This window comes from Chiloscyllium plagiosum, unplaced genomic scaffold (assembly GCF_037043375.1).
Source record: "Chiloscyllium plagiosum isolate Xiang-an unplaced genomic scaffold, Cpla_swu_hap1 HiC_scaffold_22, whole genome shotgun sequence".
Classification (NCBI taxonomy): Eukaryota; Metazoa; Chordata; class Chondrichthyes; order Orectolobiformes; family Hemiscylliidae; genus Chiloscyllium; species Chiloscyllium plagiosum.
The window spans coordinates 66,573,884-66,819,443 of NW_028270160.1; the positions used below are offsets into that span (position 1 = coordinate 66,573,884).

Consider the following 245,560-nt stretch of genomic DNA (forward strand, 5'->3'; position numbering starts at 1 on the left):
GAAACCTAAACACTTGAGTTGAAAGCAGGCCATACCATCAGTGCTTCATCCAGAGGCTCACTGATGATGTTAACTAGTATGATGATGAAACATTTGAAAATGAACCTTCCAGCTCAGCAAACAAATCTATGTCCAGTTAACTCTCTTTCTCTCTCTACAGATGCTACCAGATTTGCTGAGTTTCTCTACCATTCTACATATTTGTTTCAGATTTCCAACATCTGCAGAAATTTGCTTTTATTTGTCCTGTTCAATCTCTTCCTTTTTGCATTCTTAAAAAAAACCTTTCCAGCCTGTCTTTTTGGGTATTGCAATTAAGTTTCCATATTATCTTTTGCCTTTCTTAATCATTTCCTTGATCTACCTTTTGCTAGGCTCTGAATGTCTCCCAATCCCAGTTGTAACACTTTTTTCCTGACATCCTTATAAGCCACTTCCTCTGATCAAATGCAACATTTAGTTTCTTTCATTAGCCACAATTGTTTCATATTTCCCTTTGTTGGTACCTTAGAGTAATGTATATTAGTTATAGACTGTGTACTATTTTTTTTTAAAATACTACCTACCAAATCTTTTAGCACATTTTCACAAATCATCCTAGCCAACCTGACCCCTATTTTTCCCTTTGTTCAAATTTCAAGTTTCGAAATGGACTATATCACGTTCAAACATAACATGAAATTCTATCACATTATGGTCACTATTTCACCAGGCTCTTTATTGCAAGATTTCTCATCACTGAACACTAAATCCAAAATAGCCCAATCCGTCACTGGTTCCTGAATATACCGCTCCAGAAACTCATCTGGTGAACAGTACATTCTGGTCTCCTCTACACCCCTCAGTAGATAAGTAAATCTGCCTCCTCCAGTGATCCCCAGCATTACAGATACCAAGCTTCAGCCAATTCGATCCACTCCATGTATCCTGACAACATTCTGGTAATAGTAAAGACTTGACCTCCAGAACTTGTTGCTCCCCTAGTTAAGCTGTTCCAGTACAGTTCCAACACTGACATCTATGCAACCATGTGGAAAATTGCCCAAGTTATGTCCTGTACATGAAAAGCAGGACAATTTCAACCTCATCAGTCTACTCTCAATCATCAGTAAAGTATCATCCACAGTGCTATCAAACAGCACCTGTTCAGCAATACACTGCTCAGTGATGCCCAGTTTGGGTTCTAACAGAGCCGCTCAGCTCCTGATCTCATTACAGCCTTGGTTCAAACATGGACAAAAGAGCAGAATTCCAGAGGGAAGGAGAGTGCTGCTAGACATCAAGGCTGAGTGTGGCATCAAGGAGTACGGCTCCTCTGATACTGAAGCAGTCTGTGTAAGATGCAAATAGATCTGGACAATGTCCAGGTCTAGGCTGAAAAATAACAATTAACAGTCACACCACACAATGCCAGGTATTGACCATCACCAATAAAAAATAGCCCAAATGTTATGAAGTGCCAATTGATCATAATCTTCAAAAAAAGAGAATGTAGTTATCATTCTTCGATAAGAAAGTTAAAAATCAGACAACACCAGGTTAAAGTCCAACAGGTTTAATTGGAAGCACACCAGCTTTCGGAGTGACGCTCCTTCATCAGGTGATTGTGGAGGGCTCGATCGTAACACAGAATTTACGATCGAGCCCTCCACAATCACCTGATGAAGGAGTGTCGCTCCGAAAGCTAGTGTGCTTCCAATTAAACCTGTTGGACTATAACCTGGTGTTGTCTGATTCTTAGCTTTGTACACCCCAGTCCAACGCCGGCATCTCCGAATCATTATTTAAGAAAGGATGTTCTGGCACTAGAAGGGGTGCAAAAGAGGTTCACCAGGTTGATTCTGGAATTGAGGGGGTTGGCTTACGAGGAGAGACTGAGTAGACTGGGATTAAATACATTGGAATTTAGAAGATCGAGAGGGGATCTTATAGAAACATACAAAATTATGAAGGGAATAGATAGGATAGAAACATAGAGGGTGGTTCCACTGGTGGGTGAAACTAGGACAAGAGAGCACAGCCTCAAAATTAGGGGGAGCAGAGGGACCTTCTTCACCCAGAGGGTTGTGAATCTGTGGAATTCCTTCCCCAGTGAATTAGCTGAGACTTCCATAATGAATGTTTTTAAAGCTAAGACAGATAATTTTTGATTAATAAAGGAATGAAGGATTATGGTGAGAGGGTGGGTAAGTGGAACAGAGGTCATGAAAATATCAGCCATGATCTTATTGAATGTAGAATGGGCTCAAATGGCCAGCTGGCCTAAATCAGCTCCTGGTTCTAATGTTTTTATGTTCTTATGATATTACTATCACTGAATGCCCTACTATTAACATTCTGGGGGTTATCAGAAACTGAACTGGATTAGCCACATAAACACAGTGCCTGCAAGATCAGAGGTCAACAGTGGCACACAACAATCTCCAGGAATGGTGATGGTGGTGTCTGTGTGCTGAGAATCAATGTCTTGTTCCAATTGAACAGAAACTGAACTGGACCAGCCATATAGACACTGGGCCTATGAGGATTCTATGGCAAGTAATTCATTTTCTGACTCCTCAAAGGTTGTCCACGATCTACAAGGCACAAGTGAGGCGTGTGATGGCACTTGCCTGGATGAGTGCAGCTCCAACAACATTCAGGAGGCACCTTCTAATACAAGCAGCTGAAAATGTGTTGCTGGAAAAGCGCAGGTCAGGCAGCATCCAGGGAACAGGAGAATCGGGCTTATGCCCGAAACGTCGATTCTCCTGTTCCCTGGATGCTGCCTGACCTGCTGCGCTTTTCCAGCAACACATTTTCAGCTCTGATCTCCAGCATCTGCAGACCTCACTTTCTCCTTCTAATACAAGCACCCCACCTGAAATGGCATCACATCCACCAGCTTAAAACATTCACTCCAGCAGCACATAGCATCTACAAGATGCAGTGCAACAACTCATCCAAACTGCTTGGACAGCATCTTTCGAACCCGCAACATAGAAGGACAAAGGCAGCAGATGCATGGGAAGAAACACAAGTCCCATTCAAGCATCACACCATCCTGACCTGGAATTTTATTGCCTTTCCTTTATTGTCATCGGGTCAAATCCTGAAACTCTCATCCAAACCCTGAAATCCAGTTATTGAATTGAGCCAAACAGCAAGAACAATGGAAGGGAAAAGGAAGGAGAGGGGCAAAAGACACACTACCCAGTACGAGGACCCTATTAAAGCTGTTCCTTCATTAATATAGAACGTAGGATAGTAAAACACAGTGCAAGCCCTTCAGCCCTTGATGTTGTGGCGACCTTTTATCCTACTCTAAAGTCACATTAACTTACGTATCCTGCATTGTACTATTTTCTATTTGCCTATCCAAGAGTTGCTAAAAATGTTCTTAATGTATCTGACTCTGCTACCACCACTAGCAGTGCATTCCACACACCCATCACTCTGTGTAAAGAACGTACCTCTGACATCTCCCCTAAACCTTCCTCCAATCACTTTAAAATTATGACCCCTCATGATAGCCATTTCCATCCGGGGAAAAATGTCTCTGGCTATCCACTCTGTCTATGCCTCTCATCATCTTGTACACCTCTACCAAGTCACCTCTCATCCTTCTTCTCTCCAATGAGGAAAGCCCTAGCTCCCTCAACCTTACTTCATAACACTTTCCCTCCAGTCCAGGCAACATCCTGGTAAATCTCCTCTGCACTTTCTCTAAAGCTTCCACATCTTTCCTATAATGAGATGACCAGAACTGAACACAGTATTCCAAGTGTGGTCTAACCAGGGCTCTATAACAGCTGCAGAATAACCTCGCAGCTCTGAAACTCAATACCCCTGCTAATGAAAGCCAACAACCATATACCTACTTAACAATTCTATCAACTTGGGTGGCAATTTTGAGGGAACTACGGACATGGACCCCAAGATCCCTCTGTTTCTTCACAGTCCCAAGCATCCTGCCTTTAACACTGTAATCTGCATTCAAATTTGACCTCCAAAATGAATCACTTCACACTTTTCTAGGTTGAACTCCATCTGCCATTTATTGGCCCAGTTCTGCAACCTGTCAATGTCCTGTTGCAACCTACAACAGCCTTCCACACTATCCACCACTCTACTAACCTTCATGTCATTGGTAAACTTACTAACCACCCTTCCACTTCCTCATCCAAGGAGGAAGTGATAAAAATCACAAAGAACAGAGGTCCCAAAACAGATCCCTGTGGAACACCACTAGTCACCAAGCTCCAGGCGGAATACTTTCCACTTACTACCACCCTCTGTCTTCTATGGTCCAGCCAATTCTGTATCCTGACAGGCAAATTTTGCTGTATCCCATGCCTCCTTACTTTCTGAAGGAGCTATCATGAGGAACCTTGTCAAGTGCCTTCCTAAAATCCATATACACATCCACAGCTCTACCTTCATAAAATATTTTGTCACATCCTCAAAGAATTCAATAAGGCCTGTGAGGCATGGTGTTCCTCTCACAAGGCCATGCTGACTATCGCAAATCAAACAATGCTTTTCCAGATAATCATAAATCCTGTCTCTCAGAATTCTCTCCAATAATTTGGCCACCACAGATGTAAGACAGGCTGGTCTGTAAGTCTCAGGGTTATCCCTATTCTCTTTCTTGAACAAGTGAATAAAGTTTGCCACTCTCCAGTGGACAGTGAGGCTGCAAAGATCATCGCCAAAGTCACAGCAATCTCTTCCCTTGCTTCCCGGAGTAACCTTGTGGGCCAGGGGATAACCTGGCCCTTATGACCAAAACGTCAACTCTCCTGCTCCTCGGGTGCTGCTTGTGTTTAATTCAATGCTATCTACTAAGAGATCAAGATAGAAACTGCTGCCAGGCCAAGCAGACAGCAGCTTCTAAATACAATTCCTCACCTGTACTGAGACCAATGAATGTGGTGAAAATAGGCCCAGTATCCTTATTTTTTCAAAATTTTCAGCACATCCTCCTGTTCAAGCATATCAGCCAGTTTTGATCAACTCATTGATTGTAAACACTGCTCTTACCATTCTGTAGTAATTGCATGCGAACAACAGCAGGACAGGAAGGAGAGGTTTTAATCAGGAGAAAGCCTGGATGACCATCTGAACTCCAGTCTGGAACTGTCCGTTGGTTTTCTCCTTCATTGACAATTCCCAATCCTCACTACGCACTCCGCCTCCACCAAACTCCTGGAGCTAGAAGCAGCTGATGAGTCACTCAGCCATTGTGATGTGATAATTGCAGTCATATTTGATGTGCTCGATTCACTGTGTTCCACAGCTCAGAATTGGGCTTCATTACTAAAATCCCCTCCACAGAATAACACAGAGACTGACTGTGGGACGGACATGCATTTACAGTCCGTGTATCTCATCATCTTTACACTGGTGCACTTTCTCCCTCTCCCCTGACAGAGATAGTTGTATTGGTTCAGGTGTCCTCGTTCTCCCCGAGGAGGAGACTTTTCAGCACTGGCTAGCTGTTTGACGAGGCACAAGAAAACTTGAATAAGAACGTTTCACATTCCCTCTTTCTACCTTGGGCCACAGAGGTGATCTATAGCACAATTCTCAGTTGGGTAATACCCATCCTTTAGCCCTGGATGCACAAACTACATGGAACATCTTGGCCTATTTTCACCACATTCATTGGTCTCAGTACAGGTCAGGAATTGACAAGCTGCTGTCTGTTTGGCCTGGCAGCAGTTTCTGTCTTGATCTCTTAGTAGATAGCATTGAATTAAACACAAGCAGCACCCGAGGAGCAGGAGAGTCGACGTTTTGGTCATAAGCCCTTCATCAGGAATGTGATGGAGGAAGGAGGCTGAGAGATAAATATGAGGGTAGGGTTGGGGCTGGGATCAAGGCAGGTTGGACACTTTTGTAGTGCAGCCAGCTCACAGTCTGTTCTTCCAATTGTCCATGATTCCACATTCTCTGACCTAATTTGTTAATGTACTACAGAACACTCAGAAACTGCAGACAATTACATCTGCTGAATTTTCATTATCCACTCACTCAGCTTGAATGCTGACCTGTGCTACAGAGGGATGCCAACAGTGTGGGTTCAATTCCTGCATCAGTTGAAGTTACTATGAAGGACTTGCCCTCCCAACCTCTCCCATCACCTGATCCTCAGGTTAACCCAGCACAAATCAACTCTCTCTATAATGAGAGAGTAACCCTATGGTCTAGTAAGACTGTGGTGTCTTTACTCTCACAGTTACCTCCTCAAAATGAGATTAGCAAGGATTTCACTTTTGAAATTGGTGTTAATTATTTCATACTTTGGGTTGCTAGTCCAGCACCATGCATCCCCAGGTTGATGTGACGAAGATAGACAAGCTAGCAAAAGTACAACAAAATACACCTTAATAATGAACAGGTGCCTGATGAGATTAAACAGGAGTTTGTGTGGTAGAAACTGATGTCCCAGGAGAATTGATGGGCCTATATACATTGAAATTTAGAATAATGAGAGGCAACTTATTTAAATATACAAGACTATTTTAAGACTTGACAGTGTAGGTACCAAGAGGTTGTGTTCCCTTGTGAGAGAATCTTATGCCAGAAAACATATTCTCAGAATATTGGGCTGCCCAGTTGGAATAGCGGTGAGGAGAAATTTGTTCTCTCAAAAGGCAATGAATCTGTGCATTTGGTTTAAAAGCACAGAGGGCTTTAGCAGTTGGCTCATGTGCCACTCTGCAATTTCACACACAGTGATCGACCGTGCTGACCCAGAACACAGCATTGAGCTCTAGGAGGTTTGCACCAGGAGAGAAAAAAATGGGACGTTAGTTATTAGTATATTCAAGGCCAAGAAAGACATCTTTTTGACCAGTAAGAAAATCAAAGGTTATGGGGAAAAGGCAGGAAGGTAGAGTTCGGTATTATTGTCACACCCACCATGATTTGGCAGAGCAGACCCAGTGGACTGAATAGCCTACCCTTGCTTCTATATCCTACGATCATCTACTGCACGTGTTCCAATCAAACAAGTGATGGTTTTATTCTCTGGTTTATTTCTTAGACCAACTTGCCCGATTTAAATTTAAACAAAGCTTGGCAGTTAACCAAACCCTTTGAAGATTTGTAAGAAGTGGAACACATTCATGAATTGACTTTTGAATGTGATACTTTTGATCAAGCAACAGCAATTTGGTGAAGGAAATGCAGTGGATGTTGTCTATGTGGATATAAACATATTTTATAAAGTAGCACATCAAAATCTGGTTAATAAATTTGAAGCTTACGAGATGGGAGGGTCAACTTGGATTAAAAAAATTGGCATAAGGACAAAACAAAACTGATTGATTGTAAATAGTTGCTTTTGAGACTGGAGGATGATGGACAGTGTATGTCCCAAGAGTCACTGTCACTTTTGTTACATAATGTATATGGGAATACAGAGTAAAATTTCAAAATTTGCCAAGTATGACATTAACAAGACATAGGCCAGTGGCCAGAACTGGAAGAGTGCTGATAGCAGAGATAGTTGTGGCAATATAGAAGCTAATGTTGAATGGGATTGACAAGATCATGGAAGCATTTGATTATTAATTTTAATGCATATAATCTGATGTTTCTGGACCAGGAGCCAGTGTAAGGCAATTAGCTTGAGATTGATTGGGGAATCTGAATTAGAGAGAGCTAATTTGGCAATAAAGTTTTGGATGTGCTCCCAGAAGGCTAGTCAGGATAGTTAATTAATTAACACCCTGGTATGGTGGCTGTGGTTAGCACTGCTGCCTCACAGCATCAGGGTCCCAAATTCGATTCCAGCCTCAGGCAACAGTCTGTGTGGAGTTTGCACATTACTACAAACAGCTGTTAGTGTTATTTCCCTCTATTATTTTAAAACCTTACCTACAACAGATATTAAATGAACTGGCCTCTATTTATTAGGATTGATTCTGTACCCACTTCTGAAGGTGTCAACTTACTGCTCTCCAATTGTTTGATATTTATTGAGGGAAACTTGAAACATTATGGTAAGATGCCCTGCTATGTCCATGCCCACTTCCTTTAGTAGTTAGAAGCTGTCAATTTATCCACTCCAAGTGTAGCTAGACTTTCTAGGGCACCCTGCCTTTCAAAATAACTGCACCATCTCCACTTCTAATATTTTGCCATGCTCCTTTTCGTTAGTAAATACTGATACAAAGAACTTACTCATTATTCCAGACTTCCCCTGAGTCTCTTAGCACACGTCACCTTAACTTCCCTAATAGGTTCCACTCCATCTCAATGGCCACTATAAATCATGCCAATGTTTGAGTTCTCTTTTACATCTGAAAATGTGTTGCTGGAAATGCGCAGCAGGTCAGGCAGCATCCAAGGAACAGGAGAATCGATGTTTCGGGCATAAGCCCTTCTTCAGGAATTCCTGAAGAAGGGCTTATGCCCGAAATGTTGATTCTCCTGTTCCTTGGATGCTGCCTGACCTGCTGTGCTTTTCCAGCAACACATTTTCAGCTCTGATCTCCAGCATCTGCAGTCCTCACTTTCTCCTTCTCTGTTACATCAACTGCTTTTCTATTCTCATATATTGTCAGTCTGATTTTCCTCTTCACTTCCCTTCTCAATTTATCATATTTGATCTGCATCCCAATTGAAAATTACACCTGACCTCTATCAGATGTCCTCTTTTTGTTTCATCATATTCAAAGTCTCCTCTTGTCATCCAAAGAGCTGACTTTGGTTCCCCAGTCTGGTCTTATTTAAATGTACCCAGCCCATACTCAAAACATTATCTTCTTAAAGATTGTCCAATATTCTTAGTTTTTCCCACAAACCTGTTTTACTCTGACTTGGTCTCCTGCCATCTCCTCAAAATTAGTGTCTTCCAGTTTAGAAAGTTTGATTTAGATTGCCCCTTGCTCTCTTCTGTTGTGAATCAAATCTTATCATGTGATCACTATTCCCATCTGTTCCCCACAGGTACTTGGTCCAGTTAATTTCCCAACACTACATCCTCCTTTCTAGCTGGACTTTGAACAAACTGATTTTAAAAAAGCATAACAGCAAGTCTGAAAGGAAAGACAGACAGGGCCAGGTACATGATAGGACTGATGAGCAGGTGTGTTTATTTCAATGCAAGGAATATTATGGGTAAGGCAGATGGGCTTAATGCTGGAATCAGTACATGGGACTATGATGTTGTGGCCATTACAACGACCTAGTTGGCAACGGAGCAGGACTGGCTGCTCAACATTCCAGGGTTTAGACGTTTTAGATGAGATAGAGAAGGAGGTAAAAGAAATGGAGGAGTTACTGATCAGAGAGAATGTCACAACTATAGTCAGAGAGGACATGCTGCAGGTTTCATCCACTGAGGCAATATGGGAGGAGTTCAAAAATTAGAGATGCAAACACTCTAATGGGATTATATGATCGGCCCCTCAGCAGAGACAGGGACATTGAAGAACAGGCATGTAGGCACATTATGGAAAGATACAATAAAAATCAAAGTTGCTACACTCAACGTCCCCAATGTGGACTGGAACTTCTTTACAGCAAGAGGCTTAGACAAGACAATTTGTTAGGCACATCCAAGAGAATTTCTTGAAACAGTATTTGGATACGTCAACTAGAGGACAGGTAACTGACTTGACAGTGGGATAGCATTTTGTGATGCACAGTGATTGTTGTTTTAAAATGGCTATGAATAAAGATAAATCTGGTCCTTGTGGGAAAGTACAAAATTGGGGCAGGACAAATTACAACTGTATTAGGAAGGAGCTAGGGAGAGTTAATTGGGATCAACTGTTATCAGGCAAATCTACATTTGACATGTGGTCATTGTTTAAAGGTCTATTGATGAGAGTTCAGGATGAGAGTCCAGTAAAAAGAAAGGACAAGGGTGGTAAGGTAAGGGACCCTTAGATGATGAGGGAGGTTGTGAACTTAATAAAAACAAAAATATAAGGAAGCATATGGAATGTTTGGGAAGCTAAAATTTGACAGGGCCTGAGGAATACAAAGAAAACAGGGAAGAAGGCATACATTGGGTTTAAGCGAATCTACAGATGACTATAAAAAGTGTCAGAACCCATTTAAGAGGGAAATCAGAACAGCAAAAACAGGGTATGAGATTCTGGATGTAGGTTTGCTTGCTGAGCTGGAAGGTTCATTTTCAGATGTTTCATCATCATCATCATAGTGGGCGGCACGGTGGCACAGTGGTTAGCACTGCTGCCTCACAGCGCCAGAGACCCGGGTTCAATTCCCGCCTCAGGCGACTGACTGTGTGGAGTTTGCACGTTCTCCCCGTGTCTGCGTGGGTTTCCTCCGGGTGCTCTGGTTTCCTCCCACAGTCCAAAGATGTGCAGGGTCAGGTGAATTGGCCATACTAAATTGCCCGTAGTGTTAGGTAAGGGGTAAATGTAGGGGTATGGGTGGGTTTCGCTTCGGCGGGTCGGAGTGGACTTGTTGGGCCGAAGGGCCTGTTTCCACACTGTAATCTAATCTAATCTAATCTAATCATACTAGGTAACATTTTCAGCACGCCCATTGATGGTGGTGTAGCCTGCTTTTTATTTATATGTTTGGGTTTCCTTGGGTTGGTGATGTCAACAAATCTTCTCAAAACTCGCTAAGGTATGAGATAGATCTGGTAGATAAAGTTAAAGATAATCTCAAGAGATTCAGTAGCTATATTAGGAGTAAAAAGGTGGCCAGGGAGAGAATAGGTCCCTTAAAGATCAGCATGGTCATCTACTTGTGGAGCCACAGGAGATGGTGAAGATTTTCAATGAGTATTTTTCCTCAATGTTTAGTGAGGAGAGAATCAATGATACTAAAGAAATAAGGGATGTTTTGGACCGCAAACATATCACTAGAGAGGAGGTGTTTGCAGCCTCAAAGCGCATTAAAGGTGGATAAGTGCCCTGGGCTTGATCAAGTCCATTCTCGGACATTGGGAGGCCAGAGAAGAAATTGTAGAGTCCTCTGCAGAGTTTTGCTTCAGCTTTAGCCGCTGGTGAAGTTCCAGAAAACTGGAGGGTGGCTAATATTGTTCCATCCTTTAAGAAAGGTAGCAAAGACTAGCCAGGGAACTACAGGCCAGCGAGCCTGACATCAGCGGTAGGCAAGTTATTGGAAAGGATACTGAGGGACAAGATGAACTAACATTTGGAAAGTCAAATGCTGATTAGGGATAGTCAGAATGGATTTGTGTGCAGGAAATCATGTCTGACAAACCTTTTAGAGTTTTTGAAGAGGTAACCAAAAGGATAGATGAGGGCAGGGAAGTGGATGTTGTTTATATGGACGTCAGTAAGGGCTTTGACAAGGTCCCACATGGCAGACGATTCATGAAGATAAGATCGCATGGGATCCAGGAAGAGCTAGCTAATTGGATTCAAAATTGGCTCAATGGTAGGAAGCAAAGGGTGAAGTTGGAAGGTTGTTTCTCAGACTGTAGTGTGCCACAGGGGTCGGTGCTGGGACCTTTGTTATTTCCATAAATGATCTGGATGTGAATGTACTAGGCATGATTAAGTAAGTTTGAGGATGATACAGAATTAGGAGATATCGTTGATAGTGAGGAAAGTTATCCAGGTGCTTTGGTTTTCTCCCACGATCCATGGTGAATTGGCAATGCTAAATTGCCCAGAGTGTTCAGGGATGCGTAGGTTAGATGCATTAGTCTGGGAAAATGTAGAACAAAGTAGGGGGATGGGTCTGGGTAGGTTATTCTTCAGAGGGTCGGTGTGAACTTGCTGAACCAAATGGTCTCATTCCACATTATCGGGATTCTACGAAGACAATGAAACTAAGTGTACAATATACCTGAAGAACTGGATTGACTAGGAAGTGCAAAAAATAGAGTATGCAAAAGCAAAAAGGTGGTACTTAGCCTGAAGGACTGAAAACAACAATATAAAGAAAGACAGAAAGAAAGAAAGATGTTTAACAATAAACTGATGAAATAAGATCCAAGGAGCATATTGAAGAAATCAAAAATCTGAAACAGAATGTTGACATGAATTAATTTGTACCAAAGATACTAGAATGAGGTAACAGCAGAAAGAAATGAGATTACAATCTGGAAAAGTAGTTGGAAAAAATGAAATATTTGCAGATAATTAAAAATATGGGAACAAACTTTATAATGCTTAAGGACTGCAATGATATTTATTGAACCACTTTGCATTCTTACCACCGTTCGAACATCCATTTTTGTGTTGGCAGCAAACTTAGATACATTATGCACAATTCCCTCAATAACCCCAACAAGCACATCCATTATTTCGATGGTCACCTCCTTTAATACCCAAGGATGTGAATTATCAGGCTCCTGGAATATCAGCTTTCAATCCTATTAATTTCTCCGCAATTCTTTCTTTTAGAGCTAATTTCAACTTCTTCTTGCTAACAGACCTTGGCTTCCCTAGCATTTCTGAAAACATACTTGTGACTTCTTCTATGAAGGCAGAGCTAAAATACTTCTTTAATTGCTCTATCCTTTCCTTGTTTTTCACTATCCATTCCTCTCTTTAGAGCATAAGGACCTTTATTTATCTACACTCATCCTTTTATATTAAATAACCTTTACAATCAACTTTTATGTTCCTCATCAGTTCACTCTCACTACTTTTCCCCCCTCATGCTCCAATTCTAGACTCCTCCCAATCCTCAGGTTCACTGTTTCTTAATATGAACTTTGGCACAAGCCCAATGAAGTGGCTGACAATCCCAAAATTGGAGAAGTGCAAGCAACAGGTCTCACCTGCTTATCCATGATCCCAAAATGTGTTCCTGCTTTTAGACTTTAATTAGTTTCTTGAACTCAGAAGAACAGATTGGCAGCAGAGGCTGTCCAGCCCTTTCAGCCCACTGTGCCATTCAATGGGATCATTACTAATCTACTTCAACACTATTTTCCTGCACCCTACTGATAGCCCTTTAAGTTTTTAATATGGAGAAATCTGTGAATTTCTGTCTTGAACATGTTCAATAGCTGAGCTTCCACAGACCTCTAGGGTAGAGGATTTCGAAGATTCACCACCATCTGCTCCCTCTCGACTTTTTTTTTTGTTAAAATGCATTTCCTCATTCATCATACAAAATTCTCTCATTCACCAAATGCCCAAAGTTTGCGTATTCCCCACGACCCTCACTGATGCCCCTCTTTTCTGCTGCCAAGGCCTTAAGCTTTGGAATGCTATCCCCAAAACTCTCCCCTCTCTTTTAAATCTTCCATCCTTAATTGAAGGCATTATGCAAATATTAGGTGCTCTTAACACACATGGGTTGATAGGATCTGTGATACCTGCATGAACTGAGAGTTACAGTATCGGTTCTGACACCATGATCCAACAATCAAGATTACAGGGAGGCACCGGAATGGAAAATCTTTACTTTGATTTCTGTGCAGCTGGCAGTCAAAGACATCAAGCAAACTGGGAAAACCAGGTTTTTTGCACATAGTCCAATCACTTCTTTATTGTTTAAACTGGAGAGAACATTTTCAGAGTAGAATAAATATACTGAAGCTATTTCTTTTTCTTCCTCAATCCTCTGGATGTGGATTTACTTGGCTCTTGGGTCGTGGCATTTCTGGAGGTTTGGAGACCATGGCTGGCTGCCCACTCCTCCTGAAGCTGCTGCAATAATTCAGCTGTCAGATGTCCTTGCTGAACCAGCTTGGCACTCAAAGAGTCACCAGGCATTTCCGCTTTATAAACCTCTCCTCTGTAGCCTAAAATCTTGGACCCTCGTATCCGTCTAGATCCAATGTAAACCTGATCCTTGGAATTCATGTTCTCCACGTTTGTCCTCTCATTAATCCATATTCCTCCATAAACAGAAGCATCTTCGGCGCCTGCAGCAGTTGTTGTGGAGATGGAATCCGAAGCACGGATCAGACGAGTGATATTCTTCACCCCAATCTGTATGATGCTGTCCAGCTCGATCTGGATCTCTCGCACAAGGTTCACATCTGGGAACATGTCCATGAACCGGTAACTAAGACAGATGAAAAGGAACAGAGGTTAGTACCAGCTTGAGATCAGGAAGGAAAATAATTAAAGTTGAGAGAGGGGAATGGTTTGGCATAAGGGTCATCAAATAAATCACCAGACTGACGAGAAGAACCAAAAAGGAAACATCACACAAGGCTGGGAACGCACTTTAGACTGCCAAACAGTCAAGGGAAGTGGAAGGGCAAACCTAGAAGCAAATGTCTGAAATGCTACATTATTAACTTGGATAGCATTAGTGTGAATGGTTTTGGGGCAGGGGTCGGGGGGGGGGGGGGGGGGGAATCTGAATTCTTCATTCAAGAGAACACATTTTAGCCAATCCATAATGCCCTCAACAAAGGACGTGGATTTAGTTTTACAGAAACTGAGCAGCAGGGAAAAGGGTATCAATTTGGGGAGCGCTTTTCTAGAACTTATCATAATTTAGTTGGACTTAAAGCATAGTTATAGAAAAAGATAAACATAAACTGGAAAAAACAATTCTCAACTCAAAAAAACTAATTTTCTTCAACTGTGATGTGATTTAGCTGTCAACTAGAAATAGCTCCTTGTAAGTTTATCATCAATGCCAGGTCAGTGGGAGGTATTCAAGGAAGAGATAGGGAGGATTCACATAAGAACTAAGAGCAAGAGCTGATAATTAAGATCCTTGAGCTTGCTTTGCCATTCCATATAACCATGGCTGATACTATTTTTACCATAATTCAATTTTTTGCCTGCTCTTCATAACCCTTCAGCCTATTGCTGACTAAAAATCTATCCCCTTGAATTTACTCTACATCTTGGCATCCAGCACTCTGCAATAGTGAATTCCACAGATTTATGACCGTTTGACAGAAGTCATGTCTGCACATCCCTGTATTAAATTTGTTATCCCTTATCCTAAAATCATGACCCAGATTGCCCCACAAGGCAACATCCTCATGGTGTGGCCTTAATATTCACCTACAGTAAAAGAGATCAACAAACTAGCATCTGCTAGTCAAGGAGTTCAAAGGAGAGGTTTAAAAAAAAAGGAAAGCTTATAGCAGAAAACAAAGGTAATGAAAAACATAAATCAAGGAAAACCTGAAGGTTTTAAAAAATGTAACTACATAAACAGCAAGAGGTTAACAGTCAGGCCAGTTAGAATAAACCACAGAGATGGAAGACATTAAAATGACTCTTCACAAATATTTGGTTCTCAGAACAGTGATTCAGTATAGATGGTGTGAAGTATTAGATTAAATAAAATGAGAGGAAGTATTAAGGAGTTAAATGACTTTATGAAAGATGTAAATCTTCATTTAGTAAGGCATGGGTTAATCAAAAACACAGCAGAGATTTAAGACATATATTTGACTAACTTCATAAGGTTTTGCTTAGAAGAGGTAATAATGGAGGTCATGTCTGCACTCAGCCGAGACACGCAAGCAAAGCATAAAAATCTGTGAGCAATGATTTGACAAGACAGCAAGCCCAAAATCATCACCAACATAAGGCAATCTGTTGGAGCTCGTTTACACTCACGGGTACCATAATTCAGAAGGGACCTGTTCTTTGCAAACAACAGTAAAATGCTGAAGCCTTACCCAAGAGTTTGGGTTGTCTATAATTCCCTGTTGCTTTCCCCACAGCAAAGCTTCAGCTCCAGCTGACTTGCCAAACAAACAACTTGCTTTTTCCTGTAGTATAAGCTATTGTGATGGTTTGAAATTTGGCACCTTAGTTTGGATGAATGCAAGCTGAAAAGCTCTGTCAATGAGTCACTTTCAGCAACGTTTAACTTTTATACTACCAAGTGAAATATTTTTGATACTTTAAACTACAAGATCAGGGACCAAGAGCTGGGAAGTGGGATTAGGCTGGGCAGAATAGGTAAACATGTGTAAATCCTGTCTTAAACTGCTATAATTCATATATTTCAACCTGAACCAGGAATCAGAGCCAATCCAAGACAAGGAACAGAAAGAGACCAGAACCAATCAAGATACCGTTCAAAACATCTCAGCTTTGGATGAATAGCTATCAAATGGATTTGCTAGACAAAATGAGCTTTATCAAATATCAGAGTTGAAAGACATTCCCAAACAATGGATCCAGGCTCCTTAACTTACCTTAACCATAAGTACAGATCCAATACGTCATGCACAGCCTCCAAGTGTACAAGGTCTTTGATATTTTTCGGTGGCACTAATGGCCAGTTAATGTGTCGACATAACCACTCGAACGTCAGTGGCTCATTCCTGCTGAACTGTCTGGCAAACTAAAAAATGCAAACAGACTCAAAGTTAAGAAAAAAGGAAAATTAGACTGCAAATGTCAAATCAACAGATCAATGATGTAATGTGCTATTCACAATACTGAATGTTGTGGATATCACAATAGTGAATACACAATGCTGAATGTTGTGGATATCACAATAGTGAATACACAATGCTGAATGTTGTGGATATCACAATAGTGAATACACAATGCTGAATGTTGTGGATATCACAATAGTGAATACACAATGCTGAATGTTGTGGATATCACAATAGTGAATACACAATGCTGAATGTTGTGGATATCACAATAGTGAATACACAATGCTGAATAGCCAGGAATCCTGACTGTCAGGGATCACAAACTATTTTGGGAGACCATAGTAAAATCCAAAATTTTTAAAAGATTTATTTTGATCGAAATAGCTGTTTTCCTTCTAATGGTTTCATTGTACGAGCTTATCTAGTAGAGCTACGACTCATTAACCACACCTTCCAGAGTATGTATTAATGCAACTGACAATTTTCTCTGTTGTTCACATATGCTTTCTCATATGGACCCGTGGCAGAGTAGCTTAAAGCTGATTTGCGATAACCAAGTGTGGTTTGTAATTTATCTTTGGAGGTTTCCAGTTTCCTTCCTGGTACCAATATTATAATTTAACTATTTCCTGTTCTGATGATTTCACTTCATCACCAGATTTTGTGATTATCCTCAGTTTCTAACGGCACAGGGAAAATCATCCCTCTCCTAGAGATCATTTCTTAGAATGTAACCAGGAGCTACATCCTCTTCTTTTGCAGTTTTAACATTTCTCCTTTGCCTCTTCTCAGACTTGACCCCACCTATTGCTGACCCCTGAATGGAAAACACACTATAATTACAGTGAAGGATTTGGCAGTGATGTGTGGCATTGAGGTAGATATCAGCGATGATCTAATTAAATCACAGAGCAGGTTCATACATACACATCAAGAGTAGGAGACCATTCAGCTCCTTGAGCCTACTCCGCTATTCAATAAGATTACGACTGATCTATTTGTCTTGAATTCCACATTTGCACTCCCTTTTTTTCAAACTGAACAGTCTACTTCTATTGTTATGTTCTACTCATCTCCAACTCAATTATCTCCTTCAGATTAAACCATTTAACTTTTAACCTTCCATGAAGTGCAATTCTTCCAAGACATATTGATTGCTCCCAAACCCCAGAGGCTCAAATAAAATCTGTACAAGAAAAGCTCATGGTTGATAATTACATTTTTGCATTGATTTGATCATTCCAGACAAAGTAAATGCATTTTAGTGCATTCTCCCACGCACCCAAATTTTAAACAGACTCTACCTCCTCAGTATTTCTGAAATCAACAACAGTAGTGAACTCCTGTTCCAGCTCACTGTTGAGTTTCAGTATGTTAACTGTGTGAACCCTCTGAACTCAGTCCTCTAATCAAGTTGGCTTGAAACCTAATCTTGGCAGCACATAATCACAATTTCCTGATTTATATTCCTTCCCTTTGTATTTGAGTTGTTGTGTCCCGAATCAGAATATTTTAAACCACATCTCAGTTTCCATCTGGGATCTTCCATTAAAATGGATGAAATAAGTGTTAATTCTGGTACTGCAGGAGCTTTAAAAAGGACAAGAATTTTTCTATTGATGGTGAGTGCTCAGAACAAAAGCTCATCCGGAACCCCATGTGCGAAATACTTGAAAGTTCTGAGCAGAAAATGCTAGATGGTCTTGCAGAATCAAAACTGTTCCACACTCAACTTGTAAACTGGATTTCAAATCATCCATAAGAATGGCCTTTCTTGTTGTGTTGATTTGTAAGGGCTTTATAAGGGATTTATAAAAATAAAATGTAGGATTACTTATGTGTAACTTTAAGGGAAGCTACTGTTATAAGTTTATGATTTGGAGATGCCGGTGTTGGACTGGGGTGTACAAAGTTAAAAATCACAACACCAGGTTATAGTTCAACAGGTTTAATTGGAAGCTAGTGTGCTTCCAATTAAACCTGTTGGACTAAAACCTGGTGTTGTGTGATTTTTAACGTTTAAGTTTATGTCTCTTAGAGGTGGGAGGCAAGGCTAAACAAGAAAATGAAGAACTCTGCTGCACAGCAAGTGAGATCTGTCAATGAAGTAACTGGCTTACTGGGTTTTGTAACTGCTTGATGGGAATGGGATTCAAGTCCCAGTAGTTCAAATGAGAGAGATCAAATGCTCTGTCACTAGGGCAGGGTATCAAGACTGAACCGGGAAAGAGGGAGAAAAGTTTTCTTTTCCCATTTTCAATCTGTGTCAATGAAAGCAGCAGTTGAATAGCTGCATAAGAGGGATGGATTTTGAAAATATTCAAGAGTGAGGTCACAGAAAATGTTTATTAACTGGCCACCACCTGGCCTGCCACGATCAATGATCTGTGCACATCAGGTTCCTCTGCTGCTGCACCCCCTTTAGAATTGCACCCCTATTTTGTATTGTCTTTCAATGTTCTTCCAACAAAAATGCATCACTTCTCCACATTCAGCAGTAGTTGCCCCTCATTTATCGATGTCATTTTGAAGTTCCACAGTATTCTCTTCACAATTTACAACTCTAAGTTTAGTGTATTCTGCAAATGGAAACTGTCCTTGGCACACCAAAGTCCAGAGCATTAATACACGAGGATATTACATTATACATTAATTTGGCCTTTCACCACAAAATTCTCTCAATAGTTATTCTAAAGGGAACTTCCTTATGTAACATATGTTGGGTCCCTTATGAACTGAATTTTCCCAGTATTCACCGTGTACTAGTAGGTTGCATTTAATAGGTATTACAGCAGTAATTAACTCTCCAAAATTTTAGTGCATGAAAACAATGGGTAGACTTAGGAAAAACAGACAGGTCATGTCGTCCAAAACCAGCATCTACAATTCATCTGGTAGCAAACACACTTATTTGTCTTCTTTCTAAGGTCATTTTCAAAAAGAATAGTAAACTAACCCTCAGATGAAGGCATGAAATGGGGTGATAATAGTTGTCCCACTGTGCCATTGGCCAAAAAAAAAAACTGTCACTACAAACAGAGAGCACATGAGAGAGCGTGGGAGAAGTACTCAGGATAGGAATTGCCATGGGAAGCCCACAGATAACTAGGCCAGTTCTACACTGGAATAACTACACAGAAGCCGCAATAGGTAAGGAACCAGATACCACGCTGGAGTGGTACCATGCTAAGACTAAGTCAAATCCATGCAGGAATCAAGAATAGAGCAGACTGACTGCAGAGTGCAGTTTTCCCAGACAGCAGTCTTCACCAGGCAGATAGAAGGTAGATCAGAAGGAAAGGGGATAGGGAGTCTTCCTCCTATCACTGGTACTTCCTATCCTCTGGTATCACTGAATTATTTCTAAACGTCACAGTAGTATATTTTCTTTCTCTAACTAATGGTATCATATTTAAACTACTTCTGAAACTCAAAAGCTATCATTTAATTGCAATTAATAGTTGACTGCTTAACTATGATCACGAACCCTGAAAACACAGTTTATTAAAGCCAATAGACTGACTACTGCTTGTCTGGACAACTGCCAACATTTTGTGTGGTGTAAGAACAGTATTGCCACACGATTAATGTAGAGGCTTTATTTCAGGGAATTGTTCTTCCAGAAAAATATAGCTCACTCTCACTTGTCATTCAGAAGGTCGAGAGCTCAAAATCTGCAGCAGAGGCCGCAAACATGCTGCACTGTTAGAGGTGTTGTCTTTTGATGCCAAGTTTAACTGAGGTTTAGTCTGTTTTCTCTTAAGAATGCAAATAAGATCCTATTGTCCTGATCAAATAGCAGAGAAATATTTTCTGGTATCTAGCCAATCCTTACACCTCAAATCATTAAATTTTGGGCAGCACGGTGGCCCAGTGGTTAGCACTGCTGCCTCACAGCGCCAGAGACCCAGGTTCAATTCCTGCCTCAGGCGACTGACTGTGTGGAGTTTGCACGTTCTCCCCGTGTCTGCGTGGGTTTCCTCTGGGTGCTCCGGTTTCCTCCCACAGTCCAAACATGTGCAGGTTAGGTGAATTGGCCATGTTAAATTGCTCGTAATGTTAGGTGAAGGGGTAAATGTAGGGGAATGGGTCTGGATGGGTTGCTCTTCGGAGGGTCGGTGTGGACTTGTTGGGCCGAAGGGCCTGTTTCCACACTGTAAGTAGTCTAATCTAATCTAATCGTCACATTGCTGTTGATTAAAGACTGCTGCGTGCACACTGCATCTGCCACATTACATCATCATCTACACTTGCAATACATACTCCACTGGAGTATCTTGAAGTCAGAAAACGTGTTAAGTAAATCCACATTCTTTGTATCATAATGTAATGGTTAATGTATGAAGAAGGAAGAAGAAACAATCTCATTGGTATATGACTGACAGATGAGTAAAATACCTTTAAAAAGGAGGTGCAGACAAAGGGATGCTTCCTGTTTATTGGTGCAGTGCAGAAAACATATCGTACACGGAGATTCAATGGGATATGCTGAATCATATCAGCCAGGAACTTGAAATCATCAATATTGCACACGAAGTATAGTCCATCGACTTGCGAGAGGCTCACAAATATGTCCTGTGTTCAGAGGAAAGGCAAGAAAAAGTAAAGGAACATTGGTTTAGCTTTAAATTTGTAGAGAAGTGATCAGTCAATAAAGGTGTTTCACAAAGAAAGGATTCATTTGAAAACACTACTTTTCAGAGTGCTGCTTCTTTATCAGGTGCTAGTGAGACAGGAAGACCTTAGACAGAATTTAAGGAAAAGATCAAAAGGCCATTCAACTCTTGTGAGTGAATCGAACACACCTAAGATGGCTCTTCAATTTTTAAATTAGTTAGAAAGGAGGTGCAGGTTTTGATTGATTTAATATGCCAATCTCAGAATTTCTTTCAAGTCATTGCCCCAAGATAAAGTATTGATAACATCATAAGTTATCACAAGACAGTGACTTGAAAAAAATTCCAGGATTTGCAGTTTAAATCAATCGAAACCTGCACCTCCATTCTAACTGATTAAAGATTTAAGAGCTGTCTTAGGTGTGTTCAAAATGTTCACGAGTTGTATGACCTTTTGATCTTTTCCTTATAAATTTTGCATCTAAGGTCTTCCTCCCTCTCTAGCACCTAATGAAGGTGCAATGCTCAAAAACTAGTGCTTTCAAATAAACTTGTTGGACTACAACCTGGTATTGTGTGACTTTTGACCTTGCTCAACCCAGTCCAACATTGGCATCTCCACATCTTCACAAAGAAATTTCACAGTAAGCAGTAACTCTGAGCAAAACACTTACGATCAGATTTGACAGGGTGGCATCTGGCAACTGGTAGGCAAACATCTCGATCTGGTCTGCTGTGGGGTGCAATCCTGCTGCCTTAAAAAAGTTCAAAGTGGATAATAAATAAATACGTTTTAGAAGTTGAAACATCTTCCACCTTCCAAAGACAGGTGTTATTGAATGATCTTATAATGCTAGTCAGCGGGAAGCTATCAGAAGGCAGAGCAGAGTATAAAACTACTGGAACTTGGGGCACCGTAGCTGCAAAAAAAACTGGACTGATGTCACAGGGAGGCTGTGACCTGATTGGCTGGTAGGAAATCTGTACTAAATTTGAAAAAGAACCCAGCAAAGTATCAATAAATTTAATTAAATCATTTAAAAAAATATATAATAAAGTAATTAACTAAGTAGAAATGATTGGACAGTGATGCGTTCTAGCTGTATGATGTGGGAGCTGGCTGATCCCATTGTGAACTGCAGTGACCACATCTGCAGCAAGTGTTGGTTGATCAAGGAACTTCGGCTCAGAGTTGATGAGCTGGAATCTGAGCTTCAAACACTATGGAATATCTGGGAGAGAGAGAAGTACCTGGACACGGTTTCAGGAAGCAGTCACAGCTGGTAGATTAAGTACTTAAAATTAGTTCAGTGGCCATGCCCAGCAAGATGTGACAGAGGAGCCTCAGCTCTCTGAGTGGACAAGGAACAGGGCTTCAGGGAGGATGAGCCAACTGAAAACTGAACCATGGTACAGGAGGCCATTCAAGAGGGGAAGCAAAAAGGTAGTTGTCGGGGGCTCTATAATTAGGGGAATGGTTACGTCCATGCCACCCACCAACCCACCCTCTACATCTGGCACCTACCCTTGCTGCCACATGAGGCCTAAACTGCTGTGCTTTTCCACCACCACTAATCCAGAATCTGGTTTCCAGCATCTGCAGTCATTGTTTTTACCGCCACATGAGGTGAAAACCTGCACCCACACCTCCCCCCCCCTCAGCTCCATCCAAGGTCCCAAAGGATCTTTCCATATTTGGCAAAGATTTTTCTGCACATCCACCTTCCTCAATTACTATGTCCGTTGTTCTCGATGTTGGCTCCTCTACATCAGGGAGATAGGCTCCCAACTCGCGGAGCATTTCAGGGGACATCTCTGGGACACACACACCAAACAATCCAATTGCCCTGTGGCCGACCACTTCAAATTCCCCTCCCACTCCCCGCAAGACATGCATGTTCGGGGCCTCCTCCACTGCCAAATCAATGCCTTGCCTTCTGCCACAGGACCCTTTAACCACATGGTTACAATATCGATTTCACGAGTTTTCAAATCTCCCCTCCCCCCACCTCATCTCAGATCCAACCCTCCAACTCTGCACCGCTCTCTTGACCTATGCATTTACCTTCCCACCTGCCCACTCCACTCTGCCCACTGACCAATAACAATTACCCCCAACTGAATCCACCTACTGCCTTCCCAGCTACCTTGCCCCCAGCACCACCCCACTATTTATCTCTCAGCTCCCTTGCCCCTCCACATTCCTGATGAAGGGTTTATACCCAAAACATCGACCCTCTTGCTCCTCAAATGCTACCTGACCTGCTGTGCTTTTCCAGCACATATTTTGACGTCAAAATTCTCTTGCCATTTTGAGTACCCCAGTTTAGAAGAATTATTTCACTGCCTTTGCTTTAAGCTCAAATAATTTATTACTTAATAATCTGTCCAACAGTATAGCTGTTGCTAGGAAGCCTATAAACCACTTCCATCAGTATCTCTGATTCGTGATCTTCACCTTGACTCATACAAATTCTCGCTCATGACCTCCGTCCTCACTAATGCCTTTAACCCATCCATTTTTTTAACGCAGCATCCCCTCTTTGCCAATCTGTCCCAGATTCTTATATATATATATATATATATATATAGAGCGCACTCTAGAATATTTTATTTTCTTAACCTTCGCCATGTTGTAACCAAGTCGCTGTATTACAATTAAATACAAACTACTTTTCTGTATTTGGGATACTAGCTCATCTATATCATTGTGGATACTTTGAACACTCAAATAAAGTGCTCTGAATTTCATTATTTACAACAATCATTGAGCTTTATAAAAAAAAAATTAATTTAGGTATTGTGGGCTTCACTGGCTGGGCCATTATTTATTGCCCATCCTTAGTTGCAGAATATATGGTACTGAGGAGCTGCTTCCTTGAATTGTTGCAGTCTATTGTTGCAAGTAAACCAGTAATACCATTAGGGAGGAAACTCCAAGATACTGATTAAAAAACAGTCAACATATTTCCAAGTCAAGATAGTGAGTTGCTTGAAGAGGAACCATAGTGGTGTTTCCATGTTTCTGCTGCCCTTGTCTACTGTGGGGAGTATTCCATTATACCCTTGACTTGTACCTTGTGTACACACTTTTGGGAGTCAATGAAGTGAGTTACTCACTACGTATTCCTAACCTTTGCCTTGCTGTTGTAAGCCACTGTACTTATATGACCAGTCCATAGCAAATTCTTGTCTATATTAACCCACAAGATGGTGATGATGGGGAGCCTTACCTTTTTTCTTCAGTATGCTCACCTCAATGGGTTCGACGGTCCTGCTCAGGATTTCTTGCAGCACAGGAAGGTCATCCCGATTCATTGTAGTAACTTCCCCTTCTTTAAAGGCGGAGCTGAATCTGCCAGCTCTGCCAGCAATCTGTAGGGCCTGTGACGTAGTTATCCGGTCCATTTCTTTCTCTCCTTTTTCATTGATACTTGGTTTCACAAGAGAATTGAAAATTATGCGTTTTATGCTCCTGAACAAAACAGAGAAAAATTGTTCTTGCAGATTATTAGATGATAGAACTGGGCTTCAATTAGTTTGTTCCACATTGTCCTGTGATCCATACAGGGAGGTAATCTCACAGTATCAAGCACCCTCTTGTAGAGATAGCAATGAATATAACTAAATGGATAAAGTCCCTGGCCCTTATTGCCAATGTCTCTCAGTCTACAGAGACTCACTCATAATGAATGGTGTGCTGGATGGACTTTGATTCTCTGAAGGCGAGGAAGCAACAACCAAGGCACATAATCTCAGCACAATTCGTTCAGCAAAGAAGTGAAAACAGCAACAAGGTGAATGGTTTACTCACAGATTTAAACCCATTCCAATGGCATCAGTCGCAACAAGGATCTTACAGGGATCGTCAGGGTCATTGAATTTTTTTGCTTGAGCCAACTTTGTTCCTAAGATCAAGAATACAGACACTGTCAGTAAACTGAACCAGACCACTGAGGACTAAATGTCACAACACAAGCACCAGTTGCAGCAGCTGACGATGCATGCTGTGCATCATAGAACAGTACAGCACAGTAAAGGCCCTTCAGCCCTTGACGTTGTGCCGGCCTTTCATTCTACTCTAAGATCAAACTAACCTACATACCTACATTGTACAAACTTCCATGTGCCTATCCAAGAGTCGCTTAAATGTCCCTAATGTATCTGACTCTGGTATCACTGCTGGCAGTGCATTCCACGCACCCACCACTCTCTGGGTAAAGAACCTACCTCTGACATCTCCCCTAAACCTTCCTCCAATCACCTTAAACTTATGCCCCATTTCCGCCACGGGGAAGAAGTCTCTGGCTATCCACTCTATGTTTCTCAATATCTTGTACAGTAAAAAGGATTATTACTTTAACAGTAAAAGGTTGCAGCGTGCTGTTATGCAGAGGGACCTGGGTGTCCTTGTGCAAAAATCACAGTGGGTTGGTCTGCAAGTACAACAATTAGGAAGGCAAGTGGAATTTTATCCTTCATTGCTAAAGGAATTGAGTTTAAAAGCAGGGAGGTTATGTTGCAGCTGTACAGGCTGCTGGTGAAGCCACACCTGGAGTACTGCGTGCAGTTTTGGTCTCCTTACTTCAGAAAGGATGTACTGGCACTAGAAGAAAGTGCAGAGGAGGATCACTAGCTAGATTCCAGAGTTGAGGGGATTGGCTTATGAGGAGAGACTGAGTAGACTGGGATTATATTCATTGGAATTTAGAAGAATGGGAGGGGGGTGTACCTTATAGAAATATATACAATTATGAACGGAACAGTTAAGATCGACGTAGAGAGGATGTTTCCACCCTGGTAGGTGAAACTAGGATAAGAGGTCATAGCCTCAAAATTAGGGGGAGCAGATTTTGGACGGAATTGAGAAAGAACTTCTTTATCTAGAGGGCTGTAAATCTATGGAATTCCCTGCCCAATGAAGTAGTTGACGCTACTTCAGTGAACGTTGTTAAAACAAAGGTAGATTTTTTTTTAAACAATAAAGGAATTAAGGGATACAGTGAGAGGGTGGGTAAGTGGAGCCGAGTCTGCGAAAAGATCAACCATGATCTTATCGAATGGCAGAGCAGGCTCGAAGGTCTACTCCTGCTCCTAGTCCCTATGCTCTAAGTAGAATGAGAGACTCTTGTATCATTCTATTCAACAGTGATTTCTATTTGGCAATTGCCAAACATGTGAGGGAAAACTGTGGCCCTGATATGTGGGTCTCATTCTGAGTCAGGGTGCTACACTGTTAAGACGCTGGCTTTTCACAAACCAGTTAGGATTATGGGTGGAAAGAGGGGTTTGACAACAACGCAACCAAAATCAAACAGTATGCAAAGGCTGGGTAATAAGTAGAAACAAACAGTATGCAAAGCTGAGGTCTCAACAGTCTGATTATGCATTCCACACAGACTTGCTTTCTCTCAGTGACCAGTACTTGCAGACTGAAATTTGCTGATTCTTTCCAACCTAGAATCAAGAATCAGAGATCGAACAGAACAATAACAGCAGGACAAAGAAGCAACCTTACAATTTGCCCACATTGACAATCTCTCATCATGATGAGGAGATAGAACTGTCACTCTCATCAATATTAAAATTCTCTTGTGCAGAATATATTGTACTTGACAATACTGAATTGCTGCAGAGAGACATGTTGCCAAACCATTTTGTTTTACACTCATTAGGATAAAACACAAGGATGCCAAATTTCGAACCGTCATGACCAATTATATAACAAACAGTTGCTGATTGGTTGGCAAGTTGACTCTGATTAGCCACTAACAATGTTAACAGCTACGCAAAGAACCGATTTAAGATAATCAGCCAAGGTCAGAACACGGTTCTTCAACACTTTATAGAAGTGATCGTTATCCTCACACACACGTCTGCAAACAGAAAGGAATAAGTTTAGTCTTGTGCCTTTATTCAGTTAGCCAAGATTTGAGAACCTTTAGTTTCCTAGTGGTTTTTCCATGGACATCTGCATATCAAATGGGCAGATAGAAGCAATGGTTCTTACAAGATTTTCTCCTCCTTGCAATCATCTCTCTTATTGATATACATCATTTCTAAATTTTCATAACAAACAGACTCAGAAACTAGGAACAAGAGTAGGCTATTCAGCCTTTCAAGCTTGCTCCTCCATTCAGTATGATCATGACTGATCCTCTACCTCAATGCCACAGTCCTGCTTTCTCCTTATGCCTTTAAGGTCTGAAATTTTACCTATCTCTTTCTTAAATATATTCAATGACTTGGCCTCCAAGGCCTTCTGTGATAGAGAATTCCATTACATTAAGTGTAAAAATCTTTCGTCATCTCAATCCTAAATGTGAGGTCATGTCCCCGATTCCAGGCTCCACAATATGAGAAAACAATTCTCCCCTGTGGAACCCTGTTAGAATTTTACTCCACTTCAATCAGATCCCCTCTCATTCTTCTAAACTCTGGTAAATACAGGCCCAATTGAACCATTTTCTCCTCATACAACAGTCCCACTATCCCCAGTATCAGCTAAGTGAATCTCTACTACACTCCCTCTATGGCAAGTATATACTTTCTTAAAGGTCTCACCAAGGTCCTGTCTAACTACAGTAGACATTCATACTTTGGAACTCAAATCCAGTGACAGCTAATATTCCATTTGCCCTCCTAATTGTTTACAACATCTGCTTGTCTACTTTCATTGGCTAATGTAAGGGACAGCCAGGTCCAATAGAGAGGAACCTCTATTATCCAAATACCAATTAACTGAAAATCGGATTACATCAAAGATGTGTTTCCAACAGTCATCGTGTCTTTTGTTTACAGTGATTAAACAGGCACCTCCCGCACTCTCTCTCCACACACACTTTCCCTGGAGTTCTTTCTTAAAGACCCCTTCCCCAAATAATCTCTCCAACATTGTCCTGTACAGAGCAAAGGTGGAACCTGTCAAAAAGTTGCAGTAAAATGTGTGTGGGGCTGTGGCTGCGTGTGGGTGTGCTGTTTGGAGACTTACCCCACAAAGGCAGCAGCAGCAGTCTTGTTGTTGATGTCCAGTCCGGCTGCCCCGGAGAGGGGGCGAGAGTGGATGAGTTTGGGGGGCGGTGTCAGACTGGGTTGGGTGCGGGAGGGTTGCACGGGGGCAGCAGGCGGTGTTGGGTGGGGCCTCGCATGCTGTCTTGCTGCCTTACCTCCTGAACGGAGGGCAGACTTTAAAAATTCAGAGCTCTAGAGGAAAGGCATTTAATCGATTAACCAAATAATCGATTATCTGAATGAAATACTGCCCGCCCATAGTGTTCGAATAATCGAGGTTCCACTGTTTTGCCATTTAAAATAATAATCTTTCTGGTTTCATAGCAAAGTGCATAACTTCACATTTATCCATGTTATACTGCATCTGCCATGTGTTTATCCATTCACTCAACTGGTCTAGATCTCCATGAAGCCTTACTGCATCATCCTCACAACTCTGGCCAGTTTGATGTTGTCAACAGACTTGAAAATGTTGCATTTGGTTCCCTCATCCAGATCATTAAAATCTATTGTGAATAGCCAAGGTCCAATCACTAATACTTGAGGTACCCCGCCAGTCATTGCCTGCAACTCTGGAAAACAACTCATCTATTCCTACAAAAACAGAAATGGCCGGAGAAAAAAATTCAGCCAATCTGGCAGCAGCTGTGGAGAGAAAGCACAGCTACCAGCTAATATTTCTAGCCCACTGTCAGTTCTGAACAACGTTTATTAGATTAGATTAGATTACTTAGTGTGGAAACAGGCCCTTCGGCCCAACAAGTCCACACCGCCCCGCCGAAGCGCAACCCACCCATACCCCTACATTTACCCTTTACGTAACACTACGGGCAATTTAGCATGGCCAATTCACTTGACCTGCACATCTTTGGACTGTGGGAGGAAACCGGACCACCCGGAGGAAACCCACGCAGACACGGGGAGAACGTGCAAACTCCGCACAGTCAGTTGCCTGAGGCGGGAATTGAACCAGAGTCTCTGGCGCTGAGAGGCAGCAGTGCTAACCACTGTGCTGCTGTGGGCGGCACGGTGGCACAGTGGACTTGAAACATAAAAACTCTGCTTTCTCTGTTTTTGTTTCAGATTTTCAGCATCCATAATATTTTATTTACTATTTATTTTGATTCTGCTATCTGTTAACTAACTCTTGATCCATGCCAATATATATCCTCCCATCCTATTTGCTGTAATTTTCTGTTCTCAGTCCAATAAATGACTAGTGACACTCAGATAGATGCTTGGAAAAGAAACTAAATGCAAGTACAAAGAACATTCCAAGTAAAGAGTGCTGCATGCTCTCACACAGTCACCAACTCCTCCCTCATTCCCAATCTCTTCCCTCCGGTCACATCGGAAAGTTTCCCATTTTAATGTTCCAATCCCAGATAATCCTCACATGCCTCCTCCATCCTCAAAATCCAAAAATGACCCTCTCAGCATTACTGAGCCACTAAACCGTGATCCTCTCTCATTAGCAATACTATTTGCCTCCTACCTACCTGCTACCTTGAACTTTGTTTCCTACCATGTTCCTGTGGATTTTCGACTTTAAAGAAAATAATAAGAATATTATTACACAGTTAAATAAACATAAACATTATCAAGGCCAATGTTTTACTTTATCAATGAAAACATGATGCAAGATGAAACTGAGAACACAAGCAATTCTCCCAGAACTGCATATGATAAAGAATCTATTTGAGTTCGTGGTGGTAAATCAGCATTCCTGAAAAAAACTGTAATTATGTCGAATAAAACTGTATTGTGAGTCTTCATCAGTATTATGGGGATTACTTTACAACTTTGTTGTAAGAGTCTTTTTAATATATTTCTATGTTACATTTCACTTACACTACCTAACCCACTTGATTGGGCAGTTCCTAGGAGCAGGTTGATTCCACCTCTCAGTTCCATTTCCTTAACTGCACTAGGGCCAGACATCTACATGCATCACATGAGCCTCATTCCATCTCTCACCTAAATTTACAATGCTCTCAACTTATTTTTAAAAACCTATCATATTTGTATACATTCTTTTGCACAAGAAGAAACATTGTCTTTGTATCTCTTGTGTCAAATACTTTCTTAACTTAAGAACTCTAGTAGGTCTCCCTCAATCATTTTTTACTCTCATCTCGCACAGACTAAGGGATGAGGGAATCAATCTCAATGTCAATACATATACCTAAGCATTACTGGCATCAGCTTTGCAGATCTTCCTTGTGCCTTCTTCAGGAACTCATTTTCTTTTGAATAATAGTGACCAAAACTGTAAGCATTATTTCAAGTGCGGTCGAACTAATGTTCAATACATGTTTCATGCTTTGTTTTTTAATTCTATCTCTCTAGGAGTAAATCCTAATTTTTGGTTTAGTTGTACCAGAGGTTAGCAAGGCCATAAAACAGAAATCAACATTTGTACTCAGGAGATCCTTTTCTTCCTCTGCCGGATCTGAGAGTTTTACCTTCCAAGTAATAAATGACCACCGTGTTCTCCCGACCAAAACATTCACATTATAAAGGTCACTACTTTCACTTCATTCACTACTTCTGTGCCCATTCTGAATTTATTAATTTCCTCCTGGACCAAACGTAACAAATTAATACACAATGAATGGTAAAACCTTGAGAAACACAGGATCAGTAGGAATTCGGTTTGCATGTCCACCAGTCCTGTGGTATTAGGACACCTGTTAAGGCGGCAAATGGTATACTTGCCTTGATCAGGCAAGGCATAGATTTTAAGAGCAGGGAAGTTACGCTGGAACTGCATAAACATTGGTTAGACTACAGCTAGTGTGTAGTTCTGGAATCCACATTAAAGGAAAGATGAGACTGTACTGGAGAGGGTACAGAGGAGATTTATCAGGATTGTTGCCTGTAGTCTTAGCTACAAAGAGAGACTGGACAGACTTGGGCAGTTTTCTTTAGTGGATAGGAGCTTGAGAGGGGACATGATTGAGATGTATAAAATAATGGTTAAACAGGAAAAAAAGAACTTCTCCCCTTGATGGAGGGGGGCATAGCTTTAAAGAAAGAGGCAAGAGGTTGAGAGGTGGTGTGAAGGAACAACTTTTTCCATCTAGAGGATTGTGGGAATCTGGAACTCACTGCCTTTAAGGGTATTAGAGACAGAAACCTTCATAACATTTGAGTAATATTTAGATGTGCAATCTAGATGCCAAGGCATACAAGAAAATGGGATTAGAATAGTTAGGCGATTGGTTTCAATCAGCATGGACACAATTGGCCAAAGGGTCTTTTTCCATTCTGTACATTCCCATGACTTTTGATAACATTTATTTTATTGTGGCAGTTTGCTGCACTGAATTCAATGCAGTATTTCCTACTTTCAAAATTGCAGTCTTGACAGATGTTATAAATCCAAGTTATTCTAAGGAGGAAATGGAGACCATCACATATTCAGGCAGATGACAAATGGGTAAAAGGTGATCAAGTTGTATGACTGGTAAGTTATAGAAAGGAGGTGTTGCAGGTAGCACATGAATTACTAGTAGGTGGTCATCTAAGAGTAAGGAAAACTCAAGCCAAAGTACAAAAACATTTTTATTGTCCTGGACTGCATTAGGATGCAATTGAATTTTGCCAGACATGTCATAAATATCAGGTAATTGGAAAACCTCAGACAGTGATAAAACCAGCACACTTAGTACCCATTCCTGCATTTTGGGAACCTCACACAAGAGTCATATTTGATTGCATAGGATCCCTCTCAAAAATAAAATGTGGGAATCAGTATTTAATAACCATAATGGATGTGTTTACTAGATTTCCAGAGACCATTCCATTACACAGTATCATGACTAAAAGGATTGTAGAAGAGTTACTCAATTTCTTTTACTAGATACGGACTACCTCAGGAGTACAATTGGACCAAAGGTCAAATTTTACAATCAAAATTATTCAAGGGAGTTATGGATAGCTTAGAAAATAAACAATTCAAATTCACTGGGCCGGAAGCATTAAACAGTGACACCAAACTTTGAAGACCACGTCGAGGGCTTATAGTCAACACTATCCAGATGATTGGGAGAAAGGAATTGCATTTGTATTTTTTTGCAGTTAGGGATGCACCTGATGAGTCAACTAAATTCAGTCCATTTAAATTAGTTTTTGAGCATGAGATGAGAGTATTATTGAGATTAATTAAGAAGAAATTGGTGATTCAGAGTTATAGAGCACACATTTGACTGTACGTCAAATTTTAGGGAACAATTAAGTGGAAAGTTTAAGTAGAGAGGGTGAGTTGGTTAGACAGCATTTAAAAGTAGCACAGCATATGATGAAATAGGAAGCAGATAAGAAAGCAAAAATTTGCAATTTTGCTAGTGGTGATAGCGTTAGTGTTATTACCAGTGGTAAGTGAACCTTAGAAGGCAAGATTTCGGGGGCCTTATCAAATCAAAAGGAAATTGAATGAGTTGAACAACTTGATAAGAACACCAGATAAAATTAAATCTCAGTGTGTCATGTGAATATGCTGAAAAGATATTTTGATAGGGAAGGAAAGCAAAAGGGGAATATGTTACTGGTTACAACAGTGAAGAACCGAGTTCAGATGATTCTAAATTGGACATTCCTCAATGTAAATTGGACAATGAGAAAGTTCTCAAAAATTGGGATAAATTATTGAGTTACCTTCCAGAGGAAAACTAAAATGATCTGGAAGAGTTACTACAATTAAATGGTGAATAAGCTGGGAAGTACTAATCTGACTATGCATAATGTAGATATAAGAAATGCTGTTCCAATTAAGCAACATCCTTAGCGACGTAATCGTCTAACATTGGAAAGGTTCTAAAAGAGATTGAACGTATGCTCAAAGAAAATATAATCAAAGCGAGTTGCAGTGAATGGACCTCACCCATAGTAATGGTGCCAAAATCAAATTGTACCCAATAATTGTGTGTATTATCACGAGGAGAAAGTGAGGACTGCAGATGCTGGAGATCAGAGCTGAAAAATGTGTTGCTGGAAAAGCGCAGCATCCAAGGAGCAGGAGAATCGACGTTTCGGGCATAAGCCCTTCTTCAGAAATGAGGAGGGTGTGCCAAGCAGGCTAAGCTAAAAGGTAGGGAGGAGGGACTTGAGGGAGGGGCATGGGAATGCAATAGGTGGAAGGAGTTCATCCACTTTACTAACACCTTCCACCCCGACCTCAAATTTACCTGACCCGTCTCAGACTCCTCCCTTCCCTTCCTAGACCTCTCCATTTCTATCTCGGATGACCGACTCAACATGGACGTTTACTATAAGTTGACTGACTCCCACAGCTACCTAGATTACACCACCTCCCACCCTGCCCTCTGTAAAAACGCCATCCCATATTCCCAATTTCTTCACCTCCGCCGCATCTGCTCCCAGGAGGACCAATTCCAATACCGAACAACCCAAATGGCCTCCTTTTTCAAAGACCGCAATTTCCCCTCAGATGTGGTTGACGATGCTCTCCACCGCATCTCCTCCACTTCCTGCTCCTCCACCCTTGAATCCCACCCCTCCAATCGCCACCAGGACAGAACCCCACTGGTCCTCACCTACCACCCCACCAACCTCCAGATACATTTCCGCCACCTCCAAACAGACTCCACCACCAGGGATATATTTCCCTCCCCTCCCCTATCAGCGTTCCGCAAAGACCACTCCCTCCACGACTCCCTCGTCAGGTCCACACCCCCAACCAACCCAACCTCCACTCCCGGCACCTTCCCCTGCAACCGCAAGAAATGCAAAACTTGCGCCTACACCTCCCCCCCTTACTTCCCTCCAAGGCCCCAAGAGATCCTTCCATATCCATCACAAATTCACTTGCACCTCCACTCACATCATTTACTGCATCCGCTGCACCCGATGTGTCCTCCTATACATTGGAGAGACAGGCCGCCTACTTGCGGAACGTTTCAGAGAACACCTCTGGGACACCCACACAAACCAATCCAACCACCCCGTGGCTGAACACTTCAACTCCCCCTCCGCCAAGGACATACAGGTCCTTGGCCTCCTCCATCGTCAGACCATGGCAACACGACACCTGGAGGAAAAGCGCCTCATCTTCCGCCTAGGAACCCTCCAATCACAAGGGATGAATGCATTCTCATTTCCCCTCCCCCATCTTATCTCAGTCCCAACCCTCGGACTCAGCACCGCCTTCTTGACCTGCAATCTTCTTCCTGACCTCTCCGCCCCCACCCCCTCTCCGGCCTATCACCCTCACCTTAACCTCCTTCCACCTATCGCATTCCCAACGCCCCTCCCCCAAGTCCCTCCTCCCTACCTTTTATCTTAGCCTGCTTGGCACACCCTCCTCATTCCTGAAGAAAGGCTTATGCTCCTTTGATGCTGCCTGACCAGCTACACTTTTCCAGCAACACATTTTTCAGCTCTGTATTATCACGAAGTCAATGCAGTTACAAAATCTTATTGACATTCTATCCCATATTTGGAAGACTGCATTGAGAAGATGAGAAAAACAACTTATATTTCAAAGTTGGACTTGCTCATGCCGAATGGACTGCACAGTTTTAAAGTCATGCTATTTGATATGAAACATGTGCCAGCCACGTATAAACACTAATCAATAAAGTCATTTCAGGACAACCCAATTGTGGTGTATATAGACAATCTGTTGATTTTTAGTCACACATGGAAGGAATATATGTAGCATCTATCAGAATTGGTCAATCAACTTCAGGATGCGGGCTTGGTGATAAACCGAGCAAAGCGTGCGCTCGCAAAAGCCCAAGTCACGTTCCTGGGCCATGTCACTGAACATGGAGAAATGGTGCCAGTTGCTAAGTAACAGTGACTGTTATTTAGTATTCAAACACACAAGATATTAATACTTGGTAACATTACAAAAAGTTGAAAAGTTATTTACCAGGTGGAAGACTGCCATAAATCACTGCACATTCCAGTCCGCGAGTCTCAATTTGACGACTCAGTGAGTAGATGTCACTTTTACTGAAGCATACAATACAATCACCAGGGCGCAAGTTATCCAGTGACTCCAGTGCAGTATTCAGAACAGCCATGGGGGTTAGTCGCTCATAACTGACAACCTATTCAACAGAAAGCAGTTAGTTAGCTAGGAAAATTCTGTCTTTTGGAGAAACACTGCATAAGCAAAAGGTGCAGATAATAGCAAAATATAAACCAACAACCCCACCACCCCCACACCCATTTCACAACAGGAAAAGTGTACTCTGAGCAAAACTACTACAGTAAATGTTATATAGATGAGGGAATTACCCTAAGGTGTGGAAATAGGTCATTAGGTCCAACAAATCCATACTGACCTTCAAAATGCATCTCACCCAGACCAATTCCCCTACCCTATTACTCTATATTTCTCCAGACTAATGCATTTCGCCTCCACATCCCTGAACACTATTGGCAATGTAGCATTGTCAATTCATCTAATCTGCACAGCTTTAGACTGTAGGAAACCCATGCAGACACATGGAGAATGTGCAAATTTCACACAGATAGTCGCCTGAGGCTGGAATTGAACCCAGGTCCCTGGCGCTGTGAGGCAGCAGTGCTAACCACTAAGCCACCATATCGCCCATGTCATGTATCCTACTATGTACTATGCTGGTATGAATTTACAATACATTGCAGGAATAAAATGTTTTCAGTGAATAATCATAGACTCAACACACACTTTTCAGTTTGGTTATGGGATCAGTTTAAAAACATATAGAACATTGCAGAGCACTTCCCAAAGGCCAGACTGCAACAGTAGAGTGGGGTTGATACTGTGAAGCAATTTGAACACAGAAGACATTACAGCACCTTTTCACCTTTATGATCTGAATAGAACTGTTGCTGCAGAGCAGTCCGGTGATTCTGATCAAAAATGCTACCTCGCCCTGGACGGTGTTAAAATACTCAAATGTTGTAAATGTGTTAAGAGGAAATTATTCAGACTGCTGACTTGCATCCTATAGACAGTGGCTTTGCAGTGACAGGAGGTGGCTTACTTGCAAAAGAATTCTTAACAGCTGACCAATTCAATATAATATTTGTACCAGATGTATCAATTCAGTTTCTGGTCAATGGTAACCGTCAAAATGTTGATATTGGTGTGATTCAGTGATGGTCGTGCCTGTGAATGTCAAGGAATGAGGGCTAGATTCCCTCTTGTTGAAGATGGTCATTGCTTGGCACTTCTGTGGCATTAAATATGTTTTGCCACTTGTTAACACAAATCTTGATGTTACCAGTCATGCAAGCAAGCATAGACTGCTTCAAGATGTGCCAAATAGAGTTGAACTGTAAGCTATCAGCAAGTATCTCAACCTGACAATGACTGAAAGTCATTAACAAAGGAACTGAAGATGGTTGATCTCGGACACTATCCTGAAGAACCTCTTTGCTGATGTCTTTGTCACAGAGCTTATTAGCCTCAAACAACCATAACCATCTTTCTTTGTACTGGTGAAGAGCTGTCCCCCGATTTCCAAGGACTTCAATTTCCTTGAGCAGCTTGAATCAGTACCAGTCAAAAGTTATTTTGATGTCAAGGTCATTACTTTCTCCTCATATCTAGAGGCCAGTCCTTTGCTCATATAGGCTGTAGTAAAGTCTGGAGGTAAATAGCCCTGCCAGAAACTAAATCAAGCATCAGTGACCAGGTTACCACTAAGTACTACTTGACAACACTGTCAATGACATCTTTTATCATGATGCCAACGACTGAGTGTAATCAAGAATTGGTCAGGTTTTATTTATCGTCTTTTTTGTGTACAGGACATAACCTGTACAATTTTCCACATTGTCAGGTAGATACTGATGTCGTATTTGTCCTCGAACAGCTGTCTAAAGGCATGGCATGTTTAGCAGCACAAATCTTCAGTACTATTACTGTAATATTGTCAAGAGCCAGGGACTTTACAGTATCCATTCAGACATTTCTTTACATTGTGGTTCAGGAAAGATTTACAAGGATATTGCCAGGGTTGAAGGATTTGAACTATACAGACAGACTGAATAGGCTGGGCTGTTTTCCCAGAAGGCTGAGGGGTGACCTTATAGAGGCTTATAAAATCATGAGGGGCATGCATAGACAAGGTCTTTTCCCTGGTTTGGGGGAGTCCAGAACTAGAGGGCATAGGTTTAGGGTAAGAGGGGAAAGATTTAAAAGGGACACAAGGGCCAATGTTTTTATGCAGAGGGTGGTACATGTATCAGATGAGCTGCCAGAGGAAGTGGTGGAGGCTGGTACAATTACAACATTTAAACAGCCATCTGGATGGGTATATGAATAGGAAGGGTTTAGAGGGATATGGACAGAGTGCTGGCAAATGGGATGAGATTAATTTTGGGTATCTGATTGGCATGGACAAGTCGGACAAAAGGGTCTGTTTCCATGTTGTACATCTCTATGACTCTATGTGGAGTACTGACTGAATTAACTGAAGATAGGCATCTGTGATGCTGGGGACCTAACAAGGAAATGAGATTGGTTATTTACCAAGTATTACTGACTGAAGATGGCTCCAAATACTTCACAACCTTTATCTTTTGCACTAATGTTTTCCATAATTGGGAATGGGAATATTTGTGAAGCCAATTCTTGCACTGAATTGTTTAATTGTCCAGCACCATTTACGACTGGATGTGGCAGAGCTGCAGTTAGATTTTACCTGTTGGAAATGGCAATGGTTAGCTATCTAGCAGATGCTGCTTTTGCTATTTGACATTAAAGTAGACCTGTGTTATATCTTCATCGGGCTGATATCTGTTTTATGTATTCTGGTGCTGGTCCAAGCACATCCTCTTCATTGAACAAGTTGCTATCAGTATCTATGCTTGGAAGTAGTGCTACATATTTAACAATGATTCAGTATTCAGTTTTAATGCTTTCAACATCTAGACTGCCTGATGTTTTAAAGCCAAACCATATTTCTCCCTACGGCCTTTGCCCCAGAGATAGGACACACACCTCAACCTCTTCTCCGGTGTCAAACATCAACTCCATCACCAAGTTAATAGCTGCAGCTTCACCACAGATATGGATTTCTTCTGCACAAAGTCCTGCAGTGAAAGCAAGGTACATTGAAATAATGCACAAAACATTCTTTAGAGAAGGTACAGTATAGAGTTAAATACACAGTTAATTGCCCCTATTACTGTCCCCTTCAGCAGGCTGATCGATACAGATAAAAGCTCCCTCTAAATAGTTCGCATCAAACAGAGTCAGCCCCTACAGTATGGTTCAGATGCAGAGTAAAACTCCGTCTGTACAGTCTCTGCGTCTAGGATTCAGATCATTAGACTGTGTCTACTGATACCTCATGAATGAATCACACCAATATGAAAAGTGGTGGTCATAAAAGTGGCACAATTACTAAAGCGAGGAAGTGAGGTCAGATGCTTGGACATTACCTGTGTCTCTGGATTAATAGTCTATTGCTAATATCACTAGGCCACTGTTTCCCCTTGAGGGAGTTGGAAAGCAATAGTTATCCCACCTCCCATTACCCTTCCCCAATTGCCATCCTAGGAATTACGACTATGTAGTCCAGTCATAGAGGAAATGTCCAACAGAAAATTCAATTTCCTCCAATTCCTTTAATAGGGATTCCACAAGGTCTGACACATATCTCCTAACTGCACTGGCATAACAAACGTATGGCCAGCAGAAAATACTTGCCCTGGTTTCAAACAGCAGAATCCAATCCAATCCATTACACAGAGTTCAGGCTGAAGTTATTTGATAGGCTTCTGTAATAAATCCAGATGAAGTGTAACCTGAATTATGAACAGATACTCTTACCTAATAGTGCCCTAGTCCAGGCCCAGCCTCTGGAAGGATCTTTGATCATCTGGATTTCATCAATTACAGCAATTTCATCTGCAAAATATTGAGCACAACATGAATTCCCACCCACTCCTATTGTCCATTCTGCATGAATCGGTGACTAACAGCTCCCACCCCAACAAGAATGTCAGATTTAGGAGACAGAATAGGCTATTAGGCCTGCTCCACCATTCATCAAGAGCAAGGCTGATCTGGCCATGGTCTCATCTCAGTGTACCCCATAACCTTTAACTGTCTTATTTATCAAAACTCTAACTCAGCCTTGAATAGAGTTAATGACCCAACCTTCAGGTTCCTGGGGAAGAGAATTCTAAAAATGTCTGCATTCCTACAATGGGAAGGGAGGGGCGAGGCTGCCACCATAAGTTGAAAAATAAGATCTGAAGAGGAGATAGACAGTCTGCAAAAGGACGTGGACAGATTAAGAGAGTGGGCAAAGAATTAGGAAATGGAATAAAATGAGGGTAACCTTATCAATTTTGGTTGGAAGAACAGAAAATTTAAGAACATTCTATTTAAATAAAGAGAGAATACAGGATTCAACGGTAAAGTGGGATTTAGGAATTCATGAATCACAATATTGTCATGCAAATACGGCTAGTGATTATGAAAGCAAATGGAATGGTCATTTATTCCAAGGGGAATGAATATCAAAGCAGATAACTTTTACCACAGCTGTACAAAGCAATGGACAAACTGGAATGATTTTGGTCTCCTTATTTGAAAAAAAAACATAACTGCTTTAGAAGCAGTTCAGAGAAATTCTATGCGACTTATTCCTTGGATCGACAAGTGTAGCACTGGAAAAACACAGGTCAGACAGCATCCAAGGAGCAAGAGAATCAACCTTTGGGCATAAGCCCTTCATCTCCTCATTCCTTGGATGTAAGGTTAACCTATGAAGTTTGAACAGGTTAGGTCTATACGAATTAGAGTTTAGAGAAATAGGAGTTGATTTTATTGAAAAATATCAAAGCTCGAGGGAACTGAATGAGAATGCTTCCTCCAGTGGGGGAGACTAGAACTAGGAGATATAGTTTAAAAACAAGGTTTTCCTTTTTTTCAAGACAGTGATCAGAGAATTATTTTCTTCACAGAGTTGTCAATGTGCAGGTTTTCTTTCCTACAGAAGGAAGTGGAGGTTGGGTACTTATTCAAGATTGAGTTAGATACATTTTTGTTAGACGAGTTGAAGGATTAATGGGATGCAGACAGGAAAATGGAGCTAAGACCACAAACAGATCAGCCAAGATCTTCTTGAATGATGGAGCAGGCTTGAAAGGCCAAACAGTCCATTCCATCTCCTACGTCTTAAATTTCTACATAAAAAAAGTGTTACAGAAACCCAGCACGTCTGGTAGCATTTGTAATGAGTACAAGATACAGAGCTTTGTTTTAAGTTCGAGCAGAAGAGGTATATTGAACTTGAAACTTTAACTTTTTCTCTCACCAGTTTCTCCAGCACCGCTTTTATTTCCGATCTCCAGCATTTGCAGTAGTTTGCTTTTATCCTACGTCCAAACTATTCTTTCTCATTGCCTCATTCTCTTACCAGAAAAAGCTGACTATGAGACTCATGGAATACTCCAGAATCAAGTGGATCATCTAGTCTAATCCCACCCATGCTCTCACTTGCCATCTAACTTTTCAAAAGAGTCATTTTTTACATGAAGAGTTAATTTTATTTCTCTCTCACTGGATGATGCCAAAGCAGCTGAGTATTTCCAGCACTTTTTGCTTTTATTTCAGATTTCCAGTATTAGCAGTATTTTGTCTTTACTTCATTACTGAAGAATTATTATGTTGAAGCAGACAAACAAATACTCTCAGATATCATATCTGTTCAGGCCCTCTTTATCCAGTTCTAAAACAGATTTTCTGGTTACGATCACATTGGTATTAGCACAATCTTGTTGTGTGCAAAGAGGCTGCTGCACAAAATTTCAAAAGTGCTTCATTGGCTATAAGAAGATTTGGAACATTAATGTTACAAAAGACATTATACAAATGCAAATAATAGAGAGAGCAGGAAGAGGTGTGCACATACATGGTGTAGTTACACTGCACATTTCAATTGTACAAGCAACATGAGCTGATTGCCTCCCATCTGGATCCACAAAACTTCGCTCTTCCCCAGTCACCAAATCACATGGCACGCCCTACAAATAACCAAAGCAAAATAATCAAATATCTTGTAAAGTTATGCTGCATATCTAAAAACTGGGCCCTCTACTCTTCCATAATCAGAATCATAAAATCCCCACAGTGTGGAAGCAGGTCATTTGGCTAATTAAGTCCACACTAGAGCATCCTACCCAGCCCCACCCTACTATCCTAACCCTGTAAACCTGCATTTCCCATGACTAATCCACCTAGCCTATATATCCCTGGACACTGTCAGCAATTTAGCATGGCCAATCCACTAACCTGCACATCTTTGGACTTCGGCACATCCCTGACGATATCCAGTATACTGAACTGGCATACACAAAAAGGGCAAAGTTTTCAAGACTATATTGGAACTTGACCTACTCATTTTCAAACATCTCATTTCTTCAGTCTTTGCCACTTTTCGATTCTCTGCCTAAAACTGTAAAGAAAATGTCTTGTACTTTGAAGACTGTACAACATCCAAATGGTCACTGATAACTGGTTATGTGACAGTGAGAGGGATAGGCTGGTCCATTACCAAGATTTCACAACTGAGCTCGATGCTGACCTCAAGCAATGCCCACAACAAGGATGCACAGCAGGAATATAAGCTGCTCACTTCCTGAGTAAAGGACACGGTGGACTGTGAACTACCAGATGTTGTGGTAGTTCAACACCAGCTACCTCAGCAAACAGCATCAGATCATCTACGTGGTCAATCTCATATGGGATTATGTTCATTCATTCTAACAGATACTGGAAATTCTAGTTTTAGAAAAAAAAAGGAAAATGTAACCATTTTAGACGACTCCTGCAAGTGCTCTCCTCCATATACTGAATAATAACTCCTTACAGATTATTGAGGCACTGGATCAGGTGGACTTAAATCACTTAAACAAGACAGTGGGCACAGAGTTAGAGAAAGCACTCAGAAAATACACCAGCCTTGAACAAGGTTACGAATGAAGAACGTCCAAATAAACATCAGGGAAACAAGAGCAGAGGAAGCTGATCAGCATGCAGTCTCCATTTTAAATTCAGAGTTATATTTGTATGCAATACTTTTATATGGTTTATGGTTAAATAGTAAAATTTCACCTAACTTGGGAAGCCAGAAGTGCTGGGTGGATGATCCATCCTGGCATTTTCTGAAGTTTCCCAGCATCACAGATGTCAATCTTCAGCTAATTTGATTCAATCCATGTGGTAGCAAGAAAGAGCTGACAGCACAGATTTTTCCTGGGGCCGTGACAATATTCAAGCAACTATATGGAGGTCTGTGCTCTACAACTGGCCACAACCCTACCCAAACTGTGCTTGTACAGTTACAACACGGCACCTAACAATAATGTGGAAGATTGCCCAGATATGTTCTGTGCACAAAAAGCAGAACAAATCCAACTTGACCAATTAGCACCCCAGTTTTCTCTCACATGAGGTGACACTGACAGTTCTACTAAGTGTCATCTGTACAGGAGAACAGAAGGGACAAGTATGATTGCCCTTAACCTCAAGACAACTTATGACAGACTGTGGCATCAACGAGCCCTAGTAATGGGTCAAGGGAAATTGGGGAAATCTTACTAGTTGGAGCTGCTTAACCACGCATCTGCTCAGAAGGTCAGTGTACGCCAATCAGCTTGTTGCTACATCAGCCGCTGTGCACAGACCTTGGAGCAGATAAAGTAATTACAGCAAAAGTACGTCATCCCTGGCACAAAGGAAGGTGGTTGTGGCTATGAGTGGTCAATCATCTCACCTCTAGGAAATTACGTCGAATGGCATTATAATCACTGAATCCCCTGTTATCTTGAAAGCGAACTACAGCAACCGTACAAATACAGTGGCAACAAGAGCAGGCCAGAAAGTTTGGAATTCTGTGGTGAGTAACTCACCTCCTGACTCCTCAAAGCCTTCTTAACTGAAATTTGAAGGTACCTACATTGACTATAGAATGTTTAATAGATTCTCAATCCAATCAATTTAGAATCATAGAATCTTAGCTGTACAGCAAACAGTTTCAATGTAGAATTCTTCAAACATACTGACAGCATCATTGCTCTTTTGATAGATCTCATGTGCAAGCAGTTTCAAAGGACCACAATAGACTCCAGACTTGGCTGCCAAGAAGCTTTGAATGGCATGATGTGTTTTTCCGCTGTTCGTTGGCCCAGCATGAAAGATGATCTTTCTCTGAATTGCTCTAGCCTCAGGGTACCTTGGAGTAAATATACTTGAGTATTAGTAACATTGAGATGAGAGATGTGCATATTTCCCACGACCAAGAATCAGAGTACCATTCAACAAAATACCAACAAGCACACATTGAAACCTTATCACTACAAACATGTCACAATAAATAAGTGCTAGTTATCGCAAGCAATAGATATTAATAAATATCATTATCACAGTTATCATTGTGGTAAAATAATTTCACTGCATGAGTAATCCAGAGGCCCACTGGCTAATGCTTGAGGGACAAGGGTTCAAATCTCACCAAAGCAGCTGGCAGAATTTCAATACAAATCAATAAAAGCTGAAAGCTAATTTCAGTCATGGTGACGATGAAACTATCATGAAACCATGATTGCTGTAAAACCTATCTGATCCACTGATAACTTTTAGGGAATGAAATCTGCCTTCCTTATCCGGTCTGGCCTACATATAGTATCAGACCCACAGCAATGTGGTTGGCTCTTAACAGACCTCTGAAATGACCTTGCAAGTCACTCACTTAGGTATGATCAAAAATGCTGACCTTGCCAGTGATGCCAATATCCCATGAAAGAATAAAGACGTTTTTAAAAAAAGTCAACATTCTAAATACAACACCCCATAACATTCTTTAAAAAAATGTTAATTTGTTCTATCTGTTCCAACACTGACAATATTTTAAAAGTTCCAGGATCTGGATCAGCATCTTCACTAAAAGGTAAATAGCACCTCCCTTGGCCAACTCTACTTGTACCAGGAGAAAGTGAGGACTGCAGATGCTGGATATCAGAGTCACAAAGTGTGGTGCTGGAAAAGCACATCCTGTCAGGCAGCATCCAAGGAACAGGAGAATCAACGTTTTGAGCATAAGCTCATGTTCCTGATGAAGAGCTTATCTCGAAATGTCAACTGTGCTTTTCCAGCATCACACTTTGTGACTCTACTTGTGGACCAGGCCTCATTGAAATCCATCCCAGATATATTGCTTAGAGACAGAAACAGGAACAAAAACCACTTACTCTCATGGGCAGAGCTAACCGGAGAAATCCAGTCAGTCACCAAGTTTCACTGACCTTCCCCAATTCTGAATTCATGGATAAAAACAAAATAATGAAAATACTGGAAATCTGAAATAAATGTAGAAACTCTGCTGGTCTAGCTGCTTTTGTGGACACAAACATTTAACATTGAGTTTGGTGTAACTTTTCTTCAGAGCATTGAGTCATAGAGATGTACAGCATGGAAACAGACCCTTTGGTCCAACTCGTCCATGCCGACCAGATATCCAAACCCAATCTAGTCCCACCTGCCTGCACGTGGTCCGTATCCCTCCAAACCCTTCCTAGTCATATACCCATCTAGATGCCTTTTAAATGTTGCAATTGTACTAGCCTCCACCACTTCCTCTGGCAGCTTATGCCATATATGTACCATCCACTGCATAAAACAATTGCCCCTTAGGTCTCTATTATATCTTTCCCCTCTCACCCCAAACCTCTGTCATCTAGTTCTGAACTCCCCCACCCCAGGGAAAAGATTGTCTATTTATCCTATCCATGCCCCTTATGATCTTTATAAACCTCTATAAAGACATTCCTCAGTCTCTGATGCTACAGGGAAAACAGCCCCAGCCTATTCAACCTCTCTCTATAGCTCAAATCCTCCAATCCTGCCAACATCCTTGTAAATCTTTTCTGAACCCTTTCAAGCTTCACAACATTCTTCCAACAGGAAGGAGATTAGAACTGCGCACAATATTCCAAAACTGGCCTAACCCAGGTCATGTACAGCCGTAATATGATCTCCCAACTCCTACACTCAAATGTTCTGTCTAATAAAGGAAAGCATACCAAATGCCTTCTTCACTATCCTGTCTATTGCAACTCCACTTTCAAGGAACTATGGACCTGCATTCCAAGGTCTCTCTGTTCAGCAACACTGCCTAGGAGCTTATCATTAAGTGCATCAGTCCTGCTAAGATTCAACTTCTTTCTCTCCACATATGCTGCCAGATCTGCTGAATTTTGCCAGTCTTCCCTACTTGTTGCTAAATCCATGAAGTCAGTTAACAGCATAAAGAAATTGAACATAAAAAATTATATTTAGACACATTCGGGCATCAGGCACAAATTGTTCCTCCATATTGAGCTGGATCAGGTTACCAGGGGTGGTGGTGGTTTTGCCAGGACAGCGTATAGCTGGTGTGACTTTCATTCTGAACAAAACTATCAGCATTATAGGAAGCCATTCAGCCCAAGTTCATATCAGCTTCAGGTGTACGGTAGGTGTCCAGTCAGTCACATACTTCCCTCATTTCTGCTGGCCTGGAAAATCAATTTTCCTGAAGCTTCCACCAATTTCCTTTTGAAATGAATTTACAATTCAGTCATCCTGGCTATTACTGCCGAAAGTTACAGTTTTTGAATTCTTTCACGGGATGTGACTGGCACTAGGAAGGAAGTAATTGTCTAATTGCCCTTTGGAGTCAATGAGGTTATGACATACTTCCTTCCCTAAAGGAAGGAAGGACGTTTGATGACAATTGATGAGTTTCACAGTCACCATTACTGAGTTTGGCTTTTATTCTTTCAAAAGCTGCTAAAATATCATGGTCCCTGTAGATTACTTGCCGAGAGTGTAGTTCTGTAAAAACACAGCAGGTCACGCAGCATCCGAGGAGCAGAAGAGTCGATGTTTCGGGCAAAAGCCCTTCATCAGGAACATTCGGACTTTTGCCCGAAATATCGATTCTCCTGCTCCTCGGATGCTGCCTGACTTGCTGCGCTTTTCCAGCGCCACACTCTTGACTCTAATCTCCTTTGCAGTCCTCACTTTCATCCCTGTGGATTACTTGTCTCATGGTGCTAACTCTACATGACCTGAACTCTAACCACACCATTGTCTTCCTGTTGAACTGAGTTGGTTGATCTCATTGAGCCAGCATTGAGTTATTGTGGTTGGCTCTGGCAATTAAATCCTTCAAAAACACAATCTCCAGAAAATTCTGTTTGGGAGCAGGGCTTGAAAAGAAAAGCATGATGCCAGAGTTGAGAGATCAGAAATTGAATAATATTCTCTTTGATAGGTCTCTGTGACAGATGGCCTCTTTGTTACAATGCATGGTATCTTTAATACTGTGCATCTTATAACCAATATTCTTTCGGTGCAATTACGTTGCATATTTGTGGTACAAAACTGCTTGCTATACATTCTCACACATGGTAGGGAACTCTATTGTTGTTGACCTTACTGATTGAAAGCGTAAACTCTAACAACCATGTTAAACAAGGTTATGTGGAAGGAAATTATTGAAAAAATGATAAGGATTGAATTTGAGTGGATAATCTTACCAATTAGCCGGTAACCTCAGATCACTGATTTTGCGCAGATCCTCCATACAATCCAACATTGGGAACACTTGTTTGGCATGTCTCAGGAAATAAGGAAAGAGATCATCAACATGACCTGTGAACAACATTGCACCAACTTAAGACACATTTCTGGAAAAGAAACATCACTTTTCCTCAAATGAGGTTAAACAGCAGGACATGAAGCCTGTCCCAGATATTTAAACTTTCACTACAGAAGAAACATTTTGTTCTATTTTAAAATATCAATGTTGTGCTGCTGGGTTCCAATCCCAGGTTATCCACTCCACCAACGTGTCTGCACTTGTTGCTGTGGTGGGAGTGAGCTGTGTATTATAGCCAGTATACAGGCCTCGAGTTCAATTCGCACTTCCAAAGGAAAGTTGGGGATGGATGGATGGAGGAAAGGAGTCATGGCGACAACAATAGCACCGGTTTGGGGTGAAAGGGAGCAAATTGCGCTGGAAATTCTTGACTGGATACATCTGTTCAGAGAAACAGAGTTAAGGTTTCAAGTTGAATATGACTCCTCCTCAAAGCCATACGTGAGTCAAGTTCAACTCATTGCCCATGGAGAGAGAAAGACTGGGATGTTGCCAGATCTACTAAGTCTTTCCAGCATTCTTTTACTTCCAAATTTCCAGAGTCCACAGTATTTAGTAGTGTTTAACTGAGTAAACATAATACCAGTTGGAGCCATAGAAACACAGCACGAAAAAAAGACCCTTCAATCCAACTGCCCCTCAGGTCTTTTTAAATCGCTCTCTCCTACTTTAAAAATATGCTCCTTGTCTCGAAATTCCCCACCCTAAGGAAAATACACCTGTCATTCAGTTTATCTACTCAAGGCCCTACTTTTAATTGTACAAATCCTATTCTTATCTGTTTGACCAAAATGTAATACCTCACAGTCATCCAGATTAAACTCCATCTGCCACTCTTCAGCCCATTGAACCAACTGATCAAGATCTCTTCATACCTTTTGATAATCTTCTTTACTATCCACGAAACCACCAATTATGGTGTCATCCGCAAACTTACTAACCACGTCATCCATATTCTCACCTAAATCATCATATAAAATGACAGACAAAAGTGAATCCAGCACTGATCCCTGTGGAACACTGCTAGTCACAGGCCTTCAGTCCAAAAAACAACTCTCCACAATCACTCTGTCTGCTGCGGTTAAGCCAATTTTGTATCCCATTGGCAAGCTCACACTGAATTCCATATGGTCTAACTTTACTAATTAGTTTACCAAGTGGAACTTTGTCAAAAGGTGTTACTAAAGTCCAAATAAACAATGTCTACTGCTCTGCCCTCAATCTTCTTGGTTATTTCATCAAAAAACTCAATCAAGTCTGAGAGAGGGAATTTCTCTCACACAAAATCATGCTGACTCTCCCTAATCATTCCTTGTCTCTCCAAATGCATATAAACACTATTTTTCAGTGTCACCTCCAACAACTTAGCCACCACTGAAGTCAGGTTGACTGGTCTATAGTTCCTAGGCTTCTCCTTACATCCCTTCTTAAACAAAAACACAACATTAGCCAATTTCCAGTCATACGGCACTTCACCCATGGTTTAGATTATGCATATATTTTTGCAAGGGGCCCCACAATTTCTTCCCCAACCTCCCACAATATCCTGGGATACATTGGATCAGATTCCGGAGATTTGTCCACCGTTATATTTTCCAAGTCCACCTCCAGCACTTCCTCTTCTGTAATGCAAACTGTTTTTAAAATATCAATATTTATTTTCCTGGGTTCTTGAGCCTCCATTTCTTTCTCCACAGTAAAAACTGAAAATATTCATTTAATATTTTCCCATCTCCCGAGGTTCAACACAAAGACAAGCTCTTTGATCTTTAAGGGGCCCTACTCTCTCTCTACTTGTTCTCTTGCTCTTAATATGCTTGTAGAATCTCTTTGGATTATGGTCTTCTTTGCCAAGGCTATCACGTATCTTCTCTTTACCTTCCTGATCTCCCTATTAAGAATGCTCCTACAGTCTTTGTACTGTTCAAGGCATTCATTTGAGTCCAGTTGTCAAAATCTCTTTTCACTCTTGACTAGAACCTCAATAGCTTTACTCTTTCATTGCTCTCTAAGTCTACGAGCCTTACCTCTCTCTCTAATTGGAACATGACTCTGAACTCTTGTTATCATACTTTTGAAAGCCTCAAACTTTCCCTTTACCAATCAATCAATTTTTGAAAATTCTGGTCTCAAAATTTGCCTTACTCCAATTAAAAACATTAAATTTTGTGGAATGCTTAAGTGTTCTATATCTATTTTAAAACAAATAGAATTATGATCACAAGACCCAAAGTGTTCCCCTACTATCACTTGCCCTGTATTATTACCAATGAGGTTAAGTTTTGCTCCTTCTCTGGTAGGGACATTTTCATATTGACGACGAAAATTTTATTGAACATATTTACAAATTCTCCACTATCCAAAACTTTAAACACATCCCAGTCAGAGTTTGGGAAATTAAAATCACAATCTTATGATTACAATCTTATTATTCTACACATATCTGAGATATCTCTACATATTTATTCTTAAATTTCTGACTATTGAAGGGTCAATCCAATAGTCAGGGTACAATTGAAGGGTACAATCCAATCAAGTCGATCGTTCCCATATATTTTCATTGGACCATTTTTCGAAAGTATCTTCTCTAGTTACAGCAGTAACGTTTTCCTTAATCAAAAACGCCACTTCCCCTCCTCTTTTGCCTCTATTTCTACCCTTCTATCCTTGCATTGCAACAAAAACTTCCAGCTCGGCGAACAGAACCACAATAGCATTGTAACATAATCCACATGGATTCAGAATTGGTTTGACAACAGCAGGAGAGGGTAGTAGTGGAAAAATGTTTTCAGGCTGGAGATCCATGACTAGTGGTGTTCCATAGGAATCCACAATGGGATCTCAGCTGTTTGTGGTATATGTAAATGACTTGGATTAAAATGGAGATGGGTGAGTTAGCAAGTTGCAGACAAAACAAAAATTGGAGGAGTGGTGGAAAGTGTAGAAGATCATCAAAAGGATACAGTGGGATATAAAGTAGTTGTATATATCAGCAGAGAAATAGCAGATGGAGTTTAACCTGGGCAAGTGTGAGGTGCTCACTTTGGGAGATTGCTTGTTAAGGAAAAGCATACAGTTAATGGCAGAACTCTGAACAGCAATGATGCATAGAAGGATCTTGGGTTCAAGTCCACCACTCCCTGAAAGTGGCCACACTTAGGATGGTAAAGAAGGCATATGGTACGCTTGCCTTTATTGGATGGGGAATTGAGTACAGTCAGAATGTAACGGAGCAGATTTATGTGACTTTAGTTAGGCCTCACCTCGGGTATTATGTCCAATTCTGGTCGCTGTATTAGATGAAAGGATGTGGAAGATTTGGAGAGGATGCAGAAGAGGTATACCACAATGCTGCCTGGATTAGAGGATATGAGCTACGAGGAGAGACTAGAAAAACTCAGGTTGTTTTCTCTTGAGCGACAGAGGCTGAGGGGAGACTTGATAGAAGTTTGTAAATTATGAATGGATAGATTGGGTTCATGGTCAAAATCTTGGTAGGAGTCTGGAACACACTGCCATGGGTGGTTGTGGAGGCTGATATGATAAGGGCATTCAAGGGACTTTTAGATAAGCACATGAATACGCAAGGAATGGAGGAAGTGGACCAAGGGCAGGCACAAAATCATGGGCTGTACAATTCAATGTTATAACGACTGTATACAGTCACTTCTTTCAGTACCACGTGTACTATCACTTGTTCTGGGGCAATGAAACTTATCCATGTAGTGTATCGAGAACAGGGTTAGTACAGTTCTTACCTGCACCACAGCAGATATCATTCAGGATGATGTGTAAATCCACATTCAGAGATTCAGCTTCCATCACATACTTTCGAAAACTAATGAAAGCCTGGTGGAAAAGCCGAGCTGTGCAGAATACAAATGTTTAGAGAAAAATTGAGAAAAATCTGCGTTCAATAGAAAAGACTAATGATGTGAGAGTTTCCTTCTCCAACACACTCATTCCCATCTCCTCAGCTGTAGTTACACTGTTTCCAGATTTCAGCCTCACTATCCTGCACAGGCAGACCTACATATCTGTCAAGAAATGCACAGCAGGTCAGGCAGCATCTGAGGAGCAGGAAAATCCATATTTCCGGCAGGAGCCCTTCATAAGGAATGAAGCTGGATGCATCAGGGGTGGAGAGATAAATGGGAGGGAGTGAGGCTGGGGATAAGGTAGCTAAGAGTGCAACAGGTGGATGGAGGAAGGGGTAAAGGTGATAGGTCAGAGAGCAGGGTGGAGGGATAGGTGGAAAGGAAGATTGACAGATGGGACAGGTCATGAGGATGGTACTGAGCTGGCAGGTTGGGACTGGGGTAAGGTGGTGGGGGGGGGAGAATGAGGAAACTGGTGAAGTCCACATTAATGCCCTGGGGTTGAAGGGATATGGTATACTTGCCTTTATTTGTTGGGGACTTGAGTACAGAGTCAGTCATGAAGACATTTATTTTCTTACTCCCTCACACCACAATAAATTACTCTAAATAGAAAACAGAGCTAGAAGTTCACCATTTGCGATTAGGACAATGGATCTTCTGTGAGCAGACCATAATCCTATCAGCCCACAGAGGTGATAGACAGAAACACAGAATGGACCTTTTCAACACGAACATAGTGAAAACGAACAGCAGACACAGAGAATAGACTACGGACACAATGACAACTGACCAGCACCTTGTGAGCACAGACTGAAGCAACTGACCAGCACACCTGACCAGTTCCCCGTGAACACAGATACAGAAATAATTGACCACATGTTTGAGTCTGAACGATGCAGTTACTGTCAGAAAGGGTCCACACAGATTTTACTTACCATCAAGGCCACTCTCACTGCCCAGTCTCTGCATCTCCTTCCGTTTGTAGAATTTATTCAACACTTTGAGTGCCTCACCTACCAAAAATACAAATCAAATGCTGACAAACAAGGAACAAATCTGTGCTTTATTCCAGAACTTTTTCTGTTCCTCTGCCATCCCAAACACCTTGTACTGCCTACCCTCCACAGACCTCTTGCCCCCCCACCTCCTCTCCTGCGCCCTTCTCCCTTGCACACCCCCGTCCCTTGCTCCCTCTCCACCTCCTTTGTTTCCTTCACCTCACACCTCCCTCGCCACCTTCTCCCCAGCAGTTGACTGCCCTCCTCAAGCAGGAGACTCAGAACTGCAGCAGCAGTTGCCTTTTGTCTCAGAAAAATTCAACGGGCTCTCTCTGAGTGGTCGTGATAAAGCCAGGGGAGGGACCATGGTGTCCAGCAGTCATTGAAGCACCAGCTGGTTTGAGACCAGCACTCAGGCCCTGTAAGACAACATTTGGAGGAATTCTGTCCAGTGTCTTAAGCGAGTGGTCATCTTGGTTTCCACGTTTTGCCAATTCGCTGGCCAGGATTTCTCAGCAAGGCAAAGATAGACTCCCAGGCACAGGTGGTACTCCATGTGATGCACTGGAGCTCATCCTGCAGGGTTCTGGCACTGACTGACCAGAAATCCCCAACATTTACCCCAGTTGATCCTTGCAGGAATCGCTGCGGAGTAGACCTCCTGGGAACTCCTTCCTATCGGAGAGATGTTGTGATACTTGAAAGGGTTTAGAAAAGATATACAAGGATGTTGTCAGGGTTGGAGGATTTCAGCTATAGGAAGAGGTTGAACAGGCTGGGGCTGTTTTCCCTGGAGCGTCAGAGGCTGAGGGGTAACCTTCTAGAGGTTTACAAAATTATGAGGGTCATGGATAGGGTAAATAGACAAAGTATTTTCCCTGGGGTCGAGGAGTCCAGAACTAGAGGGCATAGGTTTAGGGTGAGAGGGGAAAGATATAAAAGAGACCTAAGGGGCAACTTTTTCACACAGGTACAGAATGGTACAGGTACAGAATGAGCTGCCAAAGGAAGTGGTGGAGGCTGGTACAATTGCAACATTTAAGAGGCATTTGGATGGGTATATGAATAGGAAGAGTTGGGAGGGATATGGGCCGGGTGCTGGCAGGTGGGACTAGATTGGGTTGGGATATCTGGTCTGTTTCTATGCTGTACATCTCTATGACTCAAAGCATTCTCTGCAAGTCATCTGGGTCCACGAACATGAGGAGCATGCACGTATGCGGACAGGACCACCTCCAATCCCTGTCCATGCAGTGCCAAACCTGACAGTTGCTTCCACACAGAGGACCAGACAAGGGGCAACCTTCACACACTCCTCTCCCAAAGGACAGGGACCTGCTAACATTCACTAGGTGCTCTGTGATGACGTATGGAATTTAGACCCAGGCAAAGTGCATCCCAAACCCAAAAGCTCTCAGAATGCCGAGCTGTGAACCACGCTATCAATTGCCTTCGGCTGACTGAGGGAGAGAAAGGCCCCCCCATGGGCCAGCCGTTTCAGTCTTGGAACAGGGGCTCCCTGCTATGAATGTGCCGGCCCGGGACGGTGTAGGACTGGCCTGGGCGGACCGTGTGGTCCGGTATTGAACAGAGAGGAGTCCAAAGTGCTCTGTCCAAGACTTTGCAGTCCGTGCTGAGGAGGGACACCGGATTCCCATTCTTTAACTAAGGCGGGGGGCATCGAGTCTTTCAGTGTCCTCCAGACTCGCCCGCAACAGTTCCCGCCCCACAGCTCCCTCAGCCCCGCTCTCACTCTTGTCCAGTTCCCGCCCCACAGCTCCCTCAGCCCCGCTCTCACTCTTGTCCAGTTCCCGGCTCAGTTCAGCTCCGACGTTCCCCTCGGGCCCCGGGCTCACTCTGGGCGATAGCGGCACAAACAGGGAGGTGTCAGGACTTTTCGAGCCGCTCCCGCGGACCACGCGACGACCGGCAGCTCGGAGCGGGCCTGGGAGCAGGCCCAGGAGCCTGAAACTGCGGTTCAGCCACATGGGGAACGGGCCGGAGCAAGGAGCCAGATCGGCTCCGAGAAACCAGGCACTGCGCGGGCAGCTAGATCTTGCAGGACCCCAAGACCTAGGGTCACCATGGAGACAGCCAGACCCTTCAAATAATCAAAATAAATACATCAAACCCTCAAAGCAAACCCTAATAAATACAAACATCCTGAATATAGCTCCATAAATGGACAAACAATTTCCAGAAATAAACTCCAATAAACAAGCAGCCCCCAAAATAAATAAGGTAACATCCCAAAAACAAAACCCTAAGTAAAACCCCAACAAATAGACAAACCACCTGTCAGAGAAATCTCACTACAGAAACTACCCCACCACACAAAATAAACCCCAATAAATACATGCAACCAAAACCCCAATAAGTAGACAGGGTCGATAGTAGGCTATTCAGTACAATCAGGACTGATCAAACACTTCAATGACCTTTATCCACCTGACCCCATAGTATCATTGCCAATTAGTAGATTTCTGATGGTTAGTCTGACTATCAATCTCTCCTTTGAACATGATCAAAAGAAGCTTCTACCGCAGAGAGCTAAAAGTTCACCAACCTCTGTGTAAAATAACTGCACCTCAAGTCAGTTCTAATTGACATCTCTTTATTTTTAAATGGGGCCCCCAGAGGTAACATCTTATTAACCCTGTCAATCCGTTAATATTTGCCCGATGTCTCTTCATAGGAAGTTCCACCATTTCAGAAACAAGGAGAAAGTGAGTACAGCAGATTGGAGTCAAGAATGTGGTGCTGGAAAGGCACAGGTCAGGCAGCATCCGAGGAACAGGGAGGAAAAAAAAAAAAATCGACATTTCAGGCAAAAGCCCTTCATCAGGAACTCTGATGAAGGGCTTTTGCCCAAACTGTTGATTTTCTTGCTACTTGGATGCTGCCTGACCTGCTGTGCTTTTCCAGCACCGCACACTTGATTCATTTCAGAAACAAGACCAAAGTGAGGACTGCAGATGCTAGAGATCAGAGTCAAGATTAGAGTGGTGCTGAAAAAGCACAGCAGGTCAGGCAGCATCCAAGGAGCAGGAAAATCATTGTTTCGGGCAGGAGCCCTTCAGCAGGAATGAGGCTGGGAGCCTCTGGGGTGAAGAGATAAATGGGAGGGTGTGGGGCTGGGGAGAAGGTAGCTAAGAGTGCAGTAGGTGGATAGAGGTGGGGATGAAGGTGATAGGTTGGAGAGGAGGGTGAAGCGGATAGGTGGGAAGGAAGATTGGCAGGTAGGACAGGTCATGAGGTTGGAACTGGGATAAGTGGGGGGAAATGAGGAAACTGGTGAAGTCCACATTGATGCCCTGGGGTTGAAGCGTTCCAAGGCGGAAGATGATGCCTTCTTTCTCCAGGCGTTGGGCGGTGAGGGAGTGGCAGTGGAGAAGGCTCAGGACCTGCATGTCCTCGGCAGAATAGGAGGGGGAGCTGAAATGTTCAGTCATCGAGTGGTGGGCTTGATTGGTGCGGGTGTCCCTGACATGTTCCCTAAAGCACTCTGCGAGAAGGCGTCCAGTCTCCCCACTGTAAAGGAGACCGCATCGGGAGCAACAAATACAATAAATGACATTTGCAGGTGAAACTTTGATGGATGTGCAAGGCTCCTTTGGAGCCTTGGATGAAGGTGAGGGTGGGGGGGGGGGGTGTGGACGCAGGTTTTGCAATTCCTGCGATGGCAGGGGAAGGTGCCAGGAGGGGAGGATGGGTTGTTGGGGGGCGTGGACCTAACCAGGTAGTCATGGAGGAAATGGTCTTTGCAGAAAGCAGATTGGGGTGGGGAGGGAAATATATCCCTGGTGGTGAGGTCTGTTTGTAGGTGGCAGAAATGTCAGCGGATGGTGCGATTTATTTGGAGGTTGGTGGGGTAGAAGGTGAAGACCAGGGATTTCTGTCCTTGTTGAGGTTGGAGGGGTGGGGTTTGATGTCCGTGGTGCAGGACGTGGATGAGATGCATTGGAGGGCATCTTCAACCATGTGAGGGGGGAAATTAAGTCTTTAAAGAATGAGGCCATGTGGTGTGTTCTGTGGTGGAACTGGTCCTCCTGGGAGCAGATACGGCAGAGGTATAGGAATTGGGAATACGGGATAGCGATTTTGCAGGAGGTAGGGTGGGTTTGTAAAAAAATGTCAGTGTTGAGTCGGACATCATTGATGGAGGTGGAGTGGTCCAGGAAGGTGAGGGAGGTATCAGAGTTGGTCCAGGTGAATTTAAGGTCAGGATGGAGTGTTGGTGAAGCTGATGAACTGCTCAACCTCCTCGCGGGAGCATAAGGTGGCACTGATGCAGTCATAAATGTAGCGGAGGAAGAGGTGGGGACTGGTGCCAGTGTAACTACAGAAGATGGACTGTTCTACATAGCCAACAAAGAGACAGGCATAGCTGGGGCTTATAGCTATCCCCTTCATCTGGAGGAAATGGGAAGATTCAAAGGAGAAATTGTTAAGGGTGAGGAGAAACAAGCCTGGGGAACCTTTGCTGTACTCCCTCTAAAATAGCAATAATACCCTTCTTGAGTTAAGGAGATCAAAACTATAAACAATACTCCAGGTATGGTCTAACCAAGTTCCTATATAATTACTCCTGTGGCTCAAATGCTCTAGCAATGAAGGGAGACGAACTATTAGGAGACCAATTCCATTGGTCTCCTAATAGTTCGTAGCACTGCGTATTAGCCTACAATGACTTGTCTGAGCTGAAAATGTGTTGCTAGAAAAGCGCAGCAGGTCAGGTAGCATCCAAGGAACAGGAGAATAGACATTTCAGGCATAAGCCCTTCTTCAGGAATGAGGAAAGTGTGTCCAGCAGGCTAAGATAAAAGGTAGGGAGGAGGGACTTGGGGGAGGGGTGTTGGAAATGCGATAGGTGGAAGGAGGTCAAGGTGAGGGAGATAGGCCAGAGTGGGGTGGGGGTGGAGAGGTCAGGAAGAAGATTGTAGGTTAGGAAGGCGGTGCTGAGTTCGAGGGATTTGACTGAGACAAGGTTGGGGGGGGGGGAGGGGGGGGGGGGGGGGGAGGGGAAATGAGGAAACTGGAGAAATCGGGTGCAGCGGATGCAATAAATGGTGTGTGGAGGTGCAGGTGAATATCCGCCACAAATTCACCTGCAGCTCCACACACATCATTTATTGCATCCGCTGCACCCGATGTGTCCTCCTCTATATTGGGGAGACAGGCCGCCTACTTGCGGAACGTTTCAGAGAACACCTCTAGGACACCCGCACCAACCAACCCAACCACCCCGTGGCTCAACACTTCAACTCCCCCTCCCACACCACCAAGGACATGCAGGTCCTTGGACTCCTCCATCGTCAGACCATAGCAACACGATGGTTGGAGGAAGAGCGCCTCATCTTCCGCCTAGGAACCCTCCAACCACAAGGGATGAACTCAGATTTCTCCAGTTTCCTCATTTCCCCTCCCCCCACCTTGTCTCAGTCAAATCCCTCGAACTCAGCACCGCCTTCCTAACCTGCAATCTTCTTCCTGACCTCTCCGTCCCCACCCCACTCTGGCCTATCACCCTCACCTTGACCTCCTTCCACCTATCGCATTTCCAACACCCCTCCCCCAAGTCCCTCCTCCCTACCTTTTATCTTAGCCTGCTGGACACACTTTCCTCATTCCTGAAGGGCTTATGTCCGAAACGTCCTGCTCCTTGGATGCTGCCTGACCTGCTGCGCTTTTCCAGCAACACATTTTCAGCTCTGATCTCCAGCATCTGCAGTCCTCACTTTCTCCTACAATGACTTGTCTACAAGGATACTTGGGTCCCTTTGTACATTGGAAAATGTTAATGTCTTACCACTTAAAATACTTTGCATATCTGTTTCTCTTACCAAGAGTGGATAACCTGACATTTTTCTGTATTATATTTTATCTTCCTTGCTCTTGCCCATTAATTAAGCCTGTCCGAATCCTCCTGAATCAACTTTACATCTTTCTCACAACACGCTCCCACTTAGTCTTACACTATTTACAAATTTGGAACTATCACCTTTGGTCCCTACCTCCAAATGATTAAAATCATAAAAGCTAAATATTGCAAGTGCTGCAAACTAAAATCAAAACAAATGCTGGAGAAATTCAGTAGGTCTGGCAGTATGTATGGAGAAACAGAGTTAATTTTTAAGTTTGAATATGACTTCTTTCAAAGTGAAAGTAACTAGAAAATCGTGATTTTTTTTTGTGTTTTTGACAGAGGGGCAGGAGGAGCAAGTGGAACAGATTGAGGATGCCCAGAGTGAAAAAAAGGGACTGACAAATGGTGGTACAGAAGAGATATGGATATAAATGAATGTGTGGAAATCACAAGATCATAGAATCCATACCACAGAAGTGCTTCACAGGAGGCTCCCAAGCACTGAGGATGTCACCTAGACAGGGGACGAAACGTTTGCAACAAAAACTTCCAGCTCGGCGAACAGAACCACAGCAACAGCAGAATCCATACAGTGTCGAAACAGGCCATTTGGCCCAACAAGTCCACATCGACCCTTCAAAAGAGTAAATCACCAAACCCATTCCCCTACCCTATTATTTGACAATTACGTCTGATGAATGCACCTAATCTCCCCACATCCTTGAACACTATGAGCAATTTAGCACAGTCAATTCACCTAACCTGGAGAAAGTGAGGACTGCAGATGCAGGTCAGGCAGCATCTGACTCTCCAATTCATGTAACCTGCACATCTTTGGACTGTGGGAGGAAACCCACGCAGACGGGGGAGAATGTGCGAATTCCACACAGGCAGTCACCAAAGGCTGAAATCAAACTGGCACTGAGGCAGCAGTGCTAACCACTGAGCCACCATGCCACCCATTAGTCCATTCTGCTGAGAATAGAGTCAAAAAGACAACAGGGCAGGAGTTATGTATTAACAACAGAGGACAGAGATCATACTCTAAAGTTGGGAACTCAATATTGAGTTTTAGAGCCTGCAAAGTGCTCAACCAGAAAGAAAGGTATTGTTCCTCCAGCTTGCACTGAGCTTCTTTACTTCACTGCATCTGATGAAGGACAGAAATGTAACATGGGAGGAAGTTGGAAGATTAGGTCATTCTGGATATAAGTTCATTCACTGGGCTGGAAGGTTCATTATCAGACGTTTCATCACCATACTAGGTCACATCATCAGTGAGCCTTTGGTGAAGTGTTGATGTTATGTCCCGCTTTCTATTTTTGTATTTAGGTTTCTTTGGGTTGGTAATGTCATTTCCTGTTTTTTCTCAAAAAGTGTCCCCACTATCACTAGTATCCTTAACATACAGATGAGGAAGGACTTCACATTGACTGGGATAACACATCCATCCTAGGACATGCCAAACAGAGACAAGCACAAGAATTCCTAGAAGCATGGCATTCCAACTGGAACACTCAACAAACACATCAACTTGGATGCCAACTATCACCTTCTGAGAAAAAGAACAGGAAATGACATCAACTCTAGGAAACCTAAACACAAATAGAAAGTGGGATATGAGTGCTCATCGGAGGTTCACTGATGACATTACGATGATGTAACGTCTAAAAATGAACCTTCCAGCTCAGCAAGCAAACTTACTTCCAGAATCTCAACCCGAGCTACAAATCTTCTCAACACTTCATTCATAAGAATGACCTAATGAGTTGAGTTACAGTGGTCAACTAATCTGCATTAGTTTCACCAATGTAAAGGAGACTGTGTTATGAGCAGTGAATACAATAGACTAAGTTAAAATCACACAACACCAGGTTATAGTCCAACAGGTTTAATTGGAAGCACACTAGCTTTCGGAGCGACGCTCCTTCATCAGGTGATTGTGGAGGGCTCGATCGTAACAATTTATAGCAAAACTTTGCAGTGCGATGTAACTGAAATTATACATTGAAGAATTGATTGTCTGTTAAGCCTTTCATCTGTTAGAATACAGTGATAGTTTCACTTCTTTCATGTGTAAAAGAAGTGAAACTATCACTGTATTCTAACAGATAAAAGGCTTAACAATCAATTTTTCAATATATAATTTCAGTTACATCACACTGCAAATTTTTGCTATAAACTCTGTTACGATCGAGCCCTCTACAATCACCTGATGAAGGAGCGTCGCTCCGAAAGCTAGTGTGCTTCCAATTAAATCTGTTGGACTATAACCTGGTGTTGTGTGATTTTTAACTTTGTACACCCCAGTCCAACACCGGCATCTCCAAATCATGACTACAATAGACTAGATTGAAATAATTACAAGTAAATACTGCTTTACCTGGAGGGTATGCTTGGACCTTGGGCGGCAAGGTGGTGAAAGGGTAAGTTGTAAGCCTTCAGTGATTGCAAGGCAAAGTGCCATGAAGGAATGAAAATGTGTTGCTGGAAAAGCGCAGGTCAGGCAGCATTCAGGGAACAGGAGAATCGACGTTTCGGGCATAAGCCCTTCTTCAGGAAGACAGGCTTATACCCGAAACGTCGATTCTCCTGTTCCCTGGATGCTGCCTGACCTGCTGCGCTTTTCCAGCAACACATTTTCAGCTCTGATCTCCAGCATCTGCAGACCTCACTTTCTCCTGCCATGAAGGAATGAGGAATGATGGAGTGGCCCACTGTACCACAGAGAGAACAGTGTCTGTGAAATGCTGCTGGTAGGAGGGAGGGGAAAATGTGCTTGGTGGTGGCATCCTGTGGGACCTAGTGGAAATGGTGAAGGATGATGCTTTGAATGCAGACTAGAGGAATGGAAAGATAGGACAAAGGGAACTTCATTGTTATTCTGGGAGGAAGGGTAAAGTGACAAGGGCAGAACTGCAGGAGATGGGTAGGACACAACTGAACTTCGTTGCCACAATGGGAGAGTCCTCAGTTGAAGAGGCACTCTGGTGGAAGCATCATCAGAACAAATGTGATGTAGATGGAAAAACTGGGAGAATGGAATGGAATGTTTCCAGGAAACAGGGGAGAGGTGGTGTCATCAGTTAGCAGTGAGTGTCAGGAGATTGTAATGGATATTGATAGATCCCCAGAAATGGAAACAGAAGTTAAAAGGGAGAGAAGAGTCATAGATGGACCAAGTGAAAGTGAGAGGATGGAAATTGCAAACCAGAAGCAGCACCAAAGATGATATTGTTACGTTAAGATGGTGTAGTGGAGTTCTAAGGAGGACTGGAACAACGTATGTTCCACATATACCACACAAAGAAGAGATAAGCATAGCTAGAGCCCACGTGCATATAACTGGCTACACCATTTATCTAGAGAAAGTGAGATGAATTAAAGGGGAAGTTCAAAGTGATGATGTACTCAGCAGGTAAAGGAGGATGATGGTGGATGGGTGCTGAACAGGCCTATTTTCAAGGAAGAGGTGGAGAGCTATCAACTATCAGGATGGGAGAATTGATGGATTGAGAGCCTGTATATCCACAGTAAAGAGGCAGCTACAAAAATGAAATGGGCAATTTTGCAACTGATGTAAGGCATCAGATTAAATCACAAATGTTATGGGAAAGATTGAGCAAGTTGGACATTTGGAGGGGAGGGGAAATGCAATTAAGATAGGAAGAAATAAGTTCAATGGGGCAAGAACAAGCTGTAACAGTGGGTCTGCCAGAGCAGTCCTATTTGTGGATTTTGGGAAAGAGGTAGAAGCAGGCCATGTAGGGTTAGGGTGGGACACTGGGGAGGGGAGATCGCCACATGAGAGGTGGTCAGTGACAGTCCTGGCTGATGTTCAGTGGTGATCATGATCCAGGGAGAGAGAGAAAATGAAGTGTCTGAGAGTTGGCACTCAGCCTCTGCCACATAGAGGTAAGCATACCAAACAACAACAGTACCATCCTTCTGAATATGTTTGATAAAGTTAGGGTTTGAACTGAGGGAGTAGAATGCACCAAATGAGAGAAAAAGCTTAGAGTGAGGGAAGGAAGTGGAGAAATAAAGGCAGCTGATGTCTCATTTGCAGTTGTTGATGAAGAGATCAAGTGGAAGTAATGGCCAGATGCAGGGGTCCAGTTGGAGTGGGGAGTATTGGAGACAGATGAAACAATCTGTTTTGTCGAGAATGGATTCCTGTCCAAGGAATTGGGCATAAAGACTAAGGTGACAAATGAAGAGTTCAATGTTAGGTTGTGCCTGAAATGTATTGAAATGGGGTCCTAAAGGGATAAAACAAAGTCCTTTGCTGATTGTTCAGCATTGAAAGAAGGTCAGAGGGTATACAGTGAATGCAAGGCAAGGGATATGATTTGAAGAAGGAATAGAGTTGGAGGGAAGGGGAGGGGAGGAAGAATCCAAAAAAGGTATCAATACCTTGTAATTTACTGTGAACAGCTGGGGTCCCAAGTACTGAAACTGTGGTATTCCACTCATCACACCCTGCCAATACAAAAATAACGCATTTATTTCTACTATATCTGCCTGTTAGCCTGGTTAGCTTTAATTTTGCTAACCAACTTCATTAAAAGCCTACTGAAAATCCAAGTATATTATGCTCAGAGCCTCTTCAGTTTAATAATTCCATTAATATCATAAAAACTCCAAGCTTTCCAAACACCATCAAACGCACATCATTCAAAACCTTTAGCAGCTCCACAATACCCAAAGATCCCTTCTCTCCCAAACTGCCAGCCCACCCCCAAAAATCAGAAACAAAAAAATCCTCATAACTTCCAAAGTCCAAGCCCAGAAAAAACTCCAAGCCCCTCCTCACCTCCAAAATGCCCAAGACCCCCAAGTCCCAAATTCCCTCATTCAAAACTCCCACAACCCTGAGCCCCAGGTTTTCCCATAAAATTTCAAACATCTAAACCCCTCCCAAAAAAATGTACAAGAAATCACAAAAAGCAGCAAAATGTTCAAACCCCCAAAACAGCAAAAAGCACAAACCTTCAAAACCTCAACTCCCAAAATAGAAAGAGAATCCAGTTCTCACACTCCAAAAAGAAATCCAAAACCAAGAAAATCCAGATCAAATTTCCCTCACTTCCAAGAACCACAACTTACCACTCCTGCCTCTCTTGTTAGGATCACAGAAGTTCATACGTCAGGAAATGTTTCTGTGAATTCAGGAAGCATATAATGGGAAAGTGCATCCTTTCTGGTAATTGTTTTTCCAATCAGGTTTGAATTTCCTCTTCCAATTTCTTTCTTCACAAGGTGTTCCTTACAATTGACAATGGACCCGGGCACCAGCCCAATCCCACAGGCAGTAGATTTGTTTTCCCTTATTTCAAAAGTACTTGCAATTTTGGAACCAGTATCCCCCCACAAGCAACCTCCTTCTTATTTAACATAGATTACAAATCAACATTTTATATAATATCCACTAGCTGAGGGAGAGCCAAGAATTCAGGCAAGGATCCCCAAGATTATCCTAAGATTAAACCATCTCCAGCTTCAACAGTTACTGTTGGTCATTGAAGTATTCTGGATCTGTGGCAGATTTGTTGAATAAGGTGTCATTCTAACAATTCACAATGTTGGTCAATTTGTTTGAATTGAGGAGAAAAATCAGACAAGACTCCTGTTACAGATCTGTTGTCTAGTGACCCCTGCTGGAAATTACACAAATATTGGGAAAAGATTCATCAGCCCTGCCTTCCAGAACTAAATATCCTGTTATAAGTAATCATCTGGTCTGACAGATTGTGCATTTATACTGCATGTTGTGCCAGTACTACCAGTCACTGGGTTCACTGTAGACAGATGTAATAGGTTTGAATTCAAGTGTAATAGGATACACTGGCAAAGACTTTATTGAATATACAGAGGTACATTTCAAAGATGGTATAATACATCTGAAATAACAGTACTTAAAATATTGCCATTTATTTTTCATATCAGACACAGACATGCAGGAAAATATTTGGCATTAACTGGCTTTAAACTGTTCTCAGGCACTTTACAGGAATATGTTGGGAGACAGGACACTCTACTCCTACATTGTGCGGGTACAGTCAGTAATTGCATTTCCACATGGATCAGAATACAGGCCCCAGAACAATGCCTACTCCTCAGTAAATGAGCTGGAAGTCCCCAGCATGTTTGAGTGTGTTGGGGAAAGGGATGCAGGGTGATAAAGACTAGGCTCTGGACACAGTTGAACCCACCCTGCTGTCTTCAATGCAGAGAGAGAGAGAGAGAGAGAGAGAGAGAGAGTTTATAGAACTTGTGTTGCTACTTGGAGCACTGCTAGGAGTTGGAACGTGCCATGTATTTATACAAAGCAACAACAAAAAATATACAAGGCTATCACCAAATTTCAAATCTGTAACCAGCCGGAAATATACAAATAATAAACATACACTCCTGACATCCCTTCTCATCAACAAGCATTAACCTGTATGCTTTAAATGGAGGAAGTGGAATCTATTCTGAACCGATTAAGCATCTGTACAACAAATGCAATTCCCAGGCTTAAATAAATCCACTTCCACACACAAGTACATACAGAACCAACAAACCAACATCTTGCTCAGTGTAGATTTTTAGTGCACAAATTTGAACAAAAATTGCAAAATGTGCAGTATAAAAAGCTAGCTTTAGAGTTCCAGTGTTTAAGAAACCGTTAGTGATCTGCAGAAAGTTTAATATCACAAAGAAATCATGGGATTGTACACAGTGACAATGTCTGTGGCAACTCTGAAAGGGACCATCACCCCGCTTACTCTTTCCCTTATATTTCAGGCTGCTGAGCGGAGGCCTGTGGCTCAGGTGATTCCAAACGTTGATGGAAATTAGTCCGTTTTCTCAACTTCTCAGGAGCTTTCCTCCACAGTACAATCTCCTGTTAAGGAATGAGAACAAGGCAATTGAATGGGCTCAATCCTGTATTTTCACTGCTTACTTTTTTCTTTGATTATAACTAGCTGGTAGCATGCACAGTCATCTGTCCATTCAACCATCCACTCAGCATAAACCCAGACAGAGAGACAGACTAATCACAGATAGTTCTACAATCTTGTGCCAATATTCATATCTCAACATCACAAAATCTGGTCTTTATCACCATGTGTTGTTTAGTTGGAATTTCCTGTGCACAAGTTGACTGCCATGTTTTCTTTATTACAGCAGTAACTATTCTTTTAAAGTATTTGATTCTATACAAAGTACTTAAACATTCCAAGGTTGGAAAAGGCACAATAAAAGCGTAAGAAGAAACTGATAGGACCTCAAATTTCAGAGAATGTGATTTTGAAAACTGAACGTGCAATGGCCTTGGAGGATATTCACATAACAAACTGAACAAGTTCATAGGTTCTGGTGATATCGGAATATCTTGTAGGAGGCAGAGGGGAAAAAATGGCTCCAAACATTTGGAAATTCAGTGGAAAGCTAAAATCTAAGGATTGGACATGGAAAGTAGAACTCTCCTTGATAGGTTAGTTACTTTTGACTGTTGCTGAAATGGATAGAAAACTGGTTGGTAGAGAGGAAACAAGAAGAGTAGGAATAAACAGGTATTTTCCAAATAGCAGGCAGTGATGAGTCAGATACCACAGGGGATCACTGCTAAAACTCAAGCTAATCACAATTTATAATAATAAGGATTTAGAAAGGAAACTAAATGTAATATCTCAATGTTTCCAGAAAGCACAAAGGGTGGGAGGGTGAACTATGTGAAGGATACAGAGGTGCTTCAGTGTAATTTGGACAAATTGAGTGAGTGGACAAATGCAAGATAGATGAAGTAGATCGAGCAATACAAGGCAGCAACAGATTGTAATAAGAGCTGCCTGTCTTTGTACACCAGTCACTGAAAGCAAGCATGCAGGTACAAAAGGCAAATGGTCTGTGTTAACCTTCATAGCAACTGGATTTGAATACAGCAGCAAGGATAGATTTGCTGCAATTATACAGGGCCTTGGTGCGACCACACCTGGAATATTGTGTACAGTTTTGAACTTCTTATCTGAGGAAGGAATCACTTGCTGTAGATGGGGTGCTGCAAAAGCTGACCAGATCAATTCCTGGAATGGCAGAACTGACATAAAAGGAGAGGTTGTTAGGATTATATTCACTGAAGTTCAGATGAGTGAGTGAGAATCTCAGAAACCTATAACATTCTAACAGAACTAAACATGATAAATGCAAGAAGGATGTTCCTGATGACAGGGGAGTCCAGAACCAGAGGTCCCAGTCTAAGGATACAAGGTAAACCATTTTGGGCTGAGATGAGAACTTTCTTCACCTGGAGAATGGTTAGCCTGTGGAAGTAACTACTACAAAAAGCAGATGAAGCCAAAATATTGTATGACTTCAGGGAGGAGTTGGATATGGCACTAGAGCTAAAGTGATCAAATATGGGAGAAAAGCAGGAACAGACTATTGAGTTGGATGATCAGCTATGACCATAATGAATGGCGGAGCAGGCTCGAATGGCTAAGTGGCCTAACCTTGCTCCTATTTTCTATGTAAGAACTGCTGGAGTTTTGATCCAAGAGGAACACTTGGTGAAACAGGCTATTAAGATCAGCCAGCACAAATATTTACTAAACACGTATCTTGGCTATCCTCAGAATTCTCTGGGGAGATGCGGTTTCAAAAAGCACTTCAAGTACAAGAGATACATCATGAAGATAACAACCGTGGCCACAGTATGCACTGAAAAAAAACACCGCAGCAATTAAACAAGGGTGTCACAGCATCAACCCTCAAACCAACTAAATGGATGAGGAAATACCTTCATTTCCAAGCTACTCATCATCTCAACTTGGAATTATATCAGTGTCTAAAACCTGGATACACATAATTAATGATTGACCCCAATTTATATATAAAGGCTGAGTCTCTCAGTGCATTACTCAAATAGGGGGGCTGATCGATTTACATACCTGCTGCTTAAAATACCGTCTATCTTCTTCATCGACTAGAACGAGATTTAAAAAGTAGCGCACAGAAAATTTCTTGTTGACATCCCTCATTGTTGGGGTCAGATCATAGCCTGCCAGGAAGAGCCTGATCGGAATAGATTCACCTTAAACACAAACAAAGAGTTTGAATGCATGAGCTGACTTTACACAGCACTGCTGATAACTTTTCTACCACTCCCAAAGATACTGCTGCTTTGAGAAATATTCTGCAGAAAACAGTCACACTACTTTCTCAAAACTAGGGACTGTGATCAGCAGACATATGCTGCTCCACAGGTAATCCCAATGACCAAACGATATTATTAATCACTCCAGAGCTAAGAAACTTCAGCAAGGTGTTGATCTGGTTTTAACCTAAAATTGAGCCCACTTTCTGAACAGAGCACTGGAGAGTTCAGCAAAGTTTATGTGGAATTGAAGCTTCTTAACTTGTTCCATCCCACATTATATATTGACTAGGTATGAATCACTAGGTAATCTTGGACCCTTCATCAATTCTATCTGACCCAAGTAGTTCATACTTTCAATATGCAGCACTGTTTCTTTTGTGCAGGAGTCAGCCCAGCACACGAGGTAAACAAATACTTGGAAAACTCAAGACTGTGATAGCATATAGCTCCCCTTTTATTCAGCCTTCCCCCATTTTACCTCCACAAAACCTATTACGTTACTAAAAGTTCCCAGCTCTGATGAAAGACCTTGGAACTGAAACATGGAATCTGCTTTACTCACCGATGCAGCTCGACTTAATGAGTGTTTCCAGAATTTCTTTGCAGAAACATCTGGTTAGTGTACACTCACCCCATTATGGAGGTCAGGTTAGTGGATTTGGAGTGGCTGAGTCCTCCTCCAATGGGGAAATACATCTGCCACTTTGCAATAGTTAGAAACACTGTGATCAATACATTCCAATACATCCCCAATGTTCTCTGCCACCAACACAGCCTGGGTCTGAATTCAGTACATTTTCTGAAATGTAGTTTGAAATATAAATGACATTTTCCATAAAGATTTTATTCTCCACTCTATTTATTTCACCAATGCAATAATCAGATATTTGCAATTTAGCTTCACGAGATCTAAGCAGTACAGAAGAGGCGTTCTTGTGGCATAATCCCTAGACCATTCATTTCTGTTCTGGGCAACAGGTTCAAATCCCGCCTGGTAGATGGTGGAATTTGAATTCACTAAATGTATGGAATTAAGATTCGAATGAAGACCATGAAACCACTGCCAACTGTCTCACCTGGTCTGGCCTACATATTACTGTGGGTCTGGAGTTAAATGGTTAACTCTTAAAAACCCTCTGAAATGGCCTCACAAGCCAGTCAGTATCAACTGCCACAAAGTCACAACAAGGAAATATAAACAGACCGACCTTTGGTATTTACCTAGACACTGGAAACGACAATAGCAAAACCTCTGCAAAATCCTCCTGAGTAACATTTGGGGGCAAGTGCCAAAATTGGAAGAGCTGTGTGTCGTGGTGTATCCAGGAAGGATTCTTGACTCAATATGTAGATAGACTGAATAGAGGAGAGGCCATATTGGATTTGGTGCTTGGCAACAAACCAGGTCAGGTGTCAGCTCTCTTGGTGGGACAGCATTTCAGTGACAGTGACCCCAACTCCCTGACCATTAACTATAGTCTTGGAGGGGTAGCAGACAGTATGGAAAAGTACTTAATTAAAGGAGGGGGGAATTACAATGCTATTAGGCAAGAACTGTGGAGCATAAATTGGGAACAGATATTCTCAGGGAAATACATAGCAGATATGTGGAAGTTGTTTAGTGAGCAATTGTGAGTGCATGATAGGTTTGTCACACTGAGGCAAGGAAGGGATTGCAGGCTGAAGGAACATTGGATGATAAGAAATGTGAAACATCTAGTCAAGAGGAAAAAGAAGCTTACTCAAGGTTGAGGTAGCAAGGATCAACCTTAGCCCTCCACTCCCTCTGCTCCAACCCCAACCTCACCATCAAACCGGCAGACAAGGGAGGCGCGGTGGTAGTTTGGCGCACCGATCTTTATATTGCTGAAGCTAAACGCCAGCTCGCGGACACCTCCTCCTACTGCCCTCTTGACCATGACCCCACCTCCCACCACCAAACCAGCATCTCCCAGACCATCCGTAACCTCATCACCTCAGGGGATCTCCCATCCACCGCCTCCAATCTCAGTCCCACAACCCCGCACTGCCCGTTTCTACCTCCTGCCCAAAATCCACAAACCTGACTGACCCGGCCGACCCATCGTCTCAGCCTGCTCCTGCCCCACTGAACTCACCTCTGCATACCTCGACACGGTCCTGTCCCCCTTAGTTCAAGAACTCCCCACGTACGTTCGGGACACCACCCACACCCTCCATCTCCTCCATGATTTGCGCTTCCCTGGCCCCCAACGCCTTATCTTCACCATGGACATCCAGTCCCTATACACCTCCATCCCCCATCACGAAGGCCTCAAAGCCCTCCGCTTCTTCCTTTCCCGCCGAACCATCCAGTACCCTTCCACTGACACCCTCCTTCGACTGACTGGACTGGTCCTCACTCTGAACAACTTCTCTTTCCAATCCTCCCACTTCCTCCAGACCAAAGGGGTAGCCATGGGCACCCGCATGGGCCCCAGCTATGTCTGCCTCTTTGTTGGATATGTGGAACAAATCTTCGCAGCTACACTGGCACCACCCCCCACCTTTTCCTCCGCTACATCGATGACTGTATCGGCGCTACCGCGTGCTCCCACGAGGAGGTTGAACAGTTCATCCACTTTACTAACACCTTCCACCCCGACCTCAAAATTTACCTGGACCATCTCAGACTCTTCCCTCCCCTTCCTAGACCTCTCCATTTCTTTCTCGGATGACCGACTCAACATGGACGTTTACTATAAACCGACTGACTCCCACAGCTACCTAGATTACACCTCCTCCCACCGTGCCCCCTGTAAAAACGCCATCCCATATTCCCAATTCCTTCGCCGCATCCGCTCCCAGGAGGACCAATTCCAATACCGAACAACCCACATGGCCGCCTTCTTCAAAGACCGCAATTTCCCCTCAGACGTGGTTGACGATGCTCTCCACCGCATCTCCTCCACTTCCCGCTCATCCGTCCTTGAACCCCGCCCCTCCAATCGCCACCAGGACAGAACCCCACTGGTGCTCACCTTCCACCCCACCAACCTCCAGATACATCGTATCATACGTCATCATTTTCGCCACCTCCAAACAGACTCCACCACTAAGGATATATTTCCCTCCCCAGCCCTATCAGTGTTCCGGAAAGACCACTCCCTCCGTGACTCCCTCGTTAGATCCACACCCCCCACCAACCCAACATCCACTCCCGGCACCTTCCCCTGCAACCGCAAGAAATGCAAAACTTGCGCCCACACCTCCCCCCTCACTTCCCTCCAAGGCGCCAAGGAATCCTTCCATATCCATCAGAAATTCACCTGCACCTCCACACACACCATTTACTACATCCACTGCACCCGATGTGGCCTCCTATACATTGGGGAGAGAGAGGCTGCCTACCTGCAGAACGTTTCAGAGAACACCTCTGGGACACCTGGACCAACCAACCCAACCGCCTCGTGGCTGAACACTTCAACTCCCCCTCTGCCAAGGACATGCAGGTCCTTGGCCTCCTCCATTGTCAGACCATGGCAACACGACACCCGGAGGAAGACCGCCTCATTTTCCGCCTAGGAACCCTCCAACCACAAGGGAAGAATGCAGATTTCTCCAGCTTTCTCATTTCCCCTCCCCCCACCTTATCTCAGTCCCAACCCTCAGACTCAGCACCGCCTTCTTGACCTGCAATCTTCTTCCCGACCTCTCCGCCCCCCACCCCCTCTCCGGCCTATCACCCTCACCTTAACCTCCTTCCACCTATCGCATTCCCAACGCCCCTCCCCCAAGTCCCTCCTCCCTACCTTTTATCTTAGCCTGCTTGGCACACCCTCCTCATTCCTGAAGAAGGGCTTATGCCCGAAATGTCGATTTCCTGCTCCTTTGCTGCCTGACCTGCAGCGCTTTTCCAGCAACACATTTTTCAGTTCTGATCTCCAGCATCTGCAGTCCTCACTTTCTCGTAGCAAGGATCAGCCAGGGGTCTAAAGGGTTACAAGTTAGCCATGAAGAATGGACTTAGGAGAGGTAGGAGGGGGGCATGAAAAAGCCTTGGCAGGTAGGATTAAGGAAAACTTCAAGGCATTCTACACTTACATGAGGAACATGATGAAGGCCAGATTGAGGGTAGGGCAGATCAAGGATAGTGGGATCAGGGATAATCAGAGAAACTTGTGCCTGGAGTTGGAGGAGATAGGCAAGGTCCTTAATGAATACGTTGCTTCAGTATTCACTAGTGAGAGGGACCTTGTCGTTTGTGAGGGCAGTGTAAAACAGAATGAAACCAAAAGAGAAAATGTTGGAAGATCTCAGCAGCTCTGGCAGCATTTGTAAGGAGAGAAAAGAGCTGCTGTTGAGTCTAACCGACCCTTTGGCCAGCATCCGCAGCAATGTGCTTTTATCCTGTGTAAAACAGACCAGGGCGCGGAGGAGGGCGCTTTGAAAAATAAGATAGACAAGTCCCCTGGGCCAGACAGGATACACCCAAAGTTAGTACAGGAAGTGAGGGAAGAGATTGCTGAGTCTTTGGTGATGATCTTTGCATTTCTACCAGATAATTGGAGGTGGCAAATGTTATTCTCTCATTCAAGAAAGGGAATTACAGACCAGTCAGTCTTATGGTGGTGGTGGGAAAATTATTGGAGAGGATTCTGAGAGACAGGATAGCCAGCATGGCTTTGAGTGGGGCTGGAGTGGAGAGCAGGTCATGCCTCGCAAGCCTTACTGAATTCTTTGAGAATGTGACAAAACACATTGAAGAAGGTAGAGCAGTGAATGTGGTATATATGGATTTTAGCAAGGCATTTGATAAGGTGCCCTATGGTAGGCTCACTCAGGATGTAAGGAGGCATGAGATACAGATAAACCTGTCTGTCTGGATACATAATTGGCTAGCCCATAGACGACAGAGGGTGGTCATAGATGGAAAGCATTCAGCCTGGAGCTCTGTAACCAGTGATGTTCTGCAGGTCCTGGGACCTCTGCTTTTTGTGATTTTTATAATTGACTTGGATGAGGAAGTGGAAGAGTAGATTAGTAAGTTTGGCAATGAACGTTAGTGGATAGTGTGGAGGGCTGTTGAAGGTTGCAACGGGACATTGACAGGATGCAAAGCTGAGCTGAGAAATGGCAGTTTGAATTCAACCTGGAAAGGTATAAAGTGATTCAGAGGACAGTCATTTCATCTCCAGGACATCACTGCAGGAGTTCCTCAGTCTCAGACACGACTAATCTCAGCTGCTTCAATGAACTTCCCTCTGCCAAAAAGTCAGAAGTGAATATGTTTGCCAACAATTGCTCAGCATGATTCAGGACCCCTTGGATACTGAAACATTTGAGAACATGTTCAAATGCAACAAGACCTGGACAGTATCCAGATTCATTCCTGAAGAAGGGCTTATACCCAAAACGTCGATTCTCCTGCTCCTTTGATGCTGCCTGACCTGCTGCGCTTTTCCAGCAGTATCCAGGCTTGGGCTGAAGTGACAATTCACATCTCTCAAATGCTAGGCAAAGACCACCTCTGTTAAGAGATGATATAACCATCACCCCTTAACATTCAATGGTGTTATCATTAACACTTGCTTCACTATTAACATCCTGGGGAGTTATCATTGACCAGAAAGTCAACCAGACTCACCATATAATTGCCATGGCTACAAAAACACGTCAGAGGTTAGGAATACTGCAGCAAATAACTCATTTCCTAATTCTTCAAAGTCTGTCCACTATCTAAAAGGCACAAGGTATGATGGAGTAATTCCCACTTGCCTAGATGGCTGCAGCTCCAACAACACAAGATGTTTGACAACATTCAGGACAAAGCAGCCCACATGACTGGCACCATATCCACAAACATCCACTCTCTCCACAACACTATGCTTAGTAGCAGCAGTATGTACTATCTACAAGATGAACTGCAAAAATTTACCAAAGATTCTGAGACAGCACTTTCAAAGCCCATGACCACTTCCATCTAAGAGGCAAGAGCAGCAGATACTTGGAAACACCACCTGCAGGTTCTCCTCCAAGCCACTCACCAGTCTAATTTGGGAATATATTGGGTTCCTTCACTATCACTGGAATTCCCTCCAGAATTGTGGGTCTACCTACAGCACATGACTGCAGTCAAGATGACAGCTCATCACCATCTTCTCATGCCAACTAGGGACAGGTAACAAATGCTGGCTCAGTTAGCAAAACCCACATTTCACAAGTGAATAAAAACAGCAATAATCTGAAGGATTCTATGTTGAAGTTCTCAAATGTATCAGTCATTCACCTCAAAGATTCAACAGAAGCATTGAAAGCTTGTTCTTCCTTCACTGCTGTACAGTGGATGGACTCTGCTGTGGTTGACAGACTAGTAGCAAGAGTTAGCTCTCAGGACCCGTATACTTGAGCTGAACAGTCACTTCAGCCAACATCCTCACCCCATTAGGTCATGCTAACTACACCTTCATCAGTGACAGGCACATAGCCACCAATGCTTCATCATGCTGGTGCACAATTAAAAATAGTCTGTCCGGAGACAAAGCTCTGTGAGATTCCATAGTTCAATGTCACAATCACATTGTATCTCAACGAACCAAAAGACATAGCTCAAACTGAGAAGTAGCAAGCAGTGACCAAGAATTCCAAACCAAAGAAATCAATATCCTCTTCACATGTCAACATTGACCAGACTAAAGTCTGTGCTCTTCAGTACTCTTACATTATTTATTGGTAAATCATTAAAAGTAACCAAATGGCTTGTGAAACTAGTTAAAATATGTGGAACAACTAGCTGCAAGAGAAATATCCTGGAGACAGGGCAAGAAGGGGAATAAAATAAATGTCTGAAAGACAAGTTTAATATGTATACTTTATTTTGTGCAGAAATGAGCTCCCTTCCTCAACCACTTCCTAATGAGCCTGCTCCAATTTCTCAGAAGCTGACCAACCTTGTTTTAGTCCAACAAAGGGTGTTTAGGTTTCAGTGGAGATAGTTATAATGGAGCTAGACACCTCACCTTTAACAGGAGCTCCATCCATTATTTCATACTTTGCAATAGTTTCCGTCTCTGTGGTTGTGCTGGGCCCTAGTCAAAAAAGAAGCAACACTCATCAGACAGCAGAGTATCCTGGTGCCAGACAACAGTGCACATTGAATCCAACAGAAGGTTCACATTGTTCTCCTTACCAATACCGGTGATCTCTTTTTTGATCAGCTGAAGTTCCATATGTTGGATTTTGATTCTCACCAATAGGAAATAGATCTTACCAACAATCACATCCTTCAAGTGATATCTATTAACAAAGCAAAATCAAACCTGGTATTATGATCCCAGATGATGACAATTCTGAACAAGTCAAATTCCAGAGACATGGCTTGGTAGACCATAAGTTTTATACTTGTGATTTGGGTATCGTAGTGGTCAGTCACTGAACATATTCAAAATAGGCTGGGATATACATTTAAAGAAGATAAGCTTTTGCACAAAAGGTTGATAAAGAAAATCAAATACATTTCATAGCCAGACGGCATGAAGAATAATCCCAAAGAAAATGTATATGCTTTATATTTTCACAGAAATTATTTTAAAAATGGACAATGTTGATGGATACAACATGGTCGAGGCTAAGTAAATGATCATACTTCTAGAAGCTTCTGAGTGCATTGGATAGATATTGTCCAAAACTGACACAAGGGGGCTGGTAACAAGCAGTCGGCCTCCACCCAGCTCTGGATAATTGAAAATAGCATGAGTCATTTGAAAAGTAAATGCAATCCAAAAGCAGGGTTTGGTGTACTTCAGTAAAGGCCAGAGGTAAAAAGGACGAGGAGCTAATCAAGCAATGCCTCACTGTCTCAGAACTGGAGGGGGGTTCCAAATCCCCATTCAGCAGTCCCTCCAAGCTACACACACAGTGGCTCCAAGGATCCATGCATATGACTGATGTGCCAACATCATTCACAGAATTGACTTCTTTTTCCAGAAGTCGATGCCACAAGTGAACCTTTGAGGTCTGCGGAAGTTTTTATATTAGATTCCCTACAGTATAAAAACAGGTCCTTTGGCCCAACAAGTCCGCACTGACCCTCCAAAGAGTAACTATTCCAGATCCATTCCCCTACCCTACATTTACAAACACATTAACAAACAGATAGATTTCGACCCCATTTACCAACCTGTCAGAAACAGAACAAGAAGTGATATCACCCACCACAACACCCCAAGACACAAATAGTAGGCAGGACAGTACACCAGCGCTTCACTGGAAGTTCACATGGTGATGAAACGTCCGAGAACAAACCACCACCTCAACGAACAGATAACCTAACCTACAACCCAAAATTAAAGTGTTCTCCAAAATCCCAAAAAATACGTGTGGTCTCACCAAGGCCCTCTAGAGCTAAATCTCCCCACTATCTATATAATAGGATACAAGCAAAATCCTTCGAATGCTGGAAATCTGAAATAAAAAAATGTGTTGGAGAAACTCACAGGTCAGGCACCACCTGTGGAGACAGAAACAGATGTAATGTTTCAAATCTGGTACGAAAAGTCAGATTAGACTAAAAATGTTAACTCAATTTCCCTCTCTCCAGATGCTGCCATATCTGTTGAATCCCTTCAGCACTTTTTAAAAATCCAAATCCTGGGGGGTACCACTAACCAGAAACTGAACTGGACTGGCCAGAAAAATCGTGAGTAAAGAGCAGGTCACCTTGTCTCCCCAAACCCTGTCCACCAACTACAAGGCACAAATCAAGAACATGATAAAACACTCCCCAGTTCATAGCAGTTCAAATAACACAAGAGGCTTGACACTATTCAGGACAAAACAGCCGAACTGAATGGCACCCCAAACTCAACCTTCAACGCTCACTCCCTTCACCAACTGTGGCAGCGGTGTGTACAATCTACAAGATGTACTTCAGTAACTTACCAAGGTTTCTTCCAAACCCCATGAGCTTTTCCCCTAAATGGCTGAGAGCAGTAGATCCATCAAAACACACCACCCAGCAGTTCCTCTCACAATCATTCCACCACCTGATTTGGGCAGACTTGCACTTGTACTTTCACAACTACTGGGTATTCCATATTAGTTTATCAGCTAATGAGGTACTGTTGAGAATGTAGAGAAGAAAACAATTTGCACACATCAAGCTTCACAAACATATTAACCAGATAATCTGTTTTTGTAATGTTGATCTGTGGGTTAAATATTGGCCAGTACCCTGCATTTCTTTGAAGTAGTGCTAAGGGATCTTTTGTGCCCACTAGACAGGGCCTTGGTTTGAGAGTTCAATAAAAAAAAGTGGCACTTTCAACAGTGCTAAGTACTGCAGAGGAGTTTCGACCAACATTTATCTCCCCAGATGGTGTACATTTTTGGGATCCTTGTGCAAGGGAAGATATACTGACATGGGAGGCTGACCAGGGAAGGTTCACCAGCTTGAAACGGTGGGGGTGGGGAGGAGAGGAGAGGTGTTGGAGGGACTTTCTTATCAAGAAAGGCTGAATTGGTTGGGCTAGTACTCACTCAAGTTTAGAAGAATGAGGGATGATTTTATTGAAACGTACAAATTTTTTTAATGGGCTTTCATGTTGTTTCCCCATTGTAGGGCATTGTAAGACTACTGGGCATAATCTCAGAATAAAGGGTCAGCCATTTAAGACAGTTGAGTTGAAATTTCTTCTCTCAAGAGGGTAGTGAATTTATGGAATTCTTTAACGGAGGGGGTTGTCAAAGCTCAAACGTTGAGATAGACAGATCTTTAGTCATTAAGGATATAGAAGATTGTCAGTAAAGGCAAGAAAGCGGAGTTGAGGATTATCAGGTCAGTTACAATCGCATTGAATGACAGAGCAGACTCAATAGGTCAAATGGACTACTTCTACATCTTATAGTCCTGGAGTGGGACCTGAAACTATAACTTTGCGACTCAGAGGCATGACTGAATGGCTGATACACCTAACAATGTAAGTGAGAACCAAGATTCAAATCTAAAGCATTATCTCCAAACACTGTGACTCACTTTGATTTGTTATATTCAAACTCTATGTGTAAGCAGTCTTCAATGCCCACTTCCATTTTGATGGAGTTGTTGACATCTGGATATGTGGCGAGCTGGTGCACAATCAGATCATATTCCTTTACCAAGTCACTTAAGCTTCGCACTATTGTTACTCTCAGAAAATATCTGGAGGGAAAGGAAAGCAGTAAATGAGATCACTGGCTTACAAGTAGAATCTCAGAAATAATCTCAAAATAAAGCTGAAAGCCCATAACAATTAGGATGCTACTTTCCTGACACCATATCGACAATGGGCTATAAATAAAGAAGAAAAAAAAAGCAGCGACAATTTACTCCTGGCTGGAAATCCCGCGTAGCAGTTTAAACTTAAAGCCTTTGCAATCCATTGATGAGTTTTTAAAAATGTTTCTGCAATAAAGATAAGCAATCCACCTGTGGTTGAGGTCAGTTTCACATGTCAGACCAGCTTTTCGCAGAGAATAAAGAAAGGAAGGAACATGCGTGATCAGAGATATTCACCACGACATCAGGAGAACTCCCTAGCTCTTAGAGTGTTATGGGGCCTTCTACCATCTGAGGGAGCAGGTTAAAGTTTACTCCAAACAAGCAACATTTCCAATAATGTGGCACTCCTTCAGTACAGTGAAGTGTTAAACCTATAAACTTCTGCCTCCGGTCTGAGTGCTACTCCCAGAGTTCCAGCTAAGGGAGTACATAATGAAGATGCCCTTCATTGTCTTGGAGATACTATCTTGAAATTCCTGCCTAATTGCATTTTGAGAGCACCATTACCAAAACAATCCAGGTGAAGCCTTACCAATATCTCTGGGTAATAAAGGCTGAATTGGAAGATCAGTCTCACCAGCATCATAAGAAATTAAACAAGGGCAGTTTGAACAGATGAATGGGGAAGGAGTATTGATTGACACGTGGAGATGTCTCCATGATAACAATGATATCACACTACTGGAGGAGGAACAGGACTGGCAACTCAATATTCTGGGGCACAGAATCTTCAGGCAAGATGGGTGGGCGGGAAAGCTTTGCCACAAAAGAGGAAGGGGTGTTGCAATATTGATCAAGGAGTCAATTACCACAGTAAGGAGGGATAATATTGCTAATCAGTGATAGTACCACAGCTACAGAAAGGGAGATCGTCGAGGAGGGTTTGTCCACAGAGTCAGTGTGGGTGTAAGTCAGCAACAGAAAAGGAAAAGTCACTTTAATGGGAAGATTTTTTTTAACAAAAAATACAGGCCCCAAAGTAGCAACAGAGACAGAGGAGCAGATTGAGAGGCAGATTTTGGAAATGTGTAGAAGTAACAGGGTTGTCATCATGGGTGACCTTAACTTCCCAAATATAAATTGGAACCTACTTAGTTCAAATAGTTTGGATGGAGCAGTTTTTTGTCAAATGTGTTCAGGAAGGGTTCCTGAAGCAATATGTAAATAGACTGAACAGTGGGAGGCCATTTTTGTTTTGGTGCTCGACAACGAATCATGTCAGGTATCCGATCTCTCAGCAGAAAGCATTGCAGTGATAGTGATCACAACTCCATAACCTTTATATACTCATGGATAAGGATAGGAGCAGATGGTAGGAGAAAGCATTTAATTGGGAGAGGGGGGAATTAGGCAGGAACTGGGGCACCTAGATTGGTAACAGATGTTCTCAGGAAAATGCACAACAGAAATGTGGAGGTTGTTTAGGAAGCACCTGCTGGCAGTGAGACAAACCTGTCCAGCACCGAGACAAGGAAGGGATGGTAGGTTGAAAGAACCTTGGGTGACAAGACATATGGAACATCTAGTCAAGAGAAAGAAGGATGCTTATTTAAGGTTGAGGAGGCAAGGATCAGACAAGGCTTTAGAGGGTTACAAGGTAGCCAGGAAGGAACTGAAGAATGGACTTAGAAGAGCTAGAAGAGGGCATGAAAAATCTTTAGTGAGTAGGATTAAGGAAAACCCCAAGGCATTCTACATTTACGTGAGGAACAGGGGGATGGCTAGAGTGAGGGTAGGTCTAATCAGGGATAGTGGAACTTGCGCCTGGAGTCAAAAGAAGGGGAGGTCCTTAACATGTACTTTGCTTCAATATTCACTACTGAGGGGGACCTTGATGTTTCCGAGGACAGCATGAATGACTGATATGCTAGATAAGGTTGATATTAGGAAGGAGGATGTGCTGGAAATTTTGAAAAACATAAGGATTGATAAGTCCTCTGGGCCAGACAGGATATACCCTCGGTTTCTACAGGAAGCGAGGGAAGAGATTGCTGCACCTTTGGCAATGACCTTTGCGCCCTCACTGTCCAGTGGAGTAGTACCAAATGATTGGAGGGTGGCAAATGTTATTCCCTTGATCAAGAAAGGGAATAGAGATAATCCTGGGAATTAGAGACCATTCAGTCTTACGTCTGTGATGTGAAAAATATTGGAGAGGAATCTGAGAGACAGGATTTATGATTACTTGGAAAACCATAGTTTGATCTGAGATCGTCAACATGCCTTTTAGAGCTAGGTCAGACAGATTCCTGATGAAGGGCTTATGACTGAAACATCAATTCTCCTGTTCCTCAGATGCGGCTTATCCCTCTGTTTTTCCAGCAACACACACTATTCTGATCTGCAGTCCTCACTTTCTCCCATGAATTTGAAGGGGGCAGAATTCTTTGAGAATGTGACAAAATACATTGATGAACGTAGACCAGTGGATGTGGCATACGTGGATTTTAACAAGGCTTTTGATAAGGTTTCCCATGGTAGGCACATTCAGAAAGGAAAGGGGCATAGTTTACAAGCAAATCTGTGTCTGGATACAGAATTGGTTGGCCCATGGATGACAGAGGGTGGCGGTTGATGGAAAGCATTCAGCGTGGAGCCTGCTGAGCAGTGGTGTTTTGCAGGGATCTGTTCGGAGACGTCTACTCTGTGATTTGATGAGGAGGTGGAAGTGTGGGTTAGTAAGTTTGCCAATGACATGAAGATTGGTAGACTTATGGATAGCATGGAGGGCTGTCGCAAGTTGAAACAAGACGTTGATAGGATGCAGAACTGGGCTGAGATGTGGCAGATGGTGTTCAACCTGGAAAAGTGTGAAGTGATTCGCTTTGGAAGGTTGAATTTGACTGTTAGATTCTTGGCGGTGTGGAGGAACAGAGGCATCTTGGGGACCATCTCCATAGATCCCTCAAAGTTGCCACCCAAGTTGACAGGGTTGTTAAGAAGGCATTTGGTGCGCTGATTTTCATTAGCAGGGGGATTGAGTTTAAGAACTGCGAGGTTATGCTGCAGCTCCATAGAGTCCCAGTTAGACCACACTTTGTTCAGTTCTGGTTGCCTCATTATAGGAAAGATGTCGTAGCTTTAAAAGATGGTGCACAGGAGATTTACCAGGATGCTGCCTAGACTGGAGGGCATGTCTTATGAAGAAAGGTTGAGGGAGCTAGGGCTTTACTCATTGGAGTGAAGGATGACGACAGGCGTCTTGACAGAGGTGCACAAGATGTTGAGGGGCAGTGGATAGATACAGTGGATAGCCAGAGAAATGTTTATAATGAGGGGGCATAATTTTAAGGTAATCGGAGGAAAGTTTAGGGGAGATGTCAGAGGTAGGTTCTTTATTCAGAGTGGTGGGTGGGTGGAAGCACTGCCAGCATTGATAGTCGAGTCAGATACAGTAAGTACATTTAAGTGACTCTTGAATAGGCAGCAGACAAGGATTTGGAACACTTTAGATTTCAAAGAATTACAAAGGAATTGATTAAAAGGGAGAAAATAGAGTATGACAAAGTTTGCTAGGAACATACAAACTGACTGTAAAAGTTCTACAGATGTGAGGAGAAGAAGAAAAATATTAGTTAAGACAAATTAGATTTTTTTGATTAGATTAGATTCCCTACAGTATGGAAACAGGCCCTTCGGCCCATCAAGTCCACACCAACCATCCAAAGAACCCACCCTGACCCATTCCCCTACCCTATATTTACCCATTATGAATGCACCTAACACTATGGGCAATTTTGCCTGGTCAATTCACCTGACCTGCACATCTTTGGATTATGGGAGGAAACCAAAGCATCCAGAGGACACCCATGCAGACACAGGGAGAATGTGCAAACTCTGGGATGTAGACTGTCTCCACACAGACAGTCATCTGAGGCAGGAATCGAACCAGGGTCCCTGGCGCTGAGAGGCAGCAATTGTAACCACTGAGCCACCATGCCACACAAATATCAGAAACAAATAATTCAGAACAAAAATGGCAGAACAATTAAAAACGTATTTGATTCTGTCTTCACAAAGAAGGACACAAATGTCCCAAAAATGTTGAGAAACACAAGGTCTGGCAAGAGGAGGGTTAAACTAAAAGAAATCAGTACAAATAGGAGGGCAGATAATCTACATCCCAGAGTACTTAAGAAGTGGCCCTAGAGTAGTGGATACATTAGTGATCATCTTTCAAGATTCTTTAGCCTCAAACAGTTCCTATGGATTGGAGTATAGCTAATGTAACCCCACTATTTAAAGAAAAGGATAGAACGAGAAACAGGAAATTATAGATCGGTTACATTTTCCCCCAATGTCAGGCAAGACTCCATTATATTAAAAAAAGTTAACAGCAGAATACTTGGAAAGCAGTGACAGGATTAGTCAGAGTCAGCATAGATTTATGAAAGGAAATGCTTGACAAATCTACTGGAATTTTGAAATAATATAACTAGCAGATTTAATAAGGGAAAACCTGTGGAAGTGGTTTACTCGGACTTTCTGAAGGCTTTCGATAAGGTTCCACATAAGGGAGTAGCATGTAGCCTGGGGTAGTATATTAACATGGACTTACGACTGGCTGGCAAACAAGAAACCTTTTTCCAAGAGGAAGAATATGACCAGTGGTGTACTGCAGGGTTCACTGCTTGGACCCCAGCTATTCATAATGTATATGTTAATAATTTTGTTGATGGAATCAGGTGAAATATCTCCAAGTTTGCAGATGACACAAGCTGGATGGGAGGGTGAGCTGAAATGAAGATGCAGAGATGCTTCCGTATAATTCGGGCAAGCTGACTGAGTGGACCAATGCATGGTAAATGAAGTATTATGTAAAATTATCCACTTCGGTCATAAACAGAAAAACAGGTTACTGAATAGTGATAGATAAATGAAGGGTAGCAGATCTGGATGTCCTTGTACAGCAGAAAGACAATGCGGGTGAAGGAGGAAACGCATCACAGGAACATGCCTTCCTGCCAACCAAGCCTGCGCCGACACAATTGCCCTTCCATACCAAAACTGTCTTCACTTACAGGATCTGTATCCCTCTATTCCCTTCCTATTCACGTAGTTGTCCAGGTGCTTTCTGAATGCTGCTATTGTATCTGCTTCTACCAACTTCTCTGGCAGTGTGTTCCAGGCACATCCATCCCTTGTGTGAAAAACCTGCCTTGCACAACTCTTTCAAAATTCATCCACCATACCTTGAACTGGTGTCCCTTAGTAATTGACCCCTCCATCCTGGGGAAAACGCCTCATACTTTCCATTCTATCCATGATATTCACAATCTTATAGACTTCTATCTTCTGTCCCCTCAACCTCCTGAATTCCAGTGAAAACAAACCCAGTCTATCCAACCTTTCTCCATTGCTAAAATCTCCCGTATCAGGCAACATCTGGTAAACTGTTTCTATACCCTCACCAAAGCATTCACATTCTTCTGTTAGAGTGGTGATCAGAACTGGATGCAATAGTCCAAGTGTGGCCTAACTAGAAAGTACTATGAAGCTGCAGCATAACTTGCCTATCTTTATAGTCAATGCCCCTTCCAAAGAAGGCAAGCATGCCACAGGCTTTTCTTCCCACTACCTTATTTACCTGCACTGCCATCTTCAGTGATTTGTGGATCTGCACACCCAGATCACTGCGCATATCAATATCCCTAAAGGTTCCACCATCCACTTTAACTTCCACCTTCCAAAATGCATCACTTTTTTATTTTAAGAATTCCTGCAGTCCAGAAGCAGGCCTTTCAGCCCATTGAGACCAAACTGACCCTCTGACAAGCATCCCACCTAGACCCATTCCCTCAAACCTATTCCTATAATCCTGTATTTCCCATGGCTAATCTACCTACCCTGCACATCATGAAGCAATTTAGCATTGCCAATCCACCTAACCTGCATATTTTTGAATGAGAGGAAACCAGAGCACCCGGAGGATACTTAGGCAGTTACAGGGAGAATGAGCAAACTCCACACACAGTTACCCAAGGGTAAAATCAAACCTGGGTCCCTGGCGCTGTGAGGCAGCAGTGCCACTGAACAACTGTGGCATTTTTCTGACCATGCCTCCAACTGATCTCTATCCTGTTCTATCCTCTGACAATCTATTCACAACTCCACCAATCTTTGTCTTGATTGCAAACTTACTAATTGGATCAGCTACACTTTCTTCCAAATCATTAATGTACACCACGAACAGCAGAGGCCCCTGTGGAACACCACTAGTCACAACCCTTCATTCAAAAAGCATCCTTCCACCACTACCCTCTGCCTCCTATGACTAAGCCAGTTTGTATCCATCTTGCCAGTTCACCCCTGCTACCATGTAACTTCACCTTTTGTACCAGTCTGCCAAGAGGAACCTTGTCAAAGGCTTTAGTGAAGTCCATGTAGATAACCTCAACCACTTTTCCCTCAATCACCACCTCAAAAAAAAAACTCAGTCAAGTTAATAAGGCACATCGTCCTCTGCACTAAACCATGCTCTCTATCACTACTAAGTTCATTTGCATCTAAATACATATAGATCTTGTCTCATAGCGAGAGGATTGGATGTCTTGCTGCAATTCTAAAAGGCCTTGGTGAGACCACAGCTGGAATATGTACACATTTTTGGTCTCCTTATTTGAGGAAGAGATGTTCTAGCTATGGAGTGAATGCAACATAGGTTTACCAGACTGATTTCTGGGATGGCAGCACTGACAAATGGAGAAACTAGACCTGTTAGGACTATATTGACTGGAGTTTAGAAGAATGAGGGAGATTCTCAGAAATCTTTAAAATTTATAACAGACTAGACTAGTTAAATGTAGAAAGCATGTTCCTGATGACGCAGCATCGAGAACCTGGGTTACAATCTAAGGAGACAGGGTAGGCCATTTAGGACTGAGATGAAAAGTTTCTTTTCCCAGAATGTAGAATTCACTGCCATATGAAACAGTGAGGCCAAAACAAAGAGGGGTTAGATATGGTTCTTATGGATAAAGGAACCAAAGCATAAAAGGAGAAATCTGGAACAGGATACAGACTTGGATGACCAGCCATGATCATTTCCCCAGGTGCTTGCAGTAGGTACAGTGAGTGGCTTTGGATGATTTTTTTTGTAGAATCTCTCTCTCTCTCTCTCTCTAAGCCGTTCCACTACCTGGGAGCCAAGGAATTGGATATAGCACTTCAGGCGATGGAAATCAAAGAATATGCGTCGGTGGGGGTGGCGGTGGTTGAAGCAGGAACAGTTTACGGATTTGGATGATCTGCAGAACAGACTCAAAAGGGTCAGATAGCCTACTACTCCTGTTTTTATTTTTCATGAATGAGTAGGGCTGATAATTTAAATTGCTTTTATTTCAATCCAAGAGTCTGACGAGTAAGGCAGATGAATTGGGAACATAGCACTGGGATATTACAGCTGTTACAGAGATGTGACTCAGGGATGGACAGGACTGGCAGCCAAATATTTAGGGTATGAATGCTGTAGGAACGACAGAAAGAAGGGCAAGAGAGGAGGGGTAATGAGGCATTTGATTAAGGATAACATTACTGCTGCACTGAGGAAGGATGTTCTTAGGAGTATGTCCAGTGAACTTATTTGGGTGGAACTGAGAAATAAGAAGGGGATGATCACCTTGTTGGGACTGCACTTTAGACCTGCCCAAGTGATCGGTAGGAAATTGAGAAGCAAAGACTGGGACTGCCATAGTGTTAAAGGCTTAGATGGTGAGGAATTTAAGTGTAAAGGGATGACTGGAAGGTGGGAAGCCTTCAAAAATGAGAGTCCAGAAACAAAAAATACAGCAGTATTCTAGGGATGTACAATACACTCCCAAACAGTGAGTAAGAGACAGAAAGACATATGTAGGCAAACCTCAGAAGCATAAAAATAATAGCATAATAGTACATGGGCGACAGGATGGCTCAGTGGTTAGCACCGCTGCCTCACAGCACCAGGGTCCCAGGTTCAATTCCAGCCTCAGGCGACTGTCTGTGTGGAGTCTGCACATGCTCCCAGTGTCTGCATGGATTGCCTCCAGGTGCTCTGGTTCCCTCCCATTGTCCAAAGATGTGCAGGGCAGGTGAACTGGCCATGCTAAATTGCCCATGGTGTTAGCTGCATTAGTCAGAGGGAAATGGGTCTGGGTGGGTTGCTCTTCGGAGACTTGGTGTGGACTTGGTGGGCTGAAGGGCCTGTTTCCACACTCTAGGGAATCTAATCTGGTAAATAATATGGTATATCAATTTGTCTAATATTGACTGGGATTTTTTTTTTTTAGATTACATTACAGCGTGGAAACAGGCCCTTTGGCCCAACAAGTCCACACCGACCCGCCGAAGCGCAACCCACCCATACCCCTACATTTACCCCTTACCTAACACTACGGGCAATTTAACATGGCCAATTCACCTGACCTGCACATCTTTGGACTGTGGGAGGAAACCGGAGCACCCGGAGGAAACCCACGCAGACACGGGGAGAACGTGCAAACTCCACACAGTCAGTCGCCTGAGGCGGGAATTGAACCCGGGTCTCAGGCGCTGTGAGGCAGCAGTGCTAACCACTGTGCCACCGTGCCGCCCACTAAGTGTAAAGTGTAAAAGTCTTAGAGGGGCAAAATGTGCCCAGGACAGTCTTTAAGCCAGCACATAAAAATCCTACAAACATACTATATCCTAATATATAGATAAAACATCCGTATTCACTGTAGAGAAGGCTGGTGTGCATATAAAAAAAGTCAGGGAAGGTGTTGTGATATACTTGAACAAATCAGCATTGAGAATGCAAAGGCTTAATAATTTTACTAGACCCTAAAGTGGTGCTGGACCTAATTTTAGGGAAGAAAGCTAGGCAAGTGTTAGATGCAGTGGAGGAGCACTTTGATGCTAGTATTTAATATTCAGTAGAATTTGAGGTAATTATGGATAAAAACAGAACAGCATAGGAATGGGCCACAATGAATAAACAAAGATTGAAGTGAAATAAATGTTCTGAAGTGCGGTAAGAGTGAGTGCATCTCAGTGTGGTAAGAGTGAGTACACGCATATGTCCATAGTTTTGTAGGGGTGGGGCTGGGTTTTAATACAAGACAGGTTCTGCTCAAACTGAACTGGAACTAACTATTGCAGAAAGATCTATAGAGTAATGGGAGTTATTCAAAAAAGAAAGAAAAGTGTGCAGGGACAACACTTTCCCATAAAAGTGAAAACTAAGACCAACAAGTCCAGAGAACCTTGGATGTCAAGGTTTGTTAAGGATTGGACAATGGAAAAAAAAAAGGAAGCTTATGATGGATACCAAAGGCTGAAAACAGCACATGCCCGAGAGTAGTAAAGGATGGATAAGGCCAGCTTTTAAAAAAAAACTTGGTGAATGAAGAGGAGGCATGAAAAATTACTTGCATGTAACATTAAAAAAACACACTTCTGGATTTTCTTTGAAGTATATTCGGGATGAGAGAATAACCAGGGAAAGAATACAAGGTAAAAACAATGACTGCAGATGCTGGAAACCAGATTCTGGATCAATGGTGCTGGAAGAGCACAGCAGTTCAGGCAGCATCGAGGAGCTTCAGCAAAATCGACGTTTCGGGCAAAAGCCCTTCATCAGGAATAAAGGCAGAGAGCCTGAAGCGTGGAGAGATAAGCTAGGGGAGGGTGGGGGTGGGGAGAGAGTAGCATAGAATACAATGGGTGAGTGGGGGAGGAAATAGGTCAGGGAGGAGAGGGTGGAGTGGATAGGTGGAAAAGGAGCTAGGCAGGTCGGACAAGTCCGGACAAGTCAAGGGGACTGGAAGTTTGAAACTAGGATGAGGTGGGGGAAGGGGAAATGAGGAAGCTGTTGAGGTCCACATTGATGCCCTGGGGTTGAAGTGTTCCGAGGCGGAAGATGAGGCGTTCTTCCTCCAGGCGTCTGGTGGTGAGGGAGCGGCGGTGAAGGAGACCCAGGACCTCCATGTCCTCGGCAGAGTGGGAGGGGGAGTTGAAATGTTGGGCCACAGGGCGGTATGGTTGATTGGTACGGGTGTCTCGGAGATGTTCTGTAAAGCGCTCTGCTAGGAGGCGCCCAGTCTCCCCAATGTAGAGGAGACCGCATCGGGAGCAACGGATACAATAAATGATATTAGTGGATGTGCAGGTAAAATTTTGATGGATATGGAAGGCTCCTTTAGGGCCTTGGATGGAGGTGAGGGAGGAGGTGTGGGCACAGGTTTTACAGTTCCTGCGGTGGCAGGGGAAAGTGCCAGGATGTGAGGGTGGGTCGTAGGGGGGCGTGGACCTGACCAGGTAGTCATGGAGGGAACGGTCTTTGCGGAAGGCGGAAAGGGGTGGGGAGGGAAATATATCCCTGGTGGTGGGGTCTTTTTGGAGGTGGCGGAAATGTCGGCGGATGATTTGGTTTATGCGGAGGTTTGTGGGGTGGAAGGTGAGCACCAGGGGCGTTCTGTCCTTGTTACGGTTGGAAGGGTGGGGTCGGAGGGCGGAGGTGCGGGATGTGGACGAGATGCGTTGGAGGGCACCTTTAACCACGTGGGAAGGGAAATTGCGGTCTCTAAAGAAGGAGGAGGCCATCTGGTGTGTTCTGTGGTGGAACTGGTCCTCCTGGGAGCAGATACGGCGGAGGCGGAGGAATTGGGAATACGGGATGGCATTTTTGCAAGAGGTACGGCGGATGCGGGAAAGAGTACAGCTTATCAGGAACCAAGGCAGCAACCTGTGTGTGCATCCAGAATACATAATAAATCCCTAGGCCCTGATGAGACCTATCCCAGGCTGCTGTGGAAGGCTGGCGGGGGGGGGGGGGGGGGAAGAGAAGAGAGAGAGAAGAGATTGCAGGGGCTCTAACATTAGTTTTCAAATTCTGGGCACAGGAGAGGTGCCAGAGGACTGAAGAGTTCCATGGTACCATTATTAAGAACCTGTTAGAAATGAATCATGAAACCTCAGGCCAATGAATCTAACATCAGAGGTAGGGAAATTATTAGAAAAATATCTGAGGGACAAAATTAAACTCCATTTGGAGAAACAAGGCTTAATCTGGGACAGTCAGCGTGACTTTGGAAGGGATGAGATAGTGTTGAATAAATTTGATAGGTGACTGAACTATGTAGATGAGGATAGTGCAGTTGGTATAGTCTACATGCAGCCAGTAACAAGGTTTTTAATAACGTTTTACATGGCAGCTCATAGCCTATGGGATTGAGGACAATTGACAAAATGGACCCAAAACTTGCTTAGCAGCAGGAAGCAGAGTGTGAAAGTCAAAAGGCAGTTCTTAAGAAAGGTCACTGGATACAAAATGTTAACTCTGCTTTCTCTCCACAGATGCTGCCAAATAGAGTCTTAACAGTTAGAGTCATACAACATGGAAACTTGCCAACCAGGTTTCCCAAACTGAACTAGTTCCATTTGCCTCCAAATCTTTCCAATTGATGTGCCTTCCAAATGTATTTTAAGTGTTGTAATCGTTCTCACCTCTAACTTTTTCTGGCAATTTGTTGCATACACGCACCAACCTCTGCACTGAAATATTGTCCTTCAGGTCTCAAATCTTTCCCCTCTTAACTAAACCTATGCCCTCTAGTTTTGGACTCCTCTACCCTGGGGAAAATACCTTGGCTATTCACCTTATCTATGCCTCTCATGATTATGTGACCTATGTTCCAGGGTTAAAAAAAGTCCCAGCCATTATAACTCAACTCTCCAGTCTCTGTAGCACTCTTAAATCGTTTATGCACCCTTTCCAGTTCAATAACATCCTTCATATAGCAGGATAATCAGAACTGGATACAGTACTCCAAATACAGCCTTACCAGCTGTAACATGAAGTCCTAACTCCTGTACTCAATGCTCTAACCAATGAAGGCAAGCGAGCCAAACACCTTCTGCACCACCCTGTCTACCAGTGATGCCACTTTCAAGGAACTATGTACCACGACGCCTAAGTCTCTCTGTTCGACAACACTTACCAGGTCTCTATTAGCTGTGTAGGCCCTGCCCTGGTTTGTCTTACCAAAAAGACAACACCTCATATTAATCTAAATTAAACTCTCTCTCTGCCACTCCTTGGCCCAGTGGCCCAGCTGATCAAGATCCCATCGTACTCTTCAATTACCTTCTCTGGATCTCATGTGATTTAACTTTACTAACCAATTACTCTGTGGAACCTTGTTGAAGGGCTTGCTAAAGTCCACGTAGACATCTGCTCTGCTTTCATTTATCATCTTGGTGATGTCATCATAAATAAAATCAAGCTAGTGAGACATAATCACCCACGCACAAAGCCATGCTGACTATCCTATATAAGTCCTTGCCTTTCCAAATGCATGTAAATCCTGTCTCTCAGAATCATCTCAAACAAATAGCCACCCACTGATGTCAGACTCATCGGTCTATAGTTCCCTGGATTTTGTTGTGGTTCTGTTCACGTATGCGAATTGTTAGCAGACAACAACTCACCAGAACGAAGGACCCGATACCCAACATGAGCAAAACGAATGTAGTGTACAAAATACCTTGCAAGGACTGCACAAAACACTATATAGGACAAACAGGAAGACAGCTAACAATCCGCATACATGAACATCAACTAGCCACGAAACGACACGACCAGCTATCCTGAGTACCCACACACGCAGACAACAAGCAACATGAATTCAACTGGGACAACACTACCATTATAGGGCAAGCCAGACAGAGAACAGCCAGGGAATTCCTAGAGGCATGGCATTCATCCACAAACTCCATCAACAAACACATCGACCTGGACCCAATATACCAACCACTACAGCGGACAGCTGAAACTGACAACCGGAAGCGGCAGGGACAGACCACTATAAACACCGGAGGAAACATCAAAGAAGCGCTTCGCAGGAGGCTCCCAAGCACTGATGATGTCGCCTAGCCAGGGGATGAAACGTTTGCAACAAAAACTTGCAGCTCGGTGAACAGAACCACAACAACGAGCACCCGAGCTACAAATCTTCGCACAAACTTTGAACACTCCCTGGATTTTCCTTGAAGCGTTTATTCAACAATGACATGAGCCACCCTCCAGTCTTTGGGCACCTAACCTGTGGCTGTCAATGATATAAATATCTCTGCGAGGGGGCCAAAAGTTTCTCCCCTAGCTTCCTAGAGTGTTCTGGGATACACTTGAACAGGTTCCAAGGACTTTCTATGGTTATGTACTTTAAGACCTCCAGTACCTCCTCTTCTGTAATGTACACTCTTTTCAAGACTTCGCTATTTATTTCTCAAAGTTGTGGCTGTAGGTTTGCTCACTGAGCTGGAAGGTTAGTTTATAGACGTTTCATCACCATGCTAGTTAACATCTTCAGTGAACCTCTGAATGAAGCACTGGTGGTGTAGCCAACTTTCTATTTATATGTTTGAGTTTCCTAAGGTTGGTGATGTAATTTCATGTTCTTTTTCTCAGGGGGTGGTAAATGGGATCGAAGTCAATGTGTTTGTTGATAGAGTTCTGGTTGGAATGCCATGCTTCTAGGAATTCTCGTGTCTCTCTGTTTGGCTTGTCCTAGGTTGGATGGGTTGTCCCAGTTGAAGTAGTGTCCTTCCTCATCTGTATGTAAGGATACCAGAGAGAGTGTATCATGTCAGTTTGTGACTAGTTGGTGTTCATGTATCATAGAACATAGAACAGTACAGCACAGAACAGGACCTTCAGCCCACGATGTTGTGCCGACCATTGATCCTCATGTGAGGTAAACCTAATGTACGAACTCTCAAATTTCTGTGACCATATGCATGTCCAGCGGTCTCTTAAATATCCCCAATGACCTCGCTTCCAACAACTGCTGCTGGCAACGCATTCCATGCTCTCACAACTCTGCGTAAAAGAACCCGCCTCTGACATCCTCTCTATACTTTCCGCCAAACAGCTTAAAACTATGACCCCTCGTGTTAACAATTTCTGCCCTGGGAAAAAGTTTCTGGCTATCAACTCTATCTATACCTCACATTATCTTGTACACCTCAATTTGGTCCCCTCTCTTCCTCCTTTTTCCCCAATGAAAAATGTCTGAGCTTAGTCAACCTCTCTTCGTAAGATAAGCCCTCCATTCCAGGCAGCATCCTAGTAAATCTCCTCTGAACCCTCTCCAAAGCATCCACATCTTTCCTATAATAGGGCGACCAGAACATAGAAAAATACAGCGCAGTACAGGCCCTTTGGCCCACGATGTTGCACCGATCCAAGCCCACTATCCTCCATATGCCTATCCAATGCCCGCTTAAATGCCCATAAAAAGGGAGAGTCCACCACTGCTACTGGCAGGGCATTCCATGAACTCACGACTCGCTGAGTAAAGAATCTACCCCTAACATCTGTCCTATACCTACCACCCCTTAATTTAAAGCTATGCCCCCTCGTAATAGCTGACTCCATATGTGGAAAAAGATTCTCAGGGTCAACCCTATCTAAACCCCTAATCATCTTGTACACCTCTATCAATTCACCCCTAAACCTTCTTTTCTCCAATGAAAACAGCCCAAAGTGCCTCAGCCTTTCCTCATACAATCTTCCTACCATACCAGGCAACATCCTGGTAAACCTCCTCTGCACCCGTTCCAGTGCCTCCACATCCTTCCTATAGTATGGTGACCAAAACTGCACACAATACACCAGATGCGGACGCACCAGAGTCTTATACAACTGCAACATGACCCCAGGACTCCAGAACTCAATTCCTCTACCAATAAAAGCCAGTACGCCATATGCCTTCTTCACAGCACTATTTACCTGGGTGGCAACTTTCAGAGATCTGTGTACATGGACACCAAGATCCCTCTGCTCATCCACACTACCAAGTATCCGACCATTAGCCCAGTACCCCATCTTCTTGTTACTCTTACCAAAGTGAATCACCTCACACTTAGCTACATTGAACTCCATTTGCCACCTTTCTGCCCAGCTCTGCAGCTTATCTATATCCCACTGTAACCTGACACATCCTTCCTCACTGTCAACAACTCCACCGACTTTCGTATCATCCGCAAACTTGCTCACCCAACCTTCTAGCCCCTCCTCCAGGTCATTTATAAAAATGACAAATAGCAATGGTCCCAAAACAGATCCTTGCGGAACACCGCTAGTAACTGCACTCCAAGATGAACCTTTACCATCAACTACTACCTTCTTCCAGCCAGCCAATTCCTAATCCAAACCTCCAACTCACTCAATGCCATACCTCCGTATTTTTTGCAGTAGCCTACCATGGGGAACCTTATCAAATGCCTTACTAAAATCCATATACACCACATCTACCTCTTTCCCCTCGTCCACCTCCTTACTTACCTTCTCAAAGAACTCAATAAGGTTTGTGAGGCACGACCTGCCCTTCACAAAACCACGCTGACTATCCTTGATCACATTATTCCTATCCAGATGTTCTAAATCCTATCCCTTACAAAGACTCTCTAAGACTTTGCCCACAACAGAAGTGAGACTCACCAGCTGATAGTTACTAGGGTTATCCCTACTCCCCTTCTTGAACAAGGGAACCACATTTGCTATCCTCCAGTCTTCTGGCACTATTCCTGTAGACAACGAGGACATAAAAATCAAGGCCAATGGCTCTGCAATCTCCTCCCTTGCTTCCCAGAGAATCCTAGGATAAATGCCATCAGGCCCAGGGGACTTATCTATTTTCACCCTTTCCAGAATTTCCAACACCTCTTCCCTACATACCTCAAAGCCGTCCATTCTAATTAATTGAGACTCAGTATTCACATCGGCAACAATGTCCTGTTCCTGAGTGAATACTGACAAAAAGTATTCATTCAGTGTTTCCCCAATCTCTTCAGCCTCCACACGCAACTTCCCACTACTATCCTTGACTGGACCTATTCCTACCCTAGTCATTCTTTTATTCCTGACATACCTATAGAAAGCCTTTGGGTTTTCCCTAATCCTACCAACTAAGGACTTTTCATGTCCCCTCCTTGCTGCTCTTAGCTCTCTTCAGATCCTTCCTGGCTACCTTATAACTCTCAATCGCCCCAATTGAACCTTCGCACCTCATCTTTACATAGGCCATCCTCTTCCCTTTAACAAGGGATTCCAATTACTTATTAAACCACGGCTCTCTCCCTCCCTGCCTGACAGGTACATACTTATCAAGGACACTCAATAGTTGCTCCTTGAACAAGCTCCACATATCAATTGCGCCCTTCCCTTGAAGCCTACTTTTCCAAGCCACGCATCCTAAGTCGTGCCTCACCACATCATAATTTCCCTGCCCCCAGCTATAACTCTTGCCCTGCAGTGCACACTTATCCCTCTCCATCAGTAGAGTAAAAGTCACCGAATTGTGGTCACTGTCCCCAAAGTGCTCACCTACCTCCAATTCTAACACCTGGCCTGGTTCGTTACCCAGAACCAAATACAGTATGGCCTCACCTCTTGTTGGGCTGTCTACATATTGTGTCAGGAAACCCTCCTGCACACATTGGACAAACACCGACCCATCTAACGAACTCGAGCTATAGCTTTCCCAGTCAATATATGGAAAGTTAAAGTCCCCCATAACAACCACCCTATTACTTTCACTTCTCCTGAATCATCCTCGCAATCCTTTCTTCTACGTCTCTAGGACTAATAGGAGGCCTGTAGAAAACTCCTCACAGGGTGACCTACCTTTCCTATTCCTAACCTAAGCCCAAACTACCTCAGATGGCGAGTCTTCATCTATCGTCCTTTCCACTATCTTTGACAAGCAATGCCACACCTCCCCCTCTTTTACCCCCACCTCGGACCCTACTAAAACATTTAAACCCTGGAACCTGCAACAGCCAATCCTGTCCCTGTTCTACCCATGTCTCCGTAATAGCCACAACATCGAAATCCCAGGTACCAACCCACGTTGCAAGTGCACCTACCTTATTTCGTATACTTTTTAAGATTACATTACACAACAGTATGGAAACAGGCCCTTCGGCCCAACAAGTCCACACCGACCCGCCGAATCGCAACCCATCCATACCCCTACATTTACCCCTTACCTAACACTACGGACAATTTAGCATGGCCAATTCACCTGGCCTACACATCTTTGGACTGTGGGAGGAAACTGGAGCACCTGGAGGAAACCCATGCAGACACGGGGAGAATGTGCAAACTCCACACAGTGAGTCGACCGAGGTGGGAATTGAACCCAGGTCTCTGGCGCTGTGAGACAGCAGTGCTAACCACTGTGCCACCGTGCCGTTCACTACTTCTTGGATTGAAGTATACACACTTCAAGCCACTTTCCTGTTTACAGGCACCCTCCTTTGAGATTGATGCCATGTTCCTAACCTCCCTACACTCCAGGTCCTGCACTCTAAAACTACAGTCTAGGTTCCCATGCCCCTGCAGAGTTAGTTTTAAACCCCCCCCCCAAGAGCACTAGCAAACCTCCCCCCAAGGATACTGGTGCCTCTCAGGTTCAGGTGTAGACCATCCTGTTTATAGAGGTCCCACCTTCCCCAGAAAGAACCCCAGTTATCCAGATACCGGAATCCCTCCCTCCTGCACCATCCCTTAGCCACGCATTTAACTGTTCTCTCTCCCTATTCCAAGTGCAGTCTAACCAAAGTTTTATAGAGCTCTTAAACTCAATCCTCCTGTTAATAAAAGCCAAAACACCATATGCTTTCTTAACAACTCTGTCCACCTGGGTGACAATTTTAAGGGATCTATGTACCTGCACACCAAGATCCCGCTGTTCCTCCACACTGCTGGCTAGTTTTCTGCCTGTTTGTCCAATGTAGTGTTTGTTACAGTTCTTGCAAGATATTTTGTAAATGACATTACTGGTTGCTTGTTGTCTGTATAGGGTCTTTCAAGTTCATTAGCTGCTATTTTTGTGTTGATGGGTTTATGGGCTACCATGATGCCAAGGGGTCCAAGTAGTCTGGCAGTCATTTCTGAGATGTCTTTCATGTAGGTGAGTGTAGCTAGGGTTTCTGGGCGTTTGTTTGGGATTGTTGCTGAGAAATCACTGTGTACCCGTTCTTTTTGAATGCACTGTATAGGTAATTTTCCTCTGCTGTGTCGTTCCTCTGCTGCAGTGTGTGTGGTGGCTTGTTGAAATAATGTTCTAATGCAACTTTGTTTATGGATGTCGAGATGATTGCTGCTGTAGTTCAGTATTTGGTCCATATCTTTTGTTTTCCTGTTGATGCTGATTTGAAGCATTGGTTGTTCGCTCTACTGCAACATCTAGGATTGGCAGTTTGTTGTTGTTCTCCTCTTTAGTGAATTTTACGCCAGTTAAGGGTATTATTAATGGTCTTGAAGGTTTCCTCTAATTTGTTTTGTTTAGTGATGACAAAGGTGTCATCCACGTGGCAGTTTGGGTTGGATGGTCAGTAGAGCTGTTTGTTCGAGTCTCGGCATTACTGCCTCTGCCAAGAACCCTGATATTGGAGATCCCATATGTGTTATCCGTTGATTTGTCTGTAGATTTTGTTGTTGAAGGTGAAGTGGGTGGTAAAGCACAAGTCCACTAGCTTGACGATACTGTCCTTGTTGATGAAGCTGGTGGCGTTTGGTGTATGTGTTCTGGTTCTTCTGGTAATGTAGTCAGTGTTTCCTTGGTCAGGTTGATGTTGATGGATGTGAACAGTACTGTTATATCAAAGGAGACCATTATTTCATCCTCTTCTATCTTGGTGTCTTTGATGGTCTTCAGGAATTCTTGGGTGGCGTGGATGGAGTGGCTGAGTCTTCTACTAAGTGTTTTAATCTTTGGTGTAGTTCCTTGGCCAGTCTGTAAGTTGGTGTCCCAGGTAGCGAGGCTATGGGTCTGAGGGGGCCTTCTGGTTTGTGAATTTTGGATAATCGGCAGAAGCTTGGTGGGTTGGATCCGTCTGGTTTCATATTTTGGAAAATCGGTCTTATTTATTTCTCCAGATTTCTGAAATTGTTTTGAGTAGGGTTGTGATTCGGTTCTCTAGTTGTGGGGTCGGGTCTATCGTCACTTGGTAAGTATTGGCATCTGCAAGTAGTCACTTTGATTTAAGATAACTGTCAAGCGTCCTTTGTCTGCAGGTAGGATAACAATGTTTTTATCTTTTATTCATCTTTTTAGTGCTTTTCTTCTTTCTGTATTGAGTCTGTTTCCTTTTTCCTGCTCAATATTGGTGCAACTGCTTGTCTGACTGCCTGGACAAACAGACAGAAAACTAGCCACCAGGATACATGAACATCAACTAGCCACAAAATGACATGACCCACTCTCACTAGTATCCTTACATACAGATGAGGAAGGACACCACTTTGGGACAACACATCCATCCTAAGACAAGACAAGCCAAACAGAGACATGCACAAGAATTCCTAGAAGCATAGCATTCCAACCAGAACTCTATCAACAAACACATTGACTTGGATCCCATTTACCACCCCCTGAGAAAAAGAATGGAAGTGAGTTCACCACAGGAAATGACATCATCAACACTATGGAACTCACTGAAGCGGTTACCTGGTATGGTGACAAAACATCTGAAAACAAACCTTCCAGCTCAGTGAGTAAATCTACATCCAAAACCTCAACCAGAGCTACAAATCTTCTCAAATTTCTCCAAGTTCCCTAGCCTCCATGTATTTCTCCACAGTAAATACTGACAAGAAATACTAATTTAGGATGACACCCATTTCTTGTGTTGCACACATAGTCGGCTTCATTGATCTATTCTGTCCCTAATTACACTTTTGCCTGTTATATACTGATAGGATAAAGGAAAATCCAAAAAGATTCCCTCTCCTTTTTTATTCTCCTGGTTTTCCTCTTAAGTGTACTCCTATACCTCAAGGGGTATAGGATTCCAGCTGTCGATATCTGACACAGGCTTCTTTTTCTTGACCAGAACCTCAATGTCTCTAGCCATCCTGTGTTCCTTAATCCTACCAGCCATGCCCTTCACACTAACAGGCACATACTGTCTCCAAACTCCCGTTATCTCAGTTTAGAAAGCCTCCCACTTGCCAATTATTCCATTATCTGCAAACAGCCTCCCTCAATCAATTTTTGAAAGTTCCTATCCAATACTGCCAAAATTGGCCTTGCTCCAATTTAGAACTTTTAACTTGAGACAAGGCCTATCCTTATCTGTAACTATTTTATAATAACAGAATTATATGAATTGGTCCCAAAGTACTCCCCCACTAACACCTCAGTCACTTGCCCTGCCTTATTTCCCAAGAAAAGATCAAGTTTTGCTTTTTCTCTATATCTACATATTGAAAAAGAAAGTTTTCTTGACCACACTTAAATTTCTCCCCATCCAAACCCTTAACACAATGGCAATCCTATTCTATATTTAGAAAGTTAAGATTCCCTACCATTGCAAACAGATATCAGAGATCTCCCTACATATTTGCTCCTCAATTTCCTGCTATGGGGGGGGGTTCTACAATACAATCTCAAGGTGATCATTCACTTATTTCTCAGTTCCACTCATTTACTGGACAATCCCCCAGAAATATCCTTTAAAGTACAGCTGTGATGCTTTCCCTAATCAAAAATGCTACTTCCTTTCCTCTTCTCCCTTTCTGTCCAACCTATAGCAGTCATATCCTGAAACATTGTGCTGCCGGTCCCTCCATCAGCTGTTTCTGGAATAGCTAATGATGTCCCTGTCCCAAAATTGAGTTTCTCCAGCGATGTGTTTTTGAGACAGTCAAAAACTCTTTTTGTGATTGGAAATCCAGCCAACTACAGATGCTGGATCCCTTGCTGTTTATTGTGTATGTTAATAATCTAGATTTATATGTAAGCAGTATGATCAGTAAACTCACATGTAAATTGATGGCATGACAAATAGCGAGGTGGATAGCCTTAGGCTACAAGATGATATGGTCAGATAGGTTGAACAGTGGCAGATGGAATTTAATACATTTTGAATAGCATTTTGATTACACATTGAATAGCAGGACCCTACAAGTACATAGGAGCAGAGAGATCTTGGTGTGCATGTCTATAGATCGTTGAAGATAGTGGAAGATATTTGACTTAATTAGTCAAGGCATTGAATACAAAAGCATGGAGTTTTAAATTAAGATTTTAACACATTGGTTAAACCACAGCTGGAGTATTGCGTACAGTTCTGGTCACCACACTGTGGGAGGGATGTCTTTGCAATAGAAAGGATGTAGAAGCGATTCACCAGGATGTTGCCTGGGCTGCTGAGTTTTAGTTATGAAAGGAGATTGCATAAACTGGGGTTGTTTTCCTTGGAGGAGGAAAGACTGAGAAAAGACCTGATTGAGGTGTATAGAGATCCAAGGGTCGACTGGGAGAAATGTTTACCCTTAGTACAGGTGTCAATAACCGGGGGCACAATCTTCCAAAAGTAAAGAGCCATTTGGCCCATTCGTGCTAGGCTCACCCAGAAGATTAAGATTCATGGGATCCACGGTGACTTGGCCACATGGATTCAGAATTGGAGTAATGGTGGAGGTCCATGACTACCGAGACCTCTGCTGTTTATGATATAATGACTTGGATAAAAATGCAGATGGGTGAGTTAGTAAGCTGGCAGACAACACAAAGGTTGGTGGGAGTTATGGATAATATAGAAGGTTGTCAAAGGATACAGCGGGATACAGACCAATTGTGATATAGGCAGAGAAATAGTAGATGGAGTTTAACATGGGTGAGTGAGGTACTGCAATTTGGGAGATTAAATGTTAAGTATACAGTTAATGGCAGGATCCTGAATAGCACTGACGTATACAGGGATCTTGGGGTTCAAGTCTACAAAATTATGAGACGCATAGATGGTGTTGACAGTCAGAATCCTTTTCTCAGATTTGAATTGTCTACTAGGGGTGCATACATTTAAGGTTCGGGGGGACGGTGGAGTGGGGTGGAAGACGAGTGCAAAGGAGCTGAGAGGGGCTAGTTTTTTTTTTAATGAACAGAGTGGTATGAGTCTGGAACACGCTGCCAGAGGTGGAGGAGGAGGCAAATACGATATGGACATTTTACATAAGTGCATGAATATGTGAGCAATGAAGGTTATGTGAATCAAGGGATGAGTATAATTTGGCATCATGTTCAACGCAACATTGTGGCCTGAAGGGCCCAATTGTGGTATGCTGTTCTATGTTCTAAGTAGGCACTGACCTTGCAAAGAATGTCCCAGCCAGACCTAGTTCCTATCTTACTCTTATAATTTCATATTTTCCCATGGCAAACTCACCTAGCTTGCACATCCTTAGACACCATGGACAATTTTGCACGGCCATCCACCTAACCTGCACATTCTCGGGCGCTGGAAGGAAAAACAGTGGAAACACATACAGACACAGGGAGAATGTACTAACTCCACACAGACAGTCACCCAAGGCTGGGTCCCTGGAATTGTGAGGCAGCAGTGCTAACCACTGAAACACCATGGCTCACCGAGTTACTCTGGCTCTCAGTTAGCCAACATAGAATGGTTACAGCACAGGAGGGTTAAGTCATGGCAGGAGAGCTCAAAGCAGTGGACTGCTTTTCCTGCTCCATATGGGAAGCTGCACATATTTCCAGTCCCCAGATGAGCATATGTGCCAGAAATTGCTCCAGATGCAGTTCTGGGAAACCCAGGTTTCCAAAAAACAAATAGGAACAGAAGTAGGCAGTCTGGCCCATTGAGCCAGCCATTCAATAGGATCATGGTTGATCTGACATTCCTCACATCCACTTTCCTGCATGATCCTTACAATCCTTGATTTCGTTACAGATTAAGAATTTCACTCAGCCTTTAATATAACAAGGACTCTGCCCTCACCAGCTGAGGCAGCGTGTTCCAAAGAGTCTTAACTCTCTAAGAAAAAATATCTCCATCTTAAGTGGGCAGCACAGTCTCCTCATCTCAGTGGGACAATGGTTAGCACTGCTGCCTCTCAGTGCCAGAGACCAGGGTTCAATTCCCGCCTTGGGCAACTGTGTGTGGAGTTTTCATTTTCTCCCAGTGTCTGTGTGGGTTTCCTCCAGGTGATTAGATTAGATTAGATTACTTACAGTGTGGAAACAGGCCCTTCGGCCCAACAAGTCCACACCGACCCGCCGAAGCGTAACCCACCCATACCCCTACATTTACCCCTTTACCTAACACTACGGGCAATTTAGCATGGCCAATTCACCTGACTTGCACATCTTTGGACTGTGGGAGGAAACCGGAGCCCCCGGAGGAAACCCACGCAGACACGGGGAGAACGTGCAAACTCCACACAGTCAGTCGCCTGAGTCGGGAATTGAACCCGGGTCTCTGGCGCTGCGAGGCAGCAGTGCTAACCACTGTGCCACCGTACCGTGGGAGGTGCTCCGGTTTCCTCCCACAGTCCAAAAATGTGCAGGTTAGGTGAATTGGCGATGCTAAATTGACCATAGGGTTAGGTGAAGGAGTAAATATAGGGGAATGGGTCTGGGTGGGTTGCTCTTCGGAGGGTCGGTGTAGACTTGTTGGGCCGAAGGGCCTGTTTCCACACTACGTAATCTAATCTAATCTTAAATTGGCACATCTCCATTCGGAGACTGGGCAATGATTCTCCCATGTGGGGAAACATTCTCTCAGCATTTATCCTGTCAAGCCCCTTAAGAATCCTATATCTTCCAATGAGATCACCTCTCATTCTTCTAAACTTCAGAGTCCTAATCTGTTTAACCTTGGCTCTTAAGACAATTCTATCATACAGGGGATCATCCAAGTGAAACATCTCTGAACTGCCAAAGTTATATCTTCCCTTAAATAAAGGGAATCTAAACTGTTCACAGTATTCCAGATCTGTCTCACCAGCACCTTGTACAGATGGAGTAAGACTTCCCTACCTACTCATACTCCAACCTCTTGAAACATTTCACTAACCTTCTTGATTAACTGCTGCACCTGTGTGCTAGCATTGTGTTTCATGCATAAGTAGTCGAAAAGTATGGTGCTGGAAAAGCACAGCAGGTCAGGCAACATTCGGGAGCAGGAGAATCGATGCTTCAAGCATAACCCCTTCATCAGGAATGATGCACAAATACACCCACATCCCTTTGTGTTGCAGCATTCCCTATTTAAACAATACCGTTATTTTGATGTCTTCTCCAAAATAGAACCACAGAAAATGATACAGCACAGAAGGGGGCCATTCAGTCCATCTCATCCATGTGCTTATCCAAGGATTGTTTACATCTCCCTAATGTGGCTGAGTTAACTACATTGGCAGGTAGGGCATTCCACGCCCTTACCACTCTCTGCGTAAAGAACCTGCCTCTGACATTTGTCTTAAATCTATCACCCCTCAATTTGTAGTTATGCCCCCTCGTATAAGCTGACATCATCATCCTAGGAAAAAGACTTTCACTGTCTACCCTATCTAATCCTCTGATCATCTTGTATGTCTCTATCAAATCCCCTCTTAGCCTTCTTTCCAATGAGAACAGACCCAAGACTCTCAGCCTTTCCTCATAAGACCTTTCCTCTAGACCAGGCAACATCCTGGTAAGTCTCCTCTGCACCTTTTCCAATGCTTCCACATCCTTCCCGAAAAATGGCGGCCAGAACTGTACACAATATTCCAAGAGTGGCCGCACCAGCGTTTTGTACAGTTGCAGCATGATATTGCGGCTCTGGAACTCAATCCCTCTACGAATGAAACCTAACACGCCGTATGCCATAACAGCACTATCCACCTGGGTGGCAACTTTCAGGGACCTAGGTACATGGGCTCCAAGATCCCTTTGCACATCCACACTACCAACAATCTTTCCATTGACCCAGTACTCTGCCTTCCTGTTATTCTTCCCAAAGTGCATCACCTCACATTTAGCTGCATTGAACTCCATTTGCCACCTTTCAGCCCAAATCTGCAGTTTATCCAAGTCCCCTTGCAACCTGTAACATTCTTCCACACTGTCCATTACTCCACCGACTTTAGTGTCATCTGCAAATTTACTAATCTATCCACCTAGCCGGCGTCTAAGTCATTTATAGAAGTGACAAACAGCAGTGGTCCCAAAACAGATCCTTGAGGCACACCAGACTCCAGGCTGAATATTTTCATTCAACCACCACTCGCTGCTTCCTTTCAGAAAACCAGTTTCTAATCCAAACTGCTAAATCACCCTCAATTCCATGCCTCTGCATTTCCTCCAGCAACCTACCATGTGGAACCTTATCAAAGGCTTTACTGAAGTCCATGTACACAATGTCAACTGCCCTATTCTTATCTGCATGCTTGGTCACCTTCTCAAAAAACTGAGGTTTGTGAGACACGACCTGCCATTGACGAAACCATGTTGACTATCTGAAATCAAATTGTTGCTTGCTAGATGATTATAAATCCTCTCTTATAATCCTTTCCTACAACAGAAGTAAAGGTCACTGGTCTATAATTACCTAGGTCGTCGCTACTGCCCTTCTTAAACAAAGGCACAACATTTGCAATCCTCCAGTCCTCTGGTACTAAACTCAAATATCAAAGCCGAAGGCTCTGCTATCTCCTCCCTAGCTTCCAGAGAATCCTCAGATAAATCCCATCTGGCCCAGGGGACTTGTCTACTTTCACTCCTCCTAGAATTGATAACACCTCTTCGTAACTAACCTCGATCCTTTGTAGTCTAATATCTCGTATCTCATTCTTCTCCTCTACAATATTCTCCTTTTCCTGAGTGAAAACCGATGAGAAATGTTTGTTTAGCACCTCTCCGCTCTCCACAGGGTCCACATTCAACTTCCCACATCTGTCTTTTACTGGGTCTATTCCTACCAGAGTCATCCTTTTATTCTTCGCCTATAAAAAGCTTTAGGGTTCTCCTTTATTCTATCTGCTAAAGGCTCCTCACGTCCTCTCTTTGCTCTTCTTAACTCTCTTTAAATCCTTCCTAGCTGATCTGTAACTCTCCATCGCCTCATCTGAACCATCTTGTCTCATCAACACATAAGCCTCCTTCTTCCGCTTAACAAGAGATGCAATTTCTGCAATAAAACACTGTTCCCTTATTTTATCGCTTCCTCACAAGGACACGCAATATCTGTTCCTTAAACCAGCTTCACATTTCCATTGTCTGTATCCCCTGCATTTTGCTATCCCATTCTATGCATCCTAATTCTTGCCTAATTGCATTATAATTGCCCTTGCCCCATTGATAACTCTTGACTTGCGGCATGTACCTATCCCTTTCCATCGCTAAACTAAACGTCACTGAATTATGGTCACACTCTCCAAAGTGCTCACTACAACTAAATCAAACACCTGGCCTGGTTCATTACCAAGCACCAGATCCATTGGGGCTTCCCCTCTTGTTGATCCTTCGACATACTGTGTCAGGAAACCCTCCTGTACACATTGGACAAAAACTGATCCACCCGACGTACTAGAGTTATAGCATTTCCCGTCAATGTTGGGGAAATTAAAGTTAATGACCACCCTGTTCCTTTCACTCCTGTCCAGAATCATTTTGCCAATCCTCTCCTCCACGTCCCTGGAACTCTGCAAGGCCTGCAGTGTGACCTCTCGTCACCTGTTTCTAACCTCAGCCAATGAGCCCTGGTCAAACGTTCTCTCAGCCACCGTTATACTATCCTTGACTAACACGGCCACATCTCCCCCTCTTTTACTGCCTTGCCCATTCTTAATGGAAGATCTAATCCCTGGAACCTGCAACATCCATTCCTCACCCTGCTCGATCCAGGTCTCCGAAATGACCACAATATCGAGGTCCCAGAAACTTATCCATGCTGCAAGCTCACCTACCTTATTTTGGATACATCTGCCGTTGAAGTAGACACACTACAAACCACCTTGCTGTCTGCCAGCAATTTCCTGTGACCGTAAGATACTACAAGCATCTCATTAACACACAAAATTACAGGGAAGGAATTCAGTACAGTCGTCATCACTAGAGTAGTGATATTAGATAAACTAATGGGACTAAAGGCAGATAAGTCCCCTCGCCCTGGTGCCTTGTATCCCAGGATCCTAAAAGAAGTAGCTACATAGATAGTGGATGCATTGGTTGCAATTTTCCAAAAAGTCTTGGAGTCTGGAAAAGTACCAGAGCCAATGTGACACCCTTGTTTGAAAATGGGTGGAGACAGAAAGCAGATAGTTATAGGCTGATTATTCTAAAATCTACTGGAATCAAATTAAGGAATAATAGAACATTTAGAAAATCATAATCTAATCAAGCAGAGTCAGTATGTCTTTGCAAGAAGAAAATTGTGTCCAACTAATTTATTTTTCCAAGGATGTCTCACAGAGTGGATGGAGGAGAACCAGAAGATGTATTTGAACTTCTTGAAGATATCCAACAAAATACCTCACAAAAGATTAATCCATAAGATAATAGTCTATGGCATTGCAGGTAGTATACTGGCATGAATAGAGATTTGACTAATGGACAGGAAACAGCAAGTGGGGATGTGGGGTTCTTTTTCATGTTGGTAACCTGCTTACTTTCAATCTCTCATACAACATCTCAGTCTTCATCTCTGATTTGGTTCTTTTTTGTAAAGGGACCAAGGAATATGGGAGGAGAGTGTGATTAGGGAATTGAGCATGATGATTAGGCTTGGTCATATTGAATGGTGGAGCAGGTAAGTTGCAAGAGGAATACAAACAGTTTAGAGAGATATTGATGGGTTAAGTAGGCAAAATGTTGACAAATGGAGTACAATTTGGGAATATGTAATGTTGTTTATTTTGGTTTGGAGAACAAAAGAACAATAATTATTTAAGTGAATAAAAACTGCAGAAAGTTGAAACACAGAATCACATGGGGATACTTGTACACAAAACGCAAAGCTAACACACAGGTAAAGCAGGTAATCAGAGGGACGAATGGAATGTCGACCCTTATTTCGAGGGTGTTGTATTTTAAGATCAACTATATAAGGTGCTGGTGAGACCATATCTGGAGTACAGCAAGCAGTTTTAGTTGCCTTAAGGGAAAGATATCTTTTCATGGGTTGCAGTTCAGAGAGGGTTCACTAGTTGAACCCGAGTAAGCAAAGGTTAAACAGATTTGGACTCTGATTGGAATTTAGAAGGAGGAGAGGTGATCACATTAAAACATATAGGATTCTTAATGGGGTTGACAGGATAAATGGAGAGAGGATGTTTCATCTTGAGAGACTAGAGGACTAGACAGCATAGTCTCAGGATAAAGACTGAGATGAGAAAGAAAATTCTTCTCAGAGTTCAAAGGTTTTTTGAACTCTTTGTCACAGAGTTATGGTTTTTGTGTAAAGTTAAGGCTGAGACACATAGATTCTTGATCAAGTATGGGCATCATGAGTCATAGGGAAAACTTATGAAAGTGGATGTGAGGAATGTCAGATCAGCCATGATTGTATTGAATGGCACAGCAGGCTCAAGTGGCAGAAAGGCAGCTTCCTGTTTCTACTTCTCACCCATTTTTTCAAATCTTTCAATGGCCTCACCCCGCCTCTCTCTTTAATCTTCACTAGCCCCACAACAGCCTAAAATTGCCAACTGTTCTTGGCCATCCTGATTTTAAACGGTCCACCACCGATAGTCGAACCCTATGTTTAGAGACGCAGGCTGTAGTCTCTTCCTAAACCTCTAAGAGGATGTGAACAAACATCAAAACTTGTTTGATGAAGCGTCTGCAAGGTGCCTTGGGATATGATGTGCAGCATGGTGGCTCAGTAACTACAGCACCAGGGACCCAGGTTTGATTCAACCCTTGGGTAACCATGGGGAGTGTGCACATTCTTCCTGTCTCTGCATGGGTTTCCTCCCACAGTCCAGAGATGTGCAGTTCAGGTGGATTGGCAAAGCTAAACTGCCCATAGAATCCAGGTATGTGCAGGCTGAGTGGATTAGCCATGGGAAATGCAGACCTATCAATGGTATGTGGGTCTGGGTTGGAGGGTTGGCCAACTCAGGCAGAATGGTCTGCTTCCATGCTGTAGGGATTCTATGAAAATGGATTAAAGGCAATGTATGAATACAATTTGTTGTAATTACAAGTGAAAGGAGCATAGTTATTGCCAAAGAGCATTCCTTATGATATGATTTATAAAAATAGGACATTAAAGAAAGATGGGTGATATGCTCCAAAAGCTAGTATCCCTATGAGAAAAGTATTTATTCACACAGCTACTGAACAGCCAATTGCACATTATAATTCACCAAGCATGAATGCCAAGCAACTTTTCAATATCCCTGAAGTCACCATTACTGCCTTAAAAGGGTTTAAATAAATGGATCCACTAGTCCAACTCCATCCAGTCAACAGTGTAACCCATCCCAACCACATCATTAATGAAGCCCAAAGAAATGTCACCCTTCGGCAGATGGAAACCAAACTGCTCTCATAATGCGTCTCACTGGCTCTATGCTTGGTCTATAATGTTAGCTGCTCTCAACCCTGACCCTACAAAGTGGAACCAATGAGTTAAGGAAGTTACAGGAAACAAGTTGGGTGGAGCAAGACAGGCAAGACAGGAAGAAATTAGAAAAACATTTATCAATTCCTAATGATCATCATCCAGTCTTACTGGCTGGAACCAGCAGGGAGAGGTTAGGACTCAGCTCCGATTCCTCCTTAACAAATCATCTTGTTGATCTTAATGCAGATTGTTCCTCACGAAATAGTCGACAGAATGCCAGGGAATTCAGTTTGTCTTTTTTTTGGAGGGAGGGCACCTGTGGGAGGTAGTGAGAGAAACTTCAAACGACTTGAATCTCAAACTGTTTAGCTCTATTGGAAACAGTTACCTCAGTCTGACATTTGCTCCAATATATGACTCATATGGCTTTTCCACCTGCATGAATTCAAACTCATAGGTTCTGCTCTGTGTCAGTTCTCCGGGCAAGGCCAGCTCCTTCACCAGGTTCACAAACTCATGTGTGTTGCTCTTATCACTGAACAGCTCTGGAACATAGAAGGGATAAAGCCAAATGAGACTTATTTAGAAAATAAATGAACTCGACCCAAAAACAGAATGGAGAGGGCGAAATAGAACAGTGTACAGTTTAAAAATGAAGATGACAACAAAGTCATCAATGGTTTAGGTATCATATCAATACAGTTCTTGGCCCTGTCGCTGATAAAACGCACATAAGTCACATTTTAAAAGTCAATGACACCTGAGAATTCATTACTACCATTTTCTATCACATGACTGCCGGATGACTCTCCATTGCCCATTGTGCCCTTCCCATCTGCAATGACCACCCACTATGCTCCTGTACATTCCACTGCCCCTCCCATTCGTGAAGCCCACCCACTTTGCACCTGCCATGCCCTCCCATAATGCCCACCCACCCCTAACTAAAACCAAGGGTCTAGTGGGAAGTGAAGAATCAAATAAAATCAGTATTAGTAAAACAAAATTTACTTGAAAAATTAATGGAACTGAAGACTAACAAATCTGCAGGGCTTGGTGACATGCATCCCAAAGTATTAAAGGAAGTAGCCCTGGAAATTTTCCAAAATTCTATAGATTCCGGAGCAGTTTCTACAGATTGGAAGTTGGCAAATATAACTAGAATTTTTTTAAAAAGGGATGGGTGGGGGGTTAAAAAAAAAAAAACAGAATTACACACCATTTAGCCTAATATTAGTAGTGGGGAAAATGCTAGAGTCTATTAGAAAAGACACGAGAATACAACATCTGGAAAGCATCAACAAGGATTAAACAAAGTCAGTGTAGGTTTATGAAAATGAAATTACGCTCAACTAATCACTGGAGCGTTTTGAGTCTGTAACTAGTAGAATAGACAAGAAAGAACCAGTGTCACGGGATTCTGATGGGAGGGGGGCGCGCAATATATTGGAATGAATCAAGAACTGCTTGACTGTCAGGAAACAGAGTGGGGGTGGCAGGCAATGCCTAGTTGTGTATGGTGCTTGGACCCCAGTTATTCATAACACATGAATGACTGTGTTGGATGAAAAAAATCAAATGTAATATGTTCAGCTTTGCTGATGGCAGAAAACTAAGTGGGATTGAGAGCTACACGAAGGATCCAAGGAGACTTCAGATTGATCTATGCAAGTTGAGTGTATGGGCAAACACTTGGCAGATGCAATTTAACTTGAATAAATGTGAAGCTATACATTGAAAATCAGAGTATCATTTACATTAGATTAGATTCCCTACAGGGTGGAAAGCGACCCTTCAGCTCAACATTACACACCGACCCTCCGAAGAGTAACCCACCCAGACCCATTTCCCTCCGACTAATGCACCTAACACTGTGGGCAATTCCCCATACCTGCTCATCTTTGGAATATGGGAGGAAACCAGAGGAAACCCTCGCAGACACGGAGAGAATGTGCTAACTCCATATAGACAGTCGCTCAAGACTGGAATTGAACCTGGGTCCCAGGCACTGAGAGGCAGTAGTGCTAATCACTGACCCACCGTGCCAACCCCACCCCCACCCCCCATATGCCAAATGGTCTCCTTTTGTGCTATGATCATTCTATGAACCAGTCACCAATAAGTGGGAATTCAACCATCACTTCTTGATATTCAATGGCACTGCTATTATTGAATCTCCTTTATCAATATCCTGGTGGTTACCATTGATCAGAAACTGGACCAGCCATATAAGTAGAGGATATAAGAGTAGGTTAGAAATTAGGAATTCTGAAGCAAGTAACTCACCATCTAATTCCTCAAAGTCTGTCCACTTTCTATAAGGGACAATTCAAGATTGTAATAAAATACTCCCTACTTGCCTGGATGAATTCAACTCCAACAACACTCGAAGTTTAACAGCATCCAGGATAAATCAGTTCACTTGACTGGCATCCCATCAACCACCTTCAACATTCATTCCCTCCGAAGCACAATGGTAACAGTGTGTACCATTTACAAAATGTACTGAAGCAACTCACCAAGGTTCCTTCAGCACCACCTTCCAAACCTAACAACCCACCTAGAAGCACAAGATTCATGGAAACACCACCACCTGCAAGTCTCTCTAAGTCACATAGTATCCCAACTTAGAATTATATATCACCATTCCCTCATTGTCTCTGGGCCAACATAGAAAAGAGGAGTAGGTCATTCAGCCTGCTTCACCATTCGGTGGAATTACGGCTGATCATCCAACTCAATACCGACTTTCTCCCTGTACCTTCTGATTTTTTTAGTCTCAAAAACTATCTTTCAGCCTCAACAGCTTTGTGTGATAGAATTCTACAGGCTCACCATTCTCTGCGTGAGGACATTTCTCCACATATCAGTCCTAAATGGCTTCCCCATATTCGTAAATGGTGACCCCGGTTCTAGATCCTTGGTCATCAGCAACATCCTCCTGTATTTATCCTATCTAGCCCTGTTAGAGTTAATAGGTCAAAGCACCGATACCTACAGTACCCAGCTAATCACTGTTCTGCCAGTCATTCAGAAAAGAACTGTTCATTCCTTGTCTTTGTTGTCTGTCTGCCTCTATCCATGTCAGTACATTACCCTATTTCCCGTGCACTTTAATTTTACAGGCTGGAAAATCCTAGAATACTCTCCCTAAAGGCACTGTGGGTGGCCCTACATCACACTGGTTGCAACAAATCGAGGTGTTCATCACCAACTTCTCTAGGACAATTATTCAGCTAATGTAATGTCCTAGTCTGAGGCCTGTTGTAGTTCAACAGAAGCAATGACATTGGATCTGCGGTCACATAATGAAGTTACTGGAACAAGATTCAGCTTTACCTGGATTGAAGAAAGAGGAACAATCTGGCAATGCGGTGCTAAAGGAATGAGGCCCTGGGCACACCTACATATTCAGATCACAGCACACCGCTATCACCATTCTCAAGTGAAACCAAACAGCAGAGAGTACAAGTTGTGGGGCTTTTGTGGGGTAGTGGTACGAGGCCTGCGTTCAAGTCTTGCCTGCTCCGGAGGTATGTAATAGTATTTCAGCAAGGTAGAAATACAAGATATCTACAGAAAATATCTATATGAGATGAATGGAGACATATCACCAACTCACCAATCTGCCCAACAAACTCAATTCGAATTCCTTTGTGCTCCAAACGCTTGCCTGGCTGTTTAAAGGTCAGGTTTACCTGGCAGAAAATGTCAAAAAATATTTGATAAATCTTCCATCTAAATTCATAGTCTCTAAATTCACTTTGCTTTACTCTCCTCTGCCCTCCTACTCCATTATTTCACCTATGGCTGCAGAGCATGCTTAGTGGGGAGGGTAAACAGTCACAGGTCAATAGAAAAAAGGTGGAGTTTCTACAGGCAGATTCCAGAAAAGTTAGGAATGAGCCAGACAAGCAGGACCTTTAAAAAAGGTAGAAATGTTCAGAAATACTCCTAATGGGAGGCACTCTTAAGCAAAAACAGGAGGAGTGAGCAGACAATTGGATGGCTGGATAGTTGCTGAAGGTAAGCACATTTGCAATCCCACGGCTTTGAAACCAGTTCTAGGATGTTGAGACCTATACAAGCCAGAAGGGCTGCACTCAATAGTGCCATGACCAGTATCCTGGAAAGGTGATTTGCTCGTGTCATTGAAGTCGGTTTAAACCAGCTTGGCAGGAGGGATAGAAACCAGTTAGTGATTCCAAGAGGAGAAGCAAAGCTGAAAATAACAAAACAAAAAAGGTAGAAAAATAATAAGTAAATACCTAAAGTAGAGAAAACAATAGCTGGAAAATAATCATAGTTGTTCAGTAATGGATGCCATTTATTTCAACACTAGGAAATTAGCAAATAAAAGTGAGCTGAAAACATAGATGGGAAATTGGAAGTTATAATATCATAGCTAATTCCAAAATATGGTTTAGAAGGCAGAATTGGCCATTATTATCTACTCTCTTGATTGCAGTATTTTGAGATGCTGGGGATGTATCATAGACTTGAAACAGTCAGAAGATGACGGGACAAACATGCAGACAACAGGTCTGGATAGTGGAGATTTCAACTACTCCAATATTAAAGGGAGTAAAATGGAAGTTATAGAGGACATAGAATTCTTAAAATACATTCAGGAGGTCTTTATCAATGCCTATTATGTAACAAACCAAACAAAAACACAGCAGTTCTGGACTTTGTCTTAAGAAATCAAAACTGGGCAGGTTCATTAGTTCATTAAATAGGCCATTCAGCCCATAGGATCTGCTCCGCCATTCGATCATGGCTGATATACTCCTCACCCCCATTTTCCTGCCTTCTCCCTATAACCCTTCAACCCATTATCAATTAAAAATCTAACTCCTCCTTAAATTTACTCACTGTCCCATCACCCAATGCAATTTGGGGTAGCAAATTCCACAGATTCACAACTCTATGGGAGTCGTAGTTTCTCCTCAACAGTTTTAAATTTGTTTTCCCTTATCGTAAGACTATGACCTCTCATCCTAGAATGCCCCACAAGAGGAAGCATCCACTCCTTGGCTATTTTGAATATATCAATTTGATCTCCCCTCGTTCTAAATTCCAGAGAGTATAGGCCTAAACTGTTCAATCTCTCTTCATACAACCAACCCCTCATCGCTGGGATCAATCTAGTGAATCTTCTCTGAACCACTTCCAATGCTACTACATCTTTCCTCAAATAAGGGAACCAAAACGGTGCACAATACTCCAGGTACGGTCTCACCAATACCTTGTAAAGTTGCAACAATACTTCCTTGCCTTTACATTCTATTTCTTTAGCTATAAACGCCAACATTCCATTTGCTTTCTTTCTTATCTGTGCCTGCATGCTAGTTTTCTGTGACTCATTAACAAAGATACCCAGATCCCTTTGCATAGGAACACCCCGAAGTCTCTCCATATTTAGATAATAGGTCACCTTCCCATTTTTTCAGCCAAAATGCATAAACTATTAAATCAGCGACCCAGATAATTTTGCATTGTTAGAAGGGGGAGGGGGAGACTGGGTTGGAACCAATCCAAGGCTCCTATAAGATGTAATCAGGTGATGAGTTGCTTGACTACTTCCATTTCCGAGTGTAAGTCAGATACATGTTAAATATAAACAGGACAAACAACCACACAAGACAATCCCAAGGTTAAAGGAGGGAGGGATTGGACTGCAGTGGGATGGAATCATAGAAGCAGAGTAGAAGCAGGCCATTTGGCCCATCAAGTTTGCAATGTCCCTCCGAAGGGTTTCCCATCCAGATCCACTGCCCTACCCTATCCCTATAACCTTGCATTTCCCATGGATAACCCACCTAGCCTACATATCTCGAAACACTATGGGCAATTTATCATGGCCAATTCACCTAACTTGCACATCTTTGGACTGTGGGAGGAAACCAGAGCACTCAGTGGAAATCCACATTGACACGGGCAGAACGTGCAAACTCCACATAGATAGTCACCAAAGGCTGGAATCGTATCCGGTTCCCTGACGCTGTGAGGCAGCAGTGTTAAATACCAAGCTATCGCGCAACCACTGGAGCAGAGAGAAGGGAGAGATGGAGGGAGGAGCACGAGTGTGGCCGGGAATGAGGGAGGGAAAAAGGTCAGTCATTGCAGGTTGAAGAGGTGGTTTGGACAGCCTTGGAAAATGCTGCCTTTCTAATGAGTTATTAAGATGAAGCAGTCTATCTATTCGGGTGGTTGTTGAAAGGCTACAGTGATATTTTGAGGAAGAATGGTGAGCAAACCCTTACATCTTAGCTTTTTTAATAAAATTTATCCCTCAAAAAAGATCATATTGCGGACTCCTATCTTATAATATAGTATGTATATAGTAATACAGGAGGCGTAGACCAATTGGCCCATTGACTGAACACCAAATCTGATGACCATTGTGACAACAACTTCACTGACTATAAAATGTTTGGGGTGTGCTGAGGTTGTAGGTATGATAGGAATACAAGCTCTTCCTTTTAGAATTAGAGAAACAACTCCACGAGAGGTGGTTACAGATGAAAACCAAAAGCTCTGATAATGCATTATATTTTACACCGCATTGGTTATTTTATTAAGGTAAAGGTTCAAATCATTGTATTTTATAGCATTATGTTGGCATTATAACCAAATCTAATTCACAAAGTAACAAATGAAAAACAAGACAGTTTTGATTGGTTCCCTGAATCAGGGCAACACTAAGATGACCATATACATGGTTTACTTTATAAATCCTAGAAGGCACACCCAAGCGGTGCCTGCTTAAACCACATGGTAGCGCTTGCAGTGAAGACACTTCCATTGCTGTTAAACAGGGATCCCCAGCATTCTCACCTGGTACTGAGGAAATGATAAATTGCTGGTCTGGTTCCTGGGTGCAAGTAAATAAATTCAGGTGACTCCACTGTGGTTTCCCTCTAGCAGTACCCTACATATGCAGTGAAAATTTGGAGCTAGAACACCATTGCCGAAGAATTTAACTGGAAAATATATGAAACTCACAGTTTAAGACACCACAGCCATTTATGGAGACCTGGATGCAAAGCAGCAAACAGCAGTGGTTAAGGTATCTGGCAGTATAGTAGGTTCAGGCTAACAATCTCAGACATTTTGCAATGCAGGAGGCCATTTAGCCCACATTGTCTATGCCAGCTCTTCAAATGACTAACTCCCTCGGTGCTGTTCTCCTGCCTTCTTCACATAAGCCTGTACATTCTTGATTCTTCAGACAACAGTCTAATTCTTATTAGAAAGCCTTGAATAAACATGTCTCCATCTCATTCGCAAATAGTGCTTTCCACGTCCGATCCACTCAGTGAAAAAGTTTTTTTTCATGTTGCTTTTGATTCCCTTAACTAGTATTTAAATACATGTCCTCCAAGTGGGAACAAATTCTCCATATTTACTCTATCTAAACCTCACATGATTTTGAATACTTCCATCAGCTATCCATCACCCTTTCCTTCCCAAAGGAAAACAGTATCAACACCTTCAACCTATCTTCATAACTCCAGCGTGAAGAATCATCTTATTATGTTGCTTTCTTACTCTTTAATTCCATGAACTCTAATGTTGCCATGCAACTGCATATCTAACGCCTCACCAGTTACTTTATTTCTCCCATGTAGTACAATTCAATCAACTGATAGAATTTAACATCAACAAGCTCAGAAATAACAAATGTATCTCCATTTCCTCACCTCTTTCTTTTAGATAGAAACCACTTTAAGACATATCTATTGTGTCACCTGGAAAGTGACCCTTCTTTCTAAAAGTTAAAATCGACTTCAATTTCTTGAAGGGAAACAATGGCTAGGCTGATTTACTGTCTGGATCAGAGTACTGGCCAGTATAATAGCAGTGAGACCATACGAAACAGGAACAGGAGTAGGCCATTTGGCCCCTCAATCTTCTGCACCATTCAATAGGAGCATGGCTGATCCAACATTCCTCTCGTCCACTTTCCTGCCATTTTCCCACAACCCTTTTGACCAAGAATCCATTTCACTCGACAAGGTCTCTACCTCCACAGCTTTCTCTGGCAAGGATTTTTCATTCCTCTTGCAACTTGCCCTTCCATCTAATGTGCCATATGCAATTTTGGCAAAAGTACATTCGCTCCTGCCCCCAAGTCATTAACATATATTGTTAACAGTTGCTGTCCCAGCATTGATCCTTATGGAATCCCACTGGTTACTGCATGAGAATGGACAAGTTTACCTGTCTACTTCCATAAACAATCGTAAATACTTTCTGGCTTTCAAGGTACTGCCAACATCTATAAAAGGACAAAAAACAATATAGCCCATCAGCCCTCCAAGGTCTGTGCCGACAGGGTGCCCTTCCATATAAAAACTGTCTTCACTTAAAGGATCTGTATCCCTCTATTCATTCCCTATTCATGTTTTCACCCAGTTGCTTCTTGAATGCTGCTATTGTGTCTGCTTTCACCAGCTCCCAGGCACTCACCATCCCTTGTGTGAAAAATATGCCTTGTACCTCGCAAATTTCCTCCTCTTACCTTGAACCTGTGTTCCCTAGTAATTCACCCCTCAACCCTGGGAAAAAAAAAGTCTCATACTTTCCACTCTATACACTTCTAATAGGTCACCCCTCAATCTCCTGCTTTCCAGTGAAAACAAACCCAATCTATCCAACCTTTCTCTACAGTTTAAAAAACCCCATAACAACATCCTAGTAACCTTTTTTATACTGCTCCTAAACTGCTCCCTTAGAGTGAGTGAGTGGACATCATTGTTCTTCAGACTAAGTTTGGGAAAAGACCCACCTACAGCAACTCAGTTTACCTAGGGATGGGTACAGATTACAGCATCACACATATCCAGGAACAAACTTCAACAATGAGCAAAACATAGTTACTGTATTCCAAAGACAAGATTGTGCTTTCAGTTACTTCTCACCAGCTAATCACCAAGTTAAAAGAAAAATTCACACATCAAATACTGTGGGTCTGGAAGGCACTGCCTCGAAGTATGGAGGAGGACGGTTCATTTAAGATGTTCAAAAGGGCATTAGATAGTTATTTAAACAGAAACAATTTGCAAGATTACAAAAAGGCAGGAAATTGACACCAGGTTAGAATGCTCAGCTTAGAATATGTCAACATGGTGGGGTAAATGGCTTCTTTCTGACAATTCTGTGATTTTGGTCTTAGTGTTGGAGTCACATGAATCTTGTAACTTGAAAACAGTTTTAGTGGAGAAATTACCAGAATATATGCATTAATTAGCAAATCCTTACCTTTCCAGTTACTGATTCACCATCATAAAACAGATAATGTTTCTCTATTTTACCATCTTCACTTTTAATTTCTGCAGTCTTCCTTGTGTCAGCATCATTGAGAACAATATTGATGTCGCATACCGGAGTAAACAAACCACCTAGGAAACTCTAGAGAAAATGAGAAACTGTAACCACACTTGCAAATCAATAGTAAATTGTTGCACAAAGAATCCTGCTACATTTCACACCATAGCATACACAGACTTTTGTTTCTATTTTCAGGATGTCTCTCACTGGCAATTCCAGTGTTTAGTGCGCACCCAAAAAAGGTAATAGTGAGCTGTCTTCCTGAACCACTACAATCCACGTGAGTTAGGTTTTTGCAGTGATTTGATACGCCCACACTTTAGACCATTTTAGAAGGCAGTTACAAGTCAACGACTCTGGATCTGGAGTGACATGTAAACCAGGGGGGGGGGGAAGGACTGAACATTTCCTCTCATGAAGAACACCAGTGAACAAACTACATTTTTCAGACAAGGTCACGAATTCTCCTGCTAAGCTGCATGGCTATTTAGAAAATCAGAAATGTCTCTGGCCTCAAAAACATCAAAAGGGACTGTGGAAAACTATTTCAAAAATTGACTCAATACTGAAACTAGACATGTATTGAACTGAACTGAATACCATAAGCACCAAACTGTGATTTGAACTAAAGTTTCCCTATTAGTTTGTGATCTACCAGTTGATTAATAACCTCAGGCTGAGGAACTGATGAGTGTGGATAAAAGATAACGAACTTCTTGTCCCACTACATTATGTTCCACCTGCCAAGAACTAATGTGGGAAATGAGGTTACACACCTTGGCAGGAAGAATGGAGGAACTAATTATTATTCGAACAGAGAAAGACTGCAAAAAGCTACAGCACAAAAGAATTTGGGAGTCCTCATGCATAAGTCACGAAAAGCAACATTGAAGTGGGTAATAGAGAAAATAAATGGGACATTGACCTTTATTTGTCTTAGTGAATGGAGTATACAAAGCAAGAGGTTTTAAACGATAACCAAAGTTAAATCACAGCTGGAATTCTGTGAAGTTCTGGCCTTTTACCCAAGGAAAGATATATTGGCATTGAGGCAGTCCAGAAAAGGTTCACTTGATTGATCCAGAGTATGAAGGGACTGCTTTATGAGGAGAGTTATCGAGTCATACAGGCATACAGCATGGAAACAGGCCTTTGGCTCAACTCATCCTTGCTGACCAGGTTTCCTAAAACTATCCCATTTGCCTGTGTTTAGCACATATCCCTCCCACCTTCTCCCACTTCCTCTGGCAGCTTGTTCCATATACACAAAGTGCAAATACGTTGCCTCTCAGGACCACTTAAATTTTTCCCCTCTCACAAACTGAAGGTGCTGAATTTTGGACTCCCCTACCCACAGCTATTCACTTTATCTAATCCCCTCATGATTTTAAGCCTCTATAAAAAGTCATCCTCAGCCTCCTATACTCCAGGGAAAAGGGAAAAAGTCCCAACCTATCCAAACTTGCCTTATAACTCATACCCTCCAGTCTTGGCAACATCCTTCTAAATTTTTTCTGAACCCTTTCCAGTTTAATAACATCATTACTATAGCAGAGCAACCAGAGTTGTATGCGGTACTCCAAATGCGGCCTTACCAGTGGCTTATACAACTGTAATATGATGCGTCAACTCCTGTACTCAATGCTCTGACCAATAAGGGCAAACATGCCAAACATCATCACTATCCTGTCTACCTGTGACGCCACTTTCAAGACTACTTGCACCTCTAGGTCTCTTTGTTTGGCAACATTTCCCAGGACCTGTACACATTGGAGTTAAAAACAAGAGATGATCTTACTGAAATGTGCAAAATTCTTAGGGGATTTGGCAAAGCTGATGTGGAGAAGGAGTTGCTTCTTGTGGTAGAGTCCACGACCAGAGGATATAATTTCAGAACAAGAGGTTTGCTCGTTTAAAATGAATGAAGAGGAATTTCTTGAGGGTAGTGAATGTGTGAATTTTTTTTTAAACCAGAGGACTGTTGAGTCTGGTTTTTCGGCATATTCAGGGTTGAGATAGACATATTTTTAATCAGTAGGGGAATCTTGGGTTTATGAGAAAGGGCAGGAAAGTGGAATTGAGTATGATCAGATCAGCCAGAGTCTCATTGAATGATGGAGCAAATTTGATTGGCTGCTCCTGCGTTTTACAGTCTTATCTAACAAACTCAGGAATACTTTGGTGCACCTCATCACTCAGAATGTGAACCTGTTCCATTTGTCCAGTGATGCTGTAGGATAGAAGGTGCAATGCAAACAGAAGTTTGACAGTATGAAACACCAGGATTTAACTCAGGATTCACAGTGTATCACTATACAAGAAATTGCAGCCATCTCTTTTGCAAGTCAATCCAATACTAAAGTCCAAGGTGGTCATCTTTCAAGTTAATTTTGATAGTGCTCTAATCTAGCAATATCTCACAAACGTTATCCCTGAAGAAAGAAATTTCCCTCAGAGTTCACTCTCCAAGACCTAATTTCTAACTTGTGTTCCTTTCATTATGTTCAATGTAATTGTGTTGACAATGAACATGTTCGGTTTCTCAAATGTCGATGACAATTGACAACAAACTCCACCTAAAATTAAAAGAATGAACTTGTTTATATGGCAATTCAGGTCAGCTAGAGAATATTCTTCAGTTTAGGTCAATTGTAGGACAAGGGAATCACTGCCCGGCCACAATTTATTACAGAGTTCACTGATTTCCCTTCGAAAGGTGATGGTGAGCTACTTCCTTGAACTACTGCAATCCATGTGCTGTAGGTATACCAACAAGGGAGGGAATTCCAGGATTTTGACTCTAACAATAAAGGAACAGTGACATATTTCCAAGTCAGAATGAGAGTTGTTTGGAGGGCAACTCACAGGTGGTGGTGTTCCCATGTATCTGCTGTCCTTGGCCTTCGAGATGAAAGTGTTTGTGGTTTTGGAAAGTGCTGTCCAAGGATCTTTAGTGAATTTCTGCAATGTATCTTGTAGATAGTACAGATTGCTGCTATCAGTGATGAAGGGAATGATACCTGTTGATATGGTGTCAATTAAGCAGGCTGCTTTGTCGTGGATGGTGTCAAGCTTTTTGAGTGTTATTTGAGCTGTACCTATCCAGGCAAGTGAGGAGTATTCCAACACATGCCTGACTTATGCCTTGTAGATTGTCAGGCTTCTGGTCAGCAGCGAGTTACTCATTGCACTATTCCCAGCTTCTGACCTGCTCTTGTAGCCACGTTGTTTATGTGCCAAGTCCAGTTGAGTTTCTAGTCAATGGCAACCCCAAGGATGTTGATAGTGGGCAATTGTCTGGCAGTTGTGTGATTTGAAATCTTAATTGTGACTTGTCAGCCCAAGCTTGGATACTGGCCAGACGTTGAACACAGACTGCGTCAAGTATTTGAGGAGTTGCAAATGTGCTGAATACTGGGCAATCATTGGTGAACATCCCCACTCCTGACCTTATGATAAAGAAAAAGTCTTGATGAAGCAGCTGAAGATGGTTGGGCTCAGGACTCTACCCTGACGAACTCCTGCGAGATATCCAGCAGCGGAGATGTTTACTTGGACTTTAATAAAGCCTTTGACAAGGTTCCATATGGTAGACTAGTAAAGTTAGATTACATGGGATTCAGGGGAGCTTGTCAATTGGATACAGAATTGGCTTAATGGTAGGAGATAGCATGGTGATGGAGGATTGCTTTTCGGACTGGAGACCTATCACCAATGGTGTGCCACATGGGTCAGTTTGAAGTCCTCTTTTGATTATCATTTATATAAATGATTTGGATGAGAAAATGCGAAAGCATGGTTAGTAGGTTTGCAGGTGACACTAATATTGGTGGCATAGTAGACAGTGAAGAAGCTGAAAACGTATTGCTGGAAAAGCACAGGTCAGGCAGCATCCAAGGAGGAGAATCAACATTTCGGGCATGAGCCCTTCTTCCTGAAATGTCGATTCTCCTGCTCCTTGGATGCTGCCTGACCTGCTGTGCTTTTCCAGCAATACATTTTCAGCTCTGATCTCCAGCATCTGCAGTCCTCACTTTCTCCTAGACAGTGAAGGTGGTTTTCTAAGATTACAAAGGAATCTTGATCAAATGGGTCATTGGGCTGAAAAATGGCAGATGGAGTTCAATCTGGATAAATGCAAGGTATTGAATTTTAGTACAACAAACAAGGATAGGGCCTATACAATTGATGGTAGGGCCATGGGTGGTGTTGTAGAATAGAGGAACCTGAGGTACAGATATATAATTCTGTGAAGTTTGCACCACATATTTGTAGGGTGGCTAAAAAGGCATTTGACGTGCTTGCCTTCATTGCTCAATCCTTTGAGTATAGGAGTTGGGAAGTCATGTTGAGATTGTTCACGTCATTGGTGAAGCCTCTTCTGGAATACTGTGTCCAGTTTTAGGAAGGATATTAACAAGCTGGAGAAGGTTCAGAAGAGATTTACCAGAATGCTGCTAGGTATAGAAGGCTTAAGTTACAAAGAAAGGCTGGGATTTTTTTCACTAGGGTGTAGGAGGTTGAAAGACAATCTTAGAAAGGTTTATAAAATAATCAGGGTATAAATAAAGTTAATAGTGCTTGTCTTTTCTATAGGATGTGGGATTTCAAGGCTAGGGAGCAGATTTTTAAGGCGAGAGGTGAAAGATTTAATAAAGACATAAGGGGCAATTTCTTTTACGCAGATTTGTGGAATTAACTTCCTGAGGAAGTGATGGACGTGAATATAATTACAATGTTTAAAAGACATTTGGCTAAGTACATGAATAGGAAAGGTTTGGAGGGATAAGGGCCAACAGCAGGCAGGTGGGACTAGTTTAGTTTGGGATTATGTTCAGCATAGACTGGCTGGACCAAATGGTCGGTTTCCATGCTGCATACAATGACTTCCAAGAACCATTACCATTTTCCCATGTGCCAGGTATGACCCCAAAAGCAGCAGAGAGTTTGTCCCCGATTCCCACGGATTGCAGTTTTGCTGGGCTCCTTGATGCCACACACTTTCCAATGCAGCATGGATGCCAGGGGCTGTCACACTCATTTCACATCTGGAATTCAGCTCTTTTGTTCATGTTTGAACAAAGCCTATATATAATGAGCTCGGGTGTTGAAAGGCCATGGCAAATCTCAAATTAGGCAACTGTTACTCCAAAATCACTCTTTTTCTGCAATCGAGAGCATCTATTTGACAGAACCCAGGCGTGGAATCTGCTCATCTTGCATTCTGATCGAAACATTTACATGACTCCATTCAGCTCTTCGATATTTTTTTCAAGATTTACCGATTATGGAGCTGCATGATCTATTGCAAGAAACACACACAGCAATAGTTTTGACTGAATCAAATCTAATCAATCAGTATAACCAAGTTTTATAGTACAACAAAATTAATGAACACACATCTCCCTGCTCCAGTCTTATACAAACCATCTCTCAACTCTGCTGGATTGGTCTCAAGGCTGGCTGAACTTGATTGAACTTGCCACCCTAGCTGGGTTCCAGATTGCTCATCTCTTTTTAAAGGAGTGATAGTGCATTCGTATTTCAAGAAAATGGGTCTTTGTCACTAAACCCTTGTGATATTTTGATTAATCAGTGCAACAGGTTCACTGCTGGCAGTTTAACAAATGGATTCACAATCCTTGTGTGAACAACTTCAAAGACTAACTTGTTAGCACTTCAAACACCAAGTTCAGATTTTACCGAGACACTTACCAAGAGGAATTATAATCAGATATATAGCAAGCAAACTGGCCATTCGGCCTAATTAATCCACACTCATGCTTCCTCCTATTTTTATGCATTTGAATCTGCAACTTTAACGAGCTATTCATTTCTCTCCCATATCCTTAGACATGATCCTCCAATAGCTAAATTACTTGGAGGACAGGGATTTAGGGTGTAGGTTTGATATCCAGACGTTTCATTACCTGGCTAGGTAACATCATCAGTGGCGACCTCCAAGTGAAGCGAAGCTGTTGTCTCCTGCTTTCTATTTATGTTTGTCCTGGATGGGGTTCCTGGGGTTTGTGGTGATGTCATTTCCTGTTCATTTTCTGAGAGGTTGATAGATGGTATCTAGATCTATGTGTTTGTTTATGGCGTTGTGGTTGGAGTGCCAGGCCTCTAGGAATTCTCTGGCATGTCCCAGGATAGATGTGTTGTCCCAGTCGAAATGGTGGGTTTTTTTTTTGAAGGACAGACATTCTCATATTTAACCAAAATACAAAGAATTGTAAACTAGATGGACATCAAAGTAAGTTTTTTAATTATCACAGTAAGTATTCCACTAGAATGGGATGAACATTGTCTAGGAAATTAGAACTGCCTACTTTTCAAATACCATTTTGCAATCTTTCATATTCAGAAAGTTGGTTAATAATTCACCCATTAGATAGTAACCAACAATGCAGCATTCCATCAGTTCTATATTAACAGATCAGTCTAGAATTTTAATTCATGCACTCAGGTACAGCAATGAGAAGTGATCTTGAAACCAACTGATTCAGTTTGGTTCCTGTCAGCAATCAAGTGTTTGTCTTAAAATCTTGCATCTTAGTTAGCTGTAAACACCTAAGTAATTGTTAGTCTAAGAAACCTGGCATCTTCTGTGAATTAAATGGAGCAAAAGTTCAAATCAGGTTTCTTGTTGAACATAACGCACAAACTAGCGATCAACAATATAAAGCACTTAACGGATAAACATTCCAAGGCATTTCATAGGAGCCAAATCTAACAATACCACAAGCTTGGTATTCAGCTGTCAAGCACTCTGCTCCTTGGATGGCTGAAGGCTGCATTGGCACATTGGAGGTAATGTTGAATTTCACTGTTGCCCTCACTGGAAGGAGGCACCCAAGTTAAGTTCCACATTGTCCTGGGGCTCATGGCAACAGCAGTGCATGTCAGGAGTAGATTGGTACAGAACCTTCATCTTCTGGATGTACAGCTTAAGGACCTTTCTCTCATATGCTATGTGAATCTCAAACTGATGGTTTGCAGGGCAATATGATCTGCCCTTCTGTACACATTGAACTTATGGATAATATACAGTAGACACCTCAAATCTCTACAAAAAAAAACACTAGTGGTGCCTCTGCAAAACCCCATAAATCTACTGGCAGTTTAGGCACTGCAATATCCTCTTCCAGGCCTACACTGGACAGGTCATCAATTTCTGACACAGTATTTCAAAAACAACCTCACTTGTCTAATCTTTATCAGGAAATATGGTTACCAGTGGTCAAAGAAAAGCTTGAAGGATGGCAGAGAAAAGCTTTAAATTCAAAGCCTCCCTGAAATATGTAATATCTCCACCATGGAAATTTCTTGCCCAAGATCACCAAAACTGGAATAGCAGCAATCAAGGTACGAACCATCTTGAGTATCTCGGACATCGGGATGAGCTAGGTTCAAACAGTAGAAAGTAGGAGAACAGCATCTTTAAATACCACCTGCCCAACCCGTGGCAGAGTGGACTGTTTTGTCATCCCAGGATCCACAACTCTGACGTGAAAGAAAGTCATCCTTGGTCCCAAGGGACTGCTCAAGAAGGTGAATTCAATAAAACACAACATTGCACCAAAGGTTGAGATTTGGACAGTTGGCCATTTAGTCCAGTAGTGTGGAGTACTCTCCACTTGGCTGGATGACTGCAGTTCCAACAACACTCAAGGTGGTTAACACTGTACAGGGCAAAGCATTTTGCCATTGGTCAAAATTCTGGATCTCCCTCCCACCCAACCAGCATTGTGGATGTTCCTACACTACACAGACTGGATCAGCTCAAGAAGGCAACTAAGCAACATCTCCTACAGATCAATTAGAGTTGAACAGTAACTGCTGGTTAGCCAGCAGAGGCCAAATCCTGTAGAAAGAATAAATTTATTTTAGAAATCACACTTCATAAAAGTACAATAAAATAAACTATTTGGTCACTGAGGTGGGGAGCAAAGGATAAAAGTGAAGGAGTAACCTTTGGAGCTTTTGCCTCAGCAATGGCTTAGCAACTTAAATCAGAAAGACGAGGCCAGAAATAAGCTGTGCACAAATATCGTGGGAGGGTTGCAGTATGAGTGATAGAGAAGGTTGCCAGGGCTGGAGGAGGTTACACTCTTAGGGAGTATTGTACGGATGGAGGATATTACAGAGATGGGGAATGTTGAGGCCAAGGATGGATTTAAACACAACATTAGAATTTTAAGACCAAGGCATTGTTTTATTTGAAGTCCATATATGAACAGTTCGCCCAAAACCTACATTCAAAAATTCTGATGCTCATGATCATTTGTGCTTAGAGCAGTTTAAAAGTACTAATTTATTCGCAGGTTTTCCTGTTCTATTATCATCACAGGTGATGATAAAGGCAAAATCTCCATCAAATAACCCCACTTTGGACCAGCAATCCCTCAATTTAATGGCTATGTTTATTGATGATCACGTCAGGCTTACGTAGCACTAATGTCTTCAGTCTCTTGTTTAAAAGATGTGAAGCTAGTACTTAACAAACACACTCTTTAGATTCAACCATCTAGATCCAGTGGAAGAATGGTTAAAAATCCAATAACATGACATGTTCGTAGTTTCAATTATTTGTTACTTTTCTCTTAGCACAGCATTCCTGCAATGGCTGTACCTCAACCACTTTGACAAAGGCCATACTACACTGAAACCATGTGAGGAAACATTTTGAAACTTCACTTCAGGTACTCAAAGAAAATCTATCCCTATTCATTCAGGATGACCCAACCATCCTGGACTTTATAGGTCCATTCTGTATTTGAGATGGTCATGCAGTGTATGGAGTGATTTGCTACCAGGATACTTTGCCTTCTCTCCTCTTCCCATCAGCCTGGACCACAACCCCTCTTCCTACTTATATTGACCATGTCCTTTTTTCTCCCCCCTAGACAGCCAGTTATGCTCAATATCACAGTTATGCTCAATTTTAAAAACCTCAATCCCCTATTGGCCTTAATCGGTTCAGTGGAAATAGTTCCAGTATTTCAAATCTCCTCCATGTAACTGTAGTGGCCTAATGCTATCATCCTAGTCCTCCAAGGCGTTAAATTGTCCATTCTATCTTTAGCTGTTAAAATTGCTTACAGAACATGACATTTTGGTTGACATGGATCAGTTTGGGCCAAAGGGCCTGACTTCATGCCCTATGATTCTATACTTGTGGCTGAATCTTAAGTATAGTTTTATCCTCGTACTTAATTTGTTTGTGAAATGCCAACTACTGATTGCCTTTGTCATGACCTGGGGAAGTGGAGGTGGTGCAAGGCCAACACATGCACAGAGTTAGAGAGTGGATTCTGGATAATCGAAGATGGAGGATGGGAAAAATTTCTGGCTGTAATAGCTGCTCCTTTTCTGAGGTATTGGAGATGATTTCCTCGAATTCCAGGAGCAGCAATTGCTGTTTTATATGCTGTTGCATTGTTTTGGACGTTTAGGGGAAAAAAAGGTCAAAACAACAGCACTTGTAAAAGGGAGCACATGGTGGTCAGTGTGAGAGAGAGCGAGAGTGAAAAAATCATTGCTAACTGACAGAGATAGCAGTTACTGCTTGGACATCAGAGTGCATCTGGGAAAATTAAAAAAGTGAAATTCACAACTAATCTTGGAGGAACCTGAGAGGGGTCACAGCACAGAAGCAGATAAGTGGATTTTAAGCATGGCCTTAAAATAAGTCTGCAGTGTTGAGTAGAGTGTGTTCTTTCTTGATTATATGTTTTATTGAGCTATGTCTCTTGATTAAACTTAAAATATAAGCCATAAGTATTCATTTAACTTAGAGCAATATTTTGTAGAGGAATAAGACAGTGCTATTTTCTGGGTCTGTAGATTGAAAGCAGCAAAAATGGCCCTTAGGAGAGTGATATGCTCTTCTTGCAGATGTGGGAGTTTAGGGAAAGTTTATGGGTTACTGAGGATTATACCTTCAATAAATGCTGTTGGTTGCGAATCCTATCAGATCAAATGGATCGGTTGGAGAGGCAGTTAGAAGCAATGAGGAATTTACAAGAGCAAGGGGATGTGATGGATGGTGATTATAGGAAGGGGGAAAAAGTATCAGATACAGTCACATAGATGGGTTAACTCCAGGAAAGGTAAGAGGTATGCAGGTAGTGCAGGAGTCTTCTGTGGCTATCTCCATTTCAAACAAGTATGCTGTTTTGGAAAATCTAAGGGAGGATAGATTCTCAGGGGAACGTAGCACGAACAGTTACTGGTATTGAGACTGGCTCTAATGTAATGAGAGGTACTTCGGGTTCCAAACGATCAATTATGTTAGGGGACTCTATAGTCAGAGGTACAGTCAGCCGTTTCCGTGGCCAGCAGCGAAAAATCAGAATGGTGTGTTGCTTCCCTGGTGCCAGGATCAAGGATGTCTCAGAGGATGCAGAATGTTCTTAAGGGGGAAAGAGGGTCCAGCAGGATATCATTGTACACATTGGAGCCAATGACATTGGAAGGAAAGAGATTGAGATTCTGAAGGGAGATTACAGAGAGTTAGGCAGGAATTTAAAAAGGAGATCCTCGAGAGTAGTAATATCTGGATTAGTCCCAGTGCTATGAGTTAGTGAGGGCAGGAATAGGAAGATAGAGCAGATGAATGCATAGCTGAGGTGGTGTTGTACGGCAGAAGGATTCACATTTTTGGAAGCTGTTTTGGGGTAGAAGTGACCTGTACAAGGAGGACGGATTGCACCTAAATTGGAAGGGGACTAATATACTGGCAGGGGGATTTGGTGGAGCTGCTCGGGAGGAATTAAACTAATAAGATGGCGGGATGGGACCCAGAGAGATAGTAAGGAAAGATTTCAATCTGAGACTTCTACAGTTGAGAACAAAAGCGAGTCAAACAGTCAGGGCAGGCAGGGACAAAGCAGAGAACAAGGTAGAACTGATAAATTAAACTGCATTTATTTCAATGCAAAAGGCCCAACAGGGAAGGCAGATGAACTCCGAGCATGGTTAGGAACATGGCTCAGGGACGGACAGGACTGGCAGCTTAATATTCCAGGATACAAATACTACAAGGAGGACAGAAAGGGAGGCAAGAGAGGAGGGGAAGTGATGTTTTTGATAAGGGATAGTATTACAGCTGTACTGAGAGAGGATATTTCTGGAAATACATCCAGGGAAGTTATTTGGGTGGAACTGAGAAATAACAAAGAGATGATCACCTTCTTGGGATTGTATTATAGACCCCCTGATAGTCAGAGGGAAATTGAGAAACAAATTTGTAAGGAGATCTCAGTTATCTTTAAGAATAATAGGGTGGTTCTGGTAGGGGATTTTAACTTTCCAAACATAGACTGGGACTACCATAGTTTTAAGGGTTCAGATGGAGAGGAATTTGTTAAGTAAGTACAAGAAAATTTTCTGATTCACTATGTGGATGTACCTATTAGAGTAGGTCAAATTTTGCACCTTCTCTTGGGAAATAAGGCAGGGCAGGTGACTGAGGTATCAGTGAGGAAGCACTTTGGGACCAGCGACCAATAATTCTATTAGTTATAAAATACTGATGGAAAAGGATAGACCAGATTTAAAAGTTGAAGTTCTAAATTGGAGGAAGGCCAAATTTGACGGTATCAGGCAAGAACTTTTAAAAACTGATTGGGGACAGATGTTTGCAGGTAAAGGGATGACTCGAAAATGGGAAGCCTTCAGAACTGAGATAATGAGAGTCCAGAGAAAGTATATTCCTGTCAGGGTGAAGGGAAAGGCTGATAGGCATAGAGAATGCTGAAGAAGGGCTAATGCCCGAAACGTCGATTCTCCTGTTCCCTAGATGCTGCCTGACTTGCTGCGCTTTTCCAGCAACACATTTCCATCATAGAGAATGCTGGATGACTAAAGAAATTGAGAGCTTGGTTAAGAAAAAGAAGAAAGCAGGATAGATCAAGTGAATCCTCAGAAGGACTATACTTGATAAAGAAATCAGGAGGGCAAAAACGGGACATGAGATAGCTTTGGCAAATAGAGTTGAGAATCCAAAGGGTTTTTACAAATACATCAAGGACAAAAGGGTAATGAGGACGAGAATAGGGCCCCTCAAAGATAAGCAAGGCAGCCTTTGTGTGGAGGTGCAGGAGATGGGGGAGATACTAAATTTTACATCAGTGTTTACTGTGGAAAAGGACATGGAAGATATAGAATGTTGGGAAAACGTCCATAATACAGGGGAGGAAGTGCTGGATGTCTTGAAACGCATCAAAGTGGATAAATCCCCAGGACCTGATCAGGCGTACCCTAGAACTCTGTGGGAAGCTAGGGAACTGATTGCTGGACCTCTTACTGAGATATTTGTATCATCGATAGTCACAGGTGAGGTGCCAGAAGACTGTAGGTTGGCTAACGTGGTGCCACTGTTTAAGAAAGGTGGTAAGCCAGGAAATTATAGACCAGTGAGCCTGATGTCGTTGGTGGGCAAGTTGTTGGAAAGAATCCTGAGGGACAGGATGTACATGTGTTTGGAAAGGAAAGGACTGATTAGGGATAGTCAACATGGCTTTATGCGTGGCAAACCATGTCTCACAAACTTGCTTGAGTTTTTTGAAGAAGTAACAAAGAGGATTGATGAAGGCAGAGCAGTAGATGTGATCTATATGGACTGCAGTAAGGCGTTCAACAAGGCTTCCCATGGGAGACTGGTTAGCAAGGTTAGATCGCATGGAATACAGGGAGAACTCGCTGTTTGGATACAGTACTCGCTCAAAGGTAGAAAGACAGAGGGTGGGTGGTGGAGGGTTGTTTTTCAGACTGGAGGCCCATGACCAGTGGAGTGCCACAGGGATTGGTGCTGGGTCCACTACTTTTCATCATTTATATAAATGATTTGGATGTGAGCACAAGAGGTATAGTTAGTAAATTTGCAGATGACACCAAAATTGGAGCTATAGTGGACAGCAAAGGAGGTTACCTCAGATTACACCTGGATCTTGATCAGATGGGCCAATGGGCTGAGAAGTGGCAGATGGAGTTTAATTTAGATAAATGCGAGGTGCTGCACTTTGGGAAAGCAAATCTTAGCAGGACTTATACACTTAATGGTAAGGTCTCCAGGAGATTTGCTGAACAAAAAGATCTTGGAGTGCAGGTTCATAGCTCCTTGAAAGTGGAGTCGCAGGTAGATAGGATAGTGAAGGCGGCATTTGGTATGCTTTCCTTTATTGGTCAGAGTATTGAGTACAGGAGTTGGGATGTCATATTGCTGCTGTACAGAACATTGGTTAGGCCACTGTTGGAATATTGCGTGCAATTCTGGTCTCCTTCCTATCAGAAGCATGTTGTGAAATTTGAAAGGGTTCAGAAAAGATTTACAAGGATGTTGCCAGGGTTGGAGGATTTGAGCTATAGGGAGAGGTTGAATAGGCTAGAGCTGTTTTCTCTGGAACGTCGGAGGCTGAGGGGTGACTTATAGAGGTTTATAAAATCATGAGGGGCATGGATAGGATAAATAGACAAAGTATTTTCCCTGGGGTGGGGGAGTGCAGAACTAGATGGCAGAGGTTGAGGATGAGAGGGGAAAGATAAAAAAAAGAGACCTAAGGGGCAGCTTTTTCATGCAAAGGGTGGTGCGTATATGGAATGAGCTGCCAGAGGAAGTAGTGGATGCTAATACAATCACAACATTTAAAAGGCATCTGGATGGGTATATGAATAGGAAGGGTTTGGAGGGATATGGGCCAGATGCTGGCAAGCAGGACAAGATTGAGTTGGGATATCTGGTTGGCATAGACGAGTTGGACCGAAGGGTCTGTTTCCATGCTGTACATCTCTATGACTCTAAATGCTGATATGCCACCACCATGGAACATAGCAATCCATGTTGTGAAGGTGCTCCAGGACGAGGGCAGGGGGGGGGTTGTCATTAGACTCAGTAACTGAGGCCTGGAGTTCCAGAGAGTTCACTGGGCTTGGGTCAGAGGAATTTGGGTGAGAGGCAATACTGTTAGGTAAAATACTCCTGATTATTGACCCCAGCAGCTATAGTAGAATAGCAAATAAAGTCCCAGCTTTCTGTAGCATAAATGTTATAACCTCCATATCCTACTTGGCGATGGAGCTGACAAGTGTTGCTGCCATCTTTCCGGGTGATTGTACATATAACGTTAGTGGGTATCTATTGCATTTCAAAAAACAGGAGCACTAATCAAGCATGCTTAATCATCGTTATTCAGCTTTTACATCAGATACAGGGTACAACCTGACTGTGCTGGTGTTAACGTTCCAATAAAGCCTCCTCTCACCCGTTATCATCTAACTTTGCCATAATACTCTTTTCACTTTGCACTCACGTTTGTCCTGCATCCTCTTAAATAAGCAGCATATAAAAATATATAAGTGCTATTCATTTCAACTACCCCTTATGGAATTATTAAATTCACTATCAGATATATGACACTGACTGCCTCCAGTCATACTGTCACAGAGTCTCAGAATTGTTAAAGTGCAGATGGAGACTATTCAACTTATCGTGCCCACACCAGCTCTCCAATCGAGCAATTCATTTAGCATCACTTCCCTGCCTTCTCCCAGTAAAATAAACTTCCTTTTCTAATTATTAGCCGAATTTCCTTTTGAAAACATTTCTCAGACATTGCATTCTAGTTGTTAAATGACTCACTGGAAGAAATAGTTTTTTTTCTCATCACTTTAGCTTCTTTTTTTAAATCAATTACTTTATACCTGCACCCACTCTTTTTCAATCCCTTCACAAGTGTGAATACTGTCACCCATTCTGACCCAGCACCTCAGGATTTTGAACACCTCAATCAAATTTTCTCAGCCTTCTCTTCACCACGGATACCAGTCTAACTTCTCCAATCTATCTTAACTGAAGTGCCTCATCCCCAAATCATTATTTGGAATCTTTTCTGCCATCTCTCAAATGAATTCAATGCCGTTCTAAAGCATCCAGAACAGGACACAATTCTCCAACTCAGTCGAACTAGTGTCTTAAACAAAATTCAACAGAATCTCCTTGTTCCTGTGATCAGTAATTTCTAGGACTTTTAAAAAATATTAACAGCTCTTTTTACCTATCCTGCCACCTTTAGTGACTTATGACGTATTAACACAGTCATCTCTGCTCATGTAATTCCTTCACTTTATGTTCGAAAAGTGTGGCACTAGAAAAGCACAGCAGGTCAGGCAGCATCCAAAGAGCAAGAGAGTTGACGTTTCAGGCATAAGCCCTTCATCAGGAATGTGACACATTCCTGATGCAGGGCTTATGCTCAAAACGTTGACTCTCCTGCATCTTGAATGACTAAACTTTTCAACTTTGACTCTCCAGCATCTGCAGTCCTCTTTTCTCCTTCATTTTATATTGTCTATTTATGTTCTTCCTATCCAAATGAATTAGATTACTTACTTAGTGTGGAAACAGGCCCAACAAGTCCACACCGACCCTCCGAAGAGTAACCCACCCAGACCCATTCCCCTACATTTACCCCTTCACCAAACACTATGGGCAATTTAGCATGGCCAATTCACCTAGCGTGTAAATCTTTGTGACTGTGGGAGGAAACCGGAGCACCCAGAGGTAACCCACGCAGACACGGGGAGAATGTGCAAACTCCACACAGACAGTTGCCCAAGCTGGGAATTGAACACGGGTCTCTAGCGCTGTGAGGCAGCAGTGCTAACCACTGTGCCACCGTGCCACCCCTGTATTTCTCCACATTGAACTTCATCCACTCATTCCACAAACTTTCTGAAATTCCAGAAAGTTCACAATGCGATATTATCATCTGCAAACTTTGAAAATAACCCGTGTATCAAGGTTTAGATCATTAATATATATCAGGAAAAGTAATGGTCCAACACTAACTTCTGGGAAACTCCACTGCAAACCTTCCCCTACCCAAAAGACACCCAATTAAACATTAAACTTTCCTGTCAGCAAACATATTTCATATCTATGTCACTTCTGCCCCTTTTGTTCTGTGCTATGTTGCCCTGTTGCACAACACTGTATTCTTTTAGAAGTTTCCCACAAGAATAAACATTATATATCCGATCAATCGGAACCTTCCATAAATTTCAAGGTCTCTCAGATTTCTGGCACCATCCTTATAAATCTTCTCTGCACATTGTTCTCTACAGCCTTTGCTAAAAGCATAATATTCAGAACTGCATACAGTAGCCTCAGCGCAGTCTAACCAAGGTTCAGTACAGATTTAGCATCACTTCCTTACTTTTCAATTATACCCCTCTATAAAGAATTCACAGTGCTTTATCGGTTATATTTAAATAGCCTTGCTAACCTTTGGTGAAACATTTAGGGATTTAAGAAAGGCTACAAGGAAAAGCCTGATGCCAGTGGTGGGCAATTTGTTGGAGGAGAGACTGAGAAACTACTTGCAATTGAAAGGTCAAGGATTGATTTGGGATAGTCAGCATGGCTCTGTGCATAGGAAATCATGTCTCACTAACTTGATTATGAGTAAAGTGAGCTAGTAAAGTTAGATCATATGGGAACTAGGGAGAGCTAGCCAATGGGATACAAATTGGCTTGTTGGTAGAAAACAGAAGGTGATGGTAAGGGTTGTTTTTGAAACTGAAGGCTTGTGACTAGCAATGTGCCACAAGGATCAGCACTGGGTCCACTGTTATTCACCACTAATATAAACAATTTGGACGAGAATATAAGAGGCATGGTTAGTAAGTTTGCAGTGACAGTAAAATTGGTGGTATAGTTGTCTACAAAGATTATCTAAGATTACAATGGGATCTTCTTCAACTGGGTTAATGGGCAGATGGAGATTAATTTAGATAAATGCAAGTGTCGCATTTTAGTAAGACAAACCAAGGCAGGACTTACACAGTTAATTGTAGGGTCCTGGGGAGTGCAGGTACATAGTTCCTTGAAAGTGGCATCTCAGGTAGACAGGGTGGTGAAGGCTGCGTTTGGTACTCAATGTGCCTTCAGTGCATTGAGTACAGGAGTTGGGACGTCATGTTACGGCTGTAAAAGACATTAGTAAGGCCACATTTGGAGTACTGCATACAATTCTGGTCACCCTGTTACAGGAAGGATCTTATTAAGCTGGAAAGGATGCAAAAAAGATTTACAAGGATGTTACCAAGACAGAGGATTTGAGTATAAACAGTGGACAGATAGGCTGAAGGACTTTTATCCTGGAGTGCAGCAGGCTGAGGCGGGTAACCTTATGGAGGTTTATAAATTCATGAGGGACATAAGGTGAATAGCCGAGGCCTATTCCTCAGGGTAGGAGTGTCTAAATTAGACGGCATAGGTTTAAGGTGTGAGGGAAAAGATTTAAAAGGAATCCGAGAGGCAACTATTTCATGCGTATGTGGAATGAGCTGCCAGAGGATGTGGTAGAGGCAAATATAATTACAACATGTAAAAGACATTTGGACAGATACACAGATTGGAAAGGTTAGAGGGGATATGGGCCAAACACAGGAAAACAGGACCAGTTCAGTTCAGGAAATCTGGTCGGCATGTATGACTTTATGACTGGAGTATTTTAACCTTTTGTTCCTCTTCCCAACCTTGGCTAGTACATTTTAAGTAATCTGGGTTGAGTGTGGGGTGCTGGAAAAGCACAACAGGTCAAGCAGCATCCAAGGTGCAGGAGAATCGACGTTTCGGGCAAATGCCCTTCAACAGCAGCTTTTGCCCGAAACATCGATTTTCCTGCTCCTCGGATACTGCCTGACCTGCTGTGCTTTTCCAGCATCACACTCTCAATTCTAACCTCCAGCATTTGCAGTCCTCACTTTCACCTACATTTCACCTACTTCATGCTTAACCAGTGTTAAACTTGATTTTGTCAAGTATTTACCTATTCTAAACGTTTACTAATGTCCTCCTGCAATTTGTTGCAATTATCCTCAGTACTAATTGAGAAATTAGTGTTTTTGACTTCAAATCTAAACAGTTGATGTAAATAATGAACAGCAAGGTCATTGTACTAGTGCTAGTGGAACACTCCTTCCCACCTTCTGTACTGCAGTCAGCGAGCCAACGGTTCTTCCACTTGCCCTGGACTCCACATCCTCTAGGTTTATTCTTTAGAGTATTATGGTAACCCTATCAAAGTGCTTTTGAGAGCAAATAAACAACATTGATGGCATCACAATCATCTAGGTTTGTAATCAATATGTCTATTTATGAAGCCCAATATCTTGTAGGCTTTGCATACTGCTCTCTCAATATGGCCTGCTATCTTCAAGAATCTAGGCACATGCAGACCCAGGTAACCTATCTACCCATATATAACTAGCCTTTCCAGTACCCCTTAATTTTCTCTCACACTGTTGCTTCCACAATCACTACTTAGAGTCAGACATGTACAGCATGGAAACAGACCCTTTGGTCCAAGTGTCCATGTCGACCTGATATCCTAACCTAATCTAGTCCCAATTGCCAGCACTTGGCCCATATCCCACCAAACTCTTCCTATTCATATTCCATCCAGATGCCTTTTAAATGCTGCAATTGTATCTGCCTCCATCACTTACTCTGGCAGCTCATTCCATATATGTACCACCTTCTGTAAAAAAGCTGCCCCTTAGATCTCATTTATATCTTTCCGCTCTCACCCCAAACCTATGCCCTCTAGTTCTGGACACCCGCACCGCAGGCCGTCAGATTTTAGTTTTAGCAAACCTTGACACAAAAAACTCACCAAGTAGCTAGCCTTGCCTTACTCCCCTCAGCATACATCACCACGTCCCAGATATATGTTCACACTGCCTCGCTACTCATTTACATTTTTGTCTGTTTGTATGGATGTTGCTGACTAGATCTTCATTTTTTTGTCCATTCCTAACTGCCCATGGGACAGTTAAAGAGCAAACCATATTGCAGTGAATGGAGTCATACAAAGACCTGACCACACAAGGTCGACAGATTTCCTACCTAAAGGACATAAGTACATAGAACATGGGACATAGACCATTACAGCGCAGTACAGGCCCTTCTGCCCTCGATTTTGTGCCGACCTGTGGAATCGATCTGAAGCCTATCTATCCTATACTATTCCATTTTCATCCATATGTTTCTCCAATGACCATTTAAATGCCCTTAAAATTGGTGAGTCTACTACTGTTCCATGCCCGAACTTCTGAGTAAACAAACTACCTCTGACATCTATCCTTTATCTATCACTCCTCAATTTAAATCTATGCCCCCTCATGCTAGCCATCACCAAGAAAAAAAGGCTCTCAGTCCACCCAGTCTAACCCTTATATGTCTCAATTAAGTCAACTTTCAACCTTCTCTCAAATGAAAACAGCCTTAAGTTTGTTTCATTATAATCTGAACCTCCCTCATCATCTGAGCAGCTGATTTTGGTTCCCTTACTATTGGAGTCTGTATGTGAAACATTTCTTACTTAAAGATCACATATAAAAGCATTGGAGTCAGCATTGAATGTTAGGCAGGGCAGCATCGCTATCCCCATTTCTACAAAAATTTAAAAATAACGTCAACAGCTTTGATATTATTTACCTCTAGAAATAAAAGAGTATTAAAAAAAACAAAAACAAAAATTCTTAGAGAAACCCAGCAGCTCTGGCAGCACCAATAGACAGAACACAGAGTTAACATTCAGGTCCAGTGACCATTCTTCAAAACACATTCTTATAGTTCTAAAATTCTTAACTCTGGTTTCTCTCCATGCATGCTGCCAGAGCTGCTAGGCCTTTTCTAGCAATTTCAGTTTTTGTTTCATTCACTGAGCATTGTGGAAACACCATTTCCCATTTTTTGCCTGTTTGTGTAATACCTTTATTCCTGTCTTCTGCTTTGCAGACTGGTTACTATCCATTTAATTTGTCCCCCAACTGCACTTCGGTATCAAGTCTATGAGAAATACCTCAAAGGCATGTCAAAATAGCTAAATAAATTGCTTGTACTACATTAGTCTTGACTTTGCATTCAGTGAAGAATTCACTAAGGCTGGTCAAATGCAGCCTTTTTTTCAGTATTTTATGTGGATTAATCCTTACAATTTTAGTTTCAAGATGTTTTCAATCACATTTTTGAAAAATAATTCCATTGCCTCTTCTACCACAATTTTAAGCCAAGTGAAATTATTTAAGCTGTTCACTAGTCTTCTGAAACTATTCACGTTTTTAATAAATTTCTACACATACACACACACACACACACACCCTTATGCGTGCGCATTACCTCAGATTACAACAGGATCTTGACCAGATGGGCCAATGGACTAAGAAGGGGCAGATGGAGTTTAATTCAGATAAATGCAAGGTTCTGCATTTTGGGAAAGCAAATCTTAGCAAGACTTATACACTTAATGGTAAGGTCCGAGGGAGTGTTGCTGAACAGAGACGTTGGAGTGCAAGATCATAGCTCCTTGAAAGTGGAGTTGCAGGTAGATAGGATAGTGAAGGCATCATTTGGTATACTTTCCTTTATTGGTCAGAGTACTGAGTAGAGGAGTTGGAAGGTCATGTTGCATCTGTACAGGACATTGGTTAGGCCATTGTTGGAATATTGCGTGCAATTCTGGTTTCCTTCCTATTGGAAAGATATTATGAAACTTGAAAGGGTTCAGAAAAGATTTACAAGGATGTTGCCAGGGTTGGAAGGTTTGAGCTATAGGGAGAGGCTGAACAAGCTGGGGCTGTTTTTCCTGGAGCGTCAGAGGCTGAGGGATGACCTTATAGAGGTTACAAAATTACGAGGGGCATGGATAGGGTAAATAGACAAAGTCTTCTCCCTGGGGTCGGGGAGTCCAGAACTAGAGGGCATAAGTTTAAGGTAAGAGGGGAAAGATAAGAGACCTACAGGGCAACTTTTTCACACAGAGTAGTACGTAAAGGAAAGGAGCTGCCAAAGGAAGTGGTGGAGGCTGGTACAATTGCAACATTTAAGAGGCATTTGGATGGGTATATGAATAGGAAGGGTTTGGAGGGATATGGGCCAGGTGCTAGCAGGTGGGACTAGATTGGGTTGGGATATCTGGTCAGCATGGATGGGTTGGACGAAGGGTCTATTTCTATGCTGTAAATCTCTATGACTCTAGCGACACTATCGCTAGATTATTAATCCGGAAACATGGGTAATGTTCTGGAGATCTAAATTCAATTCAATAAAAATCTGAAAGTAATAATTTAATGATGACCACGAAACCTTTGTCAGGAATAAAGTCTGGTTCCCTGATAATCTACACATGACTCCAGACCCACTTCAATGTAGTTGACTCTGGGCCATTCCAGATGGACAATAAACAATAATCTAGCCAATGACATGCTTGTCCCATGAATGAATACAGAAGAGATTATCATGTGATTTTTGTAAAGACAACCCCACGCTACCTCTTCCTCACTGCACACAAGTTTCTTCCTAAGGCAGAAATCTGACATTTCCAGCTCTTCCACTACTTTTCAGGATCTTATCAATGCTATCTCATTTACTTCTATTCTACTCTAACAATTCACTTGTTAACATTATCCTTAAGTCTTTCCCTACCATCTACTATATGTCAAAGAACATGTTCTGAGCTTCACACTGATCCAACCTAGGGAATCTCCTACCACACATTGTATATAGTGTTATTGCAGTGCTTGTTGTTGGATTTCAAACTCAGATGCTTTAATCATAGTTCCAGGAAGGGTCACTGGCCCCAAAACATGAACTCTGATTTCTCTCCATTAATGCTGCCAGACATGCTGACCTTTACCAGTAATTTCTGTTTTTGTCTCAAACTTTAATTGCAACTTTGTAAACCATAATGTTTGTATTAATCAAACAGACTTCCTTACATAAAGGAAAGCTGCCAGCTGTATCCAGCTAAAGGCGAATCAGGTTCGGAACAATGTGATTAACAATTAACTATCCACTACTCTGTTGGTGCAGCAAGTGGTCCAGTTACAGTGACAAGGGTCCAGGTATATGGGATGGTGCCCCTGCTGCCATGTCCCCCGGTGGTTCTGGAGCTTCTAACCGTCCCAAAGCGAGCGGTGGGTCAGCGCCACTCTGGCACGATCCTGAGGCCATTCTTTAAAAGGCACATGAGGACGATCAGGAACCTGGCCCTCAAACTTGGACAATACAAGGGGCAGCCACTTTCCTAATACCCGGGAACCAGGATCAATGGGCAGGGACCGCCCGGACCCTGACCTCCCGACCCAACAGCCCTTCCCCTGGGCCCGGGAGGGAGGGAGGGAGGCCGCAGTCCCTTTTTGAACCAGGCCCAAGGGAAGAGCGTGTGGAGGCCGCAACAAGACATCGGCCTGCCGTGAAAGCGTCCCGGGCCGCGGTAACTGCTTCCTTCAGTCACTCACCATCCCTCCTCCTCCTCCTCGTCTTCTTCTCTCACGCAGCCTCGAGCACTCACGTGATCCAATTAAAGGGACCTACTCAGTCACGTGATGCTCCCTTAAAGGGATAGCGTGCAATTCGTCAATGAATCACCTGATGAAGTAGCGTCGCTCCAAAAGCTAGTGTGCTTCCAATTAAACCTGTTGGACTATAACCTGGTGTTGTGTGATTTTTAACTTTGTACACCCCAGTCCAACACCGGCATCTCCAAATCAATTCGTCAGAGAGTGGGGGATAGGCAGTTAGGTAAGGGGGCCGGCTCTTCCACCCTCAGGTACAGACACAGTAAAGGTCGCAAGACTCCTGCCTCTGAGCTGGAGGGTCTGGCTTCAAGACCCTCCCACCCTGGAGCTGTGCCCTAATATATGCTAAAACGATAAAAAAAATCTGATATAATTAGTCAAAGGAGGAGATGGACACAGCACACATCAAGGACAGGGCATGGTTAGGTAATTCAATCTGTGTACACCATCATCACAAAGTGGTCATGATTTGGAGGTGCCAGTGTTGGACTGGGGTGTACAAAGTTAAAAATCACACAACACCAGGTTATAGTCCAACAGGTTTAATTGGAAGCACTAGCTTTCGGAGCAACACTCCTTCATCAGGTGCTGCGAAAGCTAGTGCTTCCAATTAAACCTGTTGGACTATAACCTGGTGTTGTGTGATTTTAACATCACAAAGTGGAACATTCAGGCATTGGATAAACAATAAAATAATAAAGACGAGATATTAAGGCCTGGTAACCCTTAAAATAGATACATTGTTACAATCAGTTCCGAGGATGGTGAGTGACAGTAGAAGTCACTACCATAGTCTTCTAATCCACCTTGGATACAGCACTGAAGAATTGCAAACAATTGCACCTTGTATTTGCCACTCTACAAACATTTTGTGTCTTTTAGCAGAATACGCCATCATCTAAGTTTAAAAATAGGGATGGGATTTATCCTAGGATAGTCTGGTAAGCGGGGGAGGAGATTGCCAAGCCTTTGGCTTTGATCTTTATGCCTAGAGGAATACTGCCAGAAGACTGGAAGATAGTAAATGCTGTTCCCTTGTTCAAGAAGGGAAGTAGAGACATCTCTGGTAATTATAGACCAGTGAGCCTTACTTCGGTTGTGGGTAAAGTGTTGGAAAAGGTTCCTATCATCATCTTGATAGGAAAAAGTTGATTAAGAATAGTCAGCACAGTTTTGTGAAGGGTAGGTCATGCCTCACAAATCTTATTGAGTTCTTTGAGAGGGTGACCAAGCAGGTGGATGAGGGCAAAGCAGTTGATGTGCTGTACAGTATATGGATTTCACTTCGGTATTTAATAAGGTTCCCCAATGTAGGCTACTGCAGAAAATACGGAAGCATGGGATTGAGGGTGGTTTGGCAGTTTGGATCAGAAATTGGTGAGCTGAAAGAAGATAGAGGGTGGTGGTTGATGGGAAATATTCATCCTGGAGTTCACTTTCTAGTGGTATACTACAAGGATCAGTTTTGGGTCCACTGCTGCTTGTCAGTTTTATAAATTACCTGGATGAGGGCGTAGAAGGATGGTTTAGTAAATTTGCAGATGACAGTAAGGTATGTAGAGTTGTGGATAGTGATGAAGGATGTTGTAGGTGGCAGAGGGGGCTGGGCTGCAGAGCTGGGCTGAGATGTGGCAAATGGAGTTTAATGCAGAAAACTTGAGGTGATTCACTTTGGAAGAAGTAACAGGAATGCAGAGTACTGGGCAAATGGTAAGATTCTTGGTAGTGTAGGTGAGCAGAGAGATCTCGGTGTCCATGTAAATAGATTCCTCAAAGTTGCCACCCAGGTTGATAGGGGTTGCTAAGAAGGCATATGGTGTGTTCATGTTTATTGGTAGAAGGATTGAGTTTCAGAACCATGAAGTCATGCCGCAGCTGTACAAAACTCTGGTGAGGCTGCACTTGGAGTGTTGCCTGCAGTTCTGGTCACCGCATTATAGGAAGGATGTGAAAGCTTTGGAAAGGGTTCAGAGGAGATTTACTAGGATGTTGCCTGTTATGGAGGGAAGGTCTTACAAGGAAAGATTGATGGGCTTGAGGCTGTTTTTGTTAGAGAGAAAATGGTTGAGAGTTGACTTAATTGAGACAGCTAAGATAATCAGAGGGTTAGATAGGTTGGATTTGAGAGCCTTTTTCCTCAGATGGCGATGGTTAGCACAAGGGACCATAGATTTAAATTGAGGGGTAATAGATAAAGGAGAGATGTCAGAGGTAGTTTCTTTGCTCAGGGGCGTGGAGTGCACTGCCTGCAACTGTAGTAGACTCACCAAATCTAAGGGCATTTAAATGGCCATTGCGCAGGCATCTGGACAAGAATGGAATAGTATAGGTTAGATGGGCTTCAGATAGGTTTCACAGGTCATCGAGGGCTGAAGGACCTGTACTGCGCTGTAATATTCTATGTTCTATACCAGAAATAGAGAATTACACTAGATATGTTTTAAAAAGAGGAAAATAATATTGGCAGGGAAATAGTACTGGCAAAAACTTAACGAACTACAATACAACAAAACTCCAGAACTTGGTGGCTTAAGGTCCCAGATTTTAAAAGTGGTAGCTCTGGCTATGATTTTCAGAAATTCCCTTAATTCTGGAATGGTCCCACAGATTGGAAATTAGTAAATGTAATTTCACTATTCCAGAAAGCAGGGAGAAAGAAAGCAGGGAGCTACAGGCTAGTTAGCCTGACATCAGTCATGCTATGTTGTGGAGGAGCCAGTGTTGGACTGGATTGGACAAGGTCAAAAATCACACGATGTGAGCTTTCGGACCTTTCTGCTTATAAATTCCATGTCAATTTTCCTTCCTGCTCTCGTACCACGCTTGAGGACAGAGCAGAGCTCCGAAAGATCACGTTTTCAAATAAACTGGTTGGACTATAATCTGATGTTGTGAGATTTTAGACCACAGTCATGCTAGTGCTGGAATCTGTTATGAAAGAAGTCTTAACAATACATTTGTTAGAAAATCATAGTATAACCAGACAAAGTCAAAATGATTTTACAAAAGAGAAATCATGTTTGACAAATTTATAAATTTTTTTTGAGGATACAACCAATGGGATAGATAGAGCAGAATTAGCAGATACCTGGACTTTGAAAAGAAATTCAATAGATACCACACAAAAGGCAATGTAAAGATTCATGGAGTTGAGGGCGATATATTAGCAGGGATAGAAAATCAGTTAACAGACAGATAAATGGGGCAATCTCAAGTTGACCGCTATGATCAATGATGGGGCCCAGCTATTTACGGTCTGTATTAATGGATTAGAAAAGTCAGCAAATGCTATAAAGTTGTCGCAATATAGGTTGTGAGGAGGACAAGGATGCTACAAAGAAGTACAAACAGGTGAAGAGAGTGGGCAACAAAATTGGCAAAATTGAGTCTAATGGAGAGGAGCATAGCGAATCTTCACTGAATCCAGAGGAAGAGCTTTGAAGGAGACATCAGGATTCAAAATATGATGCAGGGTAAGATGAAGCAGCTGATTGGGTGATTAAAGTTGGATGAAAAACTGCAAGGTCTGTGAGGTCTACTCACCAGGAAGCAGAGTCTTGGAGCGGTCCCAATAGGGGGAGGTCTGATAAAAATTTAAAAGCTTCATTCTGAACAGGAAAAAACAATTGGCAGTGATGGCACAGGGAAACAGTGAAGTGATTGTTTGCTTGGCAACCAGCTTTAGGGACTGAGAGAATACTGGGAGGGGTATCAAGTGTGAAGTCCTTATTTTTGTGGTTCGTAGTTTGTTAGCAATAGGAAAAAAGAATATGGGAAATCTGATTAGATAAATGGCACGGAACATAATGGCAGGAGAACTTGGCCCCATGGAATGCTTCTTCTGCAATATGTGTGAAACTGGGGACACTTCCAGTCTCTATGGTGACCATGTATGCAGGTAGTGTGTTCAGTTACAGCACCTGATTGACCACGTGGAGTGGTTAGAGCTGCAGATGGACTCACTACGGAGCATCCATGAGGCTGAAAATGTTGTGGATAGTATGTTTAGTGAGTTAATCACATCACAGGTGGGCGGCACGGTGGCACAGTGGTTAGCACTGTTGCCTCACAGTGCCAGAGACCTGGGTTCAATTTCCGCCTCAGGCGACTGACTGTGTGGAGTTTGCACATTCTCCCCGTGTCTGCGTGGGTTTCCTCCGGGTGCTTCGGTTTCCTCCCACAATCCAAAAAATGTGCAGGTTAGGCAAATTGGCCATGCTACATTGCCCATAGTGTTAGGTGAAGGGGTAAAGGTAGCGGAATGGGTCTGGGTGGGTTACGCTTCGGCGGGTCGGTGTGGACTTGTTGGGCCGAAGGGCCTGTTTCCACACTGTAAGTAATCTAATCTAATCACAAGTAAGGGTGACACAGACAGAAAAGCATTGGGTAACAATCAGCAAGGCCAGGAAACATGGGCAGGCACTGCAGGAGTTCCCTATGACCATTGTCTCTCAAACAGATATACCGTTTGGAATACTGTTAGAGGTGTTGGCCTCTCAGGGGAAAGCAGCAACAGTGAAGTTTGTGACACCATGGTTAGCTCTGCTGCACCTTGGTGGGGGAGAAGACTTATAGAGTGATAGAGGCCTTGATTGTAAGGGGAACTGACAGGCAGTTCTGTGGCAGCAAATGGTATGTTGCCTCCGTGGTGGCAAGGTCAAGGATGTCTTAGAGTAGTTAAAGAGCATTATGAAGGGAGAGAGTGACCAGCCAGCAGTCATGGTACATGTTGTTACCAATGACATGGATAAAAAAACAAATGAGGTACTGTAATAGGAATTTAGGGAGCTATATACCAGATTAAAGAGGATGACTGCTAAGGTCTGGATTACTACAAGTGCCACGTGTTACTGAGTATAAGAATAGGAAGGTAGGTCAGATCAACGTGTTGCTAATGGGATAATGTATAGAGGAGGATTTTAGATTTTAACATGTATCTGGGGTAAGTGCGACATGTACATGCTGGGCAGGTTGAATGTGAACTAGCATGAGTCCAGCATCCTTGCTAGCAGATTTGCTCATGTTGCTGGGAAGATTTTAAAGCCATAGACATCCTACAGTGTGCAAAGAGGCTATTCAGCTCATTGATTCTACACAGGCCTCCAAAAGCATCCTTTCCAGACCCAGACCCCTACTCTATTTCTGTAACTCTGCATTTTCCATGGCAAATCCATCCAGCCAGCACACCACTGAACACTACAGCTCAATTTAGCATGGGCAATCCACCTAAACTTTTGACTGTGGGAAGAAACCAGAGCACCCAGCAGAAACCCATGCAGAAACAGGGAGAACATGCAAATTCCACACAGTCACCAAGGGTGGAATCACACCCAGGCCCATAGCGCTGTGAGGCAGGAGCACTAACCACTGAGTCACTGTGCCACGCCTAATCCAAAGTAATCCGGTAAGAGGGATGGAGCACAGAGTAGATGCAAAGTTGGGAGCAACTTTCAGTCAAATATAGAAGCATAACAGGACATTCAGGCAGGTGAAGGAAACATAGGCATGATAAGTCACATGGTAAATTAGATTCCCTACAGCGTGGAAACAGGCCCTTTGCCCCAACAAGTCCACACTGACCCTCCAAAGAGTAGCCCACCCAGACTCATTTCCCTACCTTTATCCCTGACTAATGCACCTAACACTATGGGCAAGTTAGCATGGCCAATTCACCTGACCTGATTATCTTTGGACTATGGGAAGAAACCGGAGTACCTGGAGGAAACCTACGCAGACAGGGGGAGAATGCGCAAACTCCACACAGACCCGAGGCCAGAATCGACCTCAGGTCCCTGGCGCTGTGAGGCAGCAGTGTTAACCACTGAACCACCATGCCACCTCAGGATCAGAAGGCAATGTTGCTTCTATTTTAATGCGAGGGAGTATGCATGTGGGAATATGCTGTTGTTGCAATCACAGAGACATGAAAGAAGGGCAGGATTTGTAGCTCAATATTCCAGGTTTTAGCAGTTTCAAGTGTGATGGGAGGATGTAAGAGAGGTGGAGGCATGCATTATTGATACAGTAAACCATCACTGCAGTAATAAAGGAAGCTGCCTTAGAAGGGCAGTGGTCACTGGAGACTTCATAATTAGGAGGACAGATTGGAGGTTCTGTGGGAAAGAGAGAGACTCACGATTGGCAAGTTGCTTTCCAGGCATCAGGGTTCATGATGTCTCGGATCGTGTTTTCAGGATCCCTTGAGTGGGAGGGGGGACAGCCCCAAGTCATTGTCCACATAGGCACCAATGACATAGGTAGGAAGAGAGAGGGGGAAATTCAAGGAGCTAGGGTGGAAGCTTAGAGTGAGGACAAACAGAGTTGTTATCTCTAGTTTGTTGCCCGTGCCTCGTGCTAGCGAGGTGAGGAATAGGGAGAGAGAGGTGTTGAACACGAGGCTAAAGGGATGGTGCAGGAGGGAGGGTTTTGGATTCCTGATTAATTGGGTCTCTTTCTGGGGTAGGTGTGACCTCTACAAAAAGGATGGTCTTCACCTGAACCAGAGGGGTACCAATATCCTGGGGGAGGTATTTGCTATGCTCTTCGGGTAAGTTTAAATTAATTCAGCAGGGGAATGGAAACCTAAATTGTAGCTCAAGTATAGAGAAGGTTGAGAATAGGGAGGTCCAAAATAAGCTTTTAGGGTCACAAGAAGGCACTGGCAAGCAAGAAGTTAGTTTGAAGTGTGTCTATTTCAACGTCAGGAGCATCCAGAATAAGATGGGTGAACTTCAGCATGGTTCGGTATCTAGCTATTTCAGAAACTTGGATAGAGCAGGGACAGGAATGGTTCGCAGGTACCAGGATTTAGATGTTTCAATAAGAACAAAGAAGATGATAAAAGAGTTGGGAGTGTGGCATTGTTAGTCAAGGACAGTATTATGGCTGCAGAAAGGACATTTGAGGACTCGTCAACTGAGGTAGCATGGGCTGAGAGTAGAAACAGGAAAGGAGGGGTTACCCCGTTAGTAATTTTCTACAGGCCTCCAAATAGTTCCAGAGATTTAGAGGAAAGGATAGCAAAGATGATTCTCGATTGGAGCGAGAGTGACAGAGTAGTTGTTATAGGGGACTTTTACTTTCCAAATATTGACTGAGAATACTATAGTTCAAGTACTTTAGATGGATCAGTTTTTGTCCAATGTGTGCAGGAGGATTTTCTGACACAATATATAGAATGGCCAAAAAGGGATGAGGCCACATTAGATTTGATACTGGGTAATGAACCAGGCCAGATGTTAGATTTGGAGGAAGGTGAGCATTATGGTGATAGTGACCACAATTCAGTTATGTTTACTTTCACGATGGAAAGTATACACCAGAGGGCAGTAGCTACTTCTGTGGGAAAGGCAATTACAATGCAATTAGACAAGATTTAGGATACATAAGATGGGAAGGAAACTGCAGGGGATGGGCACAATAGAAATGTGGAGCTTATTCAAGGAACAGCTACTGTGTGTCCTTGATGAGTATGTACCTGTCAGACAGGGAGGAAGTTGTTGAGCGCAGGAGCTGTTGTTTACTAAAGAAGTTGAATCTCTTGTCAAGAGGAAGAAGAAGGCTTATGTTAGGATGAGATGTGAAGGCTCAACTAGGGTGATTGCAGGAAAAATAGCAGGAAAGACCTAAAGAGAGAGCTAAGGTGGGTGAGGAGGGAACATGAGAAGTTATTGATGGATAGGATCAGGGAAAACCCTAAAGCTTTTGATAGGTATATAAGGGATAAAATAATGACTAGAGTTAGATTAGAGCCAATCAAGGATACTAAGGGGAAATTGTGCATGGAGTCAGAGGAGATAGGGGAAGTGCTAAATGAATATTTTCGTCAGTATTTAAACTGGAAAAAGACAATATTGTCAAGAAGAATATTGAGAAACAGGCTACTAGACATGATGGGATTGAGGTTCACAAGGAGGAGGTGTTAGAAACTCTGGAAAGTGTGAAAATAGATAAATCCCTAGGTCTGGATGGGATTTATCCTAGGGTCTCTGGGAAGCCAGGGAAGAGATTGCCAAGCATTTGGCTTTGATTTTTATGTTGTCATTGTCTAAAGTGTTATGAAGATGTAGGTGGGTTAACAAACTGTGCAGTCTATTTGAACGATGTAGTGATCTTTAGTAAGTCCTGGAAAGATCACATGGTACATTTGGCAGAGCTCTTTGAATGACTACGAGAAGCAAAAGTGGTGATAAACTTAAATAAAACGGAATTCAGCCAAAAGCAGAGGTGATGTTCTTGGTACATAACATTAGTTATGGAAGGTTGACCCCATGGAACACAAAAACGAAGGCTATCAAGGAATTTCCATGACCAAATTTGAAGAAAGAGGTCCTTTGATTCTTAGGACTCTGCGGTTTCTATTGGAAGTTTGTTCCAAACGTCAGCAATGTAGTGGCACCGTTAACCGATTATCTGAAGAAGAACACAAAGTTTTGGTGGACAGAACATGCCAGGAGGCATTTGACCATTTTAAATCGACCATCAAACCAGATTTAGCTACACCAAACTTTTCAAACCTTTTCAAGTCGCCATCAATGCTCATGACATTGGAGTTGGAGCTGTCTTCTTCCGGGAAAATGAGGATGGGATTGAACTGTCAGTTGGTTACTTGTCGAAGAAGGTTAACAACCACCAGAGGAAATACTCCACAATCGAAAAGGAGTTTGGTACTGGCCTTACATAATTTTAATGTGTCTGTCACGAACAATGTGTTGGAGACAATTGTGTACACTGACCACAATCTACTTACATTCTTAGAACGTTTTAAAGATAAGAATATGAGACTATTTCATTGGAGTCTGATATTACAGACTTTTAATTTAAAAATCATACATGTTGCGGGTCAGAACAATGTAGGTGCAGACACGTTATCGCAGATTTAACTGATAGAGTTGAGATGAGATTTGTCTTTATTTAATGTTTTATGTACATTTAGTATGTGGGAAGAAATTAAGGTAAATGTATATGAAAGTTACCAGTATGTTAGGGTAATGTGTTTAAAAGGTAGAAAAAAAAGCAATCTTTTCATTATGATGGTTCATTTTTTTCTTAAGGGGGGAGGTGTTATGAAGATGTGGGTGTATCTTTAAAAGAATTAAAAGCTGCAGAACTACCAGACATAGCACCAAGTGTTTTCAAGAAGGTAACAATGCAACACTCGGTCAAACAACTCGATTAGCTTGTTGCCTGGAGTAAAAACAAATGCAAATTTGGCCAATCTGTTTAAAGTATACCCCAAAAAGATGCCAATTTACAATCAAGTTTGAATTGAGTATATTGACAATCTTAAAAGCCAATGACACAATCCGATGTTCTGGGGTCTAAGACCGGGGGAAAATTGAACGATTGTGAGGAGAACTGCCAAATATAGTACGTACCAGACTGCTTGAAAAAAAATCTCTTAAACTTACCTTTTCTAACAGTAACCTGTGATGCAGAAATTCCTAACAAGGAGAAAAGAAGACAAAGGGAGATCTGAAGACAAGAACCTACAGCTGCCTGGTTTTGAGATAAGAAGTGTTGTTTTGTAAATCTTAATTGGAAGCTTTATCAGACTAGTATTATAGAGGGAAGGTAATAGATAGTTTAGAGAAAGAAATTGAAAATAAGGGTTAGTTATATTTTAAGAAATAAAGTTATTAATTTTTACTTTACATTGTTCTTGGCCACATAAATTTTCACAGATTACTGCATGGGATAAATCATTTCTGTGTTGCTGGTTTTAAATTAAGCAGGAAAGTTTACCCCATGTCATAACAGAAGGAATAGTACCAGAAGACTGGAGGATAGCAAATGCTGTTCCCTTGTTCAAGAAGGGGAGTAGAGACAACCCTGGTCGACCATTGAGCCTTACTTGAGTTGTGGGTAAAGTGTTGGAAAAGTTATAAGAGTTAGGATTTATAATCAACTCGATAGGAAAACATTGATTAGGGATTACCAACACGGTTTTGTGAAGGGTAGGTCATGCCTCACAAACCTTATTGAGTTCTTTGAGAAGGTGACAAAACAGGTGGATGAGAGCAAGCTATTAAAGTGGTGTATATGGATTTCAGTAAGGCATTTGATAATGTTCCCCATGGTAGGCTACTACACAAAATAGGGAGGCATGGGACTGAGGGTGATTTACCAGTTTGGATCAGAAATTAGCCAGCTGAAAGAAGACAGAGAGTGGTGGTTGATGGGAAATATTCATCCTGGAGTTGATGTACTGCAAGGATCTGTTTTGGGTTCACTGCTGCTCATCATTTTTATAAATGACCTGGATGAGGAGGTAGAAGGATGGTTTAGTAAATTTGCGGACAATACTAAGGTAAGTACAGTTGTGATAGTGCCGAAGGACGTTGTAGGTTACAGAGGGAAATAGATAAGCTGCAGAGTTGGCCTGAGAGATGGCAAATGGAGTTTAATGCCAAAAAGCGTGACGTGATTCACTTTGCAAGGAGTAACAAGAATACAGAGTACTGGGCGAATGTAAGATTCTTGGTAGTGTAGATGAGCAGAGAGATCTCAGTGTCCATGTAAATAGATCCCTCAAAGTTGCCATCCAAGTTGATTGGACTGTTAAGAAGGCATATGGTGTGCTGGCTTTTATTGGTAGAGGGATTGAGTTTCAGAACCATGAGGTCATGCTGCAGCTGTACAAAACTCTGGTGAGGCCGCACTTAGAGTATTGCCTGCAATTCTGCTAACCGCATTATAGGAAGGATGCGGAAGCTTTGGAAAGGGTTCAGAAGAGATTTACTAGGATGTTGCCTGGTATGGAGGGAAGGTCTTACAACGGAAGGTTGATGGACTTGAGGCTGTTTTCATTAGAGGGAAGGAGGTTAAGAGTTGACTTAATTGAGACATATAGGATAATCAGAGGGTTAGATTGGGTGGACTGTGAGATCCTTTTTCTTAGGATGGTGATGGTTAACATGAGGGTGCATAGCTTCAAATTGAGAGGTGATAGATATAGGACAGATGTCAGAGGTAGTTTCTTTACTCAGAGAGTAGTAGGGGTATAGAATGCACTGCTTGCAACAGTTGTGGATTCGCAAATGTTACGGGCATTTAAATGGTCATTGGATTAGGCATATGGACAAGAATGGAATAGTTTAGGTTAGATGGGCTTCAGATTGGTTTCACAGGGCAGCGCAACTTTGAATGCTGAAGGGCCTGTACTGCACTGTAATGTTCTATGTTCTATGTTCTGAGGGTTTTCAAATGATAATCTAGGCAGAGTTTAAAAATCAGAAGGAAATTAAGGAGCAATTATGTAGGCAAATTACAGAAAGGGTGGTACAGTAGCTCAATGGCATGCTATCTTACAGTGCTAGGAGTTCGAGTTCGATTCCAGCCTCGGAATCAGACAGATTCCAGTCTGTGTGGAGTTTGCATATTCTCCTAGTGTCTGCATGGGTTTTCTTCCACAGTCCAAAGATGTGCAGGTTGGGTGGATTGCCAAGCTAAATTGTCCATGGCATCGAACGATGTGCAGGCTAGTTGGATTAGCACTGGTAAATGCAAGGTTACAGGGTAGGGAAGTGGGTCTTTGTGGGATGGTTTTTAGAGGATCAGTGTGTGCCAAATGGTCTATTTCCACACTGCAGGGATTCTGTGAAAGGTGTGAGAGCAATTAGGTTGTAGTAGTAGATTTCAACTGTGCTAGCATGAAAAGTGATCACTGCAGTGCAAAAGGGTTAGGCAAGGTGGAATTTTTAAAGTGCATCCAGGAGAGCTTTTTGTGCCAGTACCTAGATATCCTACTCGAGAAGAGGCAGTACTAGATCTAATCCTGGGGAATGAAGCTGGTCAAGTGGTTAAAGTATTAGTGGGCAAGTATTTTTGCAATAATGATCAAAACTCTGTCCGTTTCAGAGTCATTATAGAAAGGGATAAGTATAGTGCAGAAGTTAATTGTCTAAACTTGGGGAAGGTCAATTTCAATATCATTAGAAAAGATTTGGCAAACATAAACTTGTAGTAGCTACTGGCATTTGGAAAGTAACAGTCTTTTAAAACTAGTAAAGTAAGTGTGCAAGGCCAGCATGTTCCTCTAAGAGTGAAGGGCAAGGGCAGAGAATCCAGAGAATCCTGGATAGTAAGAAATATCAGGTGTTTGATAAAGAAAAAGAAGGAAACACATGTTCATATGTACAACACATTAAAAATGGAGGAGAACCTTAAGGAGTATAGATACTGTAGAGGGGTGCTTAAAGAAGAAACTTGAAAGGCAGACAGGAACCACAAAATATCTTTGACAGACAAGGTTAAGGAAAATCCCGAGGTATTTTATAAGTTTATTAAGAACAAGAAGGTAAAGAATGAGGCATTTTAAAGATCAAAGGGTGTTTTAAAGATCAAATCTATTGTGGAGTAAGAGGACATGGGTGAGATCTTAAATTAGTATTTCTCATCTGTACTCACAAAGGAGAAACACATTCTAGCTGAAGATTTCAGTTGGTATGGTGAGGTTCTAGATCATGTAAGGAGGAGGAGGTTTTAGATGTTTTAGCAGGCATTAAGCTGATGAGGTGTATCCTAGGCTGCTATGGAGCTAAGAGGGGAAATTGCTGGAGCGCCGACAGAAACATTTAATACTTCGTTAGCCACTGGTGAAGTGCCAGATAACTGGAGGATAGCTGACATGGTTCCTTTGTTCAAGTGGTGCAGCAGGGATAGGCCAGGTAACGACAGGCCAGTTAGCCTGACATCATTGGTCGGGAACTTACTGGGAAAAAAAAACTTTGTGGGACAGGATTAATCAACACTTGGAAAGGGAGGGATTGATCAGAGATTGTCAGCATGGATTTGTTGGAGAGATATCCTGTCTGACTAATTTGATTGCTTTTTTTTAACTAAACATATTGATAAGATTTGTGCAATTGTTGAGTAGATGGACTTCAGGAAAGCCTTTCATAAGATCCCAAGTGAAAGCCTAGTCCAAAAGGTAAGAGCCGAAAGGATACAGGATAAATTGGAAAACTGAATGAAAAATTGGCTTGCAAATAGGAGGCAAAGGGTAATGGTGGAGGGTTGATTTTCTGATGGGAAGCCTGTGACCAACGGTGTATCACAGGGATCAGTGCTGGGAAATTTGCTGTTTGTTATGAACATTAACGACTTTGATATGAAAGCAGAAGATATAGTTAGTACGTTGCAATAACATGAAAATTGGTGATGTTGTTGATAGTAAGGAGGATGGTCTCAGGCTACAATATGATATTAAGCAACTAGTAAATTGGGCCGCACAATGGCAGATGGAATTTAATCCTGATAATGTGAGGTGATACATTTTGGGAGGTCTAATAAGGGAAGGATATACACAATGAACAGTAGGTCCCTAAGGAGTACTGAGGGACAAAGGGACCTTGGCTTAGAAGTCCAAGGTGTCAGCAGAGGTGACACACAATGGTGAAGAAGGGAAAGGGGATGCTTGTCTTCATTAACCAGGTGTAAAATATAGGAGCAGGGAAGTCTTGTTGCAAATATATAAAACATTGTTAGGCCACAGATAGAATACTATAAGTATTTCTGGTCACTACATTATCGGGAAGACATGATTGCGTTGGAGAGGATGCAGCAGAGATCCACCACATGAGGCAGAAATTCTCAGTTATAAGGAGGGACTAGATAGGCTGGTGTTGTTTTCCCTGGAGCAGAGGACGCTGTGGGGTGATCTGATTGAGGTTTACAAAATTATGAGAGGGATTGATAAGATAGATCATGAGAATTACTTTCCCCATTGTAGTTGTTTCTAAGACCAAGGGGCATAGGTTTAAGATGAGTAATAAGTGATTTAGAGGGATTCTGAGGAAAACAAAATTCACTCAGAGGGTGGTTGAAATATGGAACATGTTGCCTGAGTGGGGGACACAAGTACTCTTGCAACATTTAAGAAACATCTAGACAAGCAAGGCATAGTGGGCTATGGACCAAGTGTGGTAAATTTGATTATTGTGGTTTGGTGTTTATTGGTTGGCATAGATATGGTGGGCCAAAGGGACTCTTTTGTTGTTGTATGACTTTATGCTTCTAAACAGTATCCTGGACTTTAATAATAGTGGCATAGAATTGACGAGGAAGGAAGCTAAGTTAATCCTGTTAAAAATCACACAACACCTGGTTATAGTCCAACAGGTTTAATTGGAAGCACACCAGCTTTCGGAGCAATGCTCCTTCATCAAGTGATTGTGGAGGGCTCAATCGTAACACAGAATTTATAGCAAAAATTTGCAGTGTGATGTAACTGAAATTATACATTGAAAAATTGATTGTGTGTTAAGCCTTTCAAAGCCTTTCATCTTGTAAGGCTTAACACACAATCAATTTTTCAATGTATAATTTCAGTTACATCACACTGCAAATTTTTGCTATAAATTCTGTGTTAAAATCGAGCCCTCCACAATCACCTGATGAAGGAGCGTTGCTCCGAAAGCTAGTGTGCTTCCAATTAAACCTGTTGGACTATAACCTGGTGTTGTGTGATTTTTAACTTTGTACACCCCATCTCCAAATCATGTTAATCCTGAATCACCTACAGTTTCAGCTTCGACTAGAATATTGCCATCCAATTCTGCAGTTTAGAAAAAATGTAAAGGCATTAGGGAAGTTGAGAACAGGGCAGCATTGCTTAACACTTTAGCCACACAGTGCCTGGGACCCGGGTTCAATTCCACCTTTGGGCGTTTGAACATTCTCCCATGTCTGCGTGGGTTTCCTCCGGGTGCTCCAGTTTCCTCCCATAGTCGAAGGATGCGTAGGCTAGTGCATTAACCAATGGGAATTGCAGGGTTACAGGGATTGGTTCCTGTGGCTCAATGGACTGAATGGCCTGCTTCTGCACTGTAGGGATTCTACGGACTGGTTTATGAGAATGATTCCAGGAAAGAGGAACTTCAGTTACATGGATTAACTGGAGTGTTTGTGATACATCTCTTTGGGGAAGAGAGAGGTTGAAAGGAGATTTAGTGTAGATGTCCAAAATTATGAGGGGTCTAGACGGAGTTGATAGAGAGAAACAGTTGGTAGAAAAACTAAGGGCCTATTTAAATTGATTAGCAAAGAAAGCACTGTTATTTGTCAAAAAGCTTCTTCTACAGTGTGGTTAGGATCTAGATGCACTGCCCAAACGTATGATGGAGACAGATCAATTGTGGCTTTCAAAGTGGAATTGGAAAATTATCTGCAAAGGAAAGTTTTGCACAATACTGGGGAAAGTCTCTGGAGTGGTAAGAGTAAATATTTAAAGGTGAAGAATAAATTTAACAGACGTAGGAATAAAGCACAGAGAAGATCTCTCAGTAGAAAAGCTGGATTTCGAAAATGCAATCGTTATACGAATGGAGAAGATAGCAGCTGGCTAGACAGTTGATGGGAGCACATTCAAACAGCTCCTATCTTTTGAATAAGGAGGAATTAGAACGGGTTTTTAAAGACAAACTCTCTGTTCCAAGTGGAAAGGTAAATGTTGTGAGGTTTGCAGCTTTAAGGGTATAATGAGGAAAGATCGGTTGATAGAACCAATTAGTATAAAAGAAGTTGAAGATGTCGTCAGTAGAATAGACCCAAAGACATCAGGACCCGATGGCATTAGTTACAGTCTCTCCATAAGAAGGATGATACTAGATTGTCTAGTCTTTTCACTCTATGGATAAAAACTGGGGTTATCCCTGGATGTTTGAAGAATAGTAGAACCACTTTGATGTCTAAATCTAATGATAAGGCCAGCCTTAAGGACATAGACAATTGGCGACCAATTAGCATAAAACTCCTTCTGCTTAGGATTTTTTACAAAGATACTAGCTAGGAGATTGAGTGATGCTGTAGAATTAAATTTAAGACAAAAAGGTTTTTGGCTGGAATGTCAGGTTGTAATGCAAATGTTAAAATTCTTGATAATATTATTAAAGGCGCTAAAAAGAATAGGCTAGAATTAGCTGTTATTTGTATTGATCGAGCAAAAGCATTTGTTTCAATAGGACCAAGGCTGCTGGTTAAGGCATCACAACAAGCTTATTTGGTTGATAGGAGAAAGTGAGGACTGCAGATTCTGGAGATCAGAGCCGAAAATGTGTTGCTGGAAAAGCGCAGCAGGTCAGGCAGCATCCAAGGAGCAGGAGAATCGACGCTTCGGGCATGAGCCCTTCTTCAGGAATGAGGAAAGTGTGCCAAGTAGGCTAAGATAAAAGGTAGGGAGGAGAGACTTGGGGGAGGGTCGTTGGGAATGCAATAGGTGGAAGGAGGTTAAGGTGAGAGTGATAAGGTGAGGGTGATAGCCCACCCCCACTCCGTCCTATCACCCTCACCTTATCACCCTCACCTTAACCTCCTTCCACCTATTGCATTTCCAACGTCCCTCCTCCTTACCTTTTATCTTAGCCTGCTTGGCACACTTTCCTCATTCCTGACGAAGGGCTCATGCCCGAAACATCGATTCTCCTGCTCCTTGGATGCTGCCTGACCTGCTGCGCTTTTCCAGCAACACATTTTCAGCTTATTTGATTGATAGTAAATCTTTATACTGATAATACAATAGTGGTGGAGGGATATACTTGTCAGAATGTCCCCAATTAAAATAGCACGAGGAGTGAAACAAGGTGACACTGTCACCAATTTTGTTTAATATAGTGTTGGATCCCCTGATATGAATGCTTGAAGATACCAGATCTGGTATAATTTGAAGGGGAGGCGTATCATTGTTCATCCCTTACTTTTTCTGATGATGTTGCACTTTTAAGTGATTCTTATTCAGGAATGGAGGAAAACGTGAGAATTGTAGATCGGTTTTGCAATAATGCTGGAGGGAAGATCAATATTAAAAAGACGAGCGGTTTCCACTTTGCATATAAGGATAAAGCCTTTGTGTACAGAGTCTTCAGTCCAACTCGTCCACGCCAACCAGATATCCTAAATTAAACTAGTCCCATTTGCCAGCACTTGGCCCATATCCCACTAAACCCTTCGTATTCATATTCCCATCCAGGTGCCTTTTAAATGTTGCAATTGTACCAGCTTCCATCATTTCCTCTGGCAGCTCATTCCATACATGAGCCACCTTCTGTGTGAAAAAGTTGCCCCTTAGGTCCCTTTTAAATTTTTCCATCTCACCCTTAACCTATGCCCTCTAGTTCTGGACTCCCCCAGGGAAAAGACTTTGTCTATTTGCTCTCATGCCTCTCATGATTTTATAAATCTCTATAAGATCACCCCTCAGTCTCTGATGCTCCGGGAAAAACATCCCCAGCCTATTCAACCTCTCCTTATAGCCTCTAATCCTGGCAACATCCTTGTAGATCTTTTCTGAACCCTCTCAAGTTTCACAATAACCTTCCGATAGGAAGGAGACCAGAATTGCACACAATATTCCAACAGTGGCCTAATCAATGTCCTGTACACCTGCAACATATACTCAAATGTTCTGTCTAATAAAGGAAAGCATACCAAATGCCTTCTTCACTATCCTATCTATTGCAATTCCACTTTCAAGGAACAATGAACTCGCACTACAAGGTTTCTTTGTTCAGCAACACTCCCCAGAACCTTACCATTAAGTCTATAAGTCCTGCTCTGATTTGCCTTTCCAAAATGTAGCACCTCACATTTATCTAAATTAAACTTCATCTGCCACTCCTCAACTCATTTGCCCATCTGATCAAGATCCCATTGTACTCTGAGGTAACCTTCTTCGCTGTCCTCCAATTTTGGTGTCATCTGCAAACGTAGCAACTTTACCTCCTAGGTTCACATCCAAATCATTTATATAAATGATGTAAACCTGCACCCAATCTTGTGGCACACCATCAGTCACAGGCCTCCAGTCTGAAAAGCAATCCTCCACCAACACCCTCTGTCTTCTACCTTTAAGCCAGTAATGTAAAAAAATGGCTAGTTCTCCCTGTATTTCATGAGATCTAAACTTGCTAACCAGACTACCATGAGGAACCTTGTCGAATGCCTTATTGAAGTCCAGATAGATCACGTCCAACACTCTGCCCTGAAAGCTCTTTAGTCAGACTGTTACATGGTGGATGGTATGGAGCTTTGTTTATATGCCCAATACGGTTCAACTTGAAGAAATATTCAAATTCCTTGTTGTCTGTGGCGAACACCTCCAGGAGTCCTTGTATTGCAAAAGATGCTCGCAACTTTTCAACCATCATCCCTGTGTTTGACAAATGAACTCAGCGCACACCCAACTATTTTGAATGGGTGTCCACAATTACTAAAAACATAGCACCCATGAAAGAACCAGCATAACTGATGCGTAGCCAAATCCAGGGTTTACCCAACCATTCCCACACATACGTGGGAGCTGCTGACAATACTTACTTGGCAGGGAAGACATCTTTAACCCTGGGTCTGGGCTGAGAACCTTCATCATTGAAAGAGTTTGTGAGAAGAGTGTGGAAAATTATTGGTTGAACTGAGCTGCTACTGGTGGATCTTTATGCTGGCTTCGGCCTAACGTCAATTCAGTGAATGAACAGCCAAATAGAGCTATTGCCTCTACTACTGTATGTGCCCTAGGCCAGGGAGACTGCAACGTATTCCCAATTCCTCCGCCTCCGCCGTATCTGCTCCCAGGAGGACCAGTTCCACCACAGAACACACCAGATGGTCTCCTTCTTTAGAGACCGCAATTTCCCTTCCCACGTGGTTAAAGGTGCCCTCCAACACATCTCGTCCACATCCCGCACCTCCGCCCTCAGACCCCACCCCTCCAACCGTAACAAGGACAGAACGCCCCTGGTGCTCACCTTCCACCCTACCAACCCTCGCATAAACCAAATCATCCGCCGACATTTCCGCCACCTCCAAAAAGACCCCACCACCAGGGATATATTTCCCTCCCCACCCCTTTCCGCCTTCCGCAAAGACCGTTCCCTCCGTGACTACCTGGTCAGGTCCACGCCCCCCTACGACCCACCCTCACATCCTGGCACTTTCCCCTGCCACCGCAGGAACTGTAAAACCTGTGCCCACACCTCCTCCCTCACCTCCATCCAAGGCCCTAAAGGAGCCTTCCATATCCATCAAAATTTTACCTGCACATCCACTAATATCATTTATTGTATCCGTTGCTCCCGATGCGGTCTCCTCTACATTGGGGAGACTGGGCGCCTCATAGCAGAGCGCTTTAGGGAACATCTCCGAGACACCCGTAGCAATCAACCACACCTCCCTGTGGCCCAACATTTCAACTCCCCCTCCCACTCTGCCGAGGACATGGAGGTCCTGGGCCTCCTTCACCGTCGCTCCCTCATCACCAGACGCCTGGAGGAAGAACACCTCATCTTCCGCCTCGGAACACTTCAACCCCAGGGCATCAATGTGGACTTTAACAGCTTCCTCATTTCCCCTTCCCCCACCTCATCCTAGTTTCAAACTTCCAGTCCACTTGACTTGTCCGGACTTGTCTGACCTGCCTAGCTCCTTTTCCACCTATCCACTCCACCCTCTCCTCCCTGACCTATCACCTTCATTTCCTCCCCCACTCACCCATTGTACTCTATGCTACTCTCTCCCCACCCTCACCCTCCCCTAGCTTATCTCTCCACGCTTCAGGCTCTCTGCCTTTATTCCTGATGAAGGGCTTTTGCCCGAAACGTCGATTTTGCTGAAGCTCCTCGATGTTGCCTGAACTGCTGTGCTCTTCCAGCACCATTGATCCAGGGAGACTGCAATACTGTCAGAGTGACTGTGAAGAAGGTGGAGGAAGGATCGCTAGTCAACTGGACCATCTTTTTTTTTAGATTCCCTACAGTGTGGTAACAGGCCACTTGGCCCAGCTAATCCACACTGACCCACCCAGGCACATTCCCCTACCCTTTTACCCTACATTTACCTCTGACTAATGCACCTAACACTCTGGCCAATTTAGCATGGGCAATTCACCTGACCTGCATGTCTTTGGATTGTGGGAGGAAACTGGAGCACCCAGAGGAAAACTCACATGGACACTTTGTGAAGAGAGTCCACCTGATTTGCTGTGAGTTCCAAGCAGCAGACATTTTCTGTCCGCAGCATTTCCCCAACTTGGGGGGGGGGGGGGGGCTGCTTTAACATGATCTTCAGAAGCGTGAAGCAACATGAGCATCTCCTGCTGAAGGTATTCGAGAAGAATATGAGGATGTCTCTCCATCTTGTTCATGGCATCATTGTTTATTCTCTTTACAGAGAGGAGTTGGGTTGTTACAATCTATATGTACAACCCCCATATGCCAGCAGCAAATGTCCTGACCTTCCTGGGAAGGTACCTGCAGCTTGAAGGTAACTGCACTGATGTGGTGGACCCCTTCAGAATCTGGACCAGCAGGTGGCAGGTCAGGTGACCCTAATGCTGGATGCCAGTGGGAACGTTCTTCACCTGCCCTCCAGCTTTGCTATCAGAGGGAGCTGAGGCTACCTGATGTATGCCATGCAGCCTAGAGTGTATCAAACTTATGGGAGGTTAGGCATGGCAGCACATTGCAAAGTGACCTTCTACAGGAACTGCAAACAGGAGGGCTACCTAACTAAGGATTGCAAAGACTCCAAGAACTGCAACTTGTGTGGGGAAGCAGGCCTCCTGTATATCTGCTCCTGATACGGTCTCCTCTACATTGGGGAGACTGGACGCCTTCTCGCAGAGCATTTTAAGGAACATCTCCGGGACACCCGTACCAATCAATCCCACTGCCCCGTAGCCCAACATTTCAACTCCCCCTCCCTCTCTACCGAGGCCATGCAGGTCCTGGGCCTCCTCCACCGCCACTCCCTCACCACCACGATGCCTGGAGGAAGAACCCCTCATCTTCCATCTTGGAACACTTCAACCCCAGGGCATCAATGTGGACTTCACCAGTTGCCTCATTTCCCCTCCCCCCACCTTACCCCAGTTCCAACCTCCCAGCTCAGCACCATCCTCATGACCTGTCCTACCTTCCAATCTTCCTTCCCACCTACCTGCTCCACCCTCCTCTCTGACCTACCACCTTCATCCCTACCCCCATCCACCCATTGTACTGTTTGCTACCTTCTCCCCAGCACCACCCCCCTCCCATGTATCTCTCTACCTTGGAGGCTCCCTGCCTTTATTCCTGATGAAGGGCTTTTGCCTGAAACATCGATTTCCCTGCTTCTTGGCTGCTTCCTGACCGGCTGTGCTTTTCCAGCACCTCTGTAATGTAGACTCCTGTATAAGGTCTGACACGACATGGATGGGAGTGCTACATATGCTCAGATGGCCGGAAGTTGCAATGTGATCATGGATCCCCAAAAGGACAGTAAGATGCCACCCCTCAGCAAGAAAACTGGAACAAAGGGCAGCCAAAAGGAGGTACAGGCTGGAGCAGGTGAAAAGGTAGCCAGTGCAGAGGCATAACAACCAATCCAACTTCCACCTGAACAGATGGAGTCAATGGAGGTAGATGAAATGAAGGAGGTGGTGGAGTGGGTGCCAGTGAGAAACAACTGGAAAAAGAAAACACATTGGGGCCCAACAGAGCCACAGTAAGAGGCAGGTGAATGATTGTCACACCAGCAGCTCCTCTTATGACCAGGATGAAAAGATGGCCCTGAAAAACAGTGGCTCAGTGGTTATCATTGTTGCCTCACAGCATCAGGGACCCAGGTTCAATTTCAGCCTTGGGCAATGTCTGTGTGGAGTTTGCAAATTCTCCCTATGTCGATGTGGGTTTCCTCCAGGTGCTCCGGTTTCCTCCTCCAGTCTGAAGATGTACAGAATAAGTAAATTGGCCATGCTAAAATTGCCCATTGTATTCAGGGAATGTAAGTTAGGTGCATTAGTCATGTGAAATGGAGAGTTGTAGGGTAGGGGAATGAGTCGGGGTGAGCTATTCTTCAAGGGTCAGTGAGGACTTGTTGGGCCAAATGGCTTGTTTCCACACTGTAGGGACTCTATGAAAAAGAAAGAGGCACAACACCATGGGGGAGGAGAGGACCACCCCCCACTTTGAAACTACTGAACATCCCTAACAGCCCAGTGAAGCCCAATATCCAGCCATTGGGAATCAAGGGGTGCCCATAGCACCACAGCACCAGGCAACTGGGAGCAGTGATGCTCCAAATCAGGAGCGGAGCATGACAATCGCTCTGCCAGACTCAGAACCAGGCTTTGCTGGCTTCATTCCTGCTCTGCAACCCTGGTTCAGGCCCATGCCCCCAGAGAGGAACAGGACGACTATCTCAGTATGGAGAGTGTCCAATAGTTCTTCCACTACAGATCATTGCAGGGAGTGCCTGTTGTCATGATCGCAAGTGAACGGACATTGGGTAATTCTATAAACTCTTAAATTGGTCTTAAAATTGCCCGTATTAACCTATATAGCATTGAATCTACCACACAAAATAACTCCACATTGGCTTATCAAGTCAATATTAGAGCTGACCTCCTGTTTCTGCAAGAGCATGGGATACAGCACATCAGCAGCTACAGGAAATGGTCGAGCTTATGGACATGGATTTATTTGGATGGAAACGTTAGCTGTTCATCCAGCCTTGCTATTCTGCTACGAGAAGGCAACTTCACTATGTCTGAAGTTAAGGAGGTGGTGGGTGGGCGCCTCCTCATTGCAGACATTATAGTACATACAGAAATGCTCCCTGGAGACTAATTAATATGTATGACCTGATTGTAAAGTGTGGGCAGTTGGCTATCCTGCTGCAGCTTCCACTGCCGCTGGTGACGTCCAGGCCGGTCATTCTGGCTGGAGACTTCAACTGCATTATTGATGCAGATGGATGATCCACAAGGGCTGGCAGCCAACTGGAAGCCATGTCCAGATTCCTGATAGAAACAGTTAAAGTCACCAAGCTGCATGACATCATCAGCACTCCTGCTGACAGAGCGCAGCACAGATACACCTGTTCATGGCCAGACTGGTCTATCTGCTTAAGGATTGATTTCCTGTTTGCATTCCACATGTCCTTGGTCAGATCTTCTCTAACCACTGCCTCCTGCTGGCCGGCTGTCACCTACAGGATGACAAGCGGGCCAGCAAGGCTACGTGGAAGTTGAACACGAAACTGTTAACCTCAGAAGACATTGAGAAGCTCAAAAGGGATTACAGAGGAACTTGGATTAGCCGGCATGATCGCAAGAGCTCAATACTCGGCTAAACTATGTTCTCTGGCATTCGATTATCAATGAATTTGATTAACCGAACGAAATATTGCCCTCTCATGTCCTTCGGATAATTGAGGTTCCTCTGTATACAGGTTGCAGAACCATGAAGCTCATCTTTGAATTTCCATCGCTCTGGTGGGAAATAGTCAAGAGCAGCATCAAGAGGTTCTTTAACCTCAAAGGTGTTCAGACTTCTGTCCTTAGAAAATAATAAAACTCCTCGTGGCTTATTGGTCGGGTTGTATTCAGTTCTGTGGGACTTAATTGGCCAGGACCTCCTGGAGGTGTATGACAGTATGTTCCTGGTAGGTACCATGTGCAAATCTATGAGAAAAGGTATCATCACCGTCATCTGCAAGTGGAAAGGAGAGAGGGAGGAAATTAGAAACTGGTGACCAATTTCACTGTTGAATGCAGACTACAAAATCCTGTCTGACGTCATCACAATCTGGTCAGGTCTGATCTGGGATCAATGATTCACCCCAACCAAACGTGTGCTGTACTGAGCATGATGATCTCTGAGAGCCTTGCATTCCTCATAGATATGATTGCCTATGTGCAGGACAGTGGGGGGACCCTTGCCTCATCACTCTGGACAATGAAAAAGCCTTTGACATGATATCGCACACATACATGGGGGATATGCTCTCCAAAGTGGGCTTTAGAGAGGGAACTTGCAACTGTATCTGACTGCTCTCTACCAACGTCAGTAGTGCTGTCTCCATTAATGGGTGGGAATCAGAAAACTTTCTGGTTCAGATTTGGAATCAGGCAGGGCTGCGCAGCCTCTGCCACATTATTTGTTATATAAAGCCTTTAGCTGAGTCCGAGGTAAAAACAATGACTGCAGATGCTGGAAACCAGATTCTGGATGATTTTGCCTGTCCTCGGATGCTGCCTGAATTGCTGTGCTCTTCCAGCACCACTGATCCAGAACTTTAGCTGAGTCCATCAGGAAGAGTGCGAGCCTGAGACGGATGACTCTTCCGATCAGTGGAGGCCTGCAAGTCAAAACCGCCCCTTACATAGATGACATTGCCATTTATCCCCTTTACTATCAGGTCAGATTGCCCAAAGGTGCTCTTGTGCAAACTCTTGGGAGGAACACAATGCCAAAGTGAAGTAGAAACTAGTTCTTTGGGAACACCACTCTCTCTCCATCGCGGGTAAAAACTTGGTCATCAGATGTGAGGCACTCTCCTTCTGTTGTTGTACATTGTGCAGGTCTGGCCCACTCCCTGAAACTGTGCCACTGCATTCACCCGAGCCATCTTCTATTTCATCTGGAGATCTAGGATGGAGTGTGTCTGCAGGGACTCCATGTACAAAAATTTGGATAAGGGGAGGAAGAATGTACCCAATGCTGCCCTCATCCTGATGGCCACCTTTGTGTGTGGCTGCATCAAGTTGTGCCTCAGGACACAAACACAAGGTTTCACTATGTACTGCGGTTCTTGTCCCTGGTGTTTTGCTGGGTTTTTTGCAGTGGAATGCTCCAAGTAGTTGGACAGTCCTGTGTTGCATATCCTTCGTGGAGAAATTTGCAAAGAAAAATATCTTTGACCCCAAGTCCATCAAGAAGTAGTGAACACGTAGCATCCTTGAGACTCCGTAGGAAAAGGCAAGGGTGGATCCTGTCATGGGGGTTTCCTGAGCAGACTGTCAAAGTCATTTGGCAGAATACCTCATCACCAAAACTTCCCAGCAAGCACCATGACATTGCTCAGTTGGTGGTGAGAAGAGGGGTTGTTGAGACTATCACACATCTACACTTCTGGGATGTGGCTGTCCAAAGAAAATCTGGAGAATGATGCAGGTTCAACCCGAGCAGCTCCATGACACAGGTCTGTTCCTCAGGACGCACATCAAGACAAACATTGACTATGCCTGGAGGACCATCAACTCAGTGAACAATAGTCTTTGTTCTGTCTGAAACTAGTTGGATTTCCAGAACAAGGAGTCGACCCTGACCGAATGTTGCAGACTGGCACATTCCAAGATCCCGGACTATGTGCTGAGGGACACACTAAAGCTTGGGGCAGCTGACATCAAGACACAGTGGGGAAAGGCCATTGGAGAAAGACCTTCCTGCTGAAGTTCAATGGGGATCCATTCAGTTATCAGACCTTCCCACTGCCTCAAATGCATATAAATATAGTCTTGTATGTGTAGGGATGCCTTTGGTTTGTTGGATAGAGTCAAACACCAATATTTTTGTTTCCTTGATATGGTATTGTACAAAACTGAACTGCATTTATGACCACGCATATACATGAAGATATTTTTTATGAATAAAGTATACTTTTGAAATAAAAAAGAGAGGCCTTGATTGGACTCTGCTAGTGCCTCAAATGCATGTAAATATAGTCTGGTTCAAGTAAGAGGTACTTTTGGTTTGTTTGGATAGAGTCAAACTCCAATGTTTGTTTGTTTCCTTGATATGCTACTGTGCAGAACTGACCTGCGCTTGTGACTATGTATATGTATAAAGATAATTTTTATTAATAAAGTATACTTTTTAAATTAAAAAAGAAAGCTGCTTGCTTTTTGTTCTTGTTGGCACTCTGGACACTGCTCCACCAACACAGCTTAATCCAATCCTGGCCACTAGACATAACGTCTTGCCAACATCTTGCCCTTGCTCCCCATAGGTAATCTGGTCTCGCTGAGTCCAGAAAGATTTCACTTCTTGTTATGATGGCCCTTTTCTTCCCTCCATCATCACCAACTGTTTTATTTTTGCCAGGATGGGATCCTTTTGCGTCCGCAGTCTGATATTGTCAGTGGTGACCAGAAAGGTGCCCATAAAGTTTAAAACCAGAATGGCCTCTTCCAGTAGCAGCACTACAGATGGTGTATCTGTCAACGGAAGACAACTCAATGCCACTTGGCCTCCCAGAAGGGAGCATCCTGGTAAATCCCCTCTGCACCCTCTCTAAAGTACCTACGTCCTTCGTATAATGAGGCAACCAGACCTGGACACAATATTCCAAGTGTGGTCTAACCAGCATTTTATAGAGCTACAGCAAAACCTCGCAGCTCTTAAACTCAATCCTTCATTAATGAAGGCCAAAACAGCATATGCCTTCTTAGCAACCTGATCGATTTGGGTGGCAACTTTGAAGGATCTATGTGGACCCGACACTGTGGATCCACACTGCCAACAATCCTGTCTTAAACTCTGAAATTCAGCTTTCAAATTTGACCTTACAAAATGAATCACTTCACACTTATTCAGGCTGAACTCCATCTGCGACTTCTTAGCCTAGCTCTGCATCCTGTCAATGTCATGTTGTAGCCTGCAACAGCCCTCGACACTACCTACAACACCACCTACCTTTGTGTTATCAGCAAACTTACTAACCCACCCTTCCACTTCTTCATCCAAGTAATTTATAAAAACTACAAAGAGCAGAGGCTCAAGAACGGATCCCTGCGGGACACCATTGGCCACTAACCTCCAAGTGGAATACTTTCCACCCACTATTACCAGCTGTCTTCTTTTGGCCAGCCAATTCTGTATCCAGACAGCCAAGTTTCCCTCTATCCCATACCTCCTAACTTTCTGACTGAGCCTACATGGGGATCCTCATCAAATGCCTTACTGAAATCCATATACAGCACATCTGCTACTCAATCTTCGTCAACTTATCTCATCACATCCTCACAGAACTCAGTAACGTTTCTGAGGCATGACCTGCCTCTCACAAAACCTGCTAACTATCTTTAATCAAACTATGTTTTCCCAAAGAGTCATAAATTCTATCTCTCAGAATCCTTGCTTCCCACAGGTGTAAGACTGACTGGTCTGTAGTTCCCAGGGATTTCCCTATTCCCTTTCTTGAACAGAGGAACAACATTCACTTCTCTCCAATCATCCGGTACTACTCCCATGGAGAGTGAGGAAGCAAAGATCATCTCCAGAAGTGCAGCAATCTCATTCCTTGCTTCCCGTAGTAACCTTGGATATGTCTGGTCCAGCCCTGGGGACTTATCTATCTTGATACTTCCCAGAATTTCCAGCGCATCCATTTTCTTAATATCAATCTGTTCAAGCCTATTAACCTGGAACCATGTTGTTCTCCGTATCAACAAGGTCCCTCTCTCTAGTGAATACTGAAGCAAAAAGACTCATTTAGGGGCCTCCCCTACCTCCTCAGACTCCAGATACAAGTTTCATCCACTATCCCTGATCGCCCCTACACTCTCTCTGATCATTCTCTTATTCTTTACATGTGTGTAGGACACTTTTGAGTTTTCCCTAATCCTTCCCACCAAGGCTTTCTCTCACCCCCTCCCAACTCTCCTCAATCCATTTTTGAGTTCTTTCCTAGCTAGCCTGTAATCGTCTAAATGTTGTGCCAGGTACTTGCTTTCTCAACCTTAAGTAAGCTTCCTTTTTCCTTTTGATGAGAAGGTCTTCTGCTCTTGTCATCCAAGGCTCCTTTACTTTACCGTTCCTTGCTTATCTCAGTGGGACTACATTATCCAACAGTCACAACAAGTGCTCCCTAAACAGCCTCCACATTTCTGTTGTGCATTTCCCATAGAACAATTGTTCCCAATTTATTTTCCGCAGTTCCTGTCTAATAGCTGTATAATTTCCTCTGCCCCAATTAAATATTTCCCTTACTGTTTGTTCATATCCCTCTGCATGGCTATAGTAAAGGTGAGACAGTTGTGGTCACTGTCACTGAATGCTCTCCCACTGAGAGATCTGACACCTGGCCTGGCTCGTTGCCTCACACCAAATCCAATATGGCCTCCCCCCTAATTGGCCTGCCTACATATTGATTCAAGAATCTTTCCTGGACACACCTGACAGAAACGGCTCTATCCAGACCATCTGCACGAAGGAGGTTCCAATCAATATGGGTAAGTTGAAGTCATCCATAATAACAGCTCTGTTACATCTGCACCTTTCCAAGATCTGCTGTCCAATCTATTCTTCCATCTCTCTGCTGCTATTGGGGTGTCTGTAGAAAACACTCAACAAAGTGACTGTTCCTTTCCTGTTACTGATTTCCACCCATACTGACTCAATAGACAAACACTCCTCAACAACCTCCTTTTCTGCAGATGTGATGCACTCTCTAATTAACAATGCTACACCCCCTCCTCTCTCAGTAAGTACACAAACCACACAAAATTAATGCCAATAAATATAGAGAAGTTCAGCACACAACAGGCCCTTTGGTCCGCGCCAAAACCACCCCAAAATAAACACCAACAAATTCACAAATTTAAGACTAAGATAGACAGATTTCTAATCTGTAAGGTCATCAATAATTACAGGGAAAAGGCGGGAAAGTGGAGATGAGGATAATCAGATCAGCCATGATCTCCTTGAATGATAGAACAGATTCAATGGACTGAATGGACAACGTCTGCTCCTGCATCTTATATTCTTTGTCAGAAATGGGAAGTCATAATGGCAAACAAAAATACAGCAAACCGATGGTTAGCATAATTTTCGGGCTTTATTTTGGAAATAGCATGTGCATTTACTGGGGACTATTTAGTTCATGGTTTGCACATTTATTGCACTTTCTGGAAGTAATTTATGTATTTATGAGGATTTACTTTCTGGGTTATTGAAGGCCACATTTATTGAAAGTTATTTTGGGTAGTTTATCTATTTCATTGGATATGTTTTGGGGTTTATTTTAATGGCATTTTGGGTTTTTATTGGGGCTAATTTGGGGTTTAATTTATGCATTTATTTATATATGGTATTGTTGTCTTTATTGAGTTTCATTTAGCAGTTAGTTTTGTAGATTATTTTTGTGTTTATTTTGGGTTTCATTGTGTGTTTATTTTCATGGTAGTTTATGTATTTGGGGTTTATTTTGGGGATTATATTTGGTAGGGACTGTATTTATCGATATTTATTTTGTGGGTACTTTGCATATTTAATAGGGTCTAATTTGCTGTTGTTGCAGGTATGTTTTGCAGATGGCTTCTGTGTTCTTTGAAGTATTTTGTGGATTGGTTATATATCTATTCTTTATTTAGGGTTAGTTTATAATTTATTGAGAGTAATTTTTAGGGTGATTTTTGTACTTATTGAGGTGTATTTTGGGTCATGTTTGAGTATTTATTGAAATTATATTGTGGATAGTTTTAAGTGTTTATTGGGATCATATTCTGGATAATTTATGTATTTATTGGGGTTTACTTTAAAGGGATGGTTTGTCTATTTATTCAGGTTCATTTTGGGACCATTTTAGGGAATCGTCTGTCTATGTACTGGTGTTAATTTTTGAATGGGGTTTTGAATGTTGACGTTTCTATGGTGCTTGAGGACTGGAGGTTGGCTAACGTGGTGCCACTGTTCAAGAAAGGTAGTAGGGTAAGTCAGGGAACTATAGACCAGTGAGCCTGATGTCGGTGGTGGGCAGGTTGTTGGAGGGAATCCTGAGGGACAGGATTTACATGTATTTGGAAAGGTAAGGACTGATTAGGGATGTCAGCACAGCTTTGTGCATGGGAAATCATGTCTCATGAACTTGACTGAGTTTTTTGAAGAAGTAACAAAAAGAATTGATGAGGGCAGAACGGTAGATGTGATCTATATGGACTTCAGTAAGGCGTTTGACAAGGTTCCCCATGGGAGACTGGTTAGCAAGGTTAGATCTCATGGAATACAGGGAGAACTAGCCATTTGGATACAGAACTGATGGAGGGTTGCTTTTCAGAGTGGAGGCCTGTGACCAGTGGTGTCCTACAAGGCTCTGTGCTGGGTCCACTCATTTATATAAATGATTTGGATGCGAACACAGGAGATAAAGTTAGTAACCTTGCAGATGACACCAAAATTGGACCTGTAATAGACAGGGAAGAACGTTACTTCAAAGTACAATTGGATCTTGATCAAATGGGCTAATGGGCTAAGGAGTCACAGATGGTGTTTAATTTAGGTAAATGTGAGGTGCTGCATTTTGGAAAGGCAAATCAGACAACAACTTATACACTTAATGGTGAGATCCTGAGGAGTGTTGCTGAACAAAGGGACCTTGGAGTGCAGTTTCACAGTACCTTGAAAGTAGAGTCACAAGTAGCTAGGAAAGTGAAGGCGTTTGATATGCTTTCCTTTACTAGTCAGAGCATTGAATATAGGAGTTGGGAGGTCATGTTGCAGCTGTACAGTATAATGGTTAGGCCACATCTGGAATATTGTGTGCAATTCTGGTCTCCTTCCTATCGGAAAGATGTTATGAAACTTGAAAGGGTTCAGAAATGATTTACAAGGATGTTGCCAGAGTTGGAGGATTTGAGCTATAGGGAGAGGCTGAGTAGGCTGGGGCTGTTTTCCCTGGAGTGTTGGAGGATGAGGGGTGACCTTATAGAAGTTTATAAAATCATGAGGTGCATGGATAGGGTAAATAGGCAAAGTCTTTTCCCTGGGGTGGGGCAGTCCAGAATTTGTGGACATAGGTTTAGGGTGAGAGGGGAAAGATATAAAAAAGACCTAAGGGGCAACTTTTTCACACAGAGCAAGGTGCATGTATGGAATGTGCTGCCAGAATAAGTGGTGGAGGCTGGTAAAATTGCAGCATTTAAAAGGCATCTGGATGTATATTTTAATATGAAAGGTATAGAGGAATATGGGCCAAGTGCTGGCAAACTGGAGTAGATTAGGTTAGGATATTTGGTCGGCATGGACGATTTGAACTGTAGGGTTTGTTTCCGTGCTGTACATCTCTATGACTCTGTGACTCTATGACTTTCAGGTCATCATGCATCAATGTCTGTAGGTGTGTGGACAATAGAAGCTGTTAAATCCACAGGAGAATGTGCATTGTTTTTCATGTTTTCTCAATGTGATGTACCAAGACATCTGAACATCCTGATGAGACAAGTGGTTAAATCCAGACTTAGGATGCTTCAGGTGTGTTGCTCAAAACAAAGGGAGGTGAGGTCACCTAACCTCCCAAATCCATCTTGTTTCAAGTTTAGTTATATATTTTTAATTCTGCTTTTGAACATTATGCTAATATAACCACACAGATATAGTTGTGCAGACATGACAGAACATTTATTCTGTCAAAGACACCTCCTCCTACTGCCCCCTCGACCATGACCCAATCCCCCATCACCAAACCATCATCTCCTACCCACAGCTTCCAAACTCATAGTCCGGGAACCCCGCAATGCCTGATCCTACCTCCTTCCCAAGATCCACAAGCCTGACCACCCTTGCCGACCCATTGTCTCAGCATGCTCCTGCCCCACCGAACTCATCTCCACCTATCTTGACACTGTCCTATCCCCCCTAGTCCAGGAACTCCCCACATACTTTCGAGACACCACCCACGCCCTCCACCTCCTCCAAGACTTCCGCTTCCCTGGCCTCCAACACCTCATCTTCACCATGGATATCCAATCCCTCTACACATAGAACATAGAACATAGAACAATACAGCACAGAACAGGCCCTTCGGCCCACGATGTTGTGCTGAACATTTGTCCTAGCTTAAGCACCCATCCATGTACCTATCCAATTGCCGCTTAAAGGTCACCAAAGATTCTGACTCTACCACTCCCACAGGCAGCGCATTCCATGCCCCCACCACTCTCTGGGTAAAGAACCTACCCCTGACATCCCCCCTATACCTTCCACCCTTCACCTTAAATTTACGTCCCCTTGTAACACTCTGTTGTACCCAGGGAAAAAGTTTCTGACTGTCTACTCTATCTATTCCTCTGATCATCTTATAAACCTCTATCAAGTCACCCCTCATCCTTCGCCGTTCCAATGAGAAAAGGCCTAGCATTCTTATTTGTCCTTCCAAAATGGACAACCTCACACTTGACAGGGTTGAACTCCATCTGCCACTCCTCAGCCCAGCTCTGCATCATATCTAAGTCCCTTTGCAGCCGACAACAGCCCTCCTCACTACCCACCCACTCTTCCAAGTCATTAATAAAAATTACAAACAGCAGAGGACCCAGAACTGATCCCTGCGGAACTCCACTCGTAACTGGGCTCCAGGCTGAATATTTACCATCTACCATCACTCTCTGACTTTGACCGGTTAGCCAGTTTTCTATCCAACTGGCCAAATTTCCCTCCTGACTTTCCGCATAAACCTTCATCTTCCATGACCAAAGCCTCCAAGCCCTCCATTTCTTCCTCTCCCGACGTCCCCAACAGTACCCTTCCAATGTCACTCTCACTCATTTGGCTGAACTGGTCCTTACCTTTAACAATTTCTCCTTCGAATCCTCCCACTTCCTCCAGATCAAAGGGGTAGCCATGGGCACACGTATGGGCCCCAGCTATGCCTGTCTCTTTGTTGGCTACGTAGAACAGTCCATCTTCCATAGTTACACCAGCACCACTCCACACCTCTTCCGCCAATTGATGACTGCATTGGCGCTACCTCATGCTCCCGCGAGGAGGTTGAGCAGTTCATCAACTTCACCAACACATTCCACCCCAACCTTAAATTCACATGGATCATCTCTGACATCTCCCTCTCCTTCCTGGACCTCTCCATCTCCATTAATGACGACCGACTTGACACTGACATTTTCTACAAACCCACCGACTCCCACAGCTATCTGGATTACACCTCTTCCCACCCTGCCTCCTGCAAAAATGCCATCCCGTATTCCCAATTCCTCCACCTCTGCTGTATCTGCTCCCAGGAGGACCAGTTCCACCAGATGGCCTCCTTCTTTAGAGATCGCAATTTCCCTTCCCACGTGGTTAAAGATGCTCTCCAATGCATCTCATTCACATCCCGCACCTCCACCCTCAAACCCCACCCCTCCAACCATAACAAGGACAGAAACCTCCTGGTGCTCACCTTCCACCCTACCAACCTTCGCATAAACCAAATTATCCAATGACATTTCCGCCACCTCCAAACGGACCCCACCAGGGATATATTTCCCTCCCCACCCATTTCCGCCTTCCGAAAAGACCGTTCCCTACGTGACTACCTGGTCAGGTCCACGCCCCCAACAACCCACCTTCCCATCCTGGCACCCTCTCCTGCCACCGCAGAAATTGCAAAACCTGCGCCCACACTTCCCCCCTCACCTCCATCCAAGGCCCTAAAGGAGCCTTCTACATCCATCAAAGTTTTACCTACACATCCACTAATGTCATTTATTGTATCCGTTGCTCCCGATGTGGTCTCCTCTACACTGGGCACCTCCGAGCAGAGCGCTTTAGGGAACATCTCTGGGACACCCACACCAATCAACCCCACCACCCTGTGGCCCAACATTTCAACTCCCCCTCCCACTCTGCCGAGGACATGCAGGTCTTGGGCTTCCTCCATCGCTGCTCCCTCACCACCCGACACCTGGAGGAAGAATGCTTCATCTTCCATCTCGGAACACTTCAACCTCATGGCATCAATGTGGATTTCACCAGTTTCCTCATTTCCCCTTCCCTCACCTCACCCCAGTTCCAGCCTCCCAGCTCAGCACCGTCCCCATGACCTGTCCTACCTGCCACCTATCCACTCCACCCTCCTCTCTGACCTATCACCTTCATCCCCACCCCCATTTCAACCATTGTACTCTTTGCTACCTTCCCCCACCCTCCACTCTGACCTATCACCTCCATCCCCACCCCCATTCACCTATTGTACTCTATGCTACTTTCTCCCACCCCCACCCTCCTCTCATTTATCTCTCCACTCTGCAGGCACCCTGCCTCTATTCCTGATGAAGGGCTCTTGACCGAAACGTCAATTTTCCTGCTCCTCGGATGCTGCCTGACCTGCTGTGCTTTTCCAGCACCACTCTAATCTAGACTTTATTCCTGGCGATACAATTCAGTCACCAAAGCAGCAAGGGTGAGTGACAAACATTCTCAGTGGCCGCCCTTAGCACTTGTCCTCAAATGTAAGAAACTTAGTAATTGTTTTCAAGTTGCAAAGAGTTAAAAGTCTGCACTAAGTTGAACAGGAAATATTGACAGATTGCACTCCTGATTGTAAATTTAAAAGTGAGATGTGCTGAGGGGGCCACAGCATGTTTCCAGACAAATTGCTTGTGGTGGTCTGACCTTTAAATGACAGTCAGAAGGACAGGGGCTGTCAGTGAACACTTCCTGCCTTTTGCAGAGTCTATGATGTGATGTGATAATGCTGATCCGGGAGCTTTAGGACCAGTTATGTTTTTGGTTATTTCTTGCCATCATTGTTGACCCCAAAATAAGCTTCCGACCACATATCTTCTCCATCAGTACAACAGCCTACTTCCACCTCTGCAACGTAACCCTCTACTTCAGCTCATCTGCTGCTGAAATCCTTGCTCATATCTTTGTTAGCTCTAGAACTGACTACTGAAGCACAGTCATAGTTGATCTTCCACATTTCACCCTCCACAAACCTGAGCTGTCCACAACTCTGCTGTCTGAGTGCTTACTCACACTGAGTCCCATTCCCCATCACTAAACTCTCTGGCTTATGTTAAATCTCAATTTTCAAATTTTCATCTTTATTTTAAGATTACTCAGTGGCTTCATTTTCTCAGAGTTGGCTACACATATCTTAGTTTAATCACCACTTCCCATTAGTTGTTGGGCTTTCGTATTCATGAGGCTTTGACTCGGAAAACCCTCACCTAAGATGCTTCTTAAGATCTAGCTCTTTCATCAGGCTTCTTGAGGATTCCAGTGCAAGAGAAGGAATATTTTGCTACAATTGTACAGAGCATTGGAGAGACAGAGTCTTGTGTGTAGTTTTGGTCTCCTTTTGTGGATAAATGTGAGGTTGTCCATATTGGTATCTGAATGGGAATATGTAAATGGAGAGGTCCAACAAGATTTGGCCTTGTAAACCAGTCGATGAAAGCAAGCATAGAGGTGCAATACGTGATAAAGAAAGCTGGTATGTTGACCTTTACAATGAGACAATTCAATTCAGCTGCAGGGTTGTCTTGCTGCAATTGTACAGGGTCTTGATGAGACCAAACCTGGAGGATCGTGTGTAGCTTTGGTCTCCTTATAAAAGAAAGCATGTTCTGGCTGTGGAGGGAGTGCAAGGAAGGTTTATCAGACTGATTCCTGAGATAGCAGGACTGATGAATGAAGAGATACTGGACCAGTTATTCACTGGAATTTAGAAAAAATGGGGTCAGGGGATTGGGGGATGTCTCATAGAAACCTATAAAATTCTACTTGTCTAGACAGGGTAAATACAGGATAATCCCAATGTTAGGGGGGTCCAGAACCAGGGATTGTTGTTTTTATTCATTCCCAGGATGAGGGCACAGCCAGCTAGGCCAGTATTTATTGTCCATCCCTAATTGCCAAGCGTGCAGTTAAGAATTAATGACATTGTGGACTTACATGTAATCCAGACCAGGTAAGGATGGCAGTTTCCTTTCCTAAAAGACATTAGTGAAGTCGATGGGTTTCCTGACAATGGATTTATGGTCATCTCTAGGCTCTTCATTCAGATTTTTATTGAATTCAAATTCCACCAACTGCAGGCATGGGATTCTGGATTAACAGTCCGAGGACAACACCACTAGGCCACCACTTCCTCTATCTAAGGAGAAGTCTAAGGATATGGGATAGGTTATTTAGGACTGAAATTAGGAGAAATATTTTCATCTAGAGAGTGGTGAGCCTGCGGAATTTCTGCCACAGAAAGTGATTGAGGCAAAAACATTGAATATTTCAACAGGGAGTCGGATATAGTTCTTAGGGTTAAAACATCCAGGGGTATGGGGCAAAGCGTTGGCCTGAGTCATACTGAAGGACAGAACAGGCTCAAAGAGCTGAATAGCCTACTCCTGCTTTAATTTATTATGGTAATGTGTTATTGTCTGACTTAACTCTGTCAAATTTTATTTAATAAATCACCAGTGAAGTGAGATGTTTTACTTTGTTCAATCGTATAATTTATATAAAGTGCAAAATCACTTCGTCCAATGCAGCGTGAAGCTAACAGTATGGGTTCAAATCCCGCACTGGCTGAAGTTATCACGAAAAACTCTCCTTCTCAACCTCTCCCCTCACTTGAGGTGTGGTGACTCTCAGGTTAAACCACCACCAGTCATTTCTCTAATGAGAGAGCAGCCCCATGGGACTATTGCAACCTTGCGAATGAAATGTACGTGCATAAAGGAATATATGTACATGTATAAATGTTTATTGTACATAAAAATAAATGAACAAGTAAGTTGTCATTTCTCTCAGTATGTCTGTGATTTCTGGCCAGATTGGAGGAAACAGGAGTTTCACCGAAGGTGAGGGGAGTGAGTGTGGAACTTCCCCACAATCTCTACCCACTTATCACCACCACACGAATTCCCAGTGCTGGCCACTTCTTCAGATGAATTCAGCTAGATTCCACAGACAGGATCCACCCTCTACCAATGTCAGCCTCCTTCCCGGATCAGCTGGACATATTGAAAGTTCTTCTATTCCCTGGGCAGTCACGGATAGAGGGGAGGAGGGGTGCTTAGTTTACGAAATCTTCAAGAGTGAGTGACATGGCGTACGGGGTCTGAATTTGGGAAATGGAATTTCAATTTCCCGATGGCATATTGTGACAAAGTCAGCAGTGTGTCTACAATGTTTCCTGATGAAGGGCTTTTCCTGCCCCTCAGATGATGACTGAAAAGTCGGTTTTCCTTCCCCTCAGATGATGCCTGACCTGCTGTGCTTTTCCAGCACCACTCTAATCTTGACTGTGGTGCATTCCTGTTTGTTCTTATATTTGCATACTATAAATATTCATGAGTATAACAGAGTTTGCAATTATATCTGGCTTCGTGAGAATGGCACAGCGAATTTAAAGGTTATGTGCACCAGTCAGTTTTGTCGAGCTGTATTTGTGGTCAGTGGTTTTCTTTTTTAAACAGGAGAGATGGAGTGGCTGCTCACACTGAGCCTCAGGCCCAGCAAGAATGGTGGGGTAGAAGTGTGGGTCAGTAGTGTAAAATTGGGTATGGCATTCAGGATTCAAGGGAGGGTAGTCAATTAGATCAGGGGCATGAAGTAGTGAAGTGACTTGATGTGGGGGCAGCCAGTCAGGGTAAGATAATGAGGGTGCTAAAGAGTCTTCACAGGACTTTAAGTTGCAAAATTTCACTTACAGCACCCCCCTCAAAGAATGTTCTTGGTCAATGCCTGTTATAATACATGGAAAGAGTCATTGTCTGTGAGTTAAGCCATGTCTCACAGCTGATTGAGTACAGCACTGGACACTAACATGAACATTTCAGTAAGGAGTGTACATAAAAACACAGGCTCATAGTTTCACAATCAATGAAATGCCCCTAAACTCCCTGTCACCATCAATGGATACCATCCAAGAGGTGTTTTATTCTCTGACTAAGCTAGTCTCAACCAATAACAATGTTCCATGCATGAATAAGGTGAAGCTGTTACAATATAAAATACTTACAAAAGAAACCAAAATTTAAAGAATTTCAGCTACTTCTGTGATCCCAATGCCATTCTGACTGTGACATTTGATAATGTCTGAGAGCCCCCTCTACCTGTTGTTCCACCAATGAGAAACATCTGCTACTGCATGGTCACATATGTTTCACATGCACACCATTGGTAATTATATTGCTATTGTAAACATGTGGCAAACAGAAAAGGAGATGGAGCACTCCTGTTGAAATGGACAAGGTACACTTCCTCTACTCTCATGATAACAGCAGTTTGGTTATGATCCCTCAGTTCCCTTGCTCACACCTAGAATTGGGTAACGAATATACCTTCTCCAACTCCCATAACATGCTTAGTGCAGGGTAACTAAACACCCTCGCAGCTTGATTAGCTAACCCATCCACCCGTAAGTAAACCCCACCTCCCCTGAAGCTGGGTGGATGCCACTCATTGGTACTTTCAAACTTGGGGCTACCTATCCAGTAATTAGACGTAATGAGACTCAAACCAGATGCTGCAATGCTCAGCGTATCAGTGGGAGACTGATCAGTGAGGAACAGAAGGCATCTGACTGACATGAGCTGTGGTGAGACTTATGTTAGAATCGGACAGCAAATCTAGTGAGGCCCATCTCAATGTCAAGAGGATGCTATTCCATCTTTTTTTGTATTTTTCATAAGTAGCACGGCAGGTTTCTCACTAGGCAGTGGCAAGTTGCCAATTAAGGACGATTATTACTTGTTAAACACCTCATTAATATTCAACTTCCTTCTTCCGCAGTTCCATTTGTGCCTTGGAGAAGGAACAAACAGTGTCCACCAATGCTCTCAGTGCCTTTAGAGAGCGGTGGGCATTGCATTTCATCACACAGACAGGCTTCTTCTTATGCTTCTCAATAAAACTGAGTCTGGTGGGGAAAGGGGATGTCTTGCTGTGTGTCACAATGAGATGTCAATCTAACACATTCAGCATATGCCAGCTGTCTGTGCAGCCAACACATTAGAATGTATGCAATCAAATGTGTTAATGTGGATTGGGGGCTTTTTCTTAGTCCACTCAAATGGGCCACTATCAGTCAGGGGGTCCCAGTATCATTGATCAAGAATGCAGTGCACACACTGTCCAGGGGCTTAGCCACAGTAAAGTTGTCACAACCAGGGAATCTGCAATCAGGATAATGGTCAGTTATGTAGTTCTGCCCAAAACTTGTTGGTTTTCCAGAACAAGGAGTTGACTCTGACTGAATGTTGCAGACTGGCAGATTCCAAGATCCAAGACTACGTGCTGAGGGATGCACTCAAGCTTGGAACAGCTGTCATTAAGATGCAGTGGGGAAAGACCACTGTCTGAGGTCTTTCTGCTGAAGTTAAATGGGATCTGTTCAGTTATCGGACCCTCCCAGCGCCTCAAATATATGTAATTATAATCTTACACAAGTAAGAGATATCCTTGTTGGACAGAGTCAAACTGCATTTTTTTTTTGTTTTCTTCATATATTACAGTACAGAACTGAACTGCTTTAATAATTATGTATGAACATATATTTTTTATGAATCAAATATATTTTTGAAATTTAAAAAAATGGTCAGTCAGCAGCAGCAGTCCAGGGAATTGTGTCATCAGTCTAGAGTTACAAAGAATCTGGTCCATCGAAAGGGGCTGCTCATCGAAATAGAGGGAGTGAATGAGCACGGACCTGGGGGTGTACATTGTTTGTTACAGAGAGTGCAGCAAGAGGGATGCCTGAATGAGGAGTGGGGGATGTTGCTGTCAAAAGGGGTGGGGAATCAAGGCTGGGGTGAGGGAAGCAGATGAATTTGTGGAAGTGAGATCAAAGACAGTGACAGGGAAAACTCAAGGTATAATGGGGGGTTTACAGAACAGAATTAGAAGTCTGGTAGGCGACACAAGGGATGGTTTATTTGCAGCGACCACCACCATGGACTCTGCAGGAGGAGCACAGAGGAGCAGGGTGGACATCATTAATGGAGGATAGCAAGAAGTTCATTACAGTGGATCTCAATTTTGGGCAGATGGGCAGAAAAAGGCTGTCGAGTTAGGACAATTTCAAAGGAGAGATGGAGACTCTGGGTGACCAGGTGGTGCCTGGTGCTGACAGTGTACACCACAACCTGCTTCCCTGCCATCACTTGCCTTTCTCTAAATGCGCAATACAACTGGAAAGTGGCTGGGACAATGACCTGGGCAGCTGGGAGTGGGGGCTGGAGGGGAAGGGGGAGGCAGAGAGTTGATGGAGACGGTGTCACTTTGATGGGTCAAAGCACAAGGTCCATGTCTGCTGTACGTTTAGATATTGAAGGGACAAATACAAGACGCAACCATTTGCAAAATCTAGCTGCATTTCATTTACAGACAACTCCTTGCCAAGTGCAATGCACAAATACTGAATGTTCTTCTGCATCAAATATTGGTCAAAGATGGAGTGCACCAGATTATTTTAGCTGGTTAAACTAACATTGTCACCTCAGTGGTGCAGAATGCAGCAGCAATTACTTCAAAGGAGATGAATGCTGGCTAAAAGCATCTCATCATTTTTGGAACTTCCAAAGTTGCTGTGGGACAAGGGGAGTGTCATGATGGAGTCTAATGAATGCAATGGAGAGTGGAATGTTTAAAGTGGCTCTGGGATGGCAAGGAGATCAGAGTGCAGCAGGCATTCCCTTCTAATGTGTTGGTCACTCAGCTGGCACATACGTTCACCAATTTGGTGCTCATGCAGCAACAGGGCCATGGTGGAGTTCCAAGGTACAGTTCCACAGCTTGGATGTGTCTGGGGGAGAGGTGGGGGGGGCGTTGGAAATGGGAACATTCAGTATAATCCAGATAGCGTGTGCCACACTATCCTGTCATGCTGTGTTCTGCATGATTAGAGCTGGCAACGAGATGATGTGCTGGATGCTGAGGAGCTGAGAGAATGGGAACATTTGTCTGAAGAAAAGGATGAGGACATTGAACTGGAGGAAGCTTTCCTTTCTTTGTAAGTGACTGAGCTTAGCTGCTGCAGGCACTACATGGCAGGCAGATTGACATCCAGTTCCAATAGATGCCAGCTGGCTGCAGAAGAAGGGCGGCACGGTGGCACAGTGGTTAGCACTGCTGCCTCACAGCGCCAGAGACCCGGGTTCAATTCCGGCCTCTGGCAACTCTCTGTGAGGAGTTTGCACATTCTCCCCGTGTCTGCGTGGGTTTCCTCCCACAATCCAAAACTGTGCAGGTTAGGTGAATTGGCCATGCGAAATTGCCCCTAGTGTTAGGTGAGGAGGTAAATATAGGGGAATGGGTCTGGGTGGGTTGCACTTCGGCGGGTCGGTGTGGACTTGTTGGGCCAAAGGGCCTGTTTCCACACTGTAAGTAATCTAATCTAATCCATCATGAACTCTCAAAGTGAAGATGCAGATTCTGGTTGACATTGAGGGTGTGAGCTGCAGCCTGGATTCCTTTCCTTTCTGTTCTTTTTTTTTTGCCAGCTGTCAATAAAAACTTATGTTTGGACTGATCTGAATGTTCCCCTTCCATACAATGACAAGATATGAATGGGGAAAGATGAGCAGGCAGTGAGATGAGATATATCTAAGGCCAGGTGACAGATATTGCCTGGAGCTTAAACAGCCACTCAAGGTAGTGTCAACTATATGCCAAATGCAGTGTTTCTGCCACTCATCTGGGTGCACTTTTTTTAAAGATGGCAAGGGTGCAAGAGGAACTAGTCTTTTGGCAGATACCACTGACTAGCAAGTTCTGTAAACAGAGCAAGTTAAAGTGTGGCTAGAATCAGATGAAAGGGATGCCATAGGAGTGGGGTAAGATATGGTGTGAAACCTCACTTGGCCTCATGGCTGGAACCCCTCCAAAACATTCCACTAACTTGCATAGTCAAGCTCCAGCTGAGAGTGTCTTACTGACCACAGGCCCTCCATAAACTGCCAACTATCCCCTCAGTTTCTGCTTTGATTTGTGTTTGTGGGCAGACTATGTTAGGTTTAGGATGAGGTGAAAATCATCTTTCTGGTGGCCCCCTGCTGGGATGATGGCACCAACACCAGGCCTGTTTCAGCAGGAAAACCAGGAACCTTCAAATACTGGAATAAGAACCCAGTGCTGGGGAAGTCAGTGCAATGTACAGCTGAGCGCAGGTTGAAACACTCAGCCCCTCTCTCAGATTGCACTGTACTCACTGGGCCAACAAATTGGGTTCATAGAATCCCTACAGTGTGGAAACAGGCCATTTGGCCCAATAGGTCTTAACCAAGCCTCTGAAAGGCAACCCACCAAAAGACAACCCACCCAGATCCATGAACACTATGGGCAATTTAGCATGCCCTATTCACCTAACATGCACATGGTTGGACTGTGGAAGGAAACCTAAGCACCCAGAGGAAACCCAGACAGACTGTATAAACTCTACACAAAGTCACCCAAAGAATTGAACCCAGGTCCCTGGCGCTATGAGACAGCAGTGCCAACCACTGAGCCACCACGACATACTTGAAATCCTGATCAGAAAATACACAGAACACAAAAATACTACACAAACTGGCAATAATGGTTTAACTCTTCCATTCAGTTTACCATTACAAATGTCCAAGTACTACAAGGTGGCATAGTGAAATTAAACAGCATAAAGCTTTGGAAATGAGAGGTTGCTACAAAGTGGTAACAAGGATTATTACAATCCACAGGTTTGCCTCAAAACAGGTTCATTTGATAGAATCGAGAAGAAAAACTCACATCATTTACAATCCCAGCATTTGATACAGTGACAATTTGGAGCTGCGACTATTGAATAATTCTTTGAATGCGTTGCATTTTACTCTAATCCACATTCATAAACGGTTGTGGCAATTTGTCGAGGAATGTTTGAATATTATGTTTTGGGTTATCTTCAACTCAGATGAATGTGCCCAAACAAGGGGCAGTCTTCCTTGTCGACTCTAGGCTTCGGCTCCATCTGCTCCGAAGGCGAGGGGGAGACGGTCCCGGGGAGAGAAGCCCGGCCCATCTCCGGAAACCCAGACACCATCTCCAGATACCCCGAGGTCGGAAATCTCCGCCAGCGGTCCTTCAGCCTCACGCAGTGCAGCTGGTGCCAGATCGTCTCCCGGAGGCAGCAGCGGGATTTCAGACGCTCTTCTCAACCTGGAGAAATGACAGCAGCTGTCACCGAGTTGCCCAGAGACTGAACTAACAACCATGGGGCCAAAGACATCTCAAATTATTCAAATCATCCTGTTTGGTGAAAAACCATGAAAAAACAGTGCACTCATCCCAATTCAGAGACAGGAAGAAAATTCACAAGACCTGACCACCAACAAACCAATTTGGAACACAGAACTATACAACACAGGAATGGGACCTTCAGCCTACGATGTTGTGTTGAACTTGACACCAAATTAAACTAATCCCTTCTGCCTGTCTATGGTCCTTGCGTACTCATGTGCTTATCTAAATGTCTCTTAAATGTCCTTCTGGTATCTGCCCCTATCACCATCTCTGGCAGTGCGTTCCAGACTCCTATCACTCTCTGTGTAAAAAACTAGCCCCTCACATGTACTTTGAATTTACCCCCTCTTAGCTTAAGTGCGTGCCCCCTAATATTCGGCATTTCAACTCTGGGAAAAAGATTGTGACCGTCAACCCTATCTATGCATCTATCGAGTCTCCCCCCTCAGCCTCCACCACTCCAGAAAAACAACTTGAGTTTTTCTAGCTTCGCTTAACAGCTCATACCCTGTAATCCAGACAGCACTCTGATAAACCTCTTCTGCACCCTCTCCAAAGACTCCACATCCTTCTGTAATGTGGAAACCAGACTTGAACGCAGTACTCTAAGTGTGGCCTAACCAAAGTCTTATAAAGCTGCAACATGACAGCATGATGCTTGCACTCAATTCCCCAATCAATAAAGGTAAGCCTGCCATACGCCTTCTTTACTATCCTATCGAATTGCATGGCCACTTTCAGGGAGATATGGACTTGATCCCCAAGACCCCTCTGCACATCAATGCTGTTCAGTGTCCTTCCATTAATCTGTATACGTTTCCTTAACATTTGATCTCCCAAAGTGCAGCACATCACACTTACCCAGATTAAACTCCATTTGCCATTTCTGTGCCCACATTTGCAACTGACCTATATCTCGTTGTATCCTTTGACAACCTTCTATACCATTCACAACTGCATCGATTTTTGTGTTGTCTGCAAACTTCCTAATTCGCCCCAATACATTTTCATCCAAGTAATTTATATATATAATAAAAAGTAGCATGGATCCCTGCAGACACCACTGATCATGGACCTCCCAGCCAGAAAACACCCTACCAACCCTACCCTCTGCCTTCTATAGATCAGCCAATTCTGAAGACATGCGGCCAGGTCACCATGGATCCCATGCATCTTAATCTTCTGAATTAGCCGACCATGAGGGAGTTTGTCAAAGGCCTTACTAAGATCCACATAGACAATATCTGCAGCTCCAACCTCATGGATCACCTTTGTCACCTCCTTGAAAAATTCAATCAAGTTAGTAAGACATGGCCTGCCCCACAAAAAGTCATGCTGACTGATTCAATTAGGCTGTGCTTTTGAAGCAGGAGTATGCCCCTCGAGCCCGCCACACCATTTAGTAAGGCCTTGGCTGATCTGATTGTGATCTCAAATCCACATTCCTGTATGTACACAGTATAGCCACCCCCTTTCTGATAGCATTGTTGGTGTTCCTATAGGACATGGGCTGCAGCAGTTCAAGACGGCAGCTCACCATCATCTTCTCAAGGGCAGTTAGGGATGGACAGTAAATGTTGTCCCAGCCAGCAACGTCCACATACTATGAAGTAGTGTAAAAGAAATATGGGATATGAGTTAGGTGTGCCCCATGCAGATCCCACATTCATCTATTGGTTCAGTCAACCAAAGGAAACCTGCCACATCACTGAGTACATCTCTCAAATGACTTCCCAAATATCTTAGCTGCAGCCCCCATCCTCACACCACCACATCCCCAGCAGCAGTTTTCTGGACTTACAGGCTTGGGTGTTCACTCAGTGGATTTCCTTTAGATTTCAGATTCTTCCGTCTTTCAACCGGGGCACCTAACCACATTGAGTAAGAGAAAAGTCAATTTATTACACCAGACAGAGATGATCAGGATCTGGACAAAGCAATAGGCGCTCACTTCAGAATAAACATCACTGTTCATTGATCAAGCTCCTAAATATTACCGTGATGGAGAACATTTCAAGAATTACATAGCAGAGCAAAGCCAAAAGCTGGTTGCAAATTATGGTGAAACACTCACTGTCAGAGACCCCAACATCAAGACAATCACTCTACAGATATAAAACATATGGAATTCTCTATCCTTTTCAAGACATTTTTCCATCTACAGATTCTGCTAAGACCTTTCTTTACTTGATATATATTCACCAGCAAGATCTTGGTCCACAGACACAATGTCAAAGTTTGCGAATGACACAAAAATGGGAGATACTGTCAACCACGAGATTCTAGGACTGCAACAGGACATAGGCAGATTAGTGGGATGGGCAGACCAGTGGAAGGTAAAGTTTGATGCAGAGAATTCTTAGGTGAATTCTTAGTGTGGCACAGTGGCTCAGTGACCTGGGACCTGGGTTCAATTCCACCACTGGGTGATTGTGTGGAGTTTACACATTCTTTCCATATATGTGTGTTTCCTCTGGGTGCTTTGGTTTTCTCCCACAATCCAAAGGTCTGCAGGTTAGGTGGATTGGCCATGCTAAATTGTCCATAGTGTCCAAGGATGTGTAGATTATGGGGATGGTGTAAGTCTAGGTGAGATGCTCTTCAGAGGGTCGGTGTGGACTCAATGGACTGAATAATCTGTTTCCACACTGTAGGGATTCTACATGACATACTTTGGTAGGAAGAATTAGGAGAGACAGTATAAAATAAAGGGCACACTCTAAAAGGGATGCAGAAGCAGAGGCTGTATATATGGATGTCACGGAAGGTGGCAAGACAGATTAGAAGGTGATTAATAAGTTATACAGTAACTTAGGTTTTATTAATATGGACATGGAGAAGAAGCAGGGAGGTTATGTTGAATGTTATAAGAACTGGCTAGACCTTAGTTACAGTATTGTGTACAGTTCTGGGCGTCACACTAGAGGAAGGATGTGAACACTGTGGGGAGCGTACTGAGGAGATTTTCAATAATGGATCCAGGAATGAAGAACACAAAGACATTAGGACTGTTTATCCTGGACAGAAGAAAGAGGAGATTTGACAGAGGTTATCAAAATGTTGAAGGGGTAAAACTGGTGGAAGCATGGAGATTTTGATGATACTAATTGAAGGTGATTTTGTACAAAAAGCAAGGACGTTTTGTCATAGAGTGAGTGATGGGGTAAGAAATCCTGACAGTGTGGGTGAGTAGTGTCTTTGCTGAGAACAGGAAGTTGGACAGAGAGTCTGGCCAGGGTTGGAACTTGTCTTGGCGACTGTCACACGAGAAAGGTTGCCTTTCCCTGGGCAATGAGGGGTGGCAGAGTTGGTGCTCTGCCCATCCATGGAGCCCTCACTGTCCTCAGAATTCTGAGAAAGTCCCTCATCTTCACTCAAACCCTGCCCCAACCCCCTTCCTCTAATGGGGCCATTTCCACCCACGCACTTCACGTTAATTTAAATTTCAGTCTGAAATTCCAGTGGCAATAATTCTCCCAAAGAAAAATGTGCTACTTAGAATGACGAATTCCTTAAGGAAACGGATTTAAGCCGCGGAAAAGTTATCACTACCCAACTAAATTTAAATAAGATTCAAAGAAAAACAGGTGGTTCCTTACCCTGGAGAGAAAGGGCTGCCGACAGGATCAAACACAGGGTGAATATCCAGTGCATTGTACAGACTGGTCCGAATACTCCCTGCTTGGAATTGGCGTATGGTGCTCACGACACCAGCGATTGTAGCTCGGGGATGTGAAGACTGGGTTTTTGGTTCTAACTGTATGAACTTAGCTCAAAGCCAACCTCCCCGTGCGTCAGAGCGGGCAGGAAATAACAGTAACGCAATGGAAACATCAGACAATGTTGCAAGTTATGAAATGCCCTTCTAGGTATCCCCCTAGCCTCCCCAATTAAAAAATAAATAAATCCTATTCGTTAAAAATAATGAAATGTTTACTGACTCACTTCAGCCTGGCAGTGAAGTTGCACAGTAAATGATGACTTGCCCTAGTGTCTGGTTTTAAGCGAAAATTAATTTTGTTGGAAACGCATTATATTTCGAAATCATTATCGTCCGTTTAAGTAATGGAGCTAATCTATGGAGCAATACAAACTGCCACACACACTTCAGAACAAGGGAAGTGTTGACTGTAAGGAACGCTCAGATAAATACTGAGATGTGAGAGGGACTCCAACAAACTTTGGAACTTAATAATAACGCACACGCAAATTCTCATGTCCCCATACAGACCCGCACTGGGATTCGGAAGGATGTACGTTAAGACAGCTGGGACAACTGCTGTTCACAAATACTGTTGGGGAGATTTACAAGTGGGTTAGCAAGGCCGAAGCAGGATAAAACATGAGTCAGGAAATGGATTGCAAAACAGACAAACAACATTAGAATTAAAACTATAACAGAAAAAGGTTGGTGGAGTTGGTGAATGTAAGACAGACTAAGTTCAGATGTAAATGCCCAGGATAGGCATTGATTTACTGGCACAAGTAGCCATACTACATAGAACAAAGAACAGTACAGTACAGCACAGGAACAGGCCCTTCAGCCCTCCAAGCCTGTGCAAACACATTTGGCTCTTCCATACTGTCTTCTCTTACAGGATCCATATCCCCCTATTCCCTTCCTATTCATGTACTTGCCCAGGTGCTTCTTGAATGCTGCTGTTCTGTCTGCTTCCACCACCTTCTCTGGCAGTGTGTTCCAGGCACTCATCACCATTTTTGTGAAAAACCTATCTCACACATCTCCTTTAAGCCTCTTTCCCTGCACCTCGAACCTGTGTCTCTAGTAATTGACCCCTCCACTCTGGGAAAAAGCTCTTACTTTTCACTCTATCCATGTCATTCACGATCTATATTAGGTAGCCCTGCAACCTTCTGCATTCCAGTGAAAACAGACCTTTTCTTCTATCCAATTTATCTACATTACTAAAATTCCCCATACTAGGTAACATCCTGGTAAACCTTTTCTGTAACCTTATGAACCTCCTGGTAGTGTGGTGACCAAAACTGTATGCAATATTCCAAGTGTGGCCTAACTAAAGTTCTATAAAGCTGCAGCATAACTTGCCTTTCCTTATAATCAATGCCCCTTCGAATGAAGACAAGCATGTCATAGGCTTTTTTCACTAAATTATCTACCTGCACTGCCACCTTCAGCAATCTGTGGACCTGCACACACACATCCCTTTGTACACCAATACTTCTAAGGGTTCTGCCATTCACTATAGAATTTTCAGACCTTCCAAAATGCATCACTTCACATTTGTCCAGATTAAACTCCATCTGCCATTTTCTTCCCATTCCTCCAACTTATGTATCTTCTGACAATCCTCCTCACTATCCACAACCCCACCAATCTTTGTATCGTCCACAAACATATTAATTAGAGCAGCGACATTTTCCTCTGACTTATTTAAGTCGACCAGAAACCAGCAGAGGTCCCAGCACTGATCGTTGTGGAACACCACTACTTACAACCTTCCATTCCAAAAAGTATCTTTCCACCACTATCTCTTGCTCTCTCTCTCACACACATATCACTCACACACACACTCTTTCTCCCTTTCTCTCTTCTCCACACCCCCCGCACCCCCCCACCCCCGGCACCTGCCCCACACACACACACACACACACTTATACACTCTCTCTCTCTCTTACATGCATGCACACCACATATAAGTTTATGGGTGAATTTGTTTTTGCAGAATTGTATTTACAGATACATTCTACTTTGTTCAAAAAGCACACAATCAATGTAAGCAGTCAATCCATGTGACATTTATAAATTTCTACTTTGGAAATTTAACCAGTCTGATTCAAGATTGGAATAAGGACAGATTCCAACCTCATACCTTTTTTTATTGTCTGAGCTGAGATGTCATTTTTTTAATATAAAACCTTAAGTTATCTTGGGATGTGACTTGAAAAAAGTTCTGGATTTACATATTAATGAATTAATATCTGCAACCTATTCATAAAGGTGAAAGACAACAACAATCTAGGTTTGTTCAATATATCCTATCAGTTGCATGGCACTATGATCTTTTGCTATAAGTTCTGTGTCTTATGATCTTGCCCCACTAGTTACCTGAGCAGTGCTCCAAAAGCTAGCACTTTCAAATAATCCTATTGCTAAGCCAGTTCTGTATCCATCTTGCCAGCTTACCCCTGATACCATGTGAGTTCACTTAATAAGCTCATAGCAACAATGGACTTAAACTAGAGAAGAAATGAGCACTTCAGATTCTTATATGCAACAACTAGTTGTGGCGATAGTATGGCTTTCAAGAAGTCATTTTGTCTTGGTTTTTTTTAAAGAGAGGTTGTATGGCAGAAGTGCCCATCCTGAAGACCACTTGAGTAAATAGCTGGTGAGGCCTTGGTGTTATCTTTAAAGTTGGAGCAATGGAAGCAGTGTGGGTGTGGCCAGATTTCACACACCAGGCTTCCTAGCTTTTTTCAGTTGTTAGGTTCAGCTTTACTTAGAAACTATTGAGGGTCTCAAAAGAGTTGGAAGCTTCAATGAATGTCTCTTGGCTGTTACTCTTTTGGAATTTTCTCTTGATGTCTTTCTCCTCCTGAACTGCAGAACAGCATGAGAATCTGTGTCTGCATTTGCTGATTTTTGCTAAAGGGTGTGTTTATGGGATGTTAGTATATTGGAATATTTAATTAGTAATAGTTCTTTTCATTTATTCATTATTTTTAGTTGAATCTGGGCATCGTTGGCTGGCCAGCATTTATTGCCCATCCTTGGTTGCCCTTGAGAAGGTAAGCTGCCTTCTTCAACCGCTGTAGTCCATACCCTGTAGTCCATACGCTGTAGTCCATATGCTTTGGTCTATACGCTGTGATCCATATGCTGTGGATTGACCCACAATAGGTCAGCAGGGAGGGAATTCCAGGATTTTGACCCAGTGACAGTGAAGGGACAGCAATATATTTCCAAGTTAGCATAATGAATGGCTTGGAGGGCTACTTGAAGGTGGTGATGTTCCCATATATCTGCTGCCCTTGTCCTTCTAGATGGATGTGGTCTGGAAGGGGGTGTCTGAGGATCTTTGGTCAATTTCTGCAGGGCATTTTATAGATAGTACACACTGCTGCTACTGAGTGTCAGTGGTGGAGGGAGTGGATGCATGTAGATTAAGTTGATGGGCAGAGAGATCTGGGCATGCAAGTCCATTGTACCTTGAAGGTACACAGGTGGATAGAGCGGTCAAGAAGTATGCTTGCCTTCATTGGACGGGGTATTGAGTATAAGAGTTGGCAAATCATGTTAACATTGTACAAGACATTGGTTCGGCCGCTTTTAGAATACTGTGTACAGTTCTGGTTGCCACATTACCAAAAGGACGTGAATGCTTTGGAGAGGATGCAGAGAAGGTTTACGAGGATGTTGCCTGGTATTGGAGGTGCTAGCTGTGAAGATAGATTGAATAGGTTAGGTTTGTTTTCATTAGAAAAAAGGAGATTGAGGGGGGACCTGATTGAGGTTTACAAAATCATGAAGGGTATAGACAGGGTGGATAGAGACAAACTTTTTCCCAGGGTGAAGGTCACTCTTTCAAGGTGAGAGTGGAAAGTTTAAGGGGGATACACGCGGCAAGTACTTCACACAGAGGGTGGTGGGCGTTTGGAACATGTTGCAGGTGGTAGAGGCAGGCACGGTAGATTCATTTAAGATGCGTCTGGATAGATGCGTGAGTAAATGGGGAGCAGAGGGATACAGATGCTTAGCAAATGGGCAACACGTTTAGACAATGGATTTGGATTGGCTCAGGCTTTGAGGGCTGAAGGTCCTGTTCCTGGGCTGTAAACTTTCTTTGCTGTTTGTTCTTTGTTCTTTGATATAAACACAACACATCTTGAATCATTCATGTCCATCCAGATACATACCACACTCTAGATTTCATATATATGCACACAATTATCTATTCACATTACATACCAAATCACACATATACATGCTCAAAAACTTATACATAGTGCAGAATGGATCACATATACATGCTGACATATGTATAAAAAGCAAAAGCTGGATAACAAATGCACATGCAGTTGTACACACAGCACATACAAGATCACATACACAATACTGAGTCATACATATGCTCATTCACAAAAATATACACACAACACATATGAGATCACAGATACATACAGCCACATATGTATACATAACACACACTGGATTGCACATATACACACTCATGTATACACAGCACATACTAGATCACACATATATACACTCATACGTTAAGGGACAACATATATCAGATTATGCATAAATGCACTCATATACATATACATAATACATTTTAGATCATATTAGATCACTCATTGCTAAACAAGCAGCATAAACCAGATTGCATGAATACATACAGCACAAAAGGATCACAAATCAGTTACTGGCTGACAACTGGCAAGTAACATCCAAGCCACACAAATACCAGGCAATGACCATCTCCAATAACCATCGCCCCACGACATTGGATGGGGTGTTACCATTTTTGAAACCCCCTCTATCAACATGCTTCAGGTTACCAGTGACACGAAACTCAACAGGATTTGCTATATAAACACAGTGCCTACCTCAGCAGGTCAGAAGTGAGTAACTCAGCTTCTGATTCCACAAAGCTTATCCATCATCCACAAGGCATGCATAGAAGATTGGCTGCCTGGCAAAGGTAAAGAGTGGGGATAAAAGGGTCTTTCTGAGGAGGGAATCCAGTGACTAGTGGTGTTCCACAAGGGTCGATGTTGGGACCACAACATTTCACTTTTGACATTAATGATCTGGATAAAGGAACTGAGGGCATTCTGGCAAAGTTTGCAGATGATACAAAGATAGCTGGAGGGGCAGGTAGTATTTAGGTGGCAGGGAGGCTGCAGAAAGATTTAGACAGGTTCGGAGAGTGGCCAAAGAAGTGGCAGATGAAATGCAATGTGGGAAAGTGTGAGGTAATGCACTTTGATAGGAAGAATAGAGGCATGGACTATTTTCTAAATTTTCAAAAGACTGAAGTGCAAAGTGACTTGGGAGTCCTAGTCCAGGTTTAGTCAATAGTTTGGTAGGCAAATATAATGTTGCCATTCATCTCGAAAGGACTAGAATATAAAAGCAAGCATGCACTTCTGAGGTTTTATAAGGCTCTGGTCTGACCACATTTAGAGAATTTTGAGCAATCTTGGGCTCCATGCTTCAGGAAAGACGTATTGACCCTGGAGCAGGTTCAGAGGAGGTTCATGAGAATGATCCCAGGAATGAAAGGCTTTGCATATTAGGAATGTTTAAGGACTCTGGGACTATACTCGATGGAGATTAGAAAGCTGAGGGGTGGATCGATTGAAACTTTCAGAATACTGAACGGTCTGGAACAGAGTGAACACTGGGGAAATGTTTCCATTGGCAGGAGAGACGATGGCATAGACCTAGAGTAAAAGAAGACTTTTTAGAGCGGAGATAATGAGAAATTCCTTTAGCCAGAGAGTGGTGAATCTGTGGAATTCATTGTCATAGAAGGCTGTGGAGGCCAGATCATTAAGTACATTTCAAACAGAGATAGTTAAGTTCTTGATTGCCAAGGGGATCAAAGGTTATGGGGAGAAAGCTGGAAAATGGGGTTGAAAAACCTACCAGTCATGATTGAATGGTGGAGCAGACTCAATAAACTAAATGGTGTAATTTCTGCTCCTATGTCTTATGGGCTTATGGACTTATAAGGCACAAGTCAGGAATATGATGGAATATTCCCCACTTGCATTGATGAATGCAGTTCCAACAACACTCAAAGCTCAACACCACCCAAAACAAAGCAGATTGCTTGACTGGCACAACATCCACTCCCTCCACCACCAACACTCAGAAGCAGAAGTATCATCGATAAGAAGTGCTACAGAAATTCACTAAAGATCCTTCAACAGCACCTTCCAAACCCATGTCAACAGCAGATACCAGCAGCTGCAAGTTTGCCTTCAAAGCACTCACTATCCTTATTTGGGGAAAAAAAATCACTGTTCCTTCATTGTCACTGGGTCAAAATCCTAGAATTCCCTCCTTACAGGCATTGTGGATCAACCCACAGCATGTGGATTTCAGCAGTTCAAGAATGCAGCTCACCACCACTTTCTCAAGGGCAGTTAGTGACAGGCATTAAACACTGGCCCAGCCAGCGATACTGTACCACTGACTCCTGCAACACAGGTGATAATTGGAAGATGGTTCATTGCAACGGAGGCCCACAGACTGCACACTGTGGACAAGACATTTGCTTCTCTACATTACTTAACACCAGGCAGATTGGCATTGGGTCTGATTTCTAGCCTCCTAATCCCGGGAGGAGGTCAGGTAAAAGATTGGAAGAGTGTAATTCTGTCAAATGGTGGACTTTTCTCAATCATGTAAAGATTATTCCACAAGCAAACCCAGAGAAAAATAGTGTGCTTTTTATGTTCAGTTGAACACTGTCTGTAAGACAAAGATCATTTCATTGCACAGCCAGACACAGACAGGAATTCATGTGGAAAACATCCAGCAAATGACAAACTATAACTGACAACCTATCTTCTGTGTCGTTGGAATTGGACATGCTAGGAATATTTCTGATGTGTATTTTTATATTCTAAAAAGAGAACCATATACAGAATTGAGAGTGTAACTGTCAATATGGATTGTGCAAGACATTGTTTGGACTGACACACCGGCCCTGGATGTGGTCACAGTGTATAATGGGATGTTGTTTAGTCATCACCCATTCTGGTACATTTATCAAACTGTCACATCAAACTGCTGGGTTTATGCTGTTAACATACAAATAGCCTGGCTCTGGTTTCACCAGCGTTACACTTGTTGCAGTGTTGCAGAATTACTTTTTATTTTGCTCAACAACTGCATGAGTCCATGTAAAACTCTGTAAAACTATAGAGGGTTTATCAGTCTGACAGAGCTTTGGGACACAAACAGATTTCACATCTATTGTTCAGAAAGCTGAGCATGCTAATTGTATATCAATGTTTATATCTGAGAGTTTTGTTTATTTTTGTAAACTTGTAAAAATGTTAAATTTCTAATAAAAATATCTATAAGAAAAAGAAAGCTGAGCATGTAATTTAAAAGAAGTTCTAGTATTTACATATCAAAGAATATGTAAATATTCTTTGATATGTAAAGTATATCCCATTATAAAAGATGAAAGTTTTAATCTAAGACCGCATACTGTATCACATCTCCATGACACTAGACTCCTTTGCCTATAAATTTTGTGAGCATGATCTTAAACTCCAAAACCACCTGATGAAGGAGAAGCGCTCTGAAAGCTAGTGCTTCCAAATAAACTTTAGATTAGATTCCTACAGTGTCGAAACAGGCCCTTCGGCACAACAAGTTCACACTGACCCTCCGAAGAGTAACCCACCCAGACCCATTCCCCTACCCTATATTTGCACCTGACTAATTCACCTAACACTATGGGCAGTTTAGCATGGCCAATTCACCTAACCTGCACATCTTTGGATTGTGGGAGGAAACCAGAGCACACGGAGGAAACCCACACAGGCACGGGAGAATGTGCAAACTCCACACATTCAGTCGCCCGAGGTGGGAATCAAACCCAGGTCCCTGGTGCTGTGAAGTAGCAGTGTTAACCAGTGAGCCACCATGCCACCCACTTGTTGAACTATAACTTGATGTTGTGTGATTCCAGGTCATCTGGTGATGAAAAGAATTTGGAGACCCTAGCATCATTGTCCAGAACCTCAGCTACACCATATAGGTAAACAGCACATGCTACCACAGCTACTTAGAACAAAAGAACAAAGAACAAAGAAAACTTACAGCCCAGGAACAGGCCCTTCAGCCCTGTAAGCCTGAACCAATCCAAATCTACTGTCTAAACCTGTAGGTCAATTCCTAAGCATCTGTATCCCTCTGCTCCCCACCTACTCATGCATTTATCCAGATACATCTTAAATGAATCTACCGTGCCTGCCTCTACCACCTCTGCTGGCAATGTGTTCCGTCAGTGGGCGGCACGGTGGCACAGTGGTTAGCACTGCTGCCTCGCAGCGCCAGAGACCCGGGTTCAATTCCCGCCTCAGGCGACTGACTGTGTGGAGTTTGCACATTCTCCCCGTGTCTGCGTGGGTTTCCTCCGGGTGCTCCGGTTTCCTCCCACAGTCCAAAGATGTGCAGGTCAGGTGAATTGGCCATGTTAAATTGTCCGTAGTGTTAGGTAAGGGGTAAATGTAGGGGTATGGGTGGGTTGCGCTTCGGCGGGTCGGTGTGGACTTGTTGGGCCGAAGGGCCTGTTTCCACACTGTAAAGTAATCTAATCTAATCAAACGCCCACCACCCTCTGTGTGAAGTACTTGCTGCGTGTATCCCCCTTAAACTTTCCACCTCTCACCTTGAAAGTATGATCACTCGTTGCAGTGTTGCAGAATTACTTTTTATTTTGCTCAACAACTGCATGAATCCATGTAAAACTCTGTAAAACTATAGAGGGTTTATCAGTCTGACAGAGCTTTGGGACACAAACAGATTTCACATCTATTGTTCAGAAAGCTGAGCATGCTAATTGTATATCAATGTTTATATCTGAGAGTTTTGTTTATTTTTGTAAACTTGTAAAATCTTGACAAAGATGTGCAGGTCAGGTGAATTGGCCATGTTAAATTGTCCGTAGTGTTAGGTAAGGGGTAAATGTAGGGGTATGGGTGGGTTGCGCTTCGGCGGGTCGGTGTGGACTTGTTGGGCCGAAGGGCCTGTTTCCACACTGTAAAGTAATCTAATCTAATCAAACGCCCACCACCCTCTGTGTGAAGTACTTGCTGCGTGTATCCCCCTTAAACTTTCCACCTCTCACCTTGAAAGTATGATCACTTGTTGCAGTGTTGCAGGGAAAAAGCTTGACTCTATCCACCCTATCTATACCATTCATGATTTTGTAAACTTCAATCAGGTCCCCCCTCAATCTCATTTTCTCTAATGAAAATAAACCTAACCTACCTAACTTTCTTCATAGCTAGCACCTTCCATACCAGGAAAGATCCTCGTAAACCTTCTCTGCACCCTTTCCAAAGCGTCCACACCCTTTTGGTAATGTGGCGACCAGAACTATACACAGAATTCTAAATGTGGCCGAACCAATGTCTTGCACAATTTTAACATGACTTGTCAGTTGTTATACTCAACACCCCGTCCAATGAAGACAAGCATACTATATGCCTTCTTGACCACTCTATCCACCTGTGCAGCAACCTTCAGGGTACAATGGACCTGCACTCCCAGATCTCTCTGCCTATCAACTTTTCCCAAGGCTCTTCTATTCATTGTATAATTCGCTCCAGAATTAGTCTTGCCTAAATGCATCATCTCGCATTTGCCTGGATTGAAAACCATCTGCCACTTTTCCGCCCAACTCTCCAGTCTGCCTATATCCTCCTGTATTCTCTGATAGTCCCTTATGCTTTCTGCTACTCCACCAATCTTTGTGTCACCCGTAAACTTGCTGATCATACCAACAGTGCCCTCTTCCAGATCATTTATTTATATTACAAACAACAGTGGCCCCAACACTGACCCCTGCGGAACACCACTGGTCACCTTTCTCCATTTCGAGAAACTCCCTTCAACTACTACTCTCTGTCTCCTGTTGCTCAACCAGTTCTTTATCCACCTAGCTAGAACACCCTGCACACCATATGACTTCACTTTCTCCAATCGTCTACCATGGGGAACCTTATCAAACGCCTTACTAAAGTCCACATATATGACATCAACAGCCCTTCCTTCATCGAACAACTTGGTCACTTCCTCAAAGAACTCTATTAAGTTGGTAAGGCATGATCTCCCCCGCACACAACCATGTTGCCTATCACTGATAAGCCTATTCTTTTCTAAACATAAATAGATCTTATCCCTCACTACCTTATCCAACAACTTTCCCACCACCGACGTCAGGCTCACTGGTCTGTAGTTACCCGGAATATCCCTACTACCCTTCTTGTACAGGGGGACAACATTCCAGTCCTCTGGCACCTCACTTGTATTTGAGGATGCCACAAAGATATCTGTCAGGGCCCCAGCTATTTCCTCTCTTGCCTCCCTCAGCAACCTGAGATAGATCCCATCTGGTCCTGGGAATTGTCCACCTTAATAACATCTAGCCTACCCAACACATCTTCCCTACTTATGTCAACATGATCCAGAGTAATCAAACTTTTATCTCTAATTTCAACATTCATCATGTTCCTTTCCTCAGTGAACACTGATGCAAAGTAATCATTCAGAATCTCACCCATTCTCTCAGGTTTGACACACAGCCTTTGCACTCAGAGTGAATGGTAACATACCAACATCAGTGTTTAATTTGCCCTGAAAGGAAAGGTTCATCTTGATAATTTTCAATTTAAAAAATTCCATTGGGGAAGGAAGGTTTTATAGGAAGGATATACCTTCCTTGGGTAACTTAAAAATATATGAATTAGGAGCAGGTGTAAGCCATTCAACCTTAAGCCTGCTCTACTATCAATATGATCATGATTGATCTGATTATAATCTCAAATCCACACCCCTACCTACCCTAGAGGACCATCCACCCCTTGCTTAACAAGGATCTATCCATCTGTGCCTTAAAAATATTCAAGGACTCTTTTCAGAAAGAGAATTCCAAAAACTGCTTTCAATGCATTTATATCCCTCCTTAAATAAGGTGATTGATGCTGTACACAATCATCCAGATGAGGTCTAACCGATGTATTCTTTTGTATTTAATTCCCAGTTGCTTTCCTAATTACTTGTTGGACCTGCACACTAACCTTTAGTGATTCATACACGAGGATCTCAGATGTCTCTGCAGCTCTGAGCTCTGCAACCTTTCTCCATTTAGATAATGTGTTTTTTTTAATTCTTCCCACTAACTAAGGAAGTTCAGGACAGAATGAAATTAAGTGAAAAGATGTAGAGTTTTGCAAATATTAGTTGCCCAGAAGATTGGGAAAATTTTAGAAACCAGTAAATAACTTTTAAAAATGCCAGTATTGGAGTATAAGAAAAACTATCAAGAAATATTAATATTAGCAAGAAATGTACTATATTCTATAAAAAGCAAATATATAGCTGAAGTGTGTTAAAGGATATGATTGGGGAATTAAGCATTGGAAACAAAAAAATGGCAGAGGCTTTGAATGAATATTTTGTAGCTGTCTTCATTGTCAAAGTTACTAGAAACACTCCAAAGATCTTAGGATTACAAAGTTCAGAAGGGAGAGAGGAACGTAAAAAACAATCACAATCAACAAGTTATTCAGAAAACTAATGACTGAAATCTGTCAATTCCCCAAATCTGGTGACTTGCATCTTAGGATATTAACAAATGCCTCAGTTGTAATCTTCCAAAATTCCCTACAGCCTAGAAAGGTCCCATGTAAATTAATTTATCTTACATTCTAAAAAAAATTCCCAAACTAAAACTTATATTCCTAAAACATAGAATTTATAACATTTGCTAATCATAAATAATAAAGAAGGCTTAGATAAAGGGGCTGATTGTGTTGGAGTCAAATTTACTGATAATAAAAAGATAGGTAGGAAAGCAAGTTGGTGGGAGAATACACAATCCGTAGAGGTACAGACAGGAGAATAGAAAAGGAGAATATTATTTAAAAGGAGAAAAACCGCCGAATGTTACAAATCAGAAGGATGTGGGTGTCCTTATACATGAAGAACAGAGGATAGAATGCACGTACAGCAGATAATTAGGAAGGCAAATAGAACCCTTATTGTAAGGGTTTTGGAGTATAAAATTAGATTCCCAATAGTGTGGAAACAGACCCTTCGGCCCAACCAGTCCACACTGACTCTCCGAAGAGTAACCTGCCTAGACCCATTTCCCTCTGACTAATACTACGGGCAATTTAGCATGTCCAATTCACCTAACCTGCACATCTTTGGACGGTGGGAGGAAACCGGACCACCTGGATGAAACCCACGCAGACACAGGGAGAACGTGCAAACTCCAACAGACAGTCGCCTGAGGCTGGAATCGAACCTGGGACCCTGACAGACGACATCTGTGACACTGTGTTCAGTTTTGGTCTCCCTATGTAAGGAGGGATATGCCTTTATCAGATGCAGCTCAGAGAAGGTTCACAAGATGAAGAGATAGTTGAATTAGAAAAAATTGAGCCAATGCTGATTGATGTTTAGAAAGGTGATCGTATTGAAAATGATAAGAAACTGATAAGGAGGTTGATGACAGGGTACATACTGAGGGGGAATAATCCTCATGAGATATCTAGAATGAAGGGGAACAGTTTAAAAATAAGGGGGTCCCCCATTGAATGACTGAGAATGAATTTGCTCTCCCAGAGGGTCATCAATTTTTGGAGTTCTCTTCCTCAGCGAGCTATGGAGGCTGAATTATTAGAGATGTTCAAGACTGAGTGAGACAGATTTCTGATCAACAAGGGAGTCATAGATAATGGGGACCCTGCAGAAGTGGAGTTCAGGTCACATTCACATCAGCTGTGAACTTTTTGAGTAGCAGGACAGGTTGAAGGGGCTGAAAGGGCTATGCCTGCTCCTAAATGTTTTAATTTTATGATTTCTAATTTCACCCTTCACTCTGTCTGTAAAGAGGAAGAACATATTAATGCAATGATTAAACAAGTACTCGTATGTCATTTTGAGACACTAGATCAGTAGGACTATGTTCACTGGAATTTAGAAAATGAGGGGCAAATATCCTAGGAACCTATAAAATTCTAATGGGACTGGACAGGCTAAATGTGGGAAGAATGTTCTCAATGATTGGGGAGTGGTCACAGTTTAAACATACAGGGTAGACCATTTGGGGCTAAACCGAGGAGAAATTTCTTCACCCAGAGTATGGTGAGATTATAAAATTCTCTGTTGAGGCCAAAACATTAAGGATCACAGCAAGAAGAGAGAGAAAAAACAGGAAGAGAGAAAGGAAGAGGAGGCAGTGACAGAGTGGTAACATCACAGGATGAGTAATCAAAAGCTCTATGCTGTACCTGCATTCTATCCTCTATTCTTCATGTATAAGGACACCCATATTCATCTGCAGTTTTTTCTCCTTTTAAATAATATGCTGCCTTTCCATTCTCCTTTCTGTACCTCTTTACAGACTCAATGTATTCTCCCACCAACTTGCATTCCTTCGTATTATCAATAAATTTGACTCCAATACAGACAACCCCTTTATCCAAACTATGACTATTCATAGAATCACTACAGTGTGGAAACAGGCTATTTGGCCCAACAAATCCACACCAACTCTCCGAAGAGTAATCCCTTTCCCCTCCCCTACATTTACTCCTGACTGGATTGTGGGAGGAAACCCATGCTGACACAGACAAATTCCACACAGTTAGTCACCCGAGGCAGGAATTGAACCCAGATCGCTGGGGTTGTGAGGCAGCAATGCTAACCACTGAGCCACCATGATGGTCTACATGTTTAGGATATGTTCAGATTCCACCATAGCAGTTAGTGAAATTTAAATTAAAATTCTGGAATATGTAAAACTCGTCACAATAATGATGACAACTATCGTCAGGTGTTGTAAAAACATGTCCAGACCACTGAAGTCCTTTTGGAATGGAAATCGATCATCCATACCTGGTCTCACCAACATATTACTGTAGACCTGCGGTTGACTCCTAACTACCTTCTGAAATTCCTTCTTCAGTCACTCTTTCCAAGGGCAACAAATGCTGGCCTTGCCAGTAATGGTCGCGCCCCGTGAGAGAATAAAAATAATAAATTGGAGAAGTAACAAAACAGGATGACTTGCATGACAAATGGCAGAAGCGGTGAAAGACAGAGGGAAGTGATCCCACAAACAACAGATTTGATCAAAGTGGACTCACTGTTGGTGACCTGACTTAATATCTCCAAATGTGACTCATTGTCATATTTTGTTTTATATTGTGCCTTTGGATGTTTCTGTGTGAAGGTGCTATATAAATATAAATTGTTTTTGGTACTGTTGCATTACTTCAGCATGTCTGAAAACACCAGCAGCCAGAGGCCTATTGTTTTGACCAGTCTTATGGCAGATTCCTCTGTATTTGAGGCGTGCCCAAGGGGTGTCTCCTCTCACTGAAGAGTCTGTTGAGACATCATTGCGGATATCTATACAGCCAGCAGCTCAGATTGTTGTTGGTGTTGGCTGGTCTTCTGCAGCCTGCCACCTCAGGCTTTCCTCTGAATACCTTGGCTCAGATGGTCCTCAAAATAAATTGAAACCGAATTTTAATGGTGTATGAACTGAAACAACGTAGGAATTTGTAGTTGTCTTAAACAGATGATGTCAGATATTAATTATTGAGCCAAACCTCATCAGTCATTGATACATTTGTATACAAAGCTGTAAAGTGCACAGGAAATAGTTTGAAAACTCAGGAAGTGTTTGCTCAAAGCTGTGTCAGCAGCTGATAAGTCTGTCTGTGTGAAGCTTCCACATCAACCACAGCAGGTCGGAAGGCAAACTGACCATCAGCCTGGCCTCGACTATAACACCAATGCTTTCTCAACTTCAAAATGACAGGTTAAAGCTTCAGGATTCATTCCCTGCTTGACCAGTGGCCACACATCAGCAAGTCTCTCCTACTGATTAAGCTGATTGAGCTGAGCCAGTTACTCCAAGCGGACTGTGTGCAGATGATAGTAGAAGAGGGTCTGGAATCTGGAGGTGATTCCCATATGGGGAATAACCAGCTCATACTTGTTTTCTGCTCTCCTGATAAACAAGGACAGATTCTGCAGGGGTGGCAGACACCTACCCTACCCCAGCGAGTCAGAAGCACAGATGTGGAACTGAACTTCCATGACATGGGCTGAGAGATAGGCCTCGGGATTGTTTTCATTAAATCAGAGGTGCCTTGATATCACTGAGAAAGAAGCCAATAACTGGATGGGCTGCCACCCTGATCCCCAGGAGGAAACTATGACAATGTAACTGCTAATAACAGAGTCAAAGAATAACCATAAGATCGTAAGACCATAAGACATAGGAGCAGAAATTAGGCCATTCAGCCCATCGAGAATGCTCTGCCATTCTATCATGGCTGATAAACTTCTCAATTCCATTCTCCCTCTTCCTCCCCATAACCATTGAACCCCTTGACAATCAAGGACCTATCTATCTCAGACTTAAATACATTCCATGACCTGGCCTCCCGGGGGTAATGAATTCCACAGATTCACCACTCTCTGGCTGAAGAAGTATTTCTTTATCTCCATTCTAAAAGGTCTTCCCTTTACTCTAAGGCTGTGTCCTCAGGTTCTAGCCTCTCCTATCAATCAAAAGATTTTCTCAATATCCACACTGTTCAGGTAATTTAGTATTCTGTAAATTTCATTTAGATCCCCCACCCCATCCTTCTAAACTCCATCAACCTAGACTTAGAGTCCATCATAGACCTAGAGTCCTTGAACATTCCTCATATGTTAAGCTTTTCATTTCTATGACCATTCTCGTGAACCTCCTCCAAACACCTTCCAACGCCTCTACATCCCCCCTGAGATATGGGGCCCAAAACTGCACACAGTACTCCAAATGTGGTCTGACCAGAGTCTTATAGTGCCTCACAAGTATATCCCTGCATTTCTATTCAAGTCCTTTCAAAACAAATGTCATCATTGCATTTGCCTACTGACTCAACCTGCAAATTTACCTTGAGAGAAACCTGGACTGGAAGTCCCAAGTCTCTTTGCACTTCAGATTTCTGAATTTTCTCCCCATTTAGAAAATAGTCCCTGCCCCTATTCTTCCTACCAAAGTGCATAAATTCACACTTTCCCACGTTGTATTCCATCTGCCACTTCTTTGCCCACTCTCCTAAACTGTCCAAATGCTTCTGTAGCCTCCCTGCCTCCTCAATGCTACCTATCCCTCTGCCTATCTTTGTATCGTCTGCAATCTTAGTCAGAATGCCCTCAGTTCATCTAGATCATTCATGTATAAGGTGAAAAGTTGTGGTCCCAACACTGAGCTTTGCGGAACACCACTTGTCACTGGCTGCTATCCTGAGAAGGACCCTTTTATCCCCACTCTCTGCTTTCTGCCAGACAGCCAAGCTTCTATCCATTCCTTTAACACCATGGGCCCTTATCTTACTCAGTAGCCTCCTGTGTGACATCTTGTTGGAGTCCTTCTTGAAGTCCAGATTGATAACATCCATTGGCTCTCCTTGGTCTAACCTGCTCATTGCTGCCTCAAAATCCAGATGATTTATCCACCTTCAGGCCATTCAGTTTTTCTGACACCTTCTCTTTGGCGATGGCTACCATAATCAGCTCTGCCCACTCACTCTCTTGAATTTTTGGGATATTATTCATGTTTTCCAATGTGAAGACATTTGCAAAGTAATTATTCAGTTCCTCAGCCATTTCTTTGTACTCCACTACTATCTCTCCAGTGTCATTTTCCAGTGGTCCAATGCCCACCTTTGCCCTTTATATATCTAAAGAAACTCTTACAGTCTTCCTTTATTTTACTGGCTAGCTTACCTTTACATTTAATCTTCTCCCTCTTTTTTTTTGTTGCCTCTGCTGGTCTTTGTAAGCTTCCCAATCCTCTGGTTTCTCATTGCCCTTCGCCACATTCTATTCTTTGTTTGTTGCCTTGATGCTATCCCTGACCTTAGTCAGCCGTGGTTGTATCATCCTCCCTCTACCATGCTTCTTTTTCCTCGGGATGAATCCTGTGTCTCCTGAATTACTCCCAGAAACTCTTGCCATTGGATTTATGAAGGCGAAATCATGCTTGTCTAATCTACTGGAATTTTTTGAGGATGTAACTATGAAGATGGACAAGGGAGAGCCAGTGGATGTAATGTACCTGGACTTTCAGAAAGCCTTTGATAAAGTCCCACATAGGAGATTAGTGAGCAAAATTAGGGTACATGGTATTGGGGGCAAGGTGCTGACTTGGATTGAAAATTGACTGGCTCTCAGGAAACAAGTAGAGATAAATGGGTCCTTTTCAGAATGTCAGGCAGTGACCAGTGGGGTACCACAAGGTTTGGTGCTGGGACCGCAACTGTTTACAATATACATTAGTGATATAGGTGAAGGTATTAAAAGTAATATTAGCAAACTTGCTGATGACACAAAGGTGGGTGGCAGGGTGAAATGTGAGGAGGATGTTATGAGTATACAGGGTGACTTGGGCAGGCTAGGTGAGTGGACGAATGCATGACAGATGTAGGGAAATGTGTGGTTATCCACTTTGGTGGCAAGAATTGGAAGGCAGATTACTATCTAAATGAAGTCAAGTTAGGTAAAGGGGAAGTACAAGGAAATCTAGGTGTTCTTTACATCAGTCAATGAAAGTAAGCTTGCAGGTACAGCAGGCAGTGAAGAAATCTAATGGCATACTGGCTTTCATAACAAGAGGAATTGAGTATAGGAACAAAGAGGTCCTTCTGTAGCTGTACAGGGCCCTGGTGAGGTCACACCTGGAGTATTGTGCGCAGTTTTGGTCTCCAAATTTGAAGAAGGACATTCTGACTATTGAGGGAGTGCAGCATAGGTTCACGTAGTCAATTCCCAGAAAGGCAGGACTATCATATGTTGAAAGATTGGAATGACTGGGCTTGTATACACTTGAGTTTAGAAGGATGAGAGGGGATCTGATTGAGATATGTAAGATTATTAAAGGATTGGACACTCTGGAGACAGGAAGCATGTTTGTGCTGATGGGTGAGTCCAGAACCAGAGAACACAGTTTAACAACAAGGGGTAGGTCATTTAGAACAGAGTTGAGGAGAAATTTCTTCACCCAGAGAGTTGTGGATATATGGAATGCTCTGTCCCAGAAGGTAGTGAAAGCCAGGTCTCTGGATACTTTCAAGAAAGAGATGGCTAGAGATCTTAAAGATAGTGGAATCAAGGGTTATGGGGATAAGGCAGGAACAGGATACTGATTGTGGATGATCAGCCATGATCATAATGAATGGTGGTGCTGGCTCGAAGGGCCAAATGGCCTACTCCTGCACCTATTGTCTATTGCTGTTCCACTGTTTTTCCCGCTAGGCTTCTCTCCCAATCAATTCTACCCAGCTCCTCCCTCATACCGCTGTAGTTGCCTCTATTCAGCTGTAATACTGTTATCTCTGATTCTATCTTCTCTGTCTCATATTGCAGAGTAAACTCAATCATACAATGATCACTGCCTCTTAGGGTTCCTTCATCTTTGACTTAAGGTTAGATTACTTACGGTGTGGAAACAGGCCCTTCGCCCCAGCAAGTCCACACCGACCTGCCGAAGAGCAATCCACCCAGACCCATTCCCCTACATTTACACCTTCACCTAACACTACAGGCAATTTAGCACAGCCAATTCACCTAACCTGCACATTTTTGGACTGTAGGAGGAAACTGGAGTACCTGGAGGAAACCCACGCAGACACAGGGAGAATGTGCAAACTCCACACAGACAGTTGCCTGAGGCAGGAATTGAACCCAGGTCTCTGGCGATGTGAGGCAGCAGTGCTAACCATTGTGCCACTGTGCTGCCCTTAAAGCTTAAGCTCCCTTATCAAGTCTGCCTCATTGAACAATACTAAATTCAGTATTGCCTGTTCCCTACTGAGGTCTACCACAATCTGCTCCAAAAAGCCATCTTGTCCACCTACATATTGGAATTCCCCATGATCACTGTAACATTGCCTTTTCGACACATCTTTTCTATCTCTTGGTGTATCATCACTCCCTGCCCGTCTCATTAAGATAATCAAGGTTGTTCTGTATATCCTTGAATACTCAGCTCCCAATCCTGATCCTCCTGCAGGTTCTCAGAGAATGGGCATGGAATTCACAAACCCTCCACAATCGCAAAATGTATTTTTACAAATATACAAAGATTGGTGAAACCACCTGAAGTCTGTCACTGTGAAGATAGAGATTTGGGCGATGAGAAAGTTGTAGTGGATGTTTAAATAGTGTGAAAAAGTGCAAATTGTAAATCGGTTAAAGACCTGGGTGGAGTGGTTTCTGACCTCTATGGTTAATTTGAGGAGCATATAAGACTTATACACTTAATGGTAAGGTTTGGGGAGTGTTGCCGAACAAAGGGACCTTGGGGTCAGGTACATAGCTCCTTGAAAGTGGAGACACAGGTAAACAGGACAGTGAAGGAGGCGTTTAGTATGCTTGCCTTTATTGGTCAGTGCATTCAGTATTGGAGTTGGGAGGTCATGTTGTGGCTGTACAGGACATTGAGTCGGCCATTTTTGAAACAGTGCATTCAATTCTGGTCTCCTTGCTTCAGGAAAATGTTGTCAAACGTGAAAGGGTTCAGAAAAGATTTACAAGGATTGGATGTTTTGAACTATAGAACGAAGTTGAATAGGTTGGGGCTATTTTCTCTGGAACATTGGAGGCTGAGGGGATAAAATCATGTGGAGCAAGATCTTCCCCCCTGGGTAGCGGAGTTCAAAACCAGAGGGCATAGACTTAAGGTGAGAGAGGAATGATTTAAAAGGGATCTTAGGGGCAATTTTTTCAGCAGAGCATAGTGCGTGTATGGAAAAGATGCCAGAGGAAGTGGCAGTCCTGAAGAAGGGTTACACCCAAAATGTTGACTTCCTGATGCTGCCTGGCTTGCTGTGTTCTTCCAGCCTCCTGCCTGTCTACTTTAGATTCCAGCATCTGCAGTATTTTTGTCTCTAGAAGAAGTGGTGGAGGCTGGTACAATTACAACATTTAAAAAAAAGCAATGAGGAGAGCAAAGAGAGACATGAGAAATTGCTGACGGGCAAGTTTAGGGTCAATTCCAACATATTCTACAAGTAAATCAAGGGGAATAGAATGTTCCCGGACTATGCAGATGGGTTACAGTCAGGGGACAGAAAGGGAACCAGCAAGCAATGCAGGGATCCCCTGTGGACATTCCCCTCACTAACAATTAGACCGTTTTGAACACTGTTGGGAGAATGGCTTACCGAGGTAAGCAATGGGCTGTAGGTCTCTGGCATGGAGTCTGTCCCTGTTGATCAGGAGGAAAGGGGGGAGAGGAGCAGAGCATTAATCAATGGGGACTCCATAGTTAGGGGGACAGATAGGAGGTTCTGTGGGAACGAGAGAGAATCACTGTAGGTGTGTTGTCTCTCAGGTGCCAGAGTTCGTGATGTCTCAGATTGTGTTTTCAGGATGCTTAAGGGGGAGGGGGAATCCACATAGGCATTAATGACCGTTGGTAGGAAAAGGGAAGGGGATTTAAGGCAGAAATTCAGGGAGCTAGGATGGAAGTTTAGAACTAGAACAAACAGACTTGTTATCTCTGGTTTGTTACCCGTGCCACATGCTAGCAAGGGAGAGAGAGACACATGGTTACAGAGATTGTACAGGAGGGAGGGTTATGGATACCTGGGGATCATTCTGGGGTAGGTGGGACCACTACAAACAAGATGGTCTACACCTGAACCAAAGGGGTACCAATATCCTTGGGGGGAAATTTGCTTATGCTCTTCGGGAGGGTTTAAGCTAAATCAGCAGGGGTTGGGAACTTAAATTGTAGCTGAAAATGTGTTGCAGGAAAAGCGCAGCAGGTCAGGCAGCGTCCAGGGAACAGGAGAATCGACGTTTCGGGCATAAGCCCTTCTTCATTCCTGAAGAAGGGCTTATGCCCGAAACATCGATTCTCCTGTTCCCTGGATGCTGCGTGACCTGCTGCGCTTTTCCAGCAACACATTTTCAGCTCTGATCTCCAGCTCTGATCTCACACCTCACTTTCTCCTCAAAGTTTTTAACTTAAATTGTAGTTCCAGTGTCCAAGAGGTTGAAAGTAGTGAGGTCAGAAATGAAGTTTCAAGGTCACAAGAGTTCACTGGCAAGCAGGAAGTGTGTCTATTTCAACGCCAGGTGCACCTGGAACAAAATGGGTGAACGTGCAGCATATGTTGGTAACTGGGGCTTCGATGTTGTGGTCATTTCGGAGACATGGATAGAGCAGAGTCAGGAATGGTTGTTGCAGGTTCTGGGATTTAGATGTTTCAGTGAGAACATAGATGATGGTAAAAGAGGGGGAGGTGTGGCATTGTTGGTCAAGGTAATACAGTGGCAGAAACATTACATTTGAGGACTTGTCTGCTGAGGTAGTATGGGCTGAGGTTAGAAACAGGAAAGGAGAGGTCACCCTGTTGGGAGTTTTCTATAGGCCTCTGAATAGTTCCAGAGATGTAGAGGAATGAATAGCAAAGATAATGCTGGATATGAGCGAGAGTAACAGGGTAGTTGTTATGTGGGACTTTAAATTTCCAAATATTGACTGGAAATACTATAGTTTGAGTACTTTAGTTGGATCAGTTTTTATCCAATGTGTGCAGGAGGGTTTCCTGACAGTATGTTGACAGGCCAACAAGGGGTGAAGCCATGTTGGATTTGGCACTGGGTAATGAACCTGGCCAGATGTTAGATTTGGAGATAGGTGAGCATTTTGGTGAGAGTGAGCACAATTTGGTTATGTTTACATTAGTGATGGAAAAGGATAGGTATATACCGCAGGACAAGAGTTATTGCTGGGGGAAAGGCAATCATGATGCAATTCAGCAAGATTTAGGATGAGGAAGGAAACTGCAGGGGATGGGCACAATTGCAATGTGGAGCTTATTCAAGGAACAGCTACTGCGTGTCCTTGATAAGTATGTACCTGTCAAGCAGGGAGGAAGTGGTCGAGCAATGGAGCCATGGTTTACTGAAGAAATTGAATCTCTTGTCAAGAGGAAGAAGGTGGCTTATGTTAGAATGAGACATGAAGGTTCAGTTAGGGTGGTTAAGAGTTACAAGTTAGCCAGGAAAGACCCTAAAGAGAGAGTTAAGAAGAGCCAGAGGGGGACAAGAGAAAATGTTGGCAGATATGATCAAGCTAAACCCCAAAGCTTTCTATAGGTATATCAGGAATAAAAGAATGATAAGAGAAAGAGTAGGGCCAATCAAGGATAGTGGTGTACCTCAAGGATCTGTTTTGGGCCACTACTGTTTGTCATCTTTATAATCATCTGGATAAGGGCGTAAAAGGATGGGTTAGTAAATTTGTGGAGCTTGTTCAGCTCTCCGATCTACCTATATTCTGCTGTATTCTCTGACAGTCCCCTTCACTATCTGCTACTTTTTGAGGGGCTCTGGCCTGGGCCACAACAGACTGGGGACTCTTTGCGGGATTTGTTTTCTAGTTCTAATTTGGGATTAGGATTGCTCGACTCGAAGGCAGTGAGTGGTAGGAATTATTGTCTTTTGTTCTGGGTGTTTAATTTGGTTGGTTTAAACAGTGCTTGGGATAGCAATCACTGTTTCAGTCAGCAAGAGTTTTCTGGGCGGTGGAAGAAGTGACTTCGGGGGCCTTGGCAAAGGTGAATAAGGCCAAGCTGCTGGAAGTTGCTGCCTCCTTCCGGAAGGAAGGGAGAGATAATTACAGCAATAGCTCAGCATTTAAATTTTCTGAAAATGAAGCAACTTAAACTAGTGGCAATGGCAAAAGAAATGAAATGGTTTGAATTACGATTAAAAGCAGAGGAAAGAGAGAGAGAAGACAGAGAGAAAAGGAGAGGGAGGGAAGGAAAAAAAAGAGAGTTTAAACTTAAGAATTTGCGACTTAGATAGGAGTTCAAAATTCACTTACTGAAGTAGTGAGATCTTATGTGGAAGAGCAGAGAGTTAAAACAATGATTTTAGCAGCTGAAATGCCTGAGTTGGTCCATAAATCAAAGGTTGGCTTCCAAAATCAATTTCAATCCACGATGGATTGAAATTGGGGAAAAGAGAAATCCTCTTGTGGAAAGGGAATGGTAGATCTCAGTGAAGATCATAAGGAGAACTTACTACAGAGTCAAAAGGAAACCCTTGAGGGGAAAGAAAAGTTAAAAATCTCTGGTGTTTTCACTGCAATAAAGTGGGCCACATGAAACAACAATTTTGTGAGTTAGGAAAAGCACTGGGAAGCCAGATGTAGGAAAATGGGCTAAGGTCATGAATCTTTTTGGAGTTGTAACGGAAAGTAACATGGATGTTAGAAAGCTGCACCAGAATGTACAACCTGGTTGGAGGTTGGTTAAGGAAGAAGTGCCAGATCTCCTTAAACCATATACATGCAAAGGTAAAGTTTACTCACATAGGCCAGGAACAGTAGGTAAAGAGATATAGGATCCTCTTAACCTTTGATGTTGAAAGATGAGGAGATATGTACCTCTGAAGGACTATTGCCAGGAAAGGTACTGGTAACGTGTGAGAAACAAAACTCACATATTAATAAATTCCAGTCCGAGTCAAATTCTGAAGCAGTGAATTTTATTGATATGTACTTGCAAGAACGGGTGCCTAACGAGTAAGCCCCCCCCTCCCCCCGATCTGAGGGCTACATTCTGATTTATGCTTTTCAGCTGTGTCTCTCGGTCCTCCCCTTTCACCCCATTAGTTACTTTTGCTGTATCACGTAGCCTTCACAAGCTCTAGCTTCACCTCACCTTTGTCTAGCTTCTCTCTGCCTCTGTTTACTTCTCCCATTACTCTAAGCCTGTCGCCTCTTACTCTTATTTATCTCATTCCTTATATGTGACTATCCTGGCATAGTTTGCTGTCTTCATGCGATCATCCTGCCAAACTAATTTCCATCCGTTGGTCACATCCCTCCTGCAACTGACACACTATTCTCCTGTTACTGGTACATCCCGCTACACGGTCACTCTGCCCTATTAGTCATAGATAATTCTACCTGTTTTCGCTTCTCACTGTTTAGTATTTGCATGCGCAGCCTAATTTTATAATGTAAGCTTTTGCAGAAGCAATACCTGTTCCCTTATTCTGCACAATTTTAACCCTATACCTTACAATCCCCCCTTTTTCTTCTTGGCTATAAGTGTTGTCTTCTGCATTTGTCTCATACGCTGCCTTCCAGTTCACTAGCATCATCCCTGAGACTTCATTTATAGTGGGCTATTTCCTTAAGGCTATTTCCAGCATCCCCTCATTGTTCAAGAGGTTGAGTCCCTCTGCCTGATTACCTTTTAGAGGCATTTGTTTTGCCAAGGCCATCTCAATTAGCCGCTGGGTTAACCCTTGTACACAAGGTATGATACAACAGCCAATTGCTGTCAGTACCCCTGCTACCACTATCAGGGAGGTGAGGATGGAGACTACCACTCCCTTCCATTTCCCAAACCATGATTCCAGCCATCCTGTGAGTGATGTGTTCACTCCTGAATTCTCAGCCAATTCTTCTGCCAAGGTGGTCAATCCTCGCAAGGCACGAGGGATTGACCCATCAGGTGCTGTATTATTTGGAATAAAGGTCCAACAGCTCCCTCCTAACATCACACATACAGCCCCTTTTTCAGCTAGGATCATATCTAGAGCCAGTCTGTTTTCTCAGGCCATTCTGCTGGTTGCATCAAGTTACTCGGAAATACCCTTGACCGCATCTCTAGTGTAATTGATGAATCTTTGCTGGTTGTAAAAAATATAGTTTATCCAGTCCACATTCTTGTTGACCGTTACCCACTAAAATTGGGCCGATTCAAAACCTGCTGCAATCTGGTTGCGGGCCTTGAACTCATCTGGGACTCCTCTAGGAACTCCTATAGAGTCGAGAAAAATCCTATCATCAAAGGAAGGATCTAATAACGACCTTTTACTCCTCTCATTCTTTGTTACTACCACCTTCTCCTTCTCAAATGCCAAGGTGAATGGGATTGCCAGTTGTACAATTGTACATATCCCTCTCCAGTCAGGAGGTAGGGTAGGTCGCAATATTCTGCCTCCACAGTACCACCAGAGATCCACCCGGTGACCCCGGAGTGCTGAGTAATTCCCTCCTTTGTCCATTTCGGTGCCATTCTGAGTATCTATACTCAGCTCCCCCAAGTCTCTAGACCGATTTGTACCTTGTTAGCTTATACACAATGTGTGATTCCCGACTGTGGTCAAAAATGGGGGGGAGGAACTTTCAAATCTGTCTTCTACAAGGGAGAGAACATTAGAGATAGGGATGTACAATTCCTATCATTCCATGCAGTGTTATCCTGGTACAGGGCTATCATACATTCCAGCATCCTATAATATCATTGAAGGACTGAGAGATTTAACATGCAATACAATACATAGATATCAAAAAGAAACTATTCTGCGTCCGCATAAAAATTAGTTACTTAATGTCTTTTGAGTCTGAGTTTCAGTGGTTCTCCCGTCGATTCGGCCGTCCAGGCTTCTTTCTTAATCGGGGAGTCCATCGGTCCTTTAATCCTGGTGTAGTGAGTCCAGCCTTTCTCCACCGTGTGTATCGCAGTTTCAGGAGTCAAAAGAGCCTGGTACGGTCCCTCCCAATCCGGTTGCAATTTAGTTTCTGTCCATGACTTAATTAGGACCCAATCTCTCGGCTGGATGGGATGGATGGCGAATTCAAGGGGCGGAGTCTATGCCAGTAATCCCTGTTTCCCAAGAAAAGACAAAGATGAGGACAAATCCAGTATATACTTTTTTAAGAACAGATCTTTAGTCTCCAGGGTTGGCAGTTCCCCTTTCATTCCTAGATAGAGCAGGCTAAACAATATCTCATAAGGGGACAGCCCCATATCTTTCCTTGGGGCTGTCCGCACTCGCAAAAGGGCTATAGGTAAACACTTAGTCCAAGGGAGTCTGGTTTCTATTACTAATTTCGATAACTGCTTCTTGAGTGTCTGGTTCATTCTCTCAACCTTTCCTGATGAAGGTGGGTGCTGAAAATGTGTTGCTGGAAATGCGCAGCAGGTCAGGCAGCATCCAAGGAACACCTTTCCTGATGAAGGTGGGTGCCAAGGGATGTGGGACTCCCAGGAGTACCCTGAAAGTGAAATGAGTTCCCTGATCTGAATCTATGCATTCCACAATCCTGTATCTGGGGATTATGTGTTCAAGTATTATCTTGGACACCTCAATTGCAGTGGCAGTAGCTAAAGGATACGTCTCCACCCATCCAGATAGGTGATCAACCATTACCAGCATATACCTCAGTCTTCCCACTCGGGGTAATTCAGTATAATCTACCTGAATGCTCTGAAATGGTCGGAGCCCAGGTTCTCCCCCTCCTGGGACTTGTTTCCTCAATACCTTTTTGTTGATTTTCTTGCATGTTATACATCCCTCACATATCTGTTGAGCTATCGTATAGATCCCTTTGCATCCATATTTCCTTAAGACCAAATCACACATTGCTTGCACTCCCCAGTGACTCCCCTGGTGTAAGACAGCCATAATTTCTCACATCATTATCTTAGCATCTCCCGGCCATCAGGTAGCATCTCTACTGTCTGCGTAGCTCCCAGTTCTTCTAACTCTCTCTCTTCCTTAGCGCTAAATATCGGTCTCCCCCCAGGTTCCTGTACCATCGGTACCAAAATATATATTGTAGTGGGTTGAGGGTTCAGAGCTGCCTCCTTAGCGACTTCATCCGCCAATCTATTTCCCTTTGCTTCGGGATCATTTCCCTGCTGATGTCCATTTATGTGGACTATTGCTATTTCCCTTGGCAACAAAAGGGATTCTATTACTTGCTTTACCAATTCCTCATGAGCCAGTTCTTTACCCCTACTGTTTATCAGTCCCCTCTCCTGCCATATCTTCCCAAATGTGTGTGCCACCCCGAAGGCATACTTAGAATCTGGGGATACAGTTCCTTCTTTGCCTTCCAAGGTCTTAAGGACCCTTCCTCGTGCATAAAGTTCGCAAGTCTGTGCCGACCAATCATTGGGTAGTCTATTAGCTTCAATAACACTCCCTTTTATTCCATCCACTACCGCATATCCATTGTATCTTTTACCTTCAATCACTCTGGAGGACCCGTCAATGAACAACCTAGCCCCTTCATGTAGAGGGATATCTCTAAGGTCCATTCTTACTTTAGTCTGATATTCTATAATGTCGAGTCAATCATATTCTGGGTCTGAGGGAGCTTCATTCTCCCCTCTCCAGAGAAATGATTCGGAGATGCCGGTGTTGGACTGGGGTGTACAAAGTTAAAAATCACACAGCACAGGTTATAGTCCAACAGGTTTAATTGGAAGCACTAGCTTTTGGAGCGACGCTCCTTCATTAGGTGATTGTGGAGGGCTCGATCATAACACAGAATTTATAGCAAAAGTTTGCAGTGTGATGTAACTGAAATTATACATTGAAAAATTCAACATATTGTCTAGCTATCACCATTGTTAACAGCTAACCCGAGAATGCAACTTTAAAAAAAAGGGTTTTGTGATTTACACATGAAAGAAGTGAAACTATCACTATATTCTAACAGATGAAAGGCTTAACAGACAATCAATTAGCTAGTGCTTCCAATTAAACCTGTTTGACTATAACCTTGTGTTGTGTGATTTTTAACTTTCTCCAGAGAAAGGTAGCTGGATTCAGACAAGTGTCTGTGATCAATGTAAGGTCATCCCTCTCTATTAGAATTGCTTCGTATTTTAGAATTCTAGAGTCCGTAAGCCACCGCCCTGCCTTCTGGTTCATTATAGTCCGTACTTGATGCGGGGTGCTTACTATCAATGTGAGTTTCCGACTTTCCTCCACAAATAGCGCAGTCGCTGCTACTGCCTGCATTCACTCTGGCCACCCTCTGGAGACTGGATCTAACAATTTAGACAAGTATGCTACCGGTTGTTTCATCACCCCCCATCGCTGGTTAGGACCCCTAGGGCCGCTCCCTTATCCACGGTGGCAAACAAGTGAAAGGGTTTGTCCAGGGAAGGTAATGCAAGGACAGGGGCATGAACTTCTTTTCAACTCTTCTACTAACTCCTTTTCTCCATCTGTCCACTTTAACAACTGCAGTTCTTCCTCTAACAATTTCAAGTATAATTTCCTTGTTTTTTGGGCGTACGAATCAATCCATAACCTACAATACCCCGTAAGCCCCAGGAATTTCCTTAATTCTCGCTTAGTCCAAGGAAATGGCATTCCCAATATTCCTTCAATCCTTTCAGGGCTTATTTTCCTTTTCCCTTCACTGACCAAGTGTCCGAAATATTTCACTTCTCTCTCTACATATTGTAATTTATTCCTTGAGACCCTCAATCCCTGTTGTCCCAGAAAGTTTAGCAATTAGTTAGTTGCTTCTGTGGTTCCCCTCTCATTTTCTCCCATGACCAATAGGTCATCTACATATTGCAGTAAAGTCGTGCCTTGGGGACTTACAAACTTTTCCAAAATTTGCTCTAAAACCTGGCCAAACAAGTTTGGAGATTCCGTGAACCCCTGTGGAAGCTCAGTCCATCTATACTGCTGTTTTCGCCCCGTTTTTGGATCTGCCTGTTCAAAGGCAGATGTTTCTACTTCCTTCTGACAGTGGACATGCCAAAAAAGCGACTTTTAGATCCACCACACTGAACCACTTGCGGTCATGTTGAATCTTACTCAAAAGGGTATAAGGATTGGGAACAACAGGGTGATGAGTCTGTACTATCCGGTTAAGCATTCTCAAGTCTTGTACCAACCAATAGGTACTGTCTGATTTTTGTTACTGGCAAAATAGGGGTATTATAAGGGGACATACAGGGTTCCAACAGACCGTCCTTAATTAACCTCTCAATCGTAGGTTGTAACCCCCTTCGTCCCTGGGTCGAGATGGGGTATTGTCTTTCGCATACCGTCTCCCCCACCTTTTTCAAGCTAATTTCTAGAGGGAGAATATGTAATCGCCCTCAATTGCCTTCACATGCCCATACTGTGGGGTTTATTTGTTCCTCCTGTTCCTCGGTCAAAATGGCCATTCTTATTACTATTTTTCGGTCGCACACTCCAATTCCTAGTCCTAAAAGTGTGATTAAATCCCTTCCTGACAAGTTGCTCCCTATGTCTGGAATATATAAGAATTCCATATAAGATCTCCAGCATCTGAAGTCCTCACTTTCCTCTAATATATAAGAATTGTCCTTCAACTCTTCTTTCATTATTTTCAACTGTTATTGGTTCAAATACAAGGACAGTAAATCCTTCTCCGTTCACTCCGGAAACCATTATTTTCTGATCTGTAAATTGTACACTTCTGGGTATAAAATTTAAGGATGACCTCACTGCCCCCATGTCTATTAGGAAAACTACATCCTCTCTATAAGGGCCCACCTCTACATTTATCAAGGGTTCCCAGTGGGCCCCTGGGGGCAGGAACCACTGATACCCCTCGTCTTCATCAAAGTTCATGAGCAGGATGGTTTTTTCTTCCCTTTGTATTTCAGGACACTCCCGTTTAAAGTGCCCTTTCCTTCCACAATGGTAACACCCTGCTTTTTGGGGTCCCCACCTCTATCCTTGTCCTTGTCGACTGGAACCTATGAGAAGTCCTCCTCGTCTTCTACCCCTTCCTCTATGTTCTACGTGCTGCCACCCTCCACTCCAGTTGCTAGTCAACCAGTTCGATTCTTTTCTTGACTACTTCATCAACCGTGGCTACCATCATTTTTGCCTCCTGTTTTTGCTTCTCATCCTCTCTCTTCACAAACACTTTCTGTGCCTCTCTTAACAATTCATCAAGTGATTTCTCACTCCACCCATCTATTTTCTGAATTTTTTTCTGGATGTCTGGCCATGCCTTAGTCACAAAGTGTACTTTAGGAGGCCCTGCGCTATTGGGTCCTCAGGATTCATCCCTGAGTATTTTCTCATTGAATCTCGAAGTCTCTGTGAAAAGGCCAAGAAGGTCTCATCTTTCTCAAATACTTTCGATAGGTTTTGTGATTTCGGGACTGCCTCTCTAATGCCCTTAATAATAAGGATTTTAAGATCTTTCATTCGGTTACGATCTTCTGCATTATTGTTGTCCCATTGTGGATCAACATGAGGGAATTTTTGCTCCGCTGCTGGTGCCTCACCACCTGGGGGATTCTCGCATTCCCAAGACCTTAAGGCAGCTCGCCTTATTAATCCTCTTTCCTCACCAGTAAAGAGAATGTTCAGGATGGCCATTAACTCAGTCCAAGTATACAGACTGGGTCCTAAAAATTGGTCTACCTGTTCCGGTCGTCCCACCGGATCCTCTATAAGGGATTTCATCTCTTTCTGAAATGCCCTCACTAACCCAATATCCCCCGCCCCTATCGGAACTTCCCTAAGCAGACAGACTTGTACAGACATTTGCTGAGACTGTCCCCATGTCACTGAACCCCGTGACCCCTTCTTTTCCCCTTCCCTCTCCCCCGTGTCTTCTTCCACACCCCCCATGGCACCAAGTAGTCCCCCTTGTCCCTGATCATTTTGTGGGTCTTCCTGTGGGGGTTGATTCCCGGGGGTCATAAGGCGGGGGTAAGTTGTCAAGAATGTCCCAAGAGGGTGGGAAAGGGGGGGCTGAGGGGGTCCCACCTCAGGGACATTATTTAGTTTCTACAGGAAACACCTGCGTGTCCTGACTGCCCTTCCATCAAGAGGTGCAGTCTGACTCCTCCTGACTAAAGGGTTGTTTTTCATTGACATAGATATTGAGGAGTTGGCAGGTCCAAATCTTCATCTGACCCATAGTTTGGCCAAAAAACTGAGGGGAGTCTTATACTTTCCTTAGTCCATACAAAAAGCAATACTTTATCATAATCCTTTTGTCCTTAGTTCAAGTATAAATACTATCTTTCCAGTTTTTCAACATCCGTCCCAATGGACTTTCTGGAGGAATGTTATCAGGGATCCTTCCCGTATCGTTACCATTACCTGGTGACTTGTCTTTACTAATTTTAGAGCCCATGATGATCAACTACAGTCAATTCCTTTGACAAACCAGGAGCAGATAGATGATACAGCTGACATCTTTAGCTCAGATAAATTAACTGAGTTCCAGCAGAAAGATGAAAATTTAAAATGATTGGATAAAAAGCATACACGGAAAAAGAATCTTAATGTCTCCCTGATTGCTGCTATCTTGAAAATGATGTCTTAATGAGGAAATGGAGACCATCACATATTCGGGCAGATGAGAAATGGGCAGACGTTCATCAAGTCATATCGTCAGTGGGTTATAGGAAGGAGATGTTACAAGTGACGCATGAACTACCATTTACGGTCACTTAAGGGTGAGAAAAACTCAAGCTAAAATGCAAAGACATTTTTTTTGGCCTGAACTGCACAAGGATGTAATTGAATTTTGCCAGACTTGTCATTCATGTCAGGTAATTGGAAACCCACAGGCAGTAATCAAACGTGCAACTTTAATACCCATTCCTGCATTTGAGAAACATTTTACAAGAGTGTTAATTGATTTTTGTAGGACCAGTATCTAAAACAAAAAAAAAGGGAATCAGTATTTGTTAAGAATAATGGATGTGTCCACTAGAATTCAAGAGGCTATTCTATTAGGAATATCACAGCTAAAAGGATTGTACAAGTTACTCAAATCTTTCACAAGATACAGACCACCCGCAGAGATACAATCAGATCAAGAGTCAAATTTCACATCATGATTCAAGGAAGTTATGGACAGTTTAGGAATAAAACAATTCAAATCTACTGCGTAGCAACCAGAGTCACAAGGAGCACTATAAAGATGGCATCAGACACTAAAGACCATATTGAGGGATGATAGTCAAAACTATCCAGATGATTAGGATAAGGGAATTCCAGTTGTACTTTATGTGATCAGGGATGCACCAAATGAATCAACCAAATTCAGTGCATTTGAATTTGTTTTTGGACATGAAGTGACAGGACCAATAAAGTTGATTAAGGAGAAATGGTAAGTCATAATTCAGAGGCCACATATTTGGACTATGTGTCAAATTTTCGGGAACGATTAAATAGAGTGGGGGAATTGGATAGACAGCATTTAAAAGTATCACAGCATACAATGAAACAGAAAGCAGACAATAAATCGAAAATTCACAATTTTCCTATTGGTGATAAGGTATTACTTCCAGTGATAGGTGAACCTTTCAAAGAAAAGTTTAGTGGACGTTTTCAAGTTGAAAGGAAATTGAGTGAAGTCAACTATTTGATAAGGACTCCAGACTGGAAGAAATCTCACATGTCATGTGAATATGCTCAAAAGGTATTGTGATGGTGAAGGAAAGCTAAGGAGACTGTGTTACTGGTTACAACACAGAGTGAAGAACTAAGTTCAGAGGATTCTGAATTGGACATTCCTCAAATTAAATTGGACCATGAGGAAGCTGTCAAAAACTGGGATAAATTATTGAGTTACCTTCCAGAGGAAAATTGAAATGACCTGAAAAGAGTATTACTATCACATGGGGAGACAAATGGAAATAAGCTGGGAAGTACTCACCTAATTATGGATGATGTAGGTATAGGAGATGCTGTTCTGATTAAGCAACATTCTTATAGGCATAACCTTTTAAAGATAGCATTGGTTCAAAAGGAGATTGAAAGTTCCAAGACAACTGAATCGAAGTGAGTTACAGTGACTGGAGCTCACCCATTGTAATGGTGCCAAAACTAGATGGTACCCAACAGTTAAGTGTGGTCTATTGCAAAGTCAATGCAGTCACAAAGGCTGATGCATTTCTGATTCCATGTTTGAAAGGCCATGTTGACAAGGTAGAAAAAGCAACTTATATTTCTAAGTTGGACTTGCTCAGAGGATACTAGCAGGTACTGAGAGCAAGTAGGGACTGCAGATGCTGGAGAGCAGAGTCCAAAAGTGTGGTGCTGGGAAAGCACAGCAGGTCAGGCATCCGAGGATGCTGTGCTTTTCTAGCACCACACTTTTCAATACTGGCATGTAACTTTGTCTGAAAGAGCGACTTCTGTAACGCTAAATAGGCTGTATCAGTTTAAAGTCATGCTGTTTGGTATGAAAAATGTGCCAGGTTGAAACTTTATTGCTGGAACAGCACAGCAGGTCAGGCAGTATCCAGGGAACAGGAGATTCGACGTTTCGGGCCCTTCACAAGCCAGGAAGAAGGGCCTGTGCCCGAAACGTCGAATCTCCTGTTCCCTGGATGCTGCCTGACCTGCTGTGCTGTTCCAGCAATAAAGTTTCAACTTTGATCTCCAGCATCTGCAGACCTCACTTTCTCCATGAAAAATGTGCCAGCCACATTTCAGAGACTAATCAATTAGGTTATTTTCGGATTACCTAGTTGTGTAGCTTACATTGATGACCTGGTGATTTTTAGTCACACATGGAAGAAACATTTGCAACATTTATCAGAATTGTTCAATCAACTTCGGAAGGCAGGCTTGGTGATAAACCTGACTAAAGTGAATTTGCCAAGGTCCAAGTCACTTTCCTGGGCCATGTTATTGGATATGGACAAATGGCCCCATGGGATGCAGAAACAAAGGTAATCGGGAAATTTCCTAAACCATCGACACAGAGAGCAGTAGTATGATTCCTGCCACTGAATGGATTTTATTGAAAATTTGTACTACATTTTAGCAGTGTGGCTGCTCCATTCATTGAATTGCTAAAGAAAGGTAAGAGGTTTCAGTGGACAGTGGGCTGTCAGAAGGCATTTGACAGCCTGAAAACTGTGTTAATGACTGCCCCAGTATTAGCCACACCTAATTACTCAAAGCCATTCAAGATGGCTATCGATGCAAGTGATGTGGGTGTCGGTTCTGTGCTCTTACAGAAGGACGACGAGAAGATAGAAAGACCTATCAGGTATTTTTCCAGGAAACTGAACATCCATCTGCAGAAATATTTGACAGTGGAGAAGGAAACTTTGAGCTTGATGTTGGCATTACAATATTTCAATGTTTATGTTATCTGTAATCTTTTTTTTTGGATTCCCTACAGTGGGGAAACAGGCCCTTCAGCCCAACAAGTCCACACCGACCCTTCGAAGAGCAATCTACCCAGTCCTACTCCTCTACATTTACCCCTGATTAATGCACCTAGTATTACAGGCAATTTTAGCATGGCCAATTCACCTGACTTGCACATCTTTGGACTGCGGGAGGAAACTGGAGCACCCAGAGGAAACCCACGCAGACACGGGGAGAATGTGCAAACTCCACACTGACAGTTGCCCGAGGCGGGAATTGAACCCGGGTCCCAGGTGTTGTGAGGCAGCAGTGCTAATCATTGAGCCACCGTGCCACCCCTATCTGTATCTGAGACAATCATATACACTGATCATAACACATTGAAATTAAATTAAAATGACGCCATTTATAAATAAATTCTGATTTGTTTAAAACTAAGTGGCTGGGCCAACTGCATCACTCCTGGAATATCCACCATACACCTGCTTAAAACAAATAGGAAAGTTAAAGTCCAGTCTTCTTTCTTGAAATATTTTGAAGGGGTTTGGCCTGGTCCATAACCATCCCCTAACTCCCCTCTCACCTCAGCCCTTCACTCAGTCTTTCATAGTGTCTTAGATATTTAATCATCAGAAAGCAGCACTCAGTGCTGTAAAAGGTGATGTAGTTTCTATGTAGATTTCTCCACTGCTGGTTTCATGGACAAATGCACAAGAGAAGGCCCTCATCCAGGCAGCTCTGGAATAGAAACTGTCTCAAGATAAGTGAATAATTTTTTAATCCAATTGAGATTGAAAACAGGAATTTCTGGGCTACTGGGCTCCACATTCTTCTGACAAAAAGTAATTACTTCATGTTTCTCTGCAGTAAATTTAATGCAGCACGTGTCTACTCGCTCTATCAGCTTGACTATGTTGTTTTAATGTCTTGATTTGGAGAAGCCAGTGTTGGATTGGGGTGTACAAAATTAAAAATCACACAACAGTAAGTTATAGAAGAAAGTGAGGACTGCAGATGCTGGAGTCCTGAAGAAGGGCTCATGCCCGAAGCATCGATTCTCCTGCTCCTTGGATGCTGCCTGACCTGATGCGCTTTTCCAGCAACACATTTTCAACAGGAAGTTATAATCCAACAGATTTATTTGGAAGCACTAGCTTTCGGAGCGCTGTTCCTTCATCAGATGATTGTGGAGAATAAGATTGTAAGACTCAGAAATTATAGCAAAAGTTTACAGTGTGATGTAACTGAAATTATATATTGAAAAAGACCCGGGTTGTTTGTTAAGTCTCCCATCTTTAGAATGAACATGTTAGTTTCAGTTCTTTCATATGTAAATCGCAAAACTGTTTTAAAAAATTACATTCTCAAGTGAACTTTAACAATTGGTGTCATGTCGGCTCAGATAATGTATTGAAGGTGTTAGCTCCCTGTGAGGCTGTCTGTGTATATGTGTATGTGGGTGTATGCGGGGGGATGTGGGCAGTGGGAGAGTTTAGGAGTGTCTGTGAGAGGGTCTGTTTATGCATGTGAGTGTAAGTGTAAAGGGGTTTAACTCTGTGAGAAGGTGTGTGTGGAGTGTATGTGTGAGTGCGAGTGCATGAGAGAGGATCTGAGTGAGTGTGTGTGTCTGCGTGTCTGTCTGTCTGTCTGTGTCCATCTGTCTGTGTGTGTATAGTGCAATGGGGTCACCTGTAGTGTGACATGAACCCAAGGTCCTGGTTGAGGGCATCCCCGTGGGTACCGAACTTGGCCACGTTTCGTTGTTGCCTGTCTCGAAGTCTGCCTTGGAGGACGGTCACCCAAAGCTCCGAGGTTGAACATCCCAGACAGTTGAAGTATTCTCTGACTGGGAGGGAACACTCCTCCTGTCTGTTGATTGTTCTGCAGTGTCAATTTATCCATTGCCTTAGCCTCTGTTTGCTGTCGCCAATGAACTATGCCTCCGGGCATCCTTGCTTGCAATGTATGAGGTAGACAACATTGGCTGCATTGCATGAGTACCTGCCATGCACATTGTGGGTGGTGTCCCCACGTGTAAGGGTGGTATCCGTGTCGACATTCTGACACATCTTGCAGCGTCTACCGTGACAAGATTGCGTGGTATTGTCCTGAAAGCTGGGCAGTTTGCTATGAACAATGATCTGTTTGAAGTTTGGTGGCTGTTTAAAGACAAGTAGTGGAGGTATGGGGAAGATTTTGGCGAGGTGCTCATCCTCATTGATAATGTGTTGCAGGTCATGAAGAACATGGCGTAGGTTTTCGGGAAATACTGGACAACGAAGGGTACCCTGTCGGTTGCAGCATGTGTCTGTCTCCTGAGGAGGTCATTACGGTTCCTTGCTGTGGCACGTCGGAACTGGTGGTCGATGATATGGCAACATACACATATAAGTTTGTGGGGTGAATTTGTACTTTCAGAATTACGTTTTACTTTGCTCAAAAACTGTATGAATCCATGTAAGATTCTGTAAAGCTGTTTTTTAGATTAGAATCAGTCTGACCATTGTGGCACAGACAGCCTCACAGGGAGCTAACACCTTCAATACCTTATCTGGGTTGACATGACACCAATTGTTAAAGTTCACTTGAGAATGTAATTTTTAAAAAAAGTTTTGTGATTTACGTATGAAAGAACTGAAACCATCATGACCATTCTAAAAGATGAGGGACTTAACAAACAATCTGGGTCTTTTTCAATAAATAATTTCAGTCACATCACATTGTAAACTTTTGCATTGTAAAATTCTGAGTCTTATAATCTTATTCTCCACAATCACCTGATGAAGGAGCAGTGCTCGAAGGCTAGTGCTTCCAAATAAACCTATTGGACTATAACTTGGTGTTGTGTGATTTTCAACCTTTAAAGTCCGTCACTGTCCTCATGGGTCACAGCGCTTACAAGTTTTGTGTCACATATCAAATTTCGAATCTGTGTCTTGTACAGTCAAGAAAAACATTGGCTTTAATATTGACTTACAAAGAATCCCATTATAGAATCTGACCATGGCACAATGGTTTAATTGATTTGGAATAAAAGGCTCAGGAAAAGGTGGCTATGAAAATGTCAAGTTTAATAAAAGCCCATCTACATCACCAATACCTTTTCAGCAAAGAATTCTGCCACTAATCTATTTCCTGTCATTTAGCCTATTTTGTAACCATGCTGCCATGTGTTTGTTGTACAATCTCTAACTTTTCTCACCAGTCTGTTGCATGGCTCTTTGGAAAATGCTTTTTGGAAGTCTCTGTAAACCACATCAGTAACATTAACCTCACTAGCCCTGTCTATTGGCTAAATATGATTGGTCTTTAACAAATCACTGTTGGCTTTCCTTAATTAATTTGCAATTGGCCAAACAGGACTGTTAATTTTGCCCCAAATTGTCATTTGTAGCAGCTTCTCCACCACTAAAGTTAAACTGACTGGTCTGCAATTGATGGACTGGTCCTTACAGCCTTGTTTTGAATAAGAGTGGAAAAGTTACTGTTATCCAGTTGTCTAGCATCACTTCTGTACCCGCAGAAGAATTAAAAATCCTGCCCAGTGTCTCCACAATTTCCACCCTCATTTCCCTCAATAACCTTGGATGCATCTCATTTGTTCCTGATGTCTTGGCAACTTTCAGTGCAGAAAACCTGTACTAAGTCCAAGGAGGGCTTACGAGGAGCAGCAGCAAGTACACCGCTGCCGAATCAGTTTTAAGTCACAAACACACCCTTTTTCATTTTAAAATTGGGCAGCATTTCCTTTGTTGGTACATGTGTATTCTTCCTGAGTAACTCAGCAACTTGGCCAAAAAATCCAGAGACAGGTTTTTATTCTAGTTACATTCAATTAATTAACTAACAATATTGAAAAAGACTACTTTAATGATTATGAAACTACTGAATTATCCAAAAAAACCTCCCATCTGATTTATTCATGTCCTTTTGGAAGGGGACATGCCATTCTTAACTGTATGTAACAAAACCATGTGTCTGACTCTTAAGTACCTGCTGACATGGCTGAGCAAGCCATTTAGTAATATTAACTAATGCCAGACAAATAAGAATAAACCCAGATGAATCATCTGGCAATGACCAAATCAATGAGAATGACAAGTACATTCCACTAAATTGACATTATACAGAGCTCCTTCTGATCATCAGTGGAATTTGTCAAAATTGGGAGAGCTATCCCACAGATATTGGCCTGATATACTCATACTTACTGAATCAAATCTTACAAACAATATCCAAAATGTCTCCATCAACTTACCGGGGTGTAGCCTATTCCACCAGCAAGATATGGTTGCCAGAAGTGACTTTAAAATGTATAAAGTCAGAAAGGAATTGCTACAAGATATAGAAACAGAATTAGGCTATTCAACCCATGTAACCCTTGATCTCCTAAACAATCAGCTTTGACGCGTACTGACATCAGGTCAAACATTAACAAGGAAACATCCTGCTGATGAATCACTGCTCCTCCACATTGAGTAATACTTGCAGAAAGCACTGAGGATGGCAAGGGTGCAGAATGTATTACATTGTGGGAGATTTTAATGTTAACTGCCAAGAGTGGCTTAGCAGCAGCACTACTGATTGAGTTGGTCAGAACATTGCTGTTAGACTGGGTTTCTCGCAGACAGTGAGGGATCCAACAAAAGGGAAAGCCATACTTAACTTGATCATCACCCATCAGCCAGCTGCAGATGCATCCGTCATATTATCCCTGAAGGTGTCAGCACAGATAGTGGTGAAGAAGGCTTACAGAATGCTTCCTATCATTAGCCAGAACCTAGAATAAAGGACAAGGAATACTTGTTATAACTTTGGTTATGTGACAGATTAAATATTATGTGCAATTCTGGTCACTACACTATCAGAAGGATGCAAATGCACTGGACAGAATGCAGAGGAGATTCATCAGGATGCTGCCTGCAGTGGAACGGCTCAGTTATTGGGAAAGACAGAAAGGCTAGGCTTGTTTTCCTTGGAGCAGAGGAGGCTGAGGGGGTTCTGATTGAGGTTTACAAAATTATGAGAGCCAAAGACAGGGCAGGTCGTGAGAATCCTTTCCCTTCGGCAGTCATGTCTAAGAGTGGAGGGCATAGGTTTAACATGAGGAGCAAATGGTTTAGAGGAGACCCGAGAAAGAATTTTCTCACCTAGAGGGTAGTAAAAATATGGAACATGCTGCATGAGAGTAAGTGGAGATGACATTTAAGAAGCATCTGGATGAATATTTAAAATGAAAGGTACGCCATGGAGTCGAGAGTGTGGTGCTGGAAAAGCACAGCAGATCAGGCAACATCCGAGGAGCAGGAGAATTGACGTTTCAGGCATAAGCCCTTCATCAGGAATCCCAAAACATCTATTCTCCTGCTCCTTGGATGCTGCCTGACTGGCTGTGTTTTTCCAGCACCACACTCTCGACTCTGATCTTCAGCATCTGCAGTCCTCACTTTCTCCATAGTATGCCATGGAGCAAGTGCAAGTAAATGGGATTAGTGTCGTTTGATGTTTGTTGGTTGGTATAGACATGGTGGGCTAAAGGGCCTGTTTCTATGCTGTATGATTCTAATATCATTCTGAGTGACATCACTCAGTGCTTGTGGAATCAAAACTTCATCTTCACATTTTGGATATCCTCCATTGTCTTTTCTGGCAACCTCACTGTAAAATTGGATTATATTTCAAACAGATGTAGCAACTCAAACTGTGAATTCATGAAGTGCTGCAGAACATCAGCAGTAGCAGAACTATACCCCAACAAAATCTGCAACCTCATGGCCCGACATATCCCCCACTCAACCATTACCATCAAGCCAGGGGATCAACCCTGGTTCAATGGAGAGTGCAGGAGAATGTGCCAGGAACAGCATCAGGCATGCTAAAAATGAATTCTTAACCTGGTGAATAAGATCTAAGGTCTGCAGTCCTGCCACATCCATTGGTGGATGAGTGAACAATCACTAGAGAGTGAGATTCAGTGCAAAAGACAAAGTTCAGTTGTGTAATGGCTTCAGCATTCTTGTGATGATGTCAGGTGGTTGCATATCATTGAGTATAAATAGGACAGTGAGGGTGGAGTTAGAAACTCAACCACAGAGAAACTCTTGATAGTACATGAACACTTGAAGATAAAAGATTAGTCCTCACCTAATATAGATAAAGAATCAATTTTGTTCATCTACGATTATCACATACAGCAGCATTCAGTATTAATGGAAATTTGCTTTCATGTCCAGGCCAAAAAGCTGTTCTTGACATTGTTTCCTCCACGATCAATCTGCTTTGAATCTAAACTCATAACATGGCAACAAGTGACACAATAAAAGAAGTCCATCATCAGCCAGTCATGTCAATATGATGATCAATCGCAGTTCCCCACCTTCACAGATTCCAGTCTCCGGTCAATTGATTCACCCCGATTTGCCCTGGATTTAGTATTGAAAACCTATGCTCCAGAATGAATTATTTTTGCAGTCAAACTGTTCAAGTATAGCTGTGGGAGCTGTATATTATAGAATCCCTACAATATGGAAGCAGGCTATTTGGCTCAACAAGTTCACACTGACCCTCCAAACACCCTACCCTAACACTGTAACCTTGCATTTAACCTACACATTCCTGGACACTATGGGAAATCCACCTAACCTGCATATCTTTGGACTGTGGGAGGAAACTGAAACACGTGGAGGAAACCCACACAGACACAGACACAGAGAGAACATGCAAACTCCATACAGATAGTTGCCTCAGGGTGGAATCGAAGCCATGTCCCTGGTATGTGAAGCAGCAGTGCTAACCACTGAGCTGTGCATCTACATTTTTGGGGAAAGTGTAACAAGGTAAATGTTATTTCGTAGAATTATAGAATCATAGAATCCCCATAGTGTGGAAACAGGCCATTTGGCCCAATAAGTCCACACCGATTCTCCAATGAGTAACCCAACCAGACCTAATCTCCCACTCTATTACTCTACATTTACCCCTGACTAGTGCAGCTAACCTACACAACCCTGAACACTATGGGCAATTTAGCATGGCTAATTCGCCTAACCTGCACATCTTTGGATTCTGGGAGGAAACCGGAGCACCCGGAAGAAGGCCACTGGACCTGCATTTGAACAATATGGTAAGGACAATGGGAAAGGGACAGCAAAGCATGGAAAAGAGTCAAATAAAATACTTGATTTAAGAATAGACTGCAGACTTAATAGGCTTTATCAGGATGTGGCTAAATGTTCTTTCTATTCTTATCTGAGTCAGGAAATTGAACAAATGATATCTATCACTCAATATGGTCATGTGGGTAACAGTGAAAGGAAGTGTAGTCATGCAGTATTGTTTGGAAATTGCAATGTTACACTAAATGCCACAGAAACAGTGACCACGTACTATGCTACATCATAGCCTACCATTAAACTATAACACAGTACACAGATCCTATAGTTAGGATCTGTGTACTGTGTTATACATACGAACATACAAGCAGGGAGCAGGTCTAAGCCATCTGGACTCTTGAGCCTGCTCCACCACTAAAGAAGATCATAACTGAAATTCACATTCCTGCCTTCAGTTAGAAGGATAGCATAATGTGCTATACTGTATCCTACAGTTACAGGGATTGTGTACTGTCCTGCACCATATCACACAGTCACAGAGATTGTATGCTGAACTATGCTATATCCAGCAGTTATAGGGACCATGTGTTGCGTGACACTATATCCTACAGTTACAGGGACTTTGTGCTGTACTACATCATATTCTGTAGTTATATGGGTTGTATACTGTGATACACTGTAGCCCACAGCTATGGGACTGTATACTGTGCTGCACCATATACTACACATGGAAAATCTTTGTACTATGCTACAGCATATCCTACAGTTACAGGGACTACACTATGTCTTGCAGTTATATGACTCTGTACTGTGCTCCACCACATCCTACAGTTACAGGCTTTGTGTACTGTGCTATCCTGCAGTTCCCAGGACTGTGTATTGTGCTACACCATCTTCTACAGTTAGAAGACTTATAGACCATGTGTATCATATTCTATAGTGGAAGGGAATGTGTACTGAGTTACACCATCTTGTACAGTCACTGGGATTGTGTACTGTGCTACATCATATTGTACAGTCACAGGGCTCATATATTGTGCTACACCGTATCCTACAGTTAGACGGACTGTTTACACAACATTCTACAGACAGAAGGACTGTGTACTGTGCTCCAGGGGGTCAGTTAGTTCAGTTGGAGGTCTGGTTTGTGATGTAGAGCAATGCAAACACAATGGGTTTAATTCCCATGCTGGCTGAGGTCCATGAAGGGCTCTCCTTCTCAACTTCATCCCCACCTGAGACATTGTGACCCTCAGGTTAAAGCACCATCACATTGTCTCGCTTTATTGTGAGAGCAGTCGTATAGTCCTCTGGGACTCTGACAAGTTTACCTTTACTGTGCTCCAACATATGCAATGATGAGGTCTTAAATAAATATCTCATCTGTAGATACAAAGGGGAAAGACATTGTAGCTGTATATTTCAGTCAAGATGTTTAAGACCAAGACGGCATAAGTTTAAGGTGAGGAATCGGTGATAAGAGGGGAACTGAGAAATAAAGCTTCATCCAGAGGGCGGTAGAAACACGGAATGTACAGCCTGGAAGCATGTTGGAAATAACTATGCTCACAACGTTGAAGAAATATCTGAAGCACACTTCTGATGCTAGAGCATAGTAGGCTATATACCAAGTGCAGGTAAATGGGATTAGTATAATTTGGTGTTTGTTAACAGTATAGACATGGTGTGCCAAAGGGCCTATTTCTGTGTTGTATGACTTGATGACATTAAATTCCAGCAATAGTACTGAAGACTAATGCTTCATAACTTGCCGCACCCCTAGTCAAGCTATTACAGTACAGCTACCACACAGGCATCTACCTGAAAACGTGAAAGATTCTCCTGTACATAAAAAGCAGGATAATTCCAACTTGACCAACTTGAATTATCACCCAATCAGTTTACTCTTGATAATCAGTATAGTGATGTAAAATGCCATCAACAGTGCAATAAAGTCGCTCCTGCTCAGCAACACCCAGTTTCGGTTGAATTAGGACCACTTAATTCCTGGCTTTAGATTAGATTCCCTAACAGTATGAAAACAATCCCTTCGGCCCAACAGATCGACACCGACCCTCCAAAGAGTAACCCACCTAGACACATTCCCTTACCCTACATTTACCCCTGACTTGGCAATTTAGCATGGCCAATTCACCTGACCTGCACATCTTTTTAGATTGGGGGAAGAAACCAGAGCATCCGGAGGAAACCCATGCAGAAATGGGGAGAATGTCTGTGTGGAGCTTGCACAGTCGCCCAAGGTGTGAATTGAACCGGAGTCCCTGGTGTTTCGAGGCAGCAGTGCTAACTACTGAGCCACCATGCCACATTACAGCCTTGAAGAAGGATGAGTGGATCAAAAATGATAACTCTGATTTCTCTCCTTAGATGCTGCCACAGTTTTTCCAACAATTTCTGCTTTTAGAGTCATAAAATCATCGAGAAGTAGAGCACAGAAATAGACCCTTTGGTCCGCTTCATCCATGCTGCCCAGATATCCTAAATTAATCTTGTCCCATTTACCAGCTTTGGCCCATATTCCTCCAAACCCTTCCTACTTATATACCGATCCAGATGTCTTTTAAATGTTGTAATTGTACCAGCCTCCACTACTTCCTCTGGCAGCTCATTCCATACAAGCCCCACCCTCTGCATGAAAATGTTTATCCTTAGGTCTCATTTCTATCTTTCCCCTCTCACCCTAAACCTATGCCCTCTAGTTCTGGACTCCCCCACCACAGGGAAAATACCTTGATTACTTACCCTATCTATGACCCGCATAATTTTATAAACCTCTATGAGGTTACATCTCAGCCTCTGATGCTCCAGGGAAAACAGCTGCAGCCTGTTCAGCCTCTCCCTATAGCTCAAATCCTCCAACCCTGGCAACATCTTTGTCAATCTTTTCTGAACCCTTTCTTCTGTTTCTGATTTCCAGCATCCACATTTCTTTCAGTGTATAAGGACACCTAGTTCTCATTGCACTGCTTCCCTTCCAAATTTAAAACAATTCAAATAATAATCCACCTATCTGTTTTTGTTTCCAAAGTGGATTAACTATTATCCACATGAACTTTGTCTCTTATGCAGTTTGCCCAAATCACAATGAAACATCTCTTGATCATTGATTAGATTGAATTTGCTACAGTGTGGAAACAGGCCCTTCGGCCCAGCAAGTCCACACCGACCCTCCGAAGAATAACCCACCCAGACCCATTTCCCTCTGACTAATGCACCTAACACTACGGGCAATTTAGCATGGCCAATTCACATAACCTGCACATCTTTGGACTGTGGGAGCAAACTGGAGCACTTGGAGGAAACCCACACAGACACGGGGAGAACATGCAAACTTCACAAGACAGTCGCCCGAGGCTCGAATTGAATCTGGGTCCCTGGTGCTGTGAGGCTGCAATGCTAACCACTGAGCCACCATGCCACCCGATCCTGCTAACACTCGCATTCACAAGTATATTGTCATTCCTTCAGTGCCACTAGGTCAAAATAATGGATTTTCCTCCCCATTTACCTACAGCAAATGAATTGCCGCAGTTCATCAAGGCAGCTAGGGAGTGGACAATCAATGCTGGCCAGCCAGTGACGCACACATCACATGAGGTAATTTTTAAAAATGAGATTTGATGACTTATCATCAAATGATATGTAAGTTTGCTGATGACAAAATTGATGGATGGTTGACAGTGAGGAGGAAGGTGTTAAGTGCAGTAAGATATAAACAAGTTTGGTCAAATGGCCAGATCAATTGGCAGATGGAACCTAACCTTGATAAATGTGAGGTGATGCCCTTTGCAAGAAGGAACAAGACAAGGGAGTACTCAATGAATGGCAGGACACTCGGAAGCTTAGAGGAACAGACTGATTTTGGGGGGCAGAATCTTGGTTATGTTGCAGCTGGAGTACGGTGTGCAGTTCTAGTCACCACAGTATAGGAGGACGTGAATTGCACTGCAGCTGCTGCAAAGGAGATTCACCAGGATGTTGCCTAGGATGGAACATTTTAGCTGTGAAGAGAGGCTGGATAAGTTTGGGCTGTTTTCTTTGGAGCAGTAAAGGTTGAGGAAGGACCTGCTAGACGTGTATAAGATTATGAGGAGTGTGGGCATATTGAATAGAAAGCAGCTGTCCCCGTTAATTGAAGGATCAATAATAAAGGGATATAATTTTAACGTGAAAGGCAGGAGATTTAGAGGGGATTTGAGGAGACCCTTTTCACCCAGTGGCTTGTGAGGCCTGGAATGAACTTCCTAGGAGGGTAGTTAAGGCAGGAAAACTCAAAACCTTTAAAAAGTACTTGGATGAGCATTTGAAGTGTCATAACATTCAAGGCTATGGGCCTATTGTGGGAAAGTGGGACTACTGTTGGTGGTATTATGTTTTTAATGGTACAGACTTGATAGGCCAAAGAGCCTTTTCTATACTGTATGATTCTATATGTCTAGGGACAGTTACTAAGAAATCTGAGAGGTTTGCCTTGATCACATTTGCTATTTGATGTGCGCTGTGAGGTGTTTGATCACAGTCTATGTCCATGTTTACCACATGTTAATTCTGGGTGTTATACATGTATTCTAAATTACATTACTGCTATACCTTATTGGTTGTTCAAAACCGTTGAACCCTGTGACTTTATTCTCTTGGTAAGACCCTTTTTGTCAGCCTTAATATTAAAGGTTATTTGTCCCTAATCAGATTGCAACATAATTTGGTGCTCTTGTCAGCGATCATAACATAAAATTGACAAATCTGGTCTCAGATCATAACACAACTGATACAGACTATGAATATGAACATGGTGCCCAGCAAGACAATTTAATTCAGGTCCACACTTCCACTGGAATCTTAGAATGATTATCTTGCTTTCTGCAGTTGAGGGAGGATTTGTCTTTAACACAGGTGGTATGTTTATCCAAGGAAGCACAAGTTAGAATGTTAAAATCAAGCATTTAATTCAGATGACAGGGAAACCTTGTGGGGGAAAGTGACTGATTGTGCACAGTTTGTGGGGCATAGGAGTGGAACCCTGCTGAAAACAGAAAGGGGTAGTGTAAAGAGTGACAAGGCATCACACCACTATGTTCTCATTGTGGCAGGCAAAGGCTGCATCGATGTGAAGATTATCCCAGAGGTCATTTCCTGTAAAAACAAGAGAGGCCAGTAACTCTGTAGGCACTACAAATAACTCCCAGCTTAGAAAGTAAAAGAGAAACCTTTTAAAGCTTTTCACATTCTAGAGATTGAAAATGACATTTTTGGGAGAAATTACCAATGGAAACTGTTAGAGTGCAGAAGTTCTAGACGGACATAAAATCAATTTCAATTTGGACACTGATGCAAGAGCATCAGTAGTTTCAGGCCATTGTTAAAGTAAGACATTAAATATATAATTTCATGGTCAAAGAACCCAGTTAAGGAACAGATGATGGCTATGTTTCAGTACAAAGAAAGGCAGGTTACTGGAATCCTGCATATTATGTATAGTCAGCATTGTACAATGTTAATCAGAAGAGCTTACAAAGCTCGAATGTTCATCATTAATTGGGATGCCTAGCCAAATTAATTCAGGACAGAATTTCCACAACTATTTGGAGGTTCCAGGAAGCTAAGAATAGCTGAGAATCTCATATTTTGGTCAGATGCAAAATCAGTGGCTAGGATTTTGTCATTTTGGAGTGAAAAGCAGACATCTTGGTTAGTATCACTGCCACCATGGTCCGTGATGAGTGTTCTGGCACGATCAACTGCTATTCAGTTCACTTTGTATGCAAATAGATTTTATCATGAGACAAACAGCAAATCACATGCAGCTGATATGTGGACTTCCTCACCCCTGTCAACACCTGACCTGATTGAAGGTTTGGGTAGTATATTAAGAGCCACCTAGGCACCCCTTCACCTACTGAAAACCAGGAGCAACAACAGCCTGCAGGCAGGTATTCTCTGATTGGCAGGAGAGAATCAAGCCCAGAATGGCAGTGGGAATGCTCTTTTCAGAGGTGCAGCCACTCTCATACATTACTCCCCGGAAGAGTTAATGCTGCATTACCATCTAAATCTCTGTCTACCCCAGATATGGTGGCCAACAGACAGCGGATCAGAAGAGGGCACCATAGCAACAGCACCATCACCTCTAAGGAAGAAGAAGTCTATGAAACCAAAGAGGGTGAGGAGTTCACCTTCAGTCTCCAGCAGCTCAGAGACTGTCACTAACAACTGTCACCCTCTGTATGACTGAGCTAGTGTAGACCTGGGGACTCAATCCAGTGAACACATCATTGAAGCATGTCCACAACCAATGGAAGTAGAAACACCCCACATCACGCAAAGATCCGCAGGAGACCAGACACTTGCTCAGTCCCAGGCAAGAGACATGTCTCTACATAACCACAAGGGATACAATTATTTTGCAGAAAGAGACAGGGATATCACGCAGTCACTCACTGGACAGGAGCAAAAGATGGAGAAGTACATTTTCTATCTATTGTGGTAGCTTTGGCATAGAACAGTTTGCTCCAAGTATGGAGAGGGCAGCAGCTGTTTTGGAGACCCAAGTCAAGAAGAATGCTGAGTGGCAACGTGCTCAACCCTACAGTGAGTCACTGACATGGGTACGTGGCATTAATGGCAAAGCAAAATGAGGACAAGGCTGGCATCTCACTCCAGATTCCCTGTACTTTCAAGAAGATAGAGTCAGGCTAGCAGGTACCCACACAGAGAAGGAGGAGGAGGAGGAAGAGAAGAGGCAGACAGGCACCGCAAAGCCAGGAGAGTCCAGTCTCCTCTGCCAGTGAGCTCATCGCTTGCAGCAATTCAGGCCAAGGAGAATGTCTCCGTACAGAGATCTTCCACTAGCCCAGGGCCTTCCAGGCCCTGAGCCTGCACAGTATACCCACCAAAGGCATACCAGTCAGCAAGCTGCCTTCACCCTAGTGGCAAGGTCTGTGGGCTGCACCTAGATGTAGTGATAGGCCAAAGAAAAAGGGAATAAAGAAACTGCAGATGATGGAAATCTGAAAATCAAAACAAAAAGCGCTGGAGAAACTCAACTCGGCAGGGAGTATCTGTGGAGAGAGAAACAATGTTTCAATTCTGAAGAAGAGTCATTTTAGATTCAAAATGTTTTTCTTCTCTCTCCACAGATACTGCCAGACCAAAAGAAAAAGGAATTCTTTTTGGTGGCATGGTTGTTTCATCAATGTACAAGGAACTTACACATATAAGCGGTCATTCATTTGCACTGCTCAAATGTTTGTTGTGGTCTCATTTTCTCACAAGGTGGCCACTTGGCAGTCTGAAGTGAAAGCCAAGCCACATCACCCCCCCCCCCCCCCCCCCAATTTCAGTGTCATTGCGTTAAAATCCTGGAACTCCCTCTCTAACAGCATTGTCTGTCTCCCTACAACACATAGCAGCAGTTTGAGAAGGAAACTCACTATCACTTTCTCCATGATAATTGGGAATGGATAATAAATGAGCTATCAATGATCATTTCCTGTGAATAATCAATAAAAAATATTTAACTCCCTACTGGAGGAAAACATCTCCTGTTGTAAATATCAATGCTCGGTTGGGATTATAAGTTATTGATGACGACTAGGAAGTCCAGTCTGTTTCTCTCTCCCACACCAAGGGCCCAGAGTCCAATTGAGATCAACCAATCCAGATTGAATAGGCATTAAACTTGGAATTTAGTCATCCTTCTAGTCCAGTTTCACACCACAATTTGCACTTAATCAAGATTGGCTCTCAGGTGACTGTGGGAATGGAACATTAGCAAATATTTTGGAGAAAAGTTCAAAATTTGAAGTCTGCATTTAGTTCCATGGTCTCCATGGTTACAAAGCCCAGAACTCATAATATTTACCTTCAGCTTTCTGCAAAACTGAGATAACTGCATTTTTGAGTTTCACTTTGTCAATTAAAAAAGCTGGGTTCAGTTTCTGCATAACTGAAAGCAGGTAACCACATCCTATTTACACCTTCGCTTCTGTTTTCCCCTCTTTCCCCCATCTATTCCCCTTACCTCTTCACTTCTCTCCTTTCCATTCTTCTCTCCTCTCCTCCTGACTCCACAGTTTCTGAACACCTGCATGGCACAAGCCATGAGTGTAATGGAATATTCCCCACTTGCCAGGATGGATGCAGCTCCAACAATACTCAAGATGTGGAATAGCATCAAGATCAAAATAGCTCGCTTCACTGGCACCACATCCAGCATCTACAGTCTTCACTGCTACTGGCACAAAATGGCAGCAGCATGTAGCATATACAAGATCCTCTGCACTAACTTACCAAAGCTGCTTCAACAGAAGTTTTCTAATCACCCAGAAGGACAAGGGCAGCAGATACATTGGAACATCACCACCTGCAAGTTCCCCTCTAAGCCATTTGCCACCCAGATTTGGAAATATGTCACCATTCTTTTCTTGTCACTGGGTCAAAATCCTAAAACTCCCCTCCCAGTGGCGTTGTGGGTCTATCCACAACAAATGCTTGCAGCAATTCAAGAAGACAGCTCATACCATCTTCACAACAGCATCTAGGGAGGGGCTATAAATGCTAGATCAGCCACCGATATTGATAACATGACAGTGAGTCATGATTCTGGTTAACTCTCTATGAAGGGGTTATTGGCTGTGACACACTGAAGTTTCAGTCCTGACATTTCTTTTCATTGTGTGTAGGGTGAAGCAGGTATGTTCCCATTCCCGTTGAAAGACTTCATAAGATGTTGCTTTGAAATAGGTATGTTGTTCCCTGACAGCTGAGTTGATAAAGGCACATACACATACCCAGACCCTGATCACAGGATCAGAATGGGAGAAGGGTGTTTTTTAGCCCAAATTAATGCATCCAATCAGAGTGAACCAGCTGTTTGTCATTGTAACACCCAATTGCACAATAAGAGCAGTTCCTATTTTTTTTTGGAGGGGGAAATAATCCCTAGAGTTTCTTTTTTTAAATTTAACCCCCACACTACCACCTAAGTGCGGTAGTGCTAATTTTTTCCCCAGCACCCATGGTGTGTGTGTGCAGGTGTGAGACAAAGTGAAAGACACAAAGTGCACGAATCGGGTCCTGTTTATTTTTTATTTTTTTTCTTATGGTGTGTGTGCAGATGTGAGACACAGTGAAAGACACAAAGTGCACAAATCTTTATTCAATTTCCACCACCAGGAAGATAGGAAAACACCCGGGTGGCCAGTGACAAACACTGCCCTTCACATCAAAGGGCAGTGCTGTGTGATCAAAACAGTGAAGGGGAGGGTAGGGACTAAATCAAAATAGAGTTGGAAGGAGAAATGATGCACTCCACTCCCTGCGGTGCCCACCTCTCCCTGAACAACTCTGGGGTGTTGGTGGACACCGCGTGCTCCTTCTTCAAGGACACCCGGGCCCTAACGTAACTGCGGAAGAGGGGCAGGCAGTCGACCCAAACGACCCCTTCCACGGCCCGCTGCCTCGACCTGTTAGGAGCAGTTCCTATGGCGCATGAAGATTGAAACTAGAAGGTTCTAGTTAACCAGTTGAGTTATACTAATGATGATTAATCTCATTTTGAAATAGACAACGGCTCAAATAAGCCTGCATAGAAAGAATTGTGTGATAAAATACCTAGGACCTTTTTTTTGTCTTTCACTGCAGCAAAAATGAATTAAATGACCACAGAGCTGAAAATGTGTTGCTGGAAAAGCGCAACAGATCAGGCAGCATCCAAGGAGCAGGAGAATCGACATTTCGGCCATTGGAACTGGTCCTTCAGGAATGAGGAAAGTGTGTCCAGCAGGCTAAGTTAAAAGGTAGGGAGGAGGGACTTGGGGGAGGAGCGTTGGAAATGCGATAGGTGGAAGGAGGTTAAGGTGAGGATGATAGGCCGGAGTGGGGGTAGGGGCAGAGAGGTAAGGAAGAAGATTGCAGGTTAGGAAGATGGTGCTGAGTTTGAGGGTTGGGTCTGAGACAAGGTGGGGGGAGGGTAAATGAGGAAACTGGAGAAATCTGAGTTCATCCCTTGTGGTTGGAGGGTTCCTAGGCAGAAGATGAGGCGCTCTTCCTCCAGCCGTCGTGTTGCTATGGTCTGGTGATGGAGGAGTCGAAGGACCTGCATGTCCTTGGTGGAGTGGGAGGGGGAGTTGAAGTGTTGAGCCACGGGGTGGTTGGGTTGGTTGGTCCAGGTGCCCCAGAGGTGTTCTCTGAAACGTTCTGCAAGTAGGCGGCCTGTCTCCCCAATATATAGGAGGCCACATCGGGTGCAGCGGATGCAGTAAATGATGTGTGTGGAGATGCAGGTGAATTTGTGGTGGATATGGAAGGATCCCTTGGGACCTTGGAGGGAAGTAAGGGGGGAGGTGTGGGCGCAAGTTTTGCATTTCTTGCGGTTGCAGGGGAAGGTGCCGGGAGTGGAGGTTGGGTTGGTGGGGCGTGTGGACCTGACGAGGGAGTCACGGAGGGAGTGGTCTTTTCGGAACGCTGATAGGGGAGGGGAGGGAAATGTATCCCTGGTGGTGGGGTCTGTTTGGAGGTGGCAGAAATGACGACGGATGATATGATGTAGACCTCTCCATTTCTATCTCGGGCGACCGAATCAACACGGACATTTACTATAAACCGACCGACTCCCACAGCTACCTAGACTACACCTCCTCCCACCCTGGCCCCTGTAAAAACGCCATCCCATATTCCCAATTCCTTCGTCTCCACCGCATCTGCTCTCAAGAGGACCAGTTCCAATACCATACAACCCAGATGGCCTCCTTCTTCAAAGACCGCAATCTCCCCCCAGATGTGATCGACGATGCTTTCCACTGCATCTCCTCCACTTCCCACTCCTCCAATCACCACCAGGACAGAACCCCACTAGTCCTCACCTACCACCCCACCAACCTCCATATACATTGTATCATACGTCGTCATTTCCGCTACCTCCAAACGAACCCCACCACCAGGGATATATTTCCCTCCCCTCCCCTATCAGCGTTCCGAAAAGACCACTCCCTCCGTGACTCCCTCGTCAGGTCCACACCCCCCACCAACCCAACCTCTACTCCCGGCCCCTTCCCCTGCAACCGCAAGAAATGCAAAACTTTCGCCCACACCTCCCACTTTACTTCACTCCAAGGCCCCAAGGGATCCTTCCATATCTGCCACAAATTCACCTGCACCTCCACACATATCATTTACTGCATCTGCTGTACCTGATGTGGCCTCCTCTATATTGGGGAGACAGGCCGCCTACTTGCGGAACGTTTCAAAGAATACCTCTGGGACACCCGCACCAACCAACCCAACCACCCCGTGGCTCAACACTTCAACTCCCCCTCCCACTCCACCAAGGACATGCAGGTCCTTCGACTCCTCCATTGCCAGACCATAGCAACACGACGGATGGAGGAAGAGCGCCTCATCTTCTGCCTAGGAACCCTCCAACCACAAGGGATGAACTCAGATTTCTCCAGTTTCCTCATTTCCCCTCCCCCCACCTTGTCTCAGTCCCAACCCTCAAACTCAGCACCACCTTCCTAACCTGCAATCTTCTTCCTTACCTCTCCGCCCCCACCCCCTCTCTGGCCTATCACCCTCGCCTTAACCTCCTTCCACCTATCGCATTTCCAATGCCCCTCCCCCAAGTCCCTCCTCCCTACCTTTTATCTTAGCCTGCTTGGCACACTTTCCTCATTCCTGAAGAAGGGCTCATGCCCAAAACGTCGATTCTCCTGTTCCTTGGATGCTGCCTGACCTGTTGCGCTTTTCCAGCAACACGTTTTCAGCTCTGATCTCCAGCATCTGCAGCCCTCACTTTCTCCTAAATGACCACAGACATGATAGTTCTCTCCTCTCCTATTTGTCAACAGATCTGTCAATAGAGATCAGTTACATCCGACCCATAAGAATGAATTATCAACAATCTGGGCGTGAATGAATAAGTCATCCCAATGGGAAAGGATCTGAGTCTTTACAGGCTACAAGACAAGGAAGAGAAGGAAGCCAGGAAATGGGGAGGGAAGGGAGGAAGTGGGGTCACTGTGAACCCATGCAGCAATAGGAGTGAGGAATCAATTTAATTTCTTAGATATCCCATTGAATGGTTTATGTTCTTGCCCTGATAATTCACACAGTCTCTCTATTTAACTGTTCTCGTCACATTGAACAAACACGTTCAACCTGTTTTGAAGAGAATTTAAAATATTCACTATAACAGCTGATGGAAGTGACTCAGCAGCTTCTCTGAAACCACAATGTAACCCACACAGGCAAATATGACTTGTTTAAAGGGAAAGATATATTCAACTCCCTCCATTTGTTCATACATTGCTGATATGTCATTTCTGCCATTCTACAAGAATGTATATCAACTGTGCTTATCCTCTGAGACTGGCAGTGATGGAGGTTTCAGGGCCCACCTGTTGGGAAGTTAGAACCTTGTGACAGATGAGTACAAAAAGCATTGTTTATAATATTCACTTCATTCTTAGGTATTGTGTTAAAAAAATGATGTTTTTAATGTAGTGATAGATCATAGAATTCTGTCTCTCAAAGATAAGTGATCATTAAGTTGATCAGCACTGTGTAAGTGTTCACATTCATAAAAGTACTTTATCCAGTGGATAAAGCTGTCATGTGTATTCAACAATATTGGGAATTTGACTGTAATATGTTATCCGGACAAGTGCTTTCAGCTTTTCATTGATTTAAAGTCCAGAGACCTGTTGATTGAGCCTTTGAGGCACTCACTTAGTATACAAATGAGCAGAACTCATGAAACCCTATAAATGTCCTTGAAATGTTTATGCAATGAGTTTGCTTTGCCATTCAATCATGGCTGCTAATTTTCTCAACCTGCCACACCCTGGGCAACAGCATAACAGACGGAGTGAGATACTCCCAAAGTTAGAACTCAGTAGACTTCTTGTCTGATCCCGCCATAAATCTCACCAAACCCCATGTTGCTCAGAACCCTATAAACTTCTGCCCTAAGCCTCTCAACCTATTTTGTGCTGATCATCATAGTTTACTTTGTCACATTTCAGATGAACAGGAATAATCAAGCCCGACTAAGCCACTGGCTGTCACAAATTACCAATAATCATAGATTACCAGTTGAATCACTAAACTGGTTCATTTGCTTGACTTTGATTCATATCTGGAACAAAGCAAACTCACACTATGTTTTATCAATGAATAAAAACATATGATAAACAAAGTTATATTTTTACAAGTGGGAAATGGTTACTGCAGCAATGCAATTTAAACTATATTCCCTTCACACCCAAACACAAAAACATTCATGTAGCTGTAAGAGCTGCTCCTTTCATGAAGTATTTTCACTGGTGGACCTCATCTCTTCAAATTTTTTCGAGCAGTAATTATGGTTTTACAAGCTGTTCCATTGTTATGCAACTTTGAAAAAAAGATTAAAACAGCAGCACTTTAAAAAGGAGGAAGAGAGAGAGTCCAGGGTTCACGTAGAGAAGTAAAGCTGAATAGCAATGTGACTGAGCAATGAACTGGCAGAGTTGACTACCTCTGCTGTTTGGTAACAAGTATCTCTAAGGGAAATAAACTAATGGTGAAATCAACAGCTGATCTTATAGAAACCTGCATGGGGTGCTCACAGCAGTGGAGTAACTAACTGGCTTTTTAAAAAGTGTAACCTTACTTCTTTTATAAATTTACAATAGTGAGATTAGCAGGGTTTTTTTGATTATATGTTCTATTGAGATGGCTCTTGATTAAACCCTAAAAATATAAATCATAGATATTAAGTTATCCTGGAGCAGTAAGACTGGGCTATGTTCTGAGTCTGTAGATTGTTTAAGCTGCAGAGATGGCCTTCAGTAGAGTGATGAGCTTTTCCTGTCGGTTGAGGGACATTGGTGAGAATTTCAGTGTTACTGATTATTAGGTCTGCAGGAAGCATGTTCGGTTGTGAATCCTATGCGATCGCATGGATCATTTGGACTGTCAGTTGGAGGCAATGAGAAAGCTACAGGAGCTTGTAGGTGTGATGGATAGCAGTTACTGGAAGGAAGAAAAATGCAGAAACAGTCGGAAAGGTAGGAAGGGAACACAGGTAATGCAGGAGTCTTCTATGGCTTACCCCATCTCAAATAAGAATGCTGTTTTGGAAAATGTAGGGGGTGATAGTCTCTCAGGGGAATATAGAACGAACAGCCAGGTTTCCAGTACCAAAACTGGCTCTGCTGTAAAGAGGGGTATGTCAGGTTCCAAGCAATCGACTGTGATAGGGGATTCTCTAGTCAGAGGCACAGACAGATGATTCTGGGCCATCAACAAAACATCAGAATGGTGCGTTGCCTCCTTGGTGCCAAGATCAAGGATATGTCTCAGAGGATGCAGAATTTTGTCAAAGGGAAGGGGAACTAGCAGAAGGTTGTTGTACACATTGGAACCAATGGACGAGGACGAGAAAAGGAATGAGGTTCTGAAGAGAGAACATAGCGAATTAAGGAGGAAAGTCAAAAAAAGGTCCTTGTGGGTAGTTATATCTGGATAATTCCTGGAGCTATGAGCTAGTGAAAGTAGAAATAGGAGGATAGAGCAGATGAATGTGTGGCTGAGGAGCTGGTGTAGGGGAGAAGGATTCACATTTTTGGATTATTGGAATCTCTTTGGGGGTAGATGCAACTTGTAAGAATGATGGATTGCACCTGAATTGGAGGGGTTTAATATACTAGTTGGGAGATTTGCTAGAGCTGTTCAGGAGGATTTAAATTAGTAAGGGGGGGGATTGAGGGGGGGCAGGGGGGGCAAGGGGGGCACCCAAGGACATAGTGATTAGATTAGATTACTTATAGTGTGGAAACAGGCCCTTCAGCCCAACAAGTCCACACCGACCCTCCGAAGAGCAACCCACCCAGACCCATTCCCCTACATTTACTCCTTCACCTAACACTAGGGGCAATTTAGCACGGCCAATTCACCTAACCTGCACATTTTGTTTTGGACTGTGGGAGGAAACTGGAGCACCTGGAGGAAACACACGCCGGCACGAGGAGAATGTGCAAACTCCACACAGACAGTTGCCTGAGGCGGGAATTGAACCCAGGTCTCTGACGCTGAGAGGCAACAGTGCTAACCACTGAGCCACTGTGCCATGAGAAAAGAGAACAGTCTGAGACTGAGAGATTTGCACTTTCTGCAGTGGCAGGGGAAGGTGCCGGGAGTGGGGTGGGGGCAGGGGCGGGGGTAGGGTGTGGGGTTAATCTGACGAGGGAGTCACGGAGGGAATGGTCTCTCCAGAACGCTGATAGGTGTGACCAGGGAAATATGTCCCTGGTGGTGGGGTCTGTTTGTAGGTCCACAAATACATCACTTCTGGGGATCTCCCATCCACAGCCTACAACCTCATCGTTCACATACCCCATATCACCTGATTCTACGTCCTACCAAAGATGCACAAACCTGACTTTCCCGGTTGACTCACAGTCTCAGCTTGCTCCTGTCCCATTGAACACATCCCTGCATACCTTGACACTGTCCTGTTCCCCTTAGTCTGGGAACTCCCCATCTATGTTCAGGACACCACCCAGGCCCTTCACCTCCTCCAAGACTTTTGTTTCCCCGGTCCCCTACACCTTATCTTCACCATGGACATCCTGTCCCTGTACACACCTATCCACCATGACGAAGGCCTCCAAGCCCTCCATTTCCTCCTCTCACACCATCCTAACCAGTACCCTTCACTAACATCCTCATCTGCCTGGCTGAACTCATCCTCACCCATAACAACTTCTCCTTCCAATCCTCCCTCCTCCTCCAAACCGAAGGAGTAGCCATGGGCACATGCATGGGCTCCAACTATGCTTGCCACTTTGTCGGTGACGTGACAATGTATTTTCTGCACCTACATCGGCACCATTCCCCACCTTTTCCTCCACTACTTCGATGACTGTATCATCACTACCTCCTGCTCCCACAAGGAGCATGAACAGTTCATTAACTTCACTAACACCTTTCACCTGGACCATCTCAGCCACCTCCCTCCCTTTCCTGGACCTTTCCAGCTTCATCTCTGGCGACCGACTAACTATGGACATCTACTACAAACCCACTGACTCCCACAACTACCTGGACTACACCTCCTCCCACCCTATCTCCTGCAAAAATGCCATCCCTTATTCCCAATTCCTTCGCCTCCACCACATCTGTTCCCAGGATGACCAATTCCACCTTAGAAAATCCCAGATGGCCTCCATCTTTAAAGATCGCAATTTCCCCTCTCACATGGTCTCAATAATGCCCTCAAGCACATCTCTTCCACTTCCCGCATCTCCGTCCTTAAACCCCACCCCTCCCAACACAAGGACAGAATACCCTCCCTGATCCTCACCTTCCACCCCACCAACATCACATCATCCTCCACCACCTCTGTCGGGGAGGCAGGAACACCAACTTGTGGATCATTTCAGAGAACATCTCTGGGACACCCAAACCAACTAAACCCACCACCCCATGGCCGAACACTTCAACTCCCCCTCCCACTCCACTAAGGACATGCATGTCCTGGGCTTCCTCCATTGCCAAACCCTTATCACCTGATATCTGGAGGAAGAATGCCTCATCTTCCGTCTTGGGACCCTGCAACCACAAAGGATTAACATAGATTTCACCAATTTCCTCATTTCCCCTCCCCCCACATTATCCTAGTCCCAAGGCTCCAACTTGGCACAGCCCTCTTGACCTGTCCACCGCCTTTCCCATCTATCCGCTCCACCCTCCTCTCTGACCTATCACCTTCTCCCCCATCTTCATCTACCGATTGCATTCTCAGCTACCTTCCCCCTCCCCCGATCCCACCCCCCTCTGATTTATCTTTCAGCCTCCACAGCCCTCAAGCCTCAATCCTGATGAAGGGTTTATGCCCAAAATGTCGATTCTCCTGCTCCTCGGATGTTGCCTGGTCCTGCTGTGTCTTTCCAGCATCACACTCTTGACTCTGATCTCCAGAATCTGCAGTCCTCATTTTCTCCCTGAAAACAATAGAAGATCCTCCACAAGATTTTTAATTGGTCTTTGCTTCAGTTATAAATTCTTTTTAGGATCAGTCAGGTGGCACAGTGGTTAGCACTGCTGCCTCACAGCGCCAGAGACCCGGGTTCAATTCCTGCCTCAGGCGACTGACTGTGTGGAGTTTGCACGTTCTCCCCGTGTCTGCGTGGGTTTCCTCCGTGTGCTCCGGTTTCCTCCCACAGTCCAAAGATGTGCAGGTCAGGTGAATTGGCCGTGCTAAATTGCCCGTAGTGTTAGGTAAGGGGTAAATGTAGGGGTATGGGTGGGTTGCGCTTCGGCGGGTCGGTGTGGACTTGTTGGGCTGAAGGGCCTGTTTCCACACTGTAATGTAATCAGCATTTTTTTTACTCAAAGTGAGTGACAGAAAGAGAGACCTATAATTGCTTCTGGAGGTTTGTGCTCAACAGAGGAAAACTATAACTGAAAAAAAATCCAAGGGCTGTTGCTAGGCAGACTTTCAACATCAAAGTCACCTATCAACTCCAGTTCGTAGGAGCATAGAATCCCTACAGTGTGGTAACAGGCCCTTCGGCCCAACAAGTCTACACCGATCCTCTGAAGAGTAATCCACCCTGACCCATTCCCCTACCCTATTATCCTACATTACTTATGCACCTAACTTACACATTCCATTGGCAGTTTAGCATGGCCAATTCACCTAACCTGCACATCTTCAGATTGTGGGAGGAAACACACGTAGATACGGGTGTAATGTGCAAACTCCATAAAGACATTCGCTGAGGTTGGAATCGAACCTGAGTCCCTGGTGCTGAGAGGCAGCAGTACTAGCCACTGAGCCACCATGCTGCCCTAAAGGTTGCTCCAAAAGGTTGTAACTAAAACGTGTAACACTACACAGTTTCACTTTTGAACTTCAAGTGTGAAAATAAATCAACTGCTCAATTCTCTGCAATACATTACTTACATTTTATACTCCATAAAAATTATGCCTTCATTTCTAAACGTGTTTCCTCAAAAGGTAAACATGACAGATGTAGTAAAACATAATCAAATTCATTTATTCTTCATGCACAATTGATACAATGTCATAGAGTCCTACAGAGACAGGCCCTTTGGCACAAACTGGTCCATGCCAGCCAAAATGTCCCTCAACGCTAACTACTTTTCCCTGCACTTGGCCAATATCCTTCTCAACCCTTCCTATCCATGTATTTGTCCAAACACCTTTTAAATGTTGTTAATATACCCACCTCAACCATTTCCACTGGCAGCTCATTCTGTATGTGGACCACCCTCTGTGTAAAAATGTTGCCCCTCAGGTTGCCTTTTATTCTTTCCCCTCTAACCTTAAACTGAACACTCTAATTCTTGATTCCCAACCTTGACAAAAAGACTAACCATTGTCATCCAAATCATTGATATAGATAACAAAGAGCAATGGGCCCAGCACTGATGCCTGAAGCACTCTCCTAGTCACAGGCCTCCAATTTGACAAGCATCCTTCCACTATTACCCTTTGCTTCATACCATCAAGCCAATTATGTATCCAATTTGCCAGCTCCCACTGAATTCCATGCAACCTAATCTTCCAGAACAGTCTACCAAAGGCCTTACTGAAATCCATGTAGACTGTGTTTATTGCCCTGCCCTCGTGAACCTTCCTGGTCACTTTATCAAAGAACTCTAACAAATTTGTGAGGCATGATCTCCCACAAAGCCATGTTGTCTCCCAATCAAACCCTATCATTCCAAATGCCTGCATATCTTATCTCAGAATCTTAAGTAACTTACATACCACAGATGTTAAGCTTACTGGTCTATAGTTCCCAGGATTTTCTTTGCACTCCTTCTTCAATAAGGGCTAACGATGATGCAACAATATCAGCCAGGTCCCCCACAATTTCTTCTCTAGCCTCTTGCAGTGTTCTTGGATATATCTTGAGAATGTAGCTAGGTAGCTTGGGATGAGGTGCCGAGGTTAGGCATGAATTTCTGATAAAAACTCAAACTTCCCCAGAAATCTCATGTTTTTCCATTTAGTTTTGGGCATGGGAATAATCTCAGAGCATTCACTTTCATTGTTCTGGCAATACCTACCCTTGTTCTTTGACGTATCCTACATAACTCATCTCCCTTTGCAAACTAACTCTTCAGAAAATGTATTATTAAGCCAGCTTACTGTGACTGCTTAACTAAGCCATCTAACTGTTATATGTTTTCTTCTCAGGTGTGGCTGTTTATTAATACATCATTTGAATAAATTATACTATTAGGTACACTAATTTATGACTTGATTCATTAGTCTTTGGAATAAAGTTGGACATTTTAAAACTCAAATAACATGACTTGACACTGATACTACTGATTCAGTATCATTAAAGGTGATTATCTCTTTAGCTCTTGATGTTTATTTGCCAATACTCCTTTAATAGATCAATCATAGCAAGGAATGAGGCAGTGACAACCCCATTGATACAAACCTCTAATCAAGGAATTGGGTATGAATCTGTTTTCATTAATGCATTTATTTTTAAGCTATAGTTGATACAGAATCTAATCAACTAATCTGCTTTAGGAACTAACTACTCCAGTGAACTGCTTTAGATTGTAGAACATAGAACTATACAGCAGAGGAACAGAATCTTCAGCCCACCATGTCTGTGCTGACCATGATATTCTAAACTAATCCCATCTGCCTGCAAGTGGTCCATATCCCTGTATTCCCGACTTGCTCATGTGTCTGTCTAAATGCCTCTTAAACATTGCTATTGTATCTGCTTCTACCACCTCCCATGGCAGTGCATTCCAGGCACTTTCCACTCTCTTCGTAAAAAACTTACCTCGCACATCTCCTTTAAACTTTCCCCTCTCCTTAAACCATTAAACAGTTGACATTTCTACCCTGGAAAAAAAGACTCTGACTATCCACCTTATAATTTTATATACTTCTATCAGGTTGCCCCTCATCTTCCATTGCTTGTGAAAACAATCTAAGTTTGTCCAACCTCTCCTTATAGCTAATACACCCCAATCTAGGCAACATCCTGGTCAACCTTTTTTTGCACATTCTCCAAGGTCTCCATATCCTTCCTACAGTGTGGCAATTAGAACTGCACACAATGCTCCAAAGTCGTAGACAGAAACAACATGACTTGCCAACTGTTATACTCAATACCAAAAATGCTGGAAAATCTCAGCAGGTCTGGCAGCATCTGTAAGGA

At 43.1% G+C, this 245,560-nt stretch overlaps 3 protein-coding genes across 6 annotated transcripts; all 3 read right to left on the reverse strand.

The window, feature by feature from the left end:
- Positions 1–12,118: 12,118 nt before the first annotated feature.
- Positions 12,119–53,492, reverse strand: supv3l1 (SUV3-like helicase). 3 transcript variants are annotated; one of them, XM_043683144.2, is made up of 15 exons: positions 53,261–53,492; positions 51,400–51,477; positions 50,342–50,449; positions 46,462–46,576; positions 42,947–43,115; positions 40,794–40,905; positions 38,702–38,779; positions 37,868–37,959; positions 34,799–34,979; positions 24,704–24,797; positions 24,145–24,364; positions 21,564–21,644; positions 20,672–20,848; positions 16,085–16,233; positions 12,119–13,971 (listed from the first exon to the last, which is right to left on the reverse strand). In XM_043683144.2, the coding sequence occupies exons 1-15, from the start codon at positions 53,448–53,450 to the stop codon at positions 13,500–13,502; spliced, it is 2,316 nt and encodes a 771-aa protein (XP_043539079.2). In that variant the 5' UTR covers positions 53,451–53,492; the 3' UTR covers positions 12,119–13,499. The 3 variants fall into 3 exon arrangements, with proteins under 3 accessions (XP_043539079.2, XP_087855279.1, XP_087855280.1); XM_087999153.1 differs by lacking the exon at positions 53,261–53,492 and adding an exon at positions 53,216–53,230; XM_087999154.1 differs by lacking the exons at positions 51,400–51,477; positions 53,261–53,492 and having other exon boundaries at positions 46,462–46,542.
- Positions 53,493–63,166: 9,674 nt separating this feature from the next.
- Positions 63,167–137,853, reverse strand: vps26a (VPS26, retromer complex component A). Of its 2 annotated transcripts, none has more exons than XM_043683142.2 (9): positions 137,722–137,853; positions 115,342–115,491; positions 109,697–109,772; positions 106,463–106,619; positions 76,468–76,632; positions 73,624–73,730; positions 73,454–73,522; positions 66,268–66,410; positions 63,167–64,220 (listed from the first exon to the last, which is right to left on the reverse strand). In XM_043683142.2, exons 1-9 carry the CDS (start codon positions 137,722–137,724, stop codon positions 64,110–64,112), a joined length of 981 nt encoding a protein of 326 aa, XP_043539077.1. In that variant the 5' UTR covers positions 137,725–137,853; the 3' UTR covers positions 63,167–64,109. The 2 variants fall into 2 exon arrangements, with proteins under 2 accessions (XP_043539077.1, XP_087855281.1); XM_087999155.1 differs by lacking the exon at positions 137,722–137,853 and adding an exon at positions 121,341–121,373.
- Positions 137,854–179,829: 41,976 nt separating this feature from the next.
- Positions 179,830–184,269, reverse strand: LOC148146025 (uncharacterized). The gene is made up of 3 exons (XM_087999156.1): positions 184,109–184,269; positions 182,311–182,377; positions 179,830–180,425 (listed from the first exon to the last, which is right to left on the reverse strand). Exons 1-3 carry the CDS (start codon positions 184,161–184,163, stop codon positions 180,221–180,223), a joined length of 327 nt encoding a protein of 108 aa, XP_087855282.1. The 5' UTR covers positions 184,164–184,269; the 3' UTR covers positions 179,830–180,220.
- Between the last annotated feature and the right edge of the window lie 61,291 nt (positions 184,270–245,560).

What these genes read in the sequence shown, in the direction of transcription:
- LOC148146025 (XM_087999156.1), bottom strand. Translation starts at nt 184,163, where the DNA reads ATGCACTGGATATTCACCCTGTGTTTGATCCTGTCGGCAGCCCTTTCT. An exon ending in GGCAGCCCTTTCTCTCCAGG is followed by an intron (nt 182,378 to 184,108) that starts GTAAGGAACCAC and finishes CAATGTGGTTAG; the next exon opens with GTGCCCCGGTTGAAAGACGG. An exon ending in CTGAGTGAACACCCAAGCCT is followed by an intron (nt 180,426 to 182,310) that starts GTAAGTCCAGAA and finishes TCATTTCTCCAG; the next exon opens with GTTGAGAAGAGCGTCTGAAA.
- supv3l1 (XM_043683144.2), bottom strand. Translation starts at nt 53,450, where the DNA reads ATGTGGCTGAACCGCAGTTTCAGGCTCCTGGGCCTGCTCCCAGGCCCG. An exon ending in CTGAGGTTACCGGCTAATTG is followed by an intron (nt 43,116 to 46,461) that starts GTAAGATTATCC and finishes ATTTACTCCAAG; the next exon opens with GTACCCTGAGGCTAGAGCAA. An exon ending in ACACCGGAGAAGAGGTTGAG is followed by an intron (nt 34,980 to 37,867) that starts GTGTGTGTCCTA and finishes TCTGTTGAATAG; the next exon opens with GTTGTCAGTTATGAGCGACT.
- vps26a (XM_087999155.1), bottom strand. An exon ending in AAAAGAGATCACCGGTATTG is followed by an intron (nt 73,523 to 73,623) that starts GTAAGGAGAACA and finishes TTTTTTGACTAG; the next exon opens with GGCCCAGCACAACCACAGAG. An exon ending in GGATGGAGCTCCTGTTAAAG is followed by an intron (nt 66,411 to 73,453) that starts GTGAGGTGTCTA and finishes TTTGTGTTTAAG; the next exon opens with GTGAATCTATTCCGATCAGG.